We start from the raw sequence: 227,872 nt of genomic DNA, 5'->3' as shown, positions 1-227,872 counted from the left end.
GATATCTCCAGCTTAAACTGACAGATTTTTATGGGGATTGTTCTATTACGCTAATTACAGTTCCATGGGGGTGCGTGCGGACATCGACTCTAAGGTTTTTTAAAGAATGTTGTAGAATGACTTGGCATGAATATTTCTCTCCCTGTGCGGAGGGAGAGGAATATTATCGCCTGAAGAGGAATATTATGTAACAAGCTGAACAATTATAATAGGTAAACATTCTACTATGGGGTTATCTGATTTTGCTGTTGCTTAATCTTATTGTTGGCTGTGGTAAATTGGACAACAATTTTTCATTAGTGAATTCCAATAACCAAAGGTACTGGGTCCCGACTGAGCCCGGCTCTCATTTGGATTATAAACTCAGCAAAAAAAGAAACATCCTTTCACTGTCAACTGCGTTTATTTTCAGCAAACTTAACATGTATAAATATTTGTATGAACATAACAAGATTCAACAACTGAGACATAAACTGAACAAGTTCCACAGACATGTGACTAACAGAAATTGAATAATGTGTCCCTGAACAAAGGGGGGGGGGTCAAAATCAAAAGTAACAGTCAGTATCTGGTGTGGCCACCAGCTGCATTAAGTACTGCAGTGTATCTCCTCCTGATGGACTGCACCAGATTTGTCAGTTCTGGACATTTCTGGGGGGGAATGGCCCTAGCCCACACCCTCCGATCCAACAGGTCCCAGACGTGCTTAATGGGATTGAGATCTGGACTCTTCGCTGGCCATGACAGAACACCGACATTCTTGCAGGAAATCACGCACAGAACGAGCAGTATGGCTGGTGGCATTGTCATGCTGGAGGGTCATGTCAAGATGAGCCTGCAGGAAGGATACCACATGAGGGAGGAGGATGTCTTGCCTGTAACGCACAGCATTGAGATTGCCTGCAATGACAACAAGCCCAGTCCGATGACGCTGTGACACACCGCCTCAGACCATGACGGACCCTCCACCTCGAAATCGATCCCGCTCCAGAGTACAGGCCTCGGTGAAACGCTCATTCCGTCGACGATAAATACGAATCCGACCATCACCCCTGGTGAGACAAAACCACGACTCGTCAGTGAAGAGCACTTTTTGCCAGTCCTGTCTGGTCCAGCGACGGTGGGTTTGTGCCCATAGGTGACGTTGTTGCCGGTGATGTCTGTCTTTTTGCCAGTCCTGTCTGGCCTCTCTCAGCCTATTGCGGACAGTCTGAGCACTGATGGAGGGATTGTGCGTTCCTGGTGTAACTCGGGCAGTTGTTGTTTCCATCCTGTATTTGTCCCGCAGGTGTGATGTTCGGATGTACCGATCCTGTGCAGGTGTTGTTTCACGTGGTCTGCCACTAAGGACGATCAGCTGTCCGTCCTGTCTCCCTGTAGCGCTGTCTTAGGCGTCTCACAGCACGGACATAGCAATTTATTGCCCTGGCCACATCTGCAGTCCTCATGTCTCCTTGCAGCATGCCTAAGGCACGTTCACGCAGATGAGCAGGGACCCTGGGCATCTTTCTTATGGTGTTTTTTAGAATCAGTAGAAAGGCCTCTTTAGTGTCTTACGTTTTCATAACTGTGACCTTAATTGCCATCTGTCTGTAAGCTGTTAGTGTCCTAACGACCATTCCACAGGTACACATTCATTCATTGTTTATGGTTCTTTGAATGAGTATGGGAAACCGTGTTTAAACCCTTTACAATGAAGATCTGTGAAGTTATTTCGATTTTTACGAATTATCTTTGAAAGACAGGGTCCTGAAAAATGATTTTTTTTTTGTTGCTGAGTTTGGTGCCGGGTCTCGGACCCAGCGGGACCTGGCCCAATTTAACCCCTGCTTATTTGGTATATTCGGTATTTTTATTAGGATCCCCATGTTGCGAAAGCCGCAGCTACTCTTCCAAGCTACGCTTATACCTCCCAAAATCGATGCAAGCAGAGCGCTGCATCTTAGCTAGAGGTGGCTTTACCTCTTACCTCCTCTATTCCACCGGGCCACCGCATCACTAGAAGAGGGACCTGCTGGGAAACAATCAACTAACACATTTCTCTCAGATCTGAGTGATTCCAACCAAATCAATACTCCATGCTGGTCTACTGTGAACACATGAGAGGCTTTGGCCCTGCAGGTATCAGAGAAGGTACATTTGTTGTAACCTTGTCTTAAAAGCACGTCATAAGCACACATTTCAATTTGATATTTTATCCAGTTCTGGACATTTGTAGGATATCAAATATGTGTTGTCCAATTGTGAGCCGATCAGTGTTGTCTGAGTATGTTTAGTCTATGCATTTTCTAGAAATAGGCTACAGTGCAACACAAAATAAACATATTTTAATAATCGAAAAAACATCTAACCTCATTATGTGTTATAGACAGTATGCTGTATAAATGTTTAGAATATTATAATAAGTGAACACATTCGCACTTGTTAGACAATGCAATTTGACATTACTGTCCGCACGTGGCGTGAAAGAAAAAAAAAATATATACATTTCTTCCCGTTTTGTTGGGTTGAAATCAATCAAGGTAGCACGTGTAGCTGAGGAACGCTCAACTCTGTTCTATCACATCGAGGCAGAGGTGAGTCTTGTTCACTGATCCCGGGATTGGCTAGCAATATAGAGTCACCATCATTCGACTAATTGTTATATTTGTTATGCCACATGTTAGAAGCATGTAACTAGCTGTTTATGAGAAAATGTTTGCCATGTGGGACTACCACCTGGGACTACCACCTGGGACTACCACCTGGGACTACCACCTGGGACTACCACCTGGGACTACCTCCTGTGAGTATTTTGGTGGTCAACATTGCCACTTTCGGCTACTCAGATGAAAAAAGGGTAGCCAATTGTTAAAATAGTATGAAACACCTAGCTGCCTGTTGTGTCCAATAACAATAAGATATATTGTAATCCCTATCATCTCTATAGATTTATGACAGCAGTACATAGGCTAGGTGTATTTGGCTATGACCTAGGCCTAGGCCCTATCTACATTTGAGGGCCAATACTCCAGACTAGTGGCCAATAATAGATGCCCAGCTGTTTTGATTAGAAATAACTGAGGGTATTTTATTAACATATTGCCTTTAGAAACACCTGCTATTGGCATTCCCTGTAACATATGAGCCTTGAGAGCTGCCATAGAGCAGTTCTGGCCAATACAGCTTTGGGACCCATAATCGAGAGTCTGTATTGGTTGGACACCCTGAGTTGTGGTTAGTTCTGGTTGTTGGCGACGAAAAATAACCATATCACAATATGGCCGGCTTCACCAAAAAAAATGGTGCGGTTTGGACAAAAGTTGGATTCTGATGCTCATTTGATAACAAGGGACACATTTCACTTCATGTCTGGTAAATAAAGTTCCAAGAGATTATACATATGCTTTTGTTGACAGGAACGTTTTTTTTGGTGAAGCCGGCCACATCGTGGTATGCTTATTTTCTGTCGCCAACCACCAGAACAATGCACAACTCCAGGAGTCCAACAAATACACCAAACTAGCCAACACACACAGTAGCTACATTAGTAGGCAGTGAAAGAATAGTTATTCCAGTTTATCATTAATGTCAAACAATGTATCAAGAGGAATGTAATGTGTTTCAACAGAAAGATAATATTGTAAGTCATTTCCATGTAATTGCAGGCTGGGATTAGCTATTCATTTCTCTCTGAGCAGGAATAAAATGTAATCTAGTTGACATTCAAAGTATTGCTTCTCCCCAAATTATGATCAACCAACAGTAGATGCGACCCACTACCCCCTTCTGCAATTACTTTATATTAGACAGTTAATGACTAACAATCTCTGGTGACATGAAAACCCAATGAGGTGTGTTAGGATTTATGTTTATGCACTATAGCCTGTTAGCATATTGTTTGAAGATGAAAATTGTGTTGTTACACACACACACAAGCAATACAGAGGGGGGGGGGGGGGGGGGGGGGGGGGGTGTAAGGACTGACCAACACAGGCCATAAAAGCTGTGGACAGTCTGGAGAGGGGAGGGGTGCATCACTCTAGGCCAACCAGGGATGTTACGTTTACATTTACATTTAAGTCATTTAGCAGACGCTCTTATCCAGAGCGACTTACAAATTGGTGCATTCACCTTATGACATCCAGTGGAACAGCCACTTTACAATAGTGCATCTAAATCTTTTAAGGGGGGGGGGGGGGCAGAAGGATTGAATGTTGGGAGACTGTTCAGTCCATATTAGGAATTGTTTGAGTGAAGAATCAAGGGGAGACACAAGACGGAGCTAATCTACCCAGCAACCAGATGTGGACAAAGAAAAGCTCCGAGGGCCAGCAAAGGCGGGGCAAAGTCTAAACCGCGCCCAGCCTCTACCGTGATAGGCCAACAGACGCATTGGAACTACGTCATCACGGTATAAGAACAGCTGTTTACGTACTTCCTGCCAGTTCCCTGTTTACCCTGCGCGGTGATACAGCGAACCCGTATATACGAAAATTGCATTTGCCATTCATTGTTTGCGGTAATTAAACATAATTAAAGAAAGTTAGCAGACCTTGCTTTTTATTTATCCTGACACCGGATGTGTTACACGCAGCGTTCACATGTGATACATTCAAAGAGGTTCAAAAACTGTGCTAAATGTGGAGGACAAGTTACTGCTGACATATGAGGCCGCTGTTTTCATGTGGGCTTGTCCTGAAAAACGTTACAGGCTATGACAGGCTCATTTGTATTTCTGGGTCAGGGCTTATGTAGTTTAAGTAGCAAAATTTGAAATTGTGTTTTTTTACATTGGATAAATGCAGGGACACAGAACTACAAAATGGTATATCATACACTGCATTTGAGGAACAATGGAAAAGTAATTCTGCTTTGAAAGTTGATCAACTTGTAACTTCACTTTGAGAAAATGGCCTTTGAATGTTTTGGTATCAACTGGAGAGCTCTTCTTTGTCTACACCCATTTGGCATCATTCACACCCTCTTAAGCTCTCTTTTTTTTAATCTTCATTTAACTAGGCAAGTCAGTTAAGAACAAACTCTTATTTTCAATGACAGCCTAGGAACAGTGGGATAACTGCCTTGTTCAGGGGCAGAACGATAGATTTTTATATTGTCAGCTAGGGGATTTGATCTTGCAACCTTTACGGTTACTAGTCTAATGCTCTAACCAATAGGCTACCTGCCGCCCCTCTTTAAGGGTTGATCCGAGCGTTCTGTCCTAACAACAACAGTTAAGCACTCAAGCTAACTGGCTAACGTGAAAGAACCATTCACTGACCATTTTACTCATCCTAGCAGAGCTGGTTAGGCTGTTTTCATGTTATCCAGAGCATTGTTGACTACAACTGTGCTGCTGGCAACAATTTACGCTTTTTTTGCCAACCTTTACTGACACCGGCCATATTCAACAGGTGTTGAGCGTTCGTAAATGTGTCAGTTATTCTGCGCTCTTGCACACTCAGACGAGAGTGCTCTGAAATAGAAGTATATAGCCAGAGCAAATTTACCAGCTACATCTATCAATGTTGTCGCAGTGGCATTCTAATAAAATGGTTACTTGCATAGTGGTGTATTTTGTTAAGACATGTAGCTAGCCAGCAAGGTAAAAAATTAACCATAATCCCAACTCATGACATTGCTACCCTGCATGAATCTGCAGGTAGCTAACCAACCAGGTTCAATGTTAGCTAGCTAACATTAGGCTATAACTAGCAAAGTAAATGGCCCTCAGATATGAATAATAAGATCATACATGTTAAGTTAACTAGCGAGCCAGCCAGCTAACGTTAGCTAGCTAGCTAACAATACACTTTAACTTGAAATGAAAACGACTTTCTGTTAAAATTAGAAATGTGTAATATCTGAAAATGTAGCTAACTAGACTATCTTACCCATATACATCATGGATGGACGCCTCTCCCTATCACAGATGCGATGGTTGCCCTTAGTTTGAAGATGTAATCCGGAGATAGGTGTTATTTCCTTCTCCTTAGCTATCATACTCTAATTCCACTGATTTCAAAACTCAGCCCTCCAGAAAGTGGAGAGCAACACTGTTCCTGTTCTACTATGCGATACATAAAAAAAGCCACGTTAGACAGGATTACCTACACATACTGACCAGCTCAAATAGACAGAAGTGTGATGTATGGCAGCGAAATCCGAACTCATCTCTCAGCATGTCCAGGCCACTCATTATCTCAGCCAATCATGGCTAGCAGGATTTTTTTTGTGTCTTTTTCTGTGGCTAAACCAACTGGACTCGTAATTTAACAATTTTATTCATATTTACAGATGGCATTTTGATAACAAAAAAAGGTTTACATTCAAATGGCTCTCCTGTGAAGTAGTGACCCGCGACATACACCTAGTTTCCTGAAACAAGTCACATTTTGGCGTCATTCCTATCAAATCCCATTAGAGCATACGTCATTGACAGAAAAACTTGAATTGCTGCATCTCATTGTGTTGTTGTCCTCTGTTGGCTAGCTAGCTTGCTAAAATTTGCCCTTTCCTAAATTAGCCATGGATGGAGATAGGGATTTGGACTTTTACTTAATTCTCCATACTGGCCAATGATTATAACAGCGATTCTGATTCAACCATTAATTCATACATTTTTGTGCCACTGGTCTGAGAGGATGGACATTCAATATGTAGCTAGATGTAGAAGGCATTAATGTTAACTAGCTAACGTTGCCTATGAATGGAAGTTAGGCTAGCGAGCAAGCATTTTAGCCAGGTAGCCTAGGACAACAAAAAATAAAAGCATGTACTGTGATAGACCATTTCGTCAACATGAAAGAGAGGAGGATGGCACTTGACGTTTCTCTACAAGTAGAGTAAGTCAACATGTTTGGCTACTGGTTTTCCTGCTTGTTTGGACTGGATATTTACCAACTAACCAGCTAGCTAGCTAGCTAGCTAGGTTGCAATGGAGCCAGATTCACCTGGAATAGCTAATGAACGCTTCCAGCGTTGTCCATGACAATATTAACACTCCGGAATTCCAATGTGGCAATTGTAAAACTTGCGGAAGATTACAGGAATGAAGTAGCTATTCTTAGCAAAAAGCTTTCTTGTTCTCAACTCCTGTGGCTGAACGCCGCTCGGGCTTGATGGATGTATTGTCATCTGTCCCTATTCGAATGCCCTGTGCTACCTGGAACTTTCCTGCCAAGGAAGTCATCTCCATCTGCTTCTCCTTCTCCGTCTTGTAGTGGAGTAGACGAAGAACAGAAAGAAGATTGTTCCAATCAGCGCTGGTCCCATGTCACAAGTTGTGGAAACCGAAGGCAGTGGCATGCTGCTAAACGGACTAGAGTGTCTGCGAGAGGTCAAGAGCAGATCGACATGAAGAATAGCTTCGCTGCCTTGGTGCCTGATCTACCTGCGCCGTAATTGCTGAAACTGTATGTGTCTGTGATAGCTGTGCTGATTCCAACTACGCTGACTCCAACAGCAACTTTGCCGTCGAGCTTGGCTCCTTTCCCTCTCTCTGGATCTGACAGGGCTCTGCCTGCTGTGGGAGATCTGGGCCTATAGCCGGGAGCTGTGTGTGTACGCTATCCTGCTTCTCATGGGCTTGTGAAAGGTTCCACAAATTTTGTGAGGGGTAGGAAGGGGCAGATTTCTCAATCCCCTTCTCCGGCCGTTGTATTGGGCAGTTCAATGGTGAGAAATGTCTCTGTCCCTGGGGCAAAAACATTGTGCTATCCAGAAGCAGTACAGTACAGAGTACAGGACATGAATAAGCTGCTCCCAAATATTTTAAACTTTTATCTGGAAATGGAGTCCATAGTAGTTCATGTGGGATTCAATGACATTATGAAGGGAAGTTCAGAGCAGCTGAAGATGGATTTTAAATAACTGATTGGGTCTCTGCTTGACACCAACCAACGCACCATAATATCTGGCGCTGTGCCTTCCTTAAATCCTGGCATTAAACGTTTCAGCAGACTTTTAGTCCTCCATAACTGGCTAAATGACTATTGCAGCTCTGTGGGTATAACATTCATTGCAATTTTGATACCTTCTGGAAACAAAGCTTGTTTTATAAAGAGTCATTTGGGTCCCTGAATCCTTTCACAGCATTATAAGGCTGCACTGAGACAATGATTTATCAATGACCGCAGCCCAGCTCAGTGAATCCCTACCGTTGTGTCGCTGAGTTGTCATAATGCTTCAGCAAATGTACAGTATCCCAGGGGGCGTTGGTAGACACATTATCAGTAACCTAATTTATGTCCATCTAACTGCCATAATTACCTCTGCTGATCCCACAGCTATTGTATGTAGTAATCATGTGCATATGAACAAGAGTTATACTGTTAGCACTGAGGCTGTGTGCCCTAGTAGGAAGTCCTCTGTGTGCAGCTCACCCTGCACTAACATAAATAGCATGAGTATGTCTACTTCTGCTAAGCTTCCAAGTAAAGCAATGAAAACAAGCAAGCATCCCAGAAAAGTGCAAAAAAATTGCCCACGTTAACATACATAGTTTAAGAAACGATAATTTGCTAGTAACAGATTACATTCATATTCTGACAATCTCTGAAACTCACTTAGATAATACCTTTGATGATACAGTAATAGCAAAACATGTTTACAGCATCTACAGAATAGACAGAACCAGGTTGAAGGCATCTGTCAACCTACCAGGGTAGTTGCAAACAGCACAAGAATGAAATCATCAACATGTATTGATCACATCTTTACTAATGCTGCAGAAATTTGGTTTTTATTATTTTTTTTTTTTTTTACCTTTATTTAACTAGGCAAGTCAGTTAAGAACAAATTCTTATTTTCAATGACGGCCTAGGAACAGTGGGTTAACTGCCTGTTCAGGGGCAGAACGACAGATTTGTACCTTGTCAGCTCGGGGATTTGAACTTGCAACCTTCCGGTTACTAGTCCAACGCTCTAACCACTAGGCTACGCTGCCGCCTTTAAAGCAGTATCCAAATCCATTAGATGTAGTGATCACAATATAGTAGCCATATCTAGGAAAACCAAAGTTCCAAAGGCTGGGCCTAAGATATTGTATAAGAGGTCATACAATACGTTTTGTAGTGATTCCTATGTTTTTATTGTAAAGAATATTTGTTGGTCTGTGGTGTGTAATGAGGAGCAACCAGACACTGCACTTGACACATTTATGAAATTGCTTATTCCATGAGTTGAAAAATGTTATGGTTGAGAGGGATGAGACAAAAGGATTGGCAAATAAGTCTGACTGAAAAACCGACTGGCAAACGTGCTGCAAATTCAGAAATAATTTGACAATTGAATAATGTGACAACTGAATACAAAGAAGAAGAAACTATGCTATGAAACGATGATAAATAATATAAAGAATGATAGTAAACAGCTTTGGACCACCTTAAAGGAAATGAGGCACAAAAAGGCAAACTCAGCTCCATCATTCATTGATCCAGATGTTCATTCATCACAAACCCCATTGATATTGCCAATTACTTTAATGATTTTTTCATTGGCAAGATTAGCAAATTTAGCAACATGCCAGCAACAAATGCTTACACTACACATCCAAGTATAACTGATCAAATTATGAAAGACAAGCATTGTCATTTTGAATTCTGTAAAGTGAGTGTGGAAGAGGTGAATTTTTTTGTTGTCGTCTATCAACAATGACAAGCCACTAGGGTCTGACAACTTGGATGGAAAATTCCTGAGGATATTAGCGGACGATATTGCCACATCTTCAACCTAAGCCTACTAGAAAGTGTGTGCCCTCAGGCCTGGAGGGAAGCAAAAGTAATTCCGCTACCCAAGAATAGTAAAGCCCACTTTACTGGCCTAAGTAGTTTACCAATCCGCCTGTTACCAACCCTTAGTAAACATTTGGGGAAAATGGTGTTTGAACAAATACAATGCTATTTTACTGTAAACAAATTGACAACAGACTTTCAGCACGCTTATAGGGAAGGTCATTCAACAAGCACGGCACTTACACAAATGAATGATGATTGGCTGAGAGAAATTGATGATAAATATATTCTGGGAGCTGTTTTGTTAGACTTCAGTGTGGCTATCGATCATAGTCTGCTGATGGAAAAATGTGTGTGTTATGGCTTTACACCCCCTGCTATATTGTGGATAAAGAACTACCTGTCTAATGGAACACAGAGGGTGTTCTTTAATGGAAGCCTCTCCAACATAATCCAGGTAGAGTAAGGGTTTCCCAGGGCAGCTGTCTAGGCCCCTTACTTTTTTCAATCTTTACTAACGATATGCCACTGGCTTTGAGTAAAGCCAGTGTGTCTCTGTATGCGGATGAGTCAACACTATACACGTCAGCTACAGTTGAAGTCGGAAGTTTACATACACTTAGGTTGGAGTCATTCAAACTCGTTTTTCAACCACTCCACAAATTTCGTGTTAACAAACTATAGTTTTGGCAAGACGGTTAGGACATCTACTTTGTGCATGACACAAGTAATTTTTACAAAAATTGTTTACAGACAGATTATTTCACTTATAACTCACTGTATCACAATTCCAGTGGGTGAGAAGTTTGCATACACTAAATTGACTGTGCCTTTAAACAGCTTGGAAATTTCCAGAAAATTATATAATGGCTTTAGAAGCTTCTGATAGGCTAATTGACATAATTTGAGTCAATTGGAGGAGTACCTGTGGATGTATTTCAAGGCCTACCTTCAAACTCAGTGCCTCTTTGCTTGACATCATGGGAAATCAAAAGAAATCAGCTAAGATCTCAGAAAACAAATTGTAGACCACCACAAGTCTGGTTCATCCTTGGGAGCAATTTCCAAACGCCTGAAGGAAACACGTTCATCTGTACAAACAATAGTACGCAAGTATAAACCCCATGCAGCTGTCATACAGCTCAGAAAGGAGACGCGTTCTGTCTCCTAGAGATGAATGTACTTTGGCGCGAAAAGTGCAAATCAATCCCAGAACAACAGCAAAGGACCTTGTGAAGATGCTGGAGGAAACAGGTACAAAAGTATCTATATCCACAGTGAAACGAGTCCTATATCGACATAACTTGAAAGGCCGCTCAGCAAGGAAGAAGCCACTGCTCCAAAACTGCCATAAAAAGCCAGACTACGGTTTGCAACTGCACATGGGGACAAAGATCGTACTTTTTGGAGAAATGTCCTCTGGTCTGATGAAACAAAAATATAACTGTTTGGCCATAATGACCATCGTAATGTTTGGAGGAAAAAGGGGGAGGCTTGCAAGCCGAAGAACACCATCCCAACCGTGAAGCACGGGGGTGGCAGCATCATGTTGTGGGGGTGCTTTGCTGCAAGAGGGACTGGTGCAATTCACAAAATAGATGTCATCATGAGGAAGGGAAATTATGTGGATATACTGAAGCAACATCTCAGACATCATTCAGGAAGTTAAGGCTTGTTCGCAAATGGGTCTTTCAAATGGACAATGACCCAAGCATACTTCCAAAGTTGTGGCAAAATGGCTTAAGGACAACAAAGTCAAGGTATTGGAATGGCCATCACAAGGCCCTGACCTCAATCCTATAGAAAATTTGTGAGCAGAACTGAAAAAGTGTGTGCGAGCAAGGAGGCCTACAAACCTGACTCAGTTACACCAGCTCTGTCAGGAGGAATGGGCCAAAATTCACCCAACTTATTGTGGGAAGCTTGTGGAAGGCTACCCGAAACGTTTGACCCAAGTTAACTTCTTGCAACTATAGGGGGTGCTGTTTCGCATTAGCATAATTTTCTCTACAGATTAAACTGCCTAGTACTCAATTCTTGCTCGTACAATATGCATATTATTGTTATTATTGGATAGAAAACACTCTCTAGTTTCTATAGCCGTTTGAATTATGTCTCTGAGTGGAACAGAACTCATTCTATAGCACTTTTCCTCCCAGTGAGTGAGTTTTCAGAACTCTTGGCCTCTGGTTCCAGATCAGTTTTAAAGCCACTGTAGATCCTATGAGGATACAAACACTGCCCACGCCTTCCTCTAGATGTCAGTAAGTGGTGACAATTTGAATGGAGTCGATTGTGCAATCATGGGCTCTATACATGACCAAATACCGGAAGTAGCGTTCCTTTGGACTCTGCGCTCAACGCAAGAAGGATATCTGACTGGCCTTTTTCCAAGCCTTGGTTTAGCCAGTAATATAGCGTCGGTCATCTTTTTACTCGTTATAGGTGTTAGAAACATCATAAGGTAGTTAATTTAAACCGTTTTATAGCAATTTATATCCGTTTAGTGCGATTTTGAGGCATTGCTTTGTAATACAATTTGAAGCTCCGGGCACGTTTCGGGGTCCCGGTCGTACGTTAGTGGGCATTTCGGCGGACAAGTGGACATCTTTCGACCAAAAGAAGATTAGACCCAAGAAAGGATTCATTGCCCAAGATTCTGATGGGAGAACAGCTCATAGTAAGAACAATTTATGATGATAAATCGTGTTTCTGTCGAAAAATGTTAAACGCTTATGCCGCCATTTTGTTTGCTATAGCTTCGCTTGGCGCAACCTTATTTGAAAAGTAAGGATAATTTAAAAAATGTAATTCCGCGATTGTATTAAGAATTGAATTGTCTATCAATCGCTGTCCACCCTGTATTTTTTAGTCAAGTTTATGAGTATTTATGTATAAGACTAGATCACTGTCTAATATGGTGCAGGACATTTTCTGACCAGCTGAGCTACTTTTGTCATTGTCTAACCATGATTTTGGTGGCTAAATATGCACATTTTCGAACAAACTCTATATGTATGTTGTAATATGATGTTACAGGAGTGTCATCTGAAGAATTCTGAGAAGGTTAGTGAAAAAATTTATATATTTTGGCGATGATTACGTTATCGCTCTCTTTGGCTAGAATCAATGCTCTGGTAACGTTTGCATATGTGGTATGCTAATATAACGATTTATTGTGTTTTCGCCGTAAAACACTTTGATCTGTGTCTTTCCATTGCTATGTGCTGTGTATTTTTAAGAAATGTTTTATGATGAGTAAATTGGTAATACACGTTGCTCTCTGTAGTAATTCTAGGAGCTTTGGTGAGATTTGTGATGCTGGCTGCAATGGCAAACTATGATTTATACCTGAAATATGCACATTTTTCTAACAAAACCTATCCTATACCATAAATATGTTATCAGACTGTCATCTGATGAGGTTTTTTCTTGGTTAGTGGCTATCAATAACTTAGTTTAGCCGAATTGGTGATAGCTACTGGTGTTGAGAGAAAATGGTGGACAAAGAAAAATGGTGATTTTTGCTAACGTGTTTAGCTAATAGATTTACATATTGTGTCTTCCCTGTAAAACATTTAAAAAATCTGAAATGGTGGCTTTATTCACAGGATCTGTATCTTTCATTAGGTGTCTTGGACTTGTGATTTAATGATATTTAGATGCTACTATTTAATTGTGACGCTATGCTAGCGATGCTAATCAGTGTGTGTGTGGGGGGGTGTGTGTGTGGTGCTCCCGGACCCAGGGTAGAGGCTCCTGAAAGGTTAAACTTGTTTTTCAACCACTCCACAAATTTCTTGCTAAACAATTTAAAGGCAGTGCTACCAAATACTAATTGAGTGTATGTAAACTTCTGAGCCACTGGGAATGTGATGAAAAAAATAAAAACTGAAATAAATCGTTCTTTCTACTATTATTCTGACATTTCACATTCTTAAAATAAAGTGGTGATCCTAACTGACCTAAGATAGGGAATTTGTGCAAAGATTAAATGTCAGGAATTGTGAAAAACTGAGTATAAATGTATTTGGCTAAGGTGTATGTAAACTTACGACTTCAACTGTACTACAGTGAGTAAAACACTTAACAAATATCTGCAGTTAGTTTCAGAATGGCTGGCAAGGAATAAGTTAGTCCTAAAATGTTTCAAAAACTAAAAGCGTTGTATTTGGGACAAATCATTCACTAAACCCTAAACCTCAACTAAATTGTGTAATAAATAATGTGGAAATTGATCAAGTTGAGGTCACTAACCTGTTTGGAGTAACCCTGGATTGTAAACATGGTCAAAACATGTTGATACAACAGTAGCTAAGATGGGAAGAAATCTGTCCATAATAAAGCGCAGCCTATCAACAAGGCAGGTCTTACAGGTCCTAGTTTTGTTGCACCTGGAATACTGTTCAGTCGTGTGTCAGGTGTGTGTCAGGTCGTGTGTCAGGTGCCACAAAGAGGGACCTTGGAAAATTACAATTGGCTCAGAACACGTCAGGCCCTTAAATGTACACGGAGAGCTAACGTTAATAATATGCATGTATATCTCTCATGGCTCAAAGTGGAGGAAAGATTGACTTCATCACCACTTGTTTTTGTTAGAAGTATTGACATGCTGAATGCACCAAGGTGTCTGTATAAACTACTAGCACACTGCTCGGACACCCATGCAAACCCCACAAGACAAGTCAAGAACAGATTATGGGAGGCGCACAGTACTACATAGAGCCATGGCTACATGGAGCTCTATTCCACATCAGGTAACTGATGCAAGCAGTAGAATCCGATAGAAATACACCTTATGGAACAGCGGGGACTGTGAAGAGACACACACACACATGCATACACACATGATAAGACACACACTCTACACACACGTACACATGGATGTTGTATTGTAGATATGTAATAGTAGAGTAGTGGCCTGAGGGACCACACTTAATGTGTTGTGAAAAGTGTTATAAAATGTAATGTCATGTAATATTTAAAATGGTATATTACTGCCTTAATGTCGCTGGACCCCAGGAAGAGTAGCTGCTGCACGCACGCACACACACACACACACACACACACAGGCACACATAAATCAGAAACATGGACAGCCATATCATAATTAGCATATGTTGATGGACTAAATTATTTTGGTGTCTTTTAATTGTCACTGTATTAAACTAAGCAGAGGTGGTTTGATGATGTTGAAACGGTGCTGGAATAGTGGAGGCAGCTCCTGTTTTCTTTGTGACTTTTCTCTGTGGTCCGAAAATGTTGGAAACATTAACTTGCTTGACCATGCTGCAGGTCATGTATCTGTCTATTATTGTACATGCAATATGCTTTGTGAACTGCAATAGATAGAGGTTCAGTAGCGGTGAGTGGGTAAAATCTGTGTGTGCATGTGTGTGTGTGTGTGTGTGTGTGTGTGTGTGTGTGTGTGTGTGTGTGTGTGTGTGTGTGTGTGTGTGTGTGTGTGTGTGTGTGTGTGTGTGTGTGTGTGTGTGTGTGTGTGTGTGTGTGTGTGTGTGTGTGTGTGTGTGTGTGTGTGTGCGTGCGCGTTCGTGCAAGTAGAAAAACATATTGACATATAGGACCTGCCTTGTTGATATTGTTGCACCCTACTTGTAGTGAAACGCCGATGCCATCCTTCTCTATTTCATGTTGACGATAAGGTCTATCAATCTGTCATACAGCACATGCTTTTATTTTTTGTTGTCCTAGGCTACCTGGCTAAAATGCTTGCTCGCTAGCCTAACTTCCATTAATGCGCAACGTTAGCTAGTTAACATTAGCCTTCTACATCTAGCCACATATTGAATGTCCATCCTTTCAGGCCAGCGGCACAACAATGTATGCATTAATGGTTGGATCAGAATAGCCGTCATAATCATTGGCCAGTACAGTATGGAAATCCCTATCTCCATCCATGGCTTTATCAAGGCAGGCAAGGGAAGCTTGCTGTCTTCCCTTGCTTTCAATACTACGGGCGGCAACGATATCATACTCTTTTGGACCGGACAGCATCAGATTGATGGGCTCCACGCAGAGAGACAGAGGGGCGCTGTTTCGCTCGCTCGGAGGCTTTTTCCTGTGAAGGAACATTATGAAACACAGAGAGGCTAAATATCTATTTTTATTGGTACATTTTTTTGGGGGAAGCCTGGCTTCCCTTGGCATCAATGGATACACGCCACTGCAGAGCTTCCTGTCCGGTTTTGTGATAAAACAAAAGTGTGGTTGAATTTATCCTGCCACTGTCTCTTCTTATTGTCTCGGCCTTTAGGCCTATATATCACGGTCTCAAGGCATATGAATGAACAGGTTATAGAGCAAACAACACAGTTATCACAACACATAGGTTGTAATGTGGCTTTTTTGGGGGTGGGGGGGAATTGGCTTCCCCAGTGATTTTACTCAACCACTGCTACTGCTGGAGGCTAGTCTCTTTCTAGTTGCCTTTGGCAAAAATGTAATCATGTGCATCAGACAAAACACAAGCGTGGTAACCAGCGGAGGGAAACGTTTGTTCTCATTCTCCTGCCCATCAAACTAGCATGATATTTATAAGGCTTTACTCTGCTGTGATAGTGGTGTGGCTTGGGTCCAGATGAGTGCTAAAGGCATGATTTGTCTCTGCTTTATTGAGATTGAGTTCTACACCCACCTCCTCCTCTTATCCATCCTCAGAAGAATCCTAATGCAGTGACACCAGCGGGGATACTTTTTTCTTTACAATCTACTTAGCAATGATTTATCGATCACTGCCTCTTCCCTCATAGAGAATTAGCAATCCTTTTTGGGAAATCAGATTTTCACACCTTTCATGAGAATGTGGATATGGTGCAGGTCCGGGGGGGGGGGGGGGGGGCTTGGGGAAGTTGACTTTGAGGAGAAGTCCCATGGTGCTGTGAGGTTCTGTGGGCGTGTCAGTCGTGACATTGGCGAAAGCACAGGTTGCTGAGGGGAGGACGGCTCCTAATAATGTCTGGAACGGAGCAAACGGAATGGCATTAAACACATGGAAGCCATGTGTTTGACGTATTAGATACCATTCCACTGATTCTGCTCCAGCCATCACCACGAGCCCGTCCTCCCCAGTTAATGTGCCACCAACCTCCCGTGGGCGAAAGTAACGTTGGCCCAGTGACATCCATCTCTATTTCCCTCTCACTCTCTCTCTGGCTGAATTATGCACTGCACAACTTTTTAAATGTTTATTTTTTTTTGTATAATTGCAGAATAGATTTAGTTAAATGCTGACTACAGGCAGTATTTAAATTAACATGAAGACGAAAGCCCCTTCTTAGAGTTGATACATTGCTGTTCCAACCAAGCCGATTTTGAGCAGATCTATGAATGGATCTACAGTGGATCTATATGGATCTACAGTCGTTCAGTAGAATGCTGTGTTAGATGCATCACAAAACGACCTGTGTCATATGTCGCACCGTCTCCCTAAGGTAAAAGCTTGTTACATTTTCCACAGGGAAAGCTTCCCGAGGCCGTTGTAGGAGTCAGATTAGCACAGCGAAGGCTTCGATGCTCTAGAATGAGAGCCCTGTGGATTGATGTACAGAAAACACACTCCTGACCAATCGGGGCCTTTTATTTGTTGTGGACCTGCTGATTTACAGGCATCTACAGGCTCCTGTCCCGTTGGACGGTTTAAACTGTTATTCTGGGAAAAGTTGGTTCAGTCCATTCAGCGAATCTATGCCTTACATTGTATTCCAAATTAGCCATTAGTTTACTATATCATACTGGTGTCTTGAAGAAGACATTTGAATGAATCGCACTGGGGTCTCGTGTATATAAAGGATAAGAAAGTATCAGAGCATATTTATTCAACGGCCTACATTAGGCTACTGACAAAAAGAAAAAGCCATATTTACGCTACATCTGTCAGTATTGTAGACGTTTCATATGTGATTTGAGTACATTTTAGATTTCACTGGACCTTTTTGCTTGTATATATATATATATATATATATATATATATATATATATATATATATATATATATATATATATATATATATGTATTTACGCAGTTTTGTCTTAACAGGAGAATAGCTGTACACTAATGTAAAGGCTTCCCAGTCCACAACAGACATGCCATACTGAGGGAACAGTATGTTTCCCTACCTTAAGGGGGAGACAAATCATCATCTCTCGTAGCGCGTACATACAGCATACCATGGAGGTCCTGGAACATTATAGCAGCTAATTCTAGGCGTGTAGGATGCATGATTCTTTTCACCTCTTACTTAACCTTTTATAGACATTTGGTTCTCCGAAAGTCAGATAACTTCTCCCTGTCTTACTGTATTTCTGGGACCCTGTGCTTTTTTGTGTGATTTTGAGACAAAGCTTCTTTAGGTGAAAAGAAGGGCTTATTTACCCTCCATCTGGCACCCAAACACACTATCAACCATCCAAAAAGTGTAACAACTCTGCTATCTCCTCAGGGACATCAATTGTGATCTAAATTTAAGCAACACACATTCTGCCACAAAGAATGATCTGTTCTTAATTTATGACAAGTAACTGTGTTTATGTCAATGATGCCTTAATAAAATAAGACAGTAGTTGTCATACTCAATCAGCTTATGGATTTGCTGTCAAATACCTCAGAAAACAAATGACCACTATAATTTAACCATTTCCTTTTACATTTAGAAAATGATGATTATTTATTTCAACTGTGGAATGTTTTATACATTTTGATGATTAAATTATATAATTAAATGATATTATACTTTTAAAATAATGATTGCCATACTATTATATATTATAACATATATGCTATATGTTTGACACAGAATAATCTCTGATTATTATAATTATTACCACTGTTTTTATTATTGTTATTACCATTATTATTATTATTAACATGACTTAATTATCATTCTCTTTCAGTGCCTTGAATGTCAGTTGAGTGGAGCATGTTCGTCCAAGGCAGAAGCCCCTTGCCCAGGGGACTCATGGGACAACGGCATTAAGGCCATTAGCTATTAGCATGGATATCTGATGAGCGCTGAGGGCTTTGTGCTGACCACCTCCTCCATGGAAACTGGGGGTATGAAGAGAGGAGTGGGAGGGAGGGGTGAGAGCCGAGTGCTTTTCCCTGTTCCTGCACTGCGGCCAGGGGGAGTAAAGCAACCCCACTCCCTCCTCTACTCACCCCACTCCACCCCCGAGCCCTCACAACACACACACACACACTCTGTTGAAATAAACATTCACACTTTGGCTGAGGAGCTGCACCGAGAGCTCCTTTTTAATAATGTCATTAACAGCCTTGGATGAAGGCGGAGGAGACAGATGCTTACCTATCCGCCAATGGAACTGAAGATTAGAGCTGTGATCTCATTCCCACCACTTGCGTTGAGTCTGTCAGGAAGAGGAATGTCAACATTAGATATGATGAAATAAGGAGAAAATAGAAAAAAGGGAAGAGATGGAAGGATGGACAGAGAAGACCCTGCCCTATTTCAAGTGTCAGTTGCTTCTTGTTCAATTTAAAAAAAAATATCATAGCTGGTCGGGAAAAGATTCCCCTTTCCCTTTATTTTTCCCACATTCTAACCAAAGGCATTGCCTTCATTGTTCTCTGTTTTACTACATGTCTTGCAAACAACTACATTTTGAAACGACAAGAGAAATTTGAGCACTGCCCGTGCCTCCTGCTGCTGTTCTTCTGAGCTTTCAAACAGCTGACAGACTGTGAAGAATAAATAATAAAAACTATTGATTATTTTGATGACTGCAAGATTCAATTAGGTATTAATTTTGCCCTCCAGTGGACCTATCAAGTGACTCAAAGGAGAAGAGGTGGGAGGTGGGGGTGGGCCCAAATGGATGCAAAGAGTGAGTAAGGCCAGGCTCAGACAGAGGGGAAAATGTGTTTACCTCACCGGGCAGAGATGTGCATTGATGCGCCGAGTCCTACATTTAAGTGCTCCACAAATGAAGCCCTGATGACAAGAGACATTGTTACCAGGGATATGAGTATTGACCAGCCGACTCGCCTTTCGATGACATCTTAAACTATTTCTATTGGTTAACATTTTCATAGATTATCATGTGTCATATCAAAGCCCCTCGATTCTCCTGATGAGCGCATTAAAAAGGACCCTCTGGACAGGAACACATCGACCACCATGGCAGGAGTGAAGGGACTGTCGCATGAGCAAGGTTGACCCCCCCTCTCCCTCTTTCCCTCACGCCATACATGCTGGTCACCTGTCCCCATCTCCAACCCATTTAGACTGAATGTTCTCAACTATAATTAAGGCAGAGTGAGAGGGACAGAGAGTTTTACCCCTCTGTGCTCCTGCTGTTCATTGTGTGTCTCGGAGCAGGAGGGAGGTGTAACAGTCTGAGGAGACACAAGGGAGAGGAGACACAGGAGAGGCAGAGAGGGAGGAGAGAGAGTGGAGGTGACATCTGCTTGTCTTGGGAGGCAACCTTAGGCTTGTGGTTATTCAGATGCACCAAGATCAAGGAAAATGTTTCTGGTTTTGTAGCAAGCATCGTGCACTAGCTGGTCTCTGCTCTGTGGCCGCGAGCATGTTTTAATTGGTTTCTGTCAGGTTTTTTGGACATTCAGAAGACAATTTTTACAAAAATTTGGGGCCATTCATTCACTGGAGCTTCATTTAGGTATGTATGCTTTTTGTTGGTTTATTTCTGATTTTTTTCATTTGGTGCACTTTTACGTTGTTGCACATCAGTAATTAGAAACATTACTTCATGACATTACATTATACATTACTTAGTTAGTAATTAACTGACAGTCATTCTAATTCCCTCTCGTTTACGGTGGTTTTTGTTTTTGTGAGACATTAGAATTACATTTTTGGGAGGACCAATGATATGCCTCGATCTATTTCTGCTCTTGATTGGAAGAGGACTTAATTATAATGATGCCAATGTTGACTTCTTGCTCTTAATTAAAATGTCATGCAGGCTTTCCTTTTGAGAAATGAATTAACTGTCTACGTAGATTTGTAACAGTAGATAGAGTATGTCAAATATTTCTTTAGCAATTTAATTTGTAGGTACAGTATGCGTGTACAGGATGTGTGTAATGCTGAAGTTGTCACGTGTATATTCTGTGGGTATTAATGAGCATTTAGAGGTGTGAAGAACCTTGAAGGCTGCCGGGTATAATGGCAAAGCCAAACAATCCGTAACCGCTCTTCACCAAGCAGGTTTCAGCCACCAATATCAGCGGGAGCAGCACCAGTCTCAGATAGAAGAGAGACCGCTGGAGAGGGAGGTAGGGGGAGGGAGGGAGAGAGTGGTTAGTGAGTGATAGAGGGGAGACACAGGGGTAGAGAGAAGGGGAGTGAATGGGAGTAGACAGAGAACAAGCCAGTGTAGAGTAGTGTGTGAGAGGCGGCGAAGCAAATCTAACCACGTTCTGTTGTATTCCCCACCTGGGCTCTCCAGCTCCCTCCAGGATCCGATGATTACAGGGCAGTTGAGCAAGCCGCTGCTCTCCCTGCGCAGCGAGATGAGCGCGGCAGAACTCCGGGCAGAGGACAAAGCGGCCACCCCAGACAGCAAGCTCAATGACGAGCCCCTGCTCCTGTCCTCCGAGGCCACGGGCAGAGAGGACACTCCCAACAAGCTCTATGGTGAGTCCATTGACAGGACAGTTCTCGGTCTCTCCTCTCCTCTCTAAGACTGGTCATGGTATGATTGACCAGGGAAATGCTCTGTCTCTGTGTGTTTTGGAAAGGGTGTCTGAGACCAGGTGCTACTGGAGCAGGTTCTAGAAGAGTGCGATAGACCAAACTAAGTTGAAGTGCAAGGATTCGGGGGTGGATGAGGCGGATGCAATAAGGTTGGTTGCCTGAGTTAGAGTATGCAGATGTTCTTTAGGTGAGCTTTCAGGTGACATGGTGTTTTACACGTTCATTATGTCATGACTTATTTCACTGGAAAAATCAATGAAGTCATGTCCTATAATGCGTGTGGTGTCTTGTTATGAGTCTTCTGTTAATTTCTTCATTGATTTCCTTATAGGCTACATCTTGAGGAGTTTAGTTGTGGTAATTTTCAAATAGATTGTGGTGAGAGTCGCAATCAGTTGAATAGTCAAAATGTCACACTAGAGTTGTTCATGTAATCACGTTTCATAATGTGCCTTTAGGCCTACACGTTTAGAAATTAGTGTTTGTGTAGTTCACGTCGATTAGATTGGTAGGAAAGTGACCCTTCCGTTCAGAAACATCTTGGAATATCTTGGAATGTGGCCTTTTGTGTTTTGTAGCAGGTGTGAAAGTGAAATGTGTGAATGTTGTGACAAAATATGCTAAATAAGAGAGAATTTTTGGCTATATTGTATCAGGAATGTGCGTGCGTTCTCAACTTAAAAATACCTATATATTGAACAGTGGTGAGGATCTCTGGCTTTGGTGTTGGCTGTGGCTTGTGATACTTCCTTACGCTTGATTTTATCTGCAATTTTATCAAAATGTATAATTTTTTAAGCAACAAACACATTTTTTTTGTAGGTTAATTGCAAATACCAGTATGAAGATGAATTGATATTTATAAAAAATTATACACGGTAAACACATTTAAAATTCTCATGACATTAACAATTTAGAAATATAAATGAAAAATGGCCTATTGCTCTGATAGGGAATTACATATCCTTACCACAAGTAGACCAACATAAGAGATACTAATTAGAAATGTATATTTTTTATTTTTATTTCTCTCAATTAATTCCATGTCCAGGTTCAATTACAGTTGTGATCAAGTTAATCAATATGCTTTTGATTAACCTACTTTACTTATACAGAGAGTCTAATTTAATCCTAGGTCATAAGGATGAATCGCTAGGTCGAATGAGATTAAAACAATTGTTTTGTATTGCACCATGTCTAATATAGACTGCTGTAACATGGAGATTCAGTCTCAATGTAAAGGTTAAACACTACCTCATTTCAATTTGTTTAGATTTTGGACTGATCCTTTAGGGTGTTAAGTAGAAGCGTTACATTTATAGTCAATGCTGTCACTCACTAATCCTTATTTACACCAAAGTAAAAAAAAAAAAAAAAGTACCATCAAGATAATGTTAATAAAAAACAATGTAGCGATTGGAACATTGTGATATGTAATATGCATCTAAGATATGAATTTATGCTTTTCAAATGGCACCATATAGGCAAAATTTGGTTTCAGGCATTTCAATTAGATTTTTGTGTAATGGAATCCATTAATAGAGCAATTACTGTATGTCATGGATGGTCTGAAGTGTACTTTTTGTTTTATCTTGATGATAGTGCTTTGGATGTATACCTATCGCTGAGAAAACAATATGTAATGCAGTTACGGCGTGTACCCTTGGTGTGAGTAGACACTGGATGGGATATGATGTGGTCTATTTAAGACATTTTACACAGAGAATTTCATCAAAGGCTATTTCAGGGTACAGTAATTTTACACTTCGTACACATCTAAACGTGCTCGTAAGGTTATGAGTCAGTACTCGGCATTGAGGATGTAATACGTCTATTTCTGAAGATGCCCATGGACATCATTGTAAAAGATTATTTCGCACTCACTAAAATTACATGAACCCCCTTCAAATTACAGTAAAGGTATGCTTGTCCGGAGAGGCTTTTCGAAAAGTAAGTGAATTGTGTCTTCTAGATATTATTGATACAAACTACTACAGTACTACTAATACTTGATTAAATTGGTAGCAAAATATATTTTCATTTTAACATAATACATTATAAACATAATAACGATAGTAATATAATCAAATTAAAAACATATTTGTTCTGTAACTTAAACATCCCATGAAAAAGCAGTACCAAAAGAAACAATACCAAAACAGTACACAGTGACTCTGACGTGAAGAGTGCAGGACTGTGAGTGACTGCAGTCATCATATGTAGGGCTCTATAAAATCTGTTTCATTTTTTTTCCTGATTCCGATTTTTCCCAAATTCTGTTTCCTCAGTTTAGTTTTGCCAGGTTTCCGCTTTCCACCGTTTTTCATTTTTTTTCTCTCAAAACCCCCCACAGATGTTCTAAATCCACAACAATGCTGAAACCACATCAGCATCTAACTTTTGAGGTCTTGACATTTTTTGGGGGTGTAGTTACCCTTTAATTCCAGTGCGCACCTAGCAAGAGGCTAACAACAGGATGTTGCTTAGCAGTGTTTTTGTAGCACACACGTGATAGTAGATTTACAAAAAAAATACCCACGGGATTGATGCAAATAATCATTATAGAATTCTGCCAGGTAAGCATAGTCTACTTTGTAGTTATCATTTTTGGGAAAGCCTTTCCATCTACCAGAAGACTTTTCATTAGCATCATCGCTACACAAAGAATTCTCATTGCCTCTTCAGAAAGTTGCAGGAAATACGAATCACTGATGCATTCTGTTAATGTCTTATAATAAACTTAGGCTAATTAGTACATTTTCAAAACATTTAGTTAATTCCCGATTAAGTTAAATAAATTGTTTTATATTGTTGAATTCTGTAGTAATGGCTGGATTCCGTCCACATTCTCCACATCGCAGATTTTATAGGGCCCAACATATGGTATAGTTGTATTCACACCCATTGACTTTTTCCACGTTTTGTTGTTACAGGCTGAATTTAAAATGGATTAAATTGAGATTTGTGTCACTAGCCTACACACAATACCCCATAATGTCAAGATGCAATTATGTTTTCAGACATTTTTAGTAATTAATAAAACAATTCAATCTGAAATGTTTTGAGTCAATAAGTATTCAACCCCTTTGCTATGGCAAGCCTAAACATACTGTTCAAAAATATAAACGCAACATGCAACAATTTCAAAGTTGTATAATTCAAATAAGGAAATCAGTCAATTTAAATAAATTCATTGGGCCTTAATCTATGGATTTCACATGAGTGTGGATCAGAAAACCAGTCAGTATCTTGTGTGACCACTATTTGCCTCATGCAGCGCGACACATCTCCTTTGCATAGAGTTGATCGAGCTGTTGATTGTGGCCTGTGGAATGTTTTCCCACATCTCTTCAATGGTTGTGCAAAGCTGCTGGATATTGGCGGGAACTGGAACACGCTGTCGTACACATCGATCCAGAGCGTCCCAAACATGCTCAATTGGTGACATGTCTGGTGAGTATGTAGGCCATGGAAGAACTAGGACATTTTCAGCTTCCAGGAATTGTATACAGATCCTTGCGACATGGGCTATGCATTATCATGCTGACACATGACGTGATGGCGGCGGATGAATGGCACGGCAATGGGCCTCAGGATCTCATCACGTATCTCTGTGCATTCAAATTGCCATCGATAACATGCAATTGTGTTCCCCACCATCACCTTGGAGTAGAGTAATTTGAAAATGTTGACATCAGCAAACCGCTCGCCCACACAACACTATACACGTGGTCAGTGGTTGTGAAGCCGGTTGGACGTACTGCCAAATTCTCTAAAACGGCGTTTGAGGTGGCTTATGGTAGAGAAATTAACATTCAATTCTCTGGCAACAGATCTGGTGGACATTCCTGCAGTCAGTATGCCAATTGCACGCTCCCTCAAACTTGAAACATCTGTGGCATTGTGTTGTGTGACAAAACTGCACATTTTAGAGAGACCTTTTATTATCCCCAGCACAAGGTGCACCTGTGTAAGGATCATGCTGTTTAATCAGCTTCTTGATATGCCACACCTGTCAGGTGGATGGATTATCTTGGCAAAGGAGAAATGCTCACTAACAGGGATGTAAACAAATTTGTGCACAAAATTGGAGAGAAATAAGCTTTTTTTGTGTATATGAAACATTTCTGGGATCTTTTATTTCAGCTCATGAAACATGGGACCAAAACTTTACATATTGTGTTTATATTTTTGTTCAGTGTAAGTTCAGGAGTAAACATTTGCATAATAAGTTGCATGGACTCACTCTGTGTGCTGTAATAATGTTTAACATGATTTCTTAATGACTACCTCATCTCTGTACGCCACCCATACAATTATGTGTAAGGTCGCTCAGTCGAGCAGTGAATTTCAAACACAAAGACCAGGGAGGTTTTCCAATGCCTCGCAAAGAAGGACACCTATTGGTAGATGGGTAAAAATGTAAAAAAGCAGACACTGAATATCCGTTTGAGCATGGTGAAGATATTAATTACACTTTGGATGGTGTATCAATACAACCTGTCACTACAAAGATACAGGTGTACTCAGTTGCCAGTGAGTAAAGAAACCGCTCAGGGATTTCACCATGAGACCAATAGTGACTTTAAAACAGTTTGAATTGAATGGCTGTAATAGGAGAAAACTGAGGATGGACCCACAGCATTGTAATTGTAATACTACCCTAACCTAAAGGACAGAGTGAAAGGAAGGAAGCCTGGACAGAAAAAAATATTCCAAAACATGCATCCTGTTTGCAATAAGGCACTCAAGAAAAACTGCAAAAAATGTGTCAAAGAAATTAACTTTATGTCCTGAATACAAAGCGTTATGTTAGGGGAAAATCCAACACAACACATCACTGAGTACCACTCTTAAATGTTTAAAGCATGGTGGTGGCTACATCATGTTATGGGTATGCTTTCCATCGGCAAGGACTAGGGAGTTTTTTAAATAAAAATAAACTGAATAGAGCTAAGCACAGGCAAAATCCTAGAGGAAAACCTGGTTCTGTCTGCTTTCCAACAGACACTGGGAGACAAATTCACCTTTCAGCAGGACAATAACCTAAAACATAAGGCCAAATATACACTGGAGTTGCTTACCAAGATGACATTGAATGTTCCTGAGTGGCCTAGTTACAGTTTTGACTTAAATCAGCTTGAAAATCTAGTGCAGGACTTGAAAATGCCTGTTTAGCAATGATCAGAGCTTGAAGAATTTTAAAAAGAGAAATGTGCAAATATTGTACAATCCAGGTGTGCTAAGCTCTTACAGACTTACCCATTAACCCAGCTATAATTGCTGCCAAAGGCGATTCTAACATGTATTGACTCAAGGGTGTGAATACTTATTTAAATGAGATATTTCTGTATTTCATTTTCAATACATTTGCTAAAATTTCTACCAATGTTTTCACTTTGTCATCATCGGGTATTGAGTGTAGATGGGGGAGAATTCTTTTTATTTATTACTTTTTTTTATTTCAGGCTGTAACACAATTTGGGGGGAATACGTCAAGGGGTATGAATACTTTCTGAAGGCACTGTATGTGTGTGGTTTTAATGTAGGTTTATAGGTGGCAACAGAGCATGCCTTGAGCTCAGATTGTACCAAGAAAACAGAAAAATATATATTTATTACAAATAGTATTATACTCATCATATATACACACAAAATAGATTACAATACCATTTGGAATCTGTATTTGGCCTGCACGCTAGAAAACCATAACTCCTTTTCTATTGAATGCTGTCAGCACAACAATCTGTAATGTTTTTATGTATCATTTCTTTCTTCTCTATGTCAAGTTCTAGTTAAGCAATAAGGCCCAGAGAGATGTGGTATATGGCCAATATATTACGGTTAAGGGCTGTTCTTATGCACGATGCAACGCAGTGTGCCTGGATACAGCCATGGTATATTGGCAATATACACAAACACCCAAGGTGCCTTATTGATTTCATAAACTGGTTACCAACATAATTAGAGCAGTAGAAATACATGTATTGTCATACCCATGGTATACGGCTTTCAGCCAATCGGCATTCAGGGCTTGAACCGTTTATGATAATTGCCATTATTGTTACTTAATTTATGTGTGCTAGGCCTACCTCGTGCCAAAAACACAAATATATCACGTTGGCTTTCTATACTCACTATATAATCAGGGCTAATCTCATTTTGGATTCATTCTAATGATCAAGCACATTAAACCACTTACACGCACGCATCAATCAGTACAGCTCCATTGCTGCTGGCATTCTTCAACACCATTGATGCCCAAGAGGAGCAATGCTCTTAGTCTACCTGTTATCACACAATAAGAGTAAAAAAAACATGGTAGTGTTACATTGGACATGGAAAGACGAGAGAAAGGCATTGGTATTTGTTTTGTCATGAATAATACATCAAAAACAGCTATCCCATTATGAGGAAGCATACAATAACAAGGTACTTTAGGGTGTGTGGTGTATGAGTGTGAGTGTGCGTGTATTTGTCTGTCTGTGTATTTGTCCGTGCGTGTATTTGTCCGTGCGTGTATTTGTCCGTGCGTGTATTTGTCCGTGCGTGTATTTGTCCGTGCGTGTATTTGTCCGTGCGTGTATTTGTCCGTGCGTGTATTTGTCCGTGGGTGTATTTGTCCGTGAGTGTATTTGTCCGTGAGTGTATTTGTCTGGGCGTGTATTTGTCTGTACGTGTATTTGACTGTGCGTGTATTTGTTTCTCTGTGTGTGTATTTGTTTCTCTGCTTTGTGTATTTGTCTGTGTACATGTTTTAGGATCAGACAAGGGGACGATAGTGTGCAGTCTGACAGTGGTGTGTGTGCGTGTATTTGTCTGTTTTTGTGTGTCTGTACAGTTCCCATGTGTTTTGAGACTAGACAAGGAAGTGGCGTAAGGTGAAGATAGTGTGCTGTTTGGCAGTGTTGTGCTCCATTGTTACTTACTGCTGAGAAATATTTTGGGAGAGGGTTCTCCAAACAACCTCCCAAGTCCTGATCAGTGTACGGCTCCAGCTGTCAGTCTAATGAATTTTTTAGGATATCCCAGGGCTAGACTCTCCAAAACAAAGACTAGTGTACCAGGTTAACTAATTCATCTCAACAGTGTTACAATTCTCTTCAATAAGCATCAAGCGTTCTTTCAGTTCACTTCCAGACTCATGATTACATGTGAAGCCCGCTGGTCCATGTTTGTCTTGTTTTGTCATGTTTTGTTCGTCACTCTCACTCAGATATCATATTAAAAACTTCAAACATTTGGCAAAATTAGTAGAATTGCAGGAAATTAACTGTATTAACAGCTTAAAAATGTTTTCTCCGCTGTCAAGTGGGTGCCTCAAAACAACATTTCGCTTAGGACCCCCAATGTGTGGGTATGGATGTGGGTACACAGACCCGCAATAGCTCATGATGAGTTCTGATTTTTTGTGTCCCCCACCCCCATCAAAGTTACCCATCCCTGCAAAACACCTTTCTAAAACGGAAGTCTATATTTTTATAATACCGTATTCCACATAACTCTGTCATTTTATATTTCATGTCAATTCACCTGCTGCCACCTTTATTGTGAATTCAGTGGTGTGTTTTGGTAGAGGTTGTCTTAAGATGTGGTTGGCCCAAGCTGTCCTGGTGTTTCTTGTTCGGCTGACGGAGGGATGGCATGGCTCGGCCCGTAGGCTGTGCCGGGGGGGCGGCTCTGGGCAGGCTGGCACGACTCACTTGCCCTGAGACTAGGCACAGCTTTGAGACAGTCAGGATATGTGGTGCAGTCAGTAGATGGAGAAGAAAAAAAAGAGCGAACGAGTGAGAGAGAGAGAGCTCAACTCTTCTCACAAAGCAGCACAGCTCCCCTACATGCAGGTCACAGGGCATAGTGGATGACAGGAGGATGGTTTCTCACAAGAAGGAAAAAGTCTAATGTTATGCCAAGGTTGTATATGCATCTATGTACACACACACGTTTGTTTATCCATGTTTAGCCTATGTTACAGTATTATTCTTAGCCTTAGATGTGGGTGAAGGGCAGTGCTACCTCGGTGCAGATATTTGAGTAGAGTGTGAGGTCTGACTACTCTCCATGTTCTCTTATCAGCCTCCTTGAGTCTCCTTTGCCGTAGACAACAGATGCATGTGCAGTAGGCCTATTCTAGGTACGGTATGGATATGCGTCTCTTTCGGGTGGCTTCCTTTTATAAATGTGCAGATTTGTTAATGAGATTGTATTTATGAATCAGAAATGCAATGAGTAGTCTTCAAGTCACGGTACCCGCTGTTTAAAGTGGTTGATAATGTATGTGAATCTCCAATGCTTCAGCGTTTCCCTCTCAAATGTGTTGTCGTGTCATTTTTTTGTGTCCAAGTAGAGAACATGTGGGATGTTTAGGGAAATCCTGACTCTTGATATTCTCAGTGACATTTTGACCCCAACTCACTATCCAAATTCTAGTAATTATTTCAAGCTATGATTGCCCATATATCTCCACACCACCCTCGGGATTGAGTACGTATGTATTAAGTTCAGCTCTTTGAACAAACCCCTTCTGCATAACGGTAATTGAGCTAGTCATATGAGCCAGTTCAGATACTCTAGATTCGATTTGGTTAAGAAGTCCCTGGTATTAGACCAAATGCACAATATTATTTGCTGTTGACGGACTTAAGAACTTCCTACCCGTTTCTCGAGGCGACTCTTCACAGTGTTCGCTGAATTGCCCGTTTCAATGAATAGAACAGCAAAGGAAAGTTTATTATTTTTTGTGTGTCATTTTCATCAGTATGTTGGTGGATGGTGACAATGTACTCAATGTACACATAATATATGTGTTTGTCAGACAATGCACAATACAGGTTCACACCATCAATCTGAATATATCCATGTGGTGGTCAACGAACACATGTCCTTGGCTGTATGCTCGAAAGCGTCTGTATTCAGCTGGGATGCGAGGAGCTGTAGAGAGTGAATGTTCAGAATTCACCAAGTATAATTTGTTAAGTGCTAACTTTGTTGACGCAGCAGAGGAAAATAACCAAAAGAGTGGTAGCATGATATTCAGTGACTCTTTATTCAGGGACTATTCCTGTGTCAACACGGTGAGAGAGTTCAGGTTCAGTTAGGTTATTTGTGAGGAAATGCTTTGTATAGAGTACACTGCTGCTTTTGGATTTAGTAGGATTTTTTTTACAGTTAAGTGGATATGTACTGAAGTTTGATTTCTGCAGGGGGAAAAGTGTTGATTGAAGTGAAGGTGTAAACTTTCTTGGGGTCCTCGAAATTTGGTTGATTGTTGTGAGTAGGGTTGCAAAGGGAGTGTACGTTACTGGAAACTTTTACCAGTAAACTACCGGAATTTTGGTATCTTTCAAGGATTTTATATAATCTACCACGAGTCATCTAGTGGCCCTTTTGGGTACTTCAGATTATCACAGGTGTCTGTAATTATCTCTGGCCCTCTCTCTGGCCTTATCACATGTAACATGACAATGTAAAACATTAATCTAAATATAAACCATCAACTTAGTCGATTCCATTGGTGATGAGGGTTGAGGGTTAAGGTTGAGGGTTGAGGGTTATATGAGGGTTAAAGCATTTAATATACTTCATCTTTTTTAGACTCTACTTTTTTTTACTATGTCAATATGTATTTGCTGTCAATGTTTTTGGGTCAAACTGTTGGGAATTGTGAAAAAAGTCAATAGTTGGACGAGTTGCAGAGGTAATTGAAAATAATGCCAATATTGATATTTTTTCTCTCTTCATTAATTAGGCTATTTTCTCTTGTACCATATGGTCAATCTATTAGAAACTCACGGACAATATGGACACAGATATAAAACATTTATACTATATATGAATACATTTTTAAAAACTTTATTCAAATATGAATTGCTAAAGTTACAATAGATTGCCATAGATTTTCTGTTAATTACCAAATTACTGAAGATTCCGGTAACTTTGGTAAATGACCAGTAGCTTTGCAAATCTAGTTGTGAGTGCCCAGGCAGTTGTATAAAAGGAAACACTGGTAAACAATGTCATTAGGAATGTTTGTTTGTAATGAGTAATGAGTAATGTTTGTCTACTACACCCAGCCATGCTCGTTTCACTGCTGAAATGGTTTCTCTCGTTTTTAAAAGCTATAGTCTCTCAAATAGTCTTTTACTCCAGCTATCAAAAGCCATGAGGCACCACAAACATCCTGAAAAGTGGATGTTCGGTGGGAAAGCTCGTCCCCGGCATGAGGACGAGATGGCGGGGCTGTGTACAGATTCTGTCTTCCGCTCTCAAGTAAATCTCCCCCTTTCAAACATCAACAGACAAGATAATAAGACACTCAGAGCACAATTCGGTATTATATTCCGCAACCAAAGGCTCCTCTTGTCAGTTTGCATTTACTCTCCCTAGGATGTGACGCTTCTATCATCATGCCGTCAAAAACAGCCTGGCTAGAACGACAAGGCCACTCATTTCATACACTTACTGTCTACATGAAATGGCCTGCACTTATACCGATTCTGACAAAATGGAGGAACATTTTCAGAAAGGTCACCTACAGACTAAAAAGAGGAGAGGAAAAAAGAATCTTCTATCGATTTATGCGATTGGGGGTCATTCCGAAGAAAAAGTCTAGAGAGACTTCCATGTCTTTATTTGTTGTATTTCGTAAGATCATTTACTCATTCATTTCGATAAGATAAGATATTTTGCAATCCGGTAGCTACTGTACAGTACCTCACTAAAATCACTTACATTAATTGGATTACTGAAGTGATAGTAGACCTTAATACCAGTATAAAAATATGGTTATCACTAGGAAGAACCTGTTCACTTTTATTAGCATCAGCGTGTATTTAATTTCATACCAACATTCTCTACAACTATCTCCTACTTCCTCCTTATCCCCGTGTTCCCTTCAACTTGCCTTTCCCTCCTCTGCATACACAGACACACACTGCTGGAGGCAACCCTCCATACTTACAATTTGCTCTGTAATCAGCTTAGTGAGCAGGGTGACTGAGTGGAGCTGTTTGGCTGCTTGGAAATGCAAAGAGGCCTGTAATGTTCTGATGTGCTGAGGTTAAGTAATAAAGTGGTAGAGACAGTGTGTAAATGGGACCGGCTCAGTAACAGTAAATAAGACTAAGGATAAAGAAGGCCGAGAGAGGGGGAGGACTAGGAGTCTTTCTCCCCAGGAGTTGGATCTCATTATGAGGATTTCAGATGTCTGCGCCGCAAACTTGAAAAGCGGCTTAATGCACGCCCTATAAAGCAGGTGTAATACATTCTCTAATGCGCCCAGAGCGACCGTGTGCTATCCTTGCCATCGTCACCATCACAGCTCAGATAGCATTGAGGAACAAGGAGGAGATGTTTCTGAGATGGACAGGCAGAGGTCATCTGTTTTACAAATAGAAACCCCAGTCATGTAGATTACATCACCGGTGACACTGAGCACGTCAAAGTGACTGACATTATAATCCGTCCAATATATTGTGCATGTACTGTAGAAATGAATCGTTAACCTTATTGTGAAGTAAATTATATTGAGGGCACATTTGCCAGTGGTAGAGGACATTTAATGAATATTAAAATGCACTTTATTCCATTCTCTGTATGGTCAGTCTTTTTGAGATGAAAATAATAATTTTCAAAGAAAAATGTATTTCATAAACATAAACAAAACCATAAACAAGATCAACCAGCTCTTCGTGTTGGACTAACAAAGAAGCGTCGCAAATCCTTGGCGTTGACACGGTCGGTGTTGTTGGGATGTAATTGAAGCTGGGGAAGGGGGTCACGTTTTCAGGAAAGGAAATGACAATGTTGTCTTTCACTTGTGTGGCGTGAACCAGAGATGTATCCATCCTACAGTCCGTGTGTCCTTCACAACCCTTTATTATTTATAGCTCTCCCTCTTTGAGCAATGACCAGTACTAATGCATAACCTTCTGTCCTTCTGGCAGATTCGCTTCCTTTGAAACCAAAGATTGAGGGAAGAAAAAAGGGTGTGTGGAGATCCAGGCTATCGAGAAGTTATTCATTTTTTTTCTTACCCCCCCCCCTTCACATCTGAGGATGTGGAATAACATTGTGATGCTTCTTTTCTTGGGGAATGGAGTTACGGGCTTCAAAGCAATAGTCTATCCTGTACATTCCCCTCCCTCCGCAGCGTGACGGCACTATGAGGATGTTGTGTGCTGCTGGGGAAATTCTGTTACAGAGAACCGAGGGCCGGTTCTCGGTTCTGAACCCCCCCCCCCCCCCTCTCCCCCAGAAGTGGGACATAGAGGCAGCATTAGTGTTAGTGTTGGGTAGCCTTAGGGCCCGGAGGTGGTGTCAAGTGTGACATGTGGGTGTCTAGTAACCACCGGCCCCTGTCCCCGTCCCCGTCTCCACCCACAGACGCCACTGGCTGCCTCTTAATTGTCCTGCCACTGCTCTCGCTTGGCCAGATGCAACGCAGGTTGACGGGCGGCCGCTCTTTGGACGCAGTGCATTCGCCGTACATACTATGTGCTGTCTATGTTCTGCCTATAGTAATTCTAGGATTGTGAATATTTCACATAGCTATAACTGTTTCTTTCCTTGATACTTTTGAAATGAATAGCATATAATTATTAGTCACTTATTTGCCATTTTGAACATGAAGCCGTGCTATTCCACACATTTCCTTTGTTTGAGACAGTGGTAAAGGAAGATAAATTACAACCAGTGCTGTGAGGAAGACACATTGGATGTAGATGCAGAAAAGATGGCTGAAAAGAGACCCCCGTGCAGGACAGGGATGAAGGGGGCACCAGATCAGGCGGAATCCTATTTACCACAAATATAATTTAAGTCATTTAAAAAGAGTTGACCATCAATAGAGAGGGAGGCACCTCAGTATTCTCCTCATCTCCTAACAGGCTTAGAGCCCTCTCAGGCAGGCCCTGATTTCACCATCCACGCTGCGCTGATGGACATAAAAGGATGAGGAATAATTTGGGATTGTTATTTGTCTCTTTCAACCCTGAGATAATCAGGTTGACATTGCTAGGGGAATGAGGAGAAGAGGCCGCAACAGATGTGCTCATGTGCAAAGTGTTCTACTCCCCTGAGAGCTTGCCTGCACAAATGCCCTCTCCCTTTCTCTCTAACTCTCCCCCTCTTCACCCCCCCCCATCCGTCTCTCTCTCTCCATCACACCCTCTCTTTCTTGACCTTTGAGATTAACATTCCACCTTCTCTCCAATTTACCTCATCCTGTCCCTCTTGTGCTCTCCAGCCTCCTCAGCTCCTGGTCCCCTTCACTGCAGAGGGAGAGGCAAGTACGAGCAGGCCTAGAGCACTTCCCTGTTTTAGAGAGCCTGTTGGAGGGAAACCCATGGCCATGGGAGAGAGGGAAACTACGGGAGGATGCTACTTCCCTGTTATCAGATACATTGACCTACTGACAATGACCAGTAGCTACCATTGAGCAGCAACAGTGGAGTCTACACTTCAAAAACATAGTTTTTACCCTGTAAAAACTGGGAAGACAGAGACATCAGTCAGTGTCTATACCTCCATCTCTCTCTCTGCCACGCTCTCTCTGTCTCTTTCTCTCTCTCTCTCCCCCATGTTTTCCAATGTGGTACTGTAATTACTACATTAGTGGCTGAGGAATTGCTGTGGTAAAAAAAACTATCCACGCTTCCCTGTGCTTTGCTTTGAGAACCGACCCCTTTACATAAGTCCACTTATTGGTGGAATAATTCGTTAATAAGATATTTTTGCCTGTAAACTCTGGAGCACCTTGCAGCTCTCCTTGCAACTCCAGCGAATCGAACGTCAATGTAAAAGGCCCAGAGAGACCGGCACGGCCCCTGACCACCAAGCCCCTAGGCTGGGTCCTTAATTAAGGAAATGACAGCTCTCCAGGCTCCAGCGGGCTATAATGTAGCTAATGGTATTACAGGCAGCTCAACCACTCAACAGTCAGTCTCTGGTGTGTTCCGACTCCAAAAACGCTATTGACCTGTAACCAGCCAGCCTCTCCTCTCACTCAGGGTCTCTAAACAGTGTATTACTTTCCTGCTCATCCTCAGGGAGCCTAACGAAGAGGACCCGGGGTTATTGGCAGCACATTGTACTCAGGGTTATTGTTGAGGGCTTTAGTGTGCTCAATGAAAGACAGAACAATGATATGAAAAACACTTTTTAAGTCTGGAGTCTAACACAAGTTGCTTCCACATAGGGATACAGGTAGAACATTCTTGAGCACGTAATGTTGTGCCACTCAGATTTCACTATAGCCTACTGTAGTGCACTATACAGTACTGTATATGCTCTGTGCCTTCTCGTATGCATGGCGTTTTGAAGTATTATACAGTATGAGTAGGAACTGGGGAATCTGATATTTTCTCTCTCCCTCGTTCTCCTCCTCTCTCTCTCGTTTGTGAATACTTGTCTGTGAGCCAATCCCATAAAAGCTATGCCGTGTCGACCATTTCAGCAGCATTAGTGAAATCAATGGCCAAACAATCCAGCACAATTGGTCTGGTATTGACAGAATTAAACCTTGTGTATGATGTGACTTGTCATTTTTCTGGGCCCCAGTATGACGCCGTGATTCCTCATCATCAGTGAATCTCAATTGATTGGTGCAGCCTGAGCGGTCGCCCTCCCTTGTTTGGCCCTAAACAATGACAAGGAACAGCAACACATATGTCCATAACAATCCTGTATGGTAAGAATGTATTTTCTTTTGAATGTAGATATTTAATAGTAGAAAACAGGTATGAATAATACATGCAGGAAAACAAAAAATGTTGAGAGGAGAAGTTTAGTCGTTGTTGTCATGAATATACTACATTTCATGTGAGACCAGCTACATAAAGACATAACATTCACTCAGCCCAGCTTTTTAAAAAGAGCCTTTACTAAAATGGGGGGGGGGGGGTTGTGGCGTTGATGGCCTGGTTGATTTTGAAAAGCTTGAATCGTTACCGCAGCTCTCTCTCCCACATTTGACAACTTATATAATGAATCGCCACTAAAACAGCTATAGTTGTTAACGTTTCTTTTATGGCCAAAACTAGATTCAGAAATGCACTGGGGCAAAAGCTAACTCGGGACACATAGCCTTCAGTAACACCCATTTCGTTGAGGTGGTCAATGGGTAAAACAGTTGTTGCGTTAGAGTAGGTGGCATACTGATTGCTTTATGAAATGCCGGCTTATTGTTTTTGTGCTATGGTGTCCTCGGGGCAGCACTCTGTATTGAGGAGAGCGACGGTTGATTGGCAAATAAATGCAGCTCTTTGCACCCCATACGAAGCCTTCTGCCTTTTGAAAGTGTCTCTCCAGTCGCCACTTAGGTGATCAATGCAAGATCATTTATGTAGTGTCCAATATTGGGAATATTTCCGCACCATAAGCCACCTCAGAGCCCCCACCAACACTGAAATAGGAATGATTCTTGTTGTAAAGTGTAGAACAGATGACAGTGGTTAGACTAAAGTGAGAGATAGTTTTGGGTTAAGTAAAAAAAAAACAGCACAAAAGTTACAACATGTTATTTTATATTAACAAGCAATAAGCTCCTACGGTCAAGGCAAAGTCTGTGTGACAGAGAGAGGTTAGCTATTCAAAATAATATAGTGAACACATTCATCAATTTCAGTACTAGACTTTTGTGCACACAATAGGTAAGGACTTACTTTAGTCTATGTGTAACAGTCCTGACCTGTTTTATGTTGTTTTTTATGTGTTTATGGTCAGGGCATGTGTTTTGGGTGGGCAGTCTATGTTATCTGTTTCTATGTTGGTTTTGGGTTACCTGGTATGGCTCTTGATTAGAGGCAGGTGGTTTGCGTTTTCCTCTAATTAAGAGTCATATTTAGGTAGGGCGTTCTCACTGTTTGTTTGTGGGTGATTGTCTCCTGTGATGTCTCTCGTGTTGTCGATGTTATTCACTTACGGGGCTGTTTGGCTGTTCGTGCGTTTTGATGTAACGTTCCTGTCCGTGAGTTTACGTTTAGTGATGTGAGTTTATGTTCAGGTTTCGTTCTACGTCGTTTTCTTATTTTGTAAGTTTGTTATAGTGTTTGTTTTCGTATTGCCATCTTCATCAGTTTTTTTCGTTTATAAATAAAAAGATGGCTTATTTCCCTGAAGCTGCGTATTGGTCTGATGATCCTTCTCTCCTCACCTCTTCCGAGGATGAGGAGAGCGACAGCCTTAACACTATGTATAAAATTGTCAGTCTAAATGTTGTCTATGTGTAACATTTCCATCAAACATTCTTTTCAGCACACATTTTATCATTCCATGTGCCAGTATTGCTATTGTCAGTCCGGTGTTACTGTCCAAAAAGGAATCCACTTAAGAAACCTTCACATTATATAAACTGGTTAAAATAACTTCAAAGAACCTAGTAATAAAAGGGAATTGAAGATGGCCTCCCTGGATATTTCTCCTGTCAGCTTTTTAATTCTGTTAAAGAAATCACACCCAACACCTTAGGGAAAAGTGCCTGTGCATTTATTTATTATCGATTCCTTTCCCAGAGCTAAACGTGTTAACGTCACAGATATTTGCAGGGGGGGGGGGGGGATCAAGCTTTCTCTTAACATCCCACTAAGTTATTGTGAGATGACGCAATGAAAGGCACACAGCAGTTATTCAATAAGCCACAGCCCCCTGCGCTGCTTATCAAATGGAATATATTATTCACTGCACCAACTGCATTTATGAGCCGTACATCCATTACTTATTGATGGTTTTGTCATGCATTCTGTAAACTCTGATTCGCTCATCAATAATAGAGCAGAGCGATCCCTCTGCTTAGGGTTGGGTGCCAGAGTCAAGCCGTTGTTATTTCATCTCCGCTATTGAGATCGGAATGGATATCTGCTAATTAGATGAATGGCTGCTGCCTTTGTTCAATTCCACTGTCAAGGTTGTCGTTCTCGGATTGGACATTCGATGATACGCAGGCTTGTAGGCCTTGTTGTCGAACTGAATTAGCGGCTCGTTATGTCATTGAATAATGTCTAATATGCCCATGAATATGAATGAGATCCTCGGTTCACTCGTGAATTCCGCTTTCCATCGCTTTCCATTGTATGTCTTCAAAGACATAACATTTAGTCAGTAGTAATGGGTGAATTGATGCCATAAAGAATGGCTGTGAGAAGTAGAGACACCCCTTAACCAGGCTCATCATCATGCGCATATTTGAACCTATTTTGAATGTTTGCCACGGAGTTAGGATGAGACGCTGTTCAAAGACATAGTGTCTTCAAAATGTTTTTTTCCTCTCTGCAAAGATTAAAGGCATTGGGTTGGGTTCTGTTTGACTCATACTGGGTGAAATTGGTAAGAGACTGTACCATCTAATGTTAAGTGACTGCAGGGTTGACAAGCTTGAGTTTATGTGGACCAATACCTAGACTCAGGCCCAGTGAGCCAGAGGTAGAAACCAGCTCGAAATGCGGACTTGTCCCCAGGGCAATTAAATCAAGGATCAAATGCTTAAGGTTTATTTGATGGGTCATGCCATTCACCAATTATTTGGATTTTATGTATAGATAAGATGATGCTGTATGGCGGAGTGGAGTTTTGGATGTAATGTGCACATTTGTACAGTTCCAGTCCCATACATCCAACCGGCAATGAGATCTTGAAAGCAAAGCCTTCAATAATACAAAGACTATGGTCTGAATGGAACTCTCAAACCCAGTGTGTGTGTTTTCACATCTATGTTACGTTAAGTTTAGAATTCATGAACAAAATGCTTTTTTAAACCATTCTTTTTTACTGTGTGTCTGTCAAATGTTCTTGGTCTTCTAATATTAGTCTTTTGAAGTTTGTTATTCATTTTCGAAGGTCAAACTAGGATTTTTTTTCTCAATAGTCCTCTTGTAAATTGCCCAAATTGAAAAGAGATACGCAAGTGTATTCATTTTCTTTGGCTTTTCTCTCCCACTCACATTCCTACTTTCCTTGATTTGTGTACTTCTTTTACAAACTTGAATTAAAGTTTTTGAGGGAAGTGAGTTAGAATGTGTTGTGGTACAATGCATTGAAATAGTTGTGTAGTAGCCTACCGTTGACGTATGAATGCATTTAGAGAAAGATCAATTTTATGAGACCTTTTGTATTGATTACTTATATTGACTTGTGATTTTTGAGGTTTATTTGCTTTGGTCAATAAACTTGACTTTTGTAAAGCATGGACGTTATAAAAGTTATACAAGCCCATGTGGTACGAAAGCAAATAGTTTATCATTGAACTATCCGATTGAAGATACTTTTTCAAAGTTGAATGTCTAATCTGCACTATACAAGATAAAATAGCAAAGCAGAAGGGATCTGTAAAGAATGTACTATGATGGCAATGCACTTTTCTAGTAACACGTTATCACACAAAACCTTTGGGATTAGCCACCCACAAACTGAGCATGAGCTGTTGAGAGATGCAGAGAGAGTCAAACCCACCGGGCAAAAACCCACCGGGCAAAAACCCACCGGGCAAAAACATTGTTTTTCATATTTTTCACCCAACTTTTAACCTAAATCTAATGACATGGTAAAATGTTTTGTTGATTTCATGTTGAATTCACATTCGTTGAGAACTCAACCAAATGTAAATCAAAACTAGACGTTGAACTGACGTCTATGCCCAGTGGGAATGGCCAGTATCCGTGGCTCAAATAGTACCCTACGGGCCCTCATCAAAAGTAGCGCACTACGTAGGGAATAGGGTGCCTTTTGAGACACCGCCAGTGTCTCACCACCCACCCACCCTGAGTGGCTTTGTTTTCTCTCCAGCCATCACATCCCACAGCAGGCCAGGCTTATTATCATGTCTATGTCTGATGTGTGCCTCCGTACTCCGCTGTGGCTTTGTAGCATACAGGTCTAATGGTGTCTCATAGCCGCAAGGCTGCTTGTGGTACAAGGGGGAGGAGGGGGGTTAGATGGGTGATGATACTCAGCTATGTAAATGGATGAATAATGCGGACCCGGGCCCAACAGTTTATGCAGCGCCATGGCCATCCATCCCTCATCCCTCAGCTGTAATCGGGGCGTCGTGGGAGCGCCATCTCCCCGTCAATGAGCCTCTCAGCTGACGGGTCATTTATTCAGGGCTGATTGTAAAAGGCGGCAATACGTTTATTGATGAACCACTTCAACACAAAATCCTCTCCCCTTCGTACTTGAGGCTGTGTGATCACAGCTGGCTATGTCTGTGTGTGCATGCGCGTTTGTGCATGTTTTACGATTGTTTCGATGTTTACATGGGATTCAAATCTCTCTCTCCCTCCCCCTCTCTCCCCATCTCTATTTCTCTCCCCCAGGAGCCCGTGATGGCTCTGTCCAGTCTGATGCCAGCAGCAGCCCGTCAGAACAGTGTCATCTGGGTCAGTCTCACCCAGCCTACCCGGTAGGACCACAGGTGAGTGTCGCTCCATGTCACCTCCTGACCTGCGCCTAAACACACACGCCCAGCACCACACACACAATCACACCAGGTACACAACAACACATGAAAATGATCTGAGAGGGATTTCAAATCCTCTGCAAAGGTAATCGGTCGACGTGTGACCTTAATGAACATATACCGTTTTTGAATAAATGGTGAGCTGTTTACATTTCCTCTGCCCCCTTCAACGCCAACACAAGCACAGTCTGCCCCCAGGCAGCCCAATAAATAGCTCAATACGACAGTCAGCCTATGTGATTGGATTTATTGGCCTGGTGGCTCAGCCCTGTTTAATGAATATCTATCTCATTAGTGCTGTCTCACTGTCACCTCCCTGAACCCAGTAGTGTGAACAGCTAGCCAGCCAGGCAGACATAGGGCTTCCCTCCCTCCCTTCCCCTAACGAGGCCACTCTCCCAGCACTCAGTGGGTCGCATGCTAAATTACACCCTATTCCCTGCCTAGCGCAGTACTTTTGTCCTGAGCCCTATGGGCCCTGGTCAAAAGTAGTGCTCTAGAAAGGAAATAGGGTGCTATTTGGGACACACACCTCGGTGTTACTCAATAAGGGCTCCGCCACTGAATCAATCCTCATCAGGGTAAACAAAAGAGGATACGTGAGAGACTAATTCACTGAGTTCCCTGCTGAATTGGCTCACTCAGCTCAGCAGGATGAAATACAGAGAACCAGACTGATTAAAGCCACTCTGATAATGAGAGACATGATAGCTGTTTAATCCATGAATGGTAAACAAGGTTATCAGACAAAATAGAAATGCTTTGGTGCATATAGTTGTGCCAGTCCCTATAAGCTTCAGAAGGTTGTTCCCCCAACAGTCTGTCTAATATATTAATGCTGTCAATACAGTCTCTGTGAAGCTAACAGTTTTCAGAAACAAGGCGCTCCCCATGCCATAACCAATTCTCCTATTTTGGGATCAATATGTTTTGATAGATTCTCACTTCGGAGCCGGATACTGTGCGAAGAGGCATTATCCGAAGGTAGTTTACCCAACATGAATCCGCTTTTCCCCCTGTCTCCCACTCACAGTTAGGATAACAAACTCTGTGATTATGGGCAATTGCTCAGAGCCTGACTGGGCTTCCGGTCTGATGGAAGGGCCTGCTGGCCCCTATTGGGTAGAGAGGCAGGGTATCTCATCCAGGTCTAAAGCTCTTCCCAGACCCATCCAGACCCCATCCAACTCCACCCAGAACACATGCAGAGAGGCAGGGTACCTTATTTAGGTTTGGACCAGAACATGTGCTTGTTCCCTGGGCGCCCCACTCCTCAACACTCAGCTGTCAGCCATGCCTAAGGCAGTACCACACCATCCCCACTAGACCTCCGTTGGAGAGACAGGCAAGACAAACACAGAGGAAGGAAAATAATGCAGAACTATTCACACGGACACCCAAAGGGAGCAGATAGGGCTGTTTACAGTCATGATCTGGTAATTTAAAAGGACTGTTTTGTTTTTATGTTCTGGAAATTTAAGCTGACTTTGTGGTGGCAGTCGGGGCTAGTTTTTCCGATTCAATTAGTATGCACACTTTGCACGTTTTACAGAAGCAAGTTAGGTAAACATGGAATACATTTTTGAACTATCCTTCTGTTCCCCGCACAAAAGCCACGAGTCGCACAGCAACAAACACAGCCGAAAGAAAAATAACAAGCGGTCTTATGTACTTGAAGTGCTCTGAAGCTGGCAGACACGTGCCTGTAATAATAAAGCAGAAGTACATTTGATGTATTTAGAGTTGTTTTTTTAATATCATTCCCTTCCATGTACATTTACATTTAAGTCATTTAGCAGACGCTCTTATCCAGAGCGACTTACAAATTGGAAAGTTCATACATATTCATCCTGGTCCCCCCGTGGGAATTGAACCCACAGCCCTGGCGTTGCAAGCGCCATGCTCTACCAACTGAGCCACACGGGACCAGTATCGCTCTTCAGTGTCAGGGGAAGGGATCTCGTTTAATTTCAAGGTCAAATGTCCAACGACTCGTCTTTGATTACATGCCGCCGCAATTCGACGTGAGATTTACGTTAAAAAGCGAGATTAAACATATGTCACTTGCCTTGACGAAAGGGACCACCTTTGTTATTGTCCCTTGATGGGTCTTCTTTGCGCACTCAAATGACTAATCCCTTATTTAAAGCGAATGACAATGTCATGTTGAATGCGTTCAAAGCAGTCAACCCGTGTCACTCGTTCCTGTTATGATTTGTTATAGTGTTGCAAAGCAGACTAAAATGGTTGTGAATTTTGAAAATGTTCAGTATTTTAAACCTACGGTAATGAGTATTATATAAAACATACTCTGTTTTGTTCACATGACACAGTTGCTGGAATGAAACGTCTCTCCATGCCAGTGACTATTCATTTCAAGCTTCGTCCCTGGTCTCCTTTGATCAAAGTCGTGGGACAAAAAAATCCATGATCAAATTAGATTTTTTTTGGGGGGGGGGTGGTATTCCCCCTGACTTTTAAGGCTAGTGTTTACCTTCCAATCTCTCCCAGCCTCTTGGCTTTAAACCCATGCAACATCACATTCCTAAAACTGTGATTATGTCGAAACTGGTGCTCGCTCTCCGCACTGCGCCGGGTTATCTTAGTGACACCGCTGTCACGCAGCAGCACCAAGCCTGGGAGGATGGTGCCATGTTCACACCAGTCGACCCCTCCACTCCGTCTTCCGCTCCTTCGCCACAGGCGTCCCGTGCAAAACAGAAGCAGATAGCTGACAAGTGCCGTTAAAGGTTCGTGGGCTCAGGTTAGTGTGGAGGAGTCAAGCGGAGAAGGATCAGCACCGAGGCCACAGGGCAGCCAGGCATACTACAGGCATACAGGGGCTGAGACGTTCAAGAGCAGTGTTAGGCTGGGCTTGGACACAAAAAAAGCCATGCATTCCTCCATGTCCATGCCCTGTATGTAGAGGCACTAGCAGCTATTTTGGGAATGTCGTTTTACGTGATGTAAAACGCTTGTTTCCCCTGATGACATTATGAGAATCAAGTCTGTATCTGACAAACTGGTGAGCTAATAGATGATATGTAAAACATATCTGGGTGTCATAACTCTGGACTAACTCTGCTCTGTATTCTGGTGCTACAACCATTTCCACATCTGGTGTCAAGAACATTCATTAAACCCGGGATCAAAGCACTGTGCTACAAAATGTGTTTGTGGCTGTATATTTGCAGAGCTGCTCGCTGTGAAAGTGCATTTGAACGGCTCCTCTACTGTGCCAAATGTCTTCTAGCGATACTTCAGATAACATATCTTAGCGTCTGTGTCTATGACTGCACCGATTCTACTCTGACTAATATTAGTGAATGCTGACATGAAGTCAGTGATGTACTGTATCTCCCACCAAAGGAGGAAAGTGCTGATATGTATGAAATCTCGGGGGAACAATTCAACGGCTGATTCTAGGGTATCAGAAGTGTGTTCATTGTGATGAAATATAAATCACTCTGCATCCGCCTGAAAGGAAAATGCACTGCTCTTTTTCAAAGGTTGGAGTTGGATTCCTTTTTCCCACGTGCCAGCAAGCAGCACTGCGTTGTGACTGTCACTCTGGCTGTGGCATGTTTCAAAGCACAGATGTCAGCAGAAAAAAACAACAGCATTCAACACATTGATTAGAGCACCTCTGTCACTTGAGTGAAATGTGGGTTATATGTGCGATGGCCGTTGATTCCTCTCAGATGAATCTGATGGGAGTATCTTCACGTGTTTTTATGAATGGTTCATTCCATATCCCGAGGCACTCGTAAACATATGGATAAAATCTGATATGAATGTAACCTCTCTCTACTATGCATGCTAATACATGAATCACTGTTTACTATGCGTTTTACTATGCATACTAATGTCAATATATTTTTGTAACCCAGTGTCTTTCTCTTCAGTCTCTGCTGGTGGCCCAGCAGCTAGCCGGAGGGTCGCCAGGCCTGAACCAGCCCATCCTCATCCCCTTCAACACGGGCGGACACCTGGGAGGCCAGCAGGGTCTTGTGCTTTCCCTGCCCACCGCCAACATCCAGGGCCTGGTGGCTGCAGCAGCCGCACAGGGCATCATGACGCTTCCCCTACAGAACCTGCAAGGTAAGAGGGCTGCCTCAGCAGATAACCTATAGAGGACAGGGTGGGAGACTAAATTTACAGTCATTTTGACAATGCATGTATTTGATGTAATAACAGAAGTTATCTTTTATTTCCGTAAGAGTGCATTGTACTCTCCCCTCTCCTCTTTTCTCGCCAGAAGAGTGCACTGTACTCTCCCTCCTCTTTTCCCTCTATAACAGTGCACTGTACTCTCCTTCCTCTTTTCTCTCTATAACAATGCACTGTACTCTCCCGCTCCTATTTTCTCTCCATAAGAATGCACTGTACTCTCCCTCTCCTCTTTTCTCTCTATAACAGTGCACTGTACTCTCCCTCTCCTATTTTCTCTCCATAAGAATGCACTGTACTCTCCCTCTCCTATTTTCTCCCCATAAGAGTGCACTGTACTCTCCCTCTCCTCTTTTCTCTCCATAAGAGTGCACTGTACTCTCCCCGCTCCTCTTTTCTCTCCATAACAGTGCACTGTACTCTCCCTCTCCTCTTTTCTCTCCATAAGAGTGCACTGTACTCTCCCTCTCCTCTTTACTCTCCATAAGAGTGCACTGTACTCTCCCCGCTCCTCTTTTCTCTCCATAACAGTACACTGTACTCTCCCTCTCCTCTTTTCTCTCCATAACAGTGCACTGTACTCTCCCCGCTCCTCTTTTCTCTCCATAACAGTACACTGTACTCTCCCTCTCCTCTTTTCTCTCCATAACAGTACACTGTACTCTCCCTCTCCTCTTTTCTCTCCATAACAGTACACTGTACTCTCCCCGCTCCTCTTTTCTCTCCATAACAGTACACTGTACTCTCCCTCTCCTCTTTTCTCTCCATAAGAGTGCACTGCACTCTCCCCGCTCCTCTTTTCTCTCCATAACAGTACACTGTACTCTCCCTCTCCTCTTTTCTCTCCATAACAGTGCACTGTACTCTCCCTCTCCTCTTTTCTCTCCATAAGAGTGCACTGTACTCTCCCGGTCCTCTTTTCTCTCCATAACAGTACACTGTACTCTCCCTCTCCTCTTTTCTCTCCATAAGAGTGCACTGTACTCTCCCCGCTCCTCTTTTCTCTCCATAACAGTGCACTGTACTCTCCCTCTCTTCTTTTCTCTCCATAACAGTGCACTGTACTCTCCCCGCTCCTCTTTTCTCTCCATAAGAGTGCACTGTACTCTCCCCGCTCCTCTTTTCTCTCCATAACAGTGCACTGTACTCTCCCTCTCCTCTTTTCTCTCCATAACAGTGCACTGTACTCTCCCCGCTCCTCTTTTCTCTCCATAACAGTGCACTGTACTCTCCCTCTCTTCTTTTCTCTCCATAACAGTGCACTGTACTCTCCCCGCTCCTCTTTTCTCTCCATAAGAGTGCACTGTACTCTCCCCGCTCCTCTTATCTCTCCATAACAGTGCACTGTACTCTCCCGCTCCTCTTTTCTCTCCATAACAGTGCACTGTACTCTCCCTCTCCTCTTTTCTCTCCATAACAGTGCACTGTACTCTCCCCGCTCCTCTTTTCTCTCCATAACAGTGCACTGTACTCTCCCTCTCCTCTTTTCTCTCCATAAGAGTGCACTGTACTCTCCCTCTCCTCTTTTCTCTCCATAAGAGTGCACTGTACTCTCCCCGCTCCTCTTTTCTCTCCATAACAGTGCACTGTACTCTCCCGCTCCTCTTTTCTCTCCATAACAGTGCACTGTACTCTACCGCTCCTCTTTTCTCTCCATAACAGTGCACTGTACTCTCCCTCTCCTCTTTTCTCTCCATAACAGTGCACTGTACTCTCCCTCTCCTCTTTTCTCTCCATAAGAGTGCACTGTATTCTCCCGTCTTCTGTTTCCTCTCTTTTTCACCTCATCCATGGCTGTTCTTATCCTCGGCTTTTAAACTTTAGTGTGCAAGTGTTTTCTTTTGATCATAGTTGTAAATGGTTTCCATGTTCATGTTTAAAACATTGTCTCTTTTATACCATTACATTGAGGGATGGATGGGGAAACCATCAGTCATGAATGTTGGATGAGAGGGGCCTCGCTAATGTAAAAAGATGCCAGGCTGCATGTAAAGCAGTGTGTTTTTTGGTGGAGATTACAATAATGCCAGGGCAGCACAAAGTGCAGAGAAAGGAGTCCTCCCTTTCCCCTCATGTGAGGAAATGGATGGACGGATGGATTGAGTGAGGAAATGTGAAGGAAGGTAGAAGCCCTAATGGACACAAGCATGCATAAATAACAACGTGCATCATCGCTACGGGGTGAGCTTTTAATAAACCCCTCATCTATCTAGCCACTGAAGCCCCTCCAATGTATCCTGGAGCAAGGGGCGATAAGAGGCCCAAAAGGCTGTCTGTGTGTCTGTCTCACATTTCAACAACTTCTCTCACTGTATGTGGGACAAGCCAGAGGAAGTAATAACCGACTGACAAACACATTGTCATAATGTTGAAGGCACAAAACCAACACCTCTCAATCATCATTTTTATAACAGATAACTTGGTCCTCAATCACTTGCTATACTTCATCATCCGTTGGGTACAAAGTTAAACAATAAAATGCCTCCATGGCAGTTTAATTTGAAGCGTACAGAAGCATTGACAGACTTGCTGTTCCCACATCATCCTCCCATCCTATCTGAGGGGGACGCAGTGAAGGGACCTCCGTGAAGAGAAAGTGACACGAGTCAGGAGTGAAGCTAAATGTCTTGACTGTGTCCGGGGCCCTCTGGCCACGCGCCGCTCCTCCACTCTCCCCTGTCGGAGCGCATCAGGGCCCTGCTAAACGAGGCCTGCTGGCACAGCACCTCTGTATGGCGGCCCCAGCCTGCCCCTGCCCTCGCCCCTCGCCCTTTCACCTCGCTACTCACGCCAGTCCCCAACAACACTGATTAATCACACGTTTAATGCAGTCATTGCCCCTTTTGAGCTCAGAGCCAGCAGCCAGCTCATTTCACGACCTCAGGAGCAAGTGTGTTTTACAGCCCTGCTGCACAGCACTGTGTAACACTGCTCTGCTGGTTAATTAGCATCAGATCAGACACATACAGCTGTTAGCCTACAGTAATGAGACTGCAGGAAGACCTTTGACTCTATTTAAATCTACTGACATGGCTAATGATCAGCTAATAGCTGTTTGTCTTTGGGAGGGTGAGGGATTCTTCACTGTACATGTTTAGTATAGCTACTATAGCTAGTAAACCCAGGATGGATTCCACTTTTGGAGTCCACCTTTTCATAGGCTTTAACAGAAGCCCAAATATAGTGCTAAAAAGTATGCATTTTCTATCAACACTCACTGGCTATTTAATCCGATTGTTCGCCCCTATCAACTTTACTTTTTTTGCAAGGTGCTAAACATTCTTACAAACGAGATAAGCAGGGAAATGTGAGAACCAAGAGATTCCCTCTAAGCATCTTTGATCTTACCTCTTGTTAAACACCCCTGGCTTTTACCTTGTCTAAGATCCTTCTAGAGCAGAGATGGGCAACTGTTGGACCGCGGGCCCACGGACCAATCCCCCCCCCCCCCAGACAGACAGACAGACAGACAGACAGACAGACAGACAGGCAGGCAGACAGGCAGACAGACAGACAGGCAGGCAGACAGGCAGGCAGGCAGGCAGGCAGGCAGACAGACAGACAGACAGACAGACAGACGTAATGGGGTTGTGCAGTAAAGTTGGAACTGTTGCTTAAATAAAACGGAACAGCAGCATCTTGTCGCGGAAACGGTAAACACAGCAGCACCCAGTGTTACTTGTCAGAATGATTTATGCCAGGAAGCATTCTGTACAAACAAATTCCCATTGAAAGTATATTTTTTTGATAGAGTGGACACTATTTTAGCTGCAAACTAGGTTACGTTCATGCTGTTTCTACAATTATGTGATGATGCATGTATTTATTAATTGGCTCAGTAACATAATCGGTTGTTACTTCCTTACTATATTACTGTTGTATATTGTAAGTCATTAGATAAGTAAATAAAACAAAACAAAACTAACTAAATATAATATAAGATTAATATATTATAAGATTCTATTACACACATTAATACCCTGACAATATTTATATTGGATTTTCAATATAGCTTTATTGCACATAGGGCCTAAAGTAACTGGCCATGCAAGATATCCTTCCTTGTATTGTAAGTTGTAAAGTATCAAAGAAGCAGAAATATAATGCTCAGTGGAGGGAAATGAATGAAACATCATTTGTCTGCGTATTTTCTCTCGGACTCACTCGACAGTAATTCCAGACTCAATTCCACTGAACAAACCCCTTTCTTATAAGTGTATCCCGTTCATATTTTGCTCTCAGCACAAACTCCACTGTCACGTTCCTGACCTTATTTGCCTTTGTTTTACTTTGTTTAGTTGGTCAGGGCGTGAGCTGGGTGGGTAGTCTATGTTATGTGTTTCTATGTTGGGTTGAATGTGTTGCCCGATATGGTTCTCAATTAGAGGCAGGTGTTTGACGTTTCCTCTGATTGAGAACCATATTAAGGTAGGCTGTTCTCACTGTTTGTTGGTGGGTGATTGTTCCTGTGTCTGTGTCTGTTGCACCACACGGGACTGTTTCGTTTGTTCGTTCGTTTGGCTAGTCTTTCCTGTTCATGCGTTCTTCGTGTCTATATGTAAGTTCTCAAGTTCAGGTCTGTCTACGTCGTTTGTTGTGTTGTAGTTTGTGTAAGAGTTTTCGTGTTTCGTCTTTCTTTAATAAATTCATTTTGTCTACATTCAACGCTGCATTTTGGTCCGACCCTTACTCCTCCTCCTCATCCGAGGAGGAGGCATTAGACAGCCGTTACATCCACGGTGCGCATGACATCAGAGACAGCAGTTCTAACGGTCAAGTGATAGCATTGCTCCCCTGCATTCGTCCAGAGGAAACACGAAAACATCCCTCAGGGATCCAGATAGATAAATCCTGTGTGTCTCACTCACCTAGCGCTAGCCTAATGAGAAGCCATGTCAGTACCAATCAAAGACACGTCTCCTCCCTGGTTTGATGAAAACGCTCAAACGCAATCGGTGGCGTTCTCATGTTGTGAGTGGGTGTTAACATGATACAAATGATGGAAATCACTCCTCTCATTACAGCACCAACGGGTGGGCTCCTGGGGGGTACATTCGCTAGTCCATGTCAGACTCCATCTTTTCCGACTCAGCTGACTGTTGGGTGTACGCCTCCGCTCCTTTAAGAGGTTAGCTCGCCACAGCTCCCAGAAACCCTGGGATTTAAAGGAAATACCTGTCTATGCTCTTCCTTACTCCATTCCACCATTGGCATAGTTGGTGCATTTCAAACGTGTTGTTCAGCTTCATTTGTACAGTACGTCATACAGTGTGTGCACTTTGCAGCAAATCAAAATCTCTGCCGCGTTGAAATTCGAATAACAAGAATACTTCCAATAACTACAACAGATTGGTGTTTGTAAAAAAAATCTTCGCGATGAGTACATCGAGATGGAGTATTTTTGTGTCAGAGAGACTTCTGAGGCTTTATTACTCCCATAATTCCCCTAGATCAACAACCCTATCTATTCCGTTCTCAATGCAATAGAACCTATCCCATGTCTCCCTTCTCCTGTTTACTTTGAAGTGTTTCCCACCAGTATGTATTCCACGTCGTTCCTTTAATGATTCAACTTTTTCTGTTGTTGTAAGATGACTTGCAAGGGAGAGAGTGACATTAAATAAATAACAGGGATAAAATGTAGACCTCGTACATTTCAAAGCTAATGCAACTAGCAATGCCATTGGAGCAGCTGCACACACTGTCCTGGAGCGATAATTTGATTGATTTGTTGTGACAGCAGCCAAATAATTGAGAGCGAGAGGTGCTGTGGGCGATAAAGAGCAGGCTGAGGCAGGTTCGCCCAGGCAATCCCAGCAGATATGGCGCCTGGGTTCTCATCTCTGCCATTGATATCAGCTACCACTGGTTTATTGTTTGTCTTCAGTAAGCAGCTTGGAAACGTAAAAGGGGAGACTGCTTATGTGACAGTTCGGGGGAAGAAAATAACTCACCAATCAGAATGTACCACAGCAGCGTACAAAAAGGTTAGAATCAAACCCCCTCGTATTCACTTAAGCAGGCACACACTGATCCCTTGCCACTTACTATTTAAACCTAGGTGTTCTTTTTTGAAGCGAAGGTGTAATTCAATTTCACCTCCGATTTTGACATCATCTCAAAACGTTTGGTATCAATTTGCGGTGGAATTGTGACGCCGCGCGTGAGGTCAAATAAGAACTGAGAAACATAAGCATGAACAAAACTCGCTTTTTGAGACATGTACACGTGAGACCACCCTTTATCCTTTGTTCTGTATTCATGTGGCCTATTAGGTGTTATGAAATTGCCATGACCTGGCATATTCTCCTATATTTACTGGTCATAACATTGACCTGCTAAATCCCAGCTCCTCCACCTGCTGTTATTTGTTTTGGAGATGGTGGCATTGTCACTCTGGTTAAACTGCTGTAGCCTTTGCTCTCAGCCCAAACTCCACGGTGCGCATGACACCAGAGACCCCAGTTCTAACGGTGAGGTGATAGCATTGTTCCCCTGTATTTCTTCAGAGGAAAAACGAAACATCACTCAGGGATCCAGATAGATAATTCCTGTGTGTCTCACTCACCTAGCGCTAGCCTAATGAGAAGCCATGTCAGTAGAAATCAAAGACATGTCTCTGTTGGGAAATTATCCCAACAGAGAAACATGTCCTTGTTTGCTACCTATCTCCCCCCAATAGAATCCCCATACTTTAATGATGACAGCTTATCCATCCTAGAGGGGGAGATCAACAGGCCCAGGGACATGTACTAGTCTGTGGTGACCTAAATGCCAGAACTGGACAAGAACCTGACACCCTCAGCACACATGCGGACAAACACCTACCTGGAGGTGACAGCATTCCCTCCCCCATATGCCTCCCTAGGCACACATAACCAACCGAAACGGGTCACAACTCCTGCTGCTCTGTCGGACACTGGGTATGTACATAGTCAATGGTAGGCTTCGAGGGGACTCCTATGGTAGGTACACCAATAGCTCATCTCTTGGCAGTAGTACTGTAGACTACTTTATCACTGACCTCAACCCAGAGTTTCTTAGAGCGTTCATAGTCAGTCCACTGACACCCTTATCAAATCACAGCAAAATCCCACTCTACTTGGAACAGAGCTATACTCAATCATGAGGCATCAAAGCCAAAATAACTGAATAATATTAAGAAATGCTATAGATAGAAGGAAAATAGTGTGGAAATCTACCAAAAAACAATTAGGCAACAACAAATTCAATCCCTTCTAGACAATTTCCTGGACAAAATGTTTCACTGTAATAGTGAAGGTGTAAACTTGGCAGTAGAAAACCTATACAGTATATTTGACCTCTCAGCTTCCCCATCAAATCTAAAGATTTCAAGCAGACAAACTCTAAGAAAATTAACAATGACAAATGGTTTCATGAAGAATACAAAAACCTAAGAAAGAAATTGAGAAACCTGTCCAACCAAAAACATAGAGACCCTGAAAACCTGAGTCTACGCCTTCACTATGGTGAATCACTAAAACAATACAGAAATATACCACAGAAAAAGAAGGAACAGCACTTCAGAAATCAGCTCAATGTAACTGAAGAATCCATAGAATCTAACCACTTCTAGGAAAATTGGAAAACAAACAACAACACGAAGAGTTATCTATCCAAAACGGAGATGTGTGGATAATCCACTTCTCCAATCTTTTTGGACCTATAACAAAGAACAAAGAACAAACAGCAAAAACATATACGTGATCAAATAAAATCTTAGAATCATTTATTAAAGACCACCAGAACCCACTGGATTCTCCAGTTACATTGAATGAACTACCAAACAAAATACAAACCCAACCCAAAAAAGCCTGTGGGGTTGATGATATCCTAAATTAAATGATCAAATAAACAGACCACAAATTCCAATTTGGCTATACGGAAACTCTTTAACATCATCCTCAGCTATGGCATCTTCCCCAATATTTGGAACCAAGGAGTGATCACCCCAAACCACAAAAGTGGAGACACATTTGTTTCATCACATTTCCAGTGGGTCAGAAGTTTACATACAGAGGGGCAAAAAAGTATTTAGTCAGCCACCAATTGTGCAAGTTCTCCCACTTAAAAAGATGAGAGAGGCCTGTAATTGTCATCATAGGTACACTTCAACTATGACAGACAAAATGAGAAAAAAAAAATCCAGAAAATCACATTGTAGGATTTTTTATGAATATATTTGCAAATTATGGTGGAAAATAAGTATTTGGTCAATAACAAAAGTTTATCTCAATACTTTGTTATATACCCTTTGTTGGCAATGACAGAGGTCAAACGTTTTCTGTAAGTCTTCACAAGGTTTTCACACACTGTTGCTGGTATTTTGGCCCATTCCTCCATGCAGATCTCCTCTAGAGCAGTGATGTTTTGGGGCTGTTGCTGGGCAACACGGACTTTCAACTCCCTCCAAATATTTTCTATGGGGTTGAGATCTGGAGACTGGCTAGGCCACTCCAGGACCTTGATATGCTTCTTACGAAGCCACTCCTTCGTTGCCCGGGCGGTGTGTTTGGGAACATTGTCATGCTGAAAGACCCAGCCACGTTTCATCTTCAATGCCCTTGCTGATGGAAGGAGGTTTTCACTCAAAATCTCACGATACATGGCCCCATTCATTCTGTCCTTTACACGGATCAGTCGTCCTGGTCCCTTTGCAGAAAAACAGCCCCAAAGCATGATGTTTCCACCCCCATGCTTCACAATAGGTATGGTGTTCTTTGGATGCAAATCAGCATTCTTTGTCCTCCAAACACGACGAGTTGAGTTTTTACCAAAAAGTTATATTTTGGTTTCATCTGACCATATGACATTCTCCCAATCTTCTTCTGGATCATCCAAATGCTCTCTAGCAAACTTCAGACGGGCCTGGACATGTACTGGCTTAAGCTGGGGGACACATCTCGTACTGCAGGATTTGAGTCCCTGGCGGCGTAGTGTGTTACTGATGGTAGGCTTTGTTACTTTGGTCCCAGCTCTCTGCAGGTCATTCACTAGGTCCCCCCCGTGTGGTTCTGGGATTTTTTGTGATCATTTTGACCCCACGGGGTGAGATCTTACGTGGAGCCCCAGATTGAGGGAGATTATCAGTGGTCTTGTATGTCTTCCATTTCCTAATAATTGCTCCCACAGTTGATTTCTTCAAACCAAGCTGCTTACCTATTGCAGATTCAGTCTTCCCAGGCTGGTGCAGATCTATAATTTTTTTCCGGTGTCCTTTGACAGCTCTTTGGTCTTGGCCATAGTGGAGTTTGGAGTGTGACTGTTTGAGGTTGTGGACAGGTGTCTTTTATACTGATAACAAGTTCAAACAGGTGCCATTAATACAGGTAACGAGTGGAGGACAGAGGAGCCTCTTAAAGAAGAAGTTACAGGTCTGTGAGAGACAGAAATCTTGCTTGTTTGTAGGTGACCAAATACTTATTTTCCACCATAATTTGCAAATAAATAAATTAAAAATCCTACAATGTGATTTTTCTCATTTTGTCTGTCATAGTTGAAGTGTACCGATGATGAAAATTACAGGCCTCTCTCATCTTTTTAAGTGGGAGAACTTGCACAATTGGTGGCTGACTAAATACTTTTTTGCCCCACTGTACACTCAATTAGTATTTCGTAGCATTGCCTTTAAATTGTTTAACTTGGGTCAAACGTTTTGGGTAGCCTTCCACAAGCTTCCGACAATAAGTTGGGTGAATTTTGGCCCATTGCTCCTGACAGAGCTGGTGTAACTGGGTTAGGTTTGTAGGCCTCCTTGCTCGCAAACACTTTTTCAATTCTGCCCACAAATTTTCTATAGGATTGAGGTCAGGGCTTTGTGATGGCCACTCCAATACATTGACATTGTTGTCCTTAAGCCATTTTGCCACAACTTTGGAAGTATGCTTGGGATCATTGTCCATTTGGAAGACCCATTTGTGACCAAGCTTTAACTTCCTGACTGATGTCTTGAGATGTTGCTTCAATATAGCCCCTATTTTCCTTTCCTCATGATGCCATCTATTTTGTGAAGTGCACCAGTCTCTCCTGCAGCAAAGCACCCCTACAACATGATGTTGCCACCCCCGTGCTTCACGGTTGGGATGGTGTTCTTCGGCTTGCAAGCCTCCCCCTTTTTCCTCCAAACATTACGATGGTCATTATGGCCAAACAGTTCTATTTTTGTTTCATCAGACCAGAGGACATTTCTTCAAAAAGTACGATCTTTGTCTCCATGTGCAGTTGCAAACCGTAGTCTGGCTTTTTTATGGCGGTTTTGGAGCAGTGGCTTCTTCCTTGCTGAGCGGCCTTTCAGGTTATGTTGATATAGGACTCGTTATACTGTGGATATAGATGCTTTTGTTTCCTCCAGCATTTTCACAAGGTACTTCGCTGTTGTTCTGGGATTGATTTGTACTTTTCACACCAAAGTACGTTCATCTCTAGGAGACAGAACGCGTCTCCTTCCTGAGCGGTATGACGGCTGCGTGGTCCCATGGTGTTTATACTTGCGTACTATTGTTTGTACAGATGAACGTGGTTCCTTCAGGCGTTTGGAAATTGCTCCCAAGGATGAACTAGACTTGTGGTGTTCTCCAATTTATTTTCTGAGGTCTTGGCTGATTTCTTTTGATTTTCCCATGATGTCAAGCAAAGAGGCACTGCGTTTGAAGGTAGGCCTTCAAATACATCCACAGGTACACCTCCAATTGACTCAAATTAATTAGCCTATCAGAAGCTTCTAAAGCCATGACATCATTTTCTGGAATTTTCCAAGCTGTTTAAAGGCACAGTCAACTTAGTGTATTCAAACTTCTGACCCACTGGAATTGTGATACAGTGAATTATAAGTTAAATAATCTGTCTGGAAACAATTGTTGGACAAATTACTTGTGTCATGCACAAAGTAGATCTCCTATCCAACTTGCCAAAACTATAGTTTGTTAACAAGAAATTTGTGGAGTGGTTGAAAAACAAGTTTGAATGACTCCAACCTAAGTGTATGTAAACTTCCGACTTCAAGTGTATATTTTCTGCACAGATTCTGTCAGACCTGGGCCCTGACAGTAAATCTCTGTAAGACAAAAATAGTGGTGTTCCAAAAAAGGTCCAGTTGCCAGGACAACGAATACAAATTCAATGTAGACACCGTTGCCCTAGAGCACACAAAAATGTAACATACCTCGGCGCCACAGGTAACTTCCACAAAGCTGTGAACGATCTGGGAGACAAGGCAAGAAGGGCCTTCTGTGCCATCAAAAGGAACATAAAATTCGACATACCAATTAGGATCTGGCTAAAAATACTTGAATCAGTTATAGATCCCATTGCCCTTTATGGTTGTGAGGTCTGGGGTACGCTCACCAACCAAGACTTCACAAAATGGGACAAACACCAAACTGAGACTCTGCATGGAGAAATCTACAACAGTATCCTTTGTGTACAACGTAAAACACCAAATAATGCATGCAGAGCACAACTAGGTCGATACCCGCTAATGATCAAAATCCGTGAAAAGAGCCATTAAATTCTACAACCACCTTAAAGGAAGCAATTCCCAAACCTTCTATAACAAAGCCATCACCTACAGAGAGATGAACCTGGAGAAGAGCCCCCTAAGCAAGCTGGTTCTGGGCTCTGTTCACAAACACCAACAGACCCCACAGAGATCCAGGACAGGAACACAATTAGACCCAACCAAATCATGAGAAAACAAAAAGATAATTTCTTGACACATTGGGAAGATTTTACAAAAAAACTGCACAAACTAGAATTCTATTTGGCCCTAAACAGAGAGTACACAGTGGCAGAATATCTGACCACTGTGACTGACACAAAATTAAGGAAATCTTTGACTATGTACAGACACAGTGAGCATAGCCTTGCTATTGAGAAAGGCCGCCAAAGACAGACCTGGCTATCAAGAGAAGACATGCTAGTGTATGTGCACACTGCCCACACAATGAGGTGGAAACTGAGCTGCACTTCCTAACCTGCCAGATGTATGACCATATTAGAGACACATATTTCCCTCAGATGACACAGACCCACAAAGAATTAGAAAACAAATCCTATTTTTGTGGTGAAATACCACAGCAGCATGATGTGTTACTTGTTGCCACAAGAAAAGGGCAACCAGTGAAGAACAAACATCATTGTAAATACAACCTATATTTATGTTTATGTATTTTTCCTTTTGTACTTTAACTATTTGCAAATCATTACAACACTGTATATAGACATAATATTACATTTGAATTGTCTTTATTCTTCAGGGCTCCCGAGTGGTGCAGCGGTCTAAAGCACTGCATCTCAGTGAAAGAGGTGACACTACAGTCCCTGGTTCAAGTCCAGGCTGAATACATCTGGCTCTGAATGGGAATACCAATTGGCCCAGCATTGTCTGGGTTTGGCCAGTGTAGGCCATCATTGTAAAAATGAATTTGCTCTTAACTTCCTTGCCTAATTAAAAAATAAATACACTACTGTTCAAAAGTTTAGGGTCACTTAGAAATGTCCTTGTTTTTGAAAGAAACAACATCAAATTGATCAGAAATACAGGCAGAGTTTCTCTGTCCAGTGTCTGTGTTATTTAGCCCATCTTAATTCCCAAATATTTTATTTTTACAAATTGACTTAGTTGGGGTGTCAACTTCCTGTTGAGCGTTAGAATAATAGAATACACAAGGTGCAATTATGAAATTTGGTTTTGCATCAGCAGTCACTCAATTGGCCCATTTTTTTAAATTTATTGGTAAGTCAGTCTAGTGGCCATGTCACGTTCCTGACCTTATTTGCCTTTGTTTTACTTTGTTTAGTTGGTCAGGACGTGAGCTGGGTGGGTAGTCTATGTTATGTGTTTCTATGTTGGGTTAAATGTGTTGCCTGATATGGTTCTCAATTAGAGGCAGGTGTTTGACGTTTCCTCTGATTGAGAACCATATTAAGGTAGGCTGTTCTCACTGTTTGTTTGTGGGTGATTGTTCCTGTGTCTGTGTCTGTTGCACCACACGGGACTGTTTCGTTCGTTCGTTCGTTCGTTCGTTCGTTCGTTCGTTTGTTTGTTAGTTAGTTCGTTCGTTCTTCGTGTCTATATGTAAGTTCTCAAGTTCAGGTCTGTCTACGTTGTTTTGTAATTTTCAAAGTGTTTTTCGTGTTCGTCTTGTCTTTAATAAATATCCATTATGTCTGCATACAACGCTGCATTTTGGTCCGACCCTTACTCCTCCTCCTCATCCGAGGAGGAGGCATTAGACAGCCGTTACAGGCCAACTATCTAATCTTGTAGTAAGCATGGTCGAATTACCGACCGAGGTGTGGCCCATTGATCATCAGTTATCATGTTAAAAACTGCAAATATTTGTCTCTACCTTTGGGCCAAATCTGTAGAATTGCAGGAAATTAGCTGTAAAACTGCAAAAAATTAATATCTGCCCCATGGCAAAATGAGTAGAATTGCATTAAATTATTTATAACATTTCTAAATTGTTTTATCTTCGCTGTCCACTAAAATGTTTTGTTTGCATGATCAGTTCCGTTATTTTGTGGCCCCCACCCCATCAAAGTTGCCCACCCCTGAGAGAGAGAGAGAGAGAATGAGATGCTCAAACTCACTAGTGCAAAATTTCAATTGGCTATATTAAAACTGTTTCATTTGATCCTGAGTGTAGGTTATTTCCCTGACATCTGGAATCAAGGACTCATAACCCCAATCTTTAAGAACGGAGACAAATTTGACCCTAACAATTACAGAGGCATTTGTGCGAACAGTTTCTGTAGTATTATCAATGTAAGAGTTCTAAACTTCCTTAATATGTACAATGTCTTGAGTAAAAGCCAAATTGGATTTAAACTAAAACATCGCACAACTGATCATATTTACACCCTACACACCCTGATAGATAAACATCTCCACCAAAATAATACCAAAATATACGCTTGCTTTATCGACTTCCAAAAGCATTTGATTCTATTTTGCATACAGGACTGTTCTAAAAAGTTATTGAAAGTGGTGTAGGGGGTAAAACATATGACATAATTAAATCAATGTATACTGGCAATATGTGCAGCATTAAAATTGGTAAGACCAGAATTCTTTAACCAGGGACGGGGCCTTCGCCTGGGTTGCAATCTGAGCCCTGCACTCTTCAATATTTACATTAACGAATTGGCCACTATTCTAGAAAAATCCTCAGACCCTGGTGTTAGTCTCAACAATTCAGAAGTTAAATGCCTACTCTTCGCAGATGACCTATGCCTGCTGTCACCCACAGCACATGGCCTACAGCAGAGCTTGGACCTGCTAGAGCAGTACTGCCAGACCTGGGACCTGGCAGTAAATCCCAAAAATACGAAAATAATGATTTTCCAGAGAAGATCCAGATCTCAGGGAATTAGACCAAAGTTCTCAATTGGTACAAAATATATAGAGTACTGTACACACTACAATTACTTAGGTTTAAAAATAAGCTCAACTGGACACCTTAATGAGGCAGTGAATGAACTGAGAGAGAAAGTACGCAGGGCATTCTACGCCATTAAAAAGCAAATTCCAATTGAAATACCTATTAAAATTTGGCTAAAACTAATTGAATATGTCATTGAACCAATTGCACTTTATGGCAGCAAGGTGTGGGGTCCACTTGCAAAACAAGATTTCATCAAATGGGACAAACACCCCATTGAAACCCTGCATGCAGAGTTCTGTAAGATTCTCCTACAAGTCCAGAGGAAAACTACAAACAATTTACATTTAAGTCATTTAGCAGACGCTCTTATCCAGAGCGACTTACAAGTACATACATCCATACTTTTTTTTGTACTGGCCCCCCGTGGGAAACGAACCCACAACCCTGGCGTTGCAAGCGCCATGCTCTACCAACTGAGCCACACGGGGCCCAGTGCATGCAGGGCAGAATTAGGCTTATATCCACTAATAATAAAAACTCAAAAAAGAGCAATTAAGTTTTGGAAACATCTAAAATACAGTGACCCCCTCTCATATCATTACCAAGCCCTGCAATGCCAGGAGCTGAGCAAAGAAAAGAGTCCCCTCATCCAGCTGGTCCTGGGGCTGAGTTCACAAACCTGTTCTACTAACAAACTGAAGCCTCAGGACCAGAACATCCAATCAATCAGAATAAACCAAATTACAACACAGTCAAAACAAAACTACATTGCTTATTGGGAAACACAAGCACAAACACAAAGCAAAATGCAGTGCTATCTGGCCCTAAATCGACAGTACACCGTGGCTAAATATTTGACCATGGTTACTGATCAAAACCTTGACAGAGTACAGGCTCAGTAAGCACAGCCTTGGAGAAGGGTAGACACAGGATAACCTGGCTCCCTGTAGAGGAAAGGCTGTGCAACCACTGCACAACAGCAGAACCTGAGAGGGAGCTGCATTTGTCATTTTCCCAAATTTGAAACCCTTATTCAACGGCCTCTCTGATGAGGATAGGCTACCCGTCCTGTTGGGGGAGGACGCAGAGAGCTGTGGGTTGGCAGCGCACTACATTGCTGCCTGCCATAAGTTGAGGGACAGTGTCTGACAGACCAATCAACCTGCACATGTACTCTACTGTATGCTTATTGTTATTGTTGAATGTATGGTTATTTTGACCCTTGGTTATTGTTGTTACTGTTGTCCCGTTGACAATTTTGATTCTCATTTTTTTTTTTTTTTTTTTACGTGTTTTTATATTGTAAATATCCAAAATAAGCTTTGGCAATATGTACATTGTTACGTCATGCTAATAAAGCGAATTGAGTTGAGAGAGAGACAGACTCTCTTTGATGCCAGTGTAGTAAAGGACAATAGCAATGCTAATCAGACATGGTTGTGGGTGCTTCACTACAGCAGGCTCTGGATCTGCCCTAACTTTGGCAGAGAGAGCACTGCGGGAGACAGTCTGCTAACATCATGTCATAAACATAGACTCAAGACATACACTTGAGGTGCTTGTACTGTGTAGGGCGTGATGTTCATTACTGCACATGCACGTGTTTGTCGCCCAGTAATATGGGCTGACAATAAAGGTATGTGTGGGAGAATACAGCGCTCTCTTCTGACAGAGAAGAGGTGCACGGAGGCCTGAAATGACTTGAGCTTTGCCAACCGGCATTAAAAATGAAATGACAAAGTTGGAACAATTTCCCTTTACCCCAGCCAGCTGTCATTCGATCAACTACTGGACTATAACAATACATTACATTACCAGCCTGACTCACTGTCGTCCCATGCTCAGTCAAATATGGAATGAAAAATGGGATGGTGTTAAAGGAACGTTTTTTTACTTGTTCGATACTGAATTTGTATTTTAAACCTTAAGGTATTATTATTATTATTATAGTCAAAATAATAGATACAAATTCAAACATTTGGCATTTCCATACTTCCAATGTTTCCAGCAAATGACCTCAGTGCCTAGGCATTCGAGAAGACGGTTGAAAGCATAACGCAGAATTACCCCTTACTTATTTTACCTCCAGAAGGTTTCCAAAAGATTTGCTGCCCTCACTAATTAAAGGTCTGCCAGAGATTGCCATGGCACGATTCCTAAGCTTTCAGGAACAATCTCTTGTCAAGCATTTTAAATGAACATTGAGTTGTGATTTGAAATGGTCAGTGAGAGGAAAATGAACTTACGAAATGTTGAAAATGAACTATTAGACAAGGTGCAGTGGGAGTGAGCAGACAGAGATGGTAATTTTGTGGAACTGGAAATCCCGCCTTGACAGAATTGGGTGACATTTTACATTTATCTGTGTTCTGCATGGCTTGTAATGTTAATGGTAATTTTATGAGACTGAACTGGAATGAAAATGGCGTTATCTCAGATTGCCTCCAATGTAGAGTTGTGTAAGGGAGCGCAGTTGTATCCTTTATTTCCCATTTTTCCACTAATGTGACTTATTGCATGATCTGTCCTCTGTTTTTGAATGTATGAATTCAGACCATTTTTTTTTAAATCAGGCAGTTCTACTCAGAACACCATTACAAACACACACCTTTACGGAAGCAAAGGCTATACAGAGACACTGTAGTATTTTACCACTGGGTTGTTTGAACATTCCATCCTCATTGGTTAGAGATTTAGAAATGTGGAGTAAAAAGTACTTGCTGAATGACGTCTGACGCTTTTATTTCCACCGAGCTATTCAAACTGAATTCTCCTCTCGGGATACTTCAAAATCGAGTTACTGACATTGTTAACATTCAGTTGAAGTATGTTGTCTTCAGAAACAGCGCCGAATGCTTTCCAAAGGAATACATATTTATTTCATAATGGACGAGTAGCTATTATTGGAATACAATATTTGTTCAATACAAAAACATCATTATCAATGCACCTTCTCAGTAAAAATCGACCATCTACTTTAAAGAGTCTTTCCGGAAACATTTGTGTACTTTTTAGCCAGTAGTTCTGAAAGTAGCACTCAAGGGCCAAAACGGGTCCCCGAAAATTCCGTACTATGTCATTATGTGCAGATGCAGTATGTCATTGCTCACTCTCACTCTCTCTCTCTCTGCTATGCCCACTGAGCCATTGGGCCCGCCCTGCAACCTCATTGTAAAATGCTGGGCAGGCCTGGGCCAGCCTTCTTCTTTCACTGTGAAACTTGTCAATGTGCATCTTGCTAGCTGTCACTGAAATGGCGAGGAGCTAAAACTCATTGGCTGGAGCTCTAATTCCTAGAGGGCTGGCCCACGTAGTCCAATCTTGCAGTGCTCAAATTTGCGCTACACAGCTTCCAGAAAACAGTCGCTTTCAAACTAGGGATTTCCTGGCTAATTGAGATAAGGTAGTAATTCTACTCATAGATGTTGCATGTAGGAACAACACATCCAGCCCAAAAGAGGGAGGTTTACAAAAGACTTACATAGTCGCCAAAGTTATGGAACGTCTCTTTAATAATAACATGAAATCAATAAAGACTTATCTACTAATCAATAATGCTTACACTCAACCCACATGTACACCTTTATATCAATAGTCTGTGCACTTAACATGTCCTTTCCCTACAAAGGTCAGACAGGCATACACTAAACACGGGCATTTCAAAAGTAACAGAAGCAACTCAATAGAACAAAGTGCTACTCCAATCAGGGCTCAGGGGGTCACAACACAGCCAGCCCAGCCATATCACACTAAGGTCACTATTAAACATGGCTCTCCAATTCCATGTCTGTGAAACCAGAGAGCTTGTGGTGATATTTGTCAGCATATGGTGTTGAAACAAACCCCATGGCCATTAGGAGAAGCCTGGACCACTAGACTGCTAAAAGCTATCTGTGGTTACTAATTGCTGGCCGGGGTCCAATTGCCTTAATTAATAGCCTTGGTGTCTCAGGCCTGAGACAGGGACAGGGGGGCTTATATCAGTGTCAGATGATTTCTGGGGAGTGGTGTTGGGGTCCCTGGGGGGCCATCTCTGGGCTCACCGCAGACACATCACAGATGGAGATCCATTACTCACTGATCATAAGAGAGCATCACTAACTAGATCTGAGCGTAGAGAGAAAAGCAACGGTTTCTGACGTCGTTCAAACACATTGCCCACCCCTCTCTTCTTGTACTCTCCTCCTCTCCTCCCTCTTTCTCTCTTCCTAGCCTTAATGGTTCCACAGTGACAAAGTAGGCTAGCACCTTTTGCCCTGACCGTGGAGGTTTGTTCAATGAGCTCTCACTGTGAAATTAGCCCTGGTACTCTCATTTTCCAGCTGCAGGGAAATGGTTAAAAGACACAGATCATATGAAATTAGTACTGATTCTACCAATCTGCTGCTTTCCCCTCTGCCTAATCCTCCTCCCAACCCCCTCTCCCCCTCTGCCTGCTCCTCCTCCTAACCCCCTCTTCCCCTCTGCCTGCTCCTCCTCCTAACCCCCTCTTCCCCTCTGCCTGCTCCTCCTCCCAACCCCCTCTCCCCCTCTGCCTGCTCCTCCTCCCAACCCCCTCTTCCCCTCTGCCAGCTCCTCCTCCCAACCCCCTCTTCCCCTCTGCCTGCTCCTCCTCCCAACCCCCTCTTCCCCTCTGCCTGCTCCTTATCCCAACCCCCTCTCCCCCTCTGCCTGCTCCTCCTCCTAACCCCCTCTTCCCCTCTACCTGCTCCTCCTCCCAACCCCATCTTCCCCTCTACCTGCTCCTCCTCCCAACCCCCTCTTCCCCTCTGCCTGCTCCTCCTCCCAACCCCCTCTTCCCCTCTGCCTGCTCCTCCTCCCAACCCCCTCTTCCTGCTCCTCCTCCCAATCCCCTCTTCCCCTTCGCCTGCTCCTCATCCCAACCCCCTCTTCCCCTCTGCCTGCTCCTCCTCCCAACCCCCTCTTCCCCTCTGCCTGCTCCTCCTCCCAACCCCCTCTTCTCCTCTGCCTGCTCCTCCTCCCAACCCCCTCCCCCCTCCACCTGCTCCTCCTCCCAACCCCCTCTTCCCCTCTGCCTGCTTCTCCTCCCAACCCCCTCTTCCCCTCTGCCTGCTCCTCCTCCCAACCCCCTCTTCCCCTCTGCCTGCTCCTCCTCCCAACCCCCTCTTCCCCTCTGCCTGCTCCTCCTCCCAACCCCCTCTTCCCCTCTGCCTGCTCCTCATCCCAACCCCATCTCCCCCTCTGCCTGCTCCTCCTCCCAACCCCCTCTTCCCCTCTGCCTGCTCCTCCTTCCAACCCCCTCTTCCCCTCTGCCTGCTCCTTATCCCAACCCCCTCTTCCCCTCTGCCTGCTCCTCCTCCCAACCCCCTCTTCCCCTCTGCCTGCTCCTCCTCCCAACCCCCTCTTCCTGCTCCTCCTCCCAATCCCCTCTTCCCCTTCGCCTGCTCCTCATCCCAACCCCCTCTTCCCCTCTGCCTGCTCCTCCTCCCAACCCCCTCTCCCCCTCTGCCTGCTCCTCATCCCAACCCCCTCTTCCCCCTCTGCCTGCTCCTCATCCCAACCCCCTCTCCCCCTCTGCCTGCTCCTCCTCCCAACCCCCTCTTCCCCCTCTGCCTGCTCCTCCTCCCAACCCCCTCTTCCCCCTCTGCCTGCTCCTCCTCCCAACCCCCTCTCTCCCTCTGCCTGCTCCTCCTCCTAACCCCCTCTTCTCCTTTGCCCTCTCCACTACCCCTTCAAGCACCTTGTCCGCATCCAGGGAAGACTTCTAAGTTTCAGGTGCATGCATACATTTCTTCTGGTGATGTATTGTCCTGGTGGGGAAATTCACTTACTGCTGCTGCCTTCTGCTGAACCTGTTGCTAGTCAGTGAGCACGATAGGTGTATAAGTGGCGAGGTTCGTCATTCATCATACATTTTTCTTGGACCGCAAATATCTCATATGCGATTCAGGAGGAAACTACTAAAACGGCACAAAGAATCCCTGTAGGTACGCAGCTGAGGTTATATCAAATGGTGTGCAATAAATAATATATGGATTGTTTGCATGTGTAATGGAATAGACATTTTTGATGTTTGCATTTTGCCATCATTCCGGTTTATGGGGTATGAAACTCACAATTAGCGGTGCTCGTGATTGACATTACACATCTCTCATACATTTCTGACACCATCTTTGCCTTGGAATTTTGAAATCAGTTTTTCCCCCCCCAATCATATTCGCTGCTGTGTTGTGTTGTATTAAAGAGCATTACTAATCACAAGAGGCCCTGTGTTACTCAGAAGTCTCCACATCACTGGGGCTGACAACGTTGTGCTGGTGGGCATGTTGTGCTGTGCAAAAGTGCTTACACGCTCCCACAGACAACCAAAGGGAATAACTAAAGACAGAAGATGTAGGCAGAAGAATGGAGAGCAAATCCCATTGTTTTGGGGTTATTTCATCCCACTGAATTCTTTCTCTCCTTCTATTCTCACATTTCTCTCTCCAAATTCACTATGGGTCTATGGCGCACTTTCAAACACATATGTAAGCGAGGCAGTGTACAACAAAGGGGCTATGATGTCCTACTCATCCCTACATTGTCTTTTCATTCTTTCAGAATAATTTGATATCTGGGGGAGGGGGTGAGTGAGCAGGCGAGCGAGGCAACGCTTAATAACCCCATAATGTAGCTGCCTGGAAGCTGAGAATGAAAGATGTTTTTTAAAGGACAAGCTGTGTGCTCTCATTTCTCCCTCCCTCCTCTCTTGCTTTCTAATGGCATAATTTCTTTAAACCCCCACAATCCCAACTGTTACCAAAATAATCCCCAATGAAATTCTAATGTAAGTTGAGCAGACTATTAGAGGAGCTCGACTACACTCCATTTTGGGAGCAGTAAACGGGGCCCCTCAATCTCTCCCAGCTTTTACTGTCAGTCAGAGAGCACTCAGTCATCTCTGTGCATCAGGTCCACAATATTGATTTTACCACCCACTGAAACAGCCACATGAACGTACATTTTGCATGAGGCTTTTACGCGCGGCCTCCTCCTCGGTCTGACAACACATGACGGGACCATGGACAGGCTGTAATAACCCTGGCCTGCCAGGGCTAACAGGCTTGACCGGGGCTCCAGACTCTACTGGAGTACATACCACTGAAGGACAAAAGGCAGAGCTAGAGGGCCAATCATGTCTGTTGTGTTCAGTGACACACATTCTGTATCACCTCCACCTCTGTCGGAAACCTCCCTTCTGGACGGACTTTGAAGAGCGAGAGAAGCCTGCTACGTTCATAGGGAGTTTCCTACTTGAGTGCGTTAAGCAGCCATGCCTAGTGTGACATCGTTATTGACCATAGTACTGTAGTGATTGATGTATGATATTGGCATTTCACATGGACAGATAGAGGGTTAAATAGAGTAGGTGAAAATGAGAAATAATGATTGAAATCAACGATAGCAATTAAATATCTACAGTGATTCAAAACTAAAGTCCCCTCTCCTAACATTACAGTCTCAACTTTTTGTATTCTAATATCCCATGGAGAGGACTCAATACTTTACAATCCTTCCCCTGGGGGGAGAATTCCACGACACAGCTTGAGAATGCATTGCATCACAAAGGGATCTGTGGATCCCTACAAGCAGTGCGTTTTACTTTGTAAAACCCCATGGCCCACTCAACTCAGTCTCAACTGCTTCCATTTTTGTAGTGTCTAAACACCTCCAAAGTGGTATTGAAACACTGACTGCGGGTAATATTTTTACACAGTTGGATCTTTGATCCCGGTTTTATTTCCCTGTGATTATTCCAACCATGGCCAAGGAGCAGGAATCTATTTTGATGCTGAAATTTTAAACCCTTCACTACACAAGACTGTGATGATGAAATATTTTCAGTTTCAGTTCAATATCTATTAAAAAAAAAGGTAGCATATCATTATGCTGAATTATTATGCTTGAGCCGCCATTTTGCAAATACCAATAAAATGAACTATTTCTTGGGAGACAGCAATCCTCCTAAAATGATTTACCACTGTGATAAAAGTGGCAACAAATGTTTTCATCCAGTTTATCAGTCCAAGTGAGTTTTTACTCTTAATCCTAGGGGTAAAAATGTCCTTCCTCCGTCATAATTGCAAAGAGCCTCGCCAACCGGCCCATCTCTCTCCAGTGTAGTAATTACCTGTGTGGCTCATTGAGGAACCAATTGAGACGGTGCTTTATGCGCTCCCACTGAGAACGGCGAGGCAGAGACATAATAGGGATGTTGTCCTCTCCTCTCCCTTGACTTGTTCAAGAACCACAGCACAGTTTAGAAGACCCCTAAAATACAGGATGAGTCAGAAGAGAAATGTTTATTTACTTCATGAAGGCACCTCTTCAGACCCCTGGCTAGGTGTTCAGAGGGTAGTGCGTACAGCCCAGTACATCACTGGGGCCGAGCCTCCTGCCATCCAGGACCTCTATACCAGGCGGTGTCAGAGAAAGGCCCTAAAAATTGTCAGACTCCATCCACCCTAGTCAAATACTGTTCTCTCTGCTACCGAACGGCAAGCGGTACCGGAGCACCAAGTCTAGGTCCAGGAGGCTTCTAAACAGCTTCTACCCCCAAGCCATGAGACTCCTGAACATCTAATCAAATTGCTACCCAGACTATTTGCACTGGCCCCCCTTCCTTTACGCTGCTGCTACTGTCTGTTTATTATCTATGCATAGTCACTTTAATAACTCTACCTACATGTACATATTACCTCGACTAACCAGTGCCCCCGCACATTAACCGGTACCCCCTGTATGTAGCCTCGCTATTGTTATTTTACTACTGCTCTTTAATTATTTGTTACTTATTTGATTTAATACTTTTTTTAAATGTATTTTTCTTAAAACTGCATTGTTGGTTAAGGGCTTGTAAGTAAGCATTTCACTGTAAGGTCTACACCTGTATTCGGCGCATGTGACAAATACAGTTAGATTTGATTTGATTTACTACAACATGATAATGATGCTGGGCAGAGAGAGAGGCGAAGATAGATAGCGGTCAGAAAGAAGTTTCTCATTTCACTGTGGACTGGAAGGCTTACAGGATAGAGCATTGTTTGTACATTCGTTTTTGACCTTTTGATGTTTTATACCTGCGAACGTTTGAACACATAATGTACAGTCGTGGCCAAAAGTTTTGAGAATGACACAAATATTAATTTCCACAAAGTTTGCTGCGTCAGTGTCTTTACATATTTTTGTCAGATGTTACTATGGAATACTGAAGTATATTTACAAGCATTTCATAAGTGGCAAAGGCTTTTATTGACAATTACATGAAGTTGATGCAAAGAGTCATATTTGCAGTGTTGACCCTTCTTTTTCAAGACCTCTGAAATCTGCCCTGGCATGCTGTCAATTAACTTCTGGGCCACATCTTGACTGATGGCAGCCCGTTCTTGCATAATCAATGCTTGGAGTTTGTCAGAATTTGTGGTTTTTGTTTGTCCACCTGCCTCTTGAGGATTGACCACAAGTTCTCAATGGGATTAAGGTTTGGGGAGTTTCCTGGCCATGGACCCAAAATATCGATGTTTTGTTCCCCGATCCACTTAGTTATCACTTTTGCCTTATGGCAAGGTGCTCCATCATGCTGGAAAAGGCATTGTTCATCACCAAACTGTTCTTTGATGGTTGGGAAAGTTGCTCTCGGGAGGATGTGTTGGTACCATTCTTTATTCATGGCTGTGTTCTTAGGCAAAATTGTGAGTGAGCCCACTCCCTTGGATGAGAAGCAACCCCACATATGAATGGTCTCAGGATGCTTTACTGTTGGCATGACACAGGACTAATGGTAGCGCTCACCTTGTCTTCTCCGGACAAGCTTTTTTCTGTATGCCTCAAACAATCGGAAAGGGGATTCATCAGAGAAAATGACTTTACCCCAGTCCTCAGCAGTCCAATCCCTGTACCTTTGCAGAATATCAGTCTGTCCCTGATGTTTTTCCTGGAGAAAAGTTGCCTCTTTGCTGCCCTTCTTGACACCATCTGCCAAAAGTATTTTCCTCACTGTGCGTGCAGATGCACTCACACCTTCCTGCTGCCATTCCTGAGCAAGCTCTGTACTGGTGGTGCCCCGGTCCCGCAGCTGAATCAACTTTAGGAGACGGTCCTGGCGCTTGCTGGACTTTCTTGGGCGCCCTGAAGCCTTTTTCACAACAATTGAACCGCTCTCCTTGAAGTTCTCGATGATCCAATAAATGGTTGATTTAGGCAATATCCTTGCCTGTGAAGCCCTTTTTGTGTAAAGCAATGATGACGGCACGTGTTTCCTTGCAGGTAACCATGTTTGTCTGCGGAAGAACAACGATTCCATGCACCACCCTCCTTTTGAAGCTTTCAGTCTGTCATTCGAACTCAATCAGCATGACAGAGTGATCTCCAGCCATGTCCACCTCAACACTCACACCTACGTTAACGAGAGAATCACTGACATGGTGTCAGCTGGTCCTTTTGTGGCAGGGCTGAAATGCAGTGGAAATGTTTTTTGGGGGGATTCAGTTCGTTTGCATGACAAAGAGGGACTTTGCAATTGATTGCAATTCATCTGATCACTCTTCATAACATTCTGGAGTATATGCAAATTGCCATCATACAAACTGAGGCAGCAGACTTTGTGAAAATGAATATTTGTGTCATTCTCAAAACTTTTGGCCACGACGGTACAGTTTTGCACTGAATGTTGTGACCTAGACTATTATTCGTACTTGAAGAACTCTTAACAGTTCATTGGATGGGCTGGACTCCTCATCTTTATATTGTATTCAAACGGTTTGTGCGATACACACTATACAACGAAAGAAAGAGGAGTGCAGTCCATTCAGTGAAGTGTAAAGAGCAAGTCTATCTATGGGGTAAACTTTGTGGGTTGAAGCCAGGCCAGTCAATGTTCCTTTATCTGGACATGATGGCTACTTCGTTACTGACTCTTTCATGTGGGCCTTGACCTGGCCTTTTCTGTGAGCTGAGTGTGATGAGCATGGATGTAGACACAATCCCATTGAATGCTTCTCCTTTCAATTAGAACATCACCTTTTGCCATTGGTGACCTTCTTTCAATACTGTACATGACTGGACAAATACTTGGCTTTCCTTTATGTTCCGCCTTTTTTATTGCACCTTGTATGAATGTGTCCTAACTCTAAAGAAAGGAGTTACCACACATGCATTGTGCAGAGCAGACAGATATGACTAATGCTCATTGCGCACGCACGCACACACACACACACACACACACACACACACACACACACACACACACACACACACACACACACACACACACACACACACACACACACACACACACACACAGGGCTGAGCTGTTGTTAACACAGAGGAGAAAACAACAGAGGCCAAATCAAGCCCAGAGAGAGAACTGCATTAACAAAAAGTTGGCAGGGACCAGAGAGGGGCCTGTGGTAATGAGAGGTGGCTGCTTCTCTCTCCTCCTCTCCTGAGCGACACAGGAAACAAAAATAGCATTGTGTCTGACGAACAAGCAGGTTTTGACCTAGCCTTTTCGACCTCTGACAATCAGCCTCGCTTCGTACTTCACGAAGAGTCAGGGCTGCGGCAGTCAAAGACGACAGTAAGATTTTTTTTTTTACGGTGGCACCATCACCGGTGAAACAAAGTAGACAAGAGCCTACAGTATCCTGGGTCCTAGAATCACACAGGTCACGTGACTCTTACCCCTCTGTGGTGCAGAGAATCATTGTATGCTGTTTGAGGGATTTCATCTCCCACCTACTGGGACCTCTTATGGTCCAGAAGTGTTACGGAAATGCACATCTAATGTTTTTAGTTGATTTATGTCCTTTTTCTGTGATGTGGCTTATTCCTTATTATCCTCATTAACAGAGGATTGCTGGTTCAACAGTCAGATCGGGACCCTCGCTCTTTTACCACTAAGCATGGTGCCTATATAAGTGAGAGGACCACTCGAACATAGTACTAGGATCGGTGAGCACGCAGCCAGGGAAGTGTAGTGCATATAATGAGCTCCATAGGATCCCAGCAGCCTTTTGGCCTGTCTCCAACTTCACTGAGCCTCCCTTTCTCTTCCTCCATCCACTGTCTGCTTGAGGAGGAGGGAGGGAGAGCACAAACAATTAGTGGAGACAGGGCTGCTGGATCATGTGCTCAGCCAAAGCCATCAGACAGCCGCAGTTAGAAGAATGTGCTTCCTAAAACCGGGTGCCCAGTTACAAGGGGGAGAAGGGTCAGTGGGCTTGAAAGTCTTCTTCACAAGATGACAGAATTTATAAACCACAGCTGTTAAAGAATATAGTTACCTGTGGTGCAGCCCTTATAATAAGGCCACATGGGGCTTCTTCCATATTCCCTCAGTATTTGTTTTCCTTCTTCTTCATATTCTTTTGTCGTGCCACTCTTTCCTCCTCTGCCTCGGGTCAGCGCTTGGAGGAAATTCTCCGAATCCTCTTTGATCGTCCCTAGGTTTCGACATTTTTTATTTTTTTATTTTTTTTTACAGACATTTTCTTTTTCTCTCTCTCGGTCGTGCACTCCTTTTCGTTTGTTCGTTCGGTCTTTCTTTCATTCGTCCCATTTTCCATCTTTTAACTGGCGCACTCCACATTTTTCTTGCGGTTCACTTGTAAGGGAAGACCGAGAGAGGCGCCCGGTCCTGTCATACTTTGCGAGACAACTTGCCCCAACATTTCAAGTGAGAATTGGGCTCTTGGCTTTCGCGAGCCCAAGATGATATATAATTCATGGTGGGGTTTGGGAGAGGTGTCAATGTGTCAGGAGGTAGAAGAAATGTGAAAGTGTTGCTGCTGTTTACTGGCCCAGAGACAATGGCCACGTTCTAAATGGAAACCTATTCCTTTTAAAGAGCAACACTTTTGAGCAGGGTCCGATAGGGCTCTGGTAAAAAGCAGAGAATCATATAAGGAATAGGGTGCCATTTGAGACGTACTCACTAGCTTCCTTCGCTGGCATTCTCGTCTGCTACTTAGAACGGGGGGAAAGGGGGAGGTCTTGATCAAATGTCCGCATGCACCTCTCCAGAACCAGCAGCGACCAGACTATTCAAAGAAGTGTCTGCCCTGGTGTTTTATTTATTCATCTCACTATGAAACATAATTAGTGAAGTGCAATGATTCAGTACGTATACAAGTTTGTCTACCCCTCTATTCACGAATGCTCTGTTGCGTTATCAATACGCCAATCAACACCATTTTTTGTGCCATTGATCTGTTGTTATTCTCTCAATTTCTCGAGACCTCTCGTTGTTTTTTTAAGGCTGAAAAACAACTATTGCGGTAGCCTTGTCACTAAAGGTTATATTGATGTTATACGGCTTAAAATAGCATTGATAACAGAAAGTAGATAATAGTAGTTTGGCAATATACTGTAGTACACTCACACGTAGTCCCAGAACTGGCAAAAACAAAGTCTTAGGCTGCAGGTAGCCCTACAGTAGCCCTCTGAATATCAATCAGATCTTTGTATGGTGCCGGTCGTGCACCACACCCCCAGTACCTCTTCCCAAGGAAGTCAAGTAGATTCACAGTCAAATGAATGGCCAAATCTTCTATGTCTCAGAGCATAGTCTTCTCCTTCTTTTTACTGGAGAACGAGTGGGTCAGGTAGAAATGTGATGTATTGGTCAAATCAACTGGTATGCATGTGTCTTTATTTGGTTTTGTTATTAGAAATCATCTGGGTTTTGCACTCTCTTCATTCTAATTGCTGAGTGATAAGGATAAAATGCTGTTTGCCTGAGGTCAATACAGTCACTTATACAGTCACTTATACAGTCACTTATACAGTCACTTATACAGTCACTTATACAGTCACTTATACAGTCACTTATACTTAGGGCTTTGTTAAACAATAAGAACCAAGGGATTTCAGAGTCAATGGTTGCAAATTTGTGCCATCACATACTGTACTATAGAAGGGCTGAATACAGTGCACTAGGAAAGTATTCAGACCCCTTGACTCCACATTTTGTTACGTTACAGCCTTATTCTGAAATTGATGAAATTGTTTTTTCCCCCTCACCAATCTACACACAATACCCCATAATGACAATGCAAAAACAGGTTTTTAGAAAACTGAAATATCACATTTACAGAAGTATTCAGACCCTTTACTCTGTACTTTGTTGAAGAACCTTTGGCAGTGATTACAGCCTCAAGTATTCTTGGGTATAACGCTACAAGCTTGGCACACCTGTATTTGGGGAGTTTCTCACAGTCTTCTCTGCAGATCCTCTCAAGCTCTGTCAGGTTGGATAGGGAGAGTCGCTGCACAGCTATTTTCAGGTCTCTCCAGAGATGTTAGATCGAGTTCAAGTTCAGGCTCTGGCTGGGCCACTCAAGGACATTCAGAGACTTGTCCCAAAGCCACTCCTGCGTTGTCTTGGCTGTGTGCATAGGGTCGTTGTCCTGTTGGAAGGTGAACCGTTGCCCCATTCTGAGGTCCTGAGCACTCTGGAGCAGGTTTTCATCAAGGATCTCTCTGTACTTTGCTCCATTCATTTCCCTCGATCCTGAATAGTCTCCCAGTCCCTGCCTCTGAAAAACATTCACACAGCATGATGCTGCCACCACCATGCTTCACCGAAGGGATGGTATTGGTCAGGTATTGCCTGGTTTCCTCCAGACGTGACGCTTGGCATTCAGGCCAAATAATTCAATCTTGGTTTCAAAAACATTCACACAGCATGATGCTGCCACCACCATGCTTCACCGAAGGGATGGTATTGGTTAGGTATTGCCTGGTTTCTTCCAGAAGTGACGCTTGGCATTCAGGCCAAATAATTCAATCTTGGTTTCATTAGACCAGAGAATCTTTTCCTCATGGTCTGAGAGTCCTTCAGGTGTATTTTGGCAAACACCAAGCGGGCTGTCATGTGCCATTTACAGAGATGTGGCTTCCGTCTGGCCACTCTAACATACTCTAAAGGCCTGATTGGTGGAGTGCTGCAGAGATGGTTGTCCTTCTGGAAGGTTCTCCCATCTCCACAGAGGAACTCACTATCAGGGTGACCATCTGGTTCTTGGTCACCTCCCTGACCAAGGCTCTTCTCCCCGATTGCTCAGTTTGTCCGTGTGGCCAGCTCTAGGAAGAGTCTTGGTGGTTCATAACTTCTTCCATTTAAGAATGATGGAGGCCACTGTGTTCTTGCGGACCTTCAATGCTGCAGAGTTTTTTTTGATACCCTTCGCCAGATCTGTACATCGACAAAATCCTCTCTCGGAGCTCTATGGACAATTCATTCGACCTCATGGCTTAGTTTTTGACATGCACTGTCAACTGTGGGACCTTCTATAGACAGGTGTGTGCCTTTCCAAATCATGTCCAATCAATTGAATTTATTGTAGAAACAGCTCAAAGATGATCAATGGAAACAGGATGCACTTGAGCTCAATTTCAAAGCAAAGGATCTGAATACTTATCTAAATAAGGTATTTCTGTTTTTTATTTTTAATACATTTGCAAAAAATTCTAAAAACCTGTTTTCGCTTTGTCATTATGGGGTATTTTGTAGATTGATGAGGATTCTTTTTTATTTAATACATTTTAGAATAAGACTGTAACGCAACAAAATGTCGAATAAGTGAAGGGGTCTGAATACTTTCTGAATGCACTGTACATGTACAGTGTCCTGTATTGCATATTATGGGAGTGAAAATGTATTCCTTTTCCGTCTTGTCCTGTACATTTTTTTCCTGTACTGTCCTGATCCCGCCACAGTCTACAACCCCCAAACTTTCCTGTCCCTTCCCGACAAAAATCACTCCTGTCCCGTCCCATGCGAGTTTTTGCACTCAGAAATATGTTGGCTATTGTGCTTGTTTAGGAAGTATTGAAAATAATTTCAGTAATGTAACATGCAACTGTGCTATGTGGTTGTCTTTACTATTTTAGTTAAATGCAATGACTGTAGGCCTAAATCGCTCTGGATAAGAGGATATTCTAAATTACCTGAATGTAGATCGATTAAGGCTGGAGGATGAGGACAGAGACAGCCTATGTAACGGATGTGAAATGGCTAGCTAGTTAGCGGGTGCGCGCTAGTAGCATTTCAATCAGTTACGTCACTTGCTCTGAGACTTAAGTAGTGTTGCCCCTTGCTCTGCAAGGGCCGTGGCCTTTGTGGAGCGATGGGTAACGACCGTGCTTCGTGGGCAACCGTTGTTGATGTGTGCAGAGGGTCCCTGGTTTGCGCCCGTGTCGGGGCGAGGGGACGGTTTAAAGTTATACTGTTACATTGATGCTGTTGACGCGGATCACTGGTTGCTGCGGAAAAGGAGGAGGTTGAAAGGGGGGTGAGTGTAACGGATGTGAAATGGCTAGCTAGTTAGCGGGTGCGCGCTAGTAGCATTTCAATCAGTTACGTCACTTGCTCTGAGACTTAAGTAGTGTTGCCCCTTGCTTTGCAAGGGCCGCGGCTTTTGTGGAGCGATGGGTAACGACCGTGCTTCGTGGGTGACTGTTGTCGATGTGTGCAGAGGGTCCCTGGTTCGCGCCCGTGTCGGGGCGAGGGGACGGTTTAAAGTTATACTGTTACACCTACACCAGCCAAACCCAGATGACGCTGGGCCAATTGCGCCTCCCAATCACAGCTGGTTGTGATACAGCCTGGATTCAAACCAGGTTGTCTGTAGTGACACCTCTAGCACTAGGATGCCACGCCTTAGACCGCTGCGCCACCTGGGAGCCCCGTATGAACATTTACAACATGAACATCCAAAATAGAAACCGAGTGGCAGTACTGCATAAGTCAATCTATTTCTACTTTGCTCTTCACCTCAGATGATACGGGTTGAGTTAAATACATTACCAATTGGGCTTGACAGTAAAGTTGTTAGGAGTACAGCTATGCCGCTTCTCCCGTTCTCCGGTTGGTAGCCTATTTGATTAAACCGCAGCATTTCTTACAAGCCTGCCGTGTCAAAGACGACTCCATAAAATGTTGCTAAAACATCGCTCTTTCCTTGGCTCTAATGTTAATGTTAGCGATGGGTCCGTGGCTGCAACAAGACATTGCAATTCTTTGAACGCTTCGTCATTTAGACTACTGATGTAGGTTGGCATCTGCACCCTGAGCAACTGGAGTGAGCCGACAGAAGGGGCAGAGGGAAAATGACCTTTAAAACAAATGTTTATTGAGTAAACTATATAAAGCCTACCCAGTTGTTGTTTCATGAAATGTTCCACACATGACATATTTATATATTTATAATAGTTATAAAAACATTGTATAACTAGTCCTGTACTGCCCGTTCCTGTGGACTGTTGATCCTGTCCCATCCTGTCTCGAACTTGACTCTAGAATGTTACTCCCATTCCTGCCAGAATCCCGCGAGATTCGGGAGTCCTGTTCCCCTGTCAAACTCGAGTATGCGTGCCTGTCTCCCTGAAACGTCTCTGTCTGTGTGTTTCACTGAAACGGTGCATGAAATGTATTAACATTTAAATCTAGGAATGAGGATAATGGCATGCCATTATTGAATCCAATTAGTTAATGGATTGATTTCTTAAGATGTCCAGTCAAGATGAATGGCTCTTCATAGGAGATTTTCTGCAATTAAACCCAAGATCGTGGCATTCATTGCGTGAAATTGAACAGATTCTCTCTAGAGAGAGCAATTATGTCAATCAATGTATATAGCTTTGTCCTCTAACTTGAAGTTAAGTGGTTCTGTAAGTCCGTTGTAAAAGTTAAAATACTACAGGACCTTGTTGTGGCGCTGCCCAATTGACATCATCGTTCCACACCTCCACATGTATCGTATGTCTGAGGCGAGAGCATTCTTTTTCAGTATGATAACCTGACTGCTGGCTTTCATGATTGCACATGAAGGTCTTACAATAGCTTTTGAATGTCTCTGCCTAGTTTTAGACGGTGATGATGATACCAATGGCGATGATATCAGGAGGTTGACCCTCTGCTTCTGTTTCTCTTCCTTCGTCAGCTACCTCATCCCTGAACTCCCAGCTTCAGCACCTGCAGCAGCTCCAACAGATACAACAGCACCACCATCAGCAACAACAGCACCACCATCAGCAACAACAGCACCACCATCAGCAGCATCAACACTCCCACAGCCACGGCCACAACCAGCTGTCATCGCGGACCCCGCCCAGCCTTCAGCAGTCCTCTGTCTCGGTCCCCTCCCCTGGCTCCGCCTCCTCCTCCACCACCTCCATGACTGGCTCTGGCCAACCGCCACAGTCTTCGCCCCTCCGGCAAAACCAATCGCCGGCCCGCAGCCTATCCTCGCCCGTCACCCCGCCCATGCCACTGCAGGTGAGCTCACTCTTACCCCCTCCTGTTAGCGTACGCCAATGGTTTACATCACAAAATGATCTAGAACTTTGTTATCCAAGTTGGAAGAATAGTCGTTTAAGTAGACCTTACTGCTTATTGCTGCTGCACCTTTGACACCCTCATACAAAACTTCAGCAAATGGATGTGTTTTTCAATTGTCTTACTAGGGGTGATATGCTATTGTTGGGTGCGTTGTATAGAGACAGAGGCCAACCTTGAGATAACACAATGCTGATGCCTACTTAATAGACCTTGTTTGTCCAGGTACTCTGTTCTATACTTGATATGAACCAAAACCCAGTGTTTGACTCCAGCTCTGCTGTCAGTGTGGGGAACATAAAATGTGCATCTCATTGACAAGGTCATCCTACAGTGAGAGGTTTCTTCAAAGCACACTAAACCCGAGTCTCGAGCCATCATGCATAACTTTTACAACTGATCCATGTCGGATAGATCGTGTTATCCATCCCAGCTCTCATCAACATTTATCAGTCCTTTTTAGCTTAGCTGCCCTTCCCCTCCCTCATCCGACCTCCTTTTCAGTCAGTTTGTCTGTCCATCAATCTCGGCCCCCTTCTGTCCATCTGACGATAATAACCTATTTTATATCCCTGTGGTTTCATTTCTGGTGGAGCCTGGCCAGGGTCGCCTCCCTCTCCTCAGCCACATTCATCAGCGTCAGGCCCTTATTGGGTTGTGGCGCTGCGCCCTTCTTTAAGGCCGGGATGAGGACAGCCATTTGTTTCCCCCCCTTGCACCCGTCTCCGGCCCTGTCATGGCCCAGTGAGACTCAGCAGGAAAAACAAGACGCCCGCATTTAATGACCTCCAAAGGCTTGCTAGCTGCTGCCTGCCTCCCAGACCAAGATGCCAACCATATACTGTAGCCACAGTCCAGCCATGGCAATGAACCCTGAGCGCTGACGGTAGATTGGGCTAGTCAAAGGCTGTGTATTCCAAATAGCACCCTATTCCCTTCATAGTGCACTACTTCTGGCCTGGGCCCATAGGGCTCTGGTCAAAAGTAGTGCACTATATAGTAAGCTTGGGCGGTATGCCGTGTACAAGGGGTATTTGGAAATAGCCACGGGATGGTTTTTCAATAACGTCAAAACCGTTGAAACTAACTCTTTGATGTTTGTATAGACATTTTACTATTTGTAGCTACTTTTTAAGTAAATACCTGCAGTCAACTTGTGCAATGTGTTAGAAGATGAAGCAGATTGCGTTCTTCATTTCACTTGTCACATTATTTTCCATTATGAAGCATACCGTAGTTCCCTAGAACAGCCAGTCACGTGTTTGTTTGTAAGTAAATATATATTGAAACTCAAGCGTGTTTTGTTGCTTCAATAGAGTGATCAGAGACGTGCAGCTATAGTTTCCCTTCACAGAAAATACATTAGTGCAACACATTCGGCAGAAAGTAGCTTAATTTGCATCAGATGACAACAGAAGTGAATCGCTATTTGGCGGGCAGCCACAGTTGTAGGCTAAATTAGCTTACAATAAAAAAGCAAGGTATTTTTTTGAAAAAACTATGCATGGCCGTCATATTTCTGTTTATCATAGAAAGAATGTAGCCAGCTACATTTCCTCATGTTTTTTCTAGCATTTTACTTGAGAACAGTAGGCTGGCTACACCTAGAAAAGTACTGGAGAAAAGTAGCTCCACCTCAGTCAGAGAGCTGGCTGCCGATAGAATGCCCGTTAGTGAATTCTCATCTGAGTGGAGAAATGCAACTGAAGCACAACATTAGTCTGAAGCCGAGCTGCATTTACAAAACAGCAGCAAGATATTTCTTATGCGTTTTAGAATTCTGTGTCAACGCGACCCCCGTGTTGGAGAAGTCAAAGCCCTTTGGATGAGTTATCTGTACAGCTGCCACCGTTATCTTTTGATTTCCTTACGTTTTCTTCTCTTCTCTTTTCTCGGCCCATCTGCTCCTCAGAGCAGAGCAGGCAGGCCCGTTGCCCTGGAGTGGGGACACATGCTGCTCTAAAGCCAGTAATGTTCATTTGGACAATATCTCTCGTTCACATTCGCTTGTAAATGTCAAAACGTAACAAAAATGACATATGTAGCTCCCTACAGTATATGTGTATAACTTTGAGCTGGACTGCGTGTCTTTGTAATTATTTATTTTTTGGTTTGAGCTCATTAGCATATTTAGTTAGCAAACTCTATGGAAATTCACTGTTACGTGTACAAATGTTGTTAGTATTCTGGTAATAGACGCTCAGTTGGCTTTAAAAAAAAAATAATAATGTTGCCGCCCCCTTGTGTAATAAGCCGGTAATACCGTAAATCCCGGGATGAGAGAAGGCGGTATGACGATTTGAAAATCTGGATACCGCCCAAGCCTACTAAATAGGCAATAAGGTGCTATTTGGGATGAACACACAGTACTGGTCCACTCAGACACACCCAGCATAAGAGCCAAAGCCTAACAATAATGTTATTTTCTGGAGTAAATAAGTGTTCTAATGTTAGTACATTACAGTCAAGCAAAGCCCCCCATTTTCTTCTCTGAATATTTTAGTCTGTTTGAGGAATGTCTTAGAAAGCATGGCTTTTATAGAACTTCTTTGAAAGCAGAGCTACAGAGAGCAATCCCTGCCTGTGCCTGGCATACTCACAATACATTCTAATGCTTTATTAAAATGAGAAATCATCATTTATTAGTGCTAGTATGACATCTTTCCACCAGTTTCCCCACAATCACACCCTGTTCTTAGCATGGATTGTATTGGATAAAGAAGCTGAGATCCTGATTATAATGACTGAGGATAGACAGATATATAGATCAATTGACCACCCTGGAGGGGAGCCGAAGAGGCCATCATTAAGATATTGCCTCGTCCAATGGTATTACTGCTGATGTGAGAGGGAGGTAGGCAGGCTAGGTGTGAAATGTTTCATCTCTCTCTGGCTCAGTGCTGGGGTTGTCACTGAGGGCGTTGCTATGCCACCCGGTGAGGGTCCCTCCGTGGACAGTTCTTGGTTGCGTCCCAAATGGCACCCTATTCCCTACGTAGTGCACCCCACTTTGACCGGGGTGCACTACGCAGTGCACTATGCAGGGAATAAGGTGCCAATTGGGACACAACCCTTCTCTGCTGAAAGACAGTCCTGCCCAGGTCTCGACACACTCAAGTCTGCAATATGATTTGGGCCCCACCATCCATCTGCACCCTCCACCCTCAACACCCAGGTCAATGATTACATTTTCAGTTAAGAGTCACTGAGCATCAATTTGGTTAATCCATAGAGGCCTCCATCCGGGGAGAGTCCCCATCTGTAACCCCCTGAGTGTGTGTGCGCGTGTGGGGGTGTGTGTGGTGCGTGCGTGCATGTGTGGGTGGGTGCGTGTGTGTGTGCATGCATGCTACATTAAACCTTTCCTCTGAGAATTCTAAGCCATAATTGGCCTTAGAGTACATTTTCATTATGTATTTTGCGTTATTGCTTTGGCCATGTGGGACTAAAATACAAAAGTGTTGTATTGGGTATCTATACAGCCAAGGCATGCCATAATTAGTCCTCACATTAGGTTATTGGGCTCTTGTCGAAAGTTGTGCACTAAATAGGGAATAGTGTGCCATTTGGGATGCACGGTAGTACAGATCACAGCCCTTTTATTGTTCACCTATTATTCACACACACAAGACCACTCGGCCATTCAACCATTTGTTTTAAGAACCAGAGGGAGTGTCAGATAGACAAACAGTCATTAGGATACTATTACTCTCCTAATTGTCCCCCACTGGGAGATGATGCTCACATTGAACCTTTTAGAATAGAATCAACAGTCCGAGCTCGTCTTTGCATGTAGAGAAACTAACATCCACTGGCTTCTAATGTCAACATTAGAGTGGATGAAGAGAAACGATGCTGCTGTTTCACTGTTACTCCCTTCTTGTTTCAGTAGAGGAGCCTAACAGCCTAGGTTACTGGCGGACTCTCCACAGTTTAACTTTGAGCACAACGAGAGGTTCACTCTCCCGTTCCTCGGTGCGTCTCCACCACAGCAGCCAGCCCTACTACACTACCACCTCCTGTCTACCACCCCACTCCAGCATGCTGAGTTCCAGGCGCTCACAGAGGGGGCCTCAGCCTCCCTCCACAGTGATGACAAATAGACGGGGAGGGAGATTATGAAATTTGCTTAAGTGTGTTAATGGCCTGATTGCTGGATCCGGGCTGGATTTGCTGGAAGTTGATTGAATAGAGGTGCGGGTTTTCTCCACGCCCAGCAGAGCTCAGGGATTTGACGGCACTCGCCAAGTCTGTTACACCAGAATTGATCTTAATTAGATCTGAAAGACCTGCCACAGCAGAATGGTCGCGGCGATTAAAATGAAAAACAGGAGAAATTACTGATCAAATTAATCATAATGTCGGGCTACAGCTGTAGGTCTGGTGTAATTTGCCAGTCCACTGAGTTACATCGGCCCCGGCAGGGAGAGGCAGAGGAGGGAGAGAGAGGCTGCTACATACTGATCCGTGGCAGTGGGAGGCTTAAGCCAGCCCATCAACTCTCTCTAATTCCATTCGCTGAGCCCGGGCCCTCGTGACCCCTGTGCGCCATTCAATGGAGCTAACACACTCACAGGCACACACACACACACACACACACAAGAGGCACAGGTTTGCATGCACACACACACACATTCTACCATATGTTATCACTCTCTTCCACTCTTTCTTTTCACATTCTATTCCTTTCATTTCTGTTTGATTTGTTTCTTTTTCTGAGTTCTCACATGTCCTTTCTCCACTTTCCTGTTCTTCTATAGAAACAAGAATGTAGAATGTCTCTTAACGCAAACTGTCTAGTTGGTTAGGTATGATACTCAGTCTGCCTGAACCTTATCTGCTGTTTCTTGTGTGAGCGACGTCTTCCAGAGGCTCATGAACAGTATCATGTATTCGCCAGTCCTATAGTACCTCTTGTATTGGTCTGGGCTGTCCTGTCACATGCTGTGTGTGTGTGTGTATGTGTTCACTTATAGCCCTTAACCTTGGCACAGTGTCTAGCGGTGTCTAGTTCTGTGGTTTCAAGGCTTACAGTATGTCCTGTCTCCATCCTCCATCCCTCTGTCAGCTTCCTGCCGTCTGCTTGGCCTCCCCCCTGCAGTCCTCAGCTTTCCTCTCCTCCGTCCCTGTCAGAGCTCCACACTGGGCCTGTCCACTCTATTCCATCCCTCCATCCCACAGACTCGCTGGGGTAATTACTGCCCAGAGCCCTGCTCTCTCTCTCTATAACCCTCCCTCCCTCCCTCCTGTTCCAGCGCTCCACAATTTACCACCAAAACGTCTGCAGACATCTCTTTCTCTTCCTCTCTCTCCTTCCTTCCCCAGTGCATCCCGACATCACAGGACCGCGGGGCATCAGACCCACAAGTGCTGCAATTACCTGAGCCCTTTCTCTCTCCCCTATCCTTTTTTCGCTCTTTCTTCCTCCTTCTCTCTTCTCTCCCCTTCTCGCCTGACTCCCCTTCGGCTCCCTCAGTAGTCCCTGGCAATCAAGCTTCATTAGAGCCCTCTCGTGAAAACCCATCGTCACCAAGGTCAGGCCCTGCCCACCACAACAGGCTTTCAGGGGCCTGGCTGTCTGCACTCTCTCCATCTCTTGCACTCCCTCCCTCCCTCCTTCCCCTCGGTCGGTCTCCAGCCCATCTCAACTGCTTTTGTCTCCAGCTGACGCCCCTTCAAAACACCCGTGTCACTGTCTTCCCGCTGCAGTGCACTTTTGCCTATGTCAACCACTGTTAGAATCAGCACCCTTCAATTTGTTTCATTCCTCTTTTTTTGTGTTTTAAATGGCTCTTGCATATCGATTAATTGATTCTCCAGATCAGGTACACGCCTGCTTAATTTACTCATGCATCCCCGGATAAATCCACAGTGTATTAAATGTAAATTAAGATGACATGCCCCTAGCATGCTAAATGTACCCATGCCCAATAGCTCTTAGTGTGATAGTATCATATCTAACAGGACTCATGTAAAGTCTATGAAATTGTCCATTACCGCTCAGAAATTTCGTGAGAAAATCGAATGTTCTTTGGTGAACAAAAATACAGTGTTAGAGGTGAATCATAGGCCTAATACAAACACCGCGGATATATGGTCATATCGCAGTAACTACTACTAAATTAAAATGCAGCATATTTTTCCCATAAAGCACTGGATTCAATTAATTTGTTATTAACGTGTTCTTTAAAAAAAAAGTGTGTAAATGAGCAGCTGGGGGTAGATGTCTTATGTGTTGTGCCGTCACTGCTGTCTGGTGCTAGCAGTAGGGCCTTGTCGGTAGTCAGGCTCCTCGGCAGCTCAAGTTGGGAGGAGGTGGAGGGAGGGAGGGAGGGAGTCTCATTAATGCACAGGAGAGCTGGCTCTTAAGAAGGCAGAAAATTGCCTTACATAACGACCTCAGCACCACCACCACAGTTTAGAAATACAAATGTGCACTGTTGACTGAAGCAGAAAATAAGACTGTTGTCCATCAATAGACAGCGGCACATTTCTCATATGAATATTTATACAGCAGCATAGGTGGAGGGAGATGAGGGAAACAGCATGACAGCCTTACTGCTTTTATTTACTTCAAATTAGAAGGATTAGGCCCGAAGGAAATCTTTAGACTCAGGGCCAAATACATTTGAAGAAGTAAAAAAAAAAAAGCATATTCATATTTACTATATTTTCTGAAAGAATAATAAGTTTTTCACTCTAGCCCATGGACAATTCCTGCAATTTTTTTTTTATTAGGGATGAAACAAGCAGGTGTCCTTTATCAACTGCACTCTGTTGCTGTGTGGCTCTGCAGAGGCATACTCACCTATTTACTACTTCCCATCTGTGTTTTGGCGCTTGTTCCTCTTCCCCAGCCTTTCTCTCCCACTGGGCAGGCAGAGAGCTGGGGAGAAGAGAGGAGGTAACCAACTCAGCCTAGTAGTGAGACTTGGTTCCCCGATCCACCTACACTCACCCTGGGGGCGACACGCATTAGATGCCCATAGGGGAGCCTTGGGGTTGGGAAGCCAAGCCAAGGTTCACTTAACAGTGGATACGGAATAGGGTTTCTTAAATTATGAGGCAAGGCCGTGACATTGAGTTCCCCCCCCCCCTCCTCTTCCTCCTCCTCCTCCTCCTCCAGTGGGCTCCCAGACACAAGCTGCTGTCTAAGTGCTCCACTCCACTGAGGAGGCCAGTCCCCCTGCGGGGCACGATTCTCCTGCCTGTAATTTCTGATGCCCATTAGTGACCACAAGGAAAACAGCCGCTCTGCACAGCAGCACTGACCTGCACCGCAAAAAGCATCCTATTTTAATGCAATGTTATTGCATTACTCTTCTAGGCCAAGTCAAATGTCCCCATTTCTGGTCAGTGCAAAATATGACCAGAAAGTGTGTTATTTGCATTTTATGTTAGGGTCACTCGATAGCTACACTCTAAATGCTGATACACCATTGGAATTAAGGAAATGGAAGTATAGGCTCCATCTTCTATTCATCCAGGTGGGGGATCTTTGGCCTCATTTGATTAGCGGAGTGAAACTGACGTTTCTGTGAATGGACCACAATCCAAAACCAATAGATTTAGATAACTTTAGCAGCTTCTCAAAGAGCACGGCCTCGGGAGTTAAACAAGCAGATTATCAATACACAAAGTCTGTAAATGTCATCAATTCATCTCACCACTTAATGCTGATATAGCGTGTGTGTGCGTGCGTGTATGTGTGTGCACGTGTGCGTATGTGTGCCTGTGTGTGTGCGCTTGCACGTGTGTTTGCGTGCGCAAATGTGTGTGTGTGTGTGTGTGTGTGTGTGTGTGTGTGTGTGTGTGTGTGTGTGTGTGTGTGTGTGTGTGTGTGAGCGGTGGGGTTTATCGATCACGGGTGACTACGTCTCGGCCACAGAGCCCCTCTCTTGTGATTCATCTCTGGAGTCAATGACACATGACAGGCCTCCCCCTCGACCTCCCTCATTTCTCTTCATTATAAGCCGTATTTTGGGACACCACAGTAAAGAGTAATCATTTACCTTTATTGTGTTTATAAGGCCGGAGCACGGATGACCCTTTCTATATTGAATTGAGGACATGGAAAGATCACCGGTCATTGATTAGGAGGAAATTCAAGTAATTCAAATGCTATATTTATATGTCAAACAACAACAACTTGAAAAGAGACGGCATTTCCCCTCAGGTCATGAAAAATTGTCAATATATTTTGTTTCGGTGATTGTTGTTCCTTAACCTTTTTAACAGAAATTGTTAGTTTCCTGGACACAGGTTAAACCTGGTCCTAGACCGAAAAGCACTTCCTGTGAATAATCTCTATTGAGCCTGCTTTTTAGTCTAGGACTATGCTTAATCTGTGTCTGAGAAACTAATTCTATACCATGTGATACTCTAATGTTGTTATTCTGTGGGTTTTTTCACCTGATGTTTCATTTTTCACTTACTACTGTAGTAAACTGAGAAGTAGCACAGGCCAGGAATACAATGCATCCACTTCACACTCTCAGCCAGAGTAATACTCTCTCTCTGCTATTTTACATCTGCAGCAGGAGAGGGAAAAGTTGCTTGAAAAAAGGGCATGTTTCACAACTTTACAACTGTATGCAAACTGGACCAAATGTGTCACTTCATAAAATTGCAATGGTCACCTCTTTTCCACGAACGGTACTTCATCATATAGACAGTTACCGTAAATTTAACACATCCGGAAAAAGCCAAATATTATGGATTATTAAGCAGAGAGAAATGAGAATAAAAGGGATTTTATAAAGGTACCTTTTTTAGCCACACTGTCGGTGGCCCCTCTGACCAGAGGAAATGTACTGTTCTGCTGATGGATGACTATAGAACCCATCGTGAACTCTCAAGCCCCACAATTATCAACGAATGAGCGAGAACAGATTTCATGGAACGATTCAAGCCGCTGTTAATTTCACGAGGCTAATGAGCGAGAGGATTGACGGCCACTGTCCTGCACTCGATCATCCCTTTATAGTTAGCCCGAACGTTTTCAGGACTCTGCTCTTCCTTCATTAGCATTTAGCCTCATTAAATTCATTAAATATAGCCATTCTCCCACCACTAAGGATGTCTATTTCCTGGAGTTAATGCATTTTATTTGATCAGCTCCCACACCCCTCTGTTAACTAACTGTCAGACTGCTAGGCTATGATGACATCACCCCATTAGCACGCACCACTCCCACCCATCTCAGGCCCACTGCCATCAGAATGTTTACCGATGTGCTTGTGTTGTATTGTCATGGCATTTACTGTCCCTGATGTTCTTTTTGCCTTTCCACCTTCCTTCTCATCCCTCATCGTCAATGTTCGATGTCCTTTCGAATGTTAATTTGGGACAATGGCCAATAAGGAGATTGGCAACAGAGGTCCATCAGTGACCCAGACTACGCTCTGAGGACCCAGAGTGGAGGAGCAGTGTGTGAGGCTGCCCCCCAGCCATTTCAGTCAACCCTGGGACTAGAGGTGTTTGGGAGGTGTTTGGGAGGGCCTAATGGCGTTTTGATGTACATGAGCCCAGTCGCAGATGTGATGGCAAGGAGGACCCAGGAAGGGAGCTGTTTGGGGAAGCTAGGACGAGCAGAGGACTGGCAAGGCACTGACAGACAGAGAGTGTGTTTTCTCATGTCACAGCTGATTACATTCACTCAGGAGTGGGAAAAGAAGAGAGCAATGGAGGGATGTGAGAGGTGGGGCCCGAGAAAACGGGAGCGAGGGAGGGGAAATGTACACTGTGTGTTTTTCCTCCTGCAAAAACGCTATTTATTGTACATTTTCCCTGTTTGGTTAACTTTTGCCACACTTTTGGCTGAGCGATAACGAGCATGACAGCAGGACTTAAGATGGGTGGCCCGCTTTATCAGATGGGCTTCTTGCATCTGGCTACATTCAAGAGCATTACTTTGCCAGGTTTCCTTTTGCTGCTATCATCCTGATTTCCACGCGAGGACCCTCTCAGGCAAGCTGAAGTACATTCTATTCCATACTGGTCAGATTTTTATTTATTTATTGTATTTAACCAGGTAGGCTAGTTGAGAACAAGTTCTCATTTACAACTGCGACCTGGCCAAGATAAAGCATAGCAGTGTGAACAGACAACAACACAGAGTTACACATGGAGTAAACAATAAACAAGCCAATAACACAATAAACAAGTCAATGACACAGTAGAAAAAAGAAAGTCTATATACAGTGTGTGCAAAAGGCATGAGAACGTAGGCAATAAATAGGCCATAGGAGCGAATAATTACAATTTAGCAGATTAACACTGGAGTGATAAATGAGCAGATGATGATGTGCAAGTAGAGATACTGGTGTGTAAAAGAGAAGAAAAGTAAATAAAATAAAAACAGTATGGGGATGAGGTAGGTAGATTGGGTGGGCTATTTACAGATGGACTATGTACAGCTGCAGCGATCGGTTAGCTGCTCAGATAGTTGATGTTTAAAGTTGGTGAGGGAAATTAAAGTCTCCAACTTCAGCGATTTTTGCAATTCGTTCCAGTCACTGGCAGCAGAGAACTGGAAGGAATACTGTGCCCTTATGAATCATTTGTCCATTACACATACTGTGTATGCAGGTCTACTAGAGGAAGTATTCTCATCCTACAGTAATTGTCTACTCTTAGCTAAATGCTCTCTGATAAGGGCCTTCTAAGGAGCTGAGAGAATTATTATGGATGTTGTTCAAAGCTCATTGATAATGATAGAACACTATGTTTTCCTTTCCCAGTACATATGGCTGCAAAACAAACAAAATGATGGTTTGTTAAATTATTGTGACTTTTGGGGGCGGTAAATATCATAAAGGGTTGAGCGCTGCATGCATCAAGCATATCAAAACTCCCATGAGATGCTTCCCTTTTTGTTGTCTGACCTGGGTTGATACCCATTACCTCTGCTCTTCTCTGTTCCATTGTGTCTGCCGGAAAAGCGGTTCACTTTCAAACAGGCACATAAGAAGAGCCAGCCCAGAATAAACTCCAGTTAGTTTGAGTCACACACATTTACGTTTCCAGGGGTCTGTTCACGCTCACAGAGACCATTTTTATCCTATTCCAGAGATTGCACGGGTTACTGCACCAGGTAACCCTCATGGACAACGGGTTACTGCACCAGGTGACCCTCATGGACAACGGGTTACTGCACCAGGTGACCCTCATGGACAACGGGTTACTGCACCAGGTGACCCTCATGGTCAACAGTGACTGTAACAGAGTTGACATTTACCGTCATAATTTTACCCATGGTGGAAAATATGTATTTTTAACAATTTGGCTACTTTATCAAAGAATGATATCTACATTGAATCAAGGACCTTCTTTTTGTACCTACTGACCCCATGTACAGTATGTATTCAGTTAGGGTGATGAATAAGGCTTATGGGGAGTGATGGATAATAAATGTGACTAGAAACATCTGTGGCTTGTGGTCCTGTGATGATCACATACTGTTGTTTCAATATAATATTAAAATATTTGTCCTACAGTGCACCTGCCTTTATATCACACAGCACCAGAAGATTCAATACTCACTGGTGACTCCACAATATGTATTTATCCAACTATTTGATGTCATTATCAGATTTCTGGGGCTCCTGTTTGTGGGTTATTGGCACGATTCGGCCCTAGCGAACGGCTAGTGAGATCCATACCACTAAGACTCCATAACCACCCTATTGATGGGATAATGAAAAGGCTGGAACACAATGGTTTATATGGCGGCCTTGTAAATAGGAAGATCACTGTTTATCTCCTGCAACACATGCAATCAACACAAATGCTGGGCCACGTCTGTCATTTTCTGCCTCCTGTTGCGCTGTTGAGAGGAGGCACTGTGGCGGAAAATCACCTGTTTAGATGTCCAACACTGCTATCCCCCCTTCTTGTGCCTAGTTCTCCCTCACACTGCTATCCATATTACCCAATTCAAGACCCTAGGCTAGAGCCCAGTCGATTATCTCTTTTTACCTGGATTTACCGGAATAATAGCCTCCGAATAGCAGAGGAATAGCAAACGCAATGATACGACCACCAACATATTCAGTTGGGCACGTATAGCTACACAAGGAAATAGCATTAAAGTATCAACACACGCACACACTGGTACCATTATCTGTTCACTGATCCAGACCTCTCCAACTCCACATGAGGCCTGGCTCTGCTCTGCTTTGCTAGCTGTAGCGTAGACGCCCTTCTCTACATCCTCCTCCTCTCCACTGTGCCTCTATCAGGCTAGCACATCACCCCGCGGTATTACCAAATGCACATCATTAACCCGGTTAAATAAGGAAATCCCCTTTATCAGACGAGCGCATCGCTTGACATAACCAAATCACCTAAGGGCATGATGTTTAAAACGATCATGACCAAATCCCTCTCTGCCTCACCTGGACTCCACCATTGTATCACCTCTCACTCACACAAATCCTCTCCCCCTCAGCAGAGAGCAGAGAGAGAGCGGCTCCACTCAGAAATGAAGGGAGGATTATCTGTTAATGCAATCCCTTACTGACCGATATCACCAGCCTACCCTTCCTGCCACTTTCGCACCGATACATGTATTTATTTGAAGATTTGGCCCGGATAAGACCCTCTGAAATCCAGCACCGTGGTCATAAAGCAGGATGAGGGTGTCTGGCTGGCTCTCTCCATCCCCCCCACCAGGACAGATATAGAGGCAAACCTGGCTCCTCGTCACACTCATCCTTTATTTCTGTCTAAAATGTCATTATGTGAACATATTGCATCAAGGGGAGAGAAATGAATATCTTAATGTCACTATTACAATAATAGCAGGCTAAACCCTTATTGTTGTAGTGACACTACAAGCTTTGTCATAGAGAAGAGTTTAAACAGTCTGTCCACACACTACCATTTTGTCTAGATACCAATCACACTCCAAATACTTTTTTGGCACGAAGGAATCTTGCCATTCCATGGGTTAGCCAGATTTTATTTTGTTGTTTCTCTTTCTCCTGATCCCCTGAGATGTCAAAATAAACAAACTATTGCTATCTCTACTGACATCAACTTCAATATGATCTAAAATGAATAAGATAAGTTTAGAAGGTTAGAAGTCAGTGTATCATGGCAAAAATGTCTATTTAAAATGACACGAGTCCTTTAGGGCATCCGTTTCACAGGAGAGTGACATGTTTTCGAAACGATTACTGTATGCCAAGTAATGAAATGCGTGCTTCCTCTTCTGTTCTGTTGCGCTGGCCTTTACAATAATACTACCCTGACTAGAGCAAAGTTACAAGACTCCCCTTGTGGAAAAAAAACACATGATTTCACATGCAGAAACTCACATGATTTTACATGTAAAATGTCCATGTTTTGCACATGTAAAATGTTATTTCACATGAAATTTGACATGTGAAATCATGTGAAACCGTGTGGTTTTGGAACAGTTCACATATGATGATACTTCACATAAAGCTTCACATGTGGATATTTTGGACATTAAATTTCACAGGTGATGCCCTGCAAACAAAACCTCAGTGTTTTCAACGTACATATTTAAAATACACGATTACAAGTGTGCATGTTTATACAGTAGTTATTACTCAACATGTCCTCACTTGGGATTTGAACACGGCATTCCAAACTTCCTGCTACACCACCACGTCTGCGACAATAACTGATTTCACCTGTATTCCTGCACGTTGGAAAAACTATTTTATTTATCATAGGGATTCAGTAGTATTATTAAAAGGGAATAATATGCCCCACCAACATTGGACATTAAATAAGTCAATGAAATCAATGACAGAATAATCAGATTAATTGATAACTAAAAGAGCAGTGCAGACGCCACTCTTTTGCTAAGTGCAGCGATGTATTATATGTTATGAATCTTTAGGGGACTTCTGAGAATGCTGACAACTTTGTGGCGCAGCAGAAATATCAGCAGATCCAAAATCCAGAGCTTGTGAGTTCAAATCCCAGCTGGGGGTCATCTTGAAAAGTCAGCACTAAATAATCATGTCAAATGTAATCATATTGATTAAAGATATTTACACTATTTTAGCTGAACAGCGTACCACCTACCTTAAAACCCCATAGAATTTCTTTACTTCCCTTCCCCAAAAAATGTAAATAGCCATTTTCACATGTTGAGCTGTCAAAAGAGACACATGAGGTCAGTTGTTCACATGTATTACATTTCGAGTTCACATGTTAGCACCATCTTTTCTCATGTGAGGAGAATAACATGTTTTCATGTTGATGAAGTTTGCAGATTCGCGTGTGAAAAACGTTTACATGTGAAAATAGAATTAGCATTTTAGCTTCATGGTATCACTTGTTGACATTTTACATCCCCATGTTGTCACATTTATTTCACATGAGATAATGCTTCCAACGTGTGCTCAGTGTTTTCACATATGTAGTTTCATGTTATCACGTGTTGCTTTTAAATGTTGCCACATGCTAACACATTAACTTCAGTGCAACAACGTGATCACGTGAAATGTGTGATTTTTTTCATAAGGTACTCTTGGAACAAGAGCATGGAAAAACAAATACAATTGTCAAAAGTTTACAACCCTCCTGAGATATATGGAAATTGTGTGCATATGTTTAATCATTTTGAGATAATGATATATGTCAATTAGCCAATGACGAGTAAAAGCTTGAATGCGACTCTCAAATGCACTTCACCTCTGTGAAGGATGAGTAACTAAAGTGAACAGACATTTCTTCTTAACGTTTAAGACTGAAGTTGGTCAGAAAGACGAACGCGGGTTGGGCATTTAAAGAAAATCCTGCGATTTTCGGAAGAAAAAAAAACGGGATGACTTTCAGACTAGGGGACCCAATATCAATCATGGCCAGTTTGAGGCCACCAACATGAAATATGATTTCATAAGAAAAATGCAGTGTCATTCTTAATGTGCTTAACCTTTACTGTCAATGAAAAAGTATTGATCGTTCCGTGGCATTTTTTCATCATTTGATTTCAGAAGGCGTAATAATATAGTGGTGGGGGTACCATAAAAGATGAATGGCAACTGAGTGGTCTCAGCTTAACAAAGCTCAGGTCCCCACAGAATGATTTAGCCGGTGGGCCGAAGCACCATATCTGCTTTAGTTTTAAAGATAATCGATCCTTGGCGAGGTGGAGCGTTTTTTTTCTTCATATAAGCAACATTTATTTTTTCTAAACACATTTCCGTTTGTTGGCAATCTCTATTCTCGATTTTATTTTTTAAATAATTATTTTTAAGTTCGCTAGCTCGTCAAGCAAATGCTGCCAAGTACTATAACAGTAAACCAATCAAAACCTGGGTACCATCTCTGCTAATTGTGTCTGCCAATCATGTTCTCTGTTACAAAAGAAGTAAACACAGCTGATGCCAGCTCGAGGTGGAAGGAGAGAGGGGGAGCCCGGGAGTCGGAAATGGCGGCGAGTAGTGTGGAAAGGGAGGAAATTGAGAAAAAGTTGGTAAAGCAACAGCTGTGCTGGAATGCGAACAATATGGGTGTCAGTTCTGGGTGGGAGGATGAGGGTCAAGGACTGGAATGGTCGGTAGTGGAAAGTCATAGGAAGAAGAGAGATCATGATGCAGAAAGCAGTTGAGCGTTTAGTAAAGAAAGCATAAAGAGGGCAAAGGTAGGAAGCAAGAGTAATGATGTGTTTGAGTGGAAAGAGGTGATAGTGCTTGATGAGACCACAGGGCCTCACTTACACCCTATCCGACTAACTAACTAATGCCATAGAGAAAGAGGTTGGTGAAGTGAAATTAGCTCAGTTCATTGGAAATGGTAGATTGTTCATATTTTGTGGTAGCCAGGCTCAGCATGATAAGATTCTGAAAATGAAAAAGCTTAATGGGAAGAAGATTAAAAGCCATGTCCCTGGTGCTTATGCTATTTTCCACAGTGTATTGATCCATGTGTTTCCTGTCTCTCTGTGCCAGTTCTTCTTGTATGTTTCCAAGTCAACCAGCGTTTTTCCCGTTCTCCTGCTTTTTGCATTCTCCTTTTTCTAGTCCTCCCGGTTTTGACCCTTGCCTGTTTCTGGACTTTGTACACGCCTGCCTGACCATTCTGCCTGCCTTGACGACGAGCCTGTCTGCCACTCTGTACCTCCTGGACTCTAATCTGGTTTTGACCTTTTTGCTTGTCCACGACCATTCTTTTGCTAACCCCTTTGGATGAATAAACATTGTAAGACTCCAACCATCTACCCCCTGTGTCTGCATCTGGGTCTCGCCTTGTGCCTTGATACAGAAGTATATGAAAGATATTGCACATCCACTATTCATTGAAGTTAAATCTATCCATATTGTTTTTACATGGTTATCCTTTTGCCTATGCATTTTCTATGTGCTATTAGGATTTTCAGTTGTTTCACCAGGCCTCAATTGTTTGACCATTAGCCCTTCATAACATTATTGCCCACCAGCACAAGCCAGTCGCAGCTTAAGAAGTGTTTCTATTATTTCTCTATTCTGTTGAGTAATTGGACAGTCTCCTCTGTCGGCCTGCTCTTCGATCTACTTGCACAACCTAATAAGGCTCTGCTCTGCTGCACTACAACCAAATCAGCAGTGCATTTTCAGGCCTAACAAGTGGTTAGCTTGATTTATATGGGTAATCTCATGCTCCTACTTGGCTGGAGCTCCACAGGCTCTGCCCACACGGAGACCTCCTTTACAACTGCTTGGCCAGTCCACCGGTTCCAGATGAGTCCATTATAGCCGGGGTAAAGGCGGTCATTTTTTAACCCTCGAGATGAGCGGTGGTTCAGAGTGGGAGGTGTTGAGGTGGTGGTGCATGGCCACCGTGGCTCCTTCTATTGTTAGAGCTAGATGGTCTGGGGCTGCCTGGCCCCTGTAGAGACAGTGCTGGACCCTGGGGGCCACAGGAAGCACTTAGACTGGTAAAATTGCCACTTATTCACCGGCCCACCCCAAGCTTTCATCTGGGCCCTGGAGCACACACCTCTAGGGCCTGGATGATGGACTATTGTACATATAGACATCACAGTACGACTGTCGTTAGGAACAAAGCATTGGCACTCTATTTTCTCAAGCTACTTCACTTTCTTCCTCCTGCACTCTCTCTCCCCATGTTTGTGTATGCTAACATTTCAAGAATACCAATCAACCGTATTGCTACTGATCAAATAGCATCATTTATTATATTTGACCTCTAATGGTGGATTGTGTACCTTCAGTTGAACCCTCTGGCCAGCCAGGCAGCGGTGGCTGCAGCTATGGGCTCCATCGCCGGGTCCCAGGTCTTTGGCAACGCCCTCTCCAACCTGCAAGCTGGAGTCACGGGGCAGCTGGTCACCAATGCACAAGGACAGGTGAGTGTCCACTCATTATACCACTTATAGCACAAAAAGTGATGCATGTCAGGTTTCAACTTTTCATAAGACATGGCTGGAATGAAAACCTAGCGGAAGATCACGTCCCACAATGGTGGTTACTGTTACAGTACATTTCCATACTGTTACAGTACATTTCCATACTGTTATAGTACATTTCCATACTGTTACAGTACATTTCCATACTGTTACAGTACATTTCCATACTGTTACAGTACATTTCCATACTGTTATAGTACATTTCCATACTGTTACAGTACATTTCCATACTGTTACAGTACATTTCCATACTGTTACAGTACATTTCCATACTGTTATAGTACATTTCCATACTGTTACAGCACATTTCCATACTGTTACAGCACATTTCCATACTGTTATAGTACATTTCCATACTGTTACAGTACATTTCCATACTGTTACAGTACATTTCCATACTGTTGCAGTACATTTCCATACTGTTACAGTACATTTCCATACTGTTACAGTACATTTCCATGCTGTTCAGTGCTACAATAAACACTTTTCACTAACTAGATACATGCAAACAGAACTCCAAAGATTGGATGGTCTCAATATTCAGTTCTCTTATGTAGCAATGTTGTTTGGGGGTTTATTTGTTTATTTTTCAGCCCTGTGGCAGACATCCTGCCATATGTTAAGCTTTTTGGGAATAAACAAAGGCCTTCTTCCTCTTGTGCCGGTCACAGTAAAATGCTGACCTTGTCATATTTACAGGGTGGCTGCAGAATTGTTCCATCAGTAGCCAGTGGCTTGAACGATGACGCTTGTCAGAGTGGGGCCCTATCTAATGAATCATCTTATTGCAGGTGTGCACAGCACATATTCAAGGAAGATCGTATGGACAATGTGCCCTTTCACGCCAGCCAGTTATTTACCTTAACCCCGGTTTCATCCCTCTCTCTCTGCACTCCTTCCGCTATCCTGTTTATCACTAACTTAAAACCATGCCTGACAAAAGCCTTAGACGTTGGCTCTCATAGTTTTATGATAAGACAGATCTTATTCCATGTTTGTTGTGTAGGAAGTCTGTAAGGCGTAAGAGTTGCCGTACAGGGGAGTTTTTCTCAATATGCTCATGACTAAGCAATGCACATATTGTAGGCTACTTATAATTGTGTAAAAATGTGTTTCTCAAGAGTGTATATGTTCTTCTTCTGATAAGCTGTAGACCACACTATCTACCTAGCTGTCTACATACCACCACAGTCCAATGCTGGCACTAAGACCGCACTCAATGAGCTGTATACCGCCATAAATAAACAGGAAAACGCTCATCCAGAGGTGGCGCTCCTAGTGGCCGTGGACTTTAATGCAGGGAAACTTAAATCTTTAATTTATCAGCATGTTAAATGTGCAAACAGAGGGAAAAAACTCTAGAAAACCTTTACTCCACACACAGAAATGCGTACAAAGCTCTCCCTCGCCCTCCATTTGGCAAATCTGACCATAATTATATGCTCCTGATTCCAGTTTACAAGCAAAAATTAAAGCAGGAAGCACCAGTGACTCGGTCAATAAAAAAGTGGTGATGAAGCAGATGCTAAGCTACAGAACTATTTTGCTAGCACAGACTGGAATATGTTCCCAGGATTCTTCGGATGGCATTAAGTGCATTGATGACGTCGTCCCCACAGTGACTGTACCTACATACCACAACCAGAAGCCGTGGATTACAGGCAACATCCGCACTGAGCTAAAGGGTAGAGCTGCCGCTTTCAAGGAGCGGGACTCTAACCCGGAAGCTTCTAAGAAATCCCGCTATGCCCTCCAACGAACCATCAAACAGGAAAAGCTTCATTACAGAACTAAGATCGAATCGTACTACACCGGCTCCGACGCCTGTCAGATGTGGCAGGCTTGCAAACTATTACAGACTACAAAGAGAAGCACAGCCAAGAGCTGCCCAGTGACACGAGCCTACCAGACGAGCTAAATTACTTCTACTGAATGCTTGCTTCGAGGCAAGTAACACTGAAACATGCATGAGAGCATCAGCTGTTCCGGACGACTGTGTGATCAAGCTCTCCGTAGCAGATGTGGGTAAGACCTTTAAACAGGTCAACATTCACAAGGCTGCAGGGCCAGATGGATTACCAGGACGTGTACTCCGAGCATGCGCTGACCAACTGGCAAGTGTCTTCACTGACATTTTCAACCTCTCCCTGTCTGTGTCTGTAAAACCTACATGTTTGAAGCAGACCACCATAGTCCCTGTGCCCAAGAACACTAAGGTAACCTACCTAAATGACTGCCAACCCATAAAACTCACATCTGTAGCCATGAAGTGCTTTGAAAGGCTGGTCATGGCTCACATCAACACCATTATCCCAGAAACCCTAGACCCACTCCATTTGAATACCGCATCAACAGATCCACAGATGATGCAATCTCTATTGCACTCCACACTGCCCTTTCCCACCTGGACAAAAGGAACACCTACGTGAGAATGCTATTCATAGACTACAGCTCAGCGTTCAACACCATCGTGCCCTCAAAGCTTATCACTAAGCTAAGAACCCTGGGACTAAAAACCTCCCTCTGCAACTAGATCCTGGACTTTCTGACGGGCTGCCCCCAGGTGGTAAGGGTAGGTAACAACACATCCGCCACGCTGATCCTCAACACGGGGACCCCTCAGGGGTGTGTGCTCAGTCCCCTCCTGTTCTCCCTGTTCACTCATGACTGCATGGCCAGGCACGACTCCAACACCATCATTAGGTATGCCGATGACACAACAGTGGTAAGCCTGATCATCAACAACGACGAGACAGCCTATAGGGAGGTGGTCAGAGACCTGACCACGTGGTGCAAGGACAAAACTTCTCCCTCAATGTGATCAAGACCAAGGGGATGATTGTGGACTACAAGAAAAGGAGAACCGAGCACGCCCCCATTCTCATCGACGGGCCTGTAGTGGAGGAGGTTGAGAGCTTCAAGTTCCTTGGCGTTCACATCACCAAAAAACTAACATGGTCTAAACACACCAAGACAGTTGTGAAGAGGGCACAACACAACTTACTCCCCCTCGGGAGACTGAAAGATTCGGCATGGGTCCTCAGATCCTCAAAAGTTTTACCATTGAGAGCATCCTGACTGGTTGCATCACTGCCTGGTATGGCAACTGCTCGGCCTCCGACCGCAAGGCACTACAGAGGGTAGTGCATACAGCCCATTACATCACTGTGCCAAGCTTCCTGCCATCCAGGACTTCTATACCAGGCGTTGTCAGAGGACAGCCCTAAAAATTGTCAAAGACTCCAGCCACCTTAGTCATAGACTGTTCTCTCTGCTACCACACGGCAAGCAGTACCGGAGCCCCAAGTCTAGGTCCAAGAGGCTTCTAAACAGCTTCTACCCCCAAGCCATGAGACTCATTTAATCTGAACATCTAATCAAATGGCTACCCAGGCTATTTGCATTGCCCCCCCCCCCCCCCCCCCCCCCTTACACTAATGCTACTCTCTGTTATTATCTATGCATAGTCACTTTAATAACTCTACCCACATGTATACTACCGTTCAAAATGTTGGGGTCACTTAGAAATGTCCTTGTTTTTGAAAGAAAAGCTAATTTTTTGTCCATTAAAATAACATCAAAAAGATCAGAAATACAGTGTAGACATTGTTAATGTTGTAAATGACTATTGTAGCTTGAAACGGCTGCTTTTTTATGGAATATCTACATAGGCAGAGGCCAATTATCACCCCTGTGTTCCAATGGCACGTTGTGTTAGCTTATCCAAGTTGATCATTTTAAAAGGCTAATTGATCATTAGAAAACCCTTCTGCAATTATGTTAGCACAGCTGAAAACTGTTGTGCTGATTAAGAAGCAATAAAACTGGCCTTCTTTAGACTAGTTTAATTTCTGGAGCATCATGTCACGCCCTGACCTTAGAGAGCCTTTTTTATGTCTCTATTTGGTTTGGTCAGGGTGTGATTTTGGTGGGCATTCTATGTTCTTTATTTCTATGATTTGTGTTTCTATGTTTTGGCCGGGTATGGTTCTCAATCAGGGACAGCTGTCTATCGTTGTCTCTGATTGGGAATCATACTTAGGCAGCATGTTTTGCCACCTTAGGTTGTGGGATGTTGTTTTTGTTAGCTCTGTGTAGCCTTCAAGACGTCACGTTTGTTGTTCTTTTGTTGTTTTGTTTGGTGTTCGTTTTTTAAAATAAAGAAGCATGAACACGTACCACGCTGCACCTTGGTCTCATACTTCCGACGAGCGTTACAGAACATCCCACCACAAACGGACCAAGCAGCGTGGTAAGGAGGACTGGACATGGGAGGACATCCTGGACGGCAAAGGATCTTGGACGTGGGAGGAGATCCTGGCCGGAAGGGATCGCATCCCATGGGAACAGGTGGAAGCAGCTAGGAAGGCGGAGGCAGCTAGAACGGGGGCCCAGCGTTACGACGGTACACGGCTAGCACGGAAGCCCGAGAAGCCACTCCAAAACATTTTTTGGCTGAGTCAGGTTGGAGACCTGAGCCAACTCCTCGTGCTTACCGTGGGGACAGTGTGACTAGTCAGGCCCCATGTTATGCGGCTCTGCGCAGTGTGTCTCCAGTGCGCACTCATAGCCCGGTGCGCTATATTCCAGCTCCCCGCATCGGCCGGGCTAGAGTGGGCTAAATACCTGTTGTATTCAGCGCATGTGACAAATAAAATTTGATTTGATTTCTATGTGTTTGCCCACATGTATGTATTCTGTAAACAGCATGCGTGAGTGATGCTAAACACGGCTAATGAGAAAGTATGGGTTTCCCTGGTCTGCAAATGCGCAGAGCGCCGGGGACAGATCGCCATGGAGATGGATTTGATGGGATGCTCTGTGCTTTTGTAATGTCACAGCGACTGACACTGGCTGACATAATAAGGTCACGGAGACGGTCAAAGCCCTAGGCGACAGTCCTTTGCTCCCCCACCTTATTATTCAGAGCATCGTTCAGTCTGAGCACTCTGAAACCTGCACTACACTACTACTAACACAGGGTCCCCCCACCACACACGCACGCACGCACACACAAGTGGATGCACACATACCCCTCTGATACTGGAAACATTACAGAGGTTAATGCATGCCTGCAACTTGACTGGAGGACCAACAAACAGCGCCTCAGAAGCTGAATGCCCACCATAAAAGCAGCCCTTGTGTCAGACTGTAGAATCCCAAACAGACTTTGGTGTTTGTTTTGCTGGGAGAATGATAGAGGAACTAGAATCCCTCCAAAATGTGTGTGCTTGTTGAATGTTATGTTGTGGTTTAGCTAGGTTACGCAGCATCGTAACAGCGTTGTTGCTGTGCTAAAAGCACAAGGAATTTGAACAAGGTATCCGGATGAAAATACCTGGCCTGCCTTCATTTGGAGTCCTTTCTTCTCCTGTAGGTTTTTTTAATCTGAATGAAGTATTTGTCTTTTGAAGAGAAGATAACACAGTCGGTGACCCTGTCATTAATGCCCAGTCGATTTCTTCCTCTTAGCTTATTCAAGTAGGTTTCAGACAGGGGCCTTGAAAAGCTTTGGATTTGATCATGTGGCTTTAACATGTATCCGCCTGATTACATTTTGTCAATCTTTTTTCACTTTCCAAGGCTAGTCGACGAGGCCACTCTTCAGTCCCATCTTTTTGAATTTGGTTGTGAGAAAATAGTAAGAATTAATTGCCTTAGGAAAGCATTACACCATTTAACTTCAGTTTCCTCGGTATCTAATACAACGATTAAGGTCAAATATATTTTAAAAAATATCTTGAAATAAGATACATTTATTGTATTAAGCCATGTTTAGGTTTAAATAAGCTACATTATCTGCCAATGATGTTAGATCATTTAGCTTGGTACAGAAAAACAGTGAATTATCACTCAATATAAGATATTTAGGCTTGCTTAGATTTCACTTTTTGCAGTGCACATTGAATATTGTATTTACTGAATTGTCATGGACATAAACTGTATTTCCAGTTTACTATAGCATAAATACTGTAGTAAAAAACTATAGTATGCAGTATACTATAGTAATTACTGCAGTGTTTTTGCGTACTGTAGAATTTACTGAAGTGTTTTTGCGGACATTTCTGTAGTATTTACTATAGTGTTTTTGTTTTACTATCTTGGATATAGCAGTGGGAGCTTTCTCCTTGAGGAAACCTACTGGACAAAATACTCAAAGAGCAAATTTTCCCTAACCTGTAGGTAGGACTGAGGTCTGAACGAATAACCTGTAGAGAACAAAATATATGGTCTACACTTGGCATGTAGGTTTCTCCCTTCTGGGTGGCACAAAATGGGATATAGGGGAAGGGGATGGGCAGAGTATATGCAAATGAAAAACTGTAGTATACTATACTATACTAACTACTATAGTGTTTTTGCAGACTGTAGTGTTTTTGCGGAAATTACTGTAGTATTTACTGTAGTGTTTTTGCGGTCTGAGGTATACCGTAGTATTTACTATAGTTTCCTACAGTATACTACAAAATTCTATAGTAAGTACTACACATGATCGAGGGATACTACAGTGTGTAGAATATTACTAAATAATTCTATAGTAAGTACTGTAGTATTCTATTGTAAACTGTAGTATTTTTTCATGTGGGATGGGGGGACTCCCAGTGCTGTTAACCCTGGTGCCTGGTCTTTGTGTTTCCTGGTGAAACCCCCATGAGCCTGGGCTGTTGGGTCCATCCATCCTCTTCACTGAGCTTTGATAAAGGCCAGAGCCCACAGGGCTGACTGCTGTTACTAATGCAAACAATGCCAGGTAGGAACACACATGCTCTGTTAACCTGCATGTTCACAACCACAGAGGGACTCCATTGAAATAAAAATCTGTCCTCAGAAGAAACATATTCTGACATTGTCATTTAAACTTTTGAACACCTGTTTTCACCTAACAGCGGGGTAAATAAAGGCAGGTAAATAATACTGTAGGTGTCTGTATATTTTGTAATATGGTATAATATTCACACTGTGTTAGAACCACAATCAAAAGGGCTTTCCATCTGACTTTGTGATCTTATAAAGCAATTAACATCCTTAATCAAATTGTTATGCTTGATGTCTTTGAGCTGTAATGAAGTAAGTCAGGACTTCCAAACGTTTCCCAACCTGGGTCTCTATTCCAACATGGTTCTCTATTCACAGCACGGAGATAGCAGGAGGGGAAAATGGCCAGAGATATTGTCTGGCCACCGTGGCTAACACCACAGATTGCCCTGGCCTGGCTGGATAGACGAGACAGCATTTCTGTGGAAACGAGAAGAGCAGGATAATCTTAATGAGTTCTGCTGAGAGAAGGGAGAGAGAGAGAGAGAGGAGGATGCAGGTCCTGACCGTTCCTCACACACCACACTATCATGAGTGGAAAACGAATACATGAGGAGGAAAAAGACAAAGAGAAGAAAGGTAAACATGAAGAATGCTGGTTGGACAAAGCTGACTATTCTATTGTTTGTTCGAAGGTGCCACAACCTATGTGACTTTGTGTGTATAAAATGCCATAATTGGCTGTAGTCTGCCAGCGAACCATGTATTCTCCATGGACCTCTCCATGAATCTACAGGTTTCCATCAGAATTGACATGTTTTACATAATCAGGGTCACAATCAACTGCCTTGAGGAACGCCATCTGAGCACTGCCGTGGATCATCCAAGAGGTCTGAGGGAGAGAACGAGATGTGGTGGTAGCGGTGCATCCGGGGGCAAGAGCCAAGGTGTCAGTTCCCTGCCTGTGTTATTACGCTTATCACTTATAGAATAACCACTTAATCCAACGAGGGTGAATAATTGAGTGGAACAAGTCCTCCACCACAGAGGCACGCGAAGCCAGATGTCGAGAGACATGAGCGTCAGGGCGGCGCAATAAAATATGCTAAGTGGCAAGAGAGGAGGGCGCATTTACAGGGGGAATCAGCGGAGGCGACACAGAGCCCGGAGAGAGAGAGAAATTATCTGACGCTTAACACGAAGCAACGTAAGCAAATGAGCCGTGGAGGGGATGAATTACAGATTGCCGGCCTACCTTTCTACCACTGATCCTTCCCCATTATGTCAAACAGAGAGGGGGGAGAGGAGAGGGAGGGGACCAATGAAGCAGAGAGAGGCATGGCAGAGAGAATCAGATTAGCACTGGAAGCAGTAGTGAGATGCTGGACTACAGTATGGGGGGACCTGTTTGCATCTCGCTGTGAAATGATATATAGTGGCAGGTGCATGTGTATTCATTTGATCTCTACCCTACAGTATATATGATTATTTTGGTGATTTATACACAATGCTTGAAGTAGGCAGCATGAGCTACCAAAACATTCATTGTGCTTGTGTCCATTTATTTTGGTAAAAATGTTTTGCCTTTGTTTTTTACGATAACAAAATAAAACAATGCTAGCCCAAATCTTCCAGCCAGGTCCAAATGACAAGTTTTGTAAAATAATTGCAAGTGTAAGGAATTGTATTAGATATTGGTTACTTGATTTAACAACTTCTCAACATTAGCTATGGTTGACACAATATACACACTCCCTTTTATATTGGACATATGCGGGACTCATTGGACACATGCACGACTCCCACAACTCCCCTCCCCCATGACAATCACTCAGACACACACAACTCAGGGTTGGAGCTCCAGACAAAGAACTACCTCAGGAACCAATGGAACGTGGACACCAGGCCTGTACAGGACTACCCAAGACCCAGACCGACCAATCGGAAGGCCAGACTTGCAGATCAACCTACTTTGCTTGTTGTCTATATATAAAACTGTACGACTGTGGAAACTCCCTCTTTTCCTGACGACCCCATACGGATCCGATAGAAGGAGCCGTGCTGCACGCTTTGCATAATATTTTTACACTTGAATAAACCTGCCTTATTATAAAATTATCCACCTCGTCCTATGTCTCCACTTGGTCTCCTGTCTCAAGTAAAACGAATTATCAACAAACACAAGCCCAACCATGTTCACTCTCCTCTGGCATAATTAGGCTGCATGCTGTGGTCCTGTCCGTGGCGAGAACAGGCAGAGAGACTGAAACTCTGAAGTTGTCTATCCAGGACCAGTCCACAGATTACATTAACCTTCATCATTGTGAAGAGGCGCTAAGTCCCCCCCCTAAAGCGCTACTCTTGGCCACACTCTGGCAGCTCTGAGAGCTAAAACGCTGCGGTGACACTCTGCCGCCCCCTTTGATCTGCACTTCCTGATTACAGCCATGGAGGAGAGAAGAGGAGAGCTGGGGGGGGGGGGGGGGGGGGGGGGGGGGTGAAGTACCCCAGGGTCCCTGGGAGCTGAATTGGACATTTGGGGTGTGTGTGTGTCGGTGTGCATGCAAGCGCACTTGTGTGTGTGTTGAAGGGGGGGGGGGGGGTCTCTCAGTATTAGCACCCCCCCTTAACAGAAACCGACAAATACACATATACACACATGAATCTTACACACACGCCCCTCTCCTGGCCTGGTGATGGATAATACAGGCAGTGGTCTGCACCAGCACACACACAGGCACTCAGAGCTGATCTTTGCAGTGTGCTCCCAGCAGTGGGCTCTGCCTTCACTTGGTTTGGCCTATAAAACCTCCTCTATGACAGATGATCAGATAATCTGTCTGTGCCGTTCCCTCACACACATGAACTCAACCATCAAGTGCTTGGGCTTTGATACTGCCGTTCCAAACGTTTGTGCGTCCACTGATATGCACGTATTGTCATACGCAATACACATGTATTTGATGTGGGAGTTCATATAGAATCTGAAAGGCGCTCTATACTTCTGTGCAGTAGGTCATAAGTGCAATAGTTGTAACGATGATCGCCTTTCTACCCTTATCCATGTACTGTAGATCAATGGAATAACCCATCTGATTTCTTCTCCTCTCACCCCTCCTTTTTCAGATAATTGGAACGATCCCACTGATGCCCAACTCTGGGGGGCCCTCGAGCCAATCAGGGGGCGGAAACCCTGCGCTGCAGGTCCAGCCAATTACACCTCAGCTTCTGACCAACACCCAGGGCCAGATCATCGCCACGGTGATCGGCAATCAGATCCTGCCTGTCATCAACACCCAGGGAATCACGCTGTCACCAATCAAGCCTGGACAGCAGGTAACCACACACATGCACAGACACAAACACGAGTCACATCACATACGAGACACATGAAGATATATTCCTACTCACAGAAAATGCCAATTGAGTACATTCGAAGACCAAAAATCCGTGTAGATTTAGCTTTTTCTGTTTACTCGTGAGAAACAATACTAGTCAAGTCTGGTGTTTTTTCAGCTATCACGTCTTCTCATCTTCTGTCTAAACACAACTTGAGACGATTTCCTTCTCATAAACATAACTCCCAACTGTAGTATTTCATTGCTCCCAGTGTTTGGAAGTGGTTGCTTTCGATTAAACCAGTCTCTTGACTAGGGCAGTAAAGATTACAGAAGTGTGACAGAAAGAAAGAGTGATATATCAAAATTTGTCAGGCCTTTGAAAATATACTCTTTTCTTAGGAGCTAATAAGCAGCACGATGGTGCATCCTCACAAAGGTGTGTTGTGTGTGTGTAAAGCACCTGTCAGGGAACCTCTCAAACTCCCTCTCTGGCAGTCTGCAGAGCCCCTGCAGAGCCAAACGAAAAACAACACTTTTCATCACCCCACTTAAAACTCAAACACTACCTCACTCTGTTTTTTTTCTCTCTCACTACCTGCTATATTTCTCTCTCTCATCCTCCCCACCTATTCGTGACCTTATCTGTGACCTGAGCATGTCGTAATTCTCCTTAATCACACATTTAAAAGGAGAATCGTGTGTCTCTAGCTATCGTAACAATACATCACCAGACTGAACCTCTAAAAGAGGCTCTCCTAGAACATGCACAGAAGAACATGAGTTCTATGGTGCTATATGTTTGACAGTGAGCTCAAACCCCACCTAGTGCTGAATTGTTATGTACAAGGTAAATGTTCTTCCTACTTTTGGACTTGTAAATGCATGGTAGGCGTCAGAGGCACAATTACCAAATAAAACAAAAAAAATGTCAAAGCTTTAAGTCTACCTACTTTGGACCAGGCTTTCAGCCATAAATAAGGAAGATAAAAACAAATTAAACATGCTATGTAAACGGCTAGGGCAGTAGGTGTGACTTCACGGAACATCAGATCACACTCGTGAACGAATGAATGCATTTGTAATCATGTCTATGTGTTTTGGTCCTCACTTCAAAGCCACGCGCGTAGACAACGACTGTTCCACGGGTATAATTTAAGGTTGTCAGCTCCGGCAGTGCCGAATATTTCAAGTGAAGCTAGATAATTCTCACTGCCTGTCAGCTGTCTTGACAGTATGTGCATCGCTGTTGACATCCACCACCATTCCAAACAAACACATGCCGATGGGAAAAGAATTAATAGCGAGAGAGAGTATTGAGAAAGCCAACCTAGTTTACGGAGGAGACAGCTTTCACTTTAGAGTGAAGACGTATCAGCTTGATCTTGTAAGAGCAATTCATTTGCGCACCAAACATGAAAATACATAGTTTTCTTACAGCCGGAGTACATTGCCTGTAAATCATACATTATCTTTGATACGGGAGCGGCGGTGTCCATGGTTCTTTTCCTGCGCGGACTTGTCTTTATTAGCAATTAGCAATGGAGAAAACACCCTATAATTGTCATAAAGTTTTTTCTACACTCCTGTATGGCAGGCAGGGGATGGTAGAGGTATTCACTTTTTGGACCCGTTCTGAAATGGACCTGGGGCTTTCCCACCCGAACCCGATATGGATACATGTTTATATAGACACTTGTTCCGAACGGACCAGAGGACAACTAGACCCGTTCCATATAGACCTGGTCGGATCCAGACCCGATCCAATCCGAGTGAGGGAAGCAGAAGAAAATATATATTTTTAAGCTACTTTATTGACCGGAGTTGATAAAGTGAGAGGAGGGAGACAGAGGTGCTGCTCTAGCAGGCGGGGAGGGACCGTACTGTGAGCGAGTGACACTGGGAGCAGGGAGGGAGAGACAAGAGACAGCAACCAAGCCGACTAGCGCTATAGTAGACTATAATATGCCATATCTAGGTTATTTAGCATCAAATATGACTGCATCAAACTGGGAGAAGCTAGTTAAGCGAGCTAACGTTAGCTACCGTAGCTAGGCTAATTGAAGTTGCAGTGCATGTGCTTTCTCATCCTACAGTTACAAATGACAACTCCGTTCAGAATATTAAATAGCAGCCTACCTGTTGACTCTTGGTCGTTGTAGCCTATCCTTCTCCTTTAACTTTCAATTTGTCATTTTAATTGAATCTTCCATTGATTAGAAATCTACTAATTATTGCCGTTTCGATGATTTATGATTGGCCAAAAACAACAACAATCACTCTCGTGAAAAGCATGAGCAGCAGCATAAATGATAAAATGTCTCTCTCTACTGCAGAAGTCGCGTTCGGATATGTACGGGCCCTTCCGGACAAGTCAGTTGAAAGTACACATACCCGGGCCGAGACCATTGACAGTCGTATCAGATTCAACCCAGACCCGTGAAATTATTCAGAATTCTGGATCCGGATCTGCTCGAGTCCCGGATCGGGTCTCGGGTATTCGGGTACAGGTGGACCCATGAAGACCTCTAGAGGACGTTAATGCTCATGGAGAGCGGAAGAGAGCGAGAAATACAAACAGCTGAGCCACCATTCATCTCCTAATAAAACCCAGTGTCTCTTTTATACTAATCTAACACTGTCTGTTTCAATTGTAATCTAGCTCTGAATAGTCTTCTCCAGAGATGGGTAACTTTGATGGGGGTGGGGGCCATAAAAAAAACGGAACTCCTCATGAGGGGCAGTGGCTTGTGGGTCTGCATACCCACATCCATACCGCCCCCCACCTTGCAAGCAAAACATTTTAGTGGCCCCCCTCATGACAGTGAAGAGAAGGGCGTAGAGAAATTGTTGTCGTTTTAAAGCAAATTTGCTGCGATTCTACACATTTTGCGATGAGACGGAGAGAAGATTTTGCAATTTTATAACTAATTTCATGCAATTCTACACATTTTGCCATAGGGTAGAGACAAATGTTTTCCGTTTTTAATATGATTACTGATGATCGATGGGCCCCACCCCGGTCTGTAATTTGACCATCACTATAAATTTAGATAGCTGGTCGCTAGACTCATTTACCAATCCCCCCCAAAATAATCTGACATGGACTGATTAGGTGACGGCAGATGCAGAACCAAATTTTAAAATTGCTCCTTGTATATTCTATTATTCTAAGACCCTGACTGAGTTCCTAAAGATAATTGTGAAGATAACTTGTTGTGCTATTAAGGTGTAATATTATATTGGTTGTATTGTTGTTTTAAGTGAATATATTCAGTCAATATTTAATTTCTGTATGTGTGTCTTCAGCTGCCTCAGGCTCAGCAGGTTCAGACAGGCCCAGTGTCATCTCAGCCCAACCTGCTCCACATTCCCCACAGCCAGAGTCCTCTCCGCCAGGTCTCTTCCTCCTCATCATCATCCTCTTCCTCCTCCTCTCTCAGCGTGGGTCAGCTGGTCAGCAGTGAGTACCCGGTGACACCCCCACACGCAAACACACACACAAACACACATGCACACATATTAAAATAACATACAAGCATACAGATAAACCTACATTGTCAGAGAATTACATTTTGTAATTGACCACAGTCTTTGGTATGGTGAACCTTCTATTTCAAGAGTGCTGGCTTTCTGTTTGTCGTAAAACATTCGATTTTTCGGTAAGCCTTCATTTTATAGCCTCTTAATTACTATGTATTTACATAGTAACAAAAACAATATACATAGTAACAATTTAGCCTTAAACAACCAAGTAAGTATAACATACATACTTATTAAGTAATAATATAGATAAGTACAGGTAGGTAAGAAGTATAAGTAAGAACCAGCGTATTGCTATGTAAATATGTAGTCACGCCAGTCTCTTTCAAAGTATTACCTAAGAAAACCAATGAACATACATGGTAATTTGTCATTTAAATACCTTCATTTAAATACCCAATAAATGCCTTCAAGAGATCCTCTTTTGTTGATATTCTCTCAGTTGTTTTCGTGTACTTTACCTTTAGTTACCATGTATGTTCTAAGTAACAGGGCTGTAAAATTAAGTAATGTCTGTTTCCATGTAGATACAATGTAGTTACTTGTGAGTTACCACCGCATTGATTGATTCCATCACATGAAGACAACAGCAAATCTGTCTGTGATCCTACCCTACATGGTACCACCTTTACACTCACAGGGTAGGTAGGAGGTAAGAGGGCTGTAAAATGAAATCATTGCTAATACCATATACGGTGCTTATAGAAAAGTCTACACCCCCTTTAAAAATATCACCTTTTGTTGCCTTACAGCCTGGAAGTAAAATGCATTAAAATAGTAGTTCTCCCATTGATCTACACATCATGCCCCACAACTTCCAGGTGAACATTTCTTTAATTTATTTTTTAAATCAATAAAAAATAAAACCTGAAATAGCTTGGTTGGATAAGCGTCCCTTGTAATAGCGATCCTAAATTAGCTCAGGTGTAACCAGTCACCTTCAAAATCACACACCAAGTTAATTGGCCTCAATTGTAGTGATTGACATGATTTCAGGATAAATTCAGCAGTTCCTGTAGATTCCCTCTACTGGGTAGTGAAGACGATTATTAAGAAGTGGAAGGTGTATGGCACCACCAAGACCCTGCCTCGATCAGGCCATCCCTCCAAACTGGATGACCGACCAAGTAGGAGACTGATCTGAGGCTACCTTGAGTCCAATGGCAACTTTGAAATAGCTATGGCTAAGACTGGTCAAAGTGTGCATGTGACAACAATATCCCAAGCACTCCACAAATCTGGCATGTATGATAGGGTGGCAAAAAGGAAGATATTACTTAAGAAAGCCCACATTGAATCCCGTTTGAAATGCATGAAAACACTTGGGAGATTCTGTAGCCATGTGGCAAAAAGTTTTGTGGTCTGACGAAACTAAAATGGAACTTTTTGGCCTGAATGCAAAGCGTTACATTTGGTGCAAATCCAACACATCACCCAAAGAACACCATCCTTAGTGTGGCGAACTTGGTGGCAGGTAGCCTAAGTGGTTAGAGCGTTGGGCCAGTAACCGAAAAGTTGCTGGATCAAATCCTTGAGCTGGCAAGGTAAAAATCTGTCGTCCTGCCCCTGAACAAGGCAGTTAACCCACTGTTACTAGGCTGTCATTGTAAGTAAGTATTTGGTCTTAACTAACTTGCCTAGTGTGGTGGCAGCATCATGTTATGGGGATGTTTCTCATCGTCAGGATGGAAGGGAAAATGAATGGCGCAATGTACAGAAAACTCCTTGAGGAAAACCTGCTGCCATCTGCAAGAAAGCTGAAACTGGGATGGAAGTTCACCTTTCAGCATGACAATGACTCGAAGGCCAAAGCTACAGTGGAGTTGCTAAGTAATAAAAAGGTAAATGTCCTTGAGTGGCCCAGTCAGAGCCTCGACCTAAATCCAATCGAAAACTTGTGGCAGGACTTGAAGATTGCTATCCATCAATGCTCTCAAAGGAATGTGACAGAGCTTAAACAGTATTGTAAAGAAGAATGATCAAATATTGACAAATCTAGGTGTGCAACCTGGTCTCAGAGCATTTCGTATTATTCTGTAAGTAAATCCGAGAAACTCTATTTAGTACGATATGTTACAAATTATAATTTGTATGATATGTTACAAATTGCAATTGGGATTATAGGTTACACATTCCAATTTGTTGTGGCTAACAATAGCTAGGTGGCTAACATTAGCTAGGCTAAGGGTTAGGGGTTAAGGTTAGGAGTTAGGTTAAAGGGTCAAGGTTAGGGTTGGGAAGGGTTAGCTAACGTGCTAAGTAGTTGCAAAGTACAGTACCAGTCAAGTTTGGACACACCTACTCATTCAAGGGTTTCTCTTTATTTTTACTATTTTCTACATTGCAGAATAATAGTGAAGACATCAAAACTATGAAATAACAAATATGGAATAATGTAGTCACCGAATTGTTTTTGTTGTTGAGATTCTTCAAAGTAGCCTCCCTTTGCCTTGATGACAGCTTTGCACACTCTTTACATTCTCACAATCAGTTTCACCTGGAATGCTTTTCCAGCAGTCTTGAAGGAGTTCCCACATATGCTGAGCACTGGTGGCTGATTTTCCTTCACTCTGCGGTCCAACTCATCCCAAACCATCTCAATTGGGTTTGAGATCAGGTGATTGTGGAGGCCAGGTAATCTGATGCAGCACTCCATCACTCTCCTTGGTCAAATAGCCCTTATACAGCCTGGAGGTGTGTTTTGGGTCATTGTCCCGTTGAAAAACAAATGATAGTCCCACTAAGCGCAAACCAGATAAGATGGCGTATCGCTGCAGAATGCTGTGGTAGCCGTGTTGAACTTCTTCTGGCTGCAAGCCCTAAGTCGGGATCAATATGACAACAGCCACTTCAAGTGCAGGGCGCGAAATTCAAATATATTTTTTAGAAATATTTAACTTTCACACATTAACAAGTCCAATACAGCAAATGAAAGGTACACATCTTGTGAATCCAGCCAACATGTCCGATTTTTAAAATGTTTTACAGCAAAAACAGCACGTATATTTATGTTAGCTCACCACCAAATACAAAAAAGGACAGACATTTTTCACAGCACAGGTAGCATGCACAAAGCCAACCTAACTAACCAAGAACCAACTAAACTAACCAACAAACAACTTCATCAGATGACAGTCTTATAACATGTTATTCAATAAATCTATGTTTTGTTCGAAAAATGTGCATATTTCAGGTATAAATCATAGTTTACATTGCAGCTACAATCAGAAATTGCACCGAAAGCAGCCAGAATAATTACAGACACCAACGTCAAATACCTAAATACTCATCATAAAACATTTCTGAAAAATACATAGTGTACAGCAAATGAAAGACAGGCATCTTGTGATTCCAGCCAATATTTCCGATTTATTAAGTGTTTTACAGCGAAAACACAATATAGCGTTATATTAGCTTACCACAATAGCCAGAAACACAAGCCATTTCCCAGCAGCAAAAGTTAGCGATCAAACCAGGAAAAGATATATAATTTTTGACTAACCTTGATATGCTTCATCAGATGACAGTCCTATAACATCAGGTTATACATACACTTATGTTTTATTCGAAAATGTGCATATTTAGAGCTGAAATCAATGGTTATACATTGTGCTAACGTAGCTACTTTTTCCCACAACGTCTGGATATTTTTCTGACACTTTTTCTGACACACATATTCTGACCAAATAGCTATTCATAAACATAACTAAAAAATACATGTTGTATAGGAAATGATAGATACATTAGTTCTTAATGAAATCGCCGTGTTAGAATTCTAAAAATAACTTCATTACCACATCCAGTTTACGTTATAGCGAGAGAGTACCCAAACTCTGGGCGCAAACGACTAGTTCACATGTACGACGTTAATATGAAATAGCATCATAAAATGGGTCTTACTTTTGCTGATCTTTCATCAGAATGTTGGACAAGGGGTCCTTTGTCGGGAACAATCGTTGTTTGGATTTAGAACGGCCTTTTTCCCTCTCAATTTAGCAAGCACACTAGCCAAGTGGCACGAATCTCTCCATGTCAACAAACGGAAGAGAACGGAACACGGCAAAACTCACCAAAAAATTTCAATAATCTGATTAAACTATATTGAAAAAACATACTTTACGATGATATGGTCACATGTATCAAATAAAATCAAAGCCGGAGATATTAGTCGTCTATAACGACAGCTGTACAGAAGGCAATCCCCGGTTCCTTCTCGCGCCTTCCTGAAAACAGGAAATGGGTGACACGTCATTCCAAGAAGATTTATTCCACTTCAGACCAAGATAAACACTCAATTTCTTCTCTCACTTCCTCTTGACATCTAGGGGAAGTTGTATGACGTGCATGTATACTAATACGTATCATGCCCATTTATAGGCAGGACCTAGAACAGAGCCTCGATTTCAGACTTTCCACTTCCTGGTCAGGAAGTTTGTGCCAAATGAGTTCTGTTTTACTCACAGATATAATTCAAACGGTTTTAGAAACTAGAGAGTGTTTTCTATCCAATAATAATAATAATATGCATATTGTACGAGCAAGAATTGAGTACGAGGCCGTTTGAAATGGGCACCTTTTATCTGGCTACTTAATACTGCCCCTGCAGCCCAAACAGGTTAAGTGTGCCTTGAATTCTAAATAAATCATTGACAGTGTCACCAGCAAAGCACCATCACACCTCCTCCTCCATGCTTCATGGTGGGAACCACACATGCAGAGATCATCCGTTCACCTATTCTGCGTCTCAAAAAGACACGGTGGTTGGAACCAAAAATCTCAAATTTGGACTCATAAGACTAAAGGACAGATTTCCACCGGTCTAATGTTCATTGGTCGTTTTCTTGGCCCAAGCAAGTCTCTTCTTCTTATTGATGTCCTTTAGTAGTGTTTTTTTTAAAGTATTTCAACCATGAAGGCATGATTCATGCTGTCTCCGCTGAACAGATGATGTTGAGTTGTGTATGTTAATTGAACTCTGTGAAACATTTATTTGGGCTGCAATCTGAGGTGGTGTACTGGAATTATACTCTACTGGAATTATCCTCTGCAGCAGAGGTAACTCTGGGTCTTCCTTTCCTGTAGGGGTCCTCATTAGAGCCAGTTTCATCATAGCGCTTGATGGTTTTTGCGACTGCACTTGAAGACTGCACTTTCACAGTTCTTGAGATTTTACATATTGACTGACCTTCATGTCTTAAAGTAATGATGGACTGTCATTTCTCTTTGCTTTTTTGAGCTGTCTTGCCATAATATGGACTTGGTATTTTGCCAAATAGGGCTATCTTCTGTATAGCACCCCTACCTTGTCACAACAGTACTGATTATCTCAAACGCATTTAGAAGGAAAGAAATTCCACAAATTAACTTTTAACAAGGCACACCTGTTAATTGAAATGCATCCCAGGTGACTACCTCATGAAGCTTGTTTAGAGTATGCTAAGAGTGTCCAAAGCTGTCATCAAGGCAAAGGGTGGCTACTTTGAAGAATCTCAATTATAAAACATATTTTTGGTTACTACATGATGTGTTATTTCATACTTTTGATGTCTCCACTATTATTCTACAATGTAGAAAATTGTACAAATAAAGAAAAACCCTTGAATGAGTAGGTGTGTCCAAACTTTTGGCAGGTACAGTATCTAATTAGCAAAAATGCTAAAGTTGTCCATGATGAGACTCAAACACGCAACCTTTGGGTTGCTTGACGTTCGTGTTATTCACCCACCCATCCACCTCTACAAACTATTCTCCTTTCATTTTTTGCCTTAAGTAACCTTCTGTCTTATGTAACCATACCAAACACAACATATCATACTAATTTCAGTGTCCCGGATTTAGATTTTCTATGTTACGTCTAATCTATGAGACCAGGCTGAGGTGTGTAAAGTTGGTAGAGACATATCCCAACAGACTCACAGCTGTAATTGCTGCCAAAGGTGCTTCCACCAAGTATTAATTCAGGGGGCTGATGACTTATCCAGTTATGATATTTCAGTTTTGTATTTTTAATATAGATTTACAATTCATGACCAAAGGTATGTGGACACCTGCTCATCAAAAATCTAATTCCAAAATCATGGGCAATAAAATGGAGTTGGTCCCCCCTTTGCTGCTATAACAGCCTCCACTCTCTTGGGAAGGCTTTCCATTAGATGTTGGAACATTGCTGCGGGGACTTGCTTCTATTCAGCCACAAGCATTAGTGAGGTCGGGCACTGATGTTGGACGATTAGCCCTGGTTCTCAGTCGGCGTTCCAATTCATCCCAAAGGTGTTCGATGGGTTTGAGGTCAGGGCTCTGTGCAGCCCAGTCAAGTTCTTCCACACCGATCTCGATAAACCATTTTTGTATGGCCCTCGCTTTGTCCATGCTGAAACAGGAAAGGGCCTTCCCTAAGCTGTTGCCACAAAGTTGGAAGCACAGAATCATCTGGAATGTCATTGTATGTTGTAGCAGTCACCCAAGTCATAGACTGTTCTCTCTGCTACTGCACGGTAAGCGGTACCGTAGCGCCAAGTCTAGGCCCGAAAGGATCCTTAACAGCTTCTACCCTGAAGCCATAAGACTGCTGAATAATTAATCAAATGGCCACTCAGACTGTTGACTTTGACACCCCCCCCCTCCCCCCCTTTGTTTTTACCTACATGTACAAATTACTTCAGCTAACTTGTAACCCCGCACATTGACTCGGTACTAGTACCCCTAGTATATAGCCTCGTTATTGTTATTTTATTGTGGAAGCGTTCTCCTGGCATCCTCCTGGCGTTTCCACTTCTCCAGAGTCCAATGGAGGCAAGCTTTACACCACTCCAGCTGATGCTTGGCATTGCGCATGGTGATCTTAGGCTTGTGTGCGGCTGCTCGGCCATGGAAACCCATTTAATGAAGCTCCGGATAAACAGGTCTTGTGCTGACGTTGCTTTCAGAGGCAGTTTGGAACTCGGTAGTGAGTGTTGCAAACGAGGACAGACGATTGTTACGCTATACGTGCTTCAGCACTTCTGTGAGCTTGTGTGGCCTACCACTTTGGATTTCTCCTAGCCATTTCCTCTTCACAATAACAGCACATACAGTTGGCCAGGGCAGCTGTAGCAGGGCAAAAATTTGACGAATTGACCTGTTGGTAAGGTTGCATCCTATGACGGTGCCACGTTGAAAGTCACTGAGCTCATCAGTAAGGCCATTCTACTGCCATTGTTTGTCTATGGAGATTGCATGGCAGTGTGCCTGTTTTTATTCACCTGTCAGCAACGGGTGTGGCTGAATTTCTTTTGTTTATATTGTGTATTTTTGCAATAAAACACATTTTCCTTTACAGTGTTGAGTATGGTGTGTAGATCATTGGGGGAAAACATCATTATTTAAATGCATCAAACTGAGGCCAAAATGTGAAAAAAGTTAAAGGGGGCTCAGACTTTATAGGCACTGTGCATTCGGAAAGTATTCAGACCCCTTGACCTTTTCCACATTTTGTTACGTTACAGCCTTATTCTAAAATAGATTAAATAAATAAAATCATCATCAATCTACACAATACACCCCATAATGATAAAGCGAAATCAGGTTTTTGACATTTTTGGAAATATATTTACTTAAGTATTCAGACCCTTTGCTATGAGACTCGAAATTGAGATCAGGTGCATCCTGTTTCCATTGATCATCCTTGAGATGTCTCTACAACTTGGAGTCCACCTATAGTAAATTCAATTGATTGGAGAGGATGTGGAAAGGCACACACACCTGTCTATATAATTTCCCACAGTTGACAGTGCATGTCAGACCAAAAACCGAGCCATGAGGTCGAAGGAATTATCCGTAGAGCTTCGAGATAGGATTGTGTCGAGGCACAGATCTTGGGAAGGGTACCAAAAAATGTCTGCAGCATTGAAGGTCCACAGAACACAGTGGCCTCCATCATTCTTAAATAAAATATGTTTTAAACCACCAAGACTTCCTGGAGGTGGCAGAGCAATCAGGGGAGAAGGGCCTTGGTCAGGGAGGTGATCAAGAACCCGATGGTCACTCTAACAGTGCTTCAGAGTTCCTCTGTGGAGATGGGAGAACCTTCCAGAAGGACAACCATCTCTGCAGCACTCCACCAATCAGCCTTTATGGTAGAGTGGCCAGATGGAAGCCCCTCCTCAGTAAAAGGCACATGACAGCCTGCTTGGTGTTTGCCAAAATGTAACTAAAGGACTCTCAGACCATAAGAAACAAGATTCTCTGCTGTGATGAAACCAAGATTGGACTCTTTGGCCTGAATGCCAAGTGTCACGTCTGGTGGAAACCTGGCACCATCCAGGTGAAGCATGGATGTGGCAGCATCATGCTGTGGGGATGTTTTTTAGTGGAATGGACTGAAATACTAGTCAGGATCGAGGGAAAAATGAGCGGATCAAAGTACAGAGAGATCCTTGATGAAAACCTGCTCCAGAGCGCTCAGAACCTCAAACTGGGGTGAAGGTTCACCTTCCAAAAGAACAACGACCCTAAGCACACAGCCAAGACAACGCAGGAGTGGCTTCGGGACAAGTCTCTGAATGTCCTTGAGTGGCCCAGCCAGAGCTCGGACTTGAACTCGATCAAACATCTCTAGAGAGAACTGAAAATAGCTGTGCAGCGACTCTCCCCATCCAACCTGACAGAGCTTGTGAGGATCTGCAGAGAAGAATGGGAGAATCTCCCCAAATACAGGTGTGCCAAGCTTGTAGCGTCATACCCAAGAAGACTCGAGGCTGTAATCGCTGCCAAAGGTGCACTGAGTACTGAGGTGCACCTTGATATAACATGGTGTGGTTACTATCCACTATAAATACTATTGATATAACATGGTGTGGTTACTGTCCACTATAAATACTATTGATAGAACATGGTGTGGTTACTGTCCACTATTGATAGAACATGGTGTGGTTACTGTCCACTATAAATACTATTGATAGAACATGGTGTGGTTACTGTATTGATAGAACATGGTGTGGTTACTGTCCACTATAAATACTATTGATAGAACATGGTGTGGTTACTGTCCACTATAAATATTATTGATATAACATGGTGTGGTTACTGTCCACTATAAATACTATTAACCCACAAATGTTTGCTTAGGTTTTTTTTTTGCCAAACTAACAATGTCTTACTGTATTTAAATTATTTGATTTGATTTCAACTAACTTATGTTTTAATTTCAACTCAGCACTCGGCTGAGTAAAATGTCTCAATAATTATGGAAATGTGATATTTCATTTTTTATTAATACATTTGCTAAAATAAAATAAAAACTGTTTTTGCTTTGTCATTATGGGGTATTGTCACGCCCTGGCCTTAGTATTATTTGTTTTCTTTATTATTTTAGTTAGGTCAGGGTGTGACATGGGGAATGTTTGTGTTTTATAGGTTTTGGGTGGTTATATGGTAAAGGGGGTGTTGGGTGTAGTGTATGGGTTTGTGTTGAGTGCATGTGTCTAGCGTTGTCTATGTTGGTTTAGTTGTCTAGGAGAGTCTATGGTTGCCTGAATGAGTTCCCAATTAGAGACAGCTGATTTCTGTTGTCTCTGATTGGGAGCCATATTTAGGGTAGCCATAGGCTTTCATGTGATGTGGGTAATTGTCTATGTTATACGTTTGTAGCCTGTATGTGCACTACGTTTGATTAGCTTCACGATCGTTTATTGTTTTGTTTAGTGTGAAAGTGTTTTTGTTTCGTTTTGTCTTCGTCATCAATAAAAGAGATGGCGTATTTTCCTAATGCTGCGTTTTGGTCCGTCAATCCTCCACACGATCGTGACAGAATTACCCACATCACATCTAATTATTGTGTAGACATAAATGTGCCAAGTAATGTCCTCTTGACTTATTCCACATTTTGTTTTGTAACAGTCTGAATTCAAAATGGATGAAATATATGTTTTTCTAACCCATCTATACACAATACCCTTTAATTACAAAGTGAAAACATGTTTTTAGAATTGTTTTGCTATTTATTGAAAATGAAATACAGATATCTAAGTTACGTAAGCCTTTGGCAGCGATTACAGCTGTGAGTCTTTCTGGGTAAGTCTCTAAGAGCTTTACACACCTGGATTGTGCAACATTTGCCCATTATTCTTTTCAAAATTCTTCAAGCTCTGTTAAATTGGTTGTTGCTCATTTCCAGACAACCATTTTCCGGTCTTTCCATAGATTTTCATGCAGATTTAAGTCAAAACTGTAACTTGGCCACTCAGGAACATTCACTGTCTTGTTGGTAAGCAACTCCAGTCTGAATCTGGCCTTGTGTTTTAGGTTATTGTCCTGGTGAAAGGTGAATTCATCTCCCAGTGGTGAAATCTTGGTGAAAGCCCTAAGCGGTTTCCTTCCTCTCCGGAAATTGAGTTAGGAAGGACGCCTGTATCTTTGAAGTGGCTAGGTGCATTTATACACCATCCAAAGTGTAATTAATAACTTCACCATCCTCAAAAGGATATTCAGTTTGCTTATTTAATTTTTTTAGACCCATCTACCAATAGGTGCCCTTCTTTGCGAGGCATTGGAAAAGCTCCCTGGTCTTTGTGGTTGAATCTGCACCAATCGGTGCGCCTATATTCTAACGTGCTTTACTTGCTAAAAGTCCAACCTCAAAACATAAATGGAAAAAACTAAACCTGTAACACCATGTAAATACCAGACACTTTCAAGTTTACTCCAGTAGAATTTAACAACGTTATCTTACCCCTAATAAAATCCTAACATCCAATTTTATGCTAACCTCTCACCATTAGAAATGTCTTGGGGGTAGGGTCTTTTTCACTCGTCATTATTCACGATTAATACATTAATGTAGAAACATGTTATGTTCAGAAACATATTAAATTCTTATTTACAAAAAAAAAGTGACTCAAACTACACAATACATTATTTACTATTCATTTTTGTTGGGCACAACATAATCTGAAACACAACCTAAACAAACTGCAAATGAGTCACAAGTCATCACTTGCTAGTAAAATGGGACCAAATACTCTATTTTGACTACTTTCAGTGGTGTAAAGAAACTAAATAAAATACTTTGAAGTACTACTTAAGTAGGTTTTTTGGGGTATCTGTACTTCACTGTACTATTTATATTTTTTACAACTTTGACTTTTATTCCACTACATTCCTAAAGGAAATATGTACTTTTCCCTGACATCCAAAAGTACTCGTTACATTTCGAAAACGGTCAGATTCACGAGAACATGTTGTCATCCCTACTGACTCTGATCTAGCGGACTCACTAAACACAAAAGAAAACGATATCTTAACATACGCTGGATCTTTCCAAGCAGTCTCTCCCTCAATCCCTCCCACGTTTTACCTCCAGCTAATCAGAACGTTGAAACCTAGCTACTGATAGCAATAATTTATTTATAGTAAAAATATTTTTGTTTACTAAATAACAACACGTACGTGCTCAAATCATGACAAATAATAGTTGTACTCACAACCAATTTAAAGGATAGAAAGACAAGTGTGGCTATGGTTTGGGGCGAGTTTGAACATCGTTGGTGAGATTGGAAAGTAGCTAGCTTAGTGTATTGATAGAAATACTAACGAGCTACTTTCTTTTTTACATTTCAAAATAAAACTCCCCTATGTCATAGTAGAAAAGTGTCTAAAACATATTTAGAAACCTTTAGTTTTTTCCCAATCCAGTTATAATGTTGCATCCCAATGAAATGTCCACTATGGAAAACTGTAAAAAAAAAAAAAAAAAAAGTTGAATTCATATCATACACATTTTCTTTTGATGGCAAAAACCGGAATACTTGATGTGGCCAGCTGTGGCCATGGGTGAGCACCACCATTTCTTCTCAATGAGCTTTGGAAAGATATTATCCGTTTGTTTTCTGGATCTGTCACGCCTGCTCCCGCTCCCCCTCCCTGGCGCTCGAAGGCGCCAGGCTCCCTAGCATTACACACTCCTGCCACCATCAGTACGCACACCTGCCTCCCCCCGTCACGCGCTTCAGCGTATTATTGGACTCACCTGGACTCAATCACCTGTTTATTACCTCCCCTATATTTGTCAGTTCCACATCTCTGTACCCCACTGCTGCATTGATTGTCATTTGCCGTTGTTTTGCCCGTGTGCTGATGCTGTGCCTGTCCTGTTACCAGTCTGTTCCGGAATAAATGCAGGTGAATTTGTGAGAACATTTTTTAGAGGGCCTAAAAACACTTCATGTTTTTTTTACTTTTCTTTTTTTAAACAGTTTCCTGCAATTCTCAGAATTTCTCCATGGAGCAAAGATGGGAAAAACTCCATGCTGTTGAATTCATTGTGGTTTTGGAATTTTTATTTCCCCTGATTGTTCAGCTTTTATTTTGGTTATTTAGTTCTCAAAGATTATATTATAAAAATATATGTAGGTTCATTATATTTTCTACATGCTTTATATTTGGTTTAGTCATTTTATGTTTACACTGAAAGTGTTTTCCTTCCCGAAAATTATAAAAGTTTGTACTTTGGCGTCCCAAGAAAATGCCTAGGCAAGAGTTAACTATAGCAGAAAAATACCTGGATATGTCTCTGGCTAACATTAGGCACCTTTTTGTTTTGAAAGTTAAGGACTTGCTTTTGTTAGTAAAAGCAGTGTTTATGTTGGAATTCTGATTTTCTAGCTTTTAAAGTCCGCTAGCATGCTAAACTAATTAAGCTAACGAATCGTCATTGACTTTACATTGTGTGTTGTGTATTATCCTGCTAACTCCCGCTTTAGTTGTGTGTTTTTTATTTAACTGGTATTTACATGGAATTAGCAACAGCTTCATTTTACAGGCCTCTTACCTCATATCTACCCTTTAAGTTTAAAGGTAGTACCATGTAACAACAGGGTAAGGTCACCGCCGGTTGGACGTACTGACAAATTCTCTAAAATTACGTGGTAGAGAAATTAACATTCAATTCTCTGGCAACAGCTCTGGTGGACATTCCTGCAGTCAGCATGCCAATTGCACGCTCCCTCAAAACTTGAGACATCTGTGGCATTGTGTTGTGACAAAACTGCACATTTTAGAGTGGCCTTTTATTGTCCCCAGCACCAGGTATAAACATGTTGCGTTTATATTTTTGTTCAGTATACATTGAATCTATGTGGAAACAGACACCACTTAATTTTATAGCTCTGTTATTATGAACATACAGTTGAAGTCGTAAGTTTACATATACCTTAGTCAAATACATTTAAACTCAGCTTTTCACAATTCCTGACATTTAATCCTAGTAAAAATTCCCTGTCTAACGTCAGTTAGGATCACCACTTTATTTGAAGAATGTGAAATGTCAGAATAATGGAGAATTATTTATTTCAGCTTTTATTTCCCAGTGGGTCACATTCCCAGTGGGTCAGAAGTGTACATACGCTCAATTAGTATTTGGTAGCATTGCCTTTAAATTGTTTAACTTGCGTCAAACGTTTTGGGTAGCCTTCCACAAGCTTCCCACAATAAATCAGGTGAATTTTGGCCCATTCCTCCTGACAGAGCTGGTGTAACTGAGTCAGGTTTGTAGGCCTCCTTGGTCGCACACACTTTTTCAGTTCTGCTCACACATTTTCTATAGGATTGAGGTCAGGGCTTTGTGATGGCCATGCCAATACCTTGACTTTGTTGCCCTTAAGCCATTTTGCCACAACTTTGGAAGTATGCTTGGGGTCATTGTCCATTTGGAAGACCCATTTGAGTCCAAGCTTTAACTTCCTGACTGATCTCTTGATGTTGCTTCAATATATCCACATAATTTTCCTCCCTCATGATGCCATCTATTTTGTGAAGTGCACCAGTCCCTTCTGCAGCAAAGCACACCCCCATGCTTCACGGTTGGGATGTTGTTCTTCGGCTTGCAAGCCACCCCCCTTTTCCTCCAAACATAACGATGGTCATTATGGCCAAACAGTTCTATTTTTGTTTCATCAGACCAGAGGACATTTCTCCAAAAAGTACGATCTTTGTCCCCATGTGCAGTTGCTATCCGTAGTCTGGGTTTTTTATGGCGGTTTTGGAGCGGCCTTTAAGGTTATGTCGATATAGGACTCGTTTACCCTTTGCTGTTGTACTGGGATTGATTTGCACTTTTCGCACCAAAGTACGTTCATCTCTAGGAGACAGAACGCGTCTCCTTCCTGAGCGGTATGACGGCTGTGTGATACCATGGTGTTTATACTTGCGTACTATTGTTTGTGGTACCTTCAGGCATTTGGAAATTGCTCCCAAGGATGAACCAGACTTTTGGAGGTCTACATTTTTTTTCTGATGTCTTGGCTGATTTTCTTTGATTTTCTCATGATGTCAAGCAAAGAGGCACTGAGTTTGAAGGTAGGCCTTCAAACTCAATTAGCCTATCAGAAGCTTCGAAAGCCATGACATAATTTTCTGGAATTTTCCAAGCTGTTTAAAGGCAGAGTCAACTTAGTTTATGTAAACTTCTGACCCACTGGAATTGTGATACAGTGAATTATAAGTGAAATAATCTGTCTGTAAACAATTGTTGGAAAGATTACTTGTGTCATGCACAGCGTAGATGTCCTAACTGACCGAAATTTGTGGAGTGTTTGAAAAACGAGTTTTAATGACTTCAAACTAAGCGTATGTAAACTTCCGACATCAACTGTACATGGTAACTAAAGGTAAAGTACTGTACATAGGAACAACTGAGAGAATATCAACACAAGAGGATCACTTGAACATATTTATTTGGTAATTATGTGGTAACAAATGATAAATGACCATGTATGTTCATTGGTGTTTCTTAGGTATTACTTTGATAGAGACTGGTGTGACTAAGTATTTACATACTAATACGCTGTTTTGTACTTGTGGGACTAATTTGTTACTTTATAATTACATTTTGTGAGTTTGTATGTTGCTTGGTATTTCTTTTATATTACATTGAAATAGTAGGTAGGTAGTGAGTAGGTATTTACATAGTTATTAACTGGTACTTAGTTTTACCTTCCTTCTTACTTACTTGTACTTACTTATATAATTACATTTTGTGACTTTCTAGTTACTAATTAAGTAGCCTATGTACTACTTCAGGTCACAGTTGTAAATGAGAACTTGTTCTCAACTAGCCTACCTGGTTAAATAAAGGTGAAATAAAAAATGTAATAACTTAAATACCTAGTAAATACATAGTAATTAACAGACTGTAATATGAGGGGTTACAGATTTTTCTCCTTCCTCTTTAATTTGATTGATTTAATCCTCTATAAATTAAATATGTTATTTATTAGACTATCTGCCCGCTTAACCCGCATGCCAGCTGCACCAATGTGTTGGAGGAAACACCATTCAACTGCTGACCGAGTCAGCCTGCAGGTGCACGACCCGCCACAAGGAGTTGCTAGAGCGCAATGATCCAAGTAAAGCCCCCCTGGCCAAACTAACCCCAAAAACCCTGTATGTAATGAACACGCGCCTCAGTTTGCAAATGCTTAGCCCTCTGGTGGACCCTATATGAATCATAGGAGCCAAGGCTGTCAGCATGCAAACGTTGCCTGAAAAAGGCTGTTTTAGTCAGATATATTTCATTTCATCTCGCTAAACTAATTCCTAAAGCATCTGCGATTGAGTTCTGAATTCAATATAAAGAAGTTGCCATTGATCAACTTGATGTGAACATGAGCAATGGAGCATTATTTATGTGTCAAATCATCATCATTTGAGTTCTATAGTCTTCCCACCAATATACTGCTGTTGTCAAGCTCATTGTATTGGCAAGGTCCTTGACATAACTTATATTTTCTCTATTTACCTCTAGAATATGAGGTTTTTATTCTGAATGAGTGGATGGAATTTTCTAGATAGTGTACAGAATATTTTAAACTTTTAAAACCAAGACTAGAGAAAGACTGACTTTGCTGATAGCTATTTTATTGAGGAAAAGTGTACTTACTATGCCTGTGATATATGGTTGTCCCACCTAGCCATCTTAAGATGAATGCACTAAATGTAAGTTGCTCTGGATAAATTGCAATGACTAAAATGTCATTCAGCACTTTGTTCAACACTTTTTTTATAAGCCATAAAATGCGTGTTCTCCCAAGGCTACTTCCACTCACGCTACAACCAACACTGCAGCTTCAATGAATGAGTATAGCAAAGTGATTCGATAAGCATTTGTTGTCATTATTAGTGGCTTGCGTCTTTAATATCTAGGAATATTTCACTTTCTCTGATCATAGGAGTATAAACATGAATTGGTGTGCAGTGATAATGTATTGGGCCTATAGCCTACTGCACAAACCTCATCTGTAACGTCCGTCGTTAAATGAAGACCAAGGTGCAGCGTGGTAGGCGTACATTTTCTTTTAATTTTAAACGTTCCACCAAAAACAATAAACAACTCAACGAACGTAAAGCTCGGAGTGCAACACACAAAGACAAGATCCCACAACAGAAGGTGGTAAAAAGGGCTGCCTAAGTATGATCCCCAATCAGAGACAACGATAGACAGCTGCCTCTGATTGGGAACCATACTCGGCCAACAAAGAAATATAAACATAGCTTTCCCACCCTAGTCACACCCTGACCTACCAAATAGAGAATTTAAAGGATCTCTAAGGTCAGGGCGTGACATCATCGCCACAGATCTGTTTTTAATAGGTTAATGATGCATAGGCTTGTATTTTTTAAGTCTTTAAAAAAAAAATATATATGAGCGGTAGATCTCAGCTAGCTTTTTGACTCAGAAATGGATCTTGACTCAGACTCTAGGGCAGTGGTCACCAATTTTTTCTAAGGGCCCAGAGCTGGCTTTCTACTAAGCTAATATATGGAATTGTTTTAAGATGGTCATACCGAGTGTAACAGTTCCAATGGTGGAAAGAAAGAGTCAGGTGCAGAGAGCAGGGTAATCTCAATCAAGTGGATATTTATTTCTCCCAGAAATAATCACATAAACGGCGACGCCACACAAACAACAGGCGCGTCAAAATACTGTCCAATAAAAATAGGACTGACATCCACTATAAGAAACACCACCAACACAAACAGAAAAACAAGCCCGCACAAAAGTCGGCGGGCCAACTGGGTTTAAATACCCCCTACCCTAAACACAAAACAGGTGATACAAATTAGACAAACTGAAAAGAAAACAGAAAAGGGGATCGGTGGCAGCTAGTAGACCGGAGACGACGACCGCCAAGCGCCGCCCGAACGGGAAGAGGCAACATCCTCGGCGGGATTCGTAACACCGAGGATCATTTAGCTATCTGATTTTACATGTCAGGACCCTGTAGGTATAAAAAAATAAGTATTTAATGAACCATTGAATTTGGCCTTACTACTATTAGCCCATAGAATTACATTGAATAATAGACTTATACAAGGAAAAACAGATAATAATTATAATTAGCCTATTTTGCATGTTATTTTGGCATTAATTCACGTTACAAATCAATTTGCAAACAATGTAAAAAATAAAAATAAAAAAAAAATAAAAATCATAGCTCCAAAATGCAGGCATTTCAGCCTAACTCAGTGCTTTCTGTGGTGGAGGGGCAGCCAGCTAAAGCAGAACATACATCAGTACTTTTCTCTAGTTGCACCGTGATTGGCTCAGTGTTCTGTCACTCATGGGGACACTACGTTGCCGCATAATCTTCAGGGAGAGATAGCTAGTTCAAGCCACCTTGGGTGCTTCCATAGATTTACATTAGAAGTGCCAATCCAAGAAGGCTCAAGGTCATTGGCCACAGATAAAATTACGTCAAATCACATATCTACCATAGTTTTGATTGGACTGATGTCAACATCATACTTTCACAATCATAGCTAGAAAGCTAGCTAGCTAGACAAGCAGTCATCATCATGAATCAGGTTGACAATCTACTGGCAAATCTTTTTCAATCCTTGTCATATGAAGATAAATTATAGATAAAAACATGTCAGTGCTCATCGGCCATTGGATATAAACATTACACAACATGTCGGATATTGAAAATTCAACAATGAGTGACTTGGAAGGAATCAGTGGCTAACTGAGATGCAAAGCAATCACATGCAAAGCAATCAACAATCACCAAGTCTGGGTTTAAAGATTTCAAACACGTATCTGAAAGGCTCTCTTTTCCAAGCTTAAAATGATAAACATCCACACACAACACAATGGGTCAGAAAAGGTTGAATACATTGGCTATGCTGTCACTCCAGCATGACTTCTGCCAGGTTCAAAACAGCTGGGACCTCAGAACTCAGAAATCTCAGATGTCGGTACGTTCAAGACAACTAGGAACTGGGAAAATACATTTTGAACGATCATCCAACTCGGAATTTCAAGTTGGGAACTCGGATCTCTTTCTAGAGCTCTGAATTTCCGACCTGAAGATCACTGATGTCATGATTCAACCTCGTTTTTTGGGGGAGTTCCCAGTTGTTCCCTCAAGGACATTCAGAGACTTGTTCCGAAGCCACTCCTGCATTGTCTTGGCTGTGTGCTTAAGGTCGTTGTACTGTTGGAAGATGAAACTTCACCCCAGTCTGAGGTCCTGAGCGCTCTGGAGCAGGTTTTCATCAAGGATCTCTCTGTAGTTTGCTCCGTTCATCTTTGCCTTGATCCTGACTAGTTTCCCAGTACATGCCGCATAAATTAATTCCCACAGTATGATGCTGCCATCACCATGCTTCACCGTAGGGATGGTGCCAGGTTTCCTCCAGACGTGACTCTTGGCATTCAGGCCAATGAGTTCAATCCTGGTTTCATCAGACCAGAGAATCTTGTTTCTCATGGTCTGAGAGTCTTTAGGTGCATTTTGGCAAATTCCAAGCGGGCTCTCATACTTTCCGAAGGCACTGTATGTATATTATAGCTAGAAAAGTAATACTAAGTGTATGTTTCTTCCTAGGTTTTGGCCTTTCTAGGGAGTTTTTCCTAGCCACCGTGCTTCTACACCTGCATTCTAGCTGTTTGGGGTTTTAGGCTGGGTTTCTGTACAGCACTTCGAGATATTATCTGATGTACGAAGGGCTATATAAAATAAAATTGATTGATTGATGTTGTGTTGTAAGCTGTTAGTCGAACATGTGTCTCACCCTAAGAATTTGTTCCGTCTCCCCCTCAGAACTTAACTTATACTGTTCTGACTTGGTGGTGCTCATGTAGCCTATAGCCAGTTCTAGAGAAATGTAATTATCGAATATTGTAGAAGCTTTCATTGTCTGCTTATGTGCCTGTTAATAATCCTACATTTCTGACTTGGTGTACAGTGAGAATACTGTAAGAACGGCCCATGTTCTGAATTCTGTCGCTGTCCATTTCAAAAGTGCTGAACAAATAGGTATATCGTCCGTCTGAGCTCGCTCATTAATATCTTAATTCTAAATGGCCTCTTATCCACTCATCAGTCCCTTATGCCATACCTTCTACATCTCAATTGTTATATTGCTTATGTAACCGATGTGAAATGGCTAGCTAGTTAGCGGTGGTGCGCGCTAATAGCATTTCAATCGGTGACGTCACTCGCTTTGAGACCTTGAAGTAGTGGTTCCCCTTGCTCTGCAAGGGCCGTGGCTTTTGTGGAGCGATGGGTAACGATGCTTCGTGGGTGACTGTTGTTGATGTGTGCAGAGGGTCCCTGGTTCGCGCCCGGATCGGGGCGAGGGGACGGACGTAAAGTTAAACTGTTACACTTATATAGGTCTATCTCATTAGTATCTTATTCATAATTTTAGTCTCTCCCTCTCTGTGGTGCCTTAAAGAAGTGTAAAGTTAACGCCCCAACATCTTGCTGAATTTATCTGAACTAACACCAATCTGAATTTCTGTCGGTGTCCATTTTGAAAGTGCTGAGCGAAGGCCTACCTCGTCGCAGCTCATTTGGTTGCAATTGCTTATACTTAGGGCTTAGTGTTAATGATATACGAATAAACATTATGAATCTACTGAACATAAATGTAATAATGTTTGTTTATGGTTCCGAAGTCAAACTCATGTTGGCATTCGTTACTATTGAATGAGAATGCATTTTGTTATCTAGAAACCATATTTATTTAAGCAAGTCAGCCGTATGAGCTATGGTTTCTAAAAAGGCTGTAAATGGCTGAATGAACTGTTTCTCTACCAGATGAGGCTCCTCTGATAGCCAGGTGTAGCAGTGGTAAGGATTCACTCCATGGTGCTGAAAAGAAAGCTGCTGTTGGGACAGCTTTATGTAGACCCTAACAATTTGTGGGCACCGTTTGTCACTGTTGTAGTGTAATTAATGTATTGTTTAGTGTTCTGTTGTGTAGTGGCTTTGCTGGCATGCATCAAGGGATTATTATTTTTGCCCCACCAACATTTACATGCTAAAATCGCCACTGGCGATGAGGCATTACCAGCTGTGAACTCTATAGCACGCTTGACAACCACAGTGAATATGACTGTATATCAAATGTTGCAATGGTAAAACGTTTGATATAATTTTCGCCTGATCACTTTACCTACTTTTAATTCTTGCCTAATAAGTTGGCATGTGTAACCTTTTTTTCCAATTCTAATAGTTGTTAAAAGCGGTGTCTTAACATACACAATACTCTGTTTCAGAGAATCATGTCCCATATAAGAGATTAAGGGTAAAGGACAGATCTAACCCATGGTTCACGCATGAATTGTCTGAAATATTTTATGAAAGAAAACTTAGCTTGGGCTATGGTTCGATTGACTGATTCTACCTCTGACTGGCAGTCCTTCAGACATGTGAGAAATGTATTACTCTGGTTAGAAAAGCACAGTCAACATACTTATTGCATTGTGTATCAGAGAGTGTTAGAAATCCAGCTAAATTCTTGAAAGTGTCAAATCTTTGAGAAAAACTCTGCCCCTCATTGCCCCAGCAGGTTATGGCAGCCTCTGGGGCCATAACAGACAGAAAAATACATTTTGTGGTGCTTTTAATAAGCATTTTGCCTCAGCTGGCCATCTATTTGAAACAATGGTTTCAGAGTCCTTTATTCACCTCTAAACAGATAGCAGAGAATGATGCACTTCCCGACACTCACTCTTTTTTTCTTAATTTGAACCATTTTAAGTCAATGAATTATTAAGTGCCTTGCAAAACATGTATGTAACCAAATCCACAGGAGCTGATTCACTTGATCTATTTCTACTGTAGCTTTCTGTCCCCCTAATTATAGAACCTTTGACCCAAATGTGTTATTTAACAGTTGCCTTTTGTGCTATCCCTAAGATCAGGAAGGCGGCGCATGTCCACCCCCTTTACAAAGGTGGAGATCCGTCTGACCTAGATAACTACTGCCCAATTTCTAAACTGTCTTGCAAAAAATTAGAATCACTGGCAAACTCTCAGCTAAGAACGTTTTAAACTTCAAATGATACTCTTAATGTGCACCAGTCTGGTTTTAGACCTGAACACAGCACTGTTTCAGCAGCTACGCTTTTCTTAAATTATAAATTAAATTGCTTAGATCATAGGAATCACTGTGCTGCCATATTTATAGACCTATCCTAGGCCTTTGATTCTGTCAACCATCCCCTACTCATTCAAAAACAGCATAGCTGAAAACTGTCATGAAACTGAAGATCTCATACAACGCTGTGTACTACTCCCTTCACAGGACAGCGCAAACTGTCTCTAACCAGAATAGAAAGGGGAGTGGGAGGCCCTGGTGCACAACTGAGCAAGAGGACAAGAAAATTGTCTAGTTTGAGAAACAGATGCCTCACAAGTCCTCAACTGGCAGCTTCATTAAATAGTATCCGCAAAACACCAGTCTCAACGTCAACAGTGAAGAAGCGACTCCAGGATGCTGGCCTTCTAGGCAGTTGCTCTGTCCAGTTATTTTGCCCATCTTAATCTTTTCTTTTTATTGGCCAGTCTGAGATATGGCTTTTTCTTTGCAACTCTGCCTAGGAGGCCAGCATCCCGGAGTCGCCTCTTCACTGTTGACGTTGAGACGCTGTATTTGGCACATGTGACAAAATATGATTTAAAGGTTGGCTGGTCCTCATTACTCCCTTTTTGTTTACAAACCTCTACTACACAAGCTTCCGACCTACCTCACTTCACTGTTAAAATTTGAATATATTAAAACCAAACCCATTCACAGAGATGGTTACTTCTCGAGGTTCCACTAGTACACACCGATCTAGGTAAATCCCCCTCAGTTTTAGTGATCCCTATTTTTGGTATAGCCTACAAAACTCCCTACATCTTGACTCTCTGGTGCCTCTAGTGCAGTTTAGGACTTTAGTGTTGAATGAATTTAATGAGAATTGCAACTGTTTGGATTGAAGGTAAATAATTGTATTTGTGGTGTTTGAAGCTATATTGTTGATTATGTCATTTGTGTTTATTTAATCTGTATTGATAATTTTGAATTTGTATTGTTGTCCTCAGGGCACCATTGTAAATGAGACCCTGGTCTCATTGGGTTACCCCAAAATAAAAGTTGAATAAAATTAGCATTGTCCTAAACCGTAGCTAGTAGTTTTTTAGTCTTGAAACAGGATTCCTAGGACCTTTTCTGAGATGCTTTGTCGATACGGGCCCTGGTCTGACAAACACCGCTCTAGCTCTGCCTTCTTCTATCGCAGATGCAGCCCATGCAAAAAAAGTGATATCTCTAGTTTTAAACAGGCAGATTTTGATGGGGATTATTGTATTAGGCTAATTAGATTTCCGCACATGCACAGGCATTGAGTCTAGGGGTTGTTTTACGACAGAAAGGGGCTGCGTCCCAAATGGCACCCTATTCCCTATATAGTGCAGTACTTTTGACCAGATGAACCCCCCATTAAAAGTAAACAAATATACTATGGGCCCTGGTCAAAAGTATTGCACTACGTAGGTCTCCAAATGTTCACAACGTCTGGAGCTCGGCCGCTGTAGAAGCACGGAAGCCCCTCTCTTATGAGGCCTCACGGCAAGATGACGGCCCAATAGATTGTTCTTTAAATACGCTTGGAGGATTCCTTTAATAATTAATTGATAATGACCAAGATTAATAATTCACCGGCACAAACTTTGCTTTAGTAAGCAGTATGCCAGGGCACAATGTGTACAATGTGAAATCACTTTTTATTAGCTATGAAATTCTTCAAATGCTCTGAGGGAAAAAAGTTTCCTAAAGTCACTTACACTGAGTGTGCAAAATATTAATAACACCGGCTCTTTCCGTGACATACACTGACCAGGTGAATCCAGGTGTAAGCTATGATCCCTTATTGATGTTACCCTGGATGTTAAATCCACTTCAATCAGTGTAGATGAAGAAGGGTTTTTAAGCTTTGAGACAATTGAGACATGGATTGTGTATGTGTGCCATTCAGAGGGTGAATGGGCAAGACAAAATATGTAAGTGCCTTTGAATGGGGTATGGTAGTAGGTGCCAGCGTGGGGGCTGTTAAGGAGACCGTATTTCACCCACACTGACAGTCAGGAGTCATGACCGCAGTCAAACACCATGTGACCATTGAGTCACTGTAACTAGGCTTCTTCAAAAGTGTGCTTTGATGCCTCTGATGGTCATTAGTAGCCTACCAAACCTGCTAATGGACTGGTACTTAGCACTCTAAAATCAAATCAAACATTTCATGAGACTGAAGACTGGCAGGATCTCTTTTAATACCTCACAAATTGTCAAAATGACAGGCTACTTTGACACTGAAAAACTGAGAATGTGAGATCAATCAAACCTTGTCTTAGCCTAGGCCTAGGCTTGTGTGTGTAGACACATATTGTAGGCTACCATATGAGGAGGAAATTATAGTCCTAAAAATGCTTTCCAGTTTCACTGACTCAACCAATGATGCGCAGGTAACTGTTAGGTAATGGCCGACATGTTCATGCCGAAATGCTATCTCGCTCTTGTATATTTGGAAGTTGATCAAATATTTTCGTAGCCTACAGCATACGGACTAGTTGCTTTTCTTTTCAGCAGGAGCCATTTGCTTAGCAATGTGTGTTTTGTCTGCATGCTGTTCACCGACAGATTTGCGGCACGTTCCTGACTGTAGGCTATACCTTCATATTGGGCTACACAATCCACAGCTAAACTATTTTTAATGACGCTATTGAGCCTCTACAGGCTTAATTATAGGCCTACTCATGGTGTAGTAGGCTATTCTGAATTATGTCATTTCTTTCTGAACAGACAGCAGTAATTCTATAACTTTGGCAAATGTATTTAAATTCATAAGCCCAGACATTGCGCAATCGCGTGTGGAAACAGAGTTTTGACTGGCGACTATATAATAAAAGCAGATCCCAGCTTCCTCGTGCTGCTATATTTATTGCTCACAAATGGTGTAGCCTTCCTGGCATATAAAAAAGTAACTGCAGGTAACCTCCATTCGCTATTCCAGTGCAGGCTATGGATTACTTTTTACAATTCTACACATATATTAGTAGGCTATAAGTAAAGACCAGATTAAATTGAGAATACTGCATGAGCATATTATCAAGTGCTTGTCAAATTATGAATAGTGCTTCCATTTCATGCAGAGCCACGGGCAGTAGGAGTTCTGAAAAATCGGAATAAAATGTAAATATACATTCTTTTTTTAAAGAGGAAAAAAATCACAAAAGTAGGGCACATGGACTTTACTAGTATTAGCGGACCTACATAGCCGTCTGTAGTGCGGGCAACATTTTGTTTCAGCATCTCCGCTTTGGCAAAATATTTTGTATAATTAAGAAGAGTATGCTGCTATCACGACTCAGGATAAGACCCAGATGCAGACTCAAGAGGCGGATAGTTCGAATCTCAGGTATTTGTTGTTACATGGGGGGCAGGTCGAGGGCAGGCAGGCGTTCGTAAACCAGGTCAGAGTCAGGCAGGTACAGGATGGCAGGCAGAATCAGGGTCAGGACAGGCAGAAAGGTCAGAACCGAGAAGACTAGAAAACAAAACTTGAAAACAGGTCAAAACGGGAAACACGCTGGTATGACCTGAACAAGACAAGACGAACTAGCAACAAACAAACAGAAAACGCAGGTATAAATACACAGGGGATAATGGGGGGGAAACTGTGAGACACCTGGTGGTCGCCCTGAATGACGAGTCGCCACTGTCAGGGTGTGACAGTTGCAGGATTCAATCATTGGAATTATAAGAGTTGTTTCCCTGTCCCTTTCTCTGTGATTGTCATTCTAATGGAATCCAGAAAGAACAAAACCCTGTCCTCAAACAATTACATCAAAAGGTGCAAAGTTATGGGCAAACACACAACACATCCACATCAAATTCAATATTTTTCTCGATCAAATAACATGGAAAACAACCACTTTTTGTGCAGTTACTGTATTGTACATTAGCTGGTCATCTAGGTTTGTACCTGTAGACTTTCAATCACCATGAAGAAAAACAATGCACAATACAGTAATTGTGTTTCCCGTTTTTTTACCTGTTTTCAAGTAGTTTGTGATGAGGTGATGTGATGATGTGGCTCAGTTGGTAGAGCACGGTGCTTATAGGGTTGTGAATTCGATTCCCACCAGGGACCAGTATGAAAATGTATACACTCACTACTGTAAGTTGCTCTGGATAAGAGTGTCTACTGAAAATGATTTAATAGACCATTTCAGTTTTCAAAACATATATCAAGCAAGTATATTTATATTCCACAAGTATTATCAGATGAACTGTTTTGTACAGATAATTATCAGACTCATGTTACAAAAGCTGGTAAATACTCAACATTTCATGACCGCCACTGCCAAAGCCAGGCGCATCGGTTTGTGTCAAGAACTTCCACGTTCCTACGTTTTCACACTCGGAACAGTTTCCCATGTGCATCGAGAATGGTCCACCATCCAAAGGACATCCAGCCAACTTGACACAACTGTGGGAAGCATTGGAGTCAACATGGGCCAGCATCCTTGTGGAACACTTGTAGAGTCCCTGCCCCGACAAACTGAGGCTGTTCTGAGGGCAAAAGGGGGTGCAACTCAATATTATTAGGAAGTGGTTATTAATGTTTTGTACCCTCAGTGTATAAGGGGTCTGCAAAGCAGCAATTTACAACAACATTCCTATAAAGTGAATTCTACACAGAGGAGTTTTTTTGTCATCTGTCAACACTTGAGTTGTGCAGTGCACAACAGCACAGTCTTTCTGTGGAAACCTCAATTGACTAACCCAAAGGAGGTACACATGAATAGGAATGGTTCTCTAATAAACATTCCACAGACCTTATCTTTCATTATAAAAGCAGGGAGAGTGGGTTATAAAGCTGTTTGCATGAAACAGAATGAATGCCGAGAATGGCAATTGGACACCGTAGACTAACTTAATAAATGGCTTTATGCCACAGAGTATGTTGTATGAGCTTTTATATGGAAGATTAAAGGAGGAACATTTTCAATTTGGTGTTAAATGCAAAGCCAGCCTTTCACTCTCACTACCATTGACCAGGCACATACTGTACAGAGACTGCTATTATCAACTAGAGAGAGGCAGAGAAGCACCAAAATGAGAATCGCTGCTAAATGAAGGTACATTTCATAATCTATTTTCTAAAGCTACTCTTTGCTCGTCAACAGAGAGCAGCACGGTCACATTTTTTTTGAATGTATATATATGAGCTACATTCCTTATATCCGGTGTGTTTAACAGTGCTATTCAGGTAACTGAAACCCGCCTCACTTTGCACTCCCTGGCAAAGAGTTTTTGAGATGTTGTTCTATTGAACAGGCCGTCACAATAAAGGCATTTTAACTCTATGAAGAGAAGCCCTGATGAAAACAGCTGGCTGTCGAAACGTTGGTGAATAAATAATTGCATCGGAGCTACTAGTGTGCAGCTTTTCCTTTAAACTATATGAAGAGTGCCTTGGTCCTCCTCGTTTTTTGACCCACTCCTTCTGTGTTGTATTATAGACCCCCAGATGGCACCCAGCGAGGTGGATGGGGTCAACCTGGAGGAGATTCGGGAGTTTGCCAAAGCATTCAAGATCCGTCGCTTGTCCCTTGGCCTGACCCAGACTCAGGTGGGACAGGCGCTCAGCGCGGCCGAAGGCCCGGCCTATAGTCAGTCTGCCATCTGCAGGTAAGGAAGACTTGGGGTGCCATGTGATTAACATCAAAGCATGATATATTTTACCACAGATCTGTTGATTATGGTGTCTTGTGGAATATTCCTATCCTTCCCATCAAGTGATAAATGTTTTTTTCTTTACTGCAGTACAGAATTTAAGTTTACTAACTCATTGTGGTATTAAAATGACAAATAAATACAACATATTACCAGTGTTATGGAAATATATATGTCATTCATGTACAACATCTTATACCATTTCATATCTGAATGATGGACAATAATTTCTCTGTAGTTCAACTGACCCTCTTGCTCCACTCCTGTCAGTATGCAGTAGTAGCCACAGTAGACGAAGGCACTCAGCGCTGCTGTATTTGAGAGTGCACATAATCTTCTGGTGTCCATGATGACTCACATCCACATTTCATCTCATATTTAAGCAGACATCATCAAGATATTAAAATGAATACATAATTGAAGACCATCCAGTCAAATTAAGCTCTCGGGTCAATTCTTTGTCCTCTTCACTCTCTCTCCTCTCACACAAGAGCGCGCTGTTACTTATGCAAAATACATTACCTCGAGTATTACCACGAAGCACTTAAAGCATTTAATAATTACTAAGGTCTTTTGCTGTTCCCTCTACATTGGGCTTCAGAGAACCTGTCAAGAACTGGTCTGTTAAGAAGATTGTCATGTTGTACAGTCCTGTAAGGACATGCGTTTAGAAATAAACAGCTGCATTACCTATTCATTAGATAATCAGACATATAGTGTTACGAGTTAATCTCTTGCTTTTTATGTCTTTCCTTCCACCTGGTTAACTTTAGTACCAATGAAATAGACCCCTTAGAAATGTACCTACAGTATCTCCAATCGGACAAAGTCACATTGGGTTAATATGTTACCCACCCGAAGAGTTTCACATGATCAAAAAGTATAATCATTTATCTCACCAAACATGTAATGTAGGCTTTTTAGCAGACACTTTTACCCAAAGCAACTTACAGTCATGTGTGAATACATTTTATGTATGGGTAGTCCCAGGAATTGAACCCACTATCCTGGCATGGCAAACATCATGCTTTACCAACTGAGCAACAGAGGACTACATGTGAAGTCCATAGTTTTAATAATATCATAATCATGTTATTTTCTTAAATTCTGGCATTTGGCCGTGACCTTACTGTGGCTAATTTCATGTTACCTTTTCTTTGTACTCTACCTATAGTAATTTGCTTTACCATAGTTGCATGCTTCACTGTCAACAGTTATCAGCACTGTACCCGTCTTATTCCTGTATTCATTTGTAATGTGTTTCTGAAATACATGTGCTTTGCTGATGACCTGCCCTGCTTCTGTGACATACTGGTGCAATGGGCTTTTAAAAGTTTCATCACATCAACATCAAACGGCCGATATAATCTGAAACTGGGGGGAGCAGGGCTCTTATGATGGACAGCCCTTTCAAACTAATGTTTAAAGTCTTAAAAAATCACACATGAAATATTTACAAGCATCCATAATTCAGATATTTATAACATACATTAAAAGTAAAATAAATAAACAGGTAATATGTCCTTGAGGGTTCATTTCTGTCGGTAAGATAGTCTTTTTTTGGTTTGTATGACATTGGACATGACAAGCATCTTCTATGTTTGAAGTAGAGAGGCAGTCTTCACATGCTTTAGTTTAGTTAACATCAACAGAGACATGGAAGTTGGGGGAGAAGAGGGGACCGCATGCTAGCTCAGGGGCATGTTGTTGTCCGATATCACTGGAACAGACAGTGACAGATGGTTCCATCTTGTCTGATTCCATTGCTCCCTTTGTTAAAAAGCCTTATTTGCTTATCACAGGGGGAACAAACATCCCATAAGTACATCATCAGAGCAATGGGTTTGGAGCTTGCTTATGATAGAGTGCTTGGTACATGCAATCTGTCATATTGCTACATGTCATATTTAAGGGTGAAACACAACATTATTATTCTATTGTATCAATTATTTATAGATAGTGTTGCAAATTATGATTGATGGCATCGATTCTTTCACAAATGGAGGACACATTTTATTGCAGAAACATATGCATGACGTTTTAATCAACCTCAATAAAGTGACATGTCCAAAGATTCACAGTGCTCTTGATGTGAATGCTGCTCAGAACGCATAGGTGCACAATGTTGTCTTAACTACTCCTTGCTGGTGTAATTCTTGAAGGGGAATCATGTTTAAGCTGCATGCATTTACAACATTCCTCCACGCTAGAACACAGCCCTTCCACATCAACGATTCATATCTCATGACAAGAAACTGTGGTCTCCAATGTGTGCATCAACGTAGCAGATACGTGCCCTCACGTCCTCCGTATGTCTATTTCATCACATCCACTTCTTTCTCTACCTGCTCCTGGGTTAATATCTGAAAGATGGGATACTGATCCCTCACTTGTATTCTGTAAGTAATAGAGCCTCCACTCAGTCAAAGACCCACTCTTAGCCATGGCCTCACAATATTCCTAAAGGGTTAAATATAAACAGGACAATAATCATATGCAAACCTTCATTTTTGGGCTACACTTAGCAGATGTTTGTGCATGGCCTGAAAAAAAGGTACTTTTAAGACCGTTAAGAGAGAGAGACAAGGGGGGTAAAAGAGGTAGAGATATGTTTTTATTTTCCCCTGGTGGTTCTGAACCAGTGGGAGCCAGCCGAGCAGCTCCCAACTCATTTTGGTGCATTTGGTTCCTGTTGATCCATGAAATGTCCTGTCTCTACCGACTCCTCATATTTACTCAAGTATTCCCTGCAGTATATAACCGTCCTCTTTCCGCTGTTTAAAAGGTGGTTATAAATAATAATGGCCGTCGACAAGCAGCGATGCACCAACAATCAGAGAGGGGAAACAGGAAAAAACTGGCAGGGTTCTTCAGTAAGCTAGGGCAGCATCACTTCCCTACTGTTCTGTATAACAAGCCGACTTGCCACTAAGAAATGTCTTTCATTTTGTTTGTGTGAGAGGGGTCCTTTCCCCCAGCTCTAAGGCGTCTCCTCACCTGCCTGCCAGGAAGATTCTATCAAAGACATCCATGTTCGGGTCAAGGTCTTAGAAGAGGCCTGGACAGGAACGGCTGTTGTTTTAAAGGGGGATCACCTTTTTCTCTCAGCTGCTCGCTCCCGAATACCTGGACAGATGTCTGGACTCTTATTAGAGGGCAGGCAGCTCAAACCACACTCTGACACTGACCCCATTATTATACAGCATGAGAGAAACCCAGCAACTTTAGCCCAGGTCCATCTTCTTTCATCATGTGAAAGCCAAAAGCCATCTCTGTGCTTGTCTCACAGAACTCTGCAAGTGACAGGGTCAGAATACACAGAGCTACAGTACAGATACTCCTGAAAATGTTCTAATAGGACAGTAGTATCAACTATTTGTTGAGATTAAACTGATTCAGCAAGCCATAATTCAGCTACTGTTCGTGACTCAGGAACTCTATCAAAATGTTGTAACTATAGTCTTGAGCTATTGAAGGTACTTTTCAAAAGCACTAAAGTGCACAATACATTCAATTCAAATAATGACTTATGCTTCATGCATCCATAAACTCTGAAGTATATTCAAGTCTGAAGGGTGGAAATGTATTCATATTAAATATACAAGAGAACTTGAGGCAGAAGAAAAGTTTGAAAAATGTATTAAAATGTGAATGTGGATTAATAATTCATACTGCTTTTGTAAAGAAATTACAGTTATGTATTTACACTTGCTCAAATCGCTTTTTTTGGAATAATGACTATTTTCAAAAACAGAATCCACAAGACACAGAACTCTGTGGCCTTTTGCAAAACAGTAAATGTTGTTTTTTTTCTAAATGTAGTTGCCTTCTGAAAACATAAATACATTCCTTAAAAATCTACTACACTGTCAACATTGCAAATAGATCCATCAAAAGAGCACGACTAACTGCAAAAAGATGAACACAGCCACACTCGTCTCTCGAGTCCAAGCAGACAAAACAGAAAGTTAGTCTGTCTTTTAAAAAATCCCACTAGATCAATACATTTTCTTTAGTCACTAAATCATGAAGGTCAAAATGACAGAATAATTTTTTTGTCACCAGACGATTTCATACATATCAAATCAAATATTATTCCTGATAAAAAGAAATATAAGTAAATAATAAGCCCGTTGTGCAGGATTCATTCATGGATATCATCACCATCCAACTCCATGTATTCAATACATACAGTAGGCTGGTTTGCTCACATTTTGTAGACTTTCCAATTGGATACAGAAACACAACTGATACAGTCTGAATATATATACTGTAGGCCTCAATCTACACCAAAGCAAAGCTCTATAATCGAAGGTCACAATATTGGAGATGATGACTTAGGAGTAACCCATAGTGACTTAAGTAACCCAACTTCCTTCTCTGCATCTCTGCATGTCCGCAATATTGTAAAACATCATAAAAAGTGGAAAGTCCCCATTGCATAGATCATTCTCTATATTGTACATGGTGTGACACTGATGGGGGGGATTTTAACATGTTGTGCAATAGTATTTATTTATGCCAGGCAGTGAACACAATTGCACACATTTCTCTTCGGATGAAAACAATGAGTTAATATTCTGTGAACAAAACACTTAGCGAGTTTTTGTATTCATTGTGGACGTTTGTATTTAAAGTTTTGCAAAAAGTGGTCTAAGATATACAAGTCAGCTACAAAAGCAAGAAAAGATCAGTTCTGTAACTGTATATGAGCGCTTGATCATTGCTGTCGTGCTATAGATACGTTTCAACACTGATATAAAAATTGAGTGCACGTAACTGAGAAGAACTAGGTGCATGCACTACTGCCTGTTTGACCATATGAATTAAAAACATATACTTTTTTTTATCACTTCAAGGGAAGGTATGGGAATAATGTTCAATTCGTTGTTTGGTTAACCCCTTTTTACCTTTTGTTGATTGGTGATGTAATATGTGGATTATACTTCACATCAATGTGTTGTGTAATCTACATTGCTAAAGCTCAGTGTTTGATCATGATAGTCAGATGCTCTGTCTGTTTTTTTGGGGGTCTATCTGAAGTCTTTTTTTAGCCAATGGCAGGGTATCCTCACTCCAACACTGCCTATCTGGGACAGCGAATCACAACCAAATACAAGACAAGCGAAAAACAAAATAGCACCACATGTAACACTCACTTCCAATTGCTACAACTTTGGCTACAAACTGTCATGAATGTATCCAAGGCTGGTGGGTGTCTCTGTCCCAGTGGCAGTTGTCTGGGAGAGGAGGCCCTTCCAGTTCACTGAGGCAGGCAGGTTATCCCTTGGCCCAGCAGGGCACCTAAGTAAGATTCTTCTCTCTCAATTCTCCCCAGACACACCATCCTGAGAAGCCACTTTTTCCTACCACAGGAAGCCCAAGAGAACACTATAGGTAGCAGTCTGACAGGCAAACTGAACCCTGGCCTTTTATATCCTGCCAGGTTTGAGAAGTTGGACATCACCCCAAAAAGCGCCCAGAAGATTAAGCCCGTTCTGGAGCGCTGGATGGCCGAGGCCGAGGCCCGCCACCGGTCCGGCATGCAGAACCTGACCGAGTTTATTGGCAGCGAGCCCTCCAAAAAACGCAAGCGGAGGACCTCTTTCACCCCGCAAGCGCTGGAGATCCTAAACAGCCACTTCGAGAAGAACACGCACCCCTCTGGACAAGAAATGACAGAGATAGCCGAGAAACTGAACTATGACCGCGAGGTGGTCCGCGTCTGGTTCTGCAACAAGAGGCAAGCGTTGAAAAACACAATAAAGCGGTTGAAACAGCCCGGTGACCTGGACCTGGACCTCGGCCCGACCGCGCCCATGGACCCTCTCTCTGACTCTCTGGATGAGATCCCAAAATGAACGGCCAAAACTAGAGATCAAGAGAAAAGTCCTAACAACATCGTGGATCATGACCCTAAGTGGGAAGAAGAATGAAAGAACATTCCACCCCTTTTATAGAGTCAACTGAAAGGACAGTTATGAAAGTTTGCAAACAAGAATACGTGTTATCAGTGTGATTACCACAGTTATTGACCTTGCCGAAATCCCCAAATAAAAATAAATATGTCAATATTTGATAGAAGAAAATTACAAACCTAGAGTGTGCTGTTTCAAAGAGTTATAGTTCTGGCCTCATAGACCAGAATATTGTTCAAATTTGGGTTCCCATTAGGGAGAATTTAGTAAAGCAATCATGCCAAAATCAAAGACAAAAACACTAACTACTTACCAAAGTCTGTTGCATCGGAATACTAAGAATAATTTTTTAAGTGTTCTAAATTTTTACATTTGTACTGGCAAGAACATCTAAGATATGTGTGTGAGTTTGGCTGTACATTTTATCTTTGTCTCACTTAATTTCTTTATCTCCTGTGTTTATATGTAAATATCTACTAAATTGAAACTACAATGTCCAATTTGTCATGTAAATGCATTTTTTTGCTGTTCAACAATGGCATATTGTTTGTCTCAGATTCTTTCTCATCTGCAACTATTTTCAGTCACAGTGTACAACTTTGTACTACTTTTACAAGTATTTATCGATGATTTTATGAGATTGTCTATGTTTTGGAGGAAGGGTAATAAACTGAAGGCTGTGTAAACAATGAGGGGGTACTCAGTACCTAACCATATAGGTTCTGTCTCTGTGCACCACCTCTATTGTGGATATGTCTGAAGCTACTGTATCTCATTCTGTTGCCAAAGCCTGATAGCCAAAGAACACATTACTTCAGCTCATGAACATGGGGGTATTTTACCTTGGCCAATAACATGTTTTAGTTATTGTTATATGCCTAAGTTCCCTTTCTCTGGTTCTTTTTACTGTACAGTTTCTTTCATACACTGAGCTCAACTAAGTTACACAAAGGCCAACAGAATGCCAAATAACATTTTGATTCCAAAAGAGAACTCTTTGTTAGTTGACAACCCTTTGATATTGCAATATAGAACATGTTTTACTGTGAGGACTTTTCTGCCCATCCCTTTCTGAAGAGTGTGTCTAGTTTTTTCCATTTGAACAATTGCTCCTGCATGTTTGAGATGAACCACTTAGAACAAAGTTAGACTTACAGAAATCTGGAAACAAGACAACAAAACACAAAAGACAGCCCAAATTCCAAATCCCTAAATACATGTATATTCTTCTGAGTACATTGTCACTGAGAACAAATTACACGTTAGTGGTTTTAGCAATTATTTGACATGATTTGACCTTTAGAGCAAAATATGCATTACTTCCCTTTAGCATTCAGTAACTCATTATAATCTTATCAATCTGAACGTTTTCTAATCCCTGAATCTTTGTCTTCAGGGGTCAAATATGTTTTGTGAAATGTCCTGCTGCGGTTTCGTGTTTCTTTTCTTCTAGTGATTCTATAGTGAAGCCTTGACAGACGGTATAGCCTCATTCAAAAAGTATTTTGGAAAAAGTTGTGTGAAATGCAAGACAACCAAGTAGCCCTTTCACGAGACATAATCCATATTCATTTCAACCAACAAATCATAGGGTGTTATTGCTGTGTGGCTGTTGAATATCAACAGGGTGTCGTCACAACATGCAGCTCACCTCCTATAGGTGTACTTCAATATTACCAGGACCCACATGGAGGATTTAAGGAATCCATATTGTTACACCACTGATGTGTTAATAACCTATAGGCCTACCGCACTGTGTGGAACTATAAAGAGTATAGCAAATTGATACATACAGGTAAAACCACTTTTCAGAACTCTTAAGATTACACATTGATATGAAATATTCTAATTTTATTAAAGTAAAACACTTAGTCCCACTTTGCCCTGTTGCTTGCCAAGCAGCGTAAAGTGCACTTGATAACACTTACAAACACATAAGGAAATAGACATTAGTTGAGGATAGTATACAGAAGGCTGAGGTTTGAGAGGCACTACATAGGAGCCACCTTTCATGTTCATTTACCCTTTATTATATACTGTAGGCCTACCTTGAGCAAAGATTGAATACTTTTTTGCAGGAAGTAGTTTTTAACAGTGTAATATTGTAAGTCAGTATTACTAAATGGTGTTCAATCATAATATACCGTAAGTCATATGTGATTTGAATGAATTTAAAGACTTTTGTGTGTTCCCTCTCTGTCTCTCACCCCACCTCATCCCAACATGTAAGAGAAGTGATTATGCGGCTTCTGTATAGTGTGGGCATGTAGTACTGAGGCTAAACGATGAAGCTGTAACCAAAAACAAAAAGACAAAGGACGGGGGTTAAACCTTCACGCAACCTTTTGATGCTGGACCAAAGCTCTATAGTTATATGCACATTGTACAGAGAAATGGGTTAATGTCGCCGACAATCTTGAAATGACAAAGAGAATCGATGAGTAGATAAGTAGTAGTTCTTTGAAATTTGACGTCACCACCGTACATTGTGAGCAATGCCATGCAAAAACCATAATAGAAAAAAAAGACCGAAAAATGACTCCTGTAGGTTTGAAAGTAGTGTTCACTTCTCATGGTGGGGGGGGGGGGTTCTGAACTGAGATTCTGTATGACACCCGATTTACTTTTGCCAAGTGGGTTCCAGGGTCACATGTATAGGACTTACTAGACTTTGTTGTTACTTGTTTAGCTTTTCTCTCTCTGTGGCTATGTTACATACACTTCTCAGTTTCAGTCTCCAAGATGTGCCCTATTGTATAGGGGGCAAAGAAGGCTTTATGATTGTACCCAATTCTGTAAAAAAACAAATAAAGATAATCATAATTAAGATAAATGTTTTTAAATTATATCCACACAGACTCATACACCAACTGGTTTGAAATATTGTTGTAACTCAAGAAAGACCTCGAAAACCAAAGCTGATGAACCTGCAAAGGTTGCTTTTCATTTTATAGACTGAAAACTGTACTTAATCTTATAGAGCAATATCTGTTTGGTCATTTAAGCGGCGCTTTGTGTATTTCTAAAAAGCTTCAAGTCTGTCACATTTCTTTGTACCATAATTAATAATAAACAAGTGTTAGACATTAATGGATTGTCTTGTTTTTTCTGAAATGTAGAATTCATTATTCAAATCTAAACGATATTTCAAATCTAAACGACTTATAAGCACCAAAAGGACATTTCCAAATAATTATCTGGTAAGAACTGCATATTTTCTTGTACAGTATACTCTTAGAATAAAAGGTTATATTGCTTGCTTCATATATCTCACCCCCTAAAAATTATATAAAGTAGAACCCCTTTTTCTTCAAGGAAAAGGGTTCATTGGGGTTCCATATAGAATTTAGGGTGCCATATATCAAGCGAGCGATATAACCTTTTTAGAACACTTTTTTTTCTGTGTATGGTAAAGAAAGCACAAATGCACCACATACTAACCAATATACCAACAGGCACTGTAAACACTGCAGTAGGAGTAATAAAACCTGGGTTGCAGAAAATGACTCACTGTCTTCTAGTCTCACAAGACCTGTACATATTTCCCTATCAAATTTCACCAATGCATACTTTGCTGTCATTGCATTAAAACACGCACATATATATAGTTGGAGCATAAAGTTAACTCAGACTTCTGTGTCTTGCCAATCATTTTTCCCTGTGTAGTTTTCAGAACATCTTAGCTATCGGCTTTCTTGCACTTCCACAGTGCCGTGATTGAGAGAGAATTGAACAATGAACCACCTTTCAATACGGAGAATTTGCACCGAAAAGCAAACGGACAGGCTGACAGCCTGTGGGGTCAGTAGCAATTAATTTATATTTCCATAGGGTCAATAGAAATGAATACATGTCAGGGTTATTTCACATCCAAGCCTCACCAGATAACAATAACGAGACAAGCGTACAAGAAAAGAAAAAAAAATCTACATTCTTCAGTGAAAGCCTTTTGAAACTAAACTCCAAAGTTTGAAATAGCTTTCTTGTTTATGAAACCTTTGAAAACTGACTGGCTGGTGAATAGAAAGTAGTAAATAAATAAATAATAAAAAAGCACAGACAACATAAATTATTAACATTAGGATGAAAACAGCTTTTTCCCCTCTTCGTTTCAAAAAACTAGATGTATTTTTACGTGGTGATGGGTGAGGTATAGCTTGGGCTATTTGATATTCTTCTGTTTTGCATTGGTTCCATTTTCTTTATTTTTCAATGTACAATATAATTGTGCAGACAGCCATTTTTTTTCAATGTCTTTTATAGTTTGTTGATGGAAAAGTCAACTTCAACTTAACAAAATGGCTATAAGTGAGTGACCAGTGCACAAAAACGACATCTCACTCTCAACATACCAACAACACATCTCTCTGGTACGGAGAGGAGTAACCCAATGAGTGAGGTGGAATCATGGAAATAGTATAGATAAAACAAACATTGTTAAAATCCACGTTTTATCAATTCACCTATTTGCTTCTGGACTTTGTCATTTCTACTATGTGTACAGCGTTGTGAGAAACACAAGGACAGAATCGCACTCAAACATTCAAAATGGGTACAGCTGAGATGCTGATATTCTAGTCCACAATTAATAGGATATTCTGTTATATTAATTGTGTTTCTACGGGTGGGATAATGTTGCTACTAAAGTATCATCAATCAACACTGTCAGTGCTGAAGCGGTTTGATCCTGAATCTTAACAAAATGACCCTTAATAATGATCTGCAACACTTCAGTGTTGTTCGCGGTGCCCCATTTCAATGAAATCAGAGGAGGACATTATCAGTAGTATTACCGTATTTCTTTGCAAATGAGAAAATACTATTTGGATTTTGTCTACATTATGTACATATAGTATAGTCTTTCAAAAAAGCGAGAAATATGTTTCTGTGTTGATCTATGAGTCTAAATAGAAAAAATAATCTCTCCTGAACAGCTCTTTGTGACAGTTAACCGACTAAACTTCGAACACATGTCTGTTCAACTAGCAACCAACTGAAATTAAACTGGAAGAGAAAGAGGGCGAGAAGAAAATATTATGACATGTCGGCAGTCCAAATGGATTATGTTTCAATATCAGTCAGGACACAGAAAGAGAAAGGTGGAGGAGGAGGGTGCATGTGTTGGATGCAGATGGTTTTAAATTGCCCCCTTTGTTTTCCATCAGGCGTGAGGCATTCACTTCCCTTATCTTTCAGACAATGTGCACTGGGCTGGTGTTCTCAGTAAATGAACTGTCGGTGTATCCCTCTCGACCAGCAGCCCTCCGCCTCCTTGTTGTCACTTCCGCCTCAAGGTTGAGACGTTGCTGCTCCCACTGCTCAGCCCCCGAGCCGCTGAGGCGTCTCCCACTCTGCTGCTCTGCTCCGCACACCAGGTTGCCTCTGGGGGTACAATTAACAATCCTCACATGCAATCCAGGTTGTCCATGCATATGATGCCTGGTTGCTTTTGCTCTTCTGTTTCTTTCACCATTCTTAGCCATGACACAATTTGAGGCATTTGAAGGTAGGGGAGTTAATAGGCTAGGTTTTTTTTTTTATAGAGATTGCCGGCAGCCTGACTGGAACAGCAGATTGCATTGCCCACAGCCCATTAAACTTTCTACACTGTCTAATCCACACTGACTGTGCGAATGCTCCTTCTCACTTTGTGATGCCTTCAGTTTTCCATCAGGACTCAAGACTAGGCCCAGTGCTCCCACCACCATGGGTCCCACCTCTTCTCTTTTGCATGTGTAGCAGTGTGATGTTGTTCCCCTAGATTACGCACCAAATTGCACACAAGGACCAATTCAAATAGGCCAGGTCAAGAGGGGATGTTAATAATCTGATAATAATAATAATAATTCAGTGTATTTTTTTATTTAATTACAGCTGCATAGCTAATGTTTTTATTTGGTGTACAAACACTTTTTCATACCAATATTGTACATACAAGTGATTGTAAAAGTTTTGTATATTTTGGTTTGGCCCATCGCGGGTTATCTGTATCCCCATACCACTTTATCGTTCTCTTTTGCCTGACCCTCGGCTAGCAAGGTATGTTGTCCTTGGCTCCGAAACTGTTTAATATGGAACCGTCATAAGGTTATACAATGTACTGTTTTGCAACCATACGTTTGTTATAGTGTGGACAGTGTAGGAATTTATGTTAACAAGTTTCACAGAGCTCACTGACTGGGGTATCTGTTGTAACTTCTAAGTACTTGTGACAGTGGTTGAGTGAGTGTACATGTGCTCGCGCAGGTGCCGGAGAGCTGTGACTGCACCAAGGGTAACGTGTGTGTTGTCTCTTCGTGTGCAGGTATGTCTTTTATTTTGTCAGAATTATGTTCTGTATAGTTTTACTTGTATATGCTGTTGTGCAGCGAGTGTGCACGCAGCACCTGTTAATTCCTTTTGGCGCTCTTTTGCCTGACCCTCGGCTAGCAAGGTGCCGGAGAGCTGTGACTGCACCAAGGGTAACATGTGTGTTGTCTCTTCGTGTGCAGGGCAAATAAAAAGATTTCAACGAGCAGACCATCAGTTGTGGCAGCGTCTTCATTAAGAATTACACAACGCAGAACGAACCACGCTACAAACTGGTGCCGCGACCTGCCGACTGGTTAGCTCAAGCTGACCACCGGAGCTGTGCATGTGGAGGAGATGCGCGACCCGCGCATGCGCACTTGTTGATGGTTTGCTATAAGTGAATGTATACTGTAAATAGTGAAGGTGAATGTAGCATATTCACTAGATAATTGTATTGGCGTTTATTTGCATGTTTTGAGGGAATTTGTTTATTGCATTTTTTTTTGTATTTGTATGCAGTAAATTACATTGTAGTTTAGTTCTCTATTGAGCCATGGAAGACTCTCAAGTCCATAAGATGAGTTATGCTGGGGATTTTGGTGTGGTTAGTGTGGGTAGAGGGAGGGGTGTCCATGCATTTACACCATTGGTACAGTCAGCTCCTGGGAGTAGAGTGGCTGCTAGTCCTGAGTTTACAAGCACTGGGAGGGGTAGGCTGTTTACTCCACCTGACCAGGGTATCCCACCTCTGTCTCTTGATGTACCATTGTCCCCAGTCCTCAGTAATAATGGGACACCGAGTCAGCTTAGTGACCTTATTAAGCAGATTGGTTCAGAGATAGGAGAATCTATCAGAGCGAGTTTACTGCAGCCTGGGGCTTCAAGTCTTTCTCCTGCCCATTCCCCTGACCAATCCCAGCAGTTTCCCCTGCCTCAACAATGTGGGTCAACTTTAATTGATGCGTCCAAGCTGAATCTGGTTGTGAAGTCAGAGGTTAGTGCTCCACCTTTCTTCAGGGGTGATGGCTCAGATAAGTACTCTGTCCTGGAGTGGGAGGAGCTAATGGGAGTCTACCTAGAGAAGAGGGGTTACACTGGGTCTGAGAATGTTGGGGAGGTGATGTCTAGGCTCATGGGGAGGGCACGGGATGTGACCAAAGTCTGGATGCGTAACAACCCTGTTGTCACAGATGTTAAGGCAGTGTTCAGTGTTCTCAAGCAACACTTTGGGGATACTGTCTACTCAGGTATGCCATTAGCTGACTTCTATTCAATGAGACCATATGCTAATGAGGGTCCACTAGATTTCTGGATTAGGCTTAACAAAGCTGCAGAAGCAGCTGAACAGTACCTTGTAAGTGAGGGTAGAACCTTGCCCAATCAGTGCTCAGAGTTGGCAGTCATGTTTGTACGTAACTGTCCTGATAAAGAGTTGGCCCAAGTGTTCAAATGCAAACCCCTTTGTGACTGGACAGCCAGTGAGGTACAGGATCGTTTGGATGAACTGTTAAGGGAGCGTAAAGCATGTAGAACACAACTTTCACAGCAGGTGGCTGCTGTCTTCGACTCCCCCCAGGAGGAAGTGGATCCTGAGAGCAGACCTAATGTGTCATCTTTTTCTCGATGTGGCCGTGAACCAGAACAGGCCCAATCTGTATCTGAGGGTGGGACATTAGAGAAGGTTTTGAGTATGCTAGAGAAGGCTCTTGTCAGCAATACTCAGTCTGTGAACAGAGGGCCCCGTAAACAGTTCCCCAAACGTGAGCGTGAGTGCGCTGTCTGTGGAAGCACTAATCACTGGACCAAAGCTCACTGTCAGATGCACCAGCTGTGTTTCAAGTGCTTCTCTCCTGGCCACATGAGCTTTGACTGTAGTGAGACTGGGAAGCGAAAGAGCCCTGTATGTGGGCAGACTGGCAGGTCTCAGGAAAGCTAGAAAGTCTCCATTCTGAGGAGGGCAATGTGAGGCAGTCTAATTTTTCCTCCACTGATGATGATATCCAATCTGTTTATTCTTATTTTTGTGAGTCAGTACCCAAGAACAACACAGTAATTTTTCAGAACACAATGAGAATTTCTCAGAATGACAGTTTGTTTTACACCACCGTGCTAGTACAGGATAAAGTTGAGCTGAAGGGGATGTTAGATAGTGGGTCCATGGCTACTACTCTGCGCGCAGATATTGTACCTCGGTTGAGGGAGGCAGGAGTGGTAGAGGGGAACTTTCTAGCTCCTTCAGACATCATACTGGTGGGTTGTGGTGGGACGCAAACTAGCCCAGTGGGCATGTGTGACTTGAAACTACAGCTTTATGGCTTCAGTTATGTAGTCCCAGTGCTGATTGTAGATGGGCAGGTTGATGAACTCATTGTTGGCACTAACGTGTTGAAGTCTCTGATTAGACAGTTCAAATCAAATGACAGCTACTGGCAGGTGGTGGGTACGCCAGGTCCCTCTGGACAGTGTGAGGACAGCCAGTTCCTGCGTCTCCTATCAAATCTGGAGAGATGGAGAGGAGACTCCATCCCAGATAAAGTGGGCACCATTAAGTTGAAGAGGGCAGTAACGCTCCAACCCATGAGTGAGCATCTTGTGTGGGGCCGCTTACCCCCAAAGACAAAACTCTCTGTGGGCAGTACTGTTGTTGTCGAACCCAGCACGTCTCGTTGTGTGAATCGACACATACTAGTAGGGAGAGTAGTTACGCCTCTGTGGGGGGATGGATGGCTCCCTGTGAAGATTGTGAATCCAACAACTTCGCCAGTTACCCTGAGACGAAATGCTAAAGTGGCAGATGTGTACCCTTGTATTGCATTGGAGGATTTTGATGATGTCAAGCAGAAAGCTGCTTACCAGAACGTGGCAAAAGCACAATGTGACAGCTCACATGGCAGTCTTACAGCCAAGAGTTCAGTTGATGGCAGTGTAGTTAATGGAAACAGTACACTGAGCAATCTTGGACTTCAAGGCCTGTCGGTTGAGGAGTGTCCAGTCTCACAGTTCTGGAAAGACAAACTTGTCGGTTTAATTGAGAAGTATGACACGGTGTTCTCTAGACATAGCCTGGATTGTGGAGAGGCAAAAGAGTTCTGCCATCGCATACGGCTGACTGATGACCGCCCATTTCGATTAACTTATCGTAGGCTTTCTCCAGCTGATTACCAAAAACTCAGGGAAACACTGGATGATATGGAGGAAAAGGAAATCGTCAGAAAATCCAGCAGCGAGTATGCCTCACCATTGGTGCTGGTATGGAAAAAGAATGGGGACTTGCGTCTATGTACTGACTTTAGGTGGTTAAACGCCCGCACAGTGAAGGATGCTCATCCCCTGCCTCATCAGGCTGATGTACTGGCGGCGCTGGGAGGTAATGCCTTCTTCAGCACAATGGACTTGACATCAGGGTACTACAATGTGCCACTGCATGAAGAGGATAAGAAATACACTGCCTTTTCCTCTCCTTTAGGTCTGCACGAGTACAATCGTTTGCCTCAGGGCCTTTGCAACAGCCCGGCTACGTTTATGAGAATGATGCTGACCATCTTTGGGGACCAAAACTTTCTAAGTCTCCTTTGCTATTTGGATGATCTGATGGTTTTTGCTAAGACGGAGGAAGAGAGTCTGCAGAGACTTGAGATGGTTTTCCAGCGGTTGCAGGAGCACAATCTTAAACTGTCTCCGTCTAAGTGCAAGTTTTTGAGGAGGTCTGTTAAGTTTTTGGGCCACATCATTTCTCAGGAGGGCGTAGCCACTGATCCTGCTAAGATTCAAACCATTTTGAATGTGACTGAGAGTGAGATGATGGAAGCTGATGGTGTCACTCCGTCTCCTAGCAAAATCCGTTCTTTCCTTGGTATGGTAGTATACTATCAACACTACATTGAGAATTGTTCCATGGTTGCTAGGCCATTGTTTCAGCTGACTACAGGTCAGAAGAAGCCTAGGAGAGGCAAGGGCAGAAAGAGGCCTGGTCCCTCTCGCAGGCTCACTGCTGCAGACTGGACTGCCGAGTGTCAACTCGCTTTTGAAGCTTTGAAAGCAGCACTAGTTGACCAGGCACTGCTGGCTCATCCAGATTTTTCTCAGCCATTTTTGCTTTCTGTTGATGCATCTACTAGTGGTTTGGGAGCGGTACTATCCCAAGTGCAAGATGGGAAGGCCATAGCCAGGCCAATAGCTTTTGCTAGTAAATCTCTTAATCATGCACAATCCAAGTATCCTGCTCACCGGCTGGAATTTCTAGCCATGAAATGGGCCATTCATGATAAGTTCAGCCATTGGCTGCGAGGGCATAAGTTTACGGTGTGGACCGACAACAATCCACTCAAATATATTCTTACAAAGCCGAGACTTGATGCATGTGAGCAGAGATGGGTTGCAAAGCTGGCACCTTTTGATTTTGATATCCAGTACATACCAGGGCCCAAGAATGTCGTTGCTGATGCTTTGAGCAGAGAGCCATTTGTCCGCCCCAAAGTTCTGCACCGACTGACAAGAATTCCATATGATGTCCTGCTGGAGGAAGCCAGAGGTCTTCGACTGGATGATGTACAAGACATGTTCCGTCTCTCCTGTGAAGCAGCCCGAGGCTGGCTGTGGAACGTCTATGGCTCCTGGGAGTGAGTTGAGTAGAGCTGGAGACGATGTCAGTGGGTTGGTTTCCTGTGAAGAGGTGTCTGCTGTCCTCCAAGCCCATCGCCGATGGGATGATGGTGCCACAGTGAGGTCCGTTTCACATGTGCAGCACCTTGAGAAGTTGATGTCCATGGGTCAGAGCCCTTTACCTGTCCTTACACACAAGGAGCTGTATGATAACCAGTCACTGGATCCTATCATCAGCAGAGTAATGTTCTTTGTAGATAGAGGCCGGCGCCCATCTAGGAGAGAGCGAGTCTTTGAAGCTAAAGAAACAGTTTATACTCTAAGACAGTGGGGGAAACTCACCACGCGGTTAGGGATTCTGTATCGTGTCTCAAAACACCCAGTGAGTAAGAAGAAAATATTCCAGTATGTCGTACCTGTGTCTTTGAGAGGCCTTGTGTTGAAGGGAGTTCATGATGATGCTGGTCATCAGGGTCAGCAGCGCACATTGTGGCTCACGAGACAGCGGTTTTACTGGGAATCTATGGAGAAGGATGTCAAGGAATATGTGGCCCACTGTAAGAGATGTGTGTTGAGTAAAGCACCTGAGCCTGAAGCAAGAGCCCCACTTGTCTCCATTGTGACAACGGCACCTTTAGAACTTGTGTGTATTGATTTCTGGACTGCCGAAGATTCAAACAACAAGTCTATTGATGTGTTAGTAGTGACTGATCACTTTACTAAGCTGGCCTGTGCGTATCCATGTCCAAACCAGTCTGCTAAGACTGTTGCTCGTGTTCTCTGGAATAATTTCTTCTGCATTTATGGGTTCGCTGATTGCATCCATTCTGACAGGGGTGCAAACTTCGAGAGTTTACTTATTGCAGAATTACTTCAGTTATCTGGTGTTGAAAAGTCCCACACCACACCTTATCATCCCATGGGTAACGGTCAAGCAGAACGTCTGAATCGCACACTGGGTGGGATGATTAGAGCTCTGCCAGCTAGGTCTAAGGCTAAATGGCCTCAGATGTTGAACACATTGACATTCTCCTATAACTGCACTGTTCATGAGACTACTGGGTTTCCACCCTTCTTCTTGATGTTCGGACGCACCCCTAGGTTGCCGGTAGATGTTATGTTTGAAAGTGTGCTGTTGGATGGGGACACAGTAGATGTGGATAAGTATGTCCAGTCTCTGGGTGAGGATCTGAGAGAGGCCATGACATTGGCCCAGCAGCATGCCAGTAAGCAACAAAAGAGACAAGCCGAGGTCTACAACAGACGGTCTAAGGGTCACTCGGTGCAGAAGGGAGATAGAGTTCTACTTGCTAACAAGGGGGAGAGGGGCAAGAAGAAACTGGCTGATCGCTGGGAGAGTGTGGTGTACATAGTGGTTGCAAAGAACAGCTCACTGAACACATATCGTATCCAACACCCTACCACTGGACGCATCAAAACTGTGCATAGGAACCTGATTATGCCAGTCAACTTTCTGCCTTTACCTTCGTGGGAGGAACCTGAGGGTCACGGATCTCTATCGAGTGGTGACGTGATCTCTGAGATGTCTGCAATGTCCAGCCAAATGGATGGGAGTGACGCCAGGACTGTCCACTGGGTAGCAGGCCTTCCTGAGTCTTCTGGGAGGATACTCCAAGAGGATGGTGAAGTCCCGGCTGATGGAAGTGAGGTGGAACAACCGTATGAAGTCCCCTTAAGTGAGGTGTGCTCAGCAGAAGTGGACCAGAGAGATATCCCCGAAGCCTACAAGAGTTCTGATTGCGAAACTCCATTCAGTGTGGATGATGTTACCTTGGTTGAAGATGCTTCGTCAGTGTGGTCTGTGACAATCTACCAGGATTCTGATCAGTCGTCTGACACTACTAGTGTTGAGTCGGTAACTGAAAGTGTGCTGGCTCCGGAGATGCGGATCTGTAGTACTCCCCATCCTGAGGTTAGACCTCTGAGCAGGGTTAGTGCTGTCTGTGACATTCCTGCTAGGTTTGTGGGTGAGGGTGTTCGGACTAGACTGGGTAGACTTATTAAGCCAGTGGATAGGTTAATCCAAACTATGTCTACACAGGAAATGAAACAGTTCTTGTTTTCTCAGTGACGGTAGGATATTGCCTACCTTTTCTTTTGTAGGAATGTAGGAAATCTAAGCATGTCTTAGAATGATTTGTGGGTTTGTCTAATATATTTGACAATTCATGTAACTTTGTGTGTAGTCCATCGGCATAAAATGTATATGGCATTTTTCGTATACGGTTGAATAAGGGATTAGCTACCCCTTATTTTTCCTAATCCTTCGCGGGATAGCTTTTCAGCTGATCGACCATTTGTGGGTCTAGAATTAAGGGACTACACTGGGTTACTCTGTCGCCCTGTGGGTGTGAATTTTTTTTTCTTTCTTTGCTTTGTTACCTTTGAGGTAATGTGTTTTGTTTTGGGTCTATAATCTAGTGTAAAACAGTGGGGGTGAATGTAGCAGTGTGATGTTGTTCCCCTAGATTACGCACCAAATTGCACACAAGGACCAATTCAAATAGGCCAGGTCAAGAGGGGATGTTAATAATCTGATAATAATAATAATAATTCAGTGTATTTTTTTATTTAATTACAGCTGCATAGCTAATGTTTTTATTTGGTGTACAAACACTTTTTCATACCAATATTGTACATACAAGTGATTGTAAAAGTTTTGTATATTTTGGTTTGGCCCATCGCGGGTTATCTGTATCCCCATACCACTTTATCGTTCTCTTTTGCCTGACCCTCGGCTAGCAAGGTATGTTGTCCTTGGCTCCGAAACTGTTTAATATGGAACCGTCATAAGGTTATACAATGTACTGTTTTGCAACCATACGTTTGTTATAGTGTGGACAGTGTAGGAATTTATGTTAACAAGTTTCACAGAGCTCACTGACTGGGGTATCTGTTGTAACTTCTAAGTACTTGTGACAGTGGTTGAGTGAGTGTACATGTGCTCGCGCAGGTGCCGGAGAGCTGTGACTGCACCAAGGGTAACGTGTGTGTTGTCTCTTCGTGTGCAGGTATGTCTTTTATTTTGTCAGAATTATGTTCTGTATAGTTTTACTTGTATATGCTGTTGTGCAGCGAGTGTGCACGCAGCACCTGTTAATTCCTTTTGGCGCTCTTTTGCCTGACCCTCGGCTAGCAAGGTGCCGGAGAGCTGTGACTGCACCAAGGGTAACGTGTGTGTTGTCTCTTCGTGTGCAGGGCAAATAAAAAGATTTCAACGAGCAGACCATCAGTTGTGGCAGCGTCTTCATTAAGAATTACACAACGCAGAACGAACCACGCTACACATGCACCAATCCAAAGGGAGTTGGTTGGACATATTCTTCTTCACTACCATTCTTGGTTTTACCGAAATTCGAAATGAAATCATGTTGAATGAATTCAACAGAAATATTTACAGTACTGTAATGTTCTGAACATGAACCTTAAAAAAAAATGGTCAAAGACCATCTGCGTTACCTAATTATTGTTGTCAGGGGTAGGACCTATAAATCTGTTTAACTCGTCCAGGGTCAGGGTCAAATCCACCCTCAGTTAACTCAATAAGGAATTGGATTAAAGTGCCATTTATAAATAGGATTGCCCATGAATTCACTTTCAATTAATTAGTTGAAATGAGTGGACCCAACCCAGATCTCTATCCACTGACACTGCTTTATTATTTTATTACACACACCGACAATTATTCTGATCTGTAACCAGGTTTCCATCCAACCGTTTCATACAAGTAAAGTACGTGTCGTATGGAAACAGCTCATTTTGTCGGTAACATTTCCAAATGTCCACAAAACAAAAACATGCTAGACATGGTGGGATCTTTTTGTGTGGGTAAAATGAATGATGAGAGAAATGACGGTGGAAATGCCTTTATGCACAAATATTGATATAAGAACCATCATATCAAAGTAAACATGGACTCATGCGATGATATTGTGTGGTCCTCCCACTACGACTCGGGAAAGAAAACAGTTTATTAGGCTACAGATTAAATAATGATGATGAACTTCACAGGGTGGGGAAAGTGCACAGTGATGCTTCTTTCCAATAGATATATTGGGTCTTGTTCTGGTGACATGATGATCGATGCTTGGCTACCGTTTGACAAATAAAAATAATATCGCTCTCATAATGTATGTAGCCTACCCGCACTGTATCTGCGAGCTGTTGGCTAGAGCGCATGTGTCAAGAACAGAGTGGGCACATTCGCTATATAACGCAACATTTAAAAAAATATTGGCTACCTGGGAATTGAAGCGCAAAAGTTATTTTTATGTGCAAAAAATCTGTTTGATGGAAACATCTCTTGTATGAAAATGCACATATTGTTTTTATGCAGATTTTAGAATATTTTCATGAAAATCTGTCGCCAATTGGATGGAAACCTAGCTATTTTGGAAAATATTGTTGTACTATCCATTTCTCACAGATTTCTATGGTAAAAACAAGACACGAGTTGTATTCTAAGTGGAGTGGTATCATCTGAGAGTGATATATATATATATATATATGTTAAATATATATATATCTATATATATTTAACATGGATCACAGGAATTTGAAGGGTCAGAGATCTCATCCTAAGATGTTTGGAAGTCTGGCAGATAACTGTTCCTCTGATGAGATGTTTGTATGGACAACGTCCACCTCTTCATCTGCCTCTTACTCTCTCTCCCAATCACCTTTAGTATACTCTGAGGCAGAGAGACAGAGAGTACATAGCAAAAGGCAGTGAGCGAGAGAGGAGATATGGATTGAGGAGTAGGTTGTGAGTGGTATGGTTGGCCGCATCTTTGCCGTCTTATTAGTGGGGGCCCAGTGCGGACACTTTGGCCTTCTTTATGGAGCCATGATGAGACCCTCTTCGCACATCTCAGCAAAATGGCTGGGGGAAATCACAGATGAGAATCACTCAAAAACAGGGAGATGTCAACAGGACCATAATGATACCTGATGGCCCCAGAAGACTCTCTCCCCTTTTCCCTCTCAGCCTTATACCTGCCCAAGTTGCACTATACTTGAAAACATAATTAGAGGTAAAACAGGCAGAAGCTTTACCCCACCCCTCCACCATTTTCTGTAGCCAAAGCTCTTTGTTTTATACGTCCGGGATTCTTTTTCACACACACCTCTCTTTCACTTCTTCAGAAAGGGGGATGAAAGGAAAGAGAAAGACAAATGGAAGGAGAAAAAGAGCGAGAGAGAGAAAAGGAGAAAGAGAAAAGGAGAGCGAAGAGGAGAGCGAAGAGGAGGTGGAGAGTTCCCTCTGTGAGATGCCAAGGTGCTCCCAGTCCATTGTGCTGCCGGCTGTCAAGTTAAATTAGGGAGTACAGGCTCCGTGAGTGTAAAAAAATCAATACTTGATGGAAGACTGCTCCCCGGAAAATCTGTTTTGATTCCAGGATTAATTCTTGACCAAAGGCTCGAGCAAAATGACATGCCATTAGGCTGAAAATGAACACATTCTGCAGTGGAAATTGGATGGAAATGTGTCAGGTGATTGCCCTGGCTGGTTGTTCTGCACTTTGAGCAGCGGGACTGAAGGTGTGGCTGCTGCTGCGAATGAGGCCCCCGGACTGACTCCATTTCCAGAGGAAAAGACAACTCCACTGTGGCCTGGGAGTATTCTCAAGACCATTGTTATCCAGCTCCTGCAAATGCATGCTTACCTAGTTGAAATGCATTTTGTCCACCACGTTCTCTCTCTCTTGTGTTTTCCATGAAGCATGGCATGAAGAATGGGGGAACCTTAAAATAAAGCAATGGCGAGAAGAAAGGGGGAAATGCAATATTGATGAGCAAGTAATGTGTTTGTCGTCACAAATAACATATTTTCCTGTTTGAAACTTCAACAGGGGATAGCAAAGAGCGCCTGAGCATTGACATTAACAACAGATGCAGTCAAGCTGGACAAAAGATGTTTGCAAATGTATTGTGTAAATAGAGCATAAGGTCCAGAGCATAATGCCATAACAAGATGGTCTACATTTGATATTGAATATCTGCCCATCCGCCCTGTGACATAAAGCAACATTTACTTGACCAAAATGTGAAGAGTTAAGGAAAATAAACATTCATTTGGCCACTACTCAATTACAAAAAGGAAGCAATCAATCATTATTTCCTCAAACAATTCTAACATTTTACTAGAATGAAAAGGGATACCAGGTATCATATGCAAAAGTTAAAATATTAACATTTCCGGTATAATGAACAAAAAGCTGTGAGAGAGAATAGCCTACTTTCAGAATATGTTTACTCTGTGTGCAGACCATCTTCCACAGGATGTTTTGCATCTCTCTTAATGGCTATGTATCTGAGCACCAAAACTCTGTAAATAGACAGGAAAAATGTCTTGCACACAAAGTAGTCAGAAAGTGGAAGGTATTGCCATTCTTTCCGTTCCAGCACACGTTCCATTGTGCCAGAGATGTGTTTGACTGATCGTTTTCCACATGAAAATAGTGAATTATATGGGACTGGTAGTGGGTGGAAAGATAATTGAGAATATCAAAATTATGAATATGCATAAAATGCAATATATGATGCAATTCATTTTAATGTAGGCTACAGTAGTCCTGTCTGCATGTCAGCATAGGCGACCTAGTACCTACATCTTGCCTTTGAAATAGACCTACTCTTTGGATGTGTGTAAACTACATATTCATTAATGTGTTCATGTAGTTTGTTTTACTTGTGTATAAAAATGTCTAGACATAGTTAGATACACCTAACTCGCAGGGGTATTCAACTCTTACCCTACGAGGTCCGGAGACTGCTGGTTTTCTGTTCTCCCTGATAATTAATTGCACCCACCTGGTGTGCCAGGTCTAAACCAGTCCCTGATTCGAGGGGAACAATGAAAACAAACAGTGGAACTAGCTTCGAGGTCCAGAGTTGAGTTTGAGGGCGACTAGAGTAACCAAATGTGACAAATGGTAGAAGACCTACATTTTTTAGCAACTCTGTAGAATTGTATGGGTTTAGCGCCATCTACAGGCTTAATGAAACTCAATCTTGAGACGAATGTGTCATTTTACTTCCACGCAGTAGATGGCAGAATGTATCACTTCACTTTGGGTGTACATTGCCATCCAAAGAAGAAAAGAAACAATGATGGAATCGTAACTTTTCTGGTCCGTTGATGAATGCCCACTTCTGCTTTTATACTCTGCCATCCCAGCGAATTACAGTGTTCATTCGTGTATTGTGTTAGGCTCAAAGGCTGTGAGGTTGACCATCTCACTGATACTGTTCTACATGACTGTTGGGAATATACTAGTAGACAAGGCAGTGGTTTTGGTTGGACAGTTGGAAAGCTTGCTGATGAGAGTGGTTTGAGGAAGTTGGAGGTTGGCCCTTCTGTGGTGATAGGGGATGTTCCTCCGTGGCTACTCCCACCCGTATGAAAAATATATTGCAGTCAAAGTGCAGTATAACCGCAGTACACTGTAGTATAACTGTAGTTAGAGTGCAGTGTAACTGCAGTATGCTGCAAATACTGGGTCCAAAATAACACAGTTTTTTTCACTGCAATAATTTTGCAGTATAACTGCAGTACACTGTAGTTATTCTGCAATTACTGTGTCCAAAGGGGTAAAAGTAATCAAATCAAATAAAGTGACATAGGGAAAATGGTTGACAATTACATTGGTATAAGTTGTTATGCATTTCTTCCACTTTTCACAGATGGATCCAAGGACCCAGATAGTGGAAAAGGAGCAGGCGTTTACCTTGTTGAATTTGATGTGCAGATATGTAGAAGACTAACAGATGAACTGTCAGTATACTCAGTTGAACTGTTGCCAATAGTAGTTGCCCTCCAGTGGGTGGAGGACGTACAACATGTCAGAATTATAGTATGCTCAGATTCTCTGTCTGTATTGAATAGTTTATCATCTGGTAAATCTAATAGGAGTGACCTACTATTGAAGGTATTAATGCTATTATGGAGAATTGAGAGACTGGGTGTAGTAGTGAGATTCTGCCCGGTCCCAGCACATTCGGGTGTGGAAGGGAATGAAATTGTAGACCAGTTAGCTAAAAGAGCTTTGAAACAAGATATAATTGATATTAATGTTCTACTGGGTAGAGGTGAGGCCAGATGTAAGATCAGAGTCATTTCCTTACTGTTCTGGTTGTTCTAAACAAGTTTCTGGGGATTCAGAAGTCTCTAAAAAAGAATGGCTAGATAGCTAGATACTGTAGTCAAAATAGTACAGTTTAACAGTCATATTGTAAATAATTAACTTACGGTGTGAATTTAGCATAGGCTCTCCAGAAACTACACTGAACAAAAATATGAACGCAACATGCAACGATTTCAAAAGTTTTACTGAATTACAGTTAATATAACAAAAACAGTCGATTGAAATATATTAATTAGGTCCTAATCTATGGATTTCACATGACTGGGAATACAGATATGCATCTGTTGGTCACAGATACTTAAAAAAAAAAGTAGGGGCGTGGATCAAAAAACAAAGTATCTGATAGGGCTGTGGCAGTCATGAAATTTTGTCAGTCGGTGATTGTCAAGCAAATAATTGCCGTTCTTACGGTAATTGACCGTTAATTAGCGTTACTGCGTTTAGCATCTCCCGGCTTCCAAGCATAGTCCACAAGTCACTGATGCAGACCTTTGGAACATCTACATTTTATTCATTTATCCAATCCATTTAATATAGCCTACAGCATCACAATAAGTCCATTATTTATTTTAGACAGGTCTAAAGAAACATGATATGAAGAAAATGTAGTCTATTTCAGAATAATAGAATAACATACCCTGACTTCACAGGAGGCTGCTGAATGGAGAATGGTTCATAATAATGGCCGGAACAGAGCAAATGGAATGGCGTCAAACACCTGAAAACCATGGGTTTGATGTATTTGACACCATTCCACTGATTCTGCACCAGTCATTACCACAAGCCTGTCCTCCCCAATTAAGGTGCCACCAACCTCCTGTGTCTGAGTTGTCCTTATTTTAGGCCCGGATGTGGCTATGTCATATAGCTGTACTAGCTAATTTAGCTGACAAGATTTGCTTAGAATTCTGTAGTATTATTTTTTATTATTTGATAGTATGAAGAATACAATTGAACATAGCTTAATGAAATAGAAATGACAGTGCGCACATGCGCACATTCCGTGTTGAGCGGTTAACAAAGAAACTGGTCCTCCTATATGCCTAATTTAGAGTTATTTATGCAACTTTAGCTGTGACACAAACGTTGGGCTATATGTTTTGATGTTTAATACATTCTAAGGCTGCATGATAGGACTTGAATTATGATTTGAAAAAAGGCGCAATCTGCACACTCTTCAACAGTCTCTCATTCACTATTTGACAAGCACTTTATAATATTCGCACCAGCCCTCGAATTTCCCGGGCAGCATCCCCCTTGTGTGGCCGTAATGTCCCCTAAAAAATGCATGCCTTTTGAGGCCAAAGTGGCCGTTGTGCCCTTGGGCTGAATATAATAGGCTAATTATAATTCCCTTCTCCCAGCTGCCGTGCTCCGAAGCACCTCTCACTCACATGGCTCTCTCAGATGTAGCCAATGCCTGTCACACGATCGGGTTCTTCTCACAGGCATTTCAGCTAAGTAGGCTACAAGTGAATGAAGACAGAAACATCGGGGACTGAACCGCTCGTGTCCCTCTAATCGAATTCCTAGGATATTTAAGATAGAACTGTGCACATTTAGCCTAGTTTTCGTCAGCCAACAAGGTGAGTAGGCCTAACAAACAGCAAAAGTACTAGCCTATGTCAATCTATTGTCCCCCATAGTACAAAAGTTGACTTATTATATTGGCCAACTTGTCCTTCTATGCAAGAAATAAATATTCCAAGCATACTCTGCTACAGTTGTTCCTCAACACGCTGTCTGTGTGGGTGGACCATTTCAGTTTGTCCGTGATGTGTACGCAGAGGAACTTAAAACTTCTTCTGGCTGCAAGCCCGACGTCGGTACACTTATGACAACAGCCACTTCAAGTGCAGGGCGCGAAATTCAAAATATATATTTTTTTAAATATTTAACTTTCACACATTAACAAGTCCAATACAGCATATGAAAGGTACACATCTTGTGAATCCAGCCAACATGTCCGATTTTTAAAATGTTTTACAGCGAAAACAGCACGTATATTTATGTTAGCTCACCACCAAATACAAAAAAGGACAGACATTTTTCACAGCACAGGTAGCATGCACAAAGCCAACCTAACTAACCAAGAACCAACCAAACTTACCAAGAAACAACTTCATCAGATGACAGTCTTATAACATGTTATTCAATAAATCTATGTTTTGTTCGAAAAATGTGCATATTTCAGGTATAAATCATAGTTTACATTGCAGCTACAATCAGAAATTGCACCGAAAGCAGACAGAATAATTACAGACACCAACGCCAAATACCTAAATACTCATCATAAAACATTTCTGAAAAATACATAGTGTACAGCAAATGAAAGACAGGCATCTTGTGATTCCAGACAATATTTCCGATTTATTAAGTGTTTTACAGCGAAAACACAATATAGCGTTATATTAGCTTACCACAATAGCCAAAAACACAAGCAATTTCCCAGTAGCAAAAGTTAGCGATCGTAACAAACAAGCAAAAGATATATAATTTTTGACTAACCTTGATTTTCTTCATCAGATGACAGTCCTATAACATCAGGTTATACATACACTTATGTTTTGTTCAAAAATTTGCATATTTAGAGCTGAAATCAATGGTTATACATTGTGCTAACTTAGCTACTTTTTCCCACTACGTCCGGATTTTTTTCTGACACTTTTTCTGACACACATATTCTGACCAAATAGCTATTCATAAACATAACTAAAAAATACATGTTGTATAGGAAATGATAGATCCATTAGTTCTTAATGCAAACGCAGTGTTAGAATTCTAAAAAATAACTTCATTACGACATCCAGCTTCGGTATAGCTAGAGTACCCAAAAGTTGGGCGCCGACGACTAGTTCACATGTACGACAGATATATGAAATAGCATCATAAAATGTTTCTTACTTTTGCTGATCTTTCATCAGAATGTTGGACAAGGGGTCCTTTGTCAAGAACAATCGTTGTTTGGATTTAGAACGGCCACTTTCCCTCTCGATTTAGCAAGCACACTAGCCAAGTGGCACGAATCTCTCCATCGTCAACAAAGTCAGAGAACGGAACACGGCAAAACTCCCGAAAAAATTTCAATAATCTGATTAAACTATATTGAAAAAACATACTTTACGATGATATGGTCAAATATATCAAATAAAATCAAAGCCGGAGATAGTAGTCGCCTATAACGGCAGCTAAACAGAAGGCAAATCCAGGTCCCTCTTCGCGCTCTCCAGAAAACCGGAAATGGGGGACACGTCATACAAAGAGCTTGTATTCCACTTCAGACCAAGATAAACACTCAATTTCTTCTCTCACCGCCTCTTGACATCCAGGGGAAGGTCTATGAAGTGCATGTATACTAATACGTATCATGCCCATTTATAGGCAGGACCTAGAAGAGAGCCTCGATTTCAGACTTTCCACTTCCTGGTCAGGAAGTTTGTGCCAAATGAGTTCTGTTTGACTCACAGATATAATTCAAACGGTTTTAGAAACTATAGAGTTTTCTATCCAATAGTAATAATAATATGCATATTGTACGAGCAAGAATTGAGTACGAGGCCGTTTGAAATGGGCACCTTTTATCAGAGCTACTCAATACTGCCCCTGCAGCCAGAAGAAGTTAAAACTTTCCACCTTCTCCACTACTGTCCTGTCGATGTGGATAGGGGGGTGCTCCCTCTGCTGTTTCCTGAAGTCCCCGATCATCTCCTTTGTTTTGTTGACGTTGAGTGTGAGGTTCTTTTTCCTGACACCACACTCCGAGGGCCCTCACCTCCTCCCTGTAGGCCGTCTCGTCGGTGTTGGTAATCAAGCCTACCACTGTCGTGTCGTCTGCAAACTTGATGATTGAGTTGGAGGCGTGCATGGCCACGCAGTCATGAGTGAACAGGGAGTACAGGAGAGGGCTGAGAACGCACCCTCGTGTTGAGGATCAGCGGGGTGGAGATGTTGTTTCCCACCCTCACCACCTGGGGGCGGCCCGTCATAAAGTCCAGGACCCAGTTGCACAGGGCGGGGTTGAGACCCAGGGTCTCGAGTTTAATGACGAGTTTGGAGGGTACTATGGTGTTAAATGCTGAGCTGTAATCGATGAACAGCCTTCTTACATAGGTATTCCTCTTGTCCAGATGGGTTAGTGCAGTGTGATTGCGTCGTATGTGGACCTATTGGGGCGGTAAGCAAAATGGAGTGGGTCTAGGGTATCAGGTAGGGTGGAGGGGATATGATCCTTGACTAGTCTCTCAACGCACTTCATCATGACGGAAGTGAGTTCTACGAGGCGATAGTCGTTTATCTCAGTTACCTTAGCTTTCTTGGGAACAGGAACAGCGGTGGCTCTCTTGAAGCATGTGGGAACAGCAGACTGGGATAGGGATTGATTGACTATGTCCGTAAACACACCAGCCAGCTGGTCTGCGCATGCTCTGAGGACGCGGCTAGGGATGCCGTCTGGGTCGGCAGCCTTGCGAGGGTTAACACGTTTAAATGTTTTACTCACCTCGGCCGCGGTGAAGGAGAGCCCGCAGGTTTTGGTAGCGGGCCGTGTCAGTGGCACTTTATTGTGGAACATCAGTGGCACGTCAAAGCGAGCAAAGAACCAATAGTAGGTCACTACTATTAGATTTACCAGATGATAAACTATTCAATACAGACAGAGAATATGAGCATACTACAATTCTAACAGGTTGAACATCCTCCACCCACTGGAGGGCAACCACTATCGCCAACAGTTCAACTGAGTGACAGTTCATCTGTTAGTCTTCTACATATCTGCACATCAAATTAAGGAATGTAAACGCCTGCTTCTGTGTGCCCACTCTTTAGGTCCTTAGATCCATCTGTGAAAAGTAAAAAACATAACTTCTACCAATGTAATTGTCAACAAGTTTACAGTGGCACAAATAAAATGGTTTTCTCTATAAGCAAATATGTTAATGCATTTACAATGATTTGAATTGTGGCCAATGTAATGGGCAAAGTTAAAGGCCAGCAACACTCCACACACATTATTCAGAGCCCCATGAAATGACACCATATTTAGATTCTACAGACCCTACTGAGTACTTCCCACCCCACTTTTACATTGGCACACAATCGTTTTTTCTTTATAAGCCAAGATGTAATGCATACAGTGGCGATTGTAGCATGTAAATATTGGTGCGGCAAAAAAAAAAAAAAAAAAAAAATGGGGGATGCATGCCAGCAAAGCCACTACACAACACTAAACAATACATGAATTGCACTATAACAGTGACAAACGGTGCCCACAAACTGTTAGGGCCTACATAAAGCTGTCCCAACAGCAGAGTCCCATCAGCAGTCCCAAAACCTTACCACTGCTACACCTGGCTATCAGTGGAGCCTTGTCTGGCATCGAAGCAGTTCATTCAGCATTATTTACTGCCTTAAAAAAAATAAAGATGATATGGCTGACTTGCTTAAACAAATGTGGTTTCTACTGACAATTGAGATGTACAAACTATGGCATAAGGGTACGACAAGCGAATAAGAGGCAATCCGGATTTTCGATTAAGGCAAGAATGAGCGAGCTAGGACGGACGTAGTCACTATAACTATTTGTTCAGCACTTTTGAAATGTACAGGTGACAGAATTCAGAACATGGGCCATTCTTACAGTGCTCTCCCTGTACACCAAGTCAGAACCGTAGGATAAATAAAGGGGTTATATAAGCAGACAATGAAAGCTCTTACAATATTCAATGATTACATTTCTCAAAAACAGGTTATAGGCTACATATGCACCACCAAGTCAGAACAGTAGCTGAAAATAGACCAAATTATAACAGTGAAGCACATGGGCTACTAACAGCTTACTACACAACATACACTTAGTATTACTTTCTTAGCTACAGTATACATATCTCCCTGGCATATTACATAATTTATGCAATAGCACATAAGACATTTTTGGACTCAAATTTTATCATCCATTTTGTCATCAAAGTCTGCCATTCTCTGGTGCTTTCAAGACAACTGGGAACTCAAAAAGAAAAAAATGGAATCACGATGACCTCAGTGATCTTCAGGTTGTAGCTCTAGAAAGAGGCTTGAGTTATGGATTTACAATTCCGAGTTGGATGAAAGTGCAAAACGTATTTTCCCAGTTGTAGCTCATTTTTCCCCGAGTTCCCAGTTCCGAGTTTACAATTGTTTTTAGCGCTGCACAAATCATGCTTCATTGACAGCATGGCCAATGTTGAATGTTTATCATTTTAAACTAGGAAAAGAGACCCTTAATCTGTCCAATGGCCGATGAGCACAGATACGTTTGATCTATAGTTTCTCATTATTATTTCTCTTCGTATGATAAGGATTAAAAAGGATTGTTGACTTGATTCGTGATGATGACTGCTAGCTAAGATTTTGAAAGTGTGATGTTGATATGATCAGTCCAATCAAAGCTACTGTAGATTTAAAGTGATTTGGGGTAATTTTATCTGTGGCCAATGACCTGGAGCTTTCTTGGATGGGCACTTCTAATGTAACTCTATGGCAGCATCCAAGGGGCTTGAATTTTCAAGCTCTACCCTTAGACTTGGCAGTGACGTAGTGTCCCCATGAGTGACAGAACAGTGAGCCAATCACGGCGCTACGCTCTGTATTTTCTGCTGGCTTGCCCGACCACAGAAAGAACTGAGCTAGGCTGAAACACCTGCATTTTGGAGCTGCCTTACTCAAGAAAACAAAAAAGAGACCATGTTTGTATGCGGCTTTATTAAGTAAATTATATATATATATTTTTACATCGTTTGCAAACTGATATGTGACGTATATTAATGCCAAAATAAAATGCAAAGCAGGCAAAAAATAAAATTATTTATTTGTTAACAATGTTTTGCTAAATGACAGGTCCCACTGAATGCATATACAGTGATTTGCTTCGGGGGCATTTATTTGACTTTGGAACATGTTTTAAAAACCCAAATGTAATAAAAATGTAACTTAAATATGAACAAAAATGAATCACTGTTAATGTTTAGACAATTATTTTTATTACATCATGAATAAATACAGGTTATTGACACTTTCTACTGTTACCTGGGGGGACTTTTATTTCGACAATTTCCTAAATTCCATGAACCGGAAATACTTTATTTTGTGTCGCTGAGGAAACGTTGGTCTTGCGCTATCATACAGGTCCTATGCACACAGCACCACGGCGTTTATCAACTGGTGGCTATATAGCATTTTTGCAAGTGGGACACCTGTGTAAAATATGTTTTGGAAGCGTTAAACGTAAGTAGACATGTCTCGAGTGTACGTCAAGCATGGATATATATATATATACTTAGTATATGTGGCAACTGTGTCTTGACTGCCAGGAATACAATCTGAAACCTGAGCTGTCAGATTTAGAACTCTGATTTGTCTTGAAGCGCATGGTGTTTGTAACAAACTGTTACATTAGCATGCTAGCTTAGCTGTGCTAACTTGTTACAAGGAAGGGAACATGCTAACCTAGCACTTTCAGTTCAATTACATTACACGTCATTGGACGAAGCAGTCTTCTGTAGGGCGGTGTTTTGTTAACAAGAGTCGCCAACGGTCGGTCTGAACATTAACACGCATCGCTTGCGGTACGGGTTTGGAATCATAGGGACTTTATATGCGCGAGAAATCATTAACAAAAAGTGAAATTGATACCTCTTTACGGTTAGGGTTCCCACACGGCCATAAGTCGATGTTATAGCGCTTGTTTACGGAAAACAGACTACCTGTGCTAATTGTGTAAACAAGACAGACGTCACAAACGTGTGTCCACTGAAAATGCTGTCGGCTGGTGAGCCCAGGACCTCCACATCTGTCTTCTTCCCCTGTGGGATCTCTGAGACCAGCCACCTGGACAGCTGATGAAACTGTGGGTTTGGACAACAAAATAATTTCTGCACAAACTGTTAGAAACTGTCTCAGGGAAACTGACTTCAGTGGACATATGCTCACCTTCGATGGTCACTGTCACTGGAGATGTGTGCGCTTCGTTGATGAATCCCGTGTTTCAACTGTACCGGGTAGATGGCGTTGTATGGGTGAGCGGTTTGCTGATGTCAACGTTGTGAACAGATTTCCACATGGTGGGGTTACGGTATGGGCAGGCATAAGTTACGACAACCAACACAATTGCATTTTATCAATGGCAATTATTATAATTATATATATATATATATATATATATATATACATATTTAACCCTTTTCTCCCCAATTTCGTGGTATCCAATTGGTAGTTAGTCTTGTCATCGCTGCAACTCCCGTACGGACCCGGGAGAGGCGAAGGTCGAGAGCTGTGCATCCCCTGAAACACAACCCAACCAAGCCGCACTGCTTCTTGACACAATGCCCACTTAACCCGGAAGCCAGCCGAACCAATGTGTCGGAGGAAAAACACTGTACACCTGGCGACTGTGTCAGCGTGCACGATGGGACAAGGATATCCTTATCGGCCAAACGCTCCCTTAGCAAAATTTGTAATGGTGTTTTTTTATTTTTTTTACATTGGACAAAATGGTATATCATACACTGCAGTTGGGGAGAAATGGGGAAAATAATTCTGCTTTGAAAGTTGATAAACTTGTAACCCCACTTGGCCTTTGGAATGTTTTGGTAAAGCTACTGGAGAGCTCTTCTTTGCCTACACCTATTCAGCATCGTTCACACCCTCTTAAGCCTTAGCCCCAACCATCTCTAAGGTAACCAACCAAAGACTAAAAGTGGTGAAAGTAGTAGCCTACATTAAGGCAGAACTCCACGTAAAAATACACTTTGTCTAGTCCTTGGCCTAGATGATCTGACATTGAAAGTGTCCAGATAAAAATATAGTATAATTATTAGATGATGCTTACACAGACACTTGTCAAAATTGATGGGTCATGTGAAAGAAATGCTGTAACCACCCTCCCAGCCATATCTAGCTAAGTGGATGGGTCACTATTGTCTAGACATGTACACATGTTCATGAAAATTCAACAGATGACTGGAATAACCCCCAGACACACCTGGCTAACATTTATGGGTCATGTAATCCTTCTCTTGTGAAGTGGAGTCTTTTGCTTAGACAGGTAGCTAGCTAGCTAAACAATTAACCATAATCCCACCCATAGCTACAGTATAAAATGATTGGCATACAGTAGTTAGCCACCATCCATGAAATGCTGGAGTATGAATCTGCATGTAGCTAAAGCTAACCAACTAGATTCGATGTTAGCTAGCTAACATTAGGCTATAACTAGCAATGCAGATTGCTTTCTGAGATACGAATAATATTACTACACAGATCATACACGTAATGTTAGCTGGCAAGCTAATGTTCGCTATCTAGCGAACAGTATGCTTTATCTTGCAATGAAGATGACTTTCTGACTAAATTAGAAACTTATATGAAAATGTAGGCAGACTCTTACCCATATATGGATGAACGCTTCACGGATGGCATGTCTTTTCCGTTTGGTTTGTAGCTAGCTACAGCTTGTTTGGCCCGTTGTCAAGTCACTCCGGGCAACCGTGTGCAGGAAGTAATGTTAGTCCAACACAACTTTTTTCCCACTGATCTCTGAATCAGCTACCCAACTTTATCAAGAGGAGTTATACATTGCTTATTTGCAATGTGTTTACACAGCAGGAAATGCAGAAGTATATTTTTTAGTTATGAACAGCTTATTAAAAAAAATTGGCACATACAAGCATGAAACCAGTTATGGAATGAAACTCCTGGACAGCAGTTGTGAGTAGCCTGATTTGTCCATTTTACTTTGAACTGTCCTGTTTTTAGGATGTTAACATATCACCACATTTTTGTTGTTGTTGTTGATTGGGCAACATTTAGGTTAGGCTATTTGATCGTAGAAATCTAATGTAATAAGTTTACTTCTCATTACATTGTCATACATTTTATCTCCAGCCTGTAGGCTACAGAAAAGGGCACATACTCTTTCTACCATATGCTATATCTGCTACATGATTTATGTTAGATTTGTTTTTTGGCGGAATATTGGTGGAGTGCTGCAGAGATGGTCTCTCCAACAGCACCATGGTGAGCCACGCTGGGAATTGACAAGATAAATATTTGGCGTCCTTGCCTTTGATAAAGTGAGCACTGCTTATCCCAGGGCGGAATCAGCGCCCACCTAAAAAGGCCAAATACCACTGGTGGGGAGAAATGTCATTGTTTTTGGGAAGAATTATGTGTCATTTTATGTGTTGTTGGAGGTACATCTTGGTCAGTTTAACTCAGAAAATGACGCCCTAATGAGCAGCCTGGCCCTGGTAGAATTGTACCGCAATTGAAAACCGATTCATGTTTAGATGGAGTATTTGGCTGTTTTGGCTTCCAGAGCCAATTCGCTCTTTAAACAGAACATGTAAGGTCCTTGGACTAAGGAGTAACGTTACCCTTCTTTAGTCCAATATTGGGCTCACCTGGCCCTCAAACTATGCTGGATTTTTCCTTCTCCCTACAGTTCTCAGCCATTAGCTTTGCCCACGACTGCCTCATGTGAGCTACAATCCCGACGCTGTGTTTAAACGTCAATCATCGCTTGTTATGGCTTTTGAAACATATGGCACTTTCTTTAATCAGCGAGGAAGAATCCTTCAAATAAAAGATACTTACTGTTGCAGTTTTGCACAGATTCATACAGCTATGGGTGGCTCCAGCCGACGAAACTACAATTCCCGAGTTATGCTTACATACAGGTGCTCGGAACATGCTGATAACTAATTAGCACAGGTGATCGCCTCTTGTTTTCCGTAAACAAGCGCTGTAACATGGAGATATGGCCATGAGGGAACAAAGTTTTTTTTAAATACATTTGCAAACATTTCTAAACTTGTTTTTGCTTTGTCATTTATGGGGTATTGTGTGTAGATTGATGGAAAATAACAATTTCATCCATCTTAGAATAACGCTGTAACATAACGAAATGTTGGAAAAGTTGAGGGGCCTGAAATACTTTCCAAATGTACTGTTAATCCCAGTCATTTGGTTACATACATTTCTTTTAATGTATGTATTAGTCATTTTACAATTGAACATTTTTCAAACTAAGAAAATAAAGAAATGGACATAACTGGTAAAAATAATTGAATAAACCAAAGCTTTATCGCAAGTTTTACACCGTTTGAGCTCTCCAAACAATGTACGTCTCTACTATGAGAATGAGAAGAGAACATGTATGTAATATATTCAATGAATTAACAGAAATTACTGTAAACAAACTGTAGGAAAGGCTCTCATTTTCTTATACTATTTAGGCAGCTGTCCCTTTAATTGTGGGCACCTCTGAGCGCACCTCCAACCCGTTACCTAGCTGCCTTTATCAACGCGGGTGTATTTACATACACTAGCATTGCTTTCAATTGTGTTTAGTTTTACAAAAGCAGTGTTTTTAAACAGACTACAAAGTGTAAATAGGATCATTTTGGTAAAGTCAGTCTCGCCTAAAATGTAGTTTGGAACATCCGTGCGTCACAACAGGTAAATTAAGGTTGGGGTTTGATTTGAAGATGTCCATATGCCCACGTACATGGGGTGAACAACTGCGGTGATTGCTCTCTATCCAATAGCGTAGACAGCGGGACAGACCTGCCCAGCAGCTCCGACTTTGTTTACATAAGACAACACGTTGCGTATTTTTTTACTTGGATAAATACTCCACCAAACACCTTAGTTAGATCAAAACATCCTCAGCAAAAACGTAAACTCGAGAAATCTGTAATTATCTTAGACGAATTCCTGTGATTTTGAGGAAGTGAAAGTGTCTCATGGGGGACAAACCTCATTAACCAAACGCAGAATCGGTCAGGAAACACACGTCCAAGACTGAAATCTCGTGTTTCTAATCAGCATCAGAAAAACACGTGTGCCAATCGGACTGTTTTTGTTCAGCCCAATACAATTGAAAGCAACGCTAGTGTATGTAAATACACCGGCGTTGCTAAAAGCAGCTACCCGTTACGTACCTGAGTACCTTTGAACTAAAAGACAGTTACAAACCATCCATGCTCTTAAAACTCTCCAGAATTGATCCCTTTTATTTTCTTAATCCAATATCCCACGTGAGTAACCTGCAGTATTGTTTACATTTTCCTTTAATTTGTCATTCCGTGTGCATTTAAAGACACTTTTGTGATTTGCGTTAGAAGGTATGGATAGTAATGTTGGATATGTATCGAAATGATCTCATTTTACATTTTATGATTAATCTATTTTGTAAATGCATTTGGGAATTATGGGTTAAGAATTATGTAATGGAAATAATGGATTTGATTCTAATTATGGTTTGGCTACTGGCTCTGAGATTGTTGAAATATGAATGACAAGGAATATTGGTATTATGCTTATGATATACAATATGAAGATGCAAATGTTTTTTCAGATTTTTTTTATTTTTTTTAAACGCACACACATGGAATTGTTTGGGGAGAACAAATGGGAGCTAAACCAGATCCTCAAGTCTCTCCTATCCTTGTCTTACCGGGACACCTACATCTTGTATCACCTTCTTCCTCACCCAGTGCATTCTAAAATAGGCTACCTGCCGTAACACTAACATTCTAAAATGACTGTGGAAATGCGGGTATTAACGGTAACTTTAATGCTGAGTAGGTCAATATATTTAACTGCGAATGTATAAACATTGTCAAAGGGCACACAATTGACACATTAGCTGGTTTCCATCCAATTGGTGACGGATTTTCATCTGAATATTATAAAATGTGCACATTTTCCAATCAGTGGTGTTTGTTGAGAATAAAAATCAGTGCGTGATGGTTTTGTCACAAACTGTTGCGTTAAAAAGCAAATGTGCCTACTGTTGTCTTGGCATGTACACTATAGCCAACAATTCGGAGATACAATGCGGGTAGGCTAGTCTACGTGATGAGATTATGGGTAAAGGAGAATATTTGTCAAATGGCAGTCAAGCATCGATTATGTCACCAGAATAAAACCCTCGATAGTTATTGGAAAGGAACATCAAACTGATCACTATGCACTTCCGCCACCCTGTGAAGTTCATCACGTTTTTTCATCTGTAGCCTAATAAACTACATGGTTTCCCGAGTCATAGTGGGGGGACAATCGGCGTCCACTGTAATTCGATATGATCAATATTTGCTCATAAAGGCGTTTCCACTGCCATTTCTCACATAATGAATTTAACCAACACTGAGATCGCACCATATCGAACAAATTCTGTCTGCATTTATACAATTGTACTGAAACGTCCCGTTTCCATCACAGCTTTTGTAACTTTTATTTTTTAGATACGGTATGACTTTACTCGCATACACTGGTAGATCGAAACGTGGTTATTGAATCAATGAATGCGCGAATTGGCGGGAGTCGATGCGCATTCGTGGGGAGAGCCGTGCCTAGTGAGTCTCTGCCATACAGCTCAGTACCGGAAAGGAAGTGGCGACGCAAGAGTGAGGAATTTGTTTGACTTCATGAGTGTCGAATTTGGTCAACAAAAAATGTAATTGCTACTGTGAGGCTTATTTTATCGAAAATACGTTTGGTAGTGGTTAGGTTGTTACAAATGCACTGATTTATAAGTGGACGCACGTGGCATTTTGGCAACGTTGAAAACATCTCATTTATATCGGGAGTTGTGCATGTTGTCATAGAGAGGACTAATCATGGGTATAGCCCGTTTTAACATGGACAGTGCCATTGACTGCTTCCACCATTTTAAAGTAGCCAACAGGGTGGGGATGCCTATGAGTTAGGAGCAATCGGCCAATGAAGAAGGAAAATATACTACTTTAAAAATTCTGATTGCCTCATTGGCGCTTCCCATTCTGTCAGGTGCTATAATGGTACAGATGCAAAGATGAGCCCTCTATCTCTATGGCCTGTTGTTCAAACACGCATCTGCCTTCACATTGGCTAGAATGGTCCCACCTGATCTCGCCGCCTTCCATCTTCGAGGACATGTTTTTCCATTGTTAGAGTGGTCAATCGAGTATCTTGTTAATATAATAGTCTTTGTCAATTACTAACAAGTACAGTTCACTACAACAAAGCATTTTTTGTTGTTGTCTCATTTGCCACCATTAGGGGGCATCCAAAGACCGTAAAAGTAATATCTGAGGTGTTGAAAAAAAAACACTAATTTCAACATAGAGATGAGATGCTATGATGTAATGTGAAAGGACATTGTCCTACATTTCTTAAAAGTGAAGCAAAAAATAAATAGTCCTCCAACTGACGTTTCCTATATGACCGTGTAATCATGGCCGTCAATGCCATGACTATTTTAATAGTGAACTGAGTCTGAGCGAAAGGAATTATTTATTCTGTCTGAGTGGCCTCTTGAGGTATAGCAATGCAGCATAGAGCATGTTTACAATCTCACATTACTGTTCTCCCGGAAAAGCCTTTTGAAATCTCTCTTTGGCTTCTCACCATTATCATGATTATAATTTGATCTATGTTCCATAATGTTTTCTCCTGTGAACATACTTTAACCTACCTCCTTGAGGAATCGTGTGTCTTCTAGAGTTGAACATTAGAACACTACTTACATTATGGCTTGCCTGAGGCCAGACTGTACAAGAGGAATGTGGTGTAACAACATAAAACCACGACAGAAGAGGTTATTTTCATAAATATCTTATCATGAAGTTTACAGTGGGATCCCTGCCTGTATAACGTGACGCGCAAAAACATGCACTTCATACAATGGCTTTATCCACTCTTTTCTCTCCAGTCAGAACTCCTATGAGGACGATAAAGGAGATATCCAATGTGGATTGACTGAAGTCCCATCTTTGGAAGGACTCTTAGAGGAAGAACTGCCAGGAACCGAAGGATGAAAAGGAAAAGGAGAAAGAAGAATGCTGCTGTAACAGAGGCCATGGGAGGGGAGGAGGACCCAAAAGATGAGGCCCACCAGGGGCCTAGCACCTTAGCTGATGCGAGGGAGGAATATGGTTCAGCTGTGGAGGATCTGGGAGTTAGGTTTGTCAAAGTCCCGCTTTGTATTACCTCACAGCTGACCGCAGATCTGTGTCGATGTCACATAATAGAGCCAAAATGGGTCTCTCTTATTTAATTGTTAGTAATTACATTATTGTTAACTATCTTCCACTTAGTGAGGAGGAAGACCTGTATCGAGGAGCTGAAGAGCTCCCCCAAGGGCCAGTCAAACGTGCAGGACCGGACGCACTGTTTGAAGTCACACGTCAGTCACTTTCAGATCATTTCATTTTTCCCAGAATTGTTTTCCAGAAGTGTCTCCTTAAAGGGGCAATCTGCAGTTGTCAGATCAATTGTTTTACATATAAATGAATGATATGATCCCATAGCTTTTGAATAATGTTACGATCACACCCCATCAGAACCCAGGGAATATAAACTTGTTTTATTTCAATGTTAGTAAACATTGTAAATGTAAAACAAAAAATGTATATCCTCAACATGGTTAAAATTATATCATTGATGATCAGTCCTTGCATCCATAGCGCTCTCTATGAATTTGATTGTGGTTACATTTCTCCAGGTAACCTTGACAATTTGCTTAAAACGAGTGGCCTCCTGGATCTTTAATTTAAAGCACTTGCTCCCTTCGGTCTCAACGTAGAGGTTGACCTGAAGCCATTCATGTGATTGTGATTTTGCTATTCATTGTAAATCATGTTTTGTAGGCCTATGTAGCCCATTGTATCTATGATCGCATGTTATCTATTCATGTTTTTATATATATATCTATATATATATATATATATATATATATATATATATATATCTATATATATATATATATATATATATATACCACAGCTGCCATGATTACATATACCTGTGTGTCCTTCCAAACTATATAAACTAGTAACCCGTAGTGTTTGTCATTATACCCTGATGAAGATTGCTTGGCTTTCTAAATGTCGGTTGTACAATTATTGCATCTGAGCTCCTATCATTTTTCATACATTTCTCCAGACCCATCTGTCAGCTTTTTACCAAAAAAAGAGGCGGTGTGCCCTCTTATTGTTTCAACTGTGGATTGGCCCTTTAATGGTACACGCCAAAATATTTGAGAAACAATTCTAGTTTGCACCTTCTCACTTTCTTCTCCATATCTCAGTTCCAAAGGTTGAGGACAGATGCAGTCTGGAGCCGATGCTGGATATTCTGTCCTACAGTGAGAGTGAGTGGAAGGGAAACACTACCAAAAGTACCCTTATTATAAAGGTCAGTTGATTTGACAGTTATTATGATCTTATATTTCCAAATAAATATTTCGGACATTCTTCTAAATCGTTCATGATTCACCTAGATCCCTCTTCCTGTCTGGTCCCAGGGTTACACTAAGCTGTCTCAGAGGTTTGAGAGCCTGAGACGGGTGAGAGGCGATAACTACTGTGCACTCCGAGCCACTCTGTTCCAGGTGCTCTCCACCAGCACCCAGCCGCCTGTCTGGCTGCAGGTCGAACACATCTCCACGGTACGCCATGCTTGTGTAACTGATGCTGACTACACTGTGACACTTTTATATAAGTCACTAGCCCTCGTACTGTCTGTACATTCAGTGGAAGTGCAAGTATACAGTTGAGTGGACATTAGCTGATGGTCAGTGTGGCTTGCCTTTAGTTTATTGTATTAATCTTGGGTCATATTCATTAGTGCACACCGTAGCAAAAGATTTTGCAACAGAACTAAAATTAGCACATTTTGGGGTTTTAGGTTGTCCTTCCCTGTGTCTGTTTTCTTCTGTTTGGTGCATAATGAATATGACCCTGTTCTCCACAGTGGGCGGAGGAGCTGGAGGCACGTGAGGGGCTGATTGGCCAGTGGATGTTCCCCTCGGAGTGCAGACAGGGGGGTGGGAGCGAAGACGCCGTCCAACAGCTCAAACGCTACATGGAACTCCTCCAGAACAGGGTACCGCCCATGTCTTCCTTCCACAGCCATACAGTTGAAGTCAGAAGTTTACATACACTTAGGTTGAAGTAATTATAAAACTCATTTTTCAACCACTCCACAAATGTCTTGTTAACAAACTATAGTTTTGGCAAGTCGGTTAGGACATCTACTTCGTGCATGACACAAGTAATTTTTCCAACAATTGTTTACAGACAGATTATTTCACTTATAATTCACTGTATCACAATTACAGTGGGTCAGAAGTTTACATACACTAAGTTGACTGTGCCTTTAAACAGCTTGGAAAATTCCAGAAAATTATGTAATGGCTTTTGAGTCAGCTTTTTGAGTCAATTGGAGGTGTACCTGTGGATGTATTTCAAGGCCTACCTTCAAACTCAGTGCCTATTTGTTTGACATCATGGGAAAATCAAAAGAAATCAGCCAAGACCTCAGGGGGGAAAAATGTGGACCTCCACAAGTCTGGTTCATCCTCGGGGGCATTTTCCAAACACCTGAAAGTACTGCGTTCATCTGTACAAACAATAGTATGCAAGTATAAACACCATGGGACCACGGAGCCGTCATACCGCTCAGGAAGAAGACGCGTTCTGTCTCCTAGAGATGGTCGTACTTTGGTGCGAAAAGTGCAAATCAATCCCAGAACAACAGCCAATGGCCTTGTGAAGATGTTGGAGGAAACAGGCACAAAGTATCTATATCCACAGTAAAACATTTAAGTCCTATGAGTCCTATATCGACATAACCTGAAAGGCCGCTCAGCAAGGAAGAAGCCACTGCTCCAACACCGCCATAAAAGAGCCAGACTACGGTTTGCAACTGCACATGGGGACAAAGATCGTATTTTTTGGAGAAATGCCCTCTGGTCTGATGAAACAAAAATAGAACTGTTTGGCTATAATGACCATCGTTATGTTTGGAGGAAAAAGTGGGAGGCTTGCAAGTCGAAGAACACCATCCTAACCGTGAAGCACGGGGGCGGCAGCATCATGTTGTGGGGGTGCTTTGCTGGAAGAGGGACTAGTGCACTTCACAAAATAGAACGCATCATGAGGAAAGGAAAATGATGTGGATATATTGAAGCAACATCTCAAGACCTCAGTCAGGAAGTTAAAGCATAGTCGCAAATGGGTCTTCCAAATGGACAATGACCCCAAGCATACTTCCAAAGTTGTGGCAAAATGGCTTAAGGACAACAAGGTCAAGGTATTGGAGTGGCCATCACAAAGCCCTGACCTCAATACTATAGAAAATGTGTAGCCAGAACTGAAAAAGTGTGTGTGAGGAAGGAGGCCTACAAACCTGACTGTTACACCAGCTCTGTCAGGAGGAATGGGCCAAAATGCACCCAACTTATTGTGGGAAGCTTGTGGAAAGGCTACCTGAAACGTTTGACCGAAGTTAAACAATTTATAGCCAATGCTACCAAATACTAATTGAGTGTATGTAATCTTCTGACCCACTGGGAATGTGATTAAAGCTGAAAAGCTGAAATAAATAATTCTCTACTATTATTCTGACATTTCACATTCTTAAAATAAAGTGGTGATCCTAACTGACCTAAGACAGGGAATTATTACTAGGATTAAATGTCAGGAATTGTGAAACTGAGTTTAAATGTATTTGGCTAAGGTGTATGTAAACTTCTGACTTCAACTGTATGTACTGTGCTCTCTAGTTTAAACACTGATGTCCTTTTTACTGTCAATGGAGATGTTGCTGATTCCCAATCCTTATGGTTGTAATTATGGCCATATAGAAGAGGGTTTTAATGGCAGTTTCAGGATAGTTTGGTATACTGCAACAACTGTACCCTTCCTTGTGGATTGCTGTGTCTTATAGAACCAGTCTGATTGGAAACAGGAGACAGGATAGATGGACCCTCAGTCTTCAGGAAACAGTTTAATACATATGTGTGACGTAGACTTGAGACCTCTGCCAAAAGTTACAGGCTGGCATCTAACAGCCTCTTCCAGTTCTTGAAGAATTCTGTTCATTACACTCAACAATTCAAAGACTCCTCCTGTCGTTAAATGGTTGGTAGCTGTACCCTAGCATCGCTAACTAAGGGGAAAATGGTGCACACTGTCACCTGTGTATTATGGTGAAACCTGACAGTGAAGTCATGAATTGCAGTTGCGGAAAGAGCAAAATTTGAATATTCAATATGGTTTACACTAAATGATGACAGTAAGTGTGTGTGTGAATTGCAGTCAAGAAACGGGCAATAATTCAATATACATGCTGTGTATTATTTCCAGCCATGGTAATGTTGACACTGTGGCATGTCTGTGTGTTGTGCCCAGTGGCAGGCGGCGGTGGGCTGCTCCAGCATGGAGGAGAGACGGCGGTTGTGTGAGAGTGTGTTCCAGGGAGGGGAGGAGGAGCTGGGGCTGCTGGAGGCCCTGAAGCTCCTCATGCTGGTCCGGGCGTCGGAGCTCCATACCACCATGCAAGAGGGAGGGGACGTGCCCGTCTTTTGCTGGCTGCTCTATGCACGCGACTCTTCCGACTGCCCACGCACATTCCTCTTCAACCACCTGAGTCGAGTGGGTTTCAGCGGGGGTCTAGAGCAGGTGAGTACTGAAGTTGTCCCGAGATGCAGATTTTTGGGTCAGTTTAGCATTTTCCCCACTACTGGTTAGGATTGGGAAAGAGATAATCCTGGATCTTTTACCTAGGGGAAACTTCACCCCAGAGCTGTGACTGTACGACTATAGAATACACATTCATGGTTCCCTGTTCAATTAAATGGTGGTAAATCACAAACCGGAGGATACAGTAGGATGGGAGTGCAGCTTTCCCACAAACCAAAGCCTAACATGCATACAGTTGCACCGCACCATCTGTTCTGTTGGCACATAACAGCTGTCTAGTCTAACCCTCCGGGTCTGTCTGAATTGTTCAGAGACCTTCTTGGGAAGGTCTTAAGCCAGAGCACAACATTTTCAATTTTGGTTTGAAGGTTATTATCATCAATGACAGTGCGGTGTCTCGGGGAAGAATGTATTACACAACCGTACTTTTTAGAGGTTTCTACTGATTTAAAGCTCATTTTCAAAGTGGAAACTGAACAACGTAAACACTTCAATTAAATATTAATGCCCAGTTTTTAAATACAGTGTGTAATAATTATGTTTTTAAAGCATCAACTCCGTATCTCGTTGGTTCCTTCAGGTGGAGATGTTTCTGCTGGGATATGCCTTGCAGTGCACCATCCAGGTCTACAGGCTGTACATGACAGACACCGAGGAGTTTGTCACCTATTATCCCGATGACCATAAAGAAGACTGGCCCTGTGTGTGTCTGGTCACAGAGGATGACCGCCACTACAACGTCCCAGTGGGCCAGCACAATGAACTCCAAGTCCCAGAGTACGTCCCTCCAGACTGTTTGGAATCTAAGTCCCAGAAGACCTCACGGCAGGCTGATTGCCACTGAAGAAAAAGCTCATGGCATGCACACAGGGCCATCATGTCAGAAGGCTCCTCAGGTTGACTGGAAGAAGACTCCTGCTTATTGACAGTTTACACTTAGTTAAAAATAGCTTTTGGAGTATGACTAGGGCAGAACGACAGATTTTTACCTTGTCAGCACAGGGATTCAATCTAGCAACCTTTCGGTTACTGGCCCAACGCTCTAACCACTAGACTACCTGCCGCCCCAATGTGGCTTGCTTGCGTTGAATCCCGTCCCACAACTGATGAATAAATATATCAGATCACAGGCTTTGCACAATACCATCACGATGCATTTTAATATCAGGTGTAAATGGTGTTTGTCAGATGTCCACTTGCATGAGAGATGGACACTTAACCATCCTGCAAAAGGTGACCAGAGCAAACTACAGTAAGCAGAGGTTGAAACCTCACAGCACGTCATTTAAAATAGAACAGATGACTACTACTTCATGTTAAAGGTTTAACTTTAACATTGTTTGACAATGAAACCATTTTGATACCAGTATTTGCTATGTGACATTTTTTTAAAACGTAAAACATGATATACACTTGCATTTTGAGACAATCGTAAAGTTAGCACGAGCAATAACGTATTTGAAGATGGGCTTAAACTAGAATACAGTCGAGAGGAGATTGACACAGGGACAAATGATCAAACAAAGGCATGCCTGGTGTCTGCTTTTGCCATTATGCTCTTGACTGAAGGTGTGATCTTTTTTTGATATGTAACATGTTGCCTTTAACCAAGGTGCTCTAGGAGAAAAACATTGTGCCCGTGTTGTTGCAACATCCAGATACTGGCAACTGTTTCCAGGTTCATTGTCAAACCACCACTTAGTTGGGTTCCAGATATGGAGCCTGGCTTGGTCCTCCATGTCGCCTTAAGTCATTTATGCACAATAGGGGTGAAGATTGGCAATTGCTGCCTAGAGACCATTTAGCAAGGAAAGATAAAGGTAACAATGATTATACCACTTGGGTAAATGCTTTTCTACAGTGTTCAATTTGTGCAGATTAAATAAAATAAAAATATTCAATTGTATATTCAGTTTCAATTTCAGTTTCAATTGTCTTCTATTATTTTGATATATTTATGTGCCAAATAAGATGCCTTTACATGAAGAAAATAGCTATACTTGTCAAAATAAAATGAAAGTGCAGATTCCCAGTCTGCATTAAAAGTGGACAAGCATAATCATGTAAACAGTCACGATACCAAAATTTTGACTTCAATACCACCAAAAAAAGCAGCTCGGTTTTTTTTTATAGAAAAACATTTGATGTTCTGAAACACACCAGGAGACCACATTTTTAGGTCTGGGAAAAATGTAAGAACTGTAGATTTGAGTAGTTTAATACCTTGTAATTCAAATGCATATAAACCTAGCCGTTTTTTTAAATTAGCAGTGTTTTCTGTAACGCACGTGTTGGAATTTGCTAAACAAATGTCCGCTGGCTTGATGCCAAACATGATTCTGCCAGGTAGGCATAGGCTAATTTGTACCTAACTTTTGATTGTACTTATTGCCTACATGTAGATTCAATCCAATCAAAAGTTAACTAGTGTTGTCAGTGGAACTGCAGTTGGAGCGTCAAATCGTTGAGCAGCTGCTCTTGTAATCATTGTTACAAGCCACACTTGCCCCCACTGGCGTTACGAGTTCAGATCGAGAAATTGTAGGCTACATGGAAATAATTACGCTCAAAATTAAATTCATAAAATAATGAAGATTTATTTAATCCTAATTGTGGTGTAGATTACATTTCACATTCCAGTATTTTAATTTGTAAACAAGGCTGCATGGGATTGACTCCATGCAGCCAATGGCAATGTCTGCTTTAGGTACAGTATTGTAGCGACCCGCACAGACAGCTGTGTGTTATGTGTTAGGCTAGTAGGTGGTTGTGTTCGCGGGGTCCGACATGTCAGTCAACCTGCTATCTGCCAATCACGGGAATGCCTGGAATGTTCTGATGCCGGGCATCCTGGTGGTTGGCGGAGTGGCGTGGAGGGGGGTTGGGCAGGGGGATGGAGCATTGGAAGTTAAGACCAGGTTTTGCCTTTGTTCTCTCTCTTACGTCTGGGCTTCACAAGAGAAGGTCACGATTGGCTTGTGGGCTATCTTTCATTTATTTGGCGTGGGCTACGGCCAAACAGTAGCCTGTGTAAAGTTGGTTTAATAAACCGTCCATTCGTAAACTCAATCCTCTGTCTGGACAGTTGTTCTTTTATGATCTAGTCAGGTCATTACATTGGTGTCAGAAGTAAAAACGTTGATAAAAGTTAGCCAGCTAGCTAGCTGACTTCTGTGGCTAGCTACCGTAGGTGAGAACGGGGGTTGAAAATGCTTCGAGGGAATCCGAAAGTGAAGGTGGAGGTAGGGGACGATTATGGCCAAGGAGATACGTGTGAATGGACGTCGGAGGTTTTGGCTGAGGAGATCGCCAGGGCGTCGGAGCGCAGAGGCCGCTTGAGGGAGGACGCTAGAGTGATGGCGGCTGAAGCGGGCATGAGCGCCTCGTCGACTGTGTTTCGCGCGGATTCTGGTGGGCGGGCCGAAGTGGTGACGTCGACGCGGCGGGACGAGGAATCTGGGGCTCAGGATGTAAACAAACATGGCGGCGCCCAGTTCCCGGCTGCGTCCGTATCTGTTAAGACCCCGAAGTATTCCGGTAAGGCGGATTGGGAAGCTTTTCATGCTCAGTTTGAACTGTTAGCTCATTTTAGGGGGTGGTCGGATGAAGAAAGGGCACTGCAGTTGGCTTTATGCCTCACGGATGAAGCTCTGTCCTGTTTGATATTGATTAGCCCCGAGGACAGACATGATTATGGCGCTTTAGTGGGAGCACTGAGGAGGCGCTATGGACAGTGTGTACAGCCCGGGCTACTGCGCTCCGAACTGAGTAATAGACGCAGGCAGCCAGGAGAGCCTCTACGGGTGTTAGCTAATGACATTGAGAGCCTCTCTCGGCGAGCATATGCTCACATGCCCCCCTCCGTGCAGAGCGAGCTAGCACGGGACCAGTTCATACAGGCGCTCTCTCCTACGGAGCTGCGCATACAGACCCAGCTGGCTCATCCTGAGTCATTGCAGATAGCCTTGGAGATGGCTTTGGAGAGGGAGCTGGTGTGGGCTGGGACTTCAGCTGGGGCTTTGGTGGGGGTGCAGGGAGACACACCCTCTGTGCGAGCTGGGGGGCAGAGCAGCCCGGAGCCGGAAAAGCCTGCATGGGTGGCTGAAATGACAGAACTCATTCGTGCTGTGTCGCTACAGGCGGCACAAAACACACACCCTGGTCCCAGGGTCTGCTGGGGTTGTGGCCAGCCAGGCCATCTGCGCCGAAATTGCCCCATGTCCCCCAGAGCTCAGGGAAACGGCTCGGGGTCCGCATAGACCGGGTAGTGCGGACCCCTGGCTTTCTATCCCAACCACCATCATCTTCAGGAGGAGCCCACCGGCACAGACGGGGAAGCAAGGCTTCACTTCCCCCAGAAGCAGACGAGAGCAAGCGGATGGAGCCTGTTGTTGTGGTGGGCCGGACCTGTGTTGGGGACTTTTGTCATGTCCCTGTCACTGTGGAGGGTGTGCCCTGCTCCGCCCTGGTGGACACTGGGTCCACAGTAACCCTGGTGAGGCCAGATATTGTGCCAGGTTGGACTCAGTGTGAGCCTACAACTGTGCAGCTCCGCACAGTCACAGGTGAGCTGGCACCCATGAAAGGGAAGGGAATAATGACTCTGACAGTAGGGGGCAGGACTGTGCGTCATCCTGTGTGGGTGGCGGCTGTGCAGGACCCTTGTATCCTGGGGTTGGACTTTCTTAGGAGCACAGGCTGCCAGTTAGACCTAAATAGGGGCACACTGAGCTTCCAGGGAGGGCCGGAAGTCACCATGGCCCCCCCTAATGTCACATTCACTCAACCCAACAAACCCTTTACTCCAACAGTTAAAGCAGCAGAGACTCATGGCTGCCCCCCCTCCCCCACAGCTGTGTGTGACTTTTCCCCAGCCCCCCTGTCACCTACTGCGGTGTGTTACATTCCCCCAGCTACCTCCATGACACAGCCCTCTGTGAGCCCAGGCCGCGCCCCCCAGCCCAGCTACCCCAGATGGGAGAGGAGAGGACACTGTCTGCAGTGAGGGAGATATGGGGGAGGAACTGTGTTGGTCTTGACCCCGAGCAGCAGGAACGGTTGTGGCAGTTGCTGTTTGAATTCAGAGACAGCTTTGCGCTGAGTGAGGAAGAGGTGGGTCAGACTCATCTGGTGCAGCATGAGATCGACACAGGTGATGCTCGGCCCATCAAGATGCGTCCCCGCCGTATCCCGCTGGCACGCCAGGAGGCGGCAGACAAGGCTGTGTTGGAGATGCAGCGGGCAGACTTCATTGAGCCCTCAGACAGCCCCTGGGCGGCGCCAGTCGTCATGGTTCCGAAGAAGGGGGGCAAGCTGAGGTTCTGTGCGGACTACAGGCGGCTGAATGAGGTAATCAGGAAGGACTCATACCCCATACCACGTATCGATGAGTCGCTGGACCTGGTTAGGGGGTCCTCCTGGTTCTCCTCACTAGACCTCCTCAGTGGCTACTGGCAGGTGCCCCTCTCCCCAGAGGCCAGAGCCAAAACTGCATTCTCCACTAACAGAGGACACTGGCAGTTCAAGGTCCTGTGCTTTGGCCTGTGCAACGCTCCAGCTACTTTTGAGCGTTTGATGGACAGGGTGCTGGATGGCATCCCCAGACAGCAGTGTCTGGTATACCTCGATGACATCCTGGCCCATGGCAGCTCCTTCCAGTCAGCCCTGGGGGCGCTACGGCGTGTGCTGGAGAGGGTGGCTGCCGCAGGTCTGAAGCTCCACCCCGAGAAGTGCCACTTCATGAGGAGAGAGGTGTCCTTCTTGGGCCACCGAGTGGGGAAGGAGGGGATCAGCACCATGGAGGACAAGGTAGGGGCTGTCAGAGACTGGCCCACCCCCACCGACCAGCGTCAGCTGAAGAGCTTCCTGGGCCTGGCCTCGTACTACAGGAGGTTTGTACGGGGCTTCTCAAGCGTTGCTGCTCCACTGAACCGCCTGCTGCCGAAGGACAAAGCTTTCACTTGGACAGTGGAGTGTGAGGAGGCGTTCAACACCCTCAAACGTGCACTGATCGAGGCCCCCGTGCTCGCCCCCCCTGACCTCACCTTGCCCTTTATCCTGGACACAGACGCGAGCAATGTGGGCATGGGTGGGGTGCTGGCCCAGGTGGGGCCAGCGGGGGAGAGAGTGGTGGCGTACTTCAGCAAAACATTTGACAAACATGAGCGCCGCTACTGTGTCACCCGGCGGGAGCTCTTGGCTGTTGTGGCTTCCGTCAAACACTTCAAGTACTACCTGGGTGGTCTGCCCTTTACTGTAAGGACTGACCACTCTGCTCTCCAGTGGCTCATGTCTTTCAGAGAGCCAGAGGGCCAGGTGGCACGCTGGTTGGAGGAGCTTCAGCCGTATGACTTCACGGTGGTGCACAGGGCAGGGGCACGCCACTCCAACGCCGACGCCATGTCCCGTCGGCCCTGTACTGCAGACGGCTGCCGCCACTGTGAACGGAGAGAGGGACGGGAGAGAGAGCTGTGTGCAGAGGGGGTCTGTGCCACAGTGTGTCGGGCGAGCGGGCCTGTCTGCTGTGAGCTGCAGACTGTCGACATGGCTGAATGGCGGCAGCAGCAGGGACGGGACACAGACCTACAGCCAGTGCTACAGTGGGTAGAGGCGCAGGTGAGGCCACCATGGGAAGAGGTGACAGCGCTCTCACTCGCGACCAAAGGGTTGTGGTCAAAGTTTGAGAGACTGCGGCTGGCTGATGGCGTGCTACAGCGGGCATGGAAGGATTCAGCTACGGGAGAGGAGAGGTGGCAGGTGGTGGTCCCAAAAGCATTGCGGGAGGCTGTGCTCCAGAGTACTCATGGCGGGGTGGGGACTGGACACTTTGGGGTCACAAAAACACTGCGCCGTCTCCGTCAGGGCTTCTACTGGGGGCAGCACAAGAGGGATGTGGAGGACTTTTGTCGCCGCTGTGACAACTGCACAGCGAGAAAGGGCCCCCCAGGCCGCTCTCATGCTCAGCTCCAACAGTTCCCAGTGGGGGCTCCCATGGAGAGGGTGGGAGTGGATGTAGTTGGGCCGTTCCCCACCACAGACAGTGGAAACCGCTGGGTGCTCACGGCCATGGACTATTTCACAAAATGGCCCGAGGCCTATGCTCTGCCTGACCAGGAGGCAGAGACCATCGTCGACGCCCTGACAGCGGGGATGTTCAGCAGGTTTGGAGCTGCAGAGTCCATCCACAGCGACCAGGGCAGAAACTTTGAGTCTCGTGTGTTCGCCACCATGTGTGAGAGGCTGGGTATGCACAAGACCCGCACTACTCCTCTCCATCCTCAAAGTGATGGCCTTGTAGAGCGCTTCAATAAAACGCTTGGACAGCAGCTGGCCATCGTCTCTTCCAAACACCAGCGTGACTGGGACAAGCACCTGCCTATGGTCCTCATGGCATGCCGCTCCGCTGTCCAAGACTCCACCTCCTGCACGCCTGCCCTCCTCATGCTGGGGAGAGAGATCCGCACCCCTGCGGAGATGGCATTTGGTCGGCCCCTGGATAGCCCTCATGTTTCCCCGGGGCCGGAGTATGCCCGGAGACTCCAGGACCGCCTGGAGACAGCCCACACCTTCGCCAGAGAGCAGCTGGTGAATGCAGGTGTGAGGCAGAAGAGGAACTATGACGTGCACACCCGGGGAAGGCACTTTGTGGCTGAGGAGCTGGTCTGGGTCTACAGCCCGCTAAGGAAAAAAGGCAGATGCCCCAATTTGGACAGTCACTGGGTGGGACCCTGCAGTGTCCTGGAGAGGGTAGGGGAGGTTGTTTACCGGGTGCAGCTTCCTCCCAGGGGGAGAAAGGTGGCACTGCACCGGGACAGGTTAGCCCCATACAGAGGGGCCTCTTCTCCCCAAACCCCAGGAACCCCCACAATTCCCCTCTCTGGCAATGCCATTCTCCAGGCACCCACCCCCAGGTGCCGCAGACAAGGCTCCAGACAGCCCACTCCCCCTGTCTCCCCCCCTGTGTCACCGCGTGGTTCCCCAGAGCCACGGACTGTATTACCCGTTCCCGCTTCCTTGTCCCCCATATCCCGGCCTTCATCCCCTGGTTCCCAGAGGGGCACTCTGCGACCATCACGGCCACGCAGGCAAAGGAGACCTCCGGGTCGCTTCAGAGACTTTGTTTGTTCCCTCGGGGACGAGGGACTTTGTGGTGGGGGGGCTGTGTAGCGACCCGCACAGACAGCTGTGTGTTATGTGTTAGGCTAGTAGGTGGTTGTGTTCGCGGGGTCCGACATGTCAGTCAACCTGCTATCTGCCAATCACGGGAATGCCTGGAATGTTCTGATGCCGGGCATCCTGGTGGTTGGCGGAGTGGCGTGGAGGGGGGGTTGGGCAGGGGGATGGAGCATTGGAAGTTAAGACCAGGTTTTGCCTTTGTTCTCTCTCTTACGTCTGGGCTTCACAAGAGAAGGTCACGATTGGCTTGTGGGCTATCTTTCATTTATTTGGCGTGGGCTACGGCCAAACAGTAGCCTGTGTAAAGTTGGTTTAATAAACCGTCCATTCGTAAACTCAATCCTCTGTCTGGACAGTTGTTCTTTTATGATCTAGTCAGGTCATTACAGTATAATGCCAGTGTAACAGTATAACTTTAGTACGTCCCCTCGCCCCGACCTCGGGCGCGAACCAGGGACCCTCTGCACACATCAACAACTGACACCCACGAAGCGTCGTTACCCATCGCTCCACAAAAGCCGCGGTCCTTGCAGGGCAAGGGGCAACACTACTTCCAGGTTTCAGAGTAAGTGACGTAACTGATTGAAACGCTAGTAGCGCGTACCCGCTAACTAGCTAGCCATTTCACATCCGTTACACCAGGAGCCACTTGTGGATTTGACATCTCTAACGCAGTTCCACCTAGGACACAATCAAAACAACCCCTATGTGAATGTTGGCTAAAACAGATCTGATTGAATGTAGCCCTAGTCTTTCCAGCTACCTGAAGATTGTTGTTATTAGCATTACTAACAGCTACACAAAGTGGCAGATATACTTTTATATATATATAGATTCAGCTATTTCATCCACATTCGTTGCTGACGGGTGTATAAATATTAAGCACACAGCCATGCAATCTCTACAGACATAAATTGGCAGTAGAATGACCTTACTGAAGAGCTCAGTGACTCAACGTGACACCGTCATAAGATGCCACCTTTCCAACAATTCAGTTTGTCAAATTTCTGCCCTGCTCCAGCTGCCCCGGTCAACTGTAAGTGCTGTTATTGTGAAGTGGAAAAGTCTAGGAGAAACAACGGCTCAGCCGCGAAGTGGTATGCCACAATCTCACAGAACGGGACTGCCGAGTGCTGAAGCGTGTCAATTGTCTGTCCTCGGTTGCAACACTCACTACCGAGTTCCAAACTGCCTCTGGAAGAAACGTCAGCATAACTGTTTGTCGGGAGCTTCATGAAATTGGTTTCCATGGCCAAGCAGCTGCACACAAGCCTAAGATCACCATGTGCAATGCCAAGCGTTAGCTGGAGTGGTGTAAAGCTCGCCCCCATTGGACTCTGGAGCAGTGGAAACAAGTTCTCTGGAGTGATGAATCATGCTTCAGCATCTGGCAGGCCAATCGACGAATCTGGGTTTGAGGGATGCCAGGAGAACGCTACCTGCCCCAATGCATAGTGCCAACTGTAAAGTTTGGTGGAGAAGGAATAATGGTTTGGGGTAGGCCCCTTTGTTCCAGTGAAGGGAAATCTTAACTCTATAGCATACAATGACATTCTAGATGATTTTGTGCTTGCAACTTTGTGCTAACATTTTGGGGAAGGCCCTTTCCTGTTTCAGCATGACAATGCCCCAGTCCACAAAGCGAGGTCCATACAGAAATGGTTTGTTGAGATCGGTGTGGAAGATCTTGACTGGCCTGCACAGAGCCATGACCTGAACCCCATGTAACACCTTTGGGATGAATTGGAACACTGACTGCGAGCCAGGTCTAATCGGCCAACATCAGTGCAGGCCAGTCAGCAATGTTCCAACATCTAGTGGAAATCCTTCCGGGAAGAGGGAAGGCTGTTTTCCCAGTAAAGGGGAGACCAACTCCATATTAATGGCCATGATTTTGGAATGAGATTTTCGACAAGCAGGTGTCCACATACCTTTGGTCATGTAGTGTACATGCACTGCACACACACAGACAGGGGCATTGCCGTAGCCTCTTCAGAAAGTTGCAGGAAATAGGAATCACTGATGCATTCTGTTCTAATAATAAGCTTGGGTAAATATATTTTTTCTCTCCAATAAGTTCAATAGGCTTCATTAACTAGATTTCCAAATGTGTGACATTTGATGGAGCTGAAAGTTCAAATTCTAATACCACAGTTTTCATGTTATAGTATCAGAAAAGTACACTGTGCAAAATTTAAGGCTGGTATTCAATCAGATCAAGTGTCAACGAGCGATACCAGACTCCCGCATAGCCGGTGTTTTGACGACGGCAGAGGTGTAACTGCAATAGAGCTGTCAAATTGGTGAGCGGCTGCTCGTGTGGTCACGAAGCCACACCCTTTCCACTCAAGTTAGAAGTTCAAAACGAGGAATTGTAGGCCCCTCAAACTAAACTCTTGACCTCGAAACCAGTTCCCTTGCATTTTTTCATTGTTCCCCTCTAATCAGGGACTGATTTCAAATGGGTGTAATTAATTATCAGGTAGAAAAGAAAACCAGCTGGTTCCAGAACTCGTAAGGTAGTTTCCCAAATGTGTTTGTTCTCCTAACACTATACAACGTGCACCCGTTGGGGTCCCGAGGAGCGAGTTTGGGAAACCCTGTCGTAGGGTTAGAGTTGCAATACCCCTGGTGTTGCCTATATAGAAATAATGATCCTCAAATTAAAAAATAAATAATTCAACGTAATGAGGATTTCTATCAGCCTAATCGAGGCGTAGATTAGCCTACATCTCACGTCCTAGTGTTCTGCATGGGATTTCTCTATGCGACTCCGCCTGCTATGTCCGCTTCAGGATAATGTCCGCTCGTGGATTTGACAGCTCGCAGTACCACCTCGACACGTCGAAACACCAGCTTTGTGGATTTAGGCTAAAGCGGATCTAATTGAATCCGGCCCAGGGTCACACACACAATAAGCTTCTCAGGTATTCCCGACCCCTCACTGTTAGTCAATACACACTTTGCAATACCCGTCACCAGTATAAAATACACTTGCCCAACTCAACAGGTCCTTAAAAATGTCCCGGCCTTAAGATCAAGTAACACATTGTTTCCCATGCTCCATTAGCAGTAACATGATGGAAGTTATTTAAATGTATGAACACTTTAGTGCATGGCTTGTCTGTACAGTGTGCGTTCCTCATCATGGCAGATCTACACTCTTATTGGCTGACTGTCCACACTCAAGGAGCCAATTAACCCTTTACGTTCCTGGGAATTGTCCTATATGGATTAGTACTTAATTTAAACATTTCTTACAGAAGAAATCTGAAACTAATATGCATAACCATTGTAGCAACTGAAAGGGATAGTTTGTAAATAAAATGAAAAATAAATAATGGGAAAATCACTTCATACTCGTCACCAAACCGACTGGCTCTAGGTCATCTACAAGTCTTTGCTAGGTAAAGCCCCGCCTTATCTCAGCTCACTGGTCACCATAGCAGCACCCACCCGTAGCATGCACTCCAGCAGGTATATTTCAATGGTCAATCCCAAAGCCAACACCTCCTTTGGTCGCCTTTCCTTCCAGTTCTCTGCTGCCAATGACTGGAAAGAACTGCAAAAATCACTGAAGCTGGAGACTCATATCTTTCTCACTAGCTTTGAGCACCAGCTGTCAGAGCAGCTCACTGCACCTGTACATAGCCCATCTGTAAACAGCCCATCTATCTACCTCATCCCCATACTGTATTTATCTTGCTCCTTTGCACCCCAGTATCTCTACTTGCACATTCATCTTCTGCACATCTACCATTCCAGTGTTTAATTGCTATATTGTAATTACTTCACCACCATGGCCTATTTATTGCCTTAACTCCCCTCATTTGCACTCACTGTATATAGACTTTTTGTTTTATTCTTTTCTACTGTATTATTGACTGTATGTTTTGTTTATTCCATGTGTAACTGTGTTGTATGTGTTGAATTGCTATGCTTTGTCTTGGACAGGTCGCAGTTGTAAATGAGAACTTGTTCTCAACTAGCCCACCTGGTTAAATAAAAGGTGAAATAAAATAGAGTCCAAAAAGTCCACAACTGAATCTAAATAGTACATTTGATTTTGTGCATTTCACATTTACTGTACTTTTGCAGCATTTGTTGATCATGAAAAAAAAACAACTTGAATATATTCAGTAACAATACTATTCCTGGAAAACAATTACAAGGGTTTGAGTGAGGACTAACTTGAGTCCATATCCCAGTTTATACCTGGTGCCAACATTGTATTTTGTCCTGATCTTGTCCACATTCTGATTGTGCCAAACATTTTTAGACAGATGTAGATTATTAAAATACAGAGATCTGATTGTGACCAGATCTTAAAAGTGTAAACAGACAAGATCAAGACATCAGGTCAAGATCATGACGAAGGACATTTTGGCGACAGGTATAAATTAGGCTCAAGTGGCTACTCCTTTCCAAAGTGTGCACAGCAATTTCAATGCCCATTAATGACTAAGGCTGCGTTTCCACAGGCAGCTCAATTCTGAAATGTTTCCACTGATTGGTCTTTTGACCAATCACATCAGTTCTTTTCTTTTTCCACAGCTGATCTCAGAATTGGGATGACTTAACGCAGCCAAAGAAGTCTTCAACAATAAGGTACTTTTAGTTCTCCTAGCGGTGCCGTTGAGGAACTAGAGCAAGCACACCTGCAATTGTTTTGTTTGGAACAACCCTGCATCCCCGCCATCACACAATTACTGTTGTTTACGCAATGCAAAAACAGTCCATAAATCGCAATCTGGGTGAGGTGGGCATGATTTGAAAGCTTGTTCTATTGCCAAAATGACGAACTAAGTTATACAACACGCCGTTACAGTGTTAGGCTTTTACAAGGCAATTCTGAGAAACAGATGGTAATTTCGGTGAGCATAGAAAGGAGTCATGAGTGCATTCAGGTTCATGTGCAGCAGCAAATTTTCTTCACAATAAACAAACAGGCTCATTCTGTTCAGAACAACCCAGAGTATGGCACCATGTCATCTTGTAACTGTACGTCAAACAGTGGTCATAAACGTTGACACTGTATATTACATACGTTTTATGATTTGGAAATGTGAAGTGCAAATTTGGACAAGTTGTTCGGGTTGCTGGTTTGACATCAAAGCGGCGTTTATTATAATCCTCATCTCATCTTTCAAAATATAGTCATCTTTTTCATTTAAAGCATTCTCAGACAGAAATTGCAAGAGTTGCCCAATTATCCGGAGGGATGGGGGAAACTTCTTGTCGCACAGGGTGCTCAAGTTCAGAATGGCTGTCAGTCAAAACCCATACAGCGCTGTGACATCATATATAGCATGTTACTGTACAGCCACAACATTCCAATTTAGGCTCTTATTAGTGCCCAAATCTACACTTTTCAACCAGTATATGAGTGTGAGTGTAAAGGGTTAAGGACTCTGTGTGATCCCCTCAGTTCTCGCAGGTCCGGTATTAGGACCAACCCACTGGAATTCCCTTTCTCTGTGGCTTTCAGCTCCATTTTCTCCTGTCCCTTTCCCTCCGAGTGCCTCTACTCATGTTCCTCTTCCTCGATGGCGTCCTTCTGAGTTCTCGAACTCGGCGGAACAGACTCCTCTCCCTCCACCAGCTTGCTGGCCATCTCATACTTTTTCTGTGCAAAGGAAGTGGAGATCGAAAGAAGGAGAGAGACATGAAAGGAATGAAGAGAAATGTAGAGTGATTTTGTACTTCACTGTGACTATACAGTTTCTTACTCTCCTTTTGCCTTTAGGGATGGGACTTCACCTGTTTTTGATAGACATAGCAGGCAGCTAGGGCCACCATGATAGACTCCCCTACGAAACCAGCCAACAAGGAACCAACCCCGAGAGTAGCCCCGTGGACACTGAAACACAAACCCAAATTCATTAACACTGAAACCACTGACCAGTAGAGATCAGAATACAGGATATACAGTAGGCCTATGTGATACAGGCTTACCATTTTTCAATACATTTTGAGGATCCATATTAGATTAAAATAAGACACTTTACCCTTCCTCAAAAACAAAGCAGCCATTTAGTTGTAGGTCTATTATAGTGTGTGGCGAGCGAAAAATGTGCGAGCGGGTTCCCGGAAGAACATGAGTCATCTGAGATGTCTTGTCGTGAAATAGCGTGACATCTGGCACAGATCGATATTGTTGGTTGGGTAAAGATAAAAAGGATTTTCCACTCTTGTGAGTCTTCGCTATAGCAGCAGGTCTGGTCTACTTGCTTCCACTTGTCAGTCCGGATGAAAGGTGTTGCTAAGCGAAGGACGAAATGTAATCTCTATATGGCCATTCTTTATGGTGACGTATATAACAATACGTTTTTATTTGTAACTCACTAACATTTTTGCGGAATAACTGCAGATGCAGTTTCCCCACAGAGAAACAACCATCTTGAAGTGACAGTTTTCTGGTGCATACGTTTCAGAAATAAAAAATGGCTTTGCGAGAAACGGCAGTAGCATATTCACTTACATTTACGGATAAGGTAGAGTAAAATAAGGCCAGCTAGTATTGCAGATGGGGCAAATTCTGGTGGCATAGCTCATAAATTCATGTTTTGATAACCTTATGCCTCATGTTTAATTCAAAACCATGCACAAGGAACCGGTATAAAGATTGAATGTGTATATTAGCTCAATACAAAAAAACTGCAGAGAATCAATGAATGCGTACCTCACAATGAATTTGCACAGACTGCATTTGATGGTAGGTGATGCAGTGAATGGTGATCCTTTACATTGTCCCGATTTAAAAACTCACCTCAATACATTTCTATGAATATTTGCTCATCATGAAACAGGGCTCAGCTCTTCAACTGTCAGATTGACGTCCAATCAAAATGACACTGAGCAAAGTTTGCCGAATTCAAAATGAACCATCTTTAGAATAGAACATCATGTGTCATATTAGTCAAAAGTAGTGCACTGATAAAGGGAATAGGGTGCCATTTGGGACACAGAGGCTGGTCTGTGTCCACGGAATTGTCCACCTACCCAATAGAAGGCAACACGACCAGGCTGGTGATGAGGACGATGATGCGGAGCACAGAGCTGGGGGCCAGCACAAAGGTCATCTTCAGGGTCATGAACCAACCGGTCAGGTGGGACCGGACTATAACTACACACACACACACAGGGGAAGTCAGTGGAAACATTACATCCCAGACACGATGCTCTCTCAGCTAAACCATGGCTCATTGCTGTTCACACAGACGAGAGAGGAACAAAACACTGCATTTTGGGACTAATCATCATGGTCAAAAATTCCAGCAGATATTTCCTGTTAAAACAACTTTGTATTTAACATGTGTGGCCCGTCGGGAATCAAACCCACAACTCTAGTGTTGCAACCACTACGCTCCAGCCAGCTGCTCAAGACGCATAGGGAGTGTTTTAATGCGGAAATAAGAAGAGCGGTTCTTCTTACCTGGCAGAGGGAAGAAGGAGATTATCCTCAGTGGATGAACACAGAGGTCCGCGAAGGCCAAGTCCAGCCCAATCACATTCACCAGGATCATTTCCGAGATATGAGGGGTCCAGAACACCATGAAGCAGAGCTGTCCAAAAGTTTAACAAAACAAACAGAGGTGGTCGGTACATCACACACAGCTGGGCAAATAAACAGAGTAATTTAACTTGGTGTTAAGCACACACACAACAAAGTTGGTCAACCTTGCCAAAACCATGCCTCATTAGAATTTACTAGATCGTTAAAGCGGTAATCAGCAGCTATAACAATAATAAAGCGTCCTCCCCACCCACTCTTCAGTAAAAAGCTGAAGGATGGGGCTGGAGACCATCCACAATATCAAAATCAGTTTTAACCCGGTTTTAAAAGGTTATATAGTGTTTGATTACATTTATTTGTTTACAAACATTGGAATAAAACAAGCTTATATTTTGGGTTCTGATGAGATATGACAACTAAGCTCACGAGGCATTTATAAATCCAAAAATGTAGGTAGCAACTGCATATTTCCCCTTTAAGGCGAGTGGTTTTCGTTTCACTGTGGTCCCTTAGAAGTTAACACAAGCCAGACGTGTGACCGAACTCATTCATTCAAATTGTGGTAGCAATGTACTGTAGATACAATATATAACAATATTGCAAATCAACTTATAAACCATCTGTAGCGCTCATCAGGTTCTGGTTAAAAAACATTGTATTGTCAAAGAAAATGTAGCAGTGTAGTCGTGCTGATTACCATCAGATGTTTATCTAGTTGTAGACAGTCAGTCACCTGTCATACTCTCTACACAAATAGAGTGGTCATTTTGAGTCAATGAATCAGTGGTTTTCCTCCCTTTTTCGCCAGACTTACTCAGTCTAAATCTTTAAACGCCATCTAAGGGGGGGGGGGGGGGGGATAGATACCTAGTCAGTTGTACAACAATGCATTCAGCTGAAATGTTCCGCATTTAACCCAACCCCTCTGAATCAGAGAGGTGCGGGGGGGGGGGGGCTGTCATAATCGACATCCACGTCTTTGGCGCCCGGTGTTTCTTGTGGACCGCTATCCATCTTGTCCGCTCTGTGCTGTTCTCCGTTGTCTGTCCCTCGGAGTCAGACGCAAATCAGAGAAAGTCTTGGCCTGTCAGACAGGCGTTGCCCGAGTTTATCAAGCCCTTAGGCCACGCCTATCTGGCCCAACGTGTTGTGTGCTGCCAGGCATGAGCCCACACCCCACTTGTTTAAAACTGAAAATCCACATCTGGCTGGAATGCCACTTCTTTCTCGGGTTCCAAGACCTAACTTTGGCCACAAACTTCAAACCAGTTTCTTACTATTCCCATTTCCACCCTACAGGGGTTAAAGCAAAACAAAATCCCATGATAGATTTCAGATCGATTGTCTGTGGGGGCCCAGTTATCCTCCCCTGTAATGTAAAAAAGTACTGACCACCATGATTTTAGGGAAAGACGATCATTTTACATAGTTCTACAGTTTCCATGGTGCCCTAGCAGGCTAAGCCGAGAGCTCCTGTATATTTTGTAATTATTTTTGTCATCAATTCATTTTGGTTTTAAGAATGAATAGTTAATAGCTAATTCATATCAGAATCAACCACAGCATTAAGACTGAAGCTGGCAAGTAATTTGTTTGTTTGGCTAGCTAGCTAGCTAACATTAGCTGGCTAGCTGTTTTGATTCGACTTCCAGCCAATGTCCAGCGGTTGAGGATGGAGAGAAGCCGAAAGCATGATGGCAGAGGTGTGCGGTGATGAGGATTGTAGGGAGGCTGCTCTTGAATTATTATTGAAATGTGGTGTGCTTTCTGGCGCCACGTAACTGCTGCAGTGTCATCCAAGTGGCTGCTTCATTTTGGTAGTAGTGAAGGAATAGTTAAATAGCTAGCTAGCTACCTACTACAGAGTCCATGGGCTACAGTGGCTTAGCTCAGATTATGGAAAAGACAAACAGTGAGACACCTTGATGAGCTACCTGCCTGTCTCCGGCCTCTCTCTCCCTGCTTGACCACCTCCCTCAGATGATCACTCAAGCCATGAACTTTCTCATGACTGTCCATCATGAAGTTGTAATGTTGTTTTTCTTAATTACATTTCTTTTTTTGTGCTTTCAGGGCTGCCAACTTTTGTTAAAAACTTGGAGTGAGATTCGCTATGTGAATTGAATTGCCCTCTGGCACAACCTCGGGGTACTAATTTCTACGTATTTTGACATGGCTTAGGCCCATGACCAGGGTGGAACATCTTTAAATGAAACCCCAGATCATGTGGATTGAGGATGCTTTGAACATTAAATGAACTCAAAATTCAACAACTTTGTTACTGTCAGAATTTTGGGATTACATTTAATGTATGATAATTTATTTTGTGTGGTTTGACACTTTATTCAGAAAGTAATTAGATAGGCAAACGGTAGAAACATTGGAAGTAGGGATTGATCCCTATTCTCAAGTGAAAAGTTATATGCAACATCTGCCGGGGGGTGTTACCACTACACCAAGTCGCCGCACAGGTCATTTTTATTTTAATGGTTGATGGCAGTGGGTAACCAAATCATATATTGCAGTCTCCTTGTCCATAGACTGCTTTCAAGGTAAGGACAGAAACATTTTGTAATTTGGGTGAACTCCTTAAAAACAGGGCTAATTTCTGAAAAATCACCCAACCTTCAAGACAAATCTAATGAATACCAATATTAAGTGGGTTTACGTCTACTAGTTGAAGATCCTTGCCATCTTACTCTACATAGACAAAATAGGATGCATTTGAGTTGAGTCCCCCTACCATCTCATAGAATTAATTTAAGACAAGTAGGCATATCAGATTTCAAATATGTGATTACTGGCAAAATTGAGAAGTGGAATAATAAAATAATTGTGGGTAATAACTGTAGTGTTCTTAATGACAAGCACAGTAATTACCCTATATTTTAGCCCATTAAGACTGATTGTTCCACTGATCAGACTAAATAAAGTAAAAAGAGATAAAATATGTTTTAGACAAGTTTACATAAATATGCCCCAACACCCCAACCAAATCATTTTTTCTATGTACTGTCCCCCTCTCTAGAATCAAAACTCACACTTTTGGGTTCACAATCTGTTTGACAAAATCAGGTCACCCTACCAAACTTCCCTGCTAAAACATACTGTAGGTCTGTCTGCTGCCGCCATTTCTTTGTCACAGCCTAAATGCCAATCACCAAATGAGGGGACTAAGGCAAGTAGGCATTAAATTGCCTTCAGTACATGCTGTCAAAAGGCTGCATTCTGCAATAGGGACAGGTATAAAGACAACCTAATTTTGTTGACAACATTGTACATAAAGTAGCGCTACAGTACAGCTCTTTTTACAGTTTAATAAAACTCAGAGAACGTTTTGCTCTCTTTAAAACGTGCATCCAATCCCCTTGGTCCCTTACATAACTATACCAATCATATGCTTCAAAATGTGCCGCAGCTCACAGTGCTGTGGCAAGATAAGACCACTCATGTTAAATTGCAGGCGCAGACGCTGCAATATCAAAACGATTTGAGCATAGTTGAAAAGTTAACACGTAGAGTACACAAATGGACTAATTAGAAAAATAAAAGCAGTAGTTTTCAATGTGCGAGACATACGAGGTGTGGGGGAGTGAGAAGAGGGTCCAAATGCATCTCACAGCCAATGCGTGAGAGTTGGCAGCTCTGTGCTTTGAATGAAAAGCTCTATAGAAGTTGAATTATTATGATTATTATTCGAACTGCAAGTTTCACCAATTCCAGTCCTTTTTAAATTGTAAATTAAAAAATTTATGACAGGGCAAAACTAAACTCAGTAGGTGGCCCTCACATTTCCACCGGTCTAATGTCCATTGCTCATGTTTCTTGGCCCAAGCAAGTCTACATATTGGTGTCCTTTAGTAGTGGTTTCTTTTCAGCAATTCCACCATGAAGGCCTGATTCATGCAGCCTCCTCTGAACAGTTGATGTTGAGATGTGTCTTACTTGAACTCTGAAGCATTTATTTGGGCTGCAATTTCTGAGGCTGGTAACTCTAATGAACTTATCCACTGCAGCAGAGGTAACTCTGGGTCTTCCTTTCCTGTGGCGGTTCTCATGAGAGCCAGTTTCATCATAGCACTTTATGGTTTTTGTGACTGCACTTGAAGAAACTTTCAAAGTTCTTGCCATTTTCCGGATTGACTGACCTTCATGTCTTAAAGTAATGGACTATCATTTCTCTTTGCTTATTCGAGCTGTTCTTGCCATAATATGGACGTGGTCTTTCACCAAATAGAGCCATCTTCTGTATACCAATCCTACCTTGTCACAACACAACTGATTGGCTGAAACGCATTAAGGAAAAGAATTACACAAAATAACTTTTAACAATGCACACCTGTTAATTGATATGCATTCCAGGTGACTACCTCATTAAGCTGGTTGAGAGAATGGCAAGAGTTCAAAGATGTCAACGAGGCAAAGTGTGGCTACTTTGAAGAATCTCAAATGATTCCATATGTGTTATTTCATAGTTTTGATGTCTTCACTATTATTCTACAATGTAGAAAATAGTAAAAATAAAGAAACACCCTGGAATGAGTAGGTGTTCCCAAACCTTTGACTAGTACTGTATATCCATCCATCCATGGCAATGTGCTAATCTATCAGATGTTCCAGCTTTGCCTTCCTCCTTTTCTCACAATCGTTTTCCGCTAGGACCAAAAAAGTAGGCTATAGTTCAGGAAATTAATAAGTAAGACACCGGATGTTATGTAAGAAGCATTTACAGACGTAGCAATACCAAGCATTTGTCAGTGCAGGAATCTTAAGGGACGATTTGCTCTGTTTGCTGAGTCTCAACCTGTTTTGGCTCTGAATTCTATACTCCGACTTCTTTTTTCTGTAGAGTTGGTATACTTCCCAATATAATTTGATTCTGTGACTTATCAAAATACAGTATTGGAATAAAAACAGATCCATACATCCTTCCATCTATAGATCCTTCTTACCGTAAGTGATAGTGCCAAACAACAGGCTGTAAACTTTTTGATATGAGTCTTTGTAACCGGTGTGTCAGAAGTAAGCTTATTGCTGGGATTGGTCTGTTGGAGAAGAGAACAGTATCATTATTGGGGAATAAAGGACGCCAATACAAGTCACCTGTATTCATTTAAATCTGATGATATTTACTATGTTGTGATCTGCAACAAGAGGCTATTCTTAGACTGTGGATGAGGTCTTGGTTTACCTTGTCGAAAGCAGGATAGATGGCCCTCAGTTCGGTCAGCCAGCCGTACGGCAAGTGACCCACAGGATAGGTGGCAGTGAGGACAGCCACAGCCTGGCCAAGCAAAGAGAGAGACAGAGAAGTCATTAGGACTCATATTTAATTTCCTTTTAAACAGCTTACAGTAATGTAGAAAAGTTGTTAAAACACGACTGAGCCAAAGCCTGTCAGCAAAGACAATTATGAATATGTGCCAAGTTGGTAATCACATGTGGATTTTCCCATAACTATCAAATCAAATGTTATTTGTCACATGCTTGGTCAACAACAGGTGTAGATAAACAGTGAAATGCTTACTTACGGGTCCTTTTCCAAATATGCAGAGTTAAAGATAAAATAAATAGCAAGTGACACAAGGAATAAATACACATAGAATAACATGGCTATATACAGGAAGTACCAGTACCGAGTCAATTGGCAAAGGTATGAGGTAATTGAGGTAGCTTTCAGAAAGTATTCAGACTCCATGACTTTTTCCAAATGTTGTTAGGTTAGTCATTCTAAAATTGCTTCGTTTTTTCCCCTCAATCTACATACAATACTTTTTTTTATTTAACCAGGTAGGCCAGTTGAGAACAATTTAGTTCTCATTTACAACTGCGACCTGGCCAATATAAAGCAAAGCAGTGCGACAAAAACAATAGAGTTACACATGGGATAACAAACGTACAGTCAATAACGCAATAGAAAAAGTCTATGTACAGTGTGTGCAAATTAAGTAAGATTAGGGAGGTAAAGCAATAGAGGCAAAGTAATTACAATTTAGCATTAACACTGAAGTGATAGATGTGCAGATGACGATGCGCAAGTAGAGATACTGGGGTGCAAAAGAGCAAAAACAACAATATGGGGATGAGGTAGTTGGGTGTGCTATTTACAGGTACAGTGATCTGTGAGCTGCTCTGACAGCTGATGCGTAAAGTTAGAGAGGGAGATAAGTCTCCAGTCTCAGTGATTTTTGCAATTCGTTCCAGTCACTGGCAGCAGAGAACTGGAAGGAAAGGTGGCCAAAGGTGTTGGCTTTGGGGATCACAAGTGAAATATACCTGCTGGAGCGTGTGCTACGGGTGGGTGTTGCTATGGTGACCAGTGAGCTGAGATAAGGTGGGGCTTTACCTAGCAGAGACTTATAGATGACCTGGAGCCAGTGGGTTTGGCGACGGATATGAAGTGAGGGCCAGCCAACGAGAGCATACAGGTCGCAGTGGTAGGTAGTATATGGGGCTTTGGTGACAAAACGGATGGCACTGTGATAGATTATATCCAATTTGCTGAGTAGAGTGTTGGAGGCTATTTTGTCAATTACATTGCCGAGGTCAAGGATCGGTAGGATAGTCAGTTTTACGAGGGTATGAGTGAAGGATGCTTTGTTGTGAAATAGGAAGCCGATTCTAGATTTCATTTTGGATTGGAGATGCTTAATGTGAGTCTGGAAGGAGAGTTCACAGTCTAACCAGACACCTAGGTCTTTGTAGTTGTCCACATATTCTAAATCAGAAACATCCAGAGTAGTGATGTTAGTCGGGCAGGCGGGTAGCAATCGGTTGAAGAGCATACATTTAGTTATAATAGCATTTAAAAGCAGTTGGAGGCCACGGAACGAGTGTTGTATGGCATTGAAGCTCGTTTGGAGGTTTGTTAAGTGTCCAAAGAAGGGCCAGATGTATACAGAATGGTGTCGTCTGCGTAGATGTGGATCAGAGAATCAGCAGCAGCAAGACCGACATCATTGATATATACAGAGAAAAGAGTCGGCCTGACAACTTAACCCTGTGGCACCCCCATAGAGACTGCAAGACGTCCAGACAACAGGCCCTCCGATTTGACACACTGAACTCTGAGAAGTAGTTGGTGAACCAGGTGAGGCAGTAATTTGAGAAACCAAGGCTATTGAGTCTGCCAATAAGAATGGGGTGATTGACAGAGTCGAAAGCCTTGGACAGGTCGATGAATACGGCTGCACAGTACTGTATTTTATCAATGGCAGTTATGATACAGGTTAGGACCTTGAGCGTGGCTGAGGTGCGTGCACCCATGACCAGCTCGCATAGTGGAGAAGGTACAGTGGGATTCGAAATAGTCGAGGATCTGATTGTTAACTTGGTTTTTGAAGATTTTAGAAAGGCAGGGCAGGATGGATATAGGACCCCAGTTTGGGTCTTGAGTGTCTCCCCCTTTGAAGAGGGGGATGACCGTGGAAGCTTTCCAATCTTTGGGGATCTTAGACGATACGAAAGAGGTTGAACAAGCTAGTAATAGGAGTGGCAACAATTTCGGCGGATAATTTTAGAGAGGGTCCAGATTGTCTAGCCCAGGTGATCTGTAGGGATCCAGATTTTAGCAGCTCTTTCAGAACATCAGCTGTCTGGATTTGGGTGAAGGAGAAGTGTGTGTGTGTGTGGGGGGGGGGGGGCAAGTTTCTTCAGGGGATGCAGAGCTGTTGGACGTGGTAGGTGTAGCCAGGTGGAAAGCATGGCCAGCCATAAAAAAAAAGCTTATTGAAATTGCTTATCGCAGGTTTAATCGGTGGTGACAATGTTTCCTAGCCTCAGTGCAGTGGGCAGCTGGGGGGGGAAGCGCTCTCATTCGAAGGACTATAGTGTCCCAAAACTTTTTGTAATTAGTGCTACAGGATGCAAATTTCTGATAGGAAAGCTAAGGCTAGCTTTTTCAAACTGACTACCCGATAATAAAACATTTACATAAGTATTCAGACACTTTACTCAATTCTTTGTTGAAGCACCTTTTGCAGAAATTACAGCCTCGAGTCTTCTTGGGTATGACGCTACAAGCTTGGCACACCTGTATTTGGGAAGTTTCTCCCATTCTTCTTTTCAGATCCTCTCAAGCTCTGTCAGGTTGGATGGAGAGCGTCGCTGCACACCTATTTTGGTGCCAGATTTCCTCCAGACGTGACGTTTGGCATTCAGGCCAAAGATTTCCATCCTGGTTTGATCAGACCAGATAATCTTGTTTCTCATAGTCAGAGTCTTTAGGTGCCTTTTGGCAAACTCCAAGCGGGCTGTCATGTGCCTTTTTACTGAGGAGTGGCTTCAGTCTGGCCACTCTACCATAAAGGCCTGGTTGGTGGAGTGCTGCAGAGATAGTTTTCCTTTCGGAAGGTTCTCCCATCTCCACAGAGGAACTCTAGAGCTCTGTCAGAGTGACCATCGGGTTCTTGGTTCTCCCTGACCAAGGCCTTTCTCCCCCGATTGCTCAGTTTGGCCGGGCGGCCAGCTCTAGGAAGTCTTGGCGGTTCCACGATGCTCCCTATAGGACACATCATTGCACTCTATGCTTCTCTGTAAACTGGTCATCTCTGTAAACCTGTTGCAAGACCCACTGGTTGATGCTTATTTATGAAACCATCTTAGGCCTCACAACCCCGTATCTGAGATATCTACTGCAGCTCTCATTCTCCCCATACAACACCCATTCTGCCAGTCACATTCTGTTAAAAGCACAGACATCCCTGGGTCGCTCCTCTTTTCAGTTCGCTGCAGCTAGCGACGAAGGAGCTGCAACAAACACTAACTGGACAGTTTTATCTCAATCTCTTCATTCAAAGACACACTTACTGACAGTTGTGGCTGCTTTGTGTGATGTATTGTTGTTTCTAACTTCTTGCCCTTTGTGCTGTTGTCTGTGCCCAATAATGTTTGTACCATGTTTTGTGCTGCTACCATGTTGTGTTGCTACCATGCTGTGTTGTCAGGTGTTGCTGCCTTGCTATGTTGTCTTAGGCCTTTATGCAGTGTTGTGATGTGTGTTTTGTCCTATATTTCTTTTTAATCCCAGGCCCCCGTCCCCGCAGGAGACCTTTTGGTAGGCCGTCATTGTAAATAACAATGTTCTTTAACTGACTTGCCTCGTTAAATAAAAGTTTTTTTTACTTTTTATAAATTTGCAAAAATACTTTAAAAAGCTGCTTTCGCTTTGTTATTATGGGGTAGTGTGTGTAGATTGCGCAGGATTTTTTTATTATTTTTTAAATCCATTTTAGAATAAGGCTGTAATGTAACAAAATGTGTTAAAAGTCAAGGGGTCTGAATACTTTCCGAAGGCACTGTACATAGAGTGCACAGGCAAAATCCTAAAGTATTCACAGGCAAAATCCTAAAGGAAAACCTGGTTGTGTCTGCTTTCTGGGAGACAACTGTTCCTTTCAGCAGGACAGCCTAAAACAGAAGGCCAAATATACATTGGATTTGATCAACAACCAACTTTTTAAAATAATAATGTGCAAAGCTCTTAGAGACTTACCCAGAAACACTCACAGCTGTAATTGCTGCCAAAGGTGATTCTAACATGTATTGACTCAGGGGTGTGAATACTAAATTGCAAAAATGTCTAAAAACATATTTTCACTTTGTCATTATGGGGTATTGGGTGAGAAAAAAAATTCAGGATTTAACAAAAAAAAATTGTGGAATAAGTCAAGGGTAGGGGTAAAGTAACTAGGCAACATGATATAATAGACCGCTGTAGCAGCAGCTTATGTGAGCAGTAGAGCAGAGTATGTCGTGAGTGTGAAAGTGTGTGTGTGTGGTATCAGTATGCATGTGCGTGTCAGTGTACTGTATGTGTGTGTTGGGGTGTAAGTATGTGTGAGTGTATGGGTAGTCAGAGCAAGAGAGTTAATACAAATAAAAGGGTCAATGCATGTAGCCCAGCTAGCCATTCATTACTATTTAGCTGTCTTGTTTAGAAGTCTTATTGCTTCGGGGTACAAGCCGTTCAGGTTCCTATTAGTTCCAGATTGGGTGCACTGGTACCACTTGCCATGCGGTAGCAGAGAGAACAGCCTCTCCTTCAACGTCAGCAAGACAAATGAGCTGATCGTGGACTACAGGAAACGAAGGGCTGAGTATGCCCCCATTCACATCAACAGGCTGTAGTGGAGCGGGTGGAGAGCTTCAAGTTCCTCGGTGTCCACACCACTAAGGATCTATCATGGTCCACACACACTAAAACTATCATGAAGAGGGCACGTGAACGCCTCTTCCCCGTCAGGAGGCTGAAAAGATTTGGCATGGGCCCTTCGACCCCCAAGAAGTTCTATAGCTCTACCGTTGAGAGCATTTTGACTGGCTGCATCACCGCTTGGTATGGCAAGTTGCTTGGCATCCGACCGCAAGGCTCTACAGAGGGTAGTGCGTACGGCCCAGTACATCACTGGGGCCGAGCTCCTTGCCCTCCAGGACCTCTATACCAGGCAGTGTCAGAAGAAGGCCCTAAAATTTGTCAAGGACCCCAGCCACCCAAGTCTTATACTGTTCTCTCTGCTACCGCACGGCAAGCGGGACTAATGTACCAAGTCCGGAACCTGAACAGCATCTACCCCCAAGCCATAAGACTGCTAAATAGTTAGTCAAATAGCTACCCAGACTATCTGCACTCACCCTTTTGATTCATCACATATGCTGCTGCTACTGTTAATTAATCAATCACTTTATTCCTAGTTATACATGACCAAAAGTATGTGGATGCCTGCTTGTCTAACATCTCATTCCAAAATCATGGGCATTAATATGGATTTGGTCCCCCCTTTGCTGCTATAACAGCTCCACTCTTCAGGGAAGGCTTTCCACTGGATGTTGGAACATTGCTGCGGGGACTTGCTTTCATTCAGCCACAAGAGCATTAGTGAGTTCGGGCACTGATGTTGTGCAATTAGGCCTAGCTCCCAGTCTGCGTTTCAATTCATCCCAAAGGTGTTCAAATGGGGTTGAGGTCAGGACTCTGTGCAGCCCAGTCAAGTTCTTCTACACCGATCTCTACAAACCATTTCTGTATGGACCTCACTTTGTGCACGGGGCATTGTCCTACTGAAACAGGAAAGGGCCTTCCCCAAACTGTTGCCATAACGTTGGAAGCACAGAATCATCTAGAATGTCATTGTATGCTGTTGCATTAAGACTTCACTTCACTGGAATGAAGGGGCCTAGCCCGAACCATGTAAAACAGCCCCAGACCATTATTCCTCCTCCACCAAACTTTACAGTTGGAACTATGCATGTGGCATGTAGAGTTCTCCTGGCATCCGCAAAACCCAGATTTGTGCGTCGGACTGCCAGATGGTGAAGTGTGATACATCACTCCACAGAATGTGTTTCCACTGCTCCAGAGTCCAATGGCGACGAGCTTTACACCACTCCAGCCGACGCTTGGCATTGCACATAGTGAACTTACGCTTATGTGCGGCTGCTCGGCCATGGAAACCCATTTCATGAAGCTCCTGACAAACAGTTCTTGTGCTGACTTTGCTTCCAGAGGCAGTTTGGAACTCAGTTGTGAGTGTTGCAACCGAGGACAGGTGATTTTTACGTGCTACAGCAATCGGCGTACCCGTTCTGTGAGCTTGTTTGGCTTACCATTTCGCAGCTGAGCCGTTGTTGCTCCTAGACGTTTCCACTTCACAATAACAGCACTTATAGTTGACCGGGGCAGCTCTAGCGGGGCAGACATTTGACGAACTGACTTGTTGGAAAGGTGGCATCCTATGACAGTGCTACGTTGAAAGTCCCTGAGCTCTTTAAGGCCATTCTACTGCCAATATTTGTCTATGGAGATTGCATGGGTGTGTGCTAAATGTTATACACCTATCGGCAACGGGTGTGGCTGAAATAGCCGAATCCACTAATTTGAAGGGGTGTCCACATACACTATATGTACAAAAATAACTACCTTAATTACCTCGTAGCCCTGCACATCGAGTTGGTACTGGTAGCCCTTGTATATAGCAAAGTTATTGTTAACTTTTTTTATTATTTCAAAATGTTCTCCCTCTCTGCATTGTTGGGAAGGGCCCATAAGTAAGCATTTCACAGTTAGTCTACACCTGTTGTTTACAAATCATGTGTCAAATCCAATTTGAACAGTCTATGGCTCGGGTAGCTGGAGTCTGACAATTGTTGGGGCCTTCCTCTGACACCGCCTGGTATGGACCTGGACAAGTGCCTCAGGCTAACTTCTACTTCATTTTGATTTTGGCACAAATGGAAAAAAAGGGGCATTGACTTGCCCATTTTTCATGCATCGTCTCAATGAAGAGTTCAGTGTTCGACTAGCCACGTGCGACATGCACACGCAGTTACAGGCCTGCTCGAGTTAGCATCAGGCAGACAAGCAATATCCACTGTCGTAGTACAGATAAAGCCTGAACTGGAATGCGAAGCTAACTGAAGCTGGTTAGCTTTAGAAAACCCTGAGTAGATCTAGCTTGATTTGTAGTATATCTCTCTGGTAAAGGTCATTGCGGTTGGCAGCTTCCCAATTACAGTGAGTGGGACTGCGCTAAAAATGGGACATTATTGGGGAGTGGACTGAGTAGGCTTCAAACTCACCTCAGTAGCTGCGCTGCTGCCATGGAGGTCCCGGGACACAAAGAGGTTGACGATGGGCCTGCTGATCCGCTGGGTAGCCAGGATAAGGGCCAGAGGCCACCAGAAACTCAACATCTTCCCGATGGTGACATCTCCCTGCAAAGAAGCAAAATGATAGGGGAAAACAAGGATATGTTCAATCTGGGTGCCTTAGAGTTGTAGCTGTAGCTCCTTGCCATACGTGAGAGCAGTAGTATTGATTACGAGATAAAATAGGGGCCATTGACCTAATTGTCCTGGTTAATTCTGGGACATGGGCTACTATCTAGGTAGTCGGCAACTGCATTAAAGCCACTTTTAGAAGACCAAGATTAACAAGAGAACCGCCATAGGACAACAGCAACCGATGTTTGATTTTGTAAATGTTTATTTTTATTTTTAAATAAGCCACCCAAAAAACATCCTGCTCCTTACCTGACTTTTCCTACACATATAGTACCAGTCCAAAATTTGGACACACCTACAGTGAAGGAAAAAAAGTATTTGATCCCCTGCTGATTTTGTACGTTTGCCCACTGACAAAGAAATGATCAGTCTATAATTTTAATGGTAGGTTTATTTGAACAGTGAGAGAAAGAATAACCAAAAAATCCAGAACGTCAAATTTTAAAAATATATTTGCATTTTAAATGAGGGAAATAAGTATTTGACCCCTCTGCAGAACACGACTTAGTACTTGGTGGCAAAACCCTTGTTGGCAATCAGAGGTCAGACGTTTCTTGTAGTTGGCCACCAGGTTTGCACACATCTAAGGAGGGATTTTGTCTCACTCCTCTTTGCAGATCTTCTCCAAGTCATTAAGGTTGAGGCTGACGTTTGGCAACTCGAACCTTCAGCTCCCTCCACAGATTTTCTATGGGATTAAGGTCTGGAGACTGGCTAGGCCACTCCAGGAGCTTAATGTGCTTCTTATTGAGCCACTCCTTTGTTGCCTTGGCCATGTTTTTTGGGTCCTTGTCATGCTGGAATACCCATCCACGAACTTTTTTCAAATGCCCTGGCTGAGGGAAGGAGGTTCTCACCCAAGATTTGATGGTACATGGCCCCGTCCATCGTCCCTTTGATGTGGTGAAGTTGTCCTGTTCCCTAAGCAGAAAAACACCCCCAAAGCATGTTTCCACCTCCATGTTTGACGGTGGGGATGGTGTTCTTGGGGTCATAGGCAGCATTCCTCCTCTAAACACCGCGAGATGAGTTGATGCCAAAGAGCTCCATTTTGGTCTCATCTGACCACAACACTTTCACCCAGTTGTCCTCTGAATCATTCAGATGTTCATTGGCAAACTTCAGACGGGCATGTATATGTGCTTTCTTGAGCAGGGGGACCTTGCGGGCGCTGCAGGATTTCAGTCCTTTGCGGCGTAGTGTTTAACCAATTGTTTTCTTGGTGACTACGGTCCCAGCTGCCTTGAGATCATTGACAAGATCCTCCTGTGTAGTTCTGGGCTGATTCCTCACCGTTCTCATGATCATTGCAACTCCACGAGGTGAGATCTTGCATGGAGCCCCAGGCAGAGGGAGATTGACAGTTCTTTTGCGTTTCTTCCATTTTCTTGGCGATGGTCTTGTAGCCCATTCCAGCCTTGTGTAGGTCTACAATCTTGTCCCTGACATCCTTGGAGAGCTCTTTGGTCTTGGCCATGGTGGAGAGTTTGGAATCTGATTGATTGATTGCTTCTGTGGACAGGTGTCTTTTATACAGGTAACAAACTGAGATTAGGAGCACTCCCTTTAAGCGTGTGCTCCTAATCTCAGCTCGTTAACAGTATAAAAGACACCTGGGAGCCAGAAATCTTTCTGATTGAGAGGGGGTCAAATACTTATTTCCCCTCATTAAAATGCAAATCAATTTATAACATTTTTGACATGTTTTGACAGTTTTTCTGGATTTTTTTGTTGTTATTCTGTCTCTCACTGTTCAAATAAACCTACCATTAAAATTATAGATGGATAATTTTTTGTCAGTGGGCAAACGTACAAAATCAGCAGAGGATCAAATACTTTTTTCCCTCACTGTACTCATTCAAGTGTTTTTCTTTATTTTCTACAATATAGAATAATAGTGAATACATCAAAACTATGAAATAACACATGGAATCATGTAGTAACCCAAAAAGTCTGACGGGTGACAATATTAATCAATTATAAACTGGGTGGTTAGAGCCCTGAATACTGATTGGCTGACAGCTGTGGTATACTAGACTGTATACCCCGGGTATGACAAAACATTTATTTTTATTGCTCCAATTACGTTGATAACCAGTTTATAATAGCAATAAGGCACCTTGGGGGTTTTCGGTATAGGGCTATGTTTAGGTACACCGCGATGCCTAAGAACAGCCCTTAGCAGTGGTATACTGGCCATATAACACACCCCCTCGTGCCGTATTGCTTAAATTATACAACAGGTGGGTTTAATCCTGGATATTGATTGGTTAAAACCGCATTCAGACGGTGTCTATTCCACAAGTTACAACTGGCTAAATCTATCACGTTGAAATGCTTATTTACTGTTTCATCTGACTGCGCAATCCAGTCTCAGCTCAGCCAGGCAATTTATATTCTAGATATACACTTTAAAAAGCAACTAGACATTATGTCCCATTTCTTTAAGACTAGCATTTTGGTTTTCAACAGCAGAGATTTGTAATGACCTTGCCGTCTGTCTCTCCTACATTTGCAACATTGTTTCAATATTGAAATTCGATCTCCAGCTGTCCTATGCTAATGAACGTGTCGGGAGTCGGGACGAGACAGAGAGACTGGCAGCTTTTGTCAGCTAGTTGTAATCATGAATCAGCATAATTTGTATGGATATACACAAATAAATGTCAATAGAAAAACACAAAATGTTTTCAGCTTCAGTTTGAAGTGATTGTGTTAGCAGTGTAGATGGCTAGCTCTTCTGAACAGTGGCCTGGCGCGTGGACAAATGTTCTACGCCAGGCAAAAATCACACATCATTAGCTCATTGTTATGGATGTATCTCCCCCCCCAAAAACACTAGAAAACAGCTTAAACAAATGCAAATGCAGCTAATTTGCTGTTATTCTTGTTGCACTATTTGAGATGATTGTGTAAGCCAAAATTGCCTAGCTTAGCAAGCAAGGGATAAAAACATTGCCAACAACCATGGCAACGGAACATTTAGAACAAATGACTGACTCCCGTCCATATTATTAAAAGTAATAATGCCCTCGAAGCTGGTGTTTAGAGGATATTGACACGAAAAAACATCCGTGCCAATATATCCTCCAACACTAGCTTCTTGGGTATTATCACTTAATTGTTCAATTGTACATGAAGAGATGGGTGCAGCTCGTCATTGACAGAAGCAGGGAAAGGGTCACCACTTGTTCCAATCCTCCTCCAGAGTCACATGTAGGTAAGACATTTTGATTTCTATATAGTATCAGAAATCAGCAGATTCTGCAGTTTCTAAGACACTGACCTTTGTCAAATAACAAAGAATTCATGAGGTGAGCTCTATTTCAAAATATCACTTTTTCCAAGAATAACCACGCTGTATATGCATTCAGCACATGAGCACTCGTGGGATCATTGCTCAGGCTACTAAGTAAGTACTTAACGTAATACAACTTAAAATATGCTATTCTGTTCTTTTGAAATACATTTTCTTATTTCCATAATGTTCAAGACCTGCCAAAACTAAATTGCTGTGGTGGTTAATGGTTTCCACATATAACCTACAGTAACAAACTAATGAAATGCTATTATGTTATTTGAAATACGTTTTTTTTCATATACTAATGTTACCTAAGACCTTCATAAACACACCCAGATGATTATTCTTCTGATAGCATTATTGGAATTACATTTTTTGACTGTTAGAATATTGATGCAGTCTTTCCCCTAAACCACAGAGGGCCGAGAGGCTGCAGGTTCTCTCATCCCTTGTATTTGGATGAATTAAGGTCACTAGTTAGTAAGGAACCCACACCTGGTTTGTTTATGGCTTAATTGAAAGGACAAACCTGACACTAGGTCCTCCACGGAATGTGTTTGACACCCCTGGCCTAAATCATTGTCGCCACTCAATTTTTTAAAAAACAACGTATTTTAATTAGTAAAAAATTATTCGTTTTTGGGATGGTAAAACGTTTTCAGTGAAAAAAACAGATCAAGTATGTAGAAAGGATAATGGAGCTGTATATAAAATAAAAACTAGACAGTGCGGGAGAATCTGAAATTAAAAACAATTCACGGCATGGGGCCCCAATTGATTATGGTATAATGTTGGAGTCACAGATACTTTACCATGGTTTATGCCGTGTTAAGCTAAGTAGAATTGCAGAAAATTAGCTTTTAAACCACAATTTTTTCTCAATCCCATGACAATGTGTGGAATTATAGGAAACTAGCTTTACATTTAAAAAAAAAAAATGTCTCTCCGCCCCATGGCAAAATGTGTACAATTGCAGGAAATTAAGCTTTAAAACATTTTGTCTCCGTGGCCAAGAGGGTCTAAGATTTCCTGACGAAGACTGAGCCACGGCCACCAGTTTAGCAGTTTAGGTTAATTTCCTGCAATTCTATGCATTTTGACATGGAAAATGTGGTGTTCTTATGCTCAAACATAGCAAAATCAAACGGACCCCTGATTGTCTAGCTTTTATAGGTTCTAAAAGATTATAGGCTATTATTAAAAAATATACAGGTGCAGTATTTCTTCTACAAACATTCTATTTTGTTTTAGTCGTTAAGTTTACACTGAAAGCATTTCTTTCCCATTCCCTCAAATGTATTTTCATACAATGCACCACAAACGTCTCGGCTGCGACCCAGTTTGGGAACCACTGCTGCAGCGGATACTTATCGCCTGAAAGGCCCAGCGGTTCTAGTGTTAAATAAACAACACGTTGAACTCTTAAAAAGGTCTCAGCTGGGTGAAGAAGGAAACAGCGTACCCCCACGTCAACTCCACTGGAGTCTGGGATGTTGTCGTGAATGTTGTAGTAGTAGCCCAGGCCCAAGATGACGAAGCGCATCAGGGCTCCCATGTACAGGGCGAGGATGGGGATGAGAAGGGGCTCCACACACGGTAGGTTACTATGCAGCAGGACGGACACAAACACAATCTGCCACAGAGAGGGGGGGGGGCCACAGTCAGAAACACTCCCTTAGGACCACATCACACTCACAACCTATCAGAGCAGGGCATACTGCCAAGTCCACTTTTGAGGGTAATTGCATTTTTGTTTTGGCTACAAGGACCCATCTTCACTGTACTGGGAATTAGTGAACAAGGAAGCAATCTGTTGAGTACCTGGGTGAGGACATCAGAGATGGAGGCAGAGCCTACAATGACACTGTATTTGTGCTTGAGGAGGATTCCAGCATGTATCCAACACTAAAAAAAAAAAAATAATTAAGGAGACAATAGTTGCTTCCCCACCCAATAATTTTAGCACACCAAGTTATTTTCTGTAAAAAATAAAAGCAACTTAAAAGCTCACATTGAAATGTGTCAATATGCGGTAGTTGAAATACAGGGACAAGAGTGCGTACGTTTTAAGATCAACATGATGTCAATGCAATTATACATACATGTGTGTTTTTAAGCTTCTTTCTGCTATGATTAGCCATGCTTTGGTTCATGAAAGAGCCGGTCTGCTTCCTAAATGGCACCCTATTCCCTACATAATGCACTACTTTTGAACATGACCCATAGGGATATGGTTCAAAGTAGTGCACTACAGTGCATTTGGAAAGTATTCAGACCCCTTCACTTTTTCCACATTTTCAACCTTATTCTAAAATGGTTTAAATTGTATTTTCCCCACTCAATCTACACACAATACCCCCCATAATGACAAAGCAAAAATAGCAAATCTCAAATTTACTTAAGTATTCAGACCCTTTACTCAGTACTTTGTAGAAGGACCTTTGGCAGAGATTACAGCCTCGAGTCTTCTTGGTAATGAAACTACAAGCTTGGCACACCTGTATTTGGGGAGTTCCTCCCATTCTTCTCTGCAGATCCTCTCAAGCTCTGTCAGGTTGGATGGGGATCGTCGCTGCACAGCTACTTTCAGGTCCCACCAGAGACGTTCGATTGGGTACAAGTCCGGGCTCTGGCTGGGCCACTCAAGGACATTCAGAGACTTGTCCCGAAGCCACTCCTGCATTGTCTGGGCTGTGTGCTTAGAGTTGTTGTCCTGTCGGATGGTGAACCTTCACCCTAGTCTGAGGCCCTGAGCAGGTTTTCATCAAGGATCTCTGTACTTTTCTCCGTTCATCTGATCCTGACTAGTCTCCCAGTCCCTGCCACTAAAAATCATCCCCACAGCATGATGCTGCCACCACCATGCTTCACCTTAGGGATGGTGCCAGGTTTCCTCCAGACGTGACTCTTGGCATTCAGGCCAAAGAGTTCAATCCTGGTTTCATCAGACCAGAGAATCTTGTTTCTCATGGTCTGAGTCCTTTAGGTGCCTTTTGGAAAACGCCAAGTGGGCTGTAATGTGCTTTCTACTGAGGCGTGGCTTCCGTCTGGCCACACTACCATAAAGGCCTGATTGGTGGAGTGCTACAGAGATGGTTGTCCTTCTGGAAGGTTCTCCCATCTCCACAGAGGAACTCTAGAGCTATGTCCGAGTGACCATCGGGTCACCTCCCTGACCAAGGCCCTTCTCCCTGATTGCTCAGTTTGGCCAGGCGGCCAGCTCTAGGAAGAGTTTGTGGTTCCAAACTTCTTCCATTTAAGAATGGTGAGGCCACTGTTCTTGGGGACCTTCAATGCTGCAGATATTTTTTGGTACCCTTCTCCAGATCTGTGCCTCAACACAATCCTGTCTCGGAGCTCTACAGACAATTCCTTTGACCTCATGGCTTAGTTTTTGCTTTGGCATCCACTGTCAACTGTGCGACCGTATATAGACAGGTGTGTGCCTTTCCAAACCATGTCCAATCAATGGAAACAGGATGCACCCGAGCTCAATTTCAAGTCATCGCAAAGGGTCTGAATACTTCTGTAAATAATGTATTACATGTTTGTTTTTTTGTCATTATGGGATATTGTGTGTAGCTTGAGGAAAAAGATTTATTTAATCAATTTTAGAATATGGCTGTAACGTAACAAAATGTGGAAAAAGGGAAAGGGGTCTGAATACTTAACTATTACACTGTATATAGTGAATAGGGTGCCATTTGGGACGCAGCCTTGAATCAAGCCGTATACTCTACTCAGTACTCACCATGGCGTCCAGCAGTGGGAAAGTTGCCAGGTAGAGGAAAGCCCTCCTGGTCTTGTTGCCCACGGAGTCATCCACATGATGCAGCTTATTGATAATGTAGTAGCCTAGGTCTGTCTGGGCTAGAGAGGGGAGAGAAGAATAATAATATAAGGACTGAGGAGATGACACCACTAACTCGTTTTGAAACTTTTGAGATGATAAAACGCTCGTGGGTTGGCCTCTTAATTAAAAAAAAAAAACTGAAAAAAACTTAACTTAAAGCAGCTTACAACTGATATATCACTGGATTTAAAACAATCACTTGGAATAAATAAGAATAAATACTAGTAGTTAGTTACTATTAAATGTCATGGTTTGGGACAAAACAACCATGTTTAATCCTCACCTATGAGAACATGAATGGTGAATGCAATAGTGCCTGCTACCGCCATGCACAGCACAGCCTTGCCCCGGTCCCTCTTGCTGTTGACAAACACCAGGCCCACGTTCTTGAAGTCACTCATAGGCCCAGTAAAGAACTTCATTAGCGAATAGGCCAGCCCGTAGCTGGCGAGCATCTCAACCGCATCCTCTTTAAAGCCCGCTAAACCCCGGTTTAGAGCCTGCCAAGGACCAAAAGGCCAAGGGAATGGATGGGAAAGAGTGAGAACGCATTAGCCCCAAGGTTCAGCATCACACAACCATCATTCATACCAGTACACACTAGCCTGAGAGGTATACGACAAATCAGGATTGAGGAGTTAGCGAGGTAACTTCGGTCAATTGAGTTAAACTGTCAATGTATCTATTAATAGATATTTTTTTATTTAACTAGGCAAGTCAGTTAAGAACAAATTCGTATTAACAATGACGGCCTAACCCGGACGACGCTGGGCTAATTGTGAGCCTCCCTATGGGACTCCCAACCACGGCCGGATGTGATGCCGCCTGGATATTTTCCCACATATTAATGACTCTGTTAACGCCAAGACAGTGGCATTTCTCCATTTCTATTTGAGATTTAAAATTATAATATTGTTGTGACTATGTTAGTGCTTATTGACCTATTAATGAACTGCTGTGACTGTAAATGGTTAGCTACCTGATATATCCTAGCTCCCTAGTTAACCATTGGTAATCTGAGCATCGTATATCATTTCTGAAGAATGTGTCCTTTCAGAATGAGTGGTGCTGAGGCTACTGGTGTCACTATTGTCTGTCGTGGTATGGGCTGAGGAAAGGAGAAGAGTTGAGGGATCGGAGAAGGACATTCAACAGTGACAATGAAGAGGTAGCGAGCTGGGTGAGAGATTCAGATTAAGAGCCAAAAGGCCTGAGGCTACTGAGACTAACCACAAATGACTGGCCAGGCCATCACACACACCTTCAGTACACTCCTCTCCAGGCCCTCTTCCCCTGGCAGCCACGTACTCGCTCACATAAAACATTTAGGGAAGATCTAGGGCTGTATTCAAGTGTCTCAGGGTAGCATTGCTGATCTAGGATTACTGATCAGGTCCACCTTGTCCATGTAAATCAGAAGACGCAGCTGCTATTTCAGCACTGTAATGGTGACAAAGCAGTGTAAAATTACTTTAGGTGCACTAGAGTGCTTGAGACAAATTCACTCGAGGTGGTTTAAAGTAAACTTCATTCAAATATTGACTTTTCTTTTGGGAAACCTCATGAAACAAGGGTTGTGCGAGTGGAAATTTGAAATGGAAGTTATGGAACTCCCTCGTGTGCTTCTGTAATGGGGAAAAAGTCCACAATGAAACAGACATTAAATGTAAAGAATGATACATTTGCATCTGTTGGCCATCAAGTAGGATGTTAATTGCAATGCCATTGCAGGCTACTGTAGCCTACCATTTGAAACAATAAATATGTCGAAATGGAGATATCACTGGAGTCAATGCAAATCAATGTGTCACCTGTGTTGCCTACCTGGCTGGAGCTGGCAAACAGATTTAATAAATACCCTATAACTTCAGTTTGTTGTTATAGCCATGTGTTATTATGTAATTATTCAAATGGCCATGTTTAGTTAATTAAATTCAAAGTTCTCAATTCTGATCATGGTCACAGCTCTATCATAAATGTATCATTCTCCAAATTTAATGTCTGTTTCATTGTGGACTTTTCCCTGAAATTCGATGTTGGGATATAAGAATACCTGCATCTATCTCAGCAAACCATGGCAAAGTTGAATTGCAATTATAAACCCAGATTGTAGTCAGTAGCCTATGCCTATTGAAATAACAAGTCAATCTAGCAAATGAGCCATTTATAACATTTGTAGTTTTAACATCTGCCACATAATAACGGCACAATTGCCAGAAAATAGCCGAACATTCGTTTTTTTGAAGTTCGTCCAAGTGTTTCTTGCACAAAGATTGAGATTCTCTGTCCAAGTTTTATCACTCAAACTCTCCTGTCAGATTGATCAGTTATGCACATGCGCAAATGGGATTTATTTACAATTAGAAACTGGGTGGTTCGAGCCCTGAATGCTGATTGATATTCCACAGATGTCAGCCAAACTAAATACAGCAGGTATGGCAAAACATGTATTTTTACTGCTCCAATTACATTGGTAACCAGTTTATAAAAGCAATAAGGCACCTCGGGGGTTTGTGGTATATAGCCAATATACCACGGCTAAGGGCTATGTCCAGGCACTCCGCATTGGGTCTAGTATAAGAACAGCCCTTAGCCGTGGTATATCGGCCATATACCACACGCACTCAAGCCTTATTGTTTAATTATAAACTGGGTGATTTGTAACCTGAATGCTGGTTGGTTGAATCCCATGGGATTTTAGACAGTGTACCACAGGTCCTACCCTGAACAAAAATATAAAACTAAACATGTAAAGTGTTGGTCCCATGCTTCATGAGCTGAAATAAAAGATCACGGAAATTCTTCATACGCACAAAAAGCTCATTCCTCTGAAATGTTCTGCACAAATTGTTAACAAACCTGTTAGTGAGCATTTCTCCTTAACCAAGATAACCCATAAACCTGACAGGTGTGGCATATCAAGAAGCTGATTAAGCATGATCATTATACAAGTGCACCTTGTGCTGGGGACAATAACAAGAGTGTGCAAAGCTGTCATCAAGGCAAAAGGTGGCTACTTTGAAGATTCTCAAATAGAAAATATATTTTGATTTATTTAAGTTTTTTGGTTACTACATGATTCCATGTGTGTTATTTTATTTCATAGTTTGTGTCTTCACTATTATTCTACAATGTAGAAAATAGTCAAAATAAAGAAAAACCCTGGAATGAGTAGGTGTCCAAACTTTTGACTGGCGCACACACACACACACACCTTTTCAGGACCCTGCCTTTCAAAGATAATTTGTAAAAATTCAAATAACTTCACAGATCTTCATTGTAAAGGGTTTAAACACTGTTTCCCATACTTGTTCAATGAACCATAAACAATTAATGAACATGCACCTGTGGAACGGTCGTTAAGACACTAACAGCTTACAGACGGTAGGCAATTAAGTTCACAATTATGAAAACTTAGGACACTAAAGAGGCCTTTCTACTGACTGAAAAACACAACAAACAAAAAAAGATGTCCACGGTCCCTGCTCATCTGCGTGAACGTGCCTTAGGCATGCTGCAAGGAGGCATGAGGACTGCAGATGTGGCCAGGGCAATAAATTGCAATGTCTGTACTGTGAGACGCCTAAGACAGTGCTACAGGGAGACAGGATGGAGAGCTGATCGTCCTCGCAGTGGCAGACCACGTGTTACAACACCTGCATAGGATCGGTACATCCAAACATCACACCTGAGGGACAGGTACAGGATGGCAAAAGCAGCCCGAGTTACACCAGGAACGCACAATCCCTCCATCAGTGCTCAGACTGTCCGCAATAGGCTGAGAGAGGCTGGACTGAGGGCTTGTAGGCCTGTTGTAAGGCAGGTCCTCACCAGACATCACCGGCAACAACGTCACTTATGGGCACAAACCCACAGTCGCTGGACCAGACAGGACTGGCAAAAAGTGCTCTTCACTGACAAGTCGTGGTTTTGTCTCACCAGGGGTGATGGTCGGATTTGCGTCTATCATCGAAGGAATGAGTGTTACACCGAGGCCTGTATTCTGGAGCAGGATCGATTAGGTGGTGGAGGATCCGTCATGGTCTGGGGCGGTGTGTCACAGCATCATCGGACTGAGCTTGTTGTCATTGCAGGCAATCTCAACCCTGTGCATTATAGGGAAGACATCCTCCTCCCTCATGTGGTAATCTTCCTGCAGGCTCATCCTGACATGACCCTCCAGCATGACAATGCCACCAGCCATACTGCTCGTTCTGTGTGTGATTTCCAGTGTTCTGCCATGGCCAGCGAAGAGCCCGGAACTCAATCCCATTGAGCACGTCTGGGACATGTTGGATTGGAGGGTGAGGGCTAGAGCCATTCCCCCCAGAAATGTCCAGGAACTTGCAGGTGCCTTGGTGGAAGAATGGGGTAACATCTCACCTCAAGAACTGGCAAATCTGGTGGTCCATGAGGAGATGCACGGCAGTAGTTAATGCAGCTGGTGGCCACACCAGATACTGACTGTTACTTTTGATTTTGACCCTCGTTTGTTCAGGGACACATTATTACACTTCTGTTAATCACGTCTGTGAAACTTGTTCAGTTTATGTCTCAGTGTTGAATCTTATGTTCATACAAATATTTACACATGCTAAGTTTGCTGAAAATAAACACAGATGACAGTGTGAGGACGTTTCTTTTTTTGCTGAGATATCTACATATAGCTAAATTAACCTTTACCAGTTAAATTTTTCTGAAATATTGTAACAAAATCTGCATTGGAGACCATATGCATGTGGAAATATGTAAAACCCCATAGAAATAGAAAGAATAGAACAGGCGTCCCCATTAAAGATAATGATGGCATGGGTGGACTGGCAGAAATTGCAAATGTACCCATATTAGCAAAGCAGGATGTAAAAGCAGGATGTGTACCTATCAATCTGTTCCGTGATTAGTTTAATAAACTTAATTGACAATACAAAAAATACATTCCATGAGCAACTTAAGTTAGCATCATTTAAATTAACATTCTACATTACCAGGCAGTCATTGCGAGCGTACCCATGAGTTCACCAGTCAGGTTCCAAACTCCAAGCCCATTCAACTCATTCTAGTTCTATGCTAAAAACACTTTATACCCTGTCGTGATCCTGAACAACTGAATTAGTCATTCAGGCGAATTAGACATTATTTCCATTTAGCTTTGCCTCCAGAGAGGATCCGCAGCTGCCGCTTTCCATAGAAGGGGGCTGGGTACGATTTATAGCTGCTCACACGGCCATTACGTATGCATAATCCTAACCTCTTCCGAGATGCACGCTTGGACTCCTACCGCCCACTAGGACTAGGCAAGAATACCAGCTAGTATGAGTAAGCCTATCATCTGTCGTATGACTGGGACTGCTGTGGGTCACTGGCGTGGGGCTATGATATTCATAAGATCTCCATTGAACTGGACTTTAGTTCTGTGTGCATTATGGCCTTTTCAGAAGCCACAAAGATACACAAGTAGATCAATACATCTACTAATAATTAAAATCAGTCACCACTCATTCAACAAAAAGCTACTCTTCTTTCCATGTTATAGTGGACATCTGCTGCTCACGGTTCTAGATCCATGCTACAATTCAAGGGCTTTTTAGTTTACATTCACTGCTCTAGAAATCACAAATGGAGCTTGAAGTCCTAAAACACAGAAATGAGTTACCTCTGGTTTGTTAAGCTATCCCTATTTGTGAAAAAGAATGAGGAAAGAATAGGGTTTTGGGATAAAGGCCCGAAAAAAAAGGTCAGAGGATAGTTAACAGACGCTTAAGAAATCTTACACGTATTGTTCTATGAGATAATATCAGTCAGTTAACATGACCTTTATGAATTATGAAGCCATTATACATTATGCATATACAGTGCATTCGTAAAGTACTCAGACCCCTTAACCTTTTCCACATTTTCTTACGTTACAGCCTAATTCTAAAATGGATTAAATAAAATATCATCAATCCATACACAGTACCCCATAATGACAAAGCGAAAACAGGTTTAGATTTTTTTTGCCAATTTATTAAAAAAAACAAATACCGTATTTACATAAGTATTCAGACCCTTTGATACGAGACTTGAAATTGAGCTCCGGTGCATCCTGTTTCCATTGATCAAGTTGTAGAAATATTTCAAGGATGATTGGAGTCCACCTGTGGTAAATTCAATTGATTGGACATGATTTGGAAAGGCACACACCTGTCTATATAAAGGTCCCACAGTTGACAGTGCATGTCAGAGAAAAAAAACAAGCAATGAGGTCGAAGGAATTTTCCGTAGAGCTCCGAAACAGGATTGTGTCGAGGCACAGATCTGGAGAAGGGTACCAAAAAATATCTGCAGCATTGAAGGTCCCCAAGAACAGTCGCCTCCATCATTCTTAAATGGAACCACCAAGACTCTTCCTGGAGCTGGCTGCCCGGCAAAACTGAGCAATCGGGGGAGAAGGGCCTTGGTCAGGGAGGTGACCAAGAACCCGATGGTCACTCTGACAGAGCTCCTATGTGGAGATAGGAGAACCTTCCAGAAGGACAAGCATCTCTGCAGCACTCCACCAATCAGGCCTTTATGGTATAGTGGCCAGACGGAAGCCACTCCTCAGTAAAAGGCACATGAGTCCGCTTGGAGTTTGCCAAAAGGCACCTGACCATGAGAAACAAGATTGAACTCTTTGGCCGAAATGGCAAGTGTACATTTGCACATTTGTGGCCTGCTGGAGGTCATTTTGCAGGGCTCTGGCAGTGCACCTCCTTGCACAAAGGCGGAGGTAGCGGTCTTGCTGCTGGGTTGTTGCCCTCCTACGGCCTCCTCCACATCTCCTGATGTACTGGCCTGTCTCCTGGTAGCACCTCCATGCTCTGGACACTACGCTGACAGACACAGCAAACCTTTTTGCCACAGCTCGCATTGATGTGCCATCCTGGATGAACTGCACTACCTGAGCCACTTGTGTGGGTTGTAGACTCCGTCTCATGCTACCACTAGAGTGAGAGCACCGCCAGCATTCAAAAGTGACCAAAACATCAGCCAGGAAGCATAGGAACTGAGAAGTGGTGTGTGGTCACCACCTGCAGAACCATTCATTTTTTGGGGGTGTCTTACTAATTGCCTATAATTTCCACATTTTGTCTATTCCATTTGCACAACAGCATGTGAAATTTATTGTCAATCAGTGTTGCTTCCTAAGTGGACAGTTTGATTTCAAAGAAGTGTGATTGACTTGGAGTTAAATTGTGTTGTTTAAGTGTTCCCTTTATTTTTTTGAGCAGTGTATATTAAAAATAAACTTGCAAAAAAAAAAAAAAAAATGTAACAAAATGTATTAAGTCAAGAAGGGGAGACACAAATACAATATGACACCCATCTAACCTGGAGGAGGAAATTGTTGTCCAAAATCAAACTTTCACTGGCCAAACAATGATAAAGGGTGAATATGCACACTCAGCCAATTCTCTCCACTGGTGCCAAGATAGGCTATACTGTTCGCTAAATTTAGTTAAGTATTATGATAACTAATAGACATTAGTATTTTCATTGTCTTCTCTTTACAGCAATAACTACTTGCTTTCCAAACAGTTTTCCAGCAATTATGTTTTGAAATATTGCAATATGCCTGGTAGTGATGGGGGATCAATAGGTACATATGGGGACATTATTTTTGACTATCGTATCATTTTGAGAAAAATAAAATAAAATAAAAAAAATTGCTAGTTTGCTGTACCGGCACCAAAACTCCATAGCCTTTTCTCCTTTTTCTGTTTAAATAATGAGTCAATTAGATTTCGACCTCTTTCTCATGGCTCGTCCCTCTGCAGCAGACATGGTGAGCAATATGTTCGGCAAATCGAATCGCAATAAATAAATAAAATCACAATATCGATTCTCAATATAATACTGAATAGCAATACATATCGCAACGGATCCTAAGTATCGTGATAACATCGTATTGTGAGGTCACTGGCAATTCACAGCAGTAATGCCTGGCTGTGCCTCTACTTTTCAATGACAGTCGCAACTCAACAATCATATAGGCTGTTTGGTATAACCTGGTATTTGCCACCAGGGCTCTACAGTGGGACCATTTTATTAACATATGCGCCTAAATATTTTGCTGTGTGACCTGGAATTTGAATTTAGGATTACCAGTGCACCTAGAATATTTAAGATTCTAGCTTTATTTCTTCATACACCACATGGCCAAAGTCATGGGCTTTACTATGGAGTTAGTATGGAGTTGCTGCTATAACAGCTCCACTATTCAGGGGAGGCTTTCCACTGGATGTTAGAACATTGCTGCGGGGACTTGCTTTCATTTAGCCACATAAGCATTAGTGAGGTCGGGCACTGATGTTGGACAATTAGGCCTGGCTCACGGTCGGTGTTCCAATTCATCTCAAAGGTGTTCAATGGGGTTGAGGTCAGGGCTCTGTGCAGGCCAGTCAGGGCTCTGTGCAGGCCAGTCAGGGCTCTGTGCAGGCCAGTCAGGGCTCTGTGCAGGCCAGTCAGGGCTCTGTGCAGGCCAGTCAGGGCTCTGTGCAGGCCAGTCAGGGCTCTGTGCAGGCCAGTCAGGGCTCTGTGCAGGCCAGTCAGGGCTCTGTGCAGGCCAGTCAGGGCTCTGTGCAGGCCAGTCAGGGCTCTGTGCAGGCCAGTCAGGGCTCTGTGCAGGCCAGTCAGGGCTCTGTGCAGGCCAGTCAGGGCTCTGTGCAGGCCAGTCAGGGCTCTGTGCAGGCCAGTCAGGGCTCTGTGCAGGCCAGTCAGGGCTCTGTGCAGGCCAGTCAGGGCTCTGTGCAGGCCAGTCAGGGCTCTGTGCAGGCCAGTCAGGGCTCTGTGCAGGCCAGTCAGGGCTCTGTGCAGGCCAGTCAGGGCTCTGTGCAGGCCAGTCAAGTTCTTCCACAACTATCTCCACAAACTGAGGAGTATTTGTCTGTAATAAAGCCCTTTTGTGGAGAAAAACTCATTCTGATTGATGTGAAATCCCTAGATTAGGGCCTAATGAATTTGTTTCAATTGACTGATTTCCTTATATGAACTGTAACTCAGTAAAATCGTTGAAATTGTTGCATTTATAATTTTATGTATAGTTTTCATTGGGAAGGCAGATAAAGCATTTTTATCAAAAGCAATCCGTTTTGCATGAGAAAACACAGAATCCTAGTAATTGCTACACATGCTTAATTACGTCACTTTTGTTTTGAGCCGACTTCGCAGCGCACCTGACTCACGCCCGGGAGGCAGCCAGGTTCCAAATACAATGCATTCAACTTTCAGCCGGAGCAAAACACCTACACGGGCACCCGGGCGGGATTAATCAAACTGTGTGTGTGTTCCTAATTTTGCCAACAGACAAAACACTGAATGGATCAGTGGTTCACCAATCAGGGCCTCACAAGGAGTGATGTGAAATGAAACCATTTTTTGAGGGGCACAAAGCTTCTTTGGGACAATCAGTTGATTTCTGATACACAAATGCTCCTGTAACATTCCCATGAAACATGTCTACAACATTAATATCAATTATATTCTGAGAACATAGCAACCATGTTCTGTGGGAAGTAATGAAATGTTCTCCCAACCCTCAGAAAACTGGACACATGAATGTTCTTGTAACGGAAAATATGCTTACTTTCCTTATGAAACACCATTTTCCACACATGCTAGAGTGGTTTAACATTAATCCTGGATGTTGTATATCTGTTCAACCAATCAGGTTGAAACTACCAGACCATGGGCTATGTTTATTTTATGCCTGCTGCTGTAGCAGCATCGCATTGGTGGAAACCAAGACTACTCTCAGGGCAGACCTGGTTATGGCAACAAATGTTGGCGTCATGTCTGGGACTATTTTAGCATTTTAGCTAACCTTAACCTAATTCTCCTAACACGTTAAAAGCAAAACAAAATTCACCTACCAAGCCCCCCCCCCCCCCCCCAAAAAAAAAAAAATGGCTTATTTGCTACGTGAGGTTTATTTCATTTAATATAAATTGCATAACACTTTAGTTGTTAGGAGTACTGATATAAGTAAGACACGTGACTTCCCCACAACTTTGCAAAAAAACACTTTTATCGGAGTTGTAATTGAGATGACTAAGCATATCCATGTTATGAGGCTAGTAGCGTTGCATTTCTCCGTTGAATACATGCGGTTGAAATCAACAACCCTCATCGAATATTCAAAAAAGTATTTTAAAAAATTAGATGTATCCACCAATCCAAAGAATGTATAGGCGGGATTAGCATTTTGCCACTAACATTGGTGGTGGAAAAATGTGTTTCATAAAGTAAGTACATTTTTCCCGCCATCTATCCATTCAATACAGTTGAGGAATTCAACCTATGCCGCCTGAATGGAGAATATGTCAGGTACGAACCGGCCCACCGGATACGAATGTATTGCTGACTCCATAATTTATTTGGACGGTAAAATGACCCGTCTCAATATCGCCATCTGCCGGCTCTTAAATTATACACGCGCCTGTTCTGAATTGATCAAATTCTGGAATTGTAGGCCAATACTAGTGGTGGTCTGATGGATAGATACAACATTCTGTACCATGTTGAATGCTTAGTTCAAGTCAAATCAAACAAGCGCTAGAAGTTAGCCGGACCGTGTTTTGACAGAGCCTGACATCTAGCCAATTGTTGAAGTTCATCCGTAACTCTTGCCTCAAACCCCAATGTTGGCTACCGACTAGCACATATCCTATGCAAATATCGCTGTCTCATGACAATTTGATGCCGCCGACCTACCTGTTCACCGACGTCGATGGCTACATTGGTAATAGCCATAGGCACCAGAAAGCGGATGAGAGGCCAATATGGAATGAGAGATGGAAATTCCAACATAGTATAGCCGGGGTGACAGAACCAGGGGCATCTGCTTCAGTCGTGATTATTTATAATATTACGTTAAATCGGTAGAATAGATTGTAGGTAGGCACTTCACTTCTCTTTTAAAAAATGTCAATTCAACTGACAATCAAAGTCAGAACGCTCCCCGCATCGCTGGATCCAAGAAATACGTATCGGTGTGCAGAGGAGGCGAAGGTCATAAGAATTATTGCAGATGGGCGTTTCTCCATTGCTCGACAACGTTGGAGAAAATGACAGCTAGCTGCATCAAAAAATTAGACCGAGAAAATCCAGCGAGAACCTCGGCTTGTATCAAAACAATGAGGGAATTCCAGAAAGCTTTGCTCTCGTAGCATACGATTCTGAGCGTTCAACAGCCAGCAAGCCATCCCCGCCTTGCCTGAAACCAAACCATCACACACGTGGGTCGGCACCAAATTTAAACTTCCTCCACCTACTCCTGACGTCATGAATTATAGGTAGACAAATCAAATTGTATTGGTCGTTTACACATATTTAGCAGATGTGATCACTGGTGCAGCGAAATGATTATGTTTCTAGCTCCAACCGTGCAGTATACTTAGGTTGCGTTCGTAAACTCACTCTGGCTATCTACGCTGATTTCATAGCGCAGAATAACTGATTAATTTACGAACGCGAAACAGCCTCTGAATATTGCCGGTGTCAGTAAACGTCGGTGGTAATTACGTTCACTAACGCTCTATTTAACATGGAAACAGCCTAATCAGCTCTTTTAGAGCGAGTAAAATGGTCAGAGTGAGGTGTTCTCTTATTTGTGTCTGGAAGTAGCTAGCAAGGTAGCTAACACGACCAGTTAGCTTGGGTGCTTGGCTGCGGTTATGAGGGCAGAACGCTCGGATCAACCCTACTCCTCTGTCGGAGCGTCCAGTGTGCGCTCTGAAATGCTCAGAATTTACGAACGACCCAGAGCGCGTTCTGACTCACTGGAGTGGAGGCAATTTAAGAATACAGCCTTAAACAATAAGGCACAAGAGGTAGCGCTGTAACAGGTAAAGAAATGACATTGTTCGCCCCGACGCGATACACTG

At 42.7% G+C, this 227,872-nt stretch overlaps 3 protein-coding genes across 7 annotated transcripts; 2 read left to right on the top strand and 1 right to left on the bottom strand.

The window, feature by feature from the left end:
• Positions 1-19,670: 19,670 nt before the first annotated feature.
• Positions 19,671-144,868, top strand: LOC129822746 (POU domain, class 6, transcription factor 2-like). Of its 2 annotated transcripts, none has more exons than XM_055881125.1 (10): positions 19,671-20,372; positions 21,165-21,352; positions 40,720-40,817; positions 44,753-44,963; positions 77,386-77,720; positions 94,978-95,112; positions 105,055-105,264; positions 108,576-108,729; positions 135,647-135,815; positions 141,199-144,868. In XM_055881125.1, exons 2-10 carry the CDS (start codon positions 21,181-21,183, stop codon positions 141,719-141,721), a joined length of 2,007 nt encoding a protein of 668 aa, XP_055737100.1. In that variant the 5' UTR covers positions 19,671-20,372; positions 21,165-21,180; the 3' UTR covers positions 141,722-144,868. The 2 variants fall into 2 exon arrangements, with proteins under 2 accessions (XP_055737100.1, XP_055737101.1); XM_055881126.1 differs by having other exon boundaries at positions 19,672-20,372; positions 44,768-44,963.
• Positions 144,869-167,954: 23,086 nt separating this feature from the next.
• Positions 167,955-183,410, top strand: LOC129822745 (ubiquitin thioesterase otulin-like). 3 transcript variants are annotated; one of them, XM_055881123.1, is made up of 8 exons: positions 168,006-168,096; positions 175,568-175,818; positions 175,953-176,041; positions 176,945-177,051; positions 177,161-177,304; positions 177,610-177,741; positions 180,051-180,320; positions 180,922-183,410. In XM_055881123.1, exons 2-8 carry the CDS (start codon positions 175,670-175,672, stop codon positions 181,183-181,185), a joined length of 1,155 nt encoding a protein of 384 aa, XP_055737098.1. In that variant the 5' UTR covers positions 168,006-168,096; positions 175,568-175,669; the 3' UTR covers positions 181,186-183,410. The 3 variants fall into 3 exon arrangements, with proteins under 3 accessions (XP_055737099.1, XP_055737098.1, XP_055737097.1); XM_055881122.1 differs by having other exon boundaries at positions 177,137-177,304; XM_055881124.1 differs by lacking the exons at positions 175,568-175,818; positions 175,953-176,041 and having other exon boundaries at positions 167,955-168,096; positions 177,137-177,304.
• Positions 183,411-193,616: 10,206 nt separating this feature from the next.
• On the bottom strand, positions 193,617-227,409 carry LOC129822744 (progressive ankylosis protein homolog). 2 transcript variants are annotated; one of them, XM_055881120.1, is made up of 12 exons: positions 226,701-227,405; positions 216,250-216,466; positions 215,865-215,983; positions 213,935-214,018; positions 213,576-213,746; positions 208,609-208,743; positions 201,224-201,316; positions 200,985-201,077; positions 195,952-196,081; positions 195,519-195,642; positions 194,277-194,376; positions 193,617-194,142 (listed from the first exon to the last, which is right to left on the bottom strand). In XM_055881120.1, the coding sequence occupies exons 1-12, from the start codon at positions 226,794-226,796 to the stop codon at positions 194,041-194,043; spliced, it is 1,464 nt and encodes a 487-aa protein (XP_055737095.1). In that variant the 5' UTR covers positions 226,797-227,405; the 3' UTR covers positions 193,617-194,040. The 2 variants fall into 2 exon arrangements, with proteins under 2 accessions (XP_055737095.1, XP_055737096.1); XM_055881121.1 differs by lacking the exons at positions 213,576-213,746; positions 213,935-214,018 and having other exon boundaries at positions 226,701-227,409.
• Positions 227,410-227,872: the final 463 nt, after the last annotated feature.

The sequence above is a fragment of the Salvelinus fontinalis genome, chromosome 25 (assembly GCF_029448725.1).
Source record: "Salvelinus fontinalis isolate EN_2023a chromosome 25, ASM2944872v1, whole genome shotgun sequence".
Classification (NCBI taxonomy): domain Eukaryota; kingdom Metazoa; phylum Chordata; class Actinopteri; order Salmoniformes; family Salmonidae; genus Salvelinus; species Salvelinus fontinalis.
The sequence above is the reverse complement of the archived record's forward strand: the minus strand, read 5'-3'. Positions and strand labels throughout refer to the sequence as shown.

Bases quoted from the DNA above. Each gene is read 5' to 3' on its own strand.
- LOC129822746 (XM_055881125.1), top strand. From the start codon at position 21,181: ATGATTACAGGGCAGTTGAGCAAGCCGCTGCTCTCCCTGCGCAGCGAG. The intron at 40,818-44,752 runs GTGAGTGTCGCT...TTTGTAACCCAG, and splicing joins CCTACCCGGTAGGACCACAG to TGTCTTTCTCTTCAGTCTCT. The intron at 95,113-105,054 runs GTGAGTGTCCAC...CTCCTTTTTCAG, and splicing joins TCACCAATGCACAAGGACAG to ATAATTGGAACGATCCCACT.
- LOC129822745 (XM_055881122.1), top strand. From the start codon at position 175,670: ATGAAAAGGAAAAGGAGAAAGAAGAATGCTGCTGTAACAGAGGCCATG. The intron at 177,742-180,050 runs GTACCGCCCATG...TGTTGTGCCCAG, and splicing joins TGGAACTCCTCCAGAACAGG to TGGCAGGCGGCGGTGGGCTG. The intron at 180,321-180,921 runs GTGAGTACTGAA...TGGTTCCTTCAG, and splicing joins TCAGCGGGGGTCTAGAGCAG to GTGGAGATGTTTCTGCTGGG.
- LOC129822744 (XM_055881120.1), bottom strand. From the start codon at position 226,796: ATGTTGGAATTTCCATCTCTCATTCCATATTGGCCTCTCATCCGCTTT. The intron at 208,744-213,575 runs GTACGCTGTTTC...GCTTCTTTGCAG, and splicing joins CCAGTGGAGTTGACGTGGGG to GGAGATGTCACCATCGGGAA. The intron at 194,143-194,276 runs GTGAAGTCCCAT...TCCTTTGCACAG, and splicing joins GCTATGTCTATCAAAAACAG to AAAAAGTATGAGATGGCCAG.